The following is a 241,232-nucleotide window of genomic DNA, read 5'->3' on the forward strand; positions in this document are numbered from 1 at the left end:
AAAAAGAGGCTGCTGCTGCTAATGAGGACTGTCTGTGGGGAGGAGGGAGAGAGAGGAGGAGCAGAGAAGGTGTAGATGGAGAGAGAGAGGGAGAGAGAACGCCTGAGAAGCGGAGGGTGGCAGATGGAGTGAAGGGGTGAGAGTGAGACCGAGAGACGGAAATGCGACAATGAGCAGGAGAAGTGACAGAGACAAGACGTGAAGAGTGGGAGGAGAGAAGGAGTTCATATCAACCACGAATTATTCAGAGTGGAGGTGATGGCGTGTTTACTTCACTTTCGACTTTGGCTCCCTGTTGGTGATACAATATATATTTAACCCAAATTCCTGAGCTTCGGTATCAATCTTTTAATATGAGAATCGATTCTAGAGGAACATTTGAGATTGGAAGTTTCAATATTTCGTATTGATCCACGACCCGACCCCTCGAGTGGGACAAATGTAACAAGAAATGAAAAATAATAAAAGATTTCATACAACCAACAACTTTTTGCTCAATTGATCCAAAAGATCAAAGTTTTTCGACAGAGGAGCCATGTTTGGTAAATTGGTGCTTTTGAATGCAACGTAATTGGTTTTCATGCGTCATGCTCTGTAGAATCGATGCTTCTCTATGGAGCACGTGCAAACTTCAAAAACACCTAACAGAAGTAAACACTGTTTTTTCTTTTCTTCTTTGGCTTTTTTCAAGACTAATTTCTCAAAAAACCCTTATTTGACATGAGAAGGCCTGTAAGATACGTCACATGTGAGTAGCGTAGCAGGAGATTGTCCAAGTCAGACGTGTTGTCAACCACAGGAACAGTCCTAGGACACCTGGGTAGAGCAGACATGTATTAATTTGGCTGTAATGTAAATGTGTGAGTCTCTTGCCATCGCTGCACTTGTTACAGAGTTTTGGAATCAGCCATTTTGTCAAAAGCTCTTAAATGATATTGTCTTTCCAGGTCGACTTCGGCATCTTCTAGATATATGCCTCCTCTTTTTAAGAGATATTTGTGTTCTTCCATTTTTTTCCTTTTGTATTCTCACATGGGCTCACCCGGATGCTTTCTGGACCTCTTACCAGGAGGCTGCCAGGAAAAGCTCTGAAGGATGTCTGCAACATCTGACTCAGACATTTGCGTCTTCACAAGCAGACCCTCCGGAAAAATGTCCAGACGTCAGTGTCTGTCTGAAAGTAGCCTCAATATCTTTTATCTTCAACAGCTTGCCCAGTTAAAAGAGACACACACACACACACACACACACACACACACACACACACACACACACACAAGCTGATTCATCTGAGCACCTAATCAGACACAGTCATAAAGAGTGACTCAGAGAAAGAGAAAAAAAGACGATCTGTGGCTGAAGTTGAGGGCGTCCGAGCACCAGGAGTGGTCGACAGGGTTGAACTTATTTCCTTTTGTATAAACCAAGTTGTGCCTCAAACCTTTAGCTTTCTGCCATCATCTTTAAATGCTTGCATGGCTGTCGCGAGCATCTTGAAGTGCCAAATATATTCTGGACCAATCTGACAACAACCCTATGATGTTTCAAATCACATATCAGAAGCTCAGGATTGTTTGGATGGAGAGGTTTTTGATTTGCAGCGTCCTCCTCTGATGTTATCATCCCGTATCTGAGCTGATACAGTCTGAGAGACTCAGACTACAGGACATCGCAGACATGCAACAGGAAACTCCCACCTTTTATTATTATTCCTGCTTTACCCCTTTTTTACCCTCAAACATCCCGCTCCCATACTCCCTCATCTCCACCAGCAATGAGCTCAGAAGGAGGAAGTCTCATTTATCAGTAGCCACAAAGTGTACATCAACTGTATGTGCTGCATCCTCGTCTTCCTCTCTGTCTTCACCGGCTGTGCCCGCAGAGGAAAGTGTTTTCGAGGTTCTAAGGTCCATGCAGGGAGTTTTTTCTCCCCAGAGCACTGTTGAGGTGTGAGCTGCCCGCGACTCCTCAAACAGGAGGCGCTGAGGCTAAATGTCTGCTCCTGCCAAGGGAACAAGGAAACAGAAGAGACAAATCATGGACTGGAGCAAACAACACATCACTGCCTCCTGCATTTAGGTTCTTTACAACTGTATATGCGTTACTAAGCACTGAAAAGGTTGAAACTATTAGCATGAAAATCCTGCATTTATCATGCCTTCATCTTTAACTACGTACACTGCACTCGTTTTTCAGAACTCCATCTTCTCTGCATTTATCTTTGATTATTCGCACATCAATGGTTGGCTGGTTATTTTTCTTAGAAATAAATGAGCTGTAAGAAGAAGTGTTGTCTCTCTCATCCGGTGTATTAGTTCCTCACTATCCCAAATCATAGAAGACAAATTATGGGGGTTGTTCTGCTGTGAATTTCAAGGCCGAAACTAAAGAGCGACACCTCGTGGCCACCTGCAGATCTCTCTGCCCCCACCTCTGCTTCGCAGGGATCTGTGAATGTTTACATCTGTGTGCCTGACGGAGAACAATCCCTTCTGTTGCGATCGTTAAAGATGCATTACTTTATAAGAGCGATCGCTCTCAGACTGTGATCATCATGCAAACAGTCCGTGTCCTCGTGTGTTCAGCACATAGTCATCTGCTCGGGTCTCTCCTCCTTTTTTTCTCCATGCTCATTCCTCGGTTTGCCAGCTATTTTCATCACTACCCTCCTGATGCAACAGCCCAGCATCCATCTCGTCAGTTCTAACTATCTGAAGTAACACATGAATCGAAATCGATGCTGTTGAATTCCTCGCTTTGATCTATTATTTCTAACCTTAAGATGAGCTCACATTACTTAAGATCATTTATGCATGTCGCATGCGAGCTGAATTTTAACTTATTTGGCTGAACACACACGTCTATAAACGATCAGGCTTTTTGCATCTGTAAATGTACATGACCTTGGTAATAACAGCTACAAACTCTTCATACAAATCACTGGTCATTTTTTAATAGTCTGCGACAGTAGAGGGCAATCATCTAATAAAGTTTTATGGCAAGTAATTATACGTTGAAAAATGATGTCTCTCAGAACATAATGAATTTAGTTTATATAGAGTTTATAATGAGATGTGCAGTAAACACGTTGCATGTAAAAACTTTCACTTAAATATGCTTTAAGGAATATTTCAATTGCAGCTTTGTTTTTTGTTCGAGACGCTTCAGATGTTATTACATCCCAAACCCCTGACCCCCTGTCATTCATTTTCTGATAGATTAAAAACACAAAGAAATATTATATTTTCTCTTCTTTCACCCTGGACAGTGACAGAAATCTGATGAATCCAGATGATTAAAATAATAAACTGCTCTTTACCATGTCATCCTACCTACGATATAAATGTTAGGGTAACGGGTTTATTTGTGTCTCAGGGAGATGCTTACAGGGTTTAACCATATCTATCTATTATAAGGGGCTAAACAGCTTAAAAGAACATTTTAAATGTTGCTGCTTTCAATACACTCGTGCTCAAATATGTGCATTGGTTGTTTTCAGGAGTGATCACTTTTGAATTCTCCTTCTGACCTTGGAAAATAGTCTGATATGAATAAGCAAGACCTCCTCTTAATGCTTAGATGTCCCTAACCTACCCTCCAACCCTGTGCTGTATTATTTCTTTTGACGGGTTATTCAGATCTAACCCTCAGCAGGGTTGAGGAATTTCCACCGCACTCAGTTACCTTCGTCAGCCTGTCTGAATTGTGCAGTTTAGCTCAGTTAGTTGTTGATCAGTCTTTAAACGAGAGGGTTGATGGTTCAAAACTCAATGAAGGCAAGCAGCCCCTGACCCTATTGACGTAAACAAACTCATCTGGATATCTTGTTATTAACATGCAACCCTTTTAGGCAATAGTGATCTTAAATCATCTGTCTCAATCTTGCAACCCTAACCGCAACCCCGACCCTAATCTCTGTCATGGAGTGAGCCATAACAACTTCACGTTTCATTCGATATTTTTGTGCTTAGTCCCATCTGTGTATCAAAGCTCTATTCATTCATTTAGAAGTTATTTATGCTTGTAAGTCAAGTAAACAATACAGAGTTTTTTTAAGTAGTCGTGGTATACGTTTTTACCCAATTACCCTGGAGTGGCGCCTGGAGCAGTTTGGTATTCTGATTTATTTTGCCATCAATATATTTCAATAAATTCAAATGTGGCAGCTGTTTGAAGGAAAAGTTCCTAATAAATTTGTGTCTTTGCATATTTTGAATAAATATTTTATTCCCTCCCCATGTAAAATGAAGAAGAAATCGTTTGTGGAACTTGTTGCAGTACATTGTAATCATTTAGAGGACTGAATGTTTTTCATGTCATCTTTTGATTGGAATGTTTTCTTTCCATTTCTGGCTGCCTGTATCTCACATCCCCCCCCCTCCCGCTCTGACCCTCCAAACATGGAGAAACCTAGAAGCTGTTCCTCCTCTCAGGCGCAATGGAAGCCATCTGACACGCTCCATTACGTTGTGCTTGTTCCAATTAAAGCTGACACCATTTGCTGTCAAGAGCCCAGTGATACCCTGCAGAGAGGTAACCCACCCCTGCTACACCTGCTGCCCACAGGGTTTAAGTGTTCCTGGATGTATATTATGTTGTTACAAGGAGATCTATACCATCAGATGACTGCCCAAAGGTTGGAGCGCCTCACATCTCCCTGTGGGGGAACGTGTGCTCGGTGTGTGTTAAGGAAGTTTTCAAGCAAAATCAAAGATTCGTCATTTGGAAACTTTGCTATTGCTGCAAAACTTCATTGCCACTTGTGTAACTCGGGTTCAAGGAATTATGATGATTTCCTAAATGTCAACATTGATCCCTCACTGGCTTTCCGCTCACAAGACTATTAGAATTAATACAGTGTTCAACACAGCAGTTTTTATTGTGAGAACAAATGTTCCCTTCTTGAAAATCCTAAAACACAAAACACTCGAGATGATTCATGTGTAATTTCAAGCAGGTATTCGAAATGTCGACTTTCTTTACATTTCTAGAGAAAATTTCCAGATTTCATGCTCTTTTTCTCATCCTGTTAAAAACACAGGCTTGATGAGGCCTGAAACTACAAGAAGGAGCGAGACTCAAAAGATCATCAGGTCCTCCGCAAGCTCAAACTACGAACTAGCTGAGCGGTCTCTGAATCCTTCACAAAACATCTGAATCCTTCATAAAACATCTGAATCCTTCATAAAGCTCAAGTCGTGTTCCCTGAATCAGCTCTTCGACTTCAGCTATATTTCGTGACACTTTCTGCTGAAGCTACTTTTTGAAAACTCATCCGTGATGACTGTTTGCATAATTTTCTTTCAGCTGGAACTTTTCCTCTGAATGTCTCATCAAGCAGAGTAATGCTAATGTACAGAATCAGGGGACAGTGGCGCCCCCATGGAAACTATCTGTTGGGTACTCAAAGCAATGAGGCTGAGAGAAAATTAATCAGAGGGCCCCTCCTTTTTAATGAAATGACCCCAAGTAAAGTTGTGGAGAAGCTCAATATGTTTCCTCTGCAGCGGGCTGCAGTCCGCCGACCATCCAGAACCAATCTGGGGCTTATGACGGCGGCAGGGGAGAAGATACATTAGGCCTCCCTCCAGTGAGTAATGAATGGAACTAATAGGAATAGGCAATCTGGGTCCACACCACTAATAATATGTAGAAAAAATACGGGATGCAGCCCCTTTTTGTTTGTTCCTGAACTAAACTGCGATACAAGTTTTGAACACCACTTCCGACTTAAGAATGTGTCACTTTGATTTATGCCTTTGGAGTTATAGTGAAAAAGTGACAGGAGAAGGGGTGAGAGAGCAAGGGAAGACATGCAATGAATCTGTTAGTGGCGTGAGCAGTTGTGCTCTAGGATTGACAGAATTGGTTTATTATTCAGATGATTGGCACAAAATTTGGTCCATACATTCACTGTCCCCAGATGATGTTTCCTATTGACTTCAGTGATCCTCTGACTCTTCCTATAGCACCTTCATGGGTATAACATCTGCAGTCCTGAGTGAAATATCTCAATAAACTAGAAGTTGATTTTAATTTACAAAATTACCAAAGAAACTAGCTATCATAATTGATCAAACTATGGGAGTATGGAGGTCTGCCCAAAATTAGTCTGGGCAAACCCAGGGGGCCGTAGGACCCAGAGCTTCCTCCCCTATACTAATAAACCCAAAGGTAAACCTAAACTTAAGCCGGGACACTAGAATAACAGACCTCCAGCCTCAAAGCAAATGTTTAATCTGCTGCTGAAAGAGAGAGAGTGTGCATCTTCCCTGCAACCGTATGTTAAGTTGATCCTTGAACTTTGAGGCTTTATGTTAACAGTTATAAAATATCTTGGGGAATTGTAGGAAACAGCCAACGGGCAAGAAATTGGTGAATGTAAGTTCAAGTTGTATCGCTCAATACAAAGTGTAGGGAAGTTGTTATTTCTAGGTTTTCTTATTTCGTCGAGACAAAAAAGTAAAAGAAAAACACCATTTAGCATCGATGATACATGTTGATTCCATATTTTAAAATATTTCACACTCCTCATTACACTTTCTGGACAGTTCAGTCCAAAACACACCTTAGACCATATTATACCCACATCACGTGCACATCATCAGGCTCTTAAAAAGAAAAAATACTGGCATTCATGTCCTGTATCCACAGCTATGATATATATATATGTTACGAACCGATGGGGCTCAGCTCTGCAGGTGAATTGGCAGAAGAAATCAGATCCGGAGGAAAACACAAGGAACATGGGGAAGATAACATAACCCTGACATCATTAGATATGCCTCCAACATGTAATTAATTCCTCCAGCTCAGGTACGCTGCTCAGAACCTGTCGACCTCTGACCTTCCTGCAGGGGGCTGTGGATGCATCAAAATAAACCCCCCACAGCGTTCAATGAACTATCACATTGATATAATTGAATGCAGCTCATGACACTGGACCTGACCAGAACAGGGGAGAAACCACAGCCGTGTAGCAGAACTGTTTATAAGGGATCAAATCAAACAGGTTACCTAAGGATTTTTTGTATCTATTAAATGAATGTGATGTATTAACACCTTTTATGAATGAATTGCAATAAACGCAATTTTATTGAAGTCTTCAAACATACTGCACGATGTTTAAAAGAATTGATTTAACCTGATAACTGTTGCTTCCCACTGGAAACGTTTTCTACAAGATGGATTCATTTGTGCTGATGAATATTTCCCCCGATGCACACGCAGGGTGGAACTCCGCTGCATAATGTACAAGCTCTCTTCTGAGATGTTTCTCTTCCTCTGGCTGCCTGTCGAGTGATGTAACCGATCTCTGAGTCAGGCAACTCAGTTTCCACTTTTTATTTATGAAGGCTCATAAAAGGGAATTTAGAATTGTCACTGACCGTTTGTGCGATTTGATATTTCATTGGTTAATCTGACTCAGGCTTTTTGCAAAGAATGTATTCATGAAGCTCTGGTGGTTATCAGCTGTTGATCACATGCTGCCCAGAAAACCAAGTGTCTGATCACAGTCTGAGCAAAAACAGCAAGAGAAAAACATGACTGGATATTGACTCGATCTTTAACCCCTTGTAGACGAATGTCGCAAATATGCCTCAAACCCCATTCCGGTCTTAATGCCGCCGAGGTGACGATTGTGCCTGATGGTGCAAATACTACACATACCAGGGACGGTATTGGAAGCACTCTGCCGCCATCTAATGGTCGGACTGGAAAATACATACTAGCCCCTTAGGACTGTGTGGCAAAGTTATTTTGAGGTTTTAAGCTGTATTTGAAATACCGTTATGATGGAACAGCAATGATTGTCCAGAAAACATATATTGTTATTCGATTTCAAGCAAAAGCAGCATCGATATAATAATCTACATACCAAAATGTGTTAAATGAAGAGCACCTCCACATCCATTATAGCCATTACAGTTGCAGATATGTTGATACTGAACGTATTGGGAAAACGTTGACAGAGAACTTTTTCCCACCAAAATTTCAGAACCTGTCGTGTAACAGTAACTACAACCTTATTAAACTTTCTCATGGTTATATTTCATTTTTAGAAGGGCAATAGTCGAAATACGAGTCGAAATAACCTCAAATATATATTTGTTCTCGTATAATATTTTTGGCTGCATATTTTTACATTGATATTTAATATGCATTGATAAATATCCAACAAGATTTAAAAGCTATTTCTTTATAAAGCTCATAGTCAGTCCGTGTGATTGGCTTTGTTACTTTTACAGGAATGTTTTTAATCCGGCGTGCACACACCAGCGTGGCTTCACCATACCTGGGTCACATCCTGCTTGGTCACATTCATGTTCCTCTGCAGAGGCGACGGGAACTTATGTGCTCAAAATAAATTATGTAGGTTTTTGTTTGTGGAGAAAATCCTTCACAGCAATTAATGTCCTGGAAAACCAGGAAGAGGAGCTCGTCAGTGAGGCACGGATGGCATCCTTAAGGCCAGCGGCTGAGCTCTGAATAATGCAAGGCCATGGACTCCATCACGACGAGCTTTAATTGCATCCCCAACCCACCCATACCCCCTCCCCCGTTTTCTCCTCGGTTTTGCCGGTGCAGGAAAACAGCTTTGAAATGACTTGGGGCCAAAGTCAATCGTCTTCCACTCGCAGGGAGGTATAAGTGTGTGTGGGTCTACAATATGCCCGTGTGAATTCACCTGCAAGTGTGGGCATGAATATGCGCGAGCCTGTGTTTAGCCTTGTGTGCATGTTCGGTGCCTAAACTTGCCGGAGCACAGATAAAGGCACCGCACCATCTGCCACCAGAACTAAAGAACAGGAAGCTGCTTCTGACAAAAAAGTTTTTTTTTTTTTTTTTTTCACCTTGCACAGCCACAAAGCAATCCCTCAGCATGCGTTCTGCTGACTGGCTGCATCTCTGTGCAGTGGTAGGTGGAGAAATGGATGAAAAAAAGAGGAGGAATCAGTCCTTTGAGAAGTTGATGTCTTCCCTCGGCCCCTCTTGCTCTCAGCCGGCAGCCCCTCGTTCCTTCACACATGCAGAGAGGCTGAGCTTTATGGCTGCTATGATGTGTGCATGCCAACGAGCCGCAGTCTTAAAATGAGACAAATGAGTCACGGAGGTGGCACTTTTAATAATGTCTACAACCAAGGGAACAGACCGGAGAGTTCCCCCCCACCCCATTTCTGCAATAAAAAAAACAAGGGGGGATGCAGCGGCACTGCTTCTTCACCATTACACCCACTGGAGATGTGACTGAGGCTTGGTAGTCAAAAGGGGAGTTGAGTTGGGGGACAGGAACTGTAGAGGGACGACTGACTTTGGGAATACGATGATCAAACCAACAGAGGAATCTTTTGTTTTCGCCTCTGCTTTTGGATTGTTTGATGCTTCCACAAGAAAACCGAGGCCACACAGACAGAATTTTTGATGATGTAGAATCGTGGTTTTTAACCGAGCCCCAGTAACAGTGTGGCTGTGCAGTGTCAGAGCAGGAGTCCTAGTGTTGAGTCTGTTATGGTAAATGGTTTTGTATTTATATATTGCTTTTCTAGTCTTGATGACCACTCAAAGCGCTTTATAGTACAGTTTTACATTCACCCACTCACACACACATTCATACAGTGCATCTAATCACAGCACTTTGTTATTCTATTGGGGGCCATTCAGGGTTCAGCATCTTGCCCAATGACATTTCCGCATGCAGATGGGTCAGGCCTAGGATCGAACCGCCAACCTTCAGGTTGGAGGACGACCACTCTACGCCACAGCCGCCCCAATGATAGGTCATTGTTCGTCATTAGAAAGGGACAGAGAAGCTGTTAGCTGATTTATTCTCTCCTGTTTCCTCAGCCTCCTATTAACAAACATATTGGGGGGAAAGTTAGTTCTCTAGGACGGAGGCTACACTTTTTTAGTTTTGTTTTAAATATCTCTTGTTGTATCTGACGCGCTGAAAGAACCGCCTTTATCATTTCCCCAAGATGCAAGTATAACAAGTGCTAGGTGACTGGTAACCATAGTCTGAATTTGTCTATGGTGCTGACATGTTCATCTAACAGAATAGACATGGATGTCAAGCACCATCTTAGCGTTGGTCATTGTTAGCTTGTTAGCATGCTGATGTCAGCGTTTTACTTGAAGCTCCTGTGCCTAAGACACAAGCCTGTTCATTCAGTTTTATTATTTATATAATTGAATTGAATGAGAAGATAGAAAAGAAGATAGAACATTTGTCTGATTTGACACTTTAAGTGGACAGAGGTCCCGATAACAACCTAACAATTAACTCTCGAAAAACCTCCTGACGCTCACAACAGTGGAGGAGTGAGGTTGAACAGTTTGAATGTCAATCAGGACGTTAGATTAAAAAATATTTCCCACATCCTTCACAGAGGCAGACACGTAATCCTGCCCTGCGGAGCTTCAGCCCCGATGCATCGACCTATACATTCACGAAAACGTCCACCGTCGTCTCCGTCTGTTTGCCGCTGCCGAGCCAGAACCTCTCTTGACATCTGAGACGGAGTGCAGTGAAACCGGGGATCAGCATAATGCAAACACTTATGAGGAAAATAATGAGCCAAACAGGAGAGCCAAACAAGAGAGATCCCCACCGAGAGGAGAATTACAATTCAGCAGCACAAGTACGAGCTGATCGAGCTCTCACTTTCCACCACATTACTGCTCTCACCTCGCCACAGGAGAGACACTTCAAATATAAATTGACTCCAGCGGTGTTTCCTTTATTTAGCCAGCAGCAACAGCGTTTGAGTAACAAGAGATTTAGTTTACAAAGTCTTTCAGCCGTCTTGTTACGTGGGGCTCTGAGACGAGTGAAAAGGCAGAGGTAGAAATCGATCAGGGAAAAAATATCTCAATACAAATCTTCAGAGTTGACAGTATTTCATAAAATCCACAGGGACGGTAAAACCCGCACTGACTCATAATAGGAATAATGAATGAAAAACATCAAAACAAACTGTGACTCACATGAATCCAAGATTGCAAATATTTAATTTGTATTTTTACCTTCCACTCCAAAACTATTTGTCAGCTTGTTATGGCTGTGAGTGATTCCTGGATATTTTATAAACACTTTAATGAGGCCAAAGTGGCTTATATTGTTTTTATATTTCATTTGAATATCAGTATAAGTGATAATTATACCTTTATTTCTATCTATTCATATAATTTATTTCTTATTTTTTCTTTATTATTTTTTGTAATTTGTGTATCAAAACTAGTTAACTATTGATTTTTTTAGTAAGAAAATGTTTGTTTGAGGTTTATATAAATAAACTGAACCACTCAACATATCTTGAGCTTTTCATTTGACCTCTGAAGTCCATCAGTCACTGTGGCCGGCAGATGCAACTTTATCATTTCCTGTTTAGCTTATCATCATCCCAGAGGGTTTGTTAAATCTCCGCCGAGGCAAGAAGCGGTGGATGACGCTTGGTGGAGGCTGATTATTCACAGACACACTTCAGCAGCTCCCCTCAGTAAGTGAGAGCGATCACATCAATATCACATCCTCCAGGTTGTCGATACCATCCTCCTCTCCACTTTGAACATCAGGTAAAACACGGAACAAAATGTTCATCTCAACTCGGTGGAATAAATGGATTGACTCGTTTGTTTAGTAAATTTGATAAACTCCATGTTCTCGAGGTGAAGCAGAGTTTCCTGCTTCTCCTGACAGCTGGTACATGCGTGTTGTGACGGCTTAAGCTCACTAATTGTGTAGTTTATTTTTTCTTTCTGGGGTGCCAGCCAGGGAGAGCCCTGACAATTTATTTCAATTAGTCAACTAAGCCACACAAAGGTTATTTTCACATATAACCAAAAGGAAACTTATCAAAAATATAAATAATCCAAAACCAATGATCTGACTTTTAAATGTACAAATTGTAAACACACAGGACACGAAGCGTAAACATAAATTAGATCCTCTCGAAAACCAATAAACAAACTCCAACAAAAAGAGTCCCCTTCAGGATATGTTACAGAAAAATAGAAATATGTCAAAACTCCAATAGTCCAAATCCAAAAAAGGATGAGAGTAATGTTCGCACACGTCAGTCCTTCAGTCAGTCAGTCAGCGATCTCAACCGGCAGCGACACCGCGGTCGCTGACCGCTCTTTCGCTTTTCGGAGGGTCTTGGTTACCAACTGTCGCAGCCCTGATATCTGATCCATCTGGTTGCAAGCAGATTCATCCGGGGTGCATAAGCGCGGGTTTAGCTCAGCGTCCACTGGGCCCTTAAGTGTCCGACTAACATTGAGCTCTGCCGGGGTCACTCCAATTGATTCATGGACAGCGGTGTTGAGTGCAAATCGGAACTCGGGTAAATACTTGTCCCAGGTTTTGTGATCACTCTCCACATAGGATGCAATCATGGCTTTCAAGTTCCGGTTTACTCTCTCTGTTAGATTGGTTTGTGGATGGTATGGTGTGGTTTTCCTTTGTTTCAGGTTCCATTTCCTGCATGTCTCTCCAAACACTGAAGAGATGAATTGGGGTCCCTGATCCGAAAGAATGTAGTGCGGCATTCCCCAACGAGTGAGTATTTCTCGAACTAACACTTGAGAAACGGTCTGTGCCGTGGCCCGGCGCAAGGTGAACAACTCCACCCAGCGGGAGTAATAATCAACAAAAACAAGTAGATAAAGGTTGCCGGCGGAGCTTCTAGGGAAGGGTCCCATGATGTCTACCCCTAGCATTTCCCATGGACGACTCACAGTGGTCTGTTGTAGTTTCCCAGGGCATCTTCGATTTTCAGGTTTTTGGACTTGACAAGTTTGACAGCACTGGACGTAATTTTTTACTTCCAGACTCATCCTGGGCCAATACACGAGGGATTGCAGTCTCTTATATGTTTTGTATCTTCCTAGATGTCCTGCAAGTGGATGGTCGTGGAAGAGGTGGAGTAGCTGTTCGCGAAGATTTGGGGGTATGTAGACTTGGTAGATTGTTTTATGAGGAAGCTGTATCACCCTGTATACTTTGTCTTCTATAATTGTGATTTTAGTGGTTGGGTTCACAATTTGGTCACCAGAATCCAGGATGGTTTGATAAAGCTGCCCAATATCCGCGTCAGCCTGTTGAGCTTTCCAAATAGCCTCATCTGATATTTGCAGATCTTCAGCCATTTCCCTCTTGGCAGGTTGTATGGTGGCATAAATATGGACTTGGCCAGGCTCGGCGTCCACAGGAGCTCGGGACAGGGCATCAGGAACAATGTTATATTTCCCCTTCCTATACTAAACCGTGAAGGTGAATTCCTGTAGCCTCAGCGCCCATCGTATCAACCGGGTGCTTGGTTTTTGTGTTTTAAAAACCCACACTAGTGATGAATGATCTGTAACTACAGTGAATATTCTCCCTTCCAGGTAATAGCGCCATTTCTCCAAAGCCCAGACAACTGCTAAACATTCCTATTCTATGGTGGAGTAGTTTCTTTCTGCAGAGTTCAGGGTGCGGCTAGCAAAAGCAAGGACCTTTTCACTCCCCAGTCCAGTTGATTGGGCCAAGACCGCCCCAATTCCAACATCACTAGCGTCAGTGTACACGATGAAGGGCAGACTGAAATCAGGGTGGCCAAGGATTGGTGGTGAAGCCAGATGCTGCTTGAGGGTCTCGAAGGCCACTTGACAAGCTGAGGTCCAGATGTATTTGGCACCTTTTTTCTTGAGGGCGTTAAGGGGATCAGCAATTTGTGAAAAATGTGCAACAAAACGGTGGTACCACCCAGCCATTCCCAGGAACCATTGCAGCTCTTTAAGATTCCTTGGCGTGGGAAATGCTTGTACTGCTTTGGTCTTGTCTACATCCACCTGCACACCATTCACTGAAACAACATGGCCAAGGAATTTCAGAGAAGTCCTGAAGAATTGGCATTTCTTCATATTAAGGGTGAGGCCCGCTTCTCGCAACTTATCCAAGACAGCTTGAACGTCCTGGTAGTGCTGCTCGAAGGAAGGTGAATGTATGATAATGTCATCCAGATAGACCATACAGATTTTCCTTTTCAGATCTCCCAAAACGAGTTCCATCAGTCTTTGGAAAGTAGCAGGGGCATTTTTCAATCCAAAAGGCATTACCTGGAACTGGAACAACCCAAATGGACAGATGAAGGCAGTTTTTTCTTTACTAGCTTCCTCCATAGGCACCTGCCAGTATCCACTGTTTAAATCCATAGTGGTGAAGACAGAGGATCCAGCCAGTGATTCCAAGATTTCCTGTATATTTGGTATGGGGTAAGCGTCTGTTTTTGTTTCGGCATTGACCTTCCTGTAATCCATACAGAATCGAGACCGGGTGTTGTTTTTCTTGGGCACCAGCACGACTGGAGCAGCATACGGTGAGATGGAAGCTGTGATAATCCCATCTGATAGCATCTCTGCAATGTGTGATTTCATTTCGTGGAGTTTTCCAGGTGAACAGCGGTACGGTTTCTGTCTGATCGGTAAGTCATCAGACAGTAAGATTTTATGCCTCAATATACTTGTCCTTCCAACTTTTCTGGTGCAGACATCAGAGTTCCCTTCAAGTTGGTGATACAAATGTTCTTTCCCTCTCTCCCCCAGATGAGCAGACTGGACAACGGCATTTAGCCCATTTTCTACCGAACCGGCGGAATATGAGTTTTCAGACACAATGGCAGGGGATAGAGCAGAGTAGAAATACACCTGAGGGTGTGTGTTGTCAGGGAGTATTACGCCCTGCTTTAGAAAGTTGAACTTTCGTTTATTGGCAGATTTGAACCAGTAAGTGTTCTCCGACACATCAAACTGTAGACCGGAAAGAGACACAAAATCCAGACCCAGGATAACAGGAACTGCAAGGCCTGAAGAAGGCAGGACCACGACAGGGACTTTGTTAGTTTGTCGTTGGACATTGAGCTCTAATTCACTCCAACCCAGGGGGTATCTTCCTGAGCCATCCGCCAGATACAAAGGCCCTTGTTGCCAGGGTTGTAGCCCAACATCATGTCCTCTCAAGTCCTTCCACAGGGTATCGTTAATGAGGGTATAGGAGGAGCCAGTATCCAAAATAGCTGTTCCTCTCCAGGAGTCAACCATGACGGGAAGCACTAACTGCTGTGGCCGGGGTGCTATTGATGTTGAAGGGACAGGGTTTCCCCCATAGGGTGTGCATGCATTAAGAGTGGGATGCACTGGTATATTCTGTGGATTTTGGTTAGTCATGGGAAATGACTGCTTTTGGAATCTGTTCTTCCCCAATAGGTATTGTGGACATGATGATGGAGCATGTGAGTTTTTACAGCGCCAGCAGTAAACCTGAGTCGCACCAGGTGGATTGGTCTGAGGGGACGGAAGACCTATATCCGGTTTTAGCGGTTTCTGCATCAGTTTCTTCCGTTGCTCGTAGTGGCGTTGATTTTCCCTGTCCTTCTCAAATTGTTGGCCAAGTCGCACCAATGCTTCCACAGTGGTTACTCTACTGCCTCTTAGCTGACTAGCCAAGTTAGGGTTGATGTTTTTTAATGTTAACTTGACCACTTCCTGCTCTGTGACATTTGGGTTCCATCTTTTGCATAGGGACCGGTACATATAAGCAAAATCCCATATACACTCCTCTTCTTTTTGAACACGGGTCCTGACTCTCTCCGCTAACTCATCCTGATAATCTTCAGAAAGAAATGCAGATCGGAACCGCTTTTCAAATGCTGCCCAGGTGGCAATTTCAGCTCTAGCAACATCCCACCAATCACGAGCTGTACCATGTAGTACGTTGCGAAGCGTGGCAATTAATTCTGCATCAGTTAGGGCAGTGAATTTACAAAATCCTGGGGCAAACCACCAAACAAAATGACACTCTATGGACGAACAAAGTACATATAATACATATAGTTAGTAATATAATTTCTAAATGTATTAAAAAGCACTATTTTAAATTATTTCAGCCCTTTCTTACTCTTACCTTTTAATGAGCACAAATTGAATCAGATTTATGCAACAATCTTTGATTTAACTAAACTTTATTTAACGGAGACATATTATACCCAATTTATCACATTTGATATGGTTCCTTGGGGTCTTATTGAAATGTCTGTAACATATTTTGGTCAAAATACCACAAGGATCATTTAAAACAGGACCTTTTAACCCTGTCTAAAACAGATTGACCTGTTTTGAGTGCCAATAGTTACTCCCGCCGTTTACCCGCGCTTCATTGAATTTCTTCACTTTGACATTCAGAGCACTGGGCAGAAATCACATCGCGTCAACACCCACCGTGGGCCTTCGCGATGCTTTGTTTTAATTAAACAGTCGGATTCACCTGGTCCGCACCAGTTCTGGCTGCTAGGCGCCAGCCGAGGCGCACCACCGGAAGGGCCCCCCCGCGCGAACGGAGGGTTCCCCCAGCGGGTGCCGTAGCTGAGGTGATCCGCGAGAAGGGCCCGACACGCGTCCAGAGTCGCTGCCGCCGACCGCCGTACCCGGTCCCCTCCAACGGCCCGCCTTCTGCACCGGCGACGGACACCGCCCCGCGGTCCAAGAGAAAGAAAGCACCCCGCACCACTGACGCCACCTGCCCAAAAATATAAATAATCCAAAACCAATGATCTGACTTTTAAATGTACAAATTGTAAACACACAGGACACGAAGCCTAAACATAAATTAGATCCTCTCGAAAACCAATAAACAAACTCCAACAAAAAGAATCCCCTTCAGGATATTTTACAGAAAAATAGAAATATGTCAAAACTCCAATAGTCCAAATCCAAAAAAGGATGAGAGTAATGTTCGCACACGTCAGTCCTTCAGTCAGTCAGTCAGCGATCTCAACCGGCAGCGACACCGCGGTCGCTGACCTGCCAGGGCTTACTCAGTTCCTCACAGGTCCGGTTTCTGTAGGTTCGAGGGTTTCCCCTGCCTCTCTTTTACTTCCTCAGCTTCCTTTTCTCGCTGTTTTGCCGTCTTCCTCCGCTCTCGCTTCGCCTCGCACTTCCGCTTTCTCCTCCGCTCTGCGACTCATCCTCCACCAATAAATAGGCTTGACAGCGCTTCCCACGTCATCATCCGGCGACATCTATTAAACAACACCCCGGTGGGGGGGGGGGGGGGAAGGAGAGTCTCTCGCTCTGTTACAGTGTGATTCATCGGCATCATGTCTTATCTTTGTGTTTGTCACATGGATATAAAGACAAAATATTTTATGCTATTGTGAAAAATAAACGTCCATCGGTCGTCGAGAGATCCTCTTTAATGTTTTGTACTTTCTTATTATTTATATGTTCCGGAGCTTTGTGTGTTAATAACTTTATCAGAAAGGTCAATTTATTCAGCTTTTATCTTTCTACTGCTTCTCTATAGAGAAAAAAGACTATTTCAAACAGTCATAGACTGGAAATCAAGATGGACGACATGACAGGTGCCAAAAGTGAAGCCAAAGAGTACCAATCGCCCCCTGGAGGCTGGTTGCAGTACAGATCATAAATCCTGCCTTTTTGTGTTGTTTTGTTCATTCATTGATTCAGGTCACAACCACAACAAAAGGATTTTTAATTTTAAGAGTGTGAGAGAGTTTCTTCTGAGAAGCCAGCGGAGATGAAAGTGTGTGTGGTGAGTTGGTATCGTGTGTTGTGTGTCGTACACACACACACAGTCACCTCACATGAAATTGCTGTCGACCTGCGGCAGCCAGTCGACCTGTGACACAGGCACAGTGTGAGAGTGACGGCAGCTGGCAGCTCCTGTGCAGGCAGGTCACCTCCAGTTCAGCAGTGACAGAGAACATTACCTGATGATGTGACGCTGAGTTTGAACCAAGCTTGAATAAAAACTCGAAATTGCTCGGCTGTGATTTTTTCTGTGAATAAAGAATACTTCATAGCTTTTTAAATTTAGAAAAGTATTTGCCTCATCTTACTCTGGTGAGTTTCATTTGGAAAGTTACCGTCAACACCTCTCCTCTCAGGAACATAGAAATTCTGTCTTTGTAGTAATGTGGAGAGGAGATAAAGGCCCGTCCACCAATCTGAAGATTCTTTCAATCCCCTGCTCCTCCAGACAGCCTGCCCAAGTGTCCTTGGGCAAGATGATTGCCCCTGAAGGCTGAGCCAGCAGTGTGTGACGGGTGTTGAATGTGGCTGTATATTTGTGGCTGAATGTGACTTGAAGTGGTCAATGAGACTAAAGAAACGCTCGGTAAATGCAGTCCATGTACCATTTACACTCAAAATTTCATTTGGCAAATTGCGATGTTGATGGTAAGTAATGAATGTCACGTCTCCATGTAGAATAATCTGGTTAAATTCCACGGAATATTGGAATATTGACCTCAAAATAAGAAAATCCAGTGCAGTGACGTTTTCAAGAGGAACCTGAAACATTAGAGCTCCAGCATTTACACAACGATCTTTATCTTTGACGAACCATCTGCTGAATGGTTCATTCTTAATAATAATGGATACAGTGCGTCTCCATCTTCAGGAAGAAGGGATCACCGGGGCTTAAGGCACAAAAAACCATTTCAATTCAAACCACCAGGACTTTGCTGTGGATGATCTCATTAGTGTCTCGACAACTTGTGGGACAAATTGTCCAGATAAGTCGATCTCCGATGCCGAGGAGAGGCACCGTGAAGCATAACTAGATGTTTTAAAAGGCTCCCGTCTCATCCGGGTGAGTGCCTCGACAAATGGGGAGGAGAGGAGCGACGAGGGAAAGAGATGGAGGTGAAGACAGAGGTGGCGGAGGAGGGGGAATCAGCCAGGCGGAATGGAAACCCTGTCGAAGGTTAATGAGCAGAAAGATAATGTTTTTGCTCCAAATACGACCCTGTCACTATCTGGAGCCCCGGCAGGAGGGATTAAGGGTGTCAAGATAGGGAAGTTTATGAATGTGTGGGTGTGCTGATGGGTGTGTGTGCATGACTGAGTGTGAGTGTGTGTGTCTGCTAGGTATTATTCGTTTTGTGGGGACCTAAACATGTTTACACCGTTTACTGCAGCTGAAAAAAAATTGTAACAAATACCCCTAAAATATGTTTGGATATAAAAAGCAGTATTTTTTAATAATACTCTGAACTCCGGACACTTTCCTGAAGTGAGAACTTGAATCTCTGAGTCAGTTGCTGAGGAGTTTTCCCTGCCAGACCTCCAGTAAAATGTTGGGAGAATGTCTAATAAACCCAAAGTATGATTATAACAGAAATGTTTGAACATTTTGCAGCAAGTGGTTCGGTGTGTTGATGATGTATCTAATACAAAAATGTGAAAAACTAAAAGAATACGAATATCTCATTATGAAAAGTAGGAGAGGGAGTATACACAGAGAATATGTTGATAATATGAAACACGATGAGCTTTAAGAGCTTTTGGGGAAACATCACCATATATTATAATGTAACACTGATGTCGATGTTGTGAACAAAAACAGGTTATTTATGTGTTGGAGTTTCTACGTCATGTCCTGCCTCCTGCTGCTCGACCCAGACGCCACCCCTGCCTGGGAGCCTGTTGTTGTGAGCCCGTCTGACCCCCGACGGTGTCCTGCTGCGTTCTTCACATGTGAAAGACAAACTCTGTCAAATGTCCTGACACTTTTCTGGAGTTCATGTGTGAAACCGGCGTTTTATCAGGATTTTATACAGGTTCCTGTTCTTATAAGATAACTTTCAGGTTTCAGGTTTCCTGGAAAAGCTAAATAAATTGAATCAAATAAATGACATGAATTGTGTAGTTTCACCAGAGGATTGCACTGAACTGTCAGCACTGTTTTAGGTTTTACTGGGTCCCCTGCACATCCAGTTAGTCGCAGTAAATTCTACCAACAGGCGTGTGCACTCTCAGATTACCAGACAGCAGTAATACCCCGTGCCGGCCATATTTTCTTTTCACTGCACCTGCCATAGCAAACACAGTTCCTAAGACACCGTGTTCCTAAGCATTTATTCTGCTGTTTTCCTTTGTCTTGTGCATTTTTTTTTCTTGTTTCGGGGGATTCGTTAGTGTTGTTCAGTCAGAAATGGAGGTTTTTGCAGCTGCGACACTCGCCTGTTTATTCATGCAGATGCAATGGTGTTTTAAAATACAGCTGGGAAGAGAGAAAAAGTGAATACAAATGTGAAGACTGAGGAAAAAACTCAGATAATGATTGTTGTGCTTTGTTTGTGTTTTGGCTTTGGGGCTGCCTCTTACTACTTTATATAGATACATCGGAATTTAACATTTGGTATAGCGGCTCTAAAAGGTTATTTTGTCCTTTCGTTGTACAAGTTTATATTCTCACTACCACCCAGGAATGAATAAAGTCGACATTTCAACTGTACTTTCGATGTGCAAAAATTTGTTGTTGAAATTGTCAGACTTAAGACTCCTTACTTCTTAATGCTAGATACGTATTGTCAAACTGTCTGGAATCTACAGGTTATTTTCATCTGTATTTGTGCATGTCCACTAAAAGCTTACAAATACGGATGAAAGAGACTAAATGGAGCAGTACCACCAGAAATCCAGGGGGGGCAGTGTAGCCAATAGGGATTAAAAGGATTATCTTCTCGTATTTTACACATCTTTTCGGAAAAAGATTCTTAAATTTAGAGGTTATAAAGCATAGAACCTCAATTCAGATAAATACTATGTGTTGATCATACCCTTTAAGTATCACGCAATTCTCAGAGATGTTTGCAGTCGGTCAGAAGTTGTTTTTCTGGTTCCTGTTGATTTACCCACATGACCTGAACACAGCAGTAATTCCTAAACCCCGCCCCTTTTACCCATCATGCTCGTTGGTGGCCCAAGCCGCACAGACAGTTGTTCGCAATTTTGTTAACAATAAGACCTACCATGTATTTGGGATAATAATTGTAGACTTACATTCAAACTATAAGAAGCTCCACAGAACACGTGTGAATGTAAAAGACACAGCAGATGATGAACCTCTGACTGAAGAGCATGTTGCCCACAGAGAGACCATGTGGTGTTCACCTGACTCATTAAAAAGGGCTTCTGCTTTGTTTTGCACAGGGGAAGGGGCAAGTGTCTCTTCTCCTGCGGAATCTACATCAAGAGATTTCGGAAGCACAATTTTTACAACACGGGGCGGCTAGTGATCGATCATCCTGGCGCCCCAAACTTAAATGTTCAAAATTAAAAAAGAATAAAAAAATATAACAAGATATTTTTTGTAAGAGGAAGAAATTTCAACAGTGTAAGAACTTTGTGAGTTGCTAAAAAAACTTCAAATACCTATATGATGTTACTTTCCATTACTGTCCTGAGAAATACTTTATCACAGCCTCCTCCATCAGCGCCAAGTTTTTTGCTGTCGGAAACTCTCAACTCTGCACTGCCCTCTAGTGGACGCATTGCTTTGCGTTATATCATTTGAAACGAATATTTCCTCTCTTGAATGAATGAGCCTTTCATCCCCTCTCTCTTCTCTTGTTTTAAAGCCTGGCCACAAAAGTCTTCGGCAAAAATCTATAAGGGAAATGGATTATTAAAGGAGTAGTAATTGCTTCTCGGTCCTTATATGAGAGCGAGTTTCAGTTTGTAATTAATTCAACTTCCGCTCTGGGAAGCTCCCTCATCATTTTCCACTTCAGTTTCATCCTGACAGAATCTCGTGACAGAACATCTGTCAGATTTTAAGATGTACAGTGAACAGCTCCATGTGTTTTACCTTCTCTCGCATGATTCTGTGTGGCACCTCATTGATGGATTAAACGTTCAAAAAAAGGACAAATTGAGATGGGCCTTCCAAACGTTTTCTTTGTATTTCTAAGACTGAAAAATGTGTTGTGTGCGAATGTTGGTCAGGTTTGTCTGAAATGTGAAGTTTAGTTCGAGTTATTTTTGCCGACCATTTTGAGCCGTCCACAGAGCAACAAACTTCTAACTTCATAAAACGCTGATCCTCCAGAGACACGGAGAGAAAGAGAGGAAGACGGAGAGGAAGAGGAAGAAGACAGAGAGTCAGCAGAGGAGGAATAACACAAAGATATGGTCAGATGATTTCAGGGGAAGTTGGGGGAAGTGTGTGTGCATGTGCGTGTGTGTGTGTGTGTGTGTGTGCGTGCGTGCGTGTGTTTGTGTGGACATATGGAAACACAACATAAAATGAGAGAAAATTGGACAATGAAACCCACACACAAACTAGAAGCGGACAATTTCAGAGGATTGTACAGACGTCTAATCGATATGATTTCCCTCATTCTCTACAGCAACACACACACACACACCGTGGGAGTGACAGCAGGGTAAACGTTATAATGCTGTATCAATGGAAACATCTCAGATGGCTACAGCATGCTAATACTGAAAAGTAAATCCTTTCTCTCTCTCTCTCTCTCTCTCTCGCTCTCTCTCTCTTTCACTCACTTGATCACCCCCCCCCACACACACACACACACACGCACACACACACACCGATGCAAATGAACCCACACAAACTCTATCTCTCAAATTTATTGACGGAATGAAAATAAAAGCTGCTAAAAGAACAAATTAGAGGGTTGGAGAGGGAACACTTCCCCTGCGGGCGAGGGGACTTCAATAACAATGGAGAGCCGTGTTTGACGAAAACAGAAAATAAATAAATAATCATAATCATAATTCAAAAAACTATACAATGAAAATTGTTTGGTGGATTTGCTGCTCGCCTCTCCGCAAGAATCAATTTGTTATATTCAGGGACGTACGTATATATGAGAAGCAATCTATTTCACATTCTGAAAGAATTACTCTTTTCCAATTTTTCTTGTTGACATTTGAGCCGTAGGGGCGGGGGCACTGTGTGTGTGTGTACGTGTGTGTGTGTGTGTGGATGTGTGTGTGTGTTTGTAAATAGCTGGAGTCCCTTTTTGTAATCCTTTCTCATTTCTATTTTCATCATCAAAGATACACCACTACACTCTCTTGAACACAAACACGCAAGCACACACACACAGACACACACACACACACACACGACTCTCTCTCTCTCTCTTGTCCACTGCAGTCCAGTACGCCACTGAGTAATTCAGTGAATGAACAAAACCAAATGACAAAATGAACATCACATAAAAACCGGTTTCTAGTTTCAACTCTAACACATTAGAGTTGAAATATATAATACATATTATCTGTGTGCACCTCAGACACAACAGATAAGATCAGTGCAGAAAGGAAATCACATGAAAACATATGTTTACATGTCACTTACACCCTCGTACAAGTGGAAGTGACCGGTCATAAGATGAATTTGATATAGATTCTTCATTAACCTCCTAACGAGAGTGAATGGCCTCCTCATCTTCTTCCATTGTTCATTCCGACATGATGTTCATGTTCCCAGTTTTCTGGAAAAGGGAAATCATTTCTGTCTCAACTCATCATTCACGACCTCAAGCCCGTCCCCATGGAGGCTGCATCCGCGGTTACTAAGAGACACTAGTGTTTGTCCCCTCAGTTGAAGAAGAATGTGTTGATTTCATCTCTGCAGTTTTATTCTTAATCCTCGACGACTAAACTCTGATTGGTTCAGTTTTTCGGGGAAATCATGAATCACAGAGCACAGATCAAAGCCGGAATCAAAGGTCTGGCCACTGGTGCACTCGAGGAGGAAATTATTTACATTTAATAAATGATGAAAATCAATCAATCATCAAACTTTATTTATACATCACCATTCAGGCAGGTTAATGCAGTTCAATTCCATTTTCCTTTTTTGAAGCTAATGTACTTCCATGATTCTTGCTGCTCTGGGTTTCTTCTATCATGATTGAATGTACTTATTTTAAGTTGCTTTGGATAAAAGCACAAGTTAAATGATATGTAATGTAATTATATGATTATATGATAACACAGATAAGAGAGATACGAATAATAAATGAATGGAAAATAAAGAAATTAATGTAAAATAATAAAATCAATCTAAACTAAATTAAGAAACTGAAACAAAAGAAGACATGATTAGATAAAAAATGGTAAAATAGAGATTATAGTAAAGATAATATATATATATAATTAGAATAAGGAGCAGTAGTTTATAATAAAAGATGTTAAATAAATCAAAGTAGAAAATCTTAGTCAAAAGCTAGACTGAATTTAAGTTTGCCGTTGAAAAATATGAAAACTTCCGGCTGACCTCAGATCCTCTGTTCTAGCGGTTCGAGGTCTAGAAGCTAAAAGCTGGTTCACCGAAGTTTGAGTCCGGCACTTTGGAAAAAAAACAAAATTTAAAATCTAAAGATTTAATATGTAACAGTTTGTCAGTAAAATGTGTAAAACAATTTCCAACCATCTCCGAATCCCCAGTTTTATTCAAGGTCATGTGTCATTTTTTTCCGCCATTTAATTGCATCACATCAGCTTCACCAGTGGCTTTGTCCGTCTCATTTGTAGTGTAAAACACACAGTTAGCCACTTAGCTGTTTTTCCTTCCACTGTCTGTATTGGTCACTGACAATGGATCACTGTGATTCATTGATATTTGCTGGGTAACATGAATAAGACTTTAATTCATAACTCCTAGAGGCCCAAATTTACATATTGTACATTTAAATGATTTATTTGAACACATAAAACTTTACTATTCATTCAGCTCACATGTCAACATCCTCTGTAACGATTTCCTCAGAGACAGTGTGTCCTCTCTCCATATTTCACCGGCTGGACATGCAGTCGTTTAACGCTCATGACTTTCTCTGACGTCCTCTCCCTCACACCTCTCAGACTCTTCTCCTCCTCCGCCGCCGCCTGTTTCTTTCTCTGCCTGCACTCTCTCTCTCTCCCTCGCTCACCCTCTGCTTGGCTGCACCGCCAACTGGGGTCAATTAATCATCAAATACTATTTGCATATTTACAGTGTGGCCGAGCTAAGCTGATTACCGCGAGTGCAATAGCCGCTGATTCAACAGGGCTTATGCTGCGACATAATGTGATGAGGATTTGGGGGGGAAACGGCTTTAGGGAGATCTGATTGGATCTCGTCCCTGAAAGCCAAAACAACAGAAGGCCGCAACATCAGCGACCTTCACAGACCTCGCTGTGGTCCTCACGAACGCAGGAGTCGATTCCCTGTGAAAGGATTTGATGTGGTGGTCGTCACAGGTCCGATGGGTGCTGCTCAAATTATATCCAGTTGAATCTGGTCTGGATCCCAGTCATTCACTTTGGTTTTCGGGTCTGTGTGTCCGTTTAACTGCTCTCAGACGTGCATTGAACCGTCCATATGTCCTCTAAGGTTCTCCAGTGGCTGCATGTGAGAACACAAACGTCCCAGTCCGCTGCTTCGAACTTTTCCCACCAGCCCCCAGAGTAAAGTGAGGAACGTCAGTAAAATTCAAAGCAATATTTCAGGAATAAACGTAGAAGAGATTTTGTTGTTAAGGTCAATGTGCTGTAAACATGATTTCCACAGCTCTGCCTCGACGTCGCCCCTCAAGTGAAGGTTAACGACATTGTCCTGTTGTTGTGAACATGCCGGAAATTTCGAGCTGCTTGCTTGATACATGAAAGGCAAATTTTTTTAACCAAGCTGGTCGATTACATACGAGCATAATCCTGGTCAACAGTAACATCACTATGTAACTAGAATGCCCTATTTCTACCTTTTCCCTCAACACTGTCTATATATTCTCTCTCACTTTGGAGACACTGGTCACTTGCAGACTTTATGCTAATGTGGAAACTGTATATTGGGAAATCTCATAGGTGCTCAATGAACTGCGTGTTGTGGCGGACCAGCATCAGTAGTAATGTGATTCCAGTCCACGGTCGTTATATACAGGAAAATTAAAAACCAGGGCCGCAGAACCAGATGTAGCTTTTCTCTCTCTCTCTCTCTCTCTCTCTCTCTCTCACCCTTTTCACCCCTTGTCTCTACTCACCTCTCCACACCTCCAATCACTCCCTCCTCTCCCCTGTTTCCCTGCTTCATAAAACAGGGCGGGGAGATGGGGGGGAGATTGGGTATTACGCTGGGATTAGGTCTCAGTCGGTTTTAATTCCAACCTCCTGAAATGAGATCCTCAGGCTGCTCACAGACCGGAGACACACACACACACACACACACATACACATACACACACACACACACACACACATCTGTATGTGTAATAGATTAATAAAGTGTGAAGAGAAAGTCGTAATAAGAGAAATCACTAAGTCACTACATTTCACTTGACTGTGTCTCTTGGACAGTTGGACTTACAGTGAAATGTTGTCCTGAACAAAGTCAAACCAATTTACACAATAATATAACTAAAACTAGAGTATCTTCTACTAGTACTAAATGTTAAAATATATCCAACATTTTTGGACATGTGACTTAGAGTTGATAAATCCCCTTAACTGGTGAACGTGAACAGCTTCTACTGGGAAGCCTTGTTTTAAACACAGAGACGCATTTTCTGATCCAACTGTTTCTCCTCTTTATTCACTGTGTGTATGTGGAGGTTAGTGAGAGAGAGAGCGAGTGGGTGGGGACACTTCAGAACTGTTATCATGTGTCAACATATGGAGTTTTACTGCCCCCTAGTGGCAACATATGTACGAGAGAAGTGACCAGTCATGAAATGGACATGTGGGAGTTTGTGTGTCAGAAGGTTGGAGCAGGATGGAGACAGAGGAGCTGCGGTTTAAAAAAGAAAAGATTTCACTGTGACCCTCAATCACTCGACGAATTCAAGACCGTGTTTCCAGTTCGTTCAGTTTGAGTCACGGGTCGAGGCTGACCTGTGGTTCAGGGATTGTGTTCATTTAACTGAGTACTGAAAGAAAACAAGCAGCAAGACAGAACAGATGCATTCTGGGTAGATGTGGGTGCAGGGACACTGATGGGAAACAAATGTGTGTGATTTCCGCTAAAAATGTGCATGGTTCACATTTTGGGACCCAGATTTGCTCACAACTCCACTGATGTCGTTCTTTTTATTTTGGCCCAAGAGCAGGGGAAAGATGAGAAGTATCTGAGACAGCAGGCGGCAAAACAAATAAAGCACGAGGCAAGGAGAGAGGAGAGAAGAAGAAAGAAAGGTGACGCTCACAGAAGCTGAGCCAGAAAAGGGCTAAATTTAGAGGAGGTGGAGGAAGAGAGGGGCAGAGGCAGAGAGGAGGGCGAGCCCAAAATATAAAACTGAGAAAAAGAGGAGAATGAAAAACTAGAAATGCATCCGAATAAAACCAGTGCAACAACTAACTGTGTTTAGAAAGAGATGAGCAGAGAGTGAGGGTGTCAGTAAGTAGCACACACACACAAACACACACACACACACACACACACAGACACACACACACACACACACACAGACACACACACACACAGACACACACACACACACACACACACGTCACACGTTGGGTTATTCGTTCAGAAATCATTCGTGTTTTTTTACCCTGATGCTAATTGAATGAAAAGCAGACGCAGAGATTCTGGGTTTTACAAGTTTAGAAGAAGGTGAGTAAAAAGTTAGAGCAAAGAAATGAAGAGCTGATCTTTTCTTTATGCAAATCCGGAGTCAGCCACAGCCACAGATACAGCAGCAGATACGTTCTGAGCCTGAAATGAACACGCTAACCTGATGCATTTTTATAGAGGTACATAAATACTGCAGCGTGAGTTATTAAGAATCCGGGTTGCTGGGGAATTTCCTGGCGTCCTGCTGTGGTTTAACATTAATTTGTGCTGACTTCAAGAGAGAAATGTAATGATCCTCAATGAATTCCACACGTAATTACCATTTACTCTGCAGAAGGAATCGTAAATGAGGCCGTCTGAAGGTGTTTCCCCCCCCAAGATTTCATTTTTGTGTGCTCAGGTGAGTTTTATTTATTCTGAAAACTAAATCAGTCTAAAAATAAAACTGTTGCAGGGGCTCATTTGTTTAAATTCTCCTCTCGGACAAGTCCAATGTTTTTGCCAAGTGTCAGAGGTCAAACCGTGCAGCAGGTTGGAGGCGCAGCGCTGGCGGTTGTGTCCGTTTGGTTTTGGATGAGACTCCTCTCTCCGCCGAGGCTTCCAGCCATCACTCCTCGTCAAGCTGTGTGTCGCCTGTGTGCCGCCGCTCTCCAGTGGAGACAGCTGGGGTGGGACTGGCAGCGACTGGTGGCCCTGATTGGGTGCAGAGGTTGCCAGGTTGAGTTGTGATGTACGGACCGGCGAGCAAAGCCCACAGACAACCTCCACTTTCTGGGCCAAAGAGCGGCTACCGTTCTGGAGCGTCCACGTTGGCAGGAGAAGGACGCCAGGCTGTCGATGAGTCTCAATAATGAATAAATAATCGCTAAATATATAAATAAATATTACTGCAGCACCAGTCACCTCCGGTTGTCCTTCAGAGGCCTCTTCTCTATTTCTGTTAAACCTCTGAAGTCTACAATTACACTGGCATGTTTAAATCACGTTGTTGTCTGGTCATTGGAATGTGAACATTTATAATTTGACGTGTCTCCACTTCTTCCGATTATCCAGAAATGAAGCCAAGATATCCTGGATTCGAAAGCTGCCATCATGTGCCGAGGAATAATTTGGAGTCTAAGGGAATAGAGCCTGATACAATCAGATTTCACCCTTGTTTTAATTACCTCAAGTAAGAAGGAACATGTGACATTTGTGAAAATCTCATTTGAAAATCCACTAACATGGAGGAGGCAGGGTTCATGACCTGTTCTGTAGCCATCCACCAGGGGGCGATCACTGCACTTTGGCTTCACTTAACACACTTAACAAATCCTGCAGCTTATGGCCGCCCCTGTTTTTAAAGCTTGACTCAGTTGAATATTCAGGAAGAAAACAGCAGTAGAAACTAAGCTGCTTTGTTCTTCCACACTAACGGATTTAGGAGGTTTGAGGATGGATTTTCCACGAAAGCTGCAAATTCCTTTTTTCGCCAGGATGTGAAATTAACATTTTCATTAGAGCAGAGAGGGCGAGAGCTGTCCTGGCTTTTCATTCTTCATGTGCTGAGTAGCACAACAGTGACAGTCGGGATGTTTTATCGCCTTGAAAATAATTTTACTTTAAAAACTATAAGAGAAATGAAGCATTTAATCCAACACAGCAAACATTTTGATTCATTTAGGTTTTCAGTTAAGGTCACAGCTACTTCCTCTTTCACAGCTGTGAGGTATGAACCACATTAATCCCCATGAATGAATCTATGCATTTTAGTTCTACTTTCACCAACATGGATCCAAGGAAAGATTTTACTTCATAGAAGTTCAGCTGTTGCAGGTTTTAAAAGCTCAAGTGCCAGCAGGTCTGTTTGTTTTGAAAGCTCGGTCAGTGTTCTGGTTCGGATAATTGGGATCATTAGTCGCGACTTGACGTCCAGCGGTGAATGCAAAACGTTGAAAACACTTCCTGTCGGTAAGAGGAACTTGTCATCAGTCCAAGAAAAGAAATCCCTGTGCAAAGTGCAGTTCTTCCCTTTCCCACTAGTTCGTACAAACCTAGTGTGCATGAACGATCATGTGATATGTGCTTTTTAATGTATTAGTACGGATGGAGATTATTTCCAATACTGAGCTAAAAGTTTAAAACGTAGACTCATTAGTGTGGATGTATCCTCGATGATGTCGCCCCCTATGGGACGATCTCCTCACTGCAACACAGCTCTGTTCTTAGTCTGACTGTTAATTTGTCACCAGCACAAAGTTTCAATCTTACAGTGGATCAGCTCTTTGCCTCAACACCTCCAGAGGGTTTGAGGACGGTGGTTAGGACTCTCAGGCTTGACAGCACAAAACCGGGGGGAAGTGGGTGAGAATATTTCAGGCCATGAGGAAGAGGAGGAGGAGGAGGAGGAGGAGTATCAGTACGCTTCCTGCCTCAGGGTGACAAGTAACAATTACAGCTTTGACTCATTAAAACTGATTCCTTGGCATGAGTGAAAAAGAACAAGTTAAAACAATGTGTCTGAAAATCTAAGTTGTCGGATTTCTGAGAGTTTCTCATTTCAGAAAAGAAACTTGAAAGAACAGTTTAGTAGCAGATTATTGGTAAATATCCAAGTCTAGCTTGACATAATCCTAGTGATGTTTTCACTGGTGTGTTTCATCTAAATTCGTCAAATTGTTGTTTTCTTTACCCGAGAATAGGCCCTTTATATTGAAATACTTTATATTTACAATTGGATTGGTCCTCTCTACAGAGGACGCCATTTTTTTTTTACAGTAGCCCAGACTGGACAAACTAAACACCTTTTGAGTTTTTATGACGACTGAAGGCTTCCACAGGTTCTCTTTCATGTTTGGAAGGGGAGGGGGAGGTGGGGGGTATTCAGCTGCAACACGCAACTTCACCACTAGAGGTCACTAAATTCTACACACTTGACCTTTAACAGGTGGCACATAGATAAAGATACTATAGATCAAACCCATGGGGTCGATCTGACGAGAACAACACGTTCAACACGTTGAATCAGATTTGATTCACTTATCTAGATGCAGAAAAACATAATCATCACTAGGTTCTACACCTCAAGGTGCACCTCAGCTCATTTGTTAAACTAAAGCCTGAAACATGCTTCTGCGTTTTTCACGGGCCCGTAAGCGCAAGAGCCCTTCCGGGTCCCTTACGTGCTTATGTATCCCTTCTAACGTGCTGACGGGCGTCGCCCCACTTTTCTAAAATTTACGGCAAAGCTCCGCAAGCTCACTCAGCCCGCAAGGCTGTGATTGGTCTGCTCTACATCCCTTCTGGAGCTGCATTTCCGGTTTCATGCCCCATAATACAGGCAGAAACAACGGAAGATTTTAAAAAGAAGAATGTACAACCGGGAAGAACTCCTGTCGGAAGAGGTCCGAAAATATGAGCACCTTTACAACCCGTCGATGTCCGAGTACTTAATGGCCGTACAGACCACCTACGCCTCCGTCTCCTCTCCAGTCGCTTTTCCTGATGACTAATTATAAGAAGTTGCTCTTCAATGTCCAGCAACTCCATCTCAATCAATTGTTATTCGGTTGGAATCGTGAATACACTCTCTGCCATGGTTCACCGTGTGTTTGTAATGGAGAACACGACTGGTAGAAGGTAAATAAACAGTCAACAACGATTGCCACACCCACAAAGAAGGCGTCTCTCAGGTCGTCTTCGACAAAAAGCATTACTCCGCCTAGTGTTCTGGCACGGAATTGCTTTGTAAGACGCGCAACGGTTGGGGAAGCATGAATGACAACGAGTCTTGCGCCACAGCGGCGTGAAAAGACGCAGACGCAGTCGCAGAAGCATGTTTCAGGCTTTAATGTAAACTTATTGTTTACAAGAAAATACCCGAGCTCTCACTCGGGTATTTTCTTGTAAACTTGTTTCAAGTTTCTTACCTAGCTGCAGTGATGCAGAGGTTTACCTCAGGAAACCCACCGGCGACACAGAGGAGCCTGATGTTGAATAAGTTGATGTAGTGACCTTTAAGTCTGAGTCTTAAACCCATCACCTTACTGTTTGTGACAGCCGGTGCAGGAGGAGCCCTGCTGTGCTGCACATGGTATTCTGAGCTAAAGAGTTGTATCTTAATCTCTTCGGACTTTAGATTTTGCTATTACAGACTTTTCCTACAGACGGACGATATCACATTTTGTTCCGTGAGCAGCGCTGCGCTCCACGACAAGCAGTGTCCTGCTCTACAGCTGGGAGGGACGACCAGCCAATTACATCTTCTTCCCCCTTAAGTCCATTAATCACCTCATTACAAAGGCCTTCTTCCCTTAAAGGAGAGTTCTGTCCTGCTATCCCACTTTATCACATTAAAGCTTAATTAAGAATTATGTCCTAACATCTTGGCTTTAATTATGTGAATGCCCGGCTCCATTTATGTGTGGTTTCATGCAGCAGCAGCCACAGCGAGGCCTTTACAGGCTGCGGCCTTTAATTGAAGTAATGAACTCGGTTTAATGATGAAGGAACGAAGGGCAGAGCTTCCAGGCAGCTGTGGCTCATTTGATAGAGGTGACTATAAACATTTAAAAGTTTAAGGGGGTCGTGAAGTATGCAGGACGTCACCTCACAAGGCCAGCGCTGAATATAGACTCCACACGCAAGAGTTTAATTCACGGGAATCAGCTGCTGCGATACTATCATCACAGCACCAGAGGATCTTCATCGCTGCTCCCTCTTCTTCATGTCTGTTTTGAGGAGCGGTGATAAGAAGCGTAATTCCCAGGGAGGCGGAATAACGCTGCTGCGTCTTTGTCCTCGATGGTTTGGACTCCTGCTGGATTTAATTTCCCGAGCATCGAGTATCACTCTCAGGTCGGGTTGACACCGGCAGAAAGAGCAGCGTCATTAAGCAGACACATGTTTTCAGATATATCTCTTATACAGTGTTAATACAACGTGGGTCCAGTGAGGATAATTCACTTGGGTGTGGGTGCTCTGTGTACAAAGGAAGGTAAACAGCAAACAGCTAGACATAGGGTTAAAATTGACAAAACTGCAAAACATGAAATTAAGACCAAAACAACTTTAAATCTATAATTCTCTCGAGTCAGAGCGTTGTTGTGACAGATATGTGGTGTGCGTCTTTGGACACTGGCTCTGAGACGAAGCCTTGGATAACTGACCTCAATATATCTCCACTGTATATAAAGCAGGACAGTACAAAGCAGCCACGAGTCTTTTTGTTTGCAGATTTTTGTTGAAATGAACTCAAGAGGTTTCTGTCTCTATGATTTGAGCCACGTTATTTTCTCATTATCCACGAGAACGACGCAGTGCCACCGTTTTTCTCCAAGTGAGGAAATAGAATATTGAAATGCGCCATAAGATCCAGTCATTAATTAATTAAGTCATGTTAGCATACTAATGAAAAATGAATGGAATTGTCAAAGTTGACGTGTTGACATTTAGGGCGAATTGATCGACTGACAACTGAATGGACTATCGAACATCATTCAATGTTCACTCCTCTGACATTTTTCTTCTTCTTCAGTCTCTCTCACATTTGAACGGTCGTCAATTACTGTTGACGAATGATCATTGATAATAGATTTACTTTAAAAAATGCTTTACACGTCTGTGGTTACCAGAAGGTTGAGATCAGAACTAGTAGAGATGATTGACTTGTGGATGTTTGCAGCAGAGAAGTGTTAAGTCACTTTCAACTAACACCAAAAAATAAAGCTCCTCGCTGTAGGGGGCGGAGACTGGAGTGTTAGATGTGATAATGATACAGGGGATGATGATCTAAGGGTGGGGGGGGGAGTGTTTCCTCCCAGGGTGCACTTCTGTTATATGTTAAAGGAGGGATAGCCGATCAAGACAGGGGGAAAGCTGATGTCTCCATTTTCAGTTTCCGCACCAGTGGCTCATCATCGGTTGCATCATGTCTGCAGATGTGTTTGCACAGACTGTCGTTCACAGGAGCTTTGAAAACAGCTGGAGTCGAGACTGTAAATGGATTTCAGGTGGATGGAGCTGATGTTTTCTTTGTTGAGTATCAGGATCTGCCATTTGAATGAGATGTTACCTACTTTTGAAAAAGAAAATGTTAGAACTTCTTATGTGACACAGAGCCTATAATATTTCAGAGAAACTAAATCATTAACTGAGGGCTGTGCAACAGGTTGTTGTTAAGCATTGTATTAAGACTTGTGCCTAATATAAAGTGTGTGAAATTATCTTTATGGAGGACGGTGGTCTTTCAGTTCTACAGAAGGATTTGACATTCAAGTTTTGCTTTCATCCGTGAGTGAGAGGAGAAAAACACCAACCTGCATCCTGGAAAAATGGAAAACACTGGTTATACATTATGGATTTCTTGTGCGTAAGAGTATTTTAATATTTTTATCTTAAATAAATAACCTTAGTCTTTGGATAAAGCCTCTAACAGCTGCAGAGGTTCAGGTAGAAGCTGCTCGAGCCTCAAGCAGCTGTAGCTTGAACAGAGATGAGATGTTCATCTGCTAAGTTCACTTCTTTCTTTCTTCCGTCCCAAATTGGAGGCTGATTCAGAATAACTACCGTTAAGTGTTAGCTTTAAATATAATTAGACAGTTAACACCTAAAGATATATAGTGACTCGGAATCAGCCTCCAAGTCTCTCCGACGATATCAAAGACACGACCTTGACTGTTTTATCTTCCTTTGAGAGGAGTGTGGAGATGTGTTGCTGTTGCTTTGACGTAATTCCTTATTATAATATTATTTTTGTTCCACAGCCAAATCAACACCTGCTGAAATCTTTATTTAATAAACATACTCATTACCAATTAAATAACTCAGGCACGGTGGTGAGGTCTGATCATTAATGTTCACTGCTTCTCAGAAAAGATGCCAACTGTGTGTGTGCATATGTGTGTGTGCGTGTGTGTGTGTGTGTGTTTTCCCACGTTTCTTTGTCTCCACATTAACGAGTGTACTGTACATCTGTGTTTCTGAATATTAATGCGCGCAGACTTGTGTGTAAAAGTATTTTCTGTACATACGTGTGTTTGTGTGAATATGCACTGGTTGTGTGTTTGTGTATGTTTGACAGTGGCAGTGGCAGCCGAGAGAGATTTCCTTCCTATAATTAAAAAGCTGAGATGGAGGAGGAGAGGGAGGAAGAGAGGGAAGAGGAGAGGGAGCACTTTAAATGGCGTTAATTATCCTCCTCTTCTCCTTCACCACACCTGCGCTGTCATTGGAGGGGATTCATTTGAATAAAACTAAATTAAATCAGAATCACTGAGAAAGTGTGTGTGTGTGTGTGTGTGTGTGTGTGTCTGTGTGTCTGTGTGTCTGTGTTGTTGAGTCTCCTAGGGTCAAAATTAACAACCATGGAATTAATACAAGAGAATATATTTGTTCCCATTGAGAAGACTGTGACAAGTGTTCATTGATTATTTGTCAATATCTTTCAGCCAGAGTGAAAATCTCTCCGTCCTCCATGTGACATCACTCATTGGCTTGTGAGCTGCAGTGATGAAGCCTCGAGACATTTTGAGTAAAGGGCCACTCACAAGTTTCCCATTTGGCTTTCGGTCTTTTATGATCTCTGGGATTCTTTTAACATTTCATTTTTGGAACGAGAACTAGAGTTTCCTCCTGAGTACAAATCTTGAGGTACATTTATTTAAGCATTAACTTTTCATATTTCAGTAAAGGGAGACACCTGAAACAGCTGAAAAATAACTATAAAGGAAATTATAAAGGTATGAAACACAGATTAAAACACACACGTTAAAATGTAGGAATAACATGTGACACATAAATAAATTACATTGTGAAATTGTGATGTCGGACTCTGTAAATAATCAACTTCACTTCGATCCTCGAGGATTTTCAGATTTCTGGATAACAAACATTATCAGGTAGCTGAGTGACTTCCTGCTCAGAGGCTTTATAGACAAATGTAGAAACAAATACACACACACACACACACACACACACACACACTTCAGACACACTTAGCTAACCAAAAATTACCCAAATGTGCATTTGGAAAATCAACCAGTTTGCCGGCAGCTGCAGAGCAGATGCAGGGAAATGATGCTGTGACTCGCCTGCAAAGTAAAAGTGATGAGCGTCATCGTTCTGAAAACTTTGCAGTTAAGAGTTTCTAAAATAATAAATAACAGCGGCGGGGCCTGGCTCTGCTTCACCGAACATCTCTCTCTCTCTCTCTCTCTCTTCACATGTAAAAACGTATGGCAAAGGAGTGAAATGAAAGTGTCACAGTGTCGATGCCCCTGGTGTGGCAACAGGCGGAGGTTTTAACAGTCTCCTAATGGGCCCTTTAATATGTTTTCTCCTGCTAGTGATCAAAACTCCTTTTCACTAACCCCAATAACGATCCTCATCGGGGAGAGAAAGAGAACATTTTCACAAAGGATGAGAGAGAGAGAGAGAGAGAGAGAAAGAGAGAGAGAGAAAGAGAGAGAGAGAGAAACACAGGTGACGGCACATCGGTCGGGCTAAAAGGCTAATTGTGTCTGAAATGAGATTTTAAGCGGCTGAATTAGCGGAGGGTGCAGCGAGTGGCAGCTGAGGAATGGGAGGAAAATGTAGGGGAAATAAGCGCCGGTCACATATAGATAAGCGAGCCGGTTCCTCACAGAGCCGGCCTGTGTTTGTGCAGCTCTTTAAGCCGGGCACGACGCCGCCCGGTGATTAATTGGGCTGACTTAGAGCAGCAAACCCTGCCATTACTCAGCATATTCATCTTTCATTCCAGCCGTTTAGACACTCGCTTTAGAGTCACGGAAATGAACGGGTTTGGAATTCATGTATCAGCAAAAAACGAGGTGGCTGCAGGGAATACAAATATTCCAGAAAACAATCATGTAAAGGTTCAAATAACACCGGGGAAAAAAACGGTTTCACAGGAAGTAGAAGAGAAGCAGACGTGATGGAGCTGCTCTCCAACGGATGAGTTTCCAGGTCACTTGTGAGGAGGAGGAGTAATGTGAGTGTTTCGATGAAGGAGCGAGGAGGGAAACGGGCCCCGAGATGTGGAGAACAGTGTTTATTGCACGAGTACAGGGAGTAAATGTGATGTAGCGTCTCCAGCTGTGCACTCAGCTCCGTCAGCGCGTGTGGTCCGCATGCAAATACGAGGTGACGGATGTATCTGGACCGGTCTAAAAGGGAAATAGTCACAGAAAGAGAGAGAAAGGGAGAGAGACAGAGACAGAAAAAAGAGAAGAAGAAGAGGAGGAGGCTGTGGTCGCTGGAAGACTAATGGGCCGATTAAGAGCTTCAAGGGGGCGGCCATTTATTTGTCGTGTGTGACTGGATGAAGATTCACTTCGTTAATAAGGCCCGGCACTTACCAACGCTGTTTTGTTTTTTCTCCCTCTCTCTCTCCAGTGAGTGTCTCTCTGTAAAATCAGTCACTTGTGTCTGAAGCAGAGGAAACAAATGGAGACTTGTGAGAAAAAGACGTGCATCATCTCCAACCTTTCATAATAAAAGAAATTCAAAAAATGTCTTGTTCCCCGAAGTGAGAACTCAGAACCTCCCGAGGTCAGTTTACATTGCACTTCCTGTTGTAACCATAGGGTGTGTCCGAAATCACCCACTGACCCACAATTCCCTTCTTCACTATATAGTGACTTCTATACAGAGGATTATTAAAATGAGCTCATCGGGCAGATTATTACAAACCCCCCTGCGCATTTACTCTTCACCGGTAATAACTTGTTTGTCGCAGGATTTTTATATCAACAACAACAACAACAACAACATTTGGACACTACTACAAAATGGAGCATATTACACTATGTGGACTAATCCATAAACTAGACAAAGACTGACAACATCGCAGCTCCCCAAAACTGAAGCCTCTTGTTGCCCCCTAGTGGCTGGACGCACTCAAAATACAGTCAAATACAGACAAACACCTGACTTGTGATTGGTCAAGCACATGTATTCCCACCCCCCCCCCCCCCCCCCCCCCCCGCATCCAGTCTATCTTTGCCTCATTTTGTACAGTGGGAGGAAGTGGAGGCACGTCGTCCATGTTTAAATATCATCTGTGGTTGCAGCCTAATCATCCGTCAGACTGGATGAATGGTTATACTTACCAGGACGTCTTAATGGACAATGTTTCCATGGTTACGCCACTTGTGTCTGTGGGAGTTCATAGAGATCAGACACCTCCGACTGCCCGTCCCCTTCAAACGGGGGACACTGTTGACAGCTTGAGCTCCACTAAGTCATTATGATAACACTCCCTCCGTGATGTGATTTACTAGGCAGACATGTAATAAAGGCTTAAGGCCATAATGGAGCCTGTCATATCAACCAGCTTGTCAACCTAATTGCCACTTCCATCTGCAATTAGATCCCACTGCATTCACTGATTCCCCATTTCCATGTGAGCCGCTCGGCTGTGTGAGAGCCATCCAGCAGGTTGGAGGTTTGAATGTGGTCCTGAAGGACATCTGGGTGGAGACGGTCTCTCACTGGCTTTCTCCACCTTTTGACCTTGTGGCTTCTGTCTCCTCGAGGACGCACACTTTCCAGCTTCTTGGTTACTCGTCTCTGAAGCGTTGAAAGTTCCCGATCTCCTTCTCCTCTACTTTCACTACAGTCGGGTCAGCGTAAACTTTTGTCCTTTGGAGTCCTCTCCCTCGTGTTTCTCCTCAGTCTTACCCCCGGCCAGGTTCAACTGAATAAAGAAATCAAACTCTGGAGTTGTTAAAGTAATTGCCAAGCTGGCACATCCCCAGTTCCTCTGCAAAGACACAGCAGGCACTTCAGAATGTTAATGGCCGCCTTGATCCAGCGAGGGCAATGCAGCCTTGGCATATGCACAGCTCGTAGTGTCGAGAGTGTGTGTCTGTATGTGCGTGCGTGCGTGTGTGTGCGTGCGTGTGGGTGAGCTCATGCCCACATTAACAATTTGTCCATAAGACACAGATTTCTTGTTCTTTCTGTGACCTTCTCCCGCTCCACTTCTATCCTCCTCTCATTGGGATTCCAGATTTAAAAGGTCTTAACACCCGAGGAGTCAAAGTGAATCCCGTTAGTGCATCAGGACACAGAGGAAGGAAACGCTCAGTGATCACATCATGTCGAGCCGTTGTGTACTTTTGTGTCAATGTCAAACATATCACGTAACTTTCGGATGGTTGATGACAGAAAATGCTTCAACAACAACAGATTTTTGGTGTAGTTCGAAGTATAAAGTATATATTTATATATATATATATATATACAGACCATTCACATTCGTATAAAAAAAATTTGTTCAGGGCATCAGTGCATCCTGTACAATTAAAGACACAAGCTAAGGTTTAAATCGAAAAATAAAGATTCTTGTGACCATGTGATTGCCGTGTAGCAATTTGTGAATCATCAACCTTCATCCGTTGGTGATCTTTGGAAAGCAGCGCTCACATTTAGATCTGAAACGCCTAAGAACCAAAGCAGCCACCAGGTCTGGTTGAATTTCAGGTAAATCAGTAGATCATCAATGTGAAAAACACAAGCTGAGGATGTGTTGATATGTAAATGAAGACAGAACAGTGTTTCTGAAGATGGAGCAGGTGGTGCTCCTATTTAAATACACTCCTTCTGCTGCAGTGACCTCTGCCCACCTGTGTTTTGTTGTGGTACAGAATGTAGAAAGCAGCGAAAATATCTATTACATTCTGCACTATGTAATAATACAGGTCTTTGTGCACTTTCCTCTTCCTGGTGTGGACAAATAACATGGACTTACAAAGCACCTTTCAATGTAAACAAGGCCTCTTTACAGAATAAGGAAATTAAAACAAATAAATAAATTAAACAAAGGACAGAAAATAATAACGATGGATCTATTGGACGAATGCTTTTGTGAACAGACGAGTTTCAGTTTTTGTAATAGTCCAGAGATGTGGCATTGTGGATGTCTGCAGGGAGAGCTCCAGAGTCGTTCATCTCATCTGGATTCCTGGGAAACCGAGTGAAGTAATTTAATGAATTCTACTTCTGAAAATATAATGAAATTGTGGAATTAATTTCGGGGGGGGTGGGAATTTCCGCTGGTCTGGCTGCCGGTTCCTGCTAATTACGCTCTAAAAATAACTTGCAGGATGAACCCAGCAAGCCAGTGCAAAGACATACCTCCCCGCTGCGTGCTTAATGTGCGACGCCAGAGTTCTGCCAACGAGACGCCGCAGAGAGGAATAAACAGAACCGCTGCTGTTTGCACTGCCAATTATTGAATATACACTAAACTCTCTTTGTCTGAGGAGGCGGCGACAGAGGATCTTGTATTAAACATGCGATTACATGCCACAGACCTGGGGTCACCCTGGTGGCCTTAATTAAATTTCACCATTAGTAAGTGAATAAATAGAAGAAAATCTAAAAATTCCCCCGAGGCCTTGTACGGAAAGCTTTTCAACGCTGTAAATGTCACGCTGACACTGGTGAGATTCTCTTTTGAGATGCAAAATATGGGGTTTCCCACAGGCACAGTGATGGCTCTGACAAACCATTAGGTTGGGTTATTACTTTAGTTTTAAAATGGTAATTCATAAAGACGGCTTTGTTTAGACTGCAGGGTCTGAATCTATGTTCCTGACACGCAGACTGAGACTCAAGTCAAACTTCAGTCGCTCAAAACAGAAACTGGAGACTTCACCTGATACGATATTCTCAAAGATGCCAGAAAAGTTTCAGGTGTTTTGTTGTTTGGACCAGTGAATCAGTTTATAAAAATAATTTACATTTCATTACAAACTTCTACACGACTGATTCCTCTCGGCTGGATTTTAGGATTTCATTTGTGCTAGTTAACTTGAAATCTCCACTGTCAGGGCTTGTCAACATATTAAACCTCTACTTCAACAGGTTCCTTGACGTCAGGGCCTTGTTGATATAAACTTCCTTTCATTTACAACCAGTAGATTAGACTGTTGGGTTTTTGTTCTGATTTAACAAAATAGAAATAACATGCTATATCATACACTGACAGTTCTCATTTTAATATCTTCTGCTTGTATTAAGGCTTTGACGATAAGATTAGACAAGAAATGTACCGTTTTATGGTATGATATGATTTATGGGATTGTTAAAATCAATCACAATAATCCTGATTGATTTATTAATTTCACTGGATTAACCAAACCAGAGATGTCTGAGTCTTTTTGCGATTACTGAGAATTTGAGTTTCCACAAAACTAGAAGGGTCTTGATTGGTATCTGGATATAGACTTACATTATCAGTGATTATTTTAATGTATCTCTGTAATGTATAATCATCAGATGTTAGCGACTCAAACGACTTCTTCAATCCCTGTGCTGATGAACATACAAAACACAGAAGAGCTGGCAACTAGCAACCCACTTTAATCCCTATGAAATAAGATTTCTTGATGGATGTCATTCGGATACAGGAACCCGTCTGCGTTCCAACATTTCAGTTGATGTGACAGGGAAGAAAAGGAAAAGAAAGTTGCAGTATATTCAAGACATTTACAAATTTGATTCACAATACACGAGGCCTGCGGTATGTACAAGGTGACAGTGTTGGGAAGTGGAGTCCGTCAGTAGTTTTAATATCTCTGTAGCACCTCTGCAGCACAAATCGGCCCCATCCGGAAAAAAAGCAAAGAGCCTGCAGTCGTCAGTACAAACTGAGAAATATGCCTGAAAAATTCTGTCAAAAATAAACATATTTTTGGTTCGGCCAAGTTTGTGAAGTTCAGAAGATGAAGATAGAAGGAAGACAGTTATAGAAAAACGACAACATTAACAATATAGATTAATACATAGAATTTAAACCAAGAATGGTACAAAATATCTCCAGATTGGAGGGTTCCTACGTAAGTTCCTCTTTCCAAATATCATACCTTCAAGCTCATAGAGATAATGTGACAGATACAAAAAGAAATCACTCAGTGTCGCAGAGAAACTGTCGCCAGAAGCAAATATGACGGAGCAACAGATATTCATGTGCCGTGTTCTTCCTCGACTGTGTGACTTGTTACAACTTAATTTATTTTCCACATGTAGGAACCCTGAGACGGTTTCTGGTGAGAAGCCGTGGAGCCGTTTGAAAGACGTCAAATACATGAAGATCTCGTCTGTTTCCTACGGTGACACAGCTTCACACAAATTTAATGCATCCTGCAGACAAATCTACCCGTGTTTGCATTAAGCATGTTTTTTCTATTACAAATAATTCTTTCAATATTTGACTAAGACATTTAAATACTGAGTTCACCCCTACAATACCTTTTTTCACACCCTTTCCCCCCTGCAATCCAGAAATAAAACCTCACAGTAAATATCCTTTTGTTCCACCGTGTTGGACGTCACAGGAGGCCTGGATTGACAGATAGATAATTTGCTGCTGGTTACTTGAGTTAAAGTAGAAAAAGAAAGAGATCAGGATAATTATCTTCCTGTCGAAAAAGAAGACGGTAGTGTGCCGTTACTAGATTAATGCAATGAGGTATGGAGTTGATACCACCCAGAGACAAATTCATATTAAGATGGAGGAGAAAAAGCACAGCAGCTGACCAAAAAATCTAAAAGAACATAAAGACCTTTGCAAAAAATAAACCGACAAAATAATAATAATAACATTGTTAAAAATAAAAAGCTGTTACCTCTTTAGCGGCTGCTGCTTCAGACCAAGCTAAAGCACCACTGCAAATACATTAACTCAAAAATGGAAAAGCAACATGCATTAAGAGTGCTCATGTGTCCGTGTCTCTTCCTGCTCCTGCCCAGAGCTCAGAGCTGCTCCAGGAAATGTCTTTTTGTCCATTAATACAGCACTTAGCACAATCCAGCTCCATTAGCTTACTTCCTATTGGCTCAGCCTCCGTTGACCAAGTTATAATTTTGTGGAGTTCTATTAATTAATTAATTTATATATATTTTTAATACAGGGGTCCGGACCCGTCATCCTGAGGGAAATGTGAGTTGAGCAGAGTCTCCATGTAGGAAACGTAGCTGCTGCTCGGCGTGTAGCTGTCGGACATGTGCTGGGGCGGCGGGGGAGGGGACGGGGCGGACAGGAGGGGGTCAGAGTTTAATGTCGACCGGAAAGGGGTCGACTGAGGAGTCAGCGTTGGGTCCGAGGCCAGGGATGACTCCCTTAGAGCTTCCCTGAAGAGGACGCTCGTGTCCATTGGGGTCTCTGCGTCCACATGAATACTGCTGGTTGGGACGGGGGACTCCAGTTGGTACATGCCGAGCGGGGACAGAGGTTGTGAGGTCTGCGGCGTACTAATACTCTCGCGTGTTGCTGCTGGTGCGTCTACCAGGGCTGCCAGTAGGGGGCAGGAGGGCGGAGTGATTATATTGGTGGGGGTCTCAGTCGGTTGGGCTGGGCCAGGCGGCAGACAGCGGCGTTTGGCTGCTTGGGCTTCATCTGCTGAGGGGGCCTCCTCCTGGGGAGCATTAATCGCCTGTAGACAGACAAGTACATACTTAGAGAGGACACATCACATCCGGTTTAGTGCTCTGCAATAACAGTCCTCCGTGTCAGAGTGTCTGAATTGTGAGCATGTACATTTATCCACTTTATCGAGCAGCTAAAACCTCCACAATGGAAATGGCAGGTAAACTGTTCCACATTCCCACAGGGCAATAAGATGCTTTCTCAAATGTGACGCTGGACGATCACGATCAGATGAGCGTCAACACTTAATATCAAAGAAGAGGTTTCAGTAGCTAAAACCAAGCGTTTGAGACAGAGGCTGAAAAGAGGAGCAACTGTTTCTAGCAATAATTCCAACTAAAATTATGAATTATAAATATGTGTCCTTTTCCTGTGCATTGGAGAATATGCATATTACTCTTTTTGAATGAGGGAGAATCACCTACTGTATAATCATGTTCTTACCAGTTAAAGTTTAAACAAGCTGCATCACTTGGGCTCTTTTCTTATTCACTCGGTTTGAATAATATACAGCAATGAATATATTGATGTTGAACTGCTTGAGTTACTGTGCATGTGTTACTGAAAGATCAGAGCTCATGATCAGTCCTGTCCGATCAGTTTTAAAAGTGAACCCAGCCTTCATCTCTATTAATATTCAAGGACTCTGGCTATTCTGTGGGCTGCAAAGCGTCAGCCATTTGCTTGAATAAAAACTTAAGCTACTCGAGAGTCTTTTTTATTGAACGATACAAGCTGTGGGCGGCCTCTTCTTATTATTATTATTTTTTGCAGAAGCAGAAATTTCAGCAGAATACTCACAAGTCGGGCTCGGACCCTTTTGGGCAGCTCCAGGTCCAGCTGGTGGATCTCGGAGTGTTTGAGCATCAGCTGAGTCTGGTCCTGAAACTCGACCTGTAAGGATGAAATAAAAATCTGGTATTTAAACATACAATATGTAACCTCATGCGTTAGCGATCTCTCAGTCAAAACAATATCAAAAGACCTAGTTCAGGCGCTAACCATGTTCACCGATGAAGTATCAGAATTAAGTTTTAATGCCATTACGCAGCAAACGGCAATGAATAATCATGATCCATCACGAGTGACAGATTCAAACAAACATAGGGGAAAAAAGCTAACTACAGTAAATACGTCCTTTGCCACGGAAGTTACAGCAGAAACACACAGAGACACAAGCGAAGCGGAATAAATCACAACCAAAAGGACACGTCCTGAGTACCTTGATTGAAATTGGGAAACAGACACATCAGTGAGTTATGAAGAGAAGAGATTAATGAGTGAGAAATACAAACATGCACCCAGAAAGTCAGGGGCTGGATCTCAGCCATGAGAAATGGTTCATCAACAACCGTGTGTTCGGTGAAAATGTCCTTGACCGTGGCACTGAACCCCAAAGCTGCTCGGTGGCTGAATAAGACCAGCAGCTCAGTATTTTAAATGTAAATGTAGATCTTTTAAAGTCTTGAGAAAAAGAAGGGGAAAAAGGGGGGGGGGGGGGGAAGAAGGTCAGGGCTGTGACACAGCGACCAGCTGGAGGGTTGTTTTTTTTTAACTCATGGTCACAGTGTTTCTCATCAAACAGGACTCTCAGAACTGCAGCGCCCGAGCACCTCGGGGTCATTAACACAGAAAGATGCAACACTGACGTACTGAGGAGACACAAGATTTGATATCTAACAAAACAAGATTGTAACGTGTGTAGTGTACAACTTTTCTGGAAAAATTTAAATTAAGAACTGACTCAGGTTAAAAGCTTTAAATGTTCTTATAAAACCAGCGTCATGGCAAAATCTAAGATTAACAACCTCACTCGACTATGGCTGATAATTAATCCCAGTCTCCGAGTTCAGAAGTGACTTTCAACTCTTCTCTGACACAATTTCCAGATTCGCCTGCTTCAACTCTGAAATCTCCACTATGCAAGCACTCATCATATTTGCCCCATGAATCCCACAGCATGCTCCGGTGAAATCTCTACTTTACGTTTTGATGCTGCGCTGTATCCAAATGTTTGACCATAATCTGTAGGGGAAGCCGAGCGTTTCACAAGCTGATAAATACAAGACCCAGGAAACCAAAGCAGATGGTGGTAAAACCATGAATTAGCTCACAGGTTCAATCACCTACATTCTCATTGCAGAAGAGCATCAGATGAGACATTCAAATTATCCCATTACGTAGTATAGTCTGCACCACACCGGAGTTGAGGTGCAACTGTATTTTGAAAATGATTTTATAGCTTGACGTCGAAAGGTTTTTAGATTTTACATTTACACAAACTGCAATTTGGACTAGCTTCAATGTTTTCTATGCTTTATTCTCACTTGAATCGACACCTCTTCTGAGTGATTCACCGATTTTAACTATGATTTATTTTCCAAGAGACTCAGCCAGTGATTTAAAACAGTTTCTCGAACCTCCACTTGACGGGGTTTAAAAATCTTTATATAATATATATAATCACTTTATAGCCGGTTTGATTGTAAATGAATGAGGCTCATTTCCAGAGGTGGTGTTTCTCCCTCACCTGGTAGAGCTTGTGGACGTGCTGTTTGATGAAGTAAGCGTTGAGGACCTGACCCTCGGACGTGCAGACCACGATCAACTCCCCGATTTCGGGGAGACCGTTCCGCAGGCAGTCGTGACTCTGGAGGAGGAGCGAGGGAAGGAGAGAAAGAGGAGGAGAGAAAAGAAGAATGTGAAGGAGATGGATGACGGAAAAAATTACATTTAAGAAATGTACTTATGTCATTTAACTGAATATTGTTTTTTAAAATTCTGATGAACCTGTGATTCATAAAGAGCATTATAAGTAATTAACCTGAGGCAGCAAGCAGAAAGATTCACTAAATAGAATTATGAACTTTGACTAATTACGTTTTTAGTATGATTTTCATAATGTTCTCCCATTTTTCACGTTTACACAATTTAGGCTGCTTTTAAGTGTTTTAGTTGGCAGCAGAAAATTAAGTTTAAGTTCCCTGATTGCTTATATTTTGTTATTTTCAAACATTAGATTACTTGAAATCATCTCGCATATATTTTAAGTGCAACCAATTTCTGCAAGTAATGCTTGTGGCTAAAAAGCACTTTATTTGAGGAACTGTCTCGATCAATTGAATCAGTGTCTAACTCCACTGCAGGAGAACTCACCAGTAGGTTTTCTGGGTGCACGTTGTCACAGTATGAGCCGTCATCAAAGTTGACCTCGTAGAACGTCTGCGTTGCCGTTCCGATAATGGTGCAATGGTAATACCAGCCGTCAGCGTTGCGGCCAATCACTCTCTGGCCCACGTTCGGACAGGGCGGGGCTCTGGTTGCTGACCGCGACTGAACGAAGAGAAACAAAGACAGAGGTTGAAGTTTTTAACTTGGAAAATCTGACTTTACTATACAGCAACAACATGTTAAAATGTCAAGTGAAATGTCTAAAATATAAATGGGAGGCAGAAGATGGTTGTAAGGGGGCCCAATAATATATATCATCATCAGCGACCCTTTCCCTGGATGTGCACTTACCTTGGTGGGGACCTTGGTGTGCCGGTGGCAGGTGACCGACACCACGTAGGGCCAGTCCGCAGGCTTCATGACCACTCCGGCGATTTGGGCGCAGGTGACGTGGAAGGAGGTGGCGCAGTTCTCGTTCGAGCACTGGATGCAGGCGCCGCGGTTCGGACTGGAGTTCTTCCCGTGGCAGAACACGCACTTCTGCAATGAGATCAAAAAATAATGTCGGTTTTTGATTTATGCTGGAGACGAATCCCCCCTTGACCTCATTAGCTTTGTTTTTTACTATTATTCTCTGTCCTTCAGCTCAAATCTTGCACATGTTACTTATGCCAGGCAAACCTGAAACTTGTTTTTTTGTATTCAATGAAAATTGCGCAGTAAAAGATTCAAAGTTTAATATATACACTTAAATCTAAAATGTGTGGAAGGAACAAAGCTTTCATGCTTAGAGATGCTTGTCTATCACGCATTTTTTTATTTTAATGGTATCGGGAAAAAAACTTTCACCTGCATTCACTTCCTGGGTCATATCAGTCATGATAAAGGCAAAGCTTTGTAATAATTCCACATTGTTGGTCTATACACATGAATCCCTCCATAGAATTTTCACCACTGTTTTAGTTTGTTCAAAGTACTGTCTGTAATTAAGCTACCGACCGCGGAGTCGACAATCTGCTTCCTGTCTCCACAGACACGCACAGGACCAGTGTACACAAATGTTCCTGCAGTTTCTGGTGTGTTAGAATGGATGGTTTAGAATATAATTTAAACATAGAAATGTATAGTATGGATGTAGTGTGGGTCTTTGAACCTGCTGCCACAGCTGGGATGTTCTTCCTATGGCCAAAACATGACACCAAGTGGATGAAAGAGCAACCACAACAATTTAGCTACAAAAAAACATTACTTTTTGTTTCAGATCTTTCACACCTTAAAATCCCAGGTACTGAAACAAGGCCTATGGAGGATTTATCAAGTTCTCTCAGATCTTTGATTGTTTTTTTTTTTTTAAATCACTAGATATGGAATGAATTATTTTCAGGTTTTGCCCAGAACATTTTTGTGCAGTTCTCAGCGTCAGTGCTGTAGTGAGTTTCTCTCCCCAACACAGCAAATTTGTATTTGTTAACAGCAGCCTGAATTGTCACTGTGACATTGGAAAACAGTTTTTCATCTTTTTTTTTTTCCTTTCTCAACCCCCCCCCGCATAAACGTACACGGACATTGCCGTTTTCCCTCTGAGTCTTGTCCCTTTTAAATCCTCCTATTACGTCCCCACATCCTGACTGTGAAATTACCACCAGCCAACCACATCCGTGAACCAGGTCTGCTTCTCTGCTGAGCCCACTCCACATGTAGCACACTGCACAACTTACAACCCAGTCACCTTCCTCTCATTCACTTCAAACCCTTCAGTCCTCCATGTCTTCAGTGGTCTTTACACCTTCCCTCCCCCATCTCTCATTTGTTCCCCATTTCAGTTAAGACAGAGAGAACAAGGGAGAGATGGATGAATAGCCGAGACGCAACGAGGGAAGAGAGGAACGGGTGTAAGAGAATTTGACCTGTCAAACTGAGTTATAGTCTCAATACACCAGGGCAACCTCAGGTGTGTTTTACAAAAATCATCTTCCCTCAAAATCCTAATATAAGGATTTATTTTTGAGAAATCTCTGGCAGATAAATAATTTTAATTTGAAAATAAATGATTCACATTCCACTCATTACTCAATGCTTCAATCTAACAAACAGACTCAACCTCTTTCCCAACAGCTGTGACAGCTGCCTCATCTCCTGTGACTTGTATCTTTCTGTGTATTTGTGTTTTTTGTAATCATCTATCACACGGTGTGTCTGCGTCTTCCCACTCGCTCCTTTTCTCTCACACCCTTCCCTCTCCATCCACCACCTTCTGACAAATCACACGGCCAGCAGCTGTAGTGCAGCAATTGGCCGATCAATACAAAAAATAAAAATTCTTTATTAATGTGTCAATACTTCATTTCAGTACCAGTGCAGGAAAAATATACAACTGCTCTCAGCAGAGCTTTACTGAGTGATAGTAAACCGGCTGCTGCAGCTTAAAGTTTTCGCCAGCTGCAGTAGTTTTCCACTGGTGAGATCAACAACATGAGACATGAGACCTCAACGTCATGGGATGAAATTCCGTATACAAAATGTATGTCTATTTTGTTTATCCCTCATTCCACTTCGCAGTACAGTTAATCTCCAATTCAAAATCCATGGGTTCTGTCGTTTTTGAGACCATAATAAATTATATTTAAGATATAACGACAGATATGAGTGAATATTAGAGTTCCAGTGTTACTCCCACTCGCCAAAATTGAAGTTTATCAGTTTCGTGTTAGTCTTGTTTGTGGTTTTAAACAGCATGCTAATGTATGTATCGCTGAGAAAGAATTTGTGTAAAGATTATTGAATTCTAGAGTTTTTAAGACCTATTTTAAAAGTATTTTGAGCGTCTGTTTGTAGAAAATGAGTATCTATGATTTTGGCCCTGAAAACCATCACTGAAACCCAGGGATGGAGAAACGATCTTAGACTGCTGAATAGGGTTAGTGTTCACTTTTTAACAGCCCAGACATCCACATCTATAGACTGCAGAATTTTTTCTCATGGCATTTTAAGGAGAGATGGAAGAAACCTGCTTAAACAGCACTTGGATGCAAATGTCACCCAGCTTGTCTTTGATAGATTTTCAGGGAGAAGGGGAGGGAGGTTTGTAGATTTGTGATAATGCACCAGCAGCACTGCAACTGTCTGTGAAGGGGTGGGGGACCACTTGTGTTCAAAGACGCGGCAGCAATGGGGAAATTGCCTCCTGCCCACGGGATCGATGCAGTTCATTTGGCACAGTGAGAAATGACAGATGATTATTCAGCCATTCCCCTCAGCACATCTGTTTTACCCCGTGTCGTCCACAGCTTGCAAAAACATGATCTATCCATCCACAAGGGGAGGAGGGGAGGAGGGGGGCGTAATGGAGAGAGTGACAGATACAGAGGCAGCGGGCGGGAAAGATGGGATTCGCCTAAAGGTAGATGAAGACTGTCGGAGTCAAAGAAGAAATTAAGTGAAGGAGGCAAGACAAATGAAATGAGCAGCTGCTGAACAACGAATACGAGCAGGTTTTTGGTAATGTCTTCAAAGAGAGAGGTTGCTATCTTTAGTATTTACCTAACGATTTTAACTGTGGGGCTGTTCAACATAAACTTGCCTGACTGGCATCACACTGTACCCTGTATACAAATTAATCTTTTTTTTCTTACCAGATTCTTGCGTGTTTCTGGAACAGCACTGATGTCCACTGGCTCCCTTTCAATGGCGTTGACAAAGCGAGCCTCAGCCACAGCGATGGCACAGATGATGTGGACCCAACTAGTGACACACAGGCAGAGACAGATGCCATTAAAACCTTGTGAATACCAGCAAATGTCAAAGAAGAAGACAAACCATGCTCATACCAACGTCAGTCATTGCACTTTTTCTTAGAAAACAAAAGTCAATCTTAATTTTTCATGAATACCCGAAGCAGTCCAACAATACATGATAATGATTTGCTCTTTTAGTTCCACAACCTCTCCATCATGCTTTCTGCGTTTCTTCAGTCTGTTTAAGTGCTGGAGTTATAAATGATCTAACCAAATTCTTCCAATTAAACTCTCCAAGACAGTGAAAAGTTTCCCTCGCTTTCCCACTATTGTTTTATGTAGGATGTATTGACCCCGCTCAGTTCTTGAAGACCCTTGTATAATTTAGAAAATTGTTCTTAGACCTAGGTCAGCTCTGTATGCTGAATTAAAAACTGGGAGCACTATTTCCTGATTCACCGGAAGAACACTGAGATGCTATCACAAAAAGTCAATACATTTTAAATCATAATTTGGCCTTAGACTACTGTTTTACTTGATTTCAGAAGCTAACATTGTAATAAACCCCTTTGCAGCCAATTTAGAATGTGTAAAAAGCCACTTCAAGAACCAAGTGTGCGCCACTAACCAGTTGTCCACGGTCTTTTTAAAAGCTCCTCCACGCAGGTTGCAAAGACAACAATTCTGAAAAAAAGAAAGCAAGCAAGGATTGGGTTTCAGGCAGCGAGGGACTCAGATACACATAATTTATTCTATTATACAAATTGATTTTGTAAGAGTATATAAAGACAGAAAATCCAGTAAAATGAAAGTAGAGGTGGCCTCATAGTTTTGGACCCCATATTATTACAGATTAAATCATTATACTTGGAGTCCTGGAATAAATAAAGCCGTTTTTTACTGATTTGAAGAGGTGGGTTTATGTGAGGTGGTGCTGCAACTCACCACTGTCCAGGCTCCTGCTGCACATCTGGAGCACGTCCAGGAATCACTGACAGACTCTGGTTTGACACCGTAACAACCTACAAGAGACAAGAGATTAATGACTCCACACAGCTTTCCCAAACAATCTTGCATTTAAAGTTTCAAAACTGTCATCTAGAATCACATGTGTCATAATAAACTCTTTAGCAACTTGACCCAAGTACATATTAAATACTTCCTACATTTCTACAATTACTTTGTTTTTTGAGTCATTTTCTTCATAGACCATGATACCGAACCTGCTTGTTTACTACTTTGTTCACATTTCATAGAGAACTTGCTGGATTTTCTCATCACTACCTCCAATTTGTACTTTTGCACCAAAAGACTGGCACATTCATGTAACACCTAGGCAGGTGTGAACGATTTATAGTTGGATGCCCGCTCAGAAACAATGGAGAGTACGGTGCTGGATTGCAGAGGTGGTGTTTTTGACAGGAGTTCTTTCTGCTTCATGTCATCTTATCAATAGCAGCACTGCTTCCCCATCTGAGCCCAGCTCATCCCTGGATGACTAATGAACTGGCCTTTTTGAAGGTGCACTTCAGCTTTAGGGATAATAAGCACCCAGGAGGGTTGGTGTGTGTGTGCGCGCTGTGCGTTTTCCTGGCTGCACATGTGAAATTATCTGGTTGAATGTGTAGCCCAATACGAATCTGCCACACATGCAAAGATTTGAAAAGTAGATACTTTATTACTATAAAACCACGATTTAAAAATACAAAACCAAATAGAACTTTTTGTTATATAGATAAATAATGATGACATGTGGTGATGAGAAGCAGAGCCGGCAGAGAAACACCGAAGCTAACACACTCTTACACACTGTTAACAAGCCGCCATTTCTTTCACCCTTGCTGTGACGGAAGCCAAATGCCCTTGAAAGTCAATTTTCCCGATTTTGCTGTGTTTAAGTGTGGAAACCAGGTTAAATAAGTGCCGGTAAAGTTTATGTTCTGGCGCCTGCAGAGAGGTCTCTGCGTTGCTCGAGCAGCCTCTTAGCTGGTTTAACCCGAGTCAAGGAGAGTTAAACTACGGAACCTCACTGAGCCCTGCAACATGGGAATCGGGCTGACAGTTTGTTGCACTGCTGTAGTGGAGTCTTATCTTCGGTTTTTCATATTTTTCCAGGACTGTTCTCAGGGATCCAGGGTTACAAAACAAAAGTTGTGAATAGAGAGGAACAGTGGAATACCCAGTAGAGCTTGTCTGTAAAACTTGTCAGCTCATGTTTGGGCTTGTAGCTGGCTGAGACCAAGATTCGGAGAGTTATAAATCAAACGCTGCAGTGTGCCCACAGCTGTCGGTGTCTGACTATTGAAACTGAATCAAATCAAACTTTTCCACAACTTCCTACTGTTTATTTAACCATTTCAAATTCACAATATTTTTTTAACCAAAAAGACCTCAGTTTTTAACATCCATGTTTGCGCAGACGTTAGGCCTTAACAGGTTAGATTTGTATAACTTACTCGATACAGAAATAGAATAAATAGAGATATCTAAACACCACCTTCTAACATCCTTAAAATCTTGTTATCTATGCCTCAGTGGCCGCACTGACTTCCTGGTGCTGCCGCAGTGTAAAAGCTGTAATTACATTTCCTCTGCTAGAAAGCTTCATGCAGCTGCAGGACTGTTGACTCTTCGTGAACAGCATACAAACAATGTGCTGTGCTCAGATTTATTTTTCCTGCTCATCTAAAAAGAAAATATATATAACCAGTACATTAACCATATGTTATTGCTCCATTGAGGGTATTTTACTTACTGGCGTGAACCTGCATTTTGCAAGATGAACAGCAAAGCAGGACACTGGTTCCATCCTCTCCAATGTGATGGTTGGTGGGTGGAGGTTCGGTGTTTCCTGACCCAACGCTGAAGCACATCTCTGGGACCAGTGGGCGAGTCATGCTGCCTGGACGGGGGGTGGGGGTGATTGGGGGCTCACTGGACACATCTTTATGTGGCTGGAAAAGGTCAAGGTCAGAGTAGGAGTTGGTTTCTTTGTATTTATTTCCCACAGTTGTTTTTTCCTGTTTGTAGATCGAGGATGTTTTCACACCACAAGGCAACGAAACCTCATGTCTTTGTCACTTTAACATTGTATTAAACAGGAAAAAAACAGTCTTTTGCCACTGCAATATCATCATGGTATCACAACCCTATCCTATTTTATCAAACATTATGTCATTGGAGGCAAAGGATACAAAAAAAAAAATTGTTACTTCGTTTAATTGGTTTGAAAGTCCGAACTTCCCATAAAAATATTATCATACTGAAAATTATTTGAACCATGGTTCAGTGTTAAATCCGGACAAAAACAACTTCTTTTGGTCGGACTAGATTTTGGTCCGTTGGTCCGAATCTTTTAATAGTCAACTACTCAAAAACAATATTAATACGACCCCTAACCTTAAGAACTACTGCAACTCCTGTCTTTGGAGCTTTTTTTAAAACTATTAATACCATCACTGCATCTCTAACATGTATGTACTCTGTAGTGTGTGGCTTTACCGAGTTGTAGGGACAGAAGAGTGAACAGACAGCACAGTAAGGTTTTAGTGGTGCCACTGCAGCGTTGAAGGACTTCTCTGCAAGGAAGTTGGGTTCGTTATTCTGCCACAGGTGCTCCTGTTTCTTCATGTCACTGTCCAGCGGCCCGGGGGAGGACAGATCTGCGGGTGAAAAATAAGATACATTAGGTTGTTGCTGCACAAGCAGGCCATCATTCGTGAAAAGCCACCATTGGTAATGATTTAGTTTTTCTAGTAGATGCATAAAGTAAAAAGTATTTTTGGGAAAGGGTAAGGATCCTTTCCACATGGGAGCCTTTGCCAAGAAACAAAAATAGCAGCATTCTGTTCCAGACATCAACAATAGGACCACTTCTGAATTATTGGCTGATGAACAGAAATAGCAGAGACATCAGCAACTAGCTGCTGTGGGTCTGAAATCAATTTAGCTGTGAAGCCCTTAAAGCTACTGATCCTTGTAAGACCTGAACAGAAGGCAGGACAATCCTTTCACAGGATTCCCATTTAACTCGCTTTTTTTCTCCCAACACTGGTCCTCTCTTTCTCCTTGTCCCCCCTGCACTCTCCTGAAGGACAGGCCCTCCGAGTCAGGTCCCTTGCTGCCGACTTAAAGTGACTTTGAAAGCAGGTAATTGGAAGTCGTGATCCCAAGATCAATAAGTGTCAATCAGAAAATGGAAAAATTCAGAAGGGAGGGGAGGAAAAATAAGCCTTGTCGCCTTGATTTCATTATCCCCACAGGGAGCTTTAGTCCTGTTGGCTTTTCTTTTTCCAGATCGATAATCAAAACCATAATGGGGGTTTCTTCATTTCAAGTGTCGTGCAGAGTAAAAGAAGAGGGAGGGCATGGAGAGATAGATAAATAACAGTGAGTAAGATGGGTGGATAGAAGTTTCACCCATTTTACCATATAATGCTGAGGAAAATTAAACACTTTCCATGCAAATATTTAAAATAACACTTACTAGAGTTTAAATAAAAGTGCGATGACAGACACAGAGCCACATACCTTTGTCACTGGTCAGCTCTTGTTTAACGATGGACAGAGGGGAGAGCATGGGTGGTTTGCTGAGGGGATGTCGCCGACTCTTTTTCACCCCAGTTGGGATCTTCATCTTGGGGTAGCATGCCTGATAAAAGTTTATGCAAAATATATAAGTTTGTGTCAAAATGTCTTGTATTTTTCATTATGGGTCAGTGAATTTTTTTAATTTGTCAAACGAAGCCGCAAATATATTAAATAATTTCAACGTCCAACAAGTTAACAGTCATTGTTTCATAGGGCAAATATATTGAATATATGTAGAGTAAAAATAGGCCAATTTGTTATGCAGCAGCCCTACTTTGAATAAGGTACATATTTGTGTAGTAATATATCAGAAACTGTGGACATATCTATTGACTCAAGACATGAGAAATATGGCCTCGGTGTCACTCACATCCAGCTTGTTGTCTGCTGTGATGTCACTCTGCTGTGAGGTAAGAGGTTTCCCAGCCTCTAGTTCACCGACTATGGCGTTGTCTGAAGTCCTTGTGCCGCCTGTCGCAAACTGCTCAAACACCGCCTCAAATCCAGTGATGGCGTTTTGGATGTTTGGAATCTTTTTTAGCCTTTTCTGCTTCTTTTTCTCACCGTCTTCTGTCAGGTTCTGTGGCTTGGCCTCATGTGCTTCTGCTGACAAAGAACAACAACTGAATAAAACTCCAGAAAAGGGTTAAGGGTAAGAAAGGGTAAGAAAGGGTAACTGGATGAGAAACCATAATTGGATTTTGAGGATTCAGTCAGATTTATTTAGATATGATGCTGCAAGTCAAAGAAAATTTGAGAAACAATTAAAGCAAACATCTGTATTGATTTTGAATCTACATTAATCTAGTGCAGTAGTTCTAAAACTGCTCATACCGTCCTCACCTTCAATGGCTGGAGTCTCAGCTGCTAAAGCTGCCTCAGCTGCAGCTGCCTCAGCCGCCTTCTGCTCCTCACGCTCCATGGCTTCCAGGGTCATCATGGCCTCTCTGGCTAAACGCTCCTCCCTCTCCTGCTTGCGCTTGGCATCGCGTTCCTCCACCTGACGCTGGTACTCGGCAGCGTTCAGCTCAATGCCTTCTTGCGCCAGCACCTTCACTTCGTCCAGCTTCAGACGACGGAACAGTTTCATCTTCTGCATGGCCCTGGGGTAGTGCAGAGAAAGGTGAGTAAACACTTCATATAATACCCTTCTGAGAGAAGACACACAGATATTTTGCTTTGGGATTAGTAACTCTAGCAGAAACATGAACATTTAGCACATATCCAAAAGAGGGTCCAGTTACTATGATATGCAGGTAAACTATACATGTGTATTAAAATCGCCAAACTAAGACAATGCATATTGATTAAACTTTCACCTTCGCAGCAGGTTTTCTCTGAAAGTGACACGATGTTCCCTCCAGCGCTCGAGTTCAGGGCTGTTGAGCTCAGTGGCCTTGAGATGGTCCAACACCATGGAGTCCTTGCCCTGCTTCCACAGCTCGTAGCGATCGGGCTGCAGGCTGCGCACAAACACGTCCATGGAGATCTTCACCATGTCCTTACGGCAGGTGCACTGGAGGAAAAACACAGAGAGAAGAGGTGACTGTAAGATACGACTGGGTAAAAGCTGCAGGAGGGAAAAGGCAGGAAGGATATTTAATATTAATTAAACAGCTCCTGGGAACTGGTGTTACATTACACAACTTTCAACTGTTTTAAGTGTACTCCTTCACAGAGCTAGAATACTGGTGTTTGTTTACACACAGGCCAGGTGCTACACTGGCCACTTTCAGCTACAATTCACAGATTTATGACTCTGCAGAGGGTGATCAAAAGAGGAGGTAATGTACCGTGGTGGACAACGAAAAACAAGCATGGAAGAGGCAGAAATCACACGGTCTAAAAGACATTTTATGTATTTATATAAATAATTTCTAATGTTTCATAATTATGATAACTGTGTTATGCATTCAGACAAGAACCTGTCTCTAATCTTCCTTTATGAAGAGGTTAGAGTGTTTAATGAAATGGAAGAAGAGAACATTTTCTCAAATGTTTGCAAATCACTTAAATTCTAATTCCCCTGGTTTTAATGTATTGGGCACAGACCAAATAAAGAATCCAAGTGCACGTCAAACAAATGGTTCGACAGTTTCAAAGATGCTTTCCGTCATTTAACGTAGTTCTTATCGTACCGATGTATGTTCAAGTGTACCTTTTTCTAGTTTTTTTTTAATTAGTTATTGCTATAAAAACTGAGTGAAACTTAATGATTGACAAAGATGGGACTGGCAAGTTTTAGCGGCAGGTTTTTGATACTGCGGCTCCACACTACAATCCCTGCAGCACAGACTATGGCTCCAAATGCATCAGGGATATTTTAGCTTAATATTTGTTCAGCGGGAGGAAGTGAATATATATATATATATAGAGAGAGAAAGAGATAGATGTTTGTTGGCAACTATTGAAGCTTTGAGTGTTAACGGTTGAAACAACGAGGTATCTTAGATTGAAAGAAGTGGTCTTGAATGTTTTGATGGAAAATTACTTAAGTCTCTATCTTTGTGAGTTACTGGTGCCTTATTGGAAAGATATAACACAAATACCACCAGACAGGCTGTGAGTGAGCAGTGGGGATTGTTGTTTACACAGCATGAAGGAAAGTTACTCTAAGGTATGGTGGAGCGTAACATAGAGCACGTAAATTTGATATTGCGCTGGTAGTTCAGATGCAAATGAAACTGACATCTGCCTCTGGTAAGCACTCAAACTTCAGAATGTCTCCACAAACCTTCATTATGACAGTATCGCTGAATGAATCATTCTGCTGACTGCGGATGGAGGAGCAGTATAGTGACAGAGCTGTTAAATGAAACCACCGTGCTGCATACAAGCGGGGGGGGAAATGGCAAGTACAGCAAAAAGAAGTTTGGAAATGAAGGAAACAAAAGCGGGGAGATGAGACAAACAAGAGATGGGAGAGGAGAGAGAGAACTGAGATGAAAGTATTTTCTTTGGTGCCTTGCTTCCTGTATTACATTCTGGCCCTATTATTATTTCCCGAGCTGCACTGAGAGCCTTATGTTCAATTACTGGAAACACAGCGGCGCTCCCTCCCCAGCAAAACAATACCCAGCCTACATTTCATCTAGACCCCACTTGACAGACGGAAACATTAAAATATGGTGTCGGGTGGAGGCTGGTGGAGGCTGTTGGAGCCGAGAGTGGGAGGGCAGACACGGGCAAGTGCACATGGTTCCAGCTGATTGATGCCATCATGAAACATCATGAAAGTGGAAATAGCATCATGCCAGGAAACTACTGACGCAGAAGAACTCTGGATAAATATAAAGACCTACACTGACTGTTCTGGTTAAATTTGCTGTTTTTCATTTCTAGATGGGTATAAATACTTGTTTTATTTTTTTCTGAAAGTATTAAGTGATTATGGAGATTGTTGCCATCCTCAAGGGCCAGGATGAGCAACACTTAATTATCATATAAATACTTAATTAAAGAATGGGAACACATTTTGAGGATGCAAAAGATTTAGGCAAACAAAAACTCACCCTGAGGCAGGCAGTCAATGAGCCCTGAAGTATACTTTGGCTCCTAATGAAGCTAAATTGCTGGAGCCACAGAAAATTGAGCGTGTGGGGACTCCCCATAGAGTTGACTGCATGTGTTGAGTACTAATGACAAAATTGGCCTCGAGTCTGGCCTTTCTGCCTTGACCCACGGCAGCCCGCGACTATGCTATATTCTTTATGCCTTCCTTGATCTCGCCGATGCTGAAATAGATGATTTAAAGAATGAGGAATGATCGGAGAGGTAATTAAAAATTGTTAAGATGCAATATGCAGAATATATTTCACAGCAGGCCTTTGCATTACCAAGTTGCTAATGTTATTAAACCTGCTGTGAAATGGTAATCCTTATTTCTTTGTTTGTCTCTTCCTCAAATTGTTGAGGTTTTTAAATGAGATGAATTCTGTAGATTTTTGGGGGGAAAGTTTAAATCCTACAAGCACCTCAGGTATAATTGTGGTAATAGGTGAGAAATCACAGGTTTCTAATGTGATAATGAACAAGCAAGCTATATACTGTGAACTTCTTTTACTATTGAAGATGTGAGTTTTTTTCTCTGTGAAGTATTTGCTATAAGACCAATACTCCTCTCTTACCTGTTTAATAATGCAAAAAGGAATCTACATAACTAGAAGAAAACATTGTTTTGATCAGGTGTAATGGAGATAGGTTGCGCCTAAAGTCTAATAAAACCTCAGTATGTCCAATCATAGCTTGTCTGGGCCACAGCAAAACAAGTCTGCCATCACTTCTCTAAAAAAAAAAAAAAGAGTAAGTGATCTGCAATTCACTTTCAAGATGAAAAAGTGATGTCATTTAAACTGTGAACTGTGAGGAAGATTTCTGCACCTCCGCCCAGACAGAAAGAAATCACCCTGGGAGCCTCGGGGAGCGGTGGCAAAGTGTGACGGAGCAGCAGAGGAACGGAGAAAAGGCTTTCATGGAGAACACTACCGACCCCGGACATGTAAACGGTTAAGATTCACTGATGCAGATGCAACTATTTTTAGAAATAATCAGCGAGATGCTTTTTGCCAAGCTGTTTTCTACCAAACTTGCCAAAAACAGTAAATATCTTGCCAAGATATTTTCCTGTTCCATCCAAACAAACATGTTCACACTTAAGGGTTTCTCTAAGCCCTGGGTGACACTGGGTGATCAGAAGTAAACAAAGAACTTCAGTAAGTGCACACAGGCAAAGCACAGAGTTATAGGTCTGCTTTGACTGCAGGTGTGTTCGCTCAGCCAGTAGAAAGATGGGTCTGCAGCTGAGGAGCTTGTATTTAAGAAGACTGAGACATGAAGCACACCCAAGCTGTCTCTCTTTCTCTCTGTGGTGAGTCGGCAGCCCCCAAACTGTGACAAATTCAATACCGGGCTCAATCTTTCACAGTCCTGTTTGGTGCTGACTGATCAGGGCTCGGTTGGGGAGGGAGAGGAGAGAGAGTGTCAGAGTTGGGAAGTGACTGCTTGAGAGAGAAAGAGAGGGAAGAGAGAAGCCGAGAAAGAATGATAAAACAAGCAGGTGGATGATGTAGGTGAACTATTTAGCTATAGTGGTGGGGGTGGGTCTACTTGTACGCTTACATAGAGAGAGGCACACACTTAGTTTTAAACCATTGAACATTTTTGTGGTCCACGTTTTCAGACATTTATAGGGGCTGTTCGAGTGTGAAGACTTGCAAAATTGGGATGACCTGTCCAATTGGGGACATTTGTCTTCATTCCCAACAGAATGGAAACAGGGACAAAAGCTGTGTCAGTAATTGGGGAAAAAACTCACATTTGGTCAGTAGTTAAGAGAAAGGGTAAGGATTAGGCAAGTAGTGGGTATGGTAGAGTCTCCAAGACCATTATGAACCACTGCCGGGACCGAACCTCTGTGTAAAATCCCCAAACATGACCTGTGTCCTTTTAAGAGCTAAATTGTACTCGATGTACTTATTTGAAAACCTGACGTTCAAGAGCCTTGAAAACATGCAACATGATTCATGTTTTTCATGATCACAAGTATATATAGTTACTAAATGGTCCATCTTGAAAACACTACTCACCCACCTTGAACAAAACTGCTTTTAATGTTTGATTATCACATGTATCTTATAATTCAATGAGTGATGATGTGTATTTTGAAGTATTGGTTTGTATACAGTGTCTGCGCAATTTTAAAGCGCTATACATAAATAAAATGTATTATTACTATGCATTTGTATCTTTGAATACATGAGTCTGTTGTCACTGGTCACTGCAGAACTAGAACCACAGCAAAACACCTTATTGTAGCGATTCATGTTGCTGTCCTCAGCCAATGAGCTCGTGCAGACAGATAATATCATTTAATTTTCAGTATGATTTATGTTGCTATCGTTAAGAAAAGATAGAAACGTATAACTGCCCCAAAAATGTAAATGATGCATCAACAGCAGTTTGAGAAGCCACTTATTAATAAGGAGGAGCAGAATTTGGAGGCATTCAGGGAGGGAACATAGGTAAAGTTTCAAACCCCACTGTAAAAAGACATTGAGCCATCCTTCCAACTCAGAATTATTCACACGGAGGAATTCTGGATGGCTTCAGCATGCTGCTCCAGTACATACAGAATGACTGCTGCTGGGACTGAATTTAAGCAGCACTGGTTACGAGACAATCTCAGTTACCACTATGCTACCACACCAGCCCCACAGAATGAAAATGTGTGAGTCAGAGACAACGAGATGGAGTGAGGAAGGTCGACGGGCAGAAAGAGCCCGTCTCACTGGCCGTGCTGCTTTCTCCTGACTCGCTGGGTGTGGGGCTGCGCTTTCGATTTGTCAAGTCGGATTACCAGCGCAGAATGGGCCACTCTTCTTTATAAGACGGAGAGTGAGGTGGAGAGTAGTGGTGATGCTCCCTTGGGCACTGGGTTGGGCAAAGGGGAGACTGGTGGAGCCTGGACTACTGGCTCTTAAATTACAACTGGCCACATGGGAAAAGTAGGAAGGCCGAAAATGAGAAAGAGGGAGAAGGGAGGGAGACGTACTTCTGCAAACTGGCACCTAATAAATCTGACATGCAGCCAAGTAAAGAGAAAGCAGGGAGACGGGGGCGTGCACACACACACACACAGACATTTGAACACTCGCGCTGAAAGGAAGTGAACAGGAAAATGAAGTGGAATGTATTAAATATAGAGACAAGGGGGGAGTTTCTTCCAAGGGACATTGTAGTTGCGCTCCCGTCCACAACCAAACTATGCTCTGTCAATTTCATGCTCAGCAGCCCTCGAGCAAAGAGGCAGTTAGCATCAATGGAAGGATGGTATGGTTAGTGTCGAGGGGGACCCCGAGAACCAGATGAGACTTGTATATTTTTAAATGATCTGTTCAAAGAAACACGCCGCTGCAGATTCACACATCAACATTTGGTAAGAGTTTCACTTAAAGGTTTTCATGTGTTTTCTTACACGTTTTACAGACGCTGCTAGATTACTGACAATTGAAAAAAATAAAAAAAACTTTAAACATTAGGGTTTTCCAACTTGCCAATATACGTACAAACTGCACACAGCCAAAAGGAGGGGCCACATTCCTTTACTAGACACAACTCTCAACACCACCATCTCTCTGTTCATATCGTTAAATCTTGACATTTACTTGAATGTACTGTATGTGGGAGATTATGCTAAAATAGTAAATCACTCTTCTTGTGGGGATGTGGGCACTGTGCAGTTAAACACCAGTTTGGATGTCGCATTGGCAGAGCAACAGATAACACTGCGCTGTTATCTCTGTTGCTCTGATATCGTTTCATTGCTAAAGGACGGATTAACCAGTCGGTCTTATCTTACCTGGGTGGCCATCTTGCCGTAGTCTACCCAGCGCAGGGTGGCAAAGTTCGTGGACTCCGCACAGTTGAAGCCGTGGTTGAAGCCGGCATGGTAGCCATACGGAAAGGTGATCATGAACTCCCCTTCATTCTGAGTAATCTATGGATAAAAGGGGAAAACAATCTCAATCAATATACATGAAGATTTAATTGAATTAATTGCCAATTAGTTTAATGGCCATGCATTTTCTGTGAGGTTAATTCCAACAGAATCCCTGTCAATTACATGAAGATGGAGGAAAATACTTCATTTATATGAATCACTATTACATACACATTCTGTCTGGATCAGATTTTTTTTCAACGGTTATTTTACTGATGAAATTGTCCAATAACTGTGATGGATAACCTTTCAGCCCCCACTTACTGAGAGGGCATTTTGCATTTCTCCTTAATAGTGTTCACAATTGTATCATTAAAGAAGCGTATTTAGTCATTGGTATGAAGGGTTGGAGGAATACTAGGTTCAATAGAGCTGTGACTCTATGTCGGCCTGGCTACGGTGCTGAAAAGCAACCTAGGTTCTTTTTATTTTCTTCTATTAATGCGGATTGGTAGGAAGCTCTTATATTACGGAGGGCCTTCTCATCTTTCCAGGCTAAGTGAATTTCATTAAGATTGTTGGAGCACAACTTCCTTTCTATTGCTTGTGAAGCTTGCTTAGATTTGCACGTTTTCTACCCCGGGTCTCCTTCTGGATGGGGGTGCCCAGTAAACCTCCAACAGAGGGCGCCCAGGAGGCATCCTGACTAGATGTCTTCACCACCTCCACTGTCACCTTTCAAATTGAAGGAGCGGGGGTTCTACTCCGAGCTTCCAGATGTCTGAACTGCTCACACTATCTGTACGGCCGAGACCAGCCACCTGATTTATTTTTAACCAATTAGTACTTGCAGCTATGACAATTTTCTGATTATTAAAAAATGATCGGATCTCATTCTAATTAATAAAATATATTCCACTATTACTAATGAAGCATATCTCCACATCAGTTGTCATTAAGGTTTTAAGGGTATACAGGGAGTTCAACTTCTCAGGAACAACTTCCCTCTTAACTTTTCTGACTTGTGAAAAAAAATGTATTCAGTCTAACATGACTGCTTCTCCTCTCGCGTGCGCTCCCATGAGCTCGGTGTTACTCTGAGAATGTTTTAAAATGCGAGGACAAGTTAAGCACATTCTTTTTTAATGTGTTGGCCCGAACCTTAAGCCCTCCATGTCTGCCGCGGATCTCAGAGTCTGTCTCGACATCTTTGTGAAGCCTGGATCCAGGCAATCAAGAGACACATCAAGCCAGACAAGTTGACAGACATGGAGGGGGAAACAGGGGTAGAGGCTGCGAGCGGGATATAAACTTTCTCTGCTAAAGGCAGTGGTTCATATATCAAACGTCCCTTTTTGCTCTCACAAGAACGGAAGAAGGCGGTTTTATTTTTACACATGAATCGAGAGAGGTACTGTAGGTGTGTAACAAGTAACATGTTCGCTGTGATAATGAATTCCTGAAGCGGGGGGGGGGTGAAAAGATAAATGGGATTGAGGGGGGTGGGACCTCTGCCGACAGTGGAGAACTTCGTATGTCTGCTCTCTCACTGTTCTTTTCCTCTTCAATCTTCTATTAATTTTTGCTATGTGAAGATTTATATTGCTTGCTGAACAGAACAAAAACAGCAAGGTGGGAAAAAAAAATGCCAATTAATATTCTATGACAGACAAGAGATGATCATTACTCATACTGTATCATAACCACAGCCTCTAGCAGTTGTGGTGTTTGCGTCAAAGCTGAGCTAACCTCCTTGCGTAGTCATTAATCATTGAGAACAAGCCCATCGCTATTGTGAATTAGGAAATACCCACTTCTGTGGGTTGCAGAGAATAGACAGTATCGAATGCGTATATTTCAAGCTCCTTAATTATTTATCATCATCAATGAACCCAATAATGATCATCCCTTTAATGATAAGTGTTTTTAAATGTTCAGGTGTATTGTGCCTTGGCTCATGTCGAAGACCACTGGAATCATAAGGGATACATTTGTTTCATTGAATTTGTTTCCCGTTAAATTTCATGATAAAGAGATGTGACCTGTTTATCGTGAAGGCCATCATATTGAAAAACATTCAAGTTAATGTTGTTAGCCACAATTCTATCATTTAAAATGGCATTAGTCTCTCGTAACCAGAGGATAATGAACAACTGCTTCCACCGGCATGTTCAACTCAACATTTGAGTCAGCCCCTCGACTGAGGCGAGAACACAGAATGATGACTAACGCTGGTGTCAAGGCTAGAAAATTGTTCTACCTTTGTGCAAGCATCATGACGTCATCTAACACAGAGTAAAGTAAAAAGTTTGTAACAAAGACTCTATTTAACTCCCTCTACTAAGACCAAAATGAGAACTAATAGCTCAAGGTGACCTTTAAATGTCCTATACTGTCATGCACCAGGGAGATGCTGCCACTTACCCTGTCAAATGGAATGCTATATTTCTTTAGGATGGATGGAGATAACAGCGTCATCTTGTGGCGAAGGAAAGCATCGCAGCCTTGGGAACTGCCAGGGAAGAATCCTGCAGAGGGTCACAGAGCACATGACGTTCAGGGCATTTTAATGAACCAATTCATTAAAAGCATTGAATGAAAACAAGCATGATTAGAGATCAAGAAATACATGCTGTATGCAGGACTTAAATCAAAAGTAGGTCGCAAATCGCATCAATAAAAACAGCTTGGTTCAACTTGCAGCCCTTGTTATTAAAGGTCTTAATTTATCATAATCAATTCTTGGTTCCCCAGTTTTTATTGTTTATTGTTTAAAAGTGAAGTGAGCGCAGAGGAAGAGTGGAGGGAGGAATCTCCGACAGGAAACTCTGACACTGTAAAACCGACCCGACCTGAATGTGCATCTGTCCCAAACCTGAAGCCGCGGAGGTCATAATTATACAGCACTGGGACATCGCAAACAAATGAACGTAGCAGAAAACCTGAATTGATCCAAGTTCCGTCTCTGCGTCGACGCAGAGTCGTCCACATAGTGATGCATTAAAATAACTATACATTTCTGCACCTCTAACTCTAGGACAGTTTTGGAAGATAGTTTAATTAGCGGATAAGTATTTGATGAATGCTTTTAAAGTATTGACAATGACACATGTTTCTTCAGCAGAAATGTTGTTGTGTTATTGTTAATCCCACAACTTGGAAGAGGAGACCTGGTTTTTCTTTGACATCGGCGTACATTAATTTATGGCCCAGAGTGTGGTATAATCACATTACCTCAGTGCATAAAAATGCATTGTTTGTGAGCCTCCAGGTCGGATTTCAGGGGGAAATCTCACGGAACGCATTATGGCACAAAGAAAAACTGGAGGCACTTAACTGAAACTGGGGGCTGTCACTTCCAAAAATTGTTAACCCACTGAGCGCAACCAAAGAGAAAACCTTGCCTGAAGATGATCTGCTTTGCTGTGGAACGGCTCGAACATTCAAACTGTGCAAGAAGAAGCAGCAGTTAAATTGAAATATGGAGGCATACAATTGTAAACATGATCCTATTTGTTTGCTGTGTAATTAATCCCAAAATAATACAGTGAGGTCCTTTAACTGTCCATTAACTCTGTCCACACAAAAGAAACTCTGCAGTCGCAGTACATTACAAGATCATTATACCGTGTATTGGGCCAATGCGTGACTGCAACTACAACTGTTCTCATCTGCAGTAGCAACTCACAAAGCTGCTGGTACTTTGCAATGTTACTGCTCGTGTTACAAAACAAACCCTCTCCTTAAAAAGCAGAGACCGCTTTGAGATCATAATATTCCCCTCTGACATTTTGGGTTTTCAAAGCCCTGACTATCTCGCTCCCTCTCTCTAAAACGAATGACTTGTGCGTTTGCAGACTGAGAAACTCAGATGGTCTTTGCATAATCAAAGGGAGAGTTTCTCCTCACTTACTCTCTCTCTTTACCGTCTGTACCCACCAGCACCTCAAAAAGGGGGAGGGGAGTGTGGGGGTCACCCAAGCATCCACCCAGTTAAACTTTAATGTGACTGACAGTATAATCTGTACCCATTTCATCCTTGATTTTCGCTGCATTGTTTCAGCCTCTGTTCTACTCTACAAAGCAAGAGAGGCAGAGAGGGCCTCTATTCTCCCGTCGCCTGGCGGCTTGTTGGAGCTGATAAAGGTGAATAATGTGCCGACACAGCCCGGGTATTAATCCCCATTAAAATGCAGCTGGCTCTCTGAGCTCTCTGCGGGGTAATATTAACTTAAAGGCTTCATTCTGTCCTTTCGAGTTTGAAAATTAAGTTCCTACTTCCAACCTTGCTCCCTCCACCCCCCACCACCCACCCATCCACTCACACCAAAAAACTAAAAAAAAGTCTGAAGCATTGAATGAAGTAACGAGGAAATGAGGAGTGATGAGAGCAACGGCTGTCGCTGTGTCGAAATGTATGGAGAGGAGTTTTCAAGTAACAGGACCAATGTCCCAGCCACATTAGGCATTCCTACTACACTCATAGCTGTCTTTTTAGGATCTCGTTAACAGTTGGCTGCCTGCGCTGACGATGGCTTTGATAGGTCAGTGGGTGCTTGTTAAATAACGTTGGCGCTGCTTCCCTCCCACTGCCAGCTGCTTAGATAAGAGAGGAGGGCTGCGATCTGACTGTGAGTGAACGCTGAACGCCGATATGGAAAATGACAACAGATGCCTACTGCATGGATTTAAAGATTGGCATTTGAGAGCATTTTATCATATCTAGAGTTTCAGTATGGAATTCACCTATCAAATCTGAACGCGTTCAAATCCGATATCAAATCATTTTGTCTCTTTATCTATTTATCATTCAACAATCGCATTGAACAGTTCTCAATGACTTAGTAAATTATCAGTATCAGTCCAACTGGCAAGGGTTGATTATATTTTTTTATGCTTGCTGTATTCCAACCAAATTTGGAGGTCCGATTTTCTCAGTTGAAAATGACTATTTCCAGCCAAAAAGTGTTTCAGTTGCACTCCAACAAGCCAAAACAAAAAATATTGCTAACTGTGAAAAGCTGTGGATTTCTTTGCAAGTGAGGACTCTCACAGTTTTCAAAAATTGTATTCAATGTTAATATGACGCGCAATTCTTCGAAGGAATGTTAAGTTCATGGAGTAAGGGTAAATGGATTCGCCCGGAGTTCACCAGTGGGAACGTGGACTTTGAGACTTTAACAGACGTTAAATTGTACTATTTCAGTTGTCTGTCAGAAGGGCAGTAAATCAATGTAAAGAACACAAAGGCTGCGGAACTGAGATAAATAAATAGAAACATCCATTGTCTTTTATGAATGTCTGATACTAAAACTGGTCTAATTTATCCAAGGCAGTGGTTCTTCTTAATAGTGTTTTTGAAGTGTTTTTATCGTGTTGAACAGACACTAATGACAGTCAGGGTAACAAATGGGACTTGCTCACTGCTGATGATCAACATGGCTGCATGCCTTTTAGGTCCACCACTTCCAAAAATGATACTGTCACAGAAACGTTGCCAAATTTATGAGTTAAAATATTAAATCACTTTATAATGTTGAAGCCACAGGACTATTGACACTGTGAAAGGTGTTTCATATTAAGTGGACTGTGCCGTTTTTCCTTTTTAAGGGAGGCTCACTTGTCTGTCACATATTGTGCACAACATATGACACACACTCTCGTATAAGTGAAAGATAGCAAGTGACAGCGGCTCTGCATTGGTGATTATTGATTTGCTCTGGGCCCTTCGCAGCAACAAGGACAAACGATGTGTCTATTTCATGTAGTTTGGATTGAACAACTCTCCCTCATCGTCCCCACGTCTTCTACCGTGCTCTGAACAACATGCCATTCACAAGTTAATCTTCAGTGATAAAAACAAGGACTAGGAGGAGAATGTGTGTTGAAGAGAGTTGCAAGGAGACATCTTGTGCCAAAGAGAGAGAGAGAGAGAGGGGGGGGGCAGATGGTTGACGAAACACTCAAGGCAGAATGACTCAAGACTATCTCACTTCAGACCCCATTATCTGAGTCAGACACAAATGTATGAAAAAAAAAAACTCATGTTAGAAGCATTCAGCTAAGCGTTTAATGTTCAGGTAAATTAGAGGTGGAGTCTGACACCATCATGCTATCTGGTTGTAATGGGTTCAATTTGTATAAAAAGAAAGGGTTTTGATCATCCCCGGGTGGCTGGCTGCATAATATGGGATAAACCCCAACTCCTCTATGTTAGTGGATGGCAGCATTCTTATCCATGATTCATTTGATTTTCATTTCATGACAGTGGGGGGAGGTGGGGGTACGTTGTCCGTCAATCAGCGCACAGATCACCACTTTGACTTTGTTGTAGAAGCTTTGTAGGTTTCATCTTCTTTGTGCCGAACAGATATTTGATGCTGTTGGCCTCACCTCAGCCTGCCTGTCCTCTAAATTCGTCATCTACAATTGGCTGATTGTCCTTCTCACGCTCCATTTTAGCACAGCCAGGTGACTAACAAATCTATGTCTTTATAAGTGGTTAGGAAAGCTGAATGGAAAACTTTTTCATCCAATGAATGCAAGCAAAACATATTTTTCCACAGTGTATTTTTACTGTTCGCTGTAAGGACCACTGTGTCAGCCAGACACGAAACTGCAGAGAGGTTGTTTATTGTGAGTGGTAAAGCGTTCTTAACAGCGTCAAGCGTGCTGTGCTTAAGGGGGAACGAGACAGGATGTAGCTGAGAGCTGCTACTTCACTTTCTATTCTCCTGTGGAAGGCAGAATGGGTAAGTGTGTTTGAGATGTGTGCTACCGTGTATTTTTTCAAGGTATGACGGATTTGAACTGAAAACAGGTCCTCACCTTGTGCCAGCCTCTCCAGCCTCTTGCCGTGTTCAGGTGGGATGGCGTACCTGCAAACAGAGAGGGGAAAAATCCTGATGAGTTCGGTGAAAGATTGTCTTTCCTTAGATTAAACGAAGCAGAAGGACAAGAGTTTGACATCTGCATTGACATCAAAAACAATCTCACCTTAGATTCTAACCGGTTACATTTCTAAATCTTCCTCTTCCAATATTCCTTCAAATCCCCACTGAACATTTTTCCATTATTCCTCTCATGCAACTTCTAAAAAAAGGTATTAAATATTAAATATATACTTAAAGAGTCTTGCAGCTGCAGATGAGGCAAAGACACGACCATATGAGCAAGGCAACTATACTGATATTATCAGAAATGAGAAGAACAATGCAATGGTACCGAGACCAATAACAAAAATGTTTAAATAAAAATCAAAGAGCTTCACGATCACTCCAGCAAATTGGATTTGCTCAAGAGGACACACCTCTGAACACACCTTAAGAATCAAAGCTAATACAATAGTATGAAAACACAAAACGCTGCCTTACATAACAGCCTTAAAACAAGTAATAAATTGCAGGGACGGAGGAGGAGAAACAGGAGGTTTGGTGGGAAAGATAAAAATGACTGGTGAAGGGCAGGACCAAGAGAAATGTCTGTTTGGGGAGTGCTGGCTTATTTTACAGCCCTCAGCACTTAACGTTTTAAGAAATGAAATCACCCGAGCTCCACACCTCACCACCCCTCCCTGCCCAACCTTCCCTTTTAGCATGCCATGCACACATCATGCCCACCAATCACTGCTTTGGTCAATGTTTGCAGGGTGCGGAGGGAGGAATGAATGAATTGTCTTTGTGTTTTTCCACTCGGATGAATTACTGTGCAAATAAAGAAGCCCTGTGTTGCTCTGAAAGTGGAGACAATATTAACATAACCAGGAAGTCAACATGTCTGTGCTGTTAATACAATAGACGGGAATTGTAAAGTCTGTATCATTACACCAAACATCAGATGCTGCATTTAGACAGCAGCATTATTTGTTAAACAGCATGAAGCGATGGAGCCAGCAACTCTCAGCTCTCATCCCTTTGAGACGTTATTACAATGCTTTTTATTACCACAATTATTTCCTCTGGGTTGCTGAAGACTCCAGAGACCCTAGGCAATGAACTATGGGTGAAAGAAAAAGTCTACTACACTTCTGCTTCCTTACTCGAGCCCCACAACCACATGAATGTTTGACAACAAGAAAAAGGGAAAACAGAAGGAGAGCGTTGGAAAGTAAGAACGATTGAGTGATGGTGAGAGGCTACGACACGTAGGGAGAGAGAGAAAAAAAGAACAAACAGGAGCATGAGACACAGAGAAAAGGAGGGAGAGAGATAACAAATAATAAACACAGAGAAAATAAAAGAGGAAGATGATTTCAGACAAGGGGGCCCAGCCATGGTGCCACACTGCCACCTTTAGATGAAACCTGAGAACTTCAGAGAGGTGCAGCATCCCTGGGTGTTGTATTATTACAGCCTGGATTTACACAATTAACCACCATCAGAAGCTCTTTACCCAAGTGATTGATGCAATTCAGGAGCACGCAAGTGACAAGGAACATGTGTATTTAAATACACATTGTTGCTGTTAATTACCCTCTCTGCCACTGCTGTAGTTTTGAGCATTTTTTAATTTGTGCGTTCTGCACTTGAAGATAACGGGTAATGACTGAGACAATTGAATCAGGTAATGAGTTGCAATTTGTCCTGTGGCTCTAAGGCGAATGTCAACAAAAGAAAAATGTCAGATGAGGGTTCATTTTATTGGTCAAGAGTTATGAGACGTGACCTTGAGTTTTTCATTGCATTAACTCAAGCTGTGTCTGCTTCTTCTCGGGAGTTCCAATAAGTGCAGATAGAGCCCAGACTCATCGCAGGCATCACTAAGCCTTGTTTACTTTCTTATACTGTGCATTTGTAATAGGGCCGTGTATTGGAAGAGTATGGAGGTACGCATCATGATACTGGAGGTTTAACCTTGTATATTATGATATTGCGATACCAAAGCAAGGCAATATTATGCAATTTCTTTTAATTTCAATGAAGGAAAAGTTGGCATAATATAAAACATATATACCCCCGTATGTATATAATAGGATTTGTCCAGTGGTTGAAGATAGATGCAAACCTGCACCCTCATGGTCGGGGCACAACACACAGAATCACCAAGCATATAGAATATTTCATAACCCACTACTTTGTCATCCCTTCTCATAGGCCAACAGCTGCACCGTGCATATTGTTCTGCATCCTGTTGATAAAGGTTTTAAATGATTCAGCTGTTGTTTTATCCAACACTTGCCAAGTTTTGCTGCATCCTATAATGTGTGTTGTGAGGAATAGATTGCATTAGTAGTGTGTTCCACTTCAATGGCTAAATATACATTTAAAAACTTGACGTCAGGTCAGAAGTTTTGCTGGGACGAAGCAACACACTAGTCGTTAAGTTGAAGTGTTTGTGTTCAGCCAGTCTATAACCGTGCGCTGAAGTTAAAACTGATGGAGCTCTTCTCATCTTTTTTTCACACAAGACAGCAATTAAGTACATTTCCCAAAATGCTCAAGATTTCCCGAGTTGTTTTTGTCCACCGGGAGCCTCGCATTTCAGAGCTTTCTGTGTAAATGTGCACAAGTTTCAGAGCAGCCGGCTCCACAGAACATCCCTCAGACAATCCCTTTCATCCCAGCATCAAACTAAACAAATCAGCCGATCAGCGTGTCTTCTCCTGTTCCCCCCCTCCTGAGGCACCGGTTTCCATGGCAGCAACACGTCTGTCACTCTGGCAGCAGAGAGAAACAGACCAAACAAAGCAGTAAATGAAGATGGCCTGAAATGTTCCCCCTCTCTGAGGAAAAGTATGATTTGTCAGCGGCGAGACAGTTTTCCTAGCAGCTGGAAATCAGACTTCTTTATGAGCGACACTGTGCATGTTTGTCACATTCACAGAGACGTTGTGTGTTTGTGCATTCTTCTTTTTCAGGCTTTTACTGTTCAAGGTCATTTCTATCAAGAGCTGTTCCTATTGTGGCAGTAAAAAAGTTTCTCCCGCCCAGTATATCTAAGTTAAAATCAAGTGGGTCACAACTAATTTTACAAATACAAGTTTAATTTAAAATACCAGGTGTGCATGTCCCTGAGATCACAGATGGAGGGAGTTTTATAATACTTTGTAGACCAGACAGCGTACTGGGATTATTTGCTCTAGGAGAAGCTAAGATATTGTAAGCAACAGAAATGTTTGGTTGAATGTTTTTATCGAGAAAGTGAGCAAATAATACCAACTACTTCCTCCATTTCTCTTTTGCATCCATCACTGGATCCAAAACTCTAAATATCTTATTTATGTTTGTATCCCTCAACATGACACGCGAAGACGTGACAGAAAATGCAACTTGTGCATCTTCATCGCAAAGTCAACTCTATCACTCGCTTACAATCTGGGATGTAGCTCTGTACCGTGACTGGTCCAGCCACAGAAAACTGTCAAACGAGAATGAGTCAAAACCGCTGGAGTACAGAGGAAGCTGAGGCCTGGAGGATTCATTAAAAATTCCTCCATTCCCTGAAGTTGCAGCTGGGCTACGCTTCCAAAAATCCCTTTAAATTCTCTTTCGTCAGCCTTTGCCCACCTTCCCCTCACATGTTCTGAGGCGAATCTTTCATCTGACAGCCGATCGACTGCTGTGTGTGTTGGGGCAGAGGGTTGATTGACAGGATTTCAGCAATAAAAATAAAGAGAATGATGGAAGGATAAAGACACTGACTGACTGCTGTGGCTGAGATCATTTACACATCCTTGCGTGTGTGTGTGTGTGTGTGTGTGTGTGTGTGCCAGTAATTATCCCACCACACACAAATATAAAAGTAAAATGATTCAATTTCAGAAGAATAAAGATGAGATGCTTGGTGTGCACTGAGACAGAGAGGGAGAACAAAACCAGGTGACTAAAGGAAGAGAATCTGACAAAAACAAGGAAAAGATGTTTAAAAATGGAAATGAAGTATGTTCATCAAACCATCTGGGATTTAATTAGTCTGAGCTGACAGAGACGACAGTCGGGGCAAACTAAATGGAAGTAAAAAGGGAAGCAGGAAAGAGGCAGAGAAGTTAAGATGCAAGACCATAGATTATTCTCAATATGGGTAAAAGAGTTCCTGCATTAATGCACAGACAGGGCTCATCCTTAACATACTGTGCAATGATAAAGAATATATGTTTTGCCACATCATATATTATATCCATGGATAACAGTATTTGATATTCTGTCATTAAGTCACTCTGCTCAGGCCGATAGGTGTGGGCTACAGCGACGCAGGAGAAAAGGGGAGAGCAAAGCCGCCCCATGGAAAAGAAGCGAGAGTGACATTGACATCAAAAGATGACAAGCTTGAAGTTAGTTGGCCCAGTCAAAACAATATATTAATATGTCAGGTTACTGTGAAGACTGGGGTTAAGGTCAATAGAAAGGGCTCTTGATCACAAAAGTAAATCAAGTTGCTATCAAATATTGAAAGTCATTTACATTTAAAACTGATTAGAACCTAAATTCTTCGCGACAACAATTCACTACATATGTTCAATTAGGGAGATAGAATATAGGGTTGGTTCTTTTTTTTCATTTATAAAAATGGATGCAGCAGAACCAGAGAAAGATAGATATTTGTTTTAATTCCACACGTTCTTCTTCCTTATCAAACCTACATGACCCACAGCAGACCTCAGCCATCAGCTCAGGGAGGAACTTTTGTCTCAAATGGAGCCTGAAGCTTCTGGCCTCAAGCAGAGATTTAAAAATATTACTGCAGAGGTCTGGTAAACTCTCTTCTTTCTGACTTAATACACACAGATTAAATTTTATTTTTTAACTTTTATTAAGGTAGCATTAGTATTTCTCCACAGATCCTCAAAGCCAATGGCAGACCTTTAAATATGCTTGCATCTAGAATCTTACTAATGTTGGTTGCATGTTTTTAATCATTGATTCAAACCATTCAAATAAGGTGTGTTGTTGAAGTTGGCACCATCCAAGTCATGGTGTCATCAACTTGTTTGCCCTTTAAGCACTACATCTGTTAAACATCTGACCAGAGCGGGGGTTCAACAACAACTATGGCTCAAGAGAGTAAACAACACATGTTTTCTATAAACATGGTACAACCGACACTGCTCGGCCTGTATAACCAGACTGAGATTCAAAGTTCGATGGATGTTTATCGACACACATCGAGATTCTGTACGTTGACACGTCAGTTAATTGTAATGATACAGAGACACTCTCCATGAGGAGTGAAAACGAGACAAGTAGATGGTTTTTTAATGAGATCACATCACAGGAACTGTTATATCCCTCACAAAGACAGACACACGAAGAGGAAAGGGGGGAAACAGGGAAGCGAGGCATACCGTGACAAAAACGAAGACAGATGAGAGAACAAACAAAAAATGGAAGTTTAGGAACACACACACACACACGTAAAAGGAGTTGGCTCTGCTTCTTTCCTGCAGTGTCAGGGATCAAAAGAATATTGAGGGGAAATTGTGAAAGCACAAGAACACGTATGCAAGCACAGGAGGAAAAAACATCCACAGACAATAGGAAAAGAGACAAGTATTTTTTCTTTGAGTACCAGGGCCCTCCAGTGGTGAGTGACAGAAACACAAAAGGAAATGTAAGAGTGATGCATCGAAGCGAAAGTGAGCGAAATAACAGCTCAAATCAATACAACTATGTATATACAACCTCTACTGTGGACCAGCTGCTAAATGGTTTCAGCAAAGTTTGCAGAAAACCAAAATTTTAATCTGAGAAGAGATTACAATGATCTGAGGAGAAAACAAGAGGAAAGCATTTGCAAAACTAGAGGATGAACAGAACCGATTTCTAGAATTATTCATGAAATGTTGGTTCTAGTTCTAAAAAAGGTCAAAATACAGCTGTAACACAAACTGATTTCAAGCTCGATCAAATATCTCCAAAGCTTATTTGCCAAGTAATGACCCTTCAGAGGGTGAAAATACCAGCCAGCAGCCCTTGTATACCAAGCAAAACACAACATCTCAATGAGACACAACTGACGTCAACAGCAAAAACCAAATCACTTGATAAAGCAAGTATATAAAAGTATGTTGTTTCCAAAACACAAGCATCAAACAGGAAGTTGTGTTTATTTGTCAATGTTTGTATGTTCACTACCTAATTAAACAACTACAGCCGACCATGTTGGTAAATATCTGTTAGCTATATTTACACTCTGCACCTGGGCAGCAAGTAGACATAAAAGCCTATTTAAAATCTTAAAATGGCATGTGACAGAGGTGAGGTTGGACAGGAAGTTTCAAGAAAATAAAAATGTGACTCACCAGGACTTGGACTGTCCGAAGTGCAGGTAGTTGATGCTGTAGAGGTCCATGTCCTCAGTGTGCCATGCAAATGTGGTCTTCCACATGCCAAAATACAGATACGGTGTATTGACTCCCTCAATAACGATGCCGCACTCCTGCTCCACCATGTCCAGCAATGTGTTGAGGTGGCCAATGTTCCACTCTCGGATGTCCTTGACAAAAAGAGGCATTTTTATGAGCAGAATGAAGGAATAAGTCGGATTCAGAAAGACTATCAATTCTTTACCACAAGGTGGTGCTGTAGTAGAACAAAAAATGATAACGTCTCATTCAATGAGCGAGGTAATAAAGTAACAGCATGTGGTGCAGAAAGCAGAAACATTAAGCCACTATATTCAGGGAAAAATATTTGAATTATCAATGATCCATAAATCAATGTATCTAAAATATACATAGTGGACACAATAATCATGGTACATTTTGGATTAAGTTATCGAATGATATTAATAAATAGATAATTCAGACAAATTAAGATGAAATAGTATATAGTCATAAAAAAAAAAAAAAAAGAGTTTAAAAATGTATGTAGTAAATCATTTTTTGTAATATCAATTAGGTATGACAAATGACCTTGTTCAAGATAATAAAAATGAGATGGGCTGGTAAATCCTCCTTTACCGATGAGTCCTAACACACAGGTGCCTCACCTCATCATAGATGGAGCCGCTGACATCTGCACCGTAAATGGGCGACACAAATGTCAAGTTTTTCCAGTATTTCCTCTCTAGGTCGTCAAAGTCTTTGTGGCGAGGTGTGCAGTACCTAAAAACAGAACAGGACCAGATGTGCTGTCAGCGAGCAGAGAGCAGGCCTTTCAGCTACACCCTCATCTTGGCAGGCATCCATCATTGTAAGATCAGCAATGTGTCGGTTTCAATTAGCATTTGAGTTACTTCACAGGAAACTGGACCAATACAAAATGCTCACAACAGGGTATATTTTACAATGACTGATTCATGCCGACATGATCAGTTACTGCAGCAGAGAAAGTACTAATTTTGAAACTTTTATTAGAGATTCATGTTTTTTCAAATACTTTTAACTTTTTTCCAGCAGAAATTATAAATAAATACCCAACTGCAGTCTTCCACATTGTTATCTAGACTGTGGTGGCCGCGAGGAGTTGTACAGCAAAAGTGTCACAATCTTTTTTTACACTTCTCATAGCAGCGTCAAGTATATCTAACTCAGAGTTTTGTGTCCTTGAACCATTTTAGAGCTGTGTGCAGAGCTCTTTACCCAGCTGTCGTGCTCCCTCTCTCATACATGTTTACCGTTTTACATGAATCAGAAAAGAAGCAATAACATCTTCAAACAGGGATTTGTTCAACTAGCTGTTTTCAAATGCTGATATATCTCAATTACAACTGGAACAGAAAAAGTTGAATAAGAGGTTGTATCAGCACTTAATATAATATATCAAATTTGACGATCCAAGCGAAAACTTAGCAGCGTCTCATCAGTTTGAGTTCCTTCTCCACAAGCGATGTCTAGGACCATAGAAGAACTACCACATGTATAAATGAGAGCCCTGGACTGGGCAGTAACTTACTTCTTGCTGTTGGCCAGCTTGCGGTACTCTCCCACGGTCATAGACTTCTTCTGGATGTTGTATTGGGTGAACAGACCCGACTGACCAGTCACCACCTGCATGATGGGAGCTGGAATCACCATGTCCTCGATGCTGTCGTAGGATCTCCGCGGCTTCCAGCCCTCTGGGGGAATCACCTATTGAAAATGAGGAAACGGTTCGTATTACAGGCAGTGAGCCAACTTTCAAACTGAAAGGATTGAAGTGACCTCCAAACTCAAAAATAAATGTTTTACATTCAATAAGATTATAATCAACCACCAATGTTTTGTTGAGACTTCATTTTGGCATGTACAACTGTCTAATTCACCAATTAATTATATAATATTTCTCTGTAGATGTTAAACAATTATTACTCAGATAATCAAATAGTATTCACCTACTATCTATTATATATTTGACTGAACATCAATTTATGACAATGCTGTGAATTTTTTTTACATTTGCTGATTTCTGCTTTTAAAATGTCAATAAATTGTCTTGTTTTTAATCATTACGCGGGCAGTGCCTCTTAAAAACAGGCTTGTTATCCCATTAATGGCTGTATATTTTATTCTATCATCTAATCATCATCAACTAATCTCCAGGTCACTGGTAGATGAATAACAATATTGGACGATGCATGTTTTACATTAATATAAAAGAAGCGTTGCATAAACTACTCTCACCTGTTCATAATGGTTAATATCCTTAATGGGTGTTGATAAAAATGGGACAATACAGCAGTGCCTTGCTGTCGCTGGATCTTAAACAAAGCCCTCCAAGATGCTTTCACTTGATGTGACTATATGCCTCACTGGTGTGCTACTGTGAAACTACCAATGTGATAATCTTGTTATCATGTTAATGAGGTCAGTAACATGGAGTCGCCGCCTCAACTGGAACCAAATGTTTAATGGTTTCTCTTTCTTGAGAACTGTTCATTCAAAATATCTGTGAAGGTTCTCACTCATCCAGGTCATAGTATCACCAGGAGTCATACAAGTGCACATAGAGAACTGGACTTGCTTGTATTGCTTAAATACATTTCAGCTTTCACCCAAGAGGCTTCTCCAGTTCTGACTGACGAGTGGGGGTTTCAGGTATTAAACCTCTATGGGCCACTTATGCTGAGAGTCGTTATGTCAAACATTTAGGTTAATGGTGATGCGAAAGTGGGTATAATATACTATAGAGTATGCGTCTGTTTTCCTCACCTTTGCCAGGCCGGCACGGTGAGCTCCTTGGCTCTCCATGTACACAACGTATTTGGCGAAGTCTTTGAACTCCTCCATGGTGGGCCGGAAGGTCATGATCTTGCAGCCGGGGTTCTTGGCACTGACTGGTGGCAGTGGTAGCAGCAGAGGGGCTGGGGGCAGCTCCGAGTCAGAAACAAGTCCTTGGGCCATCTCTGGGTCTGCAGGCTGAGCTGAGCTATGATCTGGAGCCGCATCGGGAACTGAAGACACTTCTGTGGGAGGGTTCTCAGCTATGGCTGGCACCTGGGTGGGAATCTGGTCTTGGGTTGCACTGGAGCTGAGAACAGGGGGTGAGGTCGGGTCTGGGGATGAGGCAGGCACCGTGTCCATTGGCATGTCGGTAGCCATTTGGTCGTGGAAGTGCAGCAGGTAAACCTAGAGTGGAGAGCGTGGGAAACTGGGTCATATTCAGTTTTCAGCTCCTTTCAGAAAAGTTTAGGAATCTACAATTCAATATGAGAATTATCGAGTGCTTCTTTAAATGAAATTGAAACATGACTACAAGTTATAGGTGGCATCTTCACTATGGTTAGGGTGGTTAAAAATAGTAAAAATGACAATGATATTCTCTAAGAAACTCATGGGACTCTAATTACATCTTTATTTAATCAGACAGTATGCTTTGAGATTTAAATCTCTTCTACAAGATAGACCTGAGAATAGGAAACATTTACCATAAGTAAATACAGAAAGGTCCACGAGTAACTAAATAAAAGCAACACAAAGTCACCAACAGGCTCAGAGCTGACCTCTATCCAAATGATAACAGGAACTAAAAAGGTTGTCTCACTCACAACTACCCTTTCCCTAAACTAAAAACTAATATAGATATGATCATTGTGCTGTTTAGACCCAAAATAGGGTGGGTTGTTAAGGGTCTTGACTAATAAAGTAGTTTAACTCAGGTACTTGCTTTGTAGGTAGCCGTGAGAATTTAGCTACGGTAACTTCTGTTGTTGATTCAAGTTTAGTGTCTGGTGATGTGTTTCACCAACAGTTTGTCCTGTTAAACTCCCCTTGGGTTAGGATCAGATTGGGTTCAGTTTCAGATAAGGGGAAACACATTCTGACAGTGAAACAGCCTCTGACCCATCACCCGCACCACTGCTTGGTACTACTGGTAACTAAAGTTTGTATTGTGAATGACAGTTGGAGAAAAACTGCAGCACCCTTGAGGCTTCTGTTTGAACAACAGCAATGTTAAACAGTAATGTTAACTCAGTCCTGTTAGAACAACAACCTCTTCAGCACAATGTGGGAGTGCCAACATATATGAACTATAGGAACTTCAGAACTGAGAGAATTAGCTAATCAATCTATTAGCTGATAAAAAGTAAATGAATTATTAATTTATGTAACGTTTTCAAGCAAAACTACAACTTGTGTCTTGTTCCAGCTTATACACTCTAGGGTTGTTCTGTTTTATTAATTGTACAGTAGATGTCATATTTTGCAATAGGAAATTGCAACAGTTTGAACAAAATAATTAGGAAATCTACATTCGCCAATCCAAAAGCCTAATACTGTATATCCATGACAACTATCTTCTCAACTACTATCTCACCTGTAACGTTTCAAAATTGTCTTAAAAAAAAAAAAAGAGGTTGACATTGAAAAGTAGTTTGTAGCACACAATCTCCTGACAATAGATGTTCTGGTTGAAGATAAACTGGGAACTTGTATGGTTTTTATCTTGCCGTGGTGATTTGGGTGAAACTTTACCAGCAGGAGAGCTCTAGTGCTCTGGCCAAAGCTAGACACTGCTAGCATTCACTGTTGCCAAATTGCATTTGTTAACAGTCAGTGTCAGCTATATTCACCTTGTGTTGGTATTTGACACTGGATTTGTTTAAGTATCATTGTATTGTTCTTATGTGCACAATTGATTCGATTATTGAAGGTTTCATTTTTTATTATTAAAAGAAACATTTCTATATTCTTTACATCTAGAACTTATTGAAATTACCTCACTTTGTGGGTCAAGACTTCTTTGAGACATTTAGCAGATTTTAACACTACTGCAATAATACTGATAACCACGATCATTTTAGTCAAGTCACTATAATCATTATTACACTTTCCCATCATTTAATATCTAAATAGGCATACTGATAATATATTTATGTACAAGGAACGATTAACCTAGTTTACATCTGCATTTGTGATGCAAGACTTGCACGTGGTTTTCATCATGTCAAGGGCTGCGTATTAAAACACTTTATCTCATCCATAAATGTGAATTTATGCCGTTGCCTGTTCATTGTCACACACCTTTTATGGCACGAGCAGTGTCACCACATGGCTGTTTATTTTAGGTTCCTGCTGCAAAGTAAATGGTTTTCATTCAACCAGTCATTTGCATCAAACACAATTTGCCTGTGGAGCAGGTTGTGTGAGCAGGAGATGGGGGGGGGGGGGGGGGGGGGGGGGGTCAGTGGCGATGCTGCATATAAGCCAAATAGACTTTGTAAATAAACCCCACCGTTACAAAACACTGAGAAAGAAGTCTCAAACAACCCATATATTACTAGTTTACACATCCATAGCTATCATTGATGCTACAAATAAGATTGGATGTTATCTCACTAGACTCAATTACAAGCAGGGACCATCTTTCCAATGGGGTCTGACCTAATCAGTGAACTGAGGGGCCAACTGACGGGCCACATGACCCCCCAGCTGTCTAACCACAACAGAAAGGGGCCTACACTGACCCTTTAACTCCACCTGGGCCTCAAACTCGGGTTAATACTGCTGCAACCTGCCCTCCCAGATAAAGACTGGGTCATGAATACTCGAGCCGTGCAGTAGTTGACCTGCAGCTCTTATCTGGTTAAGTGAAAGTAAAAGGACGCTGTCACAGGCTGATGCTGCTGCTGTTGAGGGCGACGATAGCTCTGCACAAGTAACATCACCTGTTAGCATTTCACCCAAAACGACAAGGGGCCGCAGCGGAGGGCACTGGAAAATGAGCCGAGAGCCAAACTCATGCAAACGTCCATGTCTGTCCTACGAGGTCAGGTGCGCGCACACAAATACGGAAGCGGCTTTTCCCAGCGTTCAAACAGCGATGAGGTATCAGGCTAACACTTGCTAGCATGTCACTAGCTGTCTCCATATCTGCAGTAGAAAAAAAACAAAAACACCGCGACGATACACACACACACACACACTCGGGTAGGAAGGAGAGCACGGTCCCTGAGGTCTAGTAAAATAAACCCCCTGTGGGGAACCTTACCTCCTGCAGTCCACCAGCAGCGTCGTCTCCCCGCTGAGCTCAGTCCAATTTGTTTCGATATGTAAGAATTCCCTGGATCGGTTTTCTTCTAGCATTAGCTAGCTGAGCCTACGACGGGGGTCACGCCCACACAATAAACTACGTCTGGTGATTGGTGGAACGACGCGGATCCTGTGGTTCTTTGGTAAGAAAGCCGGTGATGGGATTGGCTCGTTCGGTGACAGGCACACGAGTAAACCAATGGCAAGCTACGGTGATAATTGGGCATGTACTCCATGCTCGTGCCTGCGTCCTGTGCACGCCACGCACGTACACACTGCCGGGTTTGGTGAAGGCTGCTGGGCTCCGTCAGCCATGAGACAAATAGAACACCCTCAATGCGAGTTAACGAGATGTATTAATGTTCTCAAGATCCCTGTGCGAGTTTAAGAGTTTCTACAACCTCAGAACACCCTGAAATAATGTGCAGGGTTGCCCAGTTCTTATTGGTGCTTTTAAAGGGAGAGTTCACCAAGAAATTAAAATCCTCTTGCCACTATGCTGATGGAAGGGGATATTGAAGCCTCAATGGATAAACTATCTCTTTAAATCAATCATTAAACCATTTGGTCTTCTTTAAAATCCGTGTCAGAGCTACAAACGAAAGGCTAGTTACACTGTAGTTCAAGATAATCTGCTAAAGTCTTCCAGGCAGGTGTTGTGCACTCGCTTTTGTTGCCTCTTTAGGACCTTCTTCAGTATCAACTATGACCAGTAAACCTCAAGGGGACTAAAGCCTGGTCCTACTGAGGCAAAACGTCATATCTGAGGTCCTGGGTGGGGTTAGGTTAAAGTTAAGCATGAATGGACCATGGATAAGGTTTTTTTAAGCTTGAAGTCAATGTTAAAGACTAGAAGTGAGGTCTTAACAAGGATAGCCGCACAAAACTCTTGTTTGTCAGTGTGTCTCTGTATGCGTGTTGGAGATATAGATAAAACATAATTTCACTGTTTTATTGAACACAGAAAATTTATTGACAAATTTTAGCACCAAACATGTGCAACAATTTCTAAAAACTACATATAGAAACCATAACGGACTAAAAATTATACAATTATAGAAAATATACATTTCCCGGTTTATGCCAATCTTTGTCTCTCCGTATAAAAACTCAACGTGCTGCACATGTCGATGGACATTATCACACACTGCCGCTGAAAATCAACACAAAGCATCACTTTATCCTTAAAAAGACACTTAGAGGTTTAAGTAGTTAATGACACATTTGGATAATTTAGTTGATTCAATGGAAAATTTTAGGAGCAGTGTGAGATTTAAAACATTTTCAACTTAATGCAAGCATTTCCTGTTTTTTCCTCTTTAATGAGATCACGTGACCTGCGGAGACACAAAAATCTGACTGAACACCCCCCCCTCCCACAGATGGCAGTAAGATTATAAAAGATGAAAAAGTACACATTTTAAATTTGAGCCAAAACAAAACAAAAAAAACTTAAAAATAAAGTGTCTAGACTCAATCAGCTTAAAATGTCAGGGACAAGGTCTAAAGAGCTAGATAGACGGGAGTTCTACAATACACTCTTGATTAAACGGGCGTCTTCCTTCAGACTTCAAACTTTTCAAAACGGGGGACTTCCAAATCTATGCCATGGAATAAAATTCTAACCTGTTTGGCTTCTATACCAAATTCATAGAACCTTTTTTTAACAAACTTTGAGAAACTTCATATACAAATATAAAAATAACTTTATGAAAATATATAGGGAACCAATACACAAGCTAGAAAATCCATCCAAGTTTGATGACACGGTTTCCCCCACAAGACACTTCCTCCGAGACGGTTGAACCACAGAACAAAAACAAAAAATTAGTTCAGTTTGTTCTCCGTTTTTAAGTCTCGTCTACGTTTCACTATCAAAGCGTCTTTTGTCTCCGAAAGACGACTTTGTTCTCTTGACTCTGCAATGCAATTTCAAGATCGGATCATGCCAGGACAAAAACAAAAGTGGCAGAAACCTGTGATGAAGACTTTAGCTGGTTAGTCTAGTGTAGCTGACCGATGCTTGCAAACATTGGTCAACAACACAAAAAGCTACAGGAGACAAAACCTCAACTGCATCATCAGATTGAGACTATTGCATCAAAATGACAACCAGCAACAGGACCACATTGTACTACTAAATAATAATAACAATCTCCTAACAATTAAAGGGAAACAACTTAACGTTCTCTTAAGGAGTGCTAAACGTGGAGGGCTTTCCTTAAATCATCATGAATAACATTTGCGTTAACTAATGGAACATAACAAAACATAGTACAGCAACTGAGGATTTTAGCGGAGGAGTAATGGCACAGGCTGTTATAAAGGAATTTTCAAAATTATCAGTAACTACACATCAGAGCAGATCCAAGGTGAAAAACGGTAACATTGAAGTCCACAAAAATGGTAGTTTTATAAATCATAAAAAATATATTAAGAGAAAACTGATTCTTTATTGCGTCAAAATTCCCCTTACAGTTTACATCGGCTTTCCTCGAGGACCTGAGCCAATGATCATCGCCCGCTGCTGTATCCTGGGAAAAACTGATGTAAAATATCCTGCAGAGGTTTGTTGATGGCCATGGGGTTGTTTTTGCCCAGGTCGTGTCTGCAGGCCGGGCAGGTGTACACCTCTGCTTTGAAGGACCGCTGCAGGCATTCCTGAAGTAAGAAAAAACAAATAAACACTTGCTTTAATTTCTCTGGGCCTCAACTCAATGTATACTTTCACCCTAAATGAAGTTTTGTTTGTAATAATTTTGTGACGATCTTCTTTAATTGTAAGTTTCCTCTCAATCTCAAGAATACTGCAGTTTCGATTTAAGTTCAGAGGTGTGTGTAAGGTAGGGTTGTGACAACTGGCCAAAAGTAGTAACAGCTCCAATTCAAGATAACATCTCACTACTGCAACACTTCACTTAAAACCTTATGGTTATTAGATAATCATTCATCACAAAATATCCCTTTAAGAGGTGTGCTGAAAATCGAAATATATCATATTCTGAGAAAAGTATCCATTTGTTTAGGATTTCCTTGCTCTCTTCATTTTAGATGTGAATGTCTCACAAGCTTAAAAGCTATTTTACTTAGCATTTAATTGCAGTCATGTGACCATGGGGTCGTTGTCATTATCCAAATTTGTGACAGTTTCTTACTCGGCAGACGTTGTGTTGGCATTCTGTGGTGATGGGCTGAAAGACCACTTCTTGGCAGCAAATGCAGCCGAAAACTTCCTCAACCTTGTTCAAAAATTTCTGCAAAAACAAAATTGAAGGCATTAAAATCTTTTCTCTTAGAGACACTCCTGTACCTACAGTTATTATTCTGAGTGAGAGATTTTACTGAACTCCTCCTATTTGTTACTTACAAATAAAACACTAATTTAGAAGTTTCTCTATTTAGTGAATCGTTTAAAATACCAGCAAAATCAAGCACGATGAAGCTTCTAACTACAGTCCTTTGTTTCACAAACCAAATATCTTCATACAAGCCATTTTTCAATAACCCATAAATACATAATCTCTAATCACAGAGTTGTCAGTAAAATATTTTATGAACCAGCGGTGAGACAAATTCTGGATTAAAGTTACTTTGCTCTATACAAACTGTTAACTACAACAAATCCTTATTGTCTCGACATCAAGCTTAAACTTATAAAATCCAGCAGCGAACTTTGCCTAAAAGTCATCCTCACCGGTCCAAGTGACAGTGACTCCATGGCTTCATCCCACAGCTTCTTGTTTGGCTTGTCATTCTTGATTAGAGTCTTCTGCGCCTGGGAAAGCTTGTACATCTCTAACTTGACTTTCTTCGAATTCTTGGCAGGTGAGGTCTTAGAGGAGTCTGACGAAAAATAAAAAACACATTTTCCATAAAGGTGTTGTAAAGATGAGGGTGTATACTTCACAAAAGTAAAAAAAGACCAAAAGACAACTTACCACTGCCCTGAGATTTTCTCTTCCTCTTGGCTTTGCTGGGTGTTGCTGCCGCTGCCGCCGCCTCCTCTGTTTCTTTGTTCTCCTTCTCTTTCTGATAGCCGGCAGGATACTGAAGATAAACATGAGCAAGTTTATAATCAGATCAACAACAAGCAGGTTATAGTTTACAGCTATTAGCCTCAACCAAGTAACGTTGTCAAATTGTAGACATTAACATACTTAAAGTAAGTATGGTAAAATGCTAACACTTGTTTAATATGTGCGATATGCTCTCATTCACTCAGTGACAGGTACACAGACCGGGCATAACACCCAGATAAACCAACATGTTATTATTTTGTATGCAAAATAAATAATAAAATGGATCTTGTCAAAATCTACCTGCATGATGAGACCATGCTTCTTGATGCGATCCTTGCCATCTCTTGTCCACGGTGCCGGCTCTTCATCATCCCGTTTCAGCAGATAGCGCCACACCAAGAAGCCAGATTTGCCCTTTTCAGGCCAGTACTTCACAATCTGAGACAAGTTTAAAACATGACGTAAACAAACGGTTGCTGGAAGTCACCATCTTATAAATCCAACATGTCAAGTGAAACTGGAGGAAATGTGTAGTGTTTCTTCATACCTTGTATATGCCATCATATCTGTTTCCTTCCTCAGGGGAATATTTACTGTGCTTGCGCCCCTTGCAGCTGCGAACAACTCTAACTGGTTTGCCTTGCTTCCAGCTCTTGGACTCAGCTCCATTTTTGTCATTGACTGGGACGTTGCAGTTGAGTGCCAGTGCCCTGGAGAGTCAGAAAAAACGTATTAAAAATGCAAAATAAAACTGAGCCAAAGAGAACTCATTGTGATTTAAGAAAGTTATGCGTTATGTACTTAAGTGTCAAACCTGTTCATGTGGGTAAGTGTCTGATCACATGACTGCTCAGCAGTCCTCTTATTTCCAGACAGATCTCGTCCTCCAGAGCCAGTGTAAGTGAACTCATTGCCATCGTCCTGAGATGTAAAATACATAAATTAAAACGATATAACAAAACTCATCTACTCTTATTATTGCCTTAAATTATGATAATGAGCCGCAACTTTGACCTTATTAAAAGTTAGCTTTACTTTGAAATTACAGCAAAAAAAACAACAACTAATAAACATACCACGTCATCCTCGTAACCTCCAGCCAAGACAAGAGAGTAGGCACCATCGTTGCTCCTGCCGTGAATTCCAGCTACATGTGGCCTGTGGACTCCAGCCTCGCTGACCTTGAAGGGCCAAACAAATGAAACATTATCACAAAACTATAAAAATAAAAATAAACGTATGTTCATTTAGTTTATAACCACTTTGATCCCAGCTAATCTAAAGTTAGATACATGATCCATTTTCGCTCTTTGCATGGACTGACCTGAACTCTGAACTTCCACAAAGAGCCAACAGGGACGCCAGGGATTGGGCCGTGGTGGTTGGACGGGACGATAGTGCACTGCTTGGTTCGACCAACACAGGCCATTCCCTGGAGAGAGAGGAGTCAAAAGTGATTGTAGGTTAAGACTTTGGTGTCAATAAGACACAAATCCCCAGATATAAAATATTAATTAATTTATATACATCTCAAAACGTATGCCTCAATACTTATTATTTACCAAGCATGAAGCAAAACATTGAAAACATATGGATTAAAGTTCTTGCACATCTAGATAACATTTAGCGTCTGGCCACTGTGTCAGTTCTCACCTTGCCCCAGTCCCTCTGGCTGGAAGAGCTGGCGGAAGCCATCTTTGATTTCTTCTTGCTCTCTTTCAGCTTCTCTCCAGCCAACACAACCTCACTAGTATTGGTACGGCAACCTGGGCAATACCTGCAACAGCACGAGATGTGGAGCAAAGGTCAAGTTAAACGAATTGAATACAAGTGATGAGCAAACATTTCACTTTGTCAACAGTAGCATGAAAACAAGTGGCCTGTTGAGGAGTCATTGTTGTCGGTAAGGCCGAATTATAGTCGGGTTGCACGCACGCACGCATGCAAGACACGCAACACGCCCCTTTCGTGCCCTCTGCGGGCTTGCGTGCGTCCGCCAATTTTTCTAACTACACGACAAAGCGACGCGAGCCTCACGCAGCCCGCAAGGCTTGTGATTGGTCTGCTTACTACATCCCGTCCGGACTCTAGTTTCCGGTTTCATGCCCCACAATACGCGGAAATCACGGAAGATTTAGAAGAACGAATATGGACCAAATAGAAGAGCGCTTGGCAGAAGAGATCCGAAAGTATGACCACTTGTATAACCCGTCACTGACTGGCGGATTTGTCCGCCAGAAATAGGCTATGAGGAGCCGGAGTGGCGATGTAAATAAACAGTCGACGAAGAAGAAGACGTTTCTTCTTTGTGTGTTTTGTCTTTGAAAAAAAACGTTACTCTGCCTAGGGTTCTGGCGGTGAATTGTGTTGCAACACGCGCAGCATGTTAGAGAAGTATAAACCAAAACGAGTCCGTCGATGCAGCTGCGTGGCCTTCCGCGGTTGCAGTCGCAGGACTATAATTCAGCCTTCAGATTGGGGATTTGAAACTTTATATCTCAATACTGGATTTATATATTATAAAAACAGACGAAATCATTAGTTCTTGGCTTTAAAAAAAGTCAGTCTTATACTGAGGACATTTGGTATTATTTGCCTTGTCACAACGACCTATTAATCGTCAACACATGGTTGACATTTTCCAACTTTCATTTCCAAACAAGTATCTGGATATCTAAACACAGTGGCGTTCCACCTCTGCTTTTACTGACCAGTCCTCGTCTTCAGGGATGGAGGTGAGCGGGGGGTCCAGGCAGTAGATGTGATAGGCCATGTCACACTCGTCACACAGCAATTGTTTGTCAGGATCCTGCTTGATGCCACAGATCTGACAGTTACACAAGCGACAGTTTTTATCTGGGTCGTCCTTACAGGTCTTACACTCGGGTCCATTTGATCCTGGAGAATAGAGATTATGCAATATATTAAAAATATATATTTCAACATGCAATAACGTGTCAAGTTGCTAGAGTAAAGAAGGTTTCATATCATTACAATCGAAACTTACTTTTTAGTGGACTCTCAGAACCAGCTGGAGCATCCCCCAGAGAACCATGCTCCTCGATTTTGTAAATTTCCGTCAGGAACCTGATACGGCAATCATTTAGAGCGTCACCAGCATCGCTGCAAACAAAGAAACAAACTGTTAATGTAACTCAAGGAAATGGAAAATAACAAACTGTAAGATCAAGATATAACAGTGGTTCATATAACAACCCAAAAGCAAAAAAACACATCTATATAGAAACACAAACAAGTCAACACAGGTCAGCCCACCTGCAACTGTGGCTTCCAAAACCCCAAAAACTTTGAAATAGACACAAATGTTCCCATTCCAGCACAACTAGATATTCACTCATTAGAACTCCACCTTACATGAAACCATGCTCTTACCCAAGGATAATCTTGGCATAGATTTCTCGCACTGTACGCGTCTCCCTCCTCCTCTGGATTTCGGCATCATACCAATAGCCACGCTCCTTGGGGTCATCTGGGTTGTAGTTGACCATTACAACCATTCCTGGCTCCAGCTGGTGCCACTGGTAAACGGTGCGGGCCCTCGGACGAACATCCTTGGCAAGCAACGGAATCACCCCGTTTTCTGGGTAGCTGTAACAGTAAAAACACCACATCAGTTTGTAGATCGCACACAAGCCGCACACCATCACAGGTGCTTCCTGAGTGTAGCTGAATGTACAAAAGCAAGTTTCAATGACGAGGACGAGCTACACCACTCAGATCCATGTTCCCTTCAACACTAAGATATTAAAAACTCAACATAAGATCGTCAATCACTGAGAGCAAAGACAGCTACTAAGAAAATCCATGACTTAACTGGCTTTTTTCCACAATTAGCTCAAAATGTTGACAAGACAACACTGTCATTAAATACCCACTGGGACTACATCAACATGCAATATGGTAGACGAAAAGGACCAGACTTAAATTTAAAGTTCTTTTTAAGTAATCATATAATTAAAATATCTACTGTTTATGTACCGATTCTGTGCTGTTTGCACAATTACCAGGATATCCCTTTTAAACTGATGATGCCATTGTAAGCTGGGTTTAAGGAATGTGGATCGATTAAATTAATAAAAATTCATGGTTAACAGAACAAGGATTCTTACTCTTCATATTTAACGTGGTACAGTATCTCATCCTCTGCTGACTGGGCCTCTGCAGCCTCGTCTTTGGGCATCTTTGGCGCTTTTGTAACATTTGTTATCTGGGCTTCAAACCACGCTCCCATGTTCAAGTCTCTTGCATCCACCATTTCATTGATCTTCAAAACACAAACAGAACAGAGTTAGGTGGATCCCCAGAGACATCTCAATTAATAAATTTGTTTTTCAAACAGACTTTCATCCCTACAAAAACATTTTCAAAACATAGAAAAATAACTTTCTCACCACGTCTATATGACACTAGATGAAGAAAGGCTTTAATACAGCTGGGTCAGCGTAACTTTGTCAATCCAAATCAAATGCATATTTGTGTTCAGCGTATAAACAGCCATGGGGGTGGGCAGAATAAATGGATGCTAAACTCATCTATAAAAACAGTCCAGAGTGTTAAGAAGGGTTGAGAACCTTAATATCATGGTGTGATACATCAAACATTATTGTGTTCATCCACATAATACACTATATTCTTCATAAAGCCATAGCATAAAAAGCCAAAAACCATAACACTACAAAGTGAAAATTGAAAAGAAAAAATGGGGACTATGGCAACTAACAAGACTATTTCCCCCAATCCCATGAAGACACAAAATGTTGCACTCCATAGAACACTAAAAAGTATGAGGTTGAAAATACAACTTCGTTAAACACCCAGATGTATGAGAAATGTTTTAGATGCTGTCCAACTCCATCATGGCCAAGAATTTCAGCACTATTCTTAACATCTAAAGCACTTTGGGCAACACGTTTGTATGAAAAGAAACAGAACAAATAATTGCATTTACATAACAGCTGTTCTCCACCTATCGCAAACGAAATATTAAATTTACCCCTTCTTCACAAAGACCTGCTTCGTAACTCACCTTGTAAAATCCAAATCCCAGATCAACGAGCTCTGGGATGACTGCCTGGGCAGAGGTGCCGGCGGCCTGAACCTCTGCCTCACCGTGAGTGGAGTTCTTGTCAGACTCGCTCTGAGTTGAGCCACAGCCTGAGTCAGAGTCAGAGAGCTCGGCCTCTTTGTCCTTGCTTTTAACAACATCAACTGAGGTCATCTTCTGCCTAACCAGCAGCTGCACTATGTCGTTCAGTCCCACGTTGTAGTCGAATATGGTATGGCCGTCTTCCATCTGATTAAAGATGCATAACGAAGTTAAACACAAGACTTGAGTTTTTCTTGCTAGTAATTCTTTCAAACACGATATTCACATCACTATTTAATACATGCATTTCACTTAACTTCCATATTTTATTCATGAGCAAATGTTAAGCAGCAATCATAAATTAAGTTAAAAGAACCATTTTGAAAAATTCAACAAATTTAACTGAAATATTTGTTTACGAGATAAAAACACAGTAGCCTCCATCAATCACATCTCTCTGAGCAAAGTTTTAACCATGTCGTCTCACCTGCTTGCCGCGGTAGAAGAGCCGCTGCAATTCAGGCTCCACGTTGAAGAGCTCCGAGATTTTGAGACGCAGCTCGTCCACCTTGGTGAGTTTGGACAGGGAATCCACCCGGTGGGTTTCCTTCCCATCCATTGTGCGCACTTGAATCCACATTGCAGCTGCCCTGTGTCAACCGCAAAACCAGGTCCGATTACAACCACAACAATCGTTGCATTTATTTTACAGGATATTAGAAATCAGAGCGTGACCCGTGGCTGTTTGGAGCTAACACCGATAACAGGGACCAAGACACATCAATTCATCGGCCATCCTTTTATTTTATTTATACACAGTATAGCCTTAGAAGGGAAAATGATGGTTATTATCAGTAAATTTTCAATGCAATCCGTAAGAAAGATAATTGACCATGTCAGCATTTACCATGAGGACACCACTTGACCGTGTGGACCCCGTACTCTGCTACATGACTTGAAGATAGTGCCTAGTGATGTAAACAACTGAGGCAGAGCACACTCTGCTGGACAAACTGTGTGATGACAGATGTCTATATTAGCCCATATACCCCTGCTGACTGATATAAAGGTCCGGCTGTAATATTAAAATCCTTTTTTGGGGATCACTTGACCCAATTCATTTTCCAAACACATTTATAAAACAAGTAAACCAAATATTTCAAAGCTGAATAACCTCAGCTGTGAAGAATAACTGAACGGAAAGGTATACTATGCTGGTTTATTTCTTGCTTCCTCAAGTTAATTGGGAATTCAATCAAAATGCACATCAGAGTGGCTGACATCAATTCAAAAAGCTACATTACAAATTCCTGCTATAGTTCAAGAACAACTAAAATGTGTCTGATACACATTTGTCTTTATTTGTATTAAAGTGTAACACTTTTTTAATGTAATGCATGATATTATTCAATCTTTAAGCCCAATATTGTATATCATCATTGTGGCTTTGTTTAATTAAATAGTTGCTCAACTTACTCCATGTGTTGGACGAACTGGAATCAATTATCATTTTGGGTGTTGAGATTTAAACAGTAACTTCACAACCTGCATCTGAACACATTTCTTACTGTTGATAAATATCTTGAAGCCGTTTGTGTGTTGTTGTGAATATTGGAGTGAATGTTAAATTTTGGGATTACCATTTAAATGCAACATTTTTTCTCTTTTAATGCATGAATGTGTTACTGTTCCCGTCCCTCATAATAGAGATTCACTGGTTCTACGGTTGCGATTGTTCCCAAATGCTCACACCCACTTTGAATAACAACAATAAAAAAAAACATTACTATTTCTATAGCAGTTACCTAACCAAATATTTAAAAGTGCTTTAAAAAAACGAATGGGAATACACCCTCAAAACCATTCCTGCGAAAAGAAAAATAACCATGAACTGATGCCGTTTAAAACCACTGTGTGCATCCGGCCAAAGCAGAACAAGGCTCCTGCCAGTCCCACCATTAACACTACAAGCATCTGCCCTTTGTGTGCCTCTCTTCAGGCAGAGAGGAACGACTCCAGTGTTTCCCAGTGGCAGAAATATGAGTATTGCCAGTGCATTGTGCTGCTGTCAGCACCGGGCATCTCACTCCTGCAGGCTGCGAGAAAGGGAGGGAACAGGCTGATTTGAATACAGTGCGGGAAACCGAGCTGCAGGCCACTCCCAGTTCTTTTAAAGCAGGCACATCCGGACGCGAGGGAGCGCTAGCAAACAATGTGGCTCCGCTCTCTGACAATAAAACACACAGCGAAACCTGGTCTCACGCGCGGTTCGCCCTCGGTCACAACAAGAGGGAAAAGGTGGTTTACACAAATACGGGCCGAGTTCGGTGCCAAACGAGGGGCACGGGACGAGCCCGGCGGATGCCTGGCTCTGTCTCTCTCTCAGCTGAGGTGGTGATCCGCCTCGAAATAAAAACCACTGAGCGGAACATGTGCAATGATGAAAATAAATAATAATGATCAAATCGAAATGAAACCGCTTCCTCTCCCGTGTTATATCACCATCCACCTGTGTTCACCGGTCAAACCAGGAGCGTGACCCCCCGATTCGACCCAAGCCAATGGGAAATGGGAGGAAATGAGTTAAAGGTTAGCGTGGTATGTTTTGCTTCGTAGTAAAGAGCGAAGTGGCGAAGCCGGAATGAGAATCCCAACGTGTTTCATTCAACACGGAGCCGGGACAGACACACAACACGGCTGCAGCAAGTCAAGTTCATCCCGGGTCTATTATCAGAACTATCGCAGAACCACGTTTAACTCACTTACTGTTCCACCGCGTAAAACCTCAGCGATAACACAACACGGCACCCACGTGTACACACACACACACTATCCCGGTTAGCTTGGTTCTAACTTTACCCGCAACCGGCTGGACAACTCGGGTTAAAGAAACCACAAACAGGAACGAGGCAGGACTTTGGCGAGTTAGCTTAACCCGGGTTAGTAAGCTAGCTACTAGGCGCTTAATTCAACGGCTGCGGGGGTTTGAAAAGTTGCGAGAGCTTGAAGTGGGGGGTGGGAAAGTTGTTTCACCTGTTTGTTCGTCCGAGTGAAGTTGGGAAGTCGACGGTGGAGGAATAACTTCTGAGCCGCGGGATTCACACAAGCAACTCTCTGCCTGGATGGAGACGGATCAATGTGTTGTTCTTCAAGACTTTCATACCCCGCCCGCTCTAACAATGGGGCGCGCCCCATTGGCCACCAGGCTCCAGGCGCATGGCGCTCATTGGACGGCGGAGCTGTCGATCGCGGATGTGACTGGAGCTTAGCCTCAGCGCGCGAAATGACAGTCTCGTGGGTGCAGCTCGCCTCCGGACTCACTCATCGCGAGAGTTTGGGGGCGCCGTGGAAAACGAAATCCCGTGTTCCTCCACATGTTGTTTCCGCCCCCCTCTCTGGAGGGACAGATGGTGGAGGTGGTAAACAAGTGGTGGAGCTTCTGTCTGCAGAGTCACTGGCTTCATTCAAACTCACTGTGTTAATGTGTGGAGCTCGTTCCCAACCACCTGACCTGAGTTACTACTAAAAGTCACGATACACCCAAGAAAGCAGTTGTGCCCAAACCACGGCTCAAGTTTTTATTTGTCATATTATGCAAGTTAACACGGGGTCAAAAGTACAATGAATGGTGTTGGCCAAGAACAAACCGGTGAGCTCAGCAGGGCACTAGTTAAATTAAAATAAAAGCAAGCAATACTGTAAGAGTGTGCGCTAACAGTTATTGGACGTGTGTCTGTAAAAAGTTGACATTGTCAATATACAAACAAAGAAGCCTCAAACATACATAATACACAAAATACTTTATTTCAGTGATTTAATACACAGGCTGTATTTTAGTATTTAAAATAGAATACTATGCAGCAGCTAAAAATATCAGAACTTTTAAAATAATGTTATGTCTAGATTCATGTATCTTTAATGTCTAAAACCCATGATAATAATGTTGTTTAGCTACGGCCAATGACATGAATCACCATTTCTGAACTACAGAGTAAAATAGCTCTCAAATGATTAAATATGAATAAATAGTTATATTACAGTTTTTCTGTTCTTTAGAACTTGTCTCACTCTTCTGCCTCCAGCAGTTATTTTCAGCTGAAAACATGTTAATTTTCCATGAACATCATTCCATACTGTAAAGAATTGGCTCACAAACAGGATGAGACCTGGTTCGTGAACCTGAACAACTTGGAGCAGACGACACTAAGAAATGATGTTCATACAGACTCCAATGCTGAATGCTGGTTGGGAAAAATTCAACCCAGCACAACAAAAGGTTGTTGAGGCCTACTGGTTGTACGGTGTCTCTGGAGGGATGGATCCCGGACAGAGCTGCCTGGAAGGAACGGTACAGCACTCAGAGCTCAGGGAGGACGACAGGAAGTGGACACGACAAGCCAAGTTGTCCAGGAAGTCCCTCTGTAGCTTTGTTATTGCTTGAGACAGCACGATCGGCAGCGACTGCACGCTGAGGAGGATGGAGTCGAGTTTCGCCTCCAGAGCTACGATCCTCCCGTCCAGCTCCTCGCTCCGATGCTGCAGCTCCGACACCAGGTCATACATCATGTTCTGAGTCTGAAGGCAGCAGGGAGGACAGGTCACATATCTGACCTTGAGGTCACTTTGAAGAAGGCATCACAGAGTCCCTCAGCGTATTAGATTGCGAAACATCTTTATCCGTAAAATCATGGTTACTCATCTTACTTACTTATTAATTTGCAGAGCTGTGGACTCTTAAAGCTTCCTTACCAAAATGATACTATTCATCATGTGACATGCACATTTCTTTTCCATTTGTGATCCCTGAAGAGGCATTTTTCACTGCAGACATTTCGAGATGTCATGGAAGGTAAAGTACAGGTTTTAGTTGAGCAAAGGGATTTCCCTCAGATGTGAGCGTTGGTCTCCCAGTTTGAGCGAGATGATTACTAATGATTACTATTAGCTGACTCAGTTTCTCCTTTGACCATATTTGAAAAATGTGAAAGAAACCACACATACAGACCTTGGCAAGGTCAGCGACTGTATTGGCCTGGTCCGTTAATTTCCTTTGCTCCATTTTGACTCTTCGCAGTCTACGGATAAAAAAAAAATCAGACACATAGTCACTTTCTTGCCAAGTTAAGTAAATGCAGATTACAAATGTGACTTTTTGTTTTAACAATTTAGCCTTTAGCAAATTGAGGCAACGTGCACAATTTCTACAAGTTATGTAAACTTATTCCTACTGGTGGATGGCTTGCAGGAATTTACGCTGATGGTGGCGTACTCTGGCGTGATCGATCTTCTTCACCAGCTTAGTGTTTTTGTAGATGAGCCACGTCTCCCTCAACACGTTAGCTGCTGTGTTTTTAACCTGGGGAGGAAAAAACACACGAATGAAGCAGCAGAGAAGGAGAAGCATCTACAGGCCAACAGAGCAGCATTTACACTAAGTTCTGATTGGGTCCTGTACTGCAAACTTTATAGAGCCTGACCCATAAAAGAAAGAGTAAAACATTAATCCAATACAAAAAAAGTTGTTATCAAACCCTAATGATGAAGAAATGTAATTCGGGTTTGTTGTTTTTCAGTTTAACTTTAAATAATAAAAGTTACCACCAAATTGACAGAACTTGAATGAAAAGAATAAACGTTATTTTTTAGTGTAAAATCTTAACATAAATTCAGGTTCCACTGTAAAGCTCTGAGAGATAAACAATAAAAAACCTAAGCTTGCCCAGTCTGTTCATTTACCAATAATATTATGAATAACGTACAACAAATTTGCATCTCTGATCCTGAAGTTACCTTTTTGTAAAGTTGAGTGTCCATCATGAAATTATGGACGTGCTTTTCGGCTCTGGTGAGTTCAGACTTCCTCGCAACAACAGCAACAACTAAAGCAGTACAGCCCGCTCCCTGAGAAGGAGAGCAGTGGTTAGTGACAGTGGTGTTACTTTAAAGTACTTTTAATCATAATACAATATGTTTACTCAAAGTGTCTGTCAGCAGAAATAATTTAAACATGTAACTGTTACTGACCGCCTTGTGATTCTTCCTGCATGGGATTTTCAACAGTTTTGTACAAACTACACAAGTGAATTAGCAAATTATACAAAATGTTGCTTCACTCATAGATGAAATCTGGCCTTTTGGTTGGTATACAGTTTTGGTTTTAATAGGTTCACCTTCTGCTACATCTATGAGTCTCACCATAATTCCTGTTAACAGGCAAACACCTTTTCCACAGTAGGTGTGTGGGACCATGTCTCCGTAGCCGATGGACAGGAAGGTGATGGAGATCAGCCACATTGCTCCAAGAAAGGTACTAGTTACCTCCTGTGCATCATGATACCTGAAAAGACATGGAAACTGGGGCTGAAGACTGAGGCTGGGATGTCAAGAACAAACTTTACTTTACAAATTATAAAATTTAAAGCATTCAACAGAAAACAGTTAAAAACAAGGTCGACTGGACTTCTATAAACCTTTTAATGATAATGTACTATTGCAAGTTGTTACTAAAAGGGATGAAAGAAGGTCTGAGAAGTTCAGAATTTGTTTGCTGATACCTCTCACACAGCCGCACGGTCCACGCTGCAATGATCCAACAGGTCACACTGAACACCAGCAGGACTGTGCCGGGGCAAATGGTCATCAGGGTCTTCAACACAAAACGAGTGTCGAAGCTGATCTTGTTGAGGGCCCCGATGCTGCGGGAGGTGGCGTCCGTGAACAGTTTGCTGTGGAGCAGCATGACCCGGCCTATCAGGTAGAGGCGCAGGAACATGGGCACGGAGAGGAAGATGTCCACATCAGCGTCGGCCACTGATGCCGTGTAACTGACGGCCAGTCGAGCCGTCCAGTTGAACATGTACCGGCCCGGGATTGGATGGATGGCACAGACCAGAAGCTCCAACGTGACAATGAGCACACGCTCAAAGGTTATAGCTATCCTCCAATCGTCTGCCCCGTTGTCCACCATGAAGAGCTGTAAGAGAAAAGAACAGAACACTAAAGGATTTAATAACATAGAGTGATATAATATAGTAGATTTAAACTGTATATAATAAATTGAGGTCAATTATCAATTATAAACTGTTATATTTTAACTGTAGTTTAATGTCAATGTTTAATTCATATGATTGATACATTTATGGACACTAGACAGGCACTCACCTCCACCAAGGATCAACAGTCCCCTAATCAAGCTATCATAACTTACTATTCCTAAACATGCTTGTTTTATTTCATCAAGATCCAAGAATTGTTTAAAAAAAATCTGTTCTGTGATGACAATTTAAAACAAAGATGAAGTAAACTGACTAAAGTCTTGTCCTTGCTAACATGGGGCTGTGTGGTGGCACAATTATCTTCCACTCTCAGATAGTCGGGTTTACCAACCAAAACAAAAAGATCACATGAAACTGAACTAAATGGTCTTTATTATTAATTTATTTAAAGTATTTACCTGGATTTCCCTCGCGTGGTACATCACAATGAGTCCAAGGAGAATAGCAGTAGAAAGACTGATTAGGCCTTTCATGACATATGAGTATATGGATTCCTGCAAATAATGGAAACAGAAACATTACAACTACACAAGTGACCAGTGCAAATTAACAGTGTTAAAGGAGGGAATTTCGTTCTATTAAAACCCACTAATTCTAATGACTAATGAAATTGTTGGAGGCATCAGGTTCATGAATTTTTTTGTAATCGTTGTACATCTGTATTTATTAAAGTAATCACACTTTATAAACTAGAATGGCTCTCAGTAGAGCACTGCCGGGGCCCATCAGTCCCCTTAAATTTGATCAAGCTGCACAAAATTACACAGACTCTTAGATATAAGTCGCCTAAATAGGTTTTTATTATTAATCAAGCTCCATTACTTATTCACCGGGAAATCAGTGAAAATAAATAAATTAAGATGCATTTTATTCGTCCCAAACACATGCACAGTCATGCAAAGGGACACTCATGCAGGTAGGGAAATTTAATCTCTGCTTTTGACCCATCTGGTGCAGGACACACAGAGCAGTGAGCGACCATGTACAGCGCTCGGGGAGCAGATGTTGGGGGAGTAAGGTGCCTTGCTCAGGGGCACTAGACTTGGTAGGGAGACTCTTGGATTTTTTGGACAGATCAATCCAGGTTTGTCTTTTGTTGTCTCTCCGTGGAGTCGAACCAGAGACGGACCAGAGACCTTCTCTGCCCATAGTCCAAGTTTCTGCCACCAGCACTATCTCCAAATTTAAAAAATCCTTCCATGGCCGATACTACATCCTGCTACAAAGTTTCGTGCTAAACCATCAAGTAGTTTTTGCGTAATCTTGCTTACAAACAAACAAACAAACAAACAAACATACAGGGGTGTAAATATAACCTCCTTTACAGAGGTCATAAGTCTGAAGAGGACGAACCTTGCTGTAAATTCCCCTGGAAAGCTCTGTCTCGATCACCATGATGATAATGCCCAACATCCCAAAGACCAACGCGTAGTCACTGAGTTGTTTACGCTTCCCAAAGAGAGCTCTCCTTTGGCCCAGCCGGTAGCTCAGGTCCTTGGTCCTCTTCTGTGGGGCGCTGCCCTCCTCCCTGCTCAGGTTGTTGCTGTTGGCCTTACTGGAGTCTTCTCTGAGGACTTTGGAGAAGGCGTCCTCGAGGATGGCACTGTTAAGAAGCGGAAGAGGCTGTTGGCCCGAGTGAAGATCTGCTAGACTGGATCTCAGAGCGCCATAGCTGCCCAGCGGTCGCACTGCATCCCCGTTAACTGAGCCACTGGTTTCTAAGTTGTCCGCTGCCGGGGGAGAATGTTTAGGGAGGGAGACCTTGGACCCATCAAGGACTTCAGAGGATGTCTGAAAGTAAGAGTCAGCACAGGGAATGTCATCGAAAGTACAATATACCTGGGAAAAAACTTAAACAGAGTAAACGAGAGAAACAGGACTGCCCAAAAAGAAAATACAAAATTAAGAGAAGAACATGCACCTGACTTTGTCCCTGGTTCTCAAGTGAACTGTACTGGCTGATGGAGAAGGACTGGACACTCTTGTCTGGAGTGGATGACCTCTTCATGCGTGCAGTGCTGGTCAGGAGGTTGTAAGGGAGATGACGACACTTGAGGATGATCGACGGATCCCCAGGTGATTTACAGGCCTGATCACCAGTCATGGAGCCACGAGAGTCTCGATTCTGACGCTGTTGAACCAACAGTGGTTCTTTACCGAAAATCTCTCTCCAGTTGAGGTCTGCAGTGACGGCTGGCTGAGGCCGCTGGTGAAGAATCTGATTCGACTCAGCACTCTCAACTGAGGTTAGAGGAATGTTGAACAAATTGGGGCAGGTTGCCTGGCTGCTGTCCTTGACTTTGAAATGATTGCAAGGATGCTGCCGCTGCGAAAGCTCCTTCTGACCGTCACGGTCACTGCGCTGAGGCATGGAATTATCATGCGGCTGGTTTGTTGCAGGTTTGAAAAGATCCCTTTGGTTGGTTTGCTGTGGTAAAACCTGGCATGAGGTCGAACCTTGGCTGCTCTGAGAAAAAGACTGGGTATGTGGTGAGCATGAAAGTCTTCTCTTATGTGTGATTCTGGAGGGACGGTCCTGCACTGGGCCAAGTGTTGATGCAGCTTGAAAAGTCTGTGAATGCTGGTGTGGGTCAGGACAGGAACATCCACATCTGTCGTTGTGGTTCGGATGGCCCCCGCTGGTCCCTCCTCTCTCTGCCGAGGGCGAATCATCTCCTACGCTGCTGACCTGGCCACAAAGCAGCAGCCACTCCTGATCGCTCAGTTGGGATAAGGTTAGGTTCCGAGTTTTCAGCGGCGACATCTGGGCTGAAACTTGATGGATTCCATTTGATTTGTCATGGGGTGAAGGTGCTACGCAGCAGAGACTTGTCTCCTGTGGGGATGAAGATGCCTCGACTGGGGTTCCAGAGTACTGATCGTGCTCAGGGGTTCTTGTCGGAGGGGGCGGACCGCCCGAGGTGCAATGCTCATGGACCCCGTTGGGGAAGACTTCACCTGTTGAGTCGAGGCGTCGCGTTGCGTTGGTGGGTTTAACCAGAATCAACCTCATGGCATCAACGCAGAGCTGAAATGAGATCACAAGCAGATCATGTTTCACCACACTGGAAAGAGAAAAAGAAAAGACTTCTTTCTGTCATGTACCATTTCTGTTTCTCATCATGCTGTCTTGTAAATCCTGATTTAGGCTGAATACATAATGTGCAGGACACCATAATGAAATCAATCATATATATTAATAAGGATGTCACACTTTAACAACATGAACATATTATACATTAATTTATGTTTTTTTCGTTAACTGATGACATTTAAAAATGTTTAAAAAAAAATTTGAAGAAACAAAAGATCCCTGTTATTTTCCTCTAGATATAAAGTTTATTATCTCTATTTTTGTCTTTGGCCTCCTTAATGGCTTTTGCTCACCATGAAACATTGTTGGAAAAAGGTTAAGTCAATTTAATTATCTAAGTAATAATTCATACAGTTGAGTATTTAATCATGGCCACAATCATCACTGATATAAAAGCAATGAATTTACTGAGCCTCAGATTGTGTGTTAAGCTGTTTCTGAATGAGAAACATTTTGACAAATGCTCATATGTTAGTCTGCTGTGCATGGAAAATCAGAAAGCCTCTGATAATTACACGGATCAGTTCCACACATTATTCAGAGGAATAACAGGAAATACTTAATTTGGGATTAATAAGTATCAATGTGTCTTTTTAAAATCTATTTGTGTCTTAATTCATTTGAGAGAAAAAAAGATTACAAATTTTAACCGATGATGTTATTTCATATAATATAGCATACATTTTGTATTCCAAAAAGAATATATAGATATTTTAAATCGTATATATCCACAGATACACCCATATTATCAAACCCTACAAAATTGTCACTTTAAAAAACAAAGATTTTTATCCTTTTTATTTTCCTAAAAAATATTAACCTAACATGACGACCATGAGGACTAATGTGATCTACACAGTATGTTTAGTTTCTTCAATTCTGCCCAAATATTAATCGTCACCATCCACGTAGAAAATGGTCCCTAAGAAAATATAAATACACAAAGACAACAGCTTGACAATTATAATACTTTGTTTACATTTTTTATATTAACTTGAATATCAAATTTGTCATGGGTGAAATTTGTTTTAGGACAGCAACTCTATCTAAATGGTGGTTGCCCTATTTATAACCCTTTAACTGCAATCAAAATAATATAAACTTGTTTTTTTTTTTTGCTCATGAATTCGTCCTAAAAATAAATTAAAACAATAAAACAACAAAATCCCCACTGGTGATCATTACCTGCTTCTTCCATATCTTGCTTTCTCCAAACTCAAAGAGGCAGGTTACAAATAGGAAGTTCTCCCGGTCTGCAGATCAGAAGTGGTGAGAGGAGCAGCCTGAGTGGGTGGTGGACAGTTGCCTCCCTCCTCCCAGTACGAGCAGTTGATAAAGGAGCTTTGGAGACGCTTTCCTTTGAAAGTGATGATTAGAATTCATCATGAAGAAAGAAAAGGACAGCAGCAGCTGGCCTGGTAAAGGGTGGACATGCAAATGGACAGAGAGTGGGAGGGTTAGAGGAGCGGCAACAGGTTAGGATAAAGATAAACAAAAACAAGCCTTGTAACATCAGACCAGAGTACGTGTGATGTTCAGGCGCAGCATCACACGCACATGAGCTCAAAGAAATCCCTATAAATTGGGAGTGGACTGATTGGTTGCTAGGGAAAGAGAAAAGGGAACTGGTTTCTTTAATGCAAAATGGAAAGTAAAAGGTCAGTTGAAGTTGTCATTAAAGCTCCGTATTTCAAAGGTCTTCACAGGGTCTCTTATCTCCTCCGCCACAAGAGCCTGGATGGACAAAAGTGTCCATTTATAAATCTGCCTCAAATGAATCAAGCCAGGGAGCAGAGGGCTCGTCTCGTGTCCTCGACATATAAGAAACACAACAGCAAATTTATAATAACACTAAACAACACTGTCCTCAGATTAAAACATTTCAGACTCAATTATTTTTTTGGTTATTTAGATATAAACAAAAACTATAAATACAAAACAGATCTGATGTCTCTGAATATGAAATACACCACAACAACCTTTTTTTGCATTTCCTAAAAATTGTAAACATGTCAATAGCTTTAGTAAAAACCGTTTTTCTAAACCCAATTTCCCACATATAACAGCATGTAAAGTGTATTTGTTATTCACCTTATTCACCTTTCAGTTATTTGTTTATGTACTTGTGGTCACGCTGCTGCAGCCCTGTAATAGTGTTTGCCGTCTCTCCACCTGGCACCAGAGAAAACCTACAAAGCAGTTCGCTGCCTCAGCAGCTCAGTATATGAATGTTGCTGCGCTGGAGAAAAGCTTTGTGACCAACGGAGCCACCTCCCACAATAAAATGAAAAAATATAGGAAGAACGGCCAAGATAAGTAAATGTTGTTACGGTAAGCTGGATTTAAGTTGAATTGTTGTGAAACTACCAGATACATCTCATGATAATATTGGTCATTTTGTAAACAGATTTGTTATTAATAACAAGGCAGCACAATTCGGATTGTTCGATCACAAGTGTTTTCAGAAATTCAACCAGCCCACCAGGACACTAACACAGCTGGCGAGAAGCCAAAGCGTCTGCTGCTGTTGATAAGAGAGGCCAGTTTCTTCCTGTACAAGATGAAGAGGTTTTTTATTTGAGGAAATATATCTTGGTCTTTTTAGTAATGTCAAAAACCTTAAAGTCTCATTGACACAATAACTTTACGAATATAAATCCGTATAGCGCACAGTCTTGTCTTACTCCATCTTGTTGGTGCAGATGGGTTACAAGTTAGCCAGGGTACAGCTTCTACATTTAAATACAAATTAAACTGGAGTAATTGTTTTTGGAGACGAGGAAGAGCAATTCAAAATCTGTCAAGTTAAACACCACAATCCAAGCTAGAAATCTTGGTGCAGTCGTAGACGCAGGCTGTAACATTAACAGCCACATTAACACCATTGCAAAGTCACATTTTTACCACCTTAAGAACATGTCGAGGATAAAAGAACTTGTGTCTCAGCAGGATTTGGAAAAACTTGTCCATGCATTTATCTTCTGCTGACTTGTAATTGTGTCTTTACAGGTGTATCAAAAACAAAACATTCTCTCAAAATCTTGCAGCTAATTCAAAATGTAGATTCTGGAGTCAATTACACCATTTCAGAATCCTTCTGTTGCTTTATAAAGCACTGAATGGTTTAGAGCTTAGATATATTTCTGGTCTCCTGCTGCGTTATGAACCATCCAGATCCCTCAGGTCGTCAGGAACAGGTCTTCTTTCTGACCCCAGAGCCAAAACTAAACATGGAGAAGCAGCGTCCCACTGCAACTTCTTTTCAGTCAATGCTGGAGACTTCCTGTTGGCCACAGCCTTTTAATAATTCAAATAATTACCCATTTCTTACACTGCATTGTTCTTTTCACTAATTTTATGTATTTATTTGTTATTCTCTATATAACTTTTTCCAATGCTTCTGTTTTGTCTTATGTTACTTTAAAAATTTGTCATGATGCCTTTTATATTTTATTTAAAGCACATTGAACTGGAATGTGCTGTACAAATAAACTCGCCTAAACTAGACACACTGAGGCTCTGACACAATTTGAAGCCAATTTCTTCTTCTTATAACTTCCTCTTAAGTGGCAAATTGTGCTCATGGCGATCCTAGATCACAGAGTACAGAGCCTTCAAATACTGGAGGGGGAGCATCAGCAGTATTATATCAGGAACAGTCACCTAATGGATGGATCTGACAATGGAAATTGTTTGATCTCTAATTGATCTAACAGTTAATCTCTTGTCTTAAATTGACCAGTAAGCCTACTTTGTTGTTGGCTGATATCGTCGACTTTCCCCGGGAATGAATCAAAGTTTGAACTACATCATCTTCTATTCCCTGTTTCTCCAAACAAGAAAGATCGCAAGACATGACTGATGGTCGAGCGGTCAACTTTAATAAGTTACTCTCAAAACATCCAATTCCCCACTTTCAGAGAAGTGCTAAAAAAGAAAAGAAAAAAAGAGATGTCATTAAATTTATTAGATGCGCACATTCATAATTAGAGGCCACGTGCACGGACATGATTAGTTGTGACGTTGAGGGGTGAGCTTCTCCTCGGAGCCGAGCGTCCTCTGGTACTGCAGATATTGTTTCTGAGCAGGTAGTGGCCATGTTATTTTACGGATGAAATTATTAGATTTTTCCAATTAAAGTCTCCAAAGTGCTCAAATGGCGTCATGATGGAAGGCGTGTTATCACTTTGAGTTGTATGAGGAAAAGCGCTGGTTCAAGGGGTTCTCCGGTGACTTCATCCATTCCTTCTTCAGCTGCTGCTTCAGTTGCGACAATCTCATGTTGGGGTTCTCCTTTTTAAGGAGAGGCATGTTCGCCTCCTCATAGGCAAGAAATGCTGCTTTCACCCTCCGCTCCGGATGGCGGTCCAGGTCCTCAGGCCCCGTGCTAGAAGACGAAGAATGAATAACAATGAATCGTTCACATTCATGAGTCACATTTGCTGTCAATTAAATTCAGCATTGCAGAGATGACTAGGACAACAGCGTGTCACACAGAGCGAAATGTAAATGTACCTCAGCACAGCGATGGCATCTTCTATTGATCTGGCTTCCACGGCTCCTTTTTCAGGGATGATTATGTTCACGTTCTCCTCCAGTGGAGTCTCCAGGTGGCTCTTTTCTGTAGGAAACAATCATTTGAAACATGAGAAGGTGCTGTCATGGTTAAACTAAATATACTTTGGGGTTTCAGCGACAGCTTTCTGATTTTATCGGATCCTGACTCATCTTGACAACCCGATCTTTACCTTTCGGTTGGAGCTCCTCCTGCTGCTCATTCAGAAGCGTCTCCTCGATCTGGGCCCGGGTCACTTTTCCTCCGCCTGGAGCCTCCGTGGATTTGCCTTTAATTCTGGCGAACTCTTCATCAAGAAGACGCTGGTTTTCTTTTTTCCTCTCCATGAGTTCGATCCTCTTCTTCTCCTTGTCATCCTGGAAAAGCAGGATGATGTTATTTTTTTTACAGACCAAAAATATTGGATCAGACGTCTAAAATACCTCATTATTGATGGTTCTTTAAAGTGAAACACTTAGACTTTATACTTATACACAGTATACTACACATGTATTGTGTGCTTGACAAATAGACATTAAAATAAATCCACCGTTAAGTTCCCAAAGAAGTGAGTCCATTATGGCTGTTGAAGCGTGTGTGTGACCCTAACAAGACGCAGAGTTAAGTCGAGGTCCAGCTCCGGCTGTCTGGGAACATATTTTTTGTCTGTCTCTCTCTGAAATCAATGTAGCTTTACTTAAACTCATCCACTGTAATTTTGCATACTATGTACATAAAGATATTTAAGATTACTAAATACATGTCAGTCTTCCGATCACTTGAATGCTGATTAGGTTAAGCAAAGGGAATGTGTTCTCTATTGTTTCTCTGTTTGTTTGTGCTCCTCTGTAATTAGCTGCTAAAACAAAAATCAGCAGGGGAAAGTTAAGACTTAATCCCATCTAGACTTTAGACCTGTGGATTTGTGTGTGGGAAAAGGTAAGACAGGATTCCGGCCCCACATCAGAAGCTGTTTTCAAATATGACAGCATGTTGTCAACATTACTGTTGTGTTTATTTCTTCCTCTGAGCAGGCTACCCAGAGGGAGGTGGTTGGAGTAACAGCTCACCTTTCTCTGCCCCTTCTTGAGCACATGTTTGTCAGTTTCCTGCCACAGGGAGTCCTCCTCCTCTTTCTTCTTGCGGGCGTCTTCCGTCGCCTTGGCCTCGGCCTTTCGGGCTCTGGCTGTGACCGCCTTGGAGTTCTCGCCCTGGAACTTCTTTGGCATCCCAGCAGTTGCTCCTCGGCTGCGAGAGACACGGGACAGACAAAGTGTGAGCTGCGTATCACTGGCAAGAGATACTTCAAGACTTATGCATGGTGATAGCGGCCAGGTTTAAATATCATTATTCAACTGGAGCTGAGACAATAAGCTGAGTGATGATTCTGAACAGAAAACATTATCTGTTTAGATATTCACTTAAATCTTTAATAATATGAAGATGTCCCCTGAGGCTCTGCAAGAGGCTTGAGTGGGATTTATTCACGAATGTGGACACTTTAAATTACAACAATCACAATAAAAAATAAAAACGGATTGATAGAATATGAGAGGAACCATTAAGTGAGAGATATGGTGTTTGTTTTTCTCTTTTCTTTTAGTGTTCCTCACACATGAACATCTCTGGTGGCTCGACGTGCGGTGTTCACACTGTGGTTCATGTGCACCAGAAACTGAAACTGAATAGCAATATATATAGAAACAACCTGACGTTAATTTCATACACGTGAAGGATGGAAACTCTAGCTAGAGTATAACTTCCATGACTTAACATCGGTTCAAATCGGTGGGTTAGCTAACTAATGAACAGAACAGCCTGAGATAGCAGGTGAATGTAGCCTAGCCTTCATTCTGTGAAACAACAGCATCAGCAGCGCCTCTGCTTGGTGAGTGCAGCTGGTTAGCTGTTAGCTAGTCGGTGTTAGCCTGGTGAACTGGACCGTTTCACCGGTCAACGAACCCAATGTTCCCGAGTCGACGCCCGCCGAATCTTAGCTAAGGTTCGGACGGTCACAGAACACAAAGACCGAGCCCCGCGCGTGGTTTCATACCAGAATGAGAAGAGAAACAGGTCGTAACTGGACGACCGTTGTTTCGAGGAGGCGTCTCTGACGGAGACGTCGACCCTGCGTCAGCCGCTGGATCCTACGTCAGACGCGTCGACGTCATCGCGTCGAATTGAATAGGATTTTAACCCTTTGGATTCACAACATGGGTCAAAAGGGACCCGGCTCAGATTGTGTTCATTTATCTTTATCGTTCAGTATTTCAGGTATTTCCCCCAGTTAACTTGTTTTGATGATCACAAATCCTTAAATTTTTCCTTTGTTACTTTTTGAATATAAAATCTCTATCCTTCAAATGCACAACATGGGTCAGAAATGGCCCATCTTCATTTCCTGTGTTATTTCATGAATGAGTGTTGTGTTTCTTTGCTTTATGTTCTAAATAAATGTTCATTATTTAATATTCTAAGTTTTCTTTAAATCTTGTTTTTGATTACTACAAATGGTTATTTTACCTTTTCCTTTCTTACATTATAAACACATATAAGCTGCTTTTTCACATCTGACGCATGTAAGTCTTATTTTACAATTTATTTCTAGTGGGAAAGAGAAAATACATACAATACTAACTAGCTGTTAGCTAGCTAGCTTCTTTTCTGGCTAGCTAAACATAACTGGATCAACTAACTAAACTCGAAATATAACAGTATATACTTTATAGATTGATTGATAAGCCTTTAAAAACGATGCTTTTGAATTTCTTCATCCAGAGTGTCAGTATGGCTGGTCCAAATCATTTCCGACGTACTGTGTAATCTTCATAAAGATGCTGCATGAAGAACAGGATGAGGAAAATGAGGAGGCAATTTTTTGACTTGATTGTGAGTCTGAATTCTCTGATGCTGAGGACCTAGACTTTGTTCTACAGGATCAAGCTGGTGTTGTGGGTGTGCCTTGGAATCCAGCTCTCCCAAATGAAGAAGGCTCTCTTCATCAGAACAATAATATTCTCTTTGTAGGAGCTATAAAAAAGCTATAAAACAATACAGCAGAGAACCACCAAGCCATGCATGAAATAACACAGGAAATGTTTGCGGGTCAATCTATTCATCTATCTATCAATCAAAAATATGTATTGCATTATTCACTGTAAGGTCGGTATAATCAGTCATTTAACAGACACTGGATAAGAAAACTGTATTTTTATTGGAAAGAGAACAAGGACACATTTACATCAAAGTGCATATTTACTTACAGCCCAGGTGCCCCAAACCACAGGAAATGACAGTTTCTCTCTGAGAGGCTGCACATAACAAAACTTGACTTTTGAGTTGTTTATATATCTCATCATATATGCACACAGGAAAAGGGACCATGGTAAGTCTGTGAGGCTTTGGGACAGAACGAGATCCTTCAATGATGACAGTGAGCTAACAAGCCACTGAAATAACAATTCTATCCTGTTAGAATTCTATTCACAATCCCTGTTGGCTGTGCATCGTTACAACCCAGATGATCTTCTTTTTTTTATATTGGCAATGCTCAAGAAAACAAATCAACTTTTCTGTACAGAACCTCGATGGCACATGACAACACATGTCCAGCAGAGGGCAGGGCTATTCATAGAGTCACAGTTTACAGAAGAGTAAAAATGTGAAAACCCCAATCAGACAAAATAAATACAGTGATTCATAGGTTCCTGTACAGCGAGACCAGAAGTAGTATTTGAATTAGAGGTGGTAAAGAAAATATAGTAAAGTTATAGTTTAAAATGGCGAAAGTAACAGAAATGTTCTATAAAGAAGTAATTTAGAGCATCCATCTTGAAAAACCAGGAGGGGTTCTGGATTCTTGTCCCTGCAAATGTCGATCATGATCCAAATAATCTGTGAGGATTGAAGACAACCAGTTAGATGAGCAGCAAATTCATCTTTACATCCAATACTAACTAATTTTAAGCACATGGGCAGAAGTGGCCAACAGCATCTTACTCACACTATCATGCAGAACATCATGAAGATGTTCCAGAGAGCGATGAAGATCCGAAAGTATCGCAGGCTGAGAAGGAACTCTCGGATGTTGTCGCCTGAAGAAGATATCAATCATTTTTTTAATGGCCAAGCTTTTACATACTAGTGTTTCTGTTTATTGTAATTCCATATCTCTGCAACACTCAAACACACCTGTTGTTGGCGCTCTGGAGTCATCTCCAAATCCCTGGGCCTCCTTCCTTTTGCTGTAAAACATGGACAGTCAAACTCCCTCCGTTTCATTTTCTCTGCACCTCTTCAACAATTGTGTATGATCTCCTGTCGTTGTGTCCGAGTTACGGGTCGGACATTACAATTGTCCTTACGTGTAACTACACCTTTAAGCATACTTTAGCATTTACATTATTATTTCATTTGCCATACTGATTATTGATTGTCTTTGTGTCTGATTGAGTAAATAATGCTTGATACTTGTTGTTTGAATTATAGATTCTGATGCTGTATTACTGTATTTATGTTGTGCTGTTTCCTCTTGCTCTGCGATGGTTATACATCGTCTTGACATTTCTGATTTTATTGCTATTGCTTCATCTTCTGTCTGTGGCATGTAACCCTCACTGCACCGGCATCAGAGCATCTCGCCAAATGGTAAATGCAGTTTAAAGCAGCACGACAACTTTTTATAAAGAGTGTGTGGGATAATAATAAATAGGGCCATCCCTTAAATATATAAACATTTAAAGCTTGGTTTTATTTACAGTAATATAACCGACATTGTGAAGATTGAGAAAGTCGACTGAAAGTGGTTTCGACACGCCCTCAACACATTCATGTCATAACATTAATACCCTTTGCTTATATAAATTATTTTCTTCTGTTCAACTTTATAAATTTATCTCGTTTGTTGAGCTTCTAATGATGACAACATATATACTACAACCATATATCTCATATATTCAAATACTGAAAGAATATTTTTTACAAGCTTGATCTTTTCTTTAATAACATTTTGAGGGATTATCATCGTGTATCGTTCTTTCCAGTAACTTAATTGTATTTAGACTAAGTGCTGAGTCAGATTAGTGTCAGGGAGGTGACCACTCACAGTTTGAAGTTCAGCACGGCCCCTGCATTCACCAGTAAGGTCCTGTGGAGCACAGAGAGACACGGTGTCTACAGGGGAGCTTGTTTACCTGCCGGGCCAGCGCTAGCTGCTGAGCTGGCATTAGCAACGGAGCTAGTTAGCTTGTCACACCGCCATCTTACTGACGCCACAGTGGACGATAGCACACACAGAAGAACAAGGCAGTTTGATAAAAGCACTGTTTCTGTGTTAAAATCCGTCTGACACTGAATCATTTACCCGAATATCAACAGATCCGCGATCATCTTGTTTCCCGTCACATCACAGAGACGCCCCCACTTCCGCATTCGGCTACGTCATCAGGAATGTGACCAACGAGGTTCCAGTGTAACGAGTGGCCCGATGAGAGGGTTTTTACTGCCCCTCAGTTTGACTTGTCAGGAAGCTGAGGACAAAAAAGCGAGCGCCACCATCAGACAAGAAACGTAACAACAGTAATATTTCATAATAAGACGTCAAGAACAAACTACATGAGACTAGTAACTGTTTATAACACTGCTGGGAATAAAATGATCAATACTTCATAAGATAATCACATGGTATATATGGAAAAGCTTACTGATTGAGTAAATAAAGTAGTTGTTTAAAAACTACAATATACTTCACCCTTAAAGTTAGTGCATCATTAGTATAACGCACCTTAAACAGAACCAGTGAAGCATCATTAAATTAAATTAAATTAAATTAAATTTAATTTAATTTAATTAACTTGATTTTTTTTTATTTAAATTGTTTTATATATTTTTTTAATATATTTTTTAATTGACATATAATATTAAAATATAAAAATATCTGATAAATATACGATGCGTTTGAGGAGCCCTGCACGTTTCACTGCAGCCTTTCTACACGGTCTGTGAGAAGGTAAACAAGCGGTGACATCAGCAAACGCTGCGGAGCTTCGGAGGATTAGACTCGGTCACTTGGCTGCATGTGAGTCCGCCTCGGTGCAGGAGCTGATCCGGATTTATGGATGTTTATTTGTGATTGTTTTCATGAACCAGTGAAACAGTCAGTTACTGAACGTGGACGCGAGGCTTGACTCCACGTGTTGTTTCTCGAGGGCTGCAGACAAACCTCACCGTGATGCAGCGATGAGGAGGATGAGTATGATGAAGAGGAAGGCAGGAGAGAGAGCAGTTGATTTGTCCGTGTAATTCTCGAGCAGCTGGCATGTGGACCTCCCCTCCACAGCAGCTGGCACGGAGCTGCTAGTGCTGCTGCTGATGAAGATGATGAAGATGAAGATGCTGTGGAGATGAGCGGTATTAATAGGTGGGCTTCAGTGTCACAGGCTTTCTCTTTCGAGACCTCGGTGGGCTTGGTGGAGTGTCGGTGGACCGGGTTAGGGGGGGCTTCCGATTCAAGAGTGCGCGCTTGGAATAACAAATAGACTTAAACATTAAAAAACAAGGACCGTTGTCAGAGACTCATCATGGAGGTGCTGTCACTTCTCAATTTGGACGACTTAGCCCAAGCGTTCTCCAAAATGGGAATGTTTCCGGTGTTTGACGTCGCTTATTACATCGTGTCCATCATGTACCTCAAGTATGAGCCAGGTGAGTTTCTTCTCTGTTTGCTGATCAAGTCAAAATGTGTGTTTGAATTAAAGATAAACACGATAAACCTGTTTCTAAGGTAATACATGCAGGTGCAGCGTCTGTACAAGCTCCATGCTCACCAGACTTGTGTTTATTTACAACTATTTAAAGTAAAAGAAAAAACAGCTTAAATAAGATATTTCTAGAATAAATACAGATATTAATATATAAGTAATAACCTTAATTTAAACAATCTAGTGTTTGTAGAATAAATTGAATAATAATGTAATAATACTCTGTCAGTTTTAACGTTAATCTTCTGTGATATAAACACTCCAGGCTCTTATATCCCAATATGGACTTTCTGCTGTTATCACTACAGTTGCCCTATATCCTTATAAAGCATGACCTGCATAAGCCGGAGCACCACAGCTCTCTGCTTCACTTGCTGTGAGGTGACTGTGTGTGTGTGTGTGTGTGTGTCTGCAGCAGCCTGACCTCCTTTACTCTGTGGGAAACCACTGGAGTAGATTAAAACCACTCAGCTTTGGGTCAAGTTGGATATTTTTCCAAGATTGAGCTACTCTGAATTAACGTTGAGCGCCGTAAGGAGGCTGAAACCCGAGAGAAGGCCGGTGCATTCCAGCGAGTTGGGGCAATAAATAGAAGATCCGGAAATAGCCGGTGTCAGTGGGCCTCCGAAGCCCCTCATGCTGCAGGAGGCTACATTTGGGCCGAGTGTGTTATTTAGTGTTAAAAATGAATTCAGTGGTTGGGCAAGAAGCACAGCGTTAGCTTATTGTCCCTTGGGAGGGGGGGGGGGGGGGGGGGGGGGGGGGGGAGAGAGAGTGTGTGTAGAATCTGAACCAAAGCTCACAACTTTTACTGGAAGTTTACGACTTGTACAACATGATTCACATGTTTCATACTTAAACAACTGGGATGCTGGAAAACAAAATTCACCTTTATGTAATTATCACCCTCAGCTTCCTCTGCAGTGATGCTCAAGCCACTTGCAGAGAGGAAAGTACAGGAGCGTCCAGGAAGCTGAATGAACATTCACGCTCCTCCTCTTCACTATTTGGCTTCAGGAAAAATCTGCACCTACATTAACCCTATAGTTTGTAAGGGATTAACTATGATGTGGAACTTCCTGTGTGTTTATTTACAAACACAGGAAATAGAAAACAGATGGATTTTTTCCTTTGAATGAACTGTCGCATCAATCTCATCGAGCTCACAGAGTCAGACACTCATCAGTCTGTTCACAGGTCTCAATTGGCTGATTGGTCTCGAAGACTGTTGGTGTTGAGTTAGAAATAAGGAACACTTCACATCTGATGCTTTCAAATTGTGAGCATTTCACTTCACTCGTGTCAGGCATCAACATTTGTCAGTAATGACTTCTATATCAAAGCTGTTTGTGTAGTGAGTGTGAAGCTGAGATCAACTTTTAAATTAGTTTACTTCCAGTTTAACCGGTGTAAAAAAATAAAGCAGATCTAACACTGCATTGCTGTTCACATGTCCCGTAGTAAAGAGGGTAGGATGATTGTCCTTATAACATATTTGTCTTTTGTCCATCCATCCATTCATCCATCTATACCGCTTATAGTTGTATGGGGGAGGGGGGGGAGGGGAGCTGGAGCAAATCCCTCTTGACCTTTGGAGAGAGGCGGGCTCCAGCCTGGACAGGTCGCCAGTGTATCGCAGAGCCGACATATAGAGACAGACACAAATTCACACTCACGTTCACACCTAACGACAACTGGAGTCTCCAGTTAACCTAACTCCAATCTGCATGTGCTTTGACTGTGGGAGAAAGCACCTGAGGAAAACTCTCCCAGTAGTCAGGCGAACATGCAAACTCCAAAAATAACAATCCCTGCAAAACCAGTATTTGAACAGGGAACCTTCTTTCTGTGAGGCGACGGTGCTGCTACCCCTGTTGTCCCCTAACCCCAGTTGTGTAAGGACATTCGTACAGTTGAAGGCATTAATGTGCGTTTTCGAGTTAAATCCATTATATCACTGGTCTCAACTGGTCTGGTTCCCAAACTCGACCTCATGACTGTAAGCGAACGACTTTACATCAGAATATTTTACAGTCAAATGAACCGTGCTGCCAACATTTGCAAGAAAAGTCCCCCCCCACACACCCACACATGTCGGAGTAGTTCACGCACTCGCCACGTATCAGAGGAGCACATGAATGAGTTTTGAGATCCGCAGTGACGGAGGGGAGAAGGAGAGAGACAAGTGTGGGGGTCAGAGGTCAAGACAGTTGCAAGGCAGGAGAAGCAGTTGAGCTGGGTTTTATTTATAGGGCCACATTTCTCAGGATCGGATTGCCCTCAAACCGAGAGCCGCTCACACCACGACACCCTCGGCCACCTGTTGTCGGAGATCTGCGCTCGCATCTCGGTTCACTGAGCGTCTCCCACTATGTTGTAACACTGGAAAGGCCTTTCTCGTTTAAACGCACATTCTTTAAATCATATACTTTGCATGTAAACGACTCCTGAGTCAATATTAGATTATGATAAAGAGACATACTATCAGGGCGTGCACAGACATGGTGGACGGGGTGTGGATGTAGATACAGCAGACAAACACACAAGGGATCCACAGATATTGACTTGAGAAGGTCGTCGCCAACAGTTCTGAGCTCAATAAACAAACATTCAAAATTTGCAATTTGCAATTTTTCCGCAAAAAGGACCAAAATTAACAAAACAGAAATCCCCCCCCCCCCCCCCCCCCCCCCCCGGTCACAGTGGAGAAGGAATTGAAGGAAAGTCTGTGTGTTATTTCCCATAACCCTATAATCCTAATCTATTTATTGAGTCATTTAAATTTTGAGAAAAGACGAAAGAAGAAGAAAGAAAAGCGTTTTAATTGTTAAGCAGTCCCTGACAGCTGCTCCTGTGTGTTTCAGGCTCGGTGGAGGTTTCCCGCAGGAGTCCCGTGGCCTCATGGCTCTGCGCCATGCTCTACTGCTTCGGTAGTTACATCCTGGCCGACATCTTACTCGGGAGCAGCCCAGTCGACTATTTCCAATACAACAGCCACATCCTGCTGGCCTCAGCTGTCTGGTGAGAGAATCCTCAATGTGTCTTCCCCCTTCAAGAGGGGAGGAGAGATTCAGTTACAGAGTCGCACACGGTCACAAGTCTGCTTCTTTTAAATCCAGGCTTCTCCTAGAACTTATAAGATTGTGTACGTTTTAAAAATGTCAACAGCTGGTACATTGTATGGAGGTGATTTTGTTCCCAAAAATAATTTGGCTGATAATTGGTGGATTGTGACTTTACATTTAGATCTGACAGGACAAAATGGTAAAATTACTTCTCAATCAATCAATTACATTTTATTTGTACAGCCCATATTCATAAATCATAATTTGTCTGATAGGGCTTAACAAGATGCAAGGGTCCTTAACCCTCAAAAAAAGTAATGAAAAACTTCCAAAACATGGGGGAATAAAAACATAGAAATCTCAGAGAGAGACAAATGTGAAGGATCCGTCTCCCAGGACGGACACAAGTGAAAGTCAGAGCAGGGACGTCCTCCTCCACATGAATCTCTTAAAGACTTTTCTTGAATCCAGGTGACTCAGGGTCATTAACTCCACCATGGAGGTTCTGCTGCTGTCAATTTAAAACGTACAAAATGGATTCCTACAGAACTAAGAAAACATTCAGAACATATGTTATCATCAAAGCTAAATCTAAATTATAGTGGTGACAATTTGAGGAAATACTTCCCCTCTCTTTCCTTGATATCTAATCTTCTCTCTGCCATATCCAAACCCAGGTACCTGGTCTTCTACTGCCCTCTGAACCTCTTCTATAAATGTGTGGCCTTCCTGCCCGTGAAGCTGGTGTTGGTCGCCCTGAAGGAAGTCGTCCGCACCCGTAAGATCGCCGCCGGCGTTCACCACGCCCACCACGCCTACCACCACGGCTTCTTCATCATGGTCATCGTAGGATACGTCAAAGGTCAGTGTGTTCACGACTTGTGTTCACACAGGAGAGCACAACACTTTGTGTTACAATGTTGGCAGAATGTTATGCAGCATATTTCACTGTATTTAAGTGTTTTTGATTTTTTAATTCTCATAACAACAAAGTTATAATACATTTAATCACAGCAAACATGGAACCAGATAGTGTTCAAAGGTGGAGAAAGTCAACACAAAAACTCAACACAAATCAGTGTAACAAAGATTTGAGGGATTATTATGGTCCCAGCTGCTCATTTTTGCCCCCAGGGCCTCAAATCAGGTTCACACATCCCCACTGACAAATCCTTAATCCTCACAGTTAAATTGGAGCTCAGTTTATATTAAAAGTTTTTATGATTAAAAAATGTCTCCATGAGCAGATAATGTTTTACAAGCCTGATGTATAAAGTAAAAAAAAAAAAAAAATGCTCCTAAATTAGAACCAGCAAAAAACTGAAACCATTATCGTCTTGATCGATTGAGATGTTCAGTGTGCCTGCGATGTCCAGTCCTCTTATCAGGTCTCATGTTTTTCACCGACTGTAAATCCTATTTCTCCCCTGTTCTTCCTCAATGTGAAACTATCCCATGGAAACAGAAAGGGCCACAGACAACAGAAAGGCATCTGCAGGCGACCACGTTTTTTGACACTCTCTATTTTTATCTTCTCAGGGTCAGGAGTCGCTCTCATTTCCAACTTCGAGCAGCTGCTGCGTGGAGTGTGGAGGCCCGAGACCAACGAGATCCTCAGCATGTCATTGTGAGTCGGTTTGAATGTGTGATGTTGTTCTTTCATCACAGCACGTCATCAAGACCCAGAGACAGAACAAACCAATAGATATGATGATAAATATGATAAATATGATCACAGTCAAACACAAACTACAGTTGTTTGAATCACACAAGTTGTTGAAGGAGCTACTGTATGTTGTATTTCTTGATGTTGGTGCCCCCTAGTGGCAGCATCCAGAAGAGGCCTTTGCTACACAAGAATGTCAGATGAAAATGTCTCCACCCCCCAAAAGGAGTTTTTATTGTGTTAAAAAGTATCTCTAACTTTATTACAGGGCTTTTGATAAACTTAAGATTATTTCTTAAAGCCTCAGACGTGTCATTACACATCTAATAAAAACTTCCGACATTTCAATTTAAATAAAAGAGCAAATAGTAAAAAGAAAACTTTCATACTGTGTCATAAACATTTACTGTCGGTTTAGAGAGATGATGAGCTTAACCCCATAAATATAAACGTGCTTCAAACCGGTGGAGGAGCTTTTTCACCCTGCGCTCCATCTGTGTATCCACTCGTGGTGAATATGATGAACAGATGTGACGCTGACAGTTTGTCTCTTTTCCGTCTCCGCAGCCCGACCAAAGCCAGCCTGTACGGAGCAATCCTCTTCACCATGCAGGAGGCTCAATGGCTGCCCGTGTCCAAGAGCATCCTCATCCTCGCCTTCACCCTCTTCATGGCCACGAGCAAGGTGCGTTTAGTCGACTGCCTGAAATTCAGATGCAAGACATGTTATGTGGATTGTTCTGCTACTTTCCTTTGGCCGTGTTGAACTCTAGTGAAGCTGTGGATGTTTTTTATATGCGTCACATTTTAAGGACTGTGAGGAAAATTCAAACTTCAAGATATATAGGAAACAGGAGACAATATAAATAGGATTAAATTGAACAAAACACACATTAAGCCGGGGATTATAACCGATAGTACAGTTAGTTATTTTTTTCTAATCAGTAATTATCATGGTGTAGAAACTTATCTGACGAGTACTTTGACTTTGACCTAACGTCCCATCCACTAAGATGAAGGAGGAGGGATTTATGAACTATACTGCAGCCAACCACCAGGGGGCGATTCAAATGCTTTGGTTTCACTTATGAGAATAATTCACGGTGTCCAGCTTTATGTCTATGTCTTTGGTCAAGCACCAAAATCTCAATCCTACAATTCCCATGATGCAACTCATGGGCATGTTTTCATGAGTTATTTCATCAGGAAGTTCTTTTATGATGTTTCCACTGACTGAGCTGAACTTTTCCAACTCTCTCTCTCTCCTCCTCCTCCTCCAGGTGGTGATGACCGCCCGACACTCCCACGGCTCCCCCTTCGCCCTCATCGAGTCCTGGGTCTGCCACCTGCTGTTCGGCTCCCCTCTCGGCGGTGCTGAGGAGGAACACCACCACGCCCCCGCCCCCGCCGCCTCACCTATCAAAACCAAGGAGGAGCTGGGCGAGGGCGTTCGCAAGAGGAAGGCCAAGAAAGCCGAGTAGGAAGGTCGCGTCACACCGATGAAACTGCATCTGACTCGCCCTCGCGGCCGCCACGTGGTGGGGACATCCCATTCCTTTCTGGGGAAAGGGGCAGTTTGATGAGGCCCGTCCTGTTAGAGCAAAAAATGGTGCTTTCTGCATTTTACATGGCATGAGGACTCTGCAAATACCACAGCAACTGTTTCACACCTCAACCCAACCTGGACCTTTTAGACCCATTTATGTAAGTGTCTGTGAACATCTGTGCCCAACACTGTGTGCTGATCCCTGTGTGTAGGAGCCGCATGGTTGTGTGTGGGTCGGCCTCTCTTCGCACCACATCAGTAGTTGTGTTAGCAGGTGTCGGTGGTTTCATTCTAGTCCAAACCAAACCTTGTTTTGTTAAAGAAAAACTAAATACAAATTAAATTGACTCAGAAATCAGAATATGAATAAAGTGTTATGTGAAAGAACATTGCTGCTTTTTACATTGAGACAAAGACGAAGTCATATCTTTGAATAAAATCAAGAGAAAATGTGCATCTTGCATGGTTTTTCATTTCAACTTTTGTGAATGAATAAATGTTTAAAATCAGTTATCTAGATAGAACTTTGCTTCAGAAGTATGTATTTTGGTATTGTGTTGTTGAAAACCAGCTTTAATATTTTATTAAAGGAACATAGACTAACTCAAAGAAGGTTTTTCAGTAACTTGGAACTTTCTACAAAGCAAACTCAAATCTACGTTTACCTCAAGGTAACTTTTTAGAAAATTTTCAGGCTGTTATGTAATAAAATAAAAAGAATCACAAGTGCCGACCTTCAGCCGAAATATTCCCTTAAAAAGTTGAAACCCATGATGAAAGACATTTTCAGGCTTTAAAAAAATATAGAAAGTGTAAAAATGTAATGTTTAAAAAAAGATTATAAAATAAAAGACAATTAACCTATTTTTTTACAACAACAGCAACTTGGAACAGTAAAGAATAAGACTGTGTTATGAAAAAGTTGAAATATCGCATTAAATAATAACAAAGATCATAATCCATCCATTAATATGGGCGAGGTTGGATTTATAACCACCAGGTCGTGATAGAGATGCTTTGGCTTCACTCTGTGGGGGTTGTCAAGTCGTCCCTATGGTTTATATGTGTTTTCATATAAGTGGATTCTTCTGGTTCTATCAGGTTATTGTGATGACCTTGTATCTTTTGATTAACTAGTTAGTCTAAGGAACACTAATTAATTACACTTTCGATGTAACTGTAAAAATAAGACCTGTTTTACTACTCACATCCTTTCCCTGAGCTGCTTCACACTGACACACACACACACACACACACACACACACACACACACACACACACACACACACACACCCACACACACACACACAAACACACACACACACTGGTGCAGGAGTCAGCAGTAACAGTCCTCATAAAGTCTGTAAGGTAACTGTGAGGCTGTTTAAGGGTGAGAGGTGAGGTCTGAGGTCAGTGGCAGGTCGCGACCTGAGAAACTCTGAAGTCTCCGGCTGAGTTCACAAACACAGGCAGTAAAACACTGCTGATGAACTTTGCAGGAGGTCGCTACACTCGACCTTTGACCTTAACATTCCTCACAGCAGCACAGAAGACCAGGGAAGTAAAAGATCCGTTTTTTAAACCTTCAATACATCATCAAAACAGAAAAAAAATCTAGATTTATGCACAATAAAAACACAAGAAGACAATTGAAGATATTAAAAGTGTGGAATAAAAGTCAAAACATAAAAGCAAGAAAACCAGCAACACAAGGAACGAATGAGGAATAATTAAATAATAAATAAATATTGTTAGAAGGAACCCGGACAACGTTTAAACAGAAATGAGAGCTCCTACTACATATAAATAAAAACAATACAACCTGTTGTATCTAAAAATGTATTATAAAAAATATCCCAAATTGTCAAATATACAGTCAGTGAAAAAGCTGCAAATCATCAAATGTCATACGATGGAATCAAAAATGTATTTTTAATTGAAAAACACCAAATTGATATCACTTATCAAAACTCTATTAATTTATTAATTTATCTGATAATTAAATGTCCAAATCAATTGGTTAAGTGACAAACAATCCAAAGCAAAGTATTAGTAAATATCGATTGTAAAGTAAATAGTCAAACGTAAAAAGACCAATATTTCTTAAAGTAAAGTGTAAATTTCAAAGTATGTTGGTAAATGTACTAAGTTAAATTTGAACATTGCAGAAAAGCTGCTTAAAGGACAGAAGAGGCCTCAACCTTAAATTCTGGGATTGTAAATGATCAGTTGATCACTGAACAAACGGGAATTGAATTAAATAATATTCATTCTGTGTCTAAGGATCCAGTTTTCCTACACGATGACAGTAATGAGGTGTCGTGTTAGTTTTTCCACAGAGTGAGAATGTCCCTGCTCCTTTGGGCAAGGCAGCCAGCAGGCGAGGACGGAGTGAGAGTGGAGGTGGTGAAAGTTGCAAAGCCTCAACAACCTTCACTGTGAGGAATGTAACCAACATCTGCTGCTCCCATTACTTACAAATACAAACACACACACACACACACACGCACGTATACATACTCTCTTTACCAACTGTGGACAATTGGACAATATGACAACGAAAAATTAAATGAAATAAAACGTTCACTTTCTTTTTTGGAAAAATATCTACATGATGAGAGTCGACTTCTTCACTAACAGTATTCAGGGGTTGAAATCTAAAACCTCAAACCTTCAAACTGTCCTCACAGACAGCGACGAGACATCCACCTTTTCAATGTCTCTGGATTTTTACTTTGGATGTTGGACATAAAATACTCAGAACCTCATAAATATTGAACCCACATCCTCAGAACTTCCAAGAACTCCCATGACATCACTTTATTTATTCACCCTGAGAAAACTGAGCTCCACTTTTTAAACTCCTTTAAAGCTTCACGTGGGTGTTGCTGGTAAGTTCATGGAGGATTGAACCCACGAAGTCATAACGTTAAATTCACTGAGCCGCATGAAAACCAAACTGTCTTTAATAGGACGAGGTATTCAGCAGAAGGACAGGTCGTCTATTTGTCTTGTCTAATGGCAAATGTCTAATATCAAAGTCTGCACTGTGTAAAAGGTGAAAATGTTAAACAAAGTGAAAAAAACCTGGATCCACCCCTTTGTTCAAATCTGTCCCAAAATTTTACGAGATCTTTTTGGCTCATTTCACATCCGTCGGCCGAGTTTCAAGAAAATCGATTTTTGCGCAATCGTGCTAACAGACAAACAAATAGTTCAAGTGTCTCTGTTAGAACATCTCTGGAAGTTAAAGGACCTCATGCAGGTTTGAAGACGTCGGTTTGAACTTCAGTGGATTTTGTCGTCCGGCACCCGTAGGAAACATTCAAGGGCTCTCAAGGAAATTTGTTTGACAAAACACTTATCAATGTTATTTGGAAACACTGAGGTTGATCCTTCTGAGTCTCAGTGACGCCCAAAACTCAAAGTGACAATTGAAAAGAAGGGGACTGCATCAGGATCTGGTTCAGGGTCTGCTTCAGGGTCTGGATCAGGGTCTGGCTCAGGGTCTGGTTCAGGGTCTGGTCAGAAAACCCACCGACCAGAGACCGGTGCCTCTATAATGTGTGATGGAACATGTTGTGAGCGTGTTGTGCAATTCAATCCCTGTCCTTGTTTTCCTGGACTTCTCTGCTAAGTGATTTGCAGGACATAGGGTTGGGGATGTGAGTCAGGGAGTAAGGGGGGGGGGATTCGGGGCAGAGGTATAAAACCCAAGCAGGGGACAAAGGACGAAAACTATGCTGGGACCAGGTTTGAACGAGGAGCACTGACACTGAGCTCGAGGACGGAGCGAGAGGGAGACGTGAAGATGACCAGAGGTAAAACCATCCTGTGGCTCCTGGTCCTGACCTGTGTGCTCTCCATGGGAGGACACGTCACAGAGGGACAGAGAGGTGAGACACAAAACACTGTTCTACCTCTTATACTTGTTTTAGTTGGTCAGGACCTGTGCTGTCCCCATTTCACTAAATAGCAAAAAAACATTTATAAGACAGATGATGATGTGACAGATCACAAAAGCACATCATCAATATAGAATCTCATCTGAAAAGCTAAAACACAAACATTTCGCTTGAGAACATTCAAATTGAAACTGATTGATCCAACTTGAAAGCTGCCGAACATGAGGACTGAAAACGTCCTTTATACTAATCAGAATTAATCTGCTTTATCTGTTTGCAAAACAACGTCAGCTTATTCTTATTTTCTTTATTTTTAATCGTACCTCATCACGTATTTGACTTCTACTCGATCGCCGTGTGAAGGATCCCACCAGCCTCTCTATTAGCAGAGTGATTTATCTGCAGTGCTGAGGAATTCATTCAGTAAACAGAGTTGCTGCTAATGAGAAGAACACATTTCCTGAGCTTCACGCTCAGCAGCTCTCGACCCTCGTCCGGCTCCTCAGGGGGAAGGGGCAGCGTCTGAAGTGAGTGAAGGAGGGATGTCGGGGTCTTTGGGTCAAATTAGAACAAGCAGCGCGATCAGACGTCTCTTCAACACTGGTTCCCACCTTGATTTTTGTAGATTTGTGAATCTGAGAAATTGTAAAACAGGTTTAATCAATGTTTTAATAATGATGTCTCAAATGATAATGTGGTGACAGAGAATTATCCCCTGAACTGGTTCATAAAGTTTTGGTGCTCAGCAGCAAACAGAAGACGGGTGAAGATTTAACAGGAGATAGATCAAAAACAAGAGGAGGAATCTTGTGACCAGAAACAAAACTCTGCACTGTCACTGTTGGATTGAATTTCAGATTTAGCTTATTGCACATAAGCAAATCACAAGACAACCGGGTGTTATGATTCAAATTCGCTAGAAATGATTTCCTTTTTCTTTTTAAATTCAATTCATTTTTATTTGTGTAGCGCCGAATCCTAACAGGCATTATTTCAGGGCAATTTACATATTCAGGTCGAGACCCTAAAAATAACAGAAACCAAACAGTTCCCACAATAAGCAGCACTTTGGTGACTGTGGAGAGAAAGAACTCATTACCAGAGCAGATTTAGCTGGGAACAGAGGTTATTGTAGGACAGCTGAGATGCTTGAAACTTGATATTCTTCATGGAAAATCCAGATCATGGGGAGAGGTGGGACTCTTAGTGCGTTATTCGTAGAAACACGACGATGCCCACGGATTGTAGTTCCTGTAAGGACGCAGCCTGATATCATTCTGTGTCTGGAAAATCTATCAAATCATCCTTGACTCCAGTGGATGTGTGGGCTGTGGATACGCATGAGGTCTGTGGTGACTCAGGAATGTCAGGTATTGGAGTTTGGTCTCAGACAGGCAGTGGATCCTCTTGTTGAGGAGGACGTGTGTTGGACACTTGGCCGTAAGAGGACGTTCAGCCTCCTCCACCTTGAAAAGCTCTTTGGTTTCTTCAGTTGTAGGTTTAGGATCTTCATCCTGCGGAATGATGACATGTTGTCCAATAGGATTTGATGCAATTTGAACGCACACACTTTCCCTGACATACCTTCACATACCTCTTGATGTAGTAACTGGTCACAACTGAGTCACAGCAGAACCACCACCACCACCATGCTGGAGGAGGTTGTGGTTTTGTATCATGAACTGTTCCTGTTTTATTTATCCTCTTTCCATACCTTTATTTTTACAGAGGTATATTTTTGTTTCATCTGTTTCTACATCTCCGCCAGTTTAAAAAACTTGTACTTTTTGTATTTCTAGATTTCCACCTAAATGAAATCAATTGTGGGACACAACATTTTTTGGCATGAGCTCAAATTGAAATAACACGCAGCTGCCATTGGAAACATCGTGGCAACCCATCAAAAGTGGATTTGAAGAGTCTCAATCGCCCCCTGGTGGCTTGTTGCAGTGTGGGTCGTAAATCCTGCCTCCTCCATGTTAACAAATGGGACATGGACCAAACCCAAAATTCAAAGTCATTTTCGGAAGTTCACACCGGTGTGTGATGAAGTGCTCATGATTCTATGAAGTATGGTTTTAATTAGTGATTTGGTGGTGAAACCTTATGATTGACAGCTGAGACTGACTCGCGATTGGTCGAGCCTGTGCATTGACAGGAGGTTGATATGGCTCCATCTCCCGATCGTTTACTCACCCATCCATTTATTTCACCTATATCGCTTATTGGATGGATGGATGTCACATACACTTATTTCTGTACTGATGTCAATCTAACCATGTGTTTCATTTTTTCATATCCAGATGGAGAAATCATCAGTCAGATCAAATTGACGAACATCGCGCTGGCTGAGATTAAAGAGCTTCTGAAACAACAGGTAGACCACCTTCACTCACACAGTCAGCAGCTCCACCCTCTGGATCAGCTGTGATCCGTGCTTCTTAGCTGCAGATACATGTGACACTGATCTAACTGTTTAACACACCTCTGATCATGATCATTAAATAAATCAATAAATCATAAATGTTAAAGAGTATGGAGCAGTGTGTAGGAGAAGACACTGTCAGTGCTCAGTGTGGGTGTATTTACTGTTTGATAATAAGTTATTGATCCTTTGTGTTTTCAGATCAAAGAGATGGTTTTCCTGAAGAACACAGTGATGGAGTGTGAAGCCTGTGGTGAGTTGATCAGTACTTACACACTACTGTTTCCATAAAGTCAATTTAGATAGTTAATGACGTACAACACAAATACATGAATATTATCAGGAGAGAAAACTTTAATACATATCCATGTTAATGGAGGTTAAATATCCTTGCATTGTGTTGAGACAATGCACCAAGACAGAAGATGCTCACCTATGGTCTCTCTCCTCAGGGATGGCTGGAATGCAGCCTCGTCCCTCCTGTGTCCCCAACCCCTGCCACCCGGGGGTGACGTGCATGGAGACGCCTCAGGGTCCAAAGTGTGGACCCTGTCCTGACGGTACGGATGGTAACGGTACCCACTGCTCGGACGTGGACGAGGTACGTCAGAGGAAATATAACTGTATTATATCATATTACAAGTATGATATGATAAGTTACATCACATTTCTACACCTACAATATTCAAGACATATAAAACAATGAGATATAATATGAGTGTTATGATATGAGATGTTCTGAAAGTGCACTTATCGGGTTAGTTAGTTGGATATATTGATAGACAGCCAGACAGATAGATAGATAGATAGATAGATAGATAGTCTTACAACATCCTGAGGTGTGTGTCTGTTTATTATTGTGTCTCTGTTGTGTGTAGTGTACAGTGATGCCGTGTCACATGGGTGTGCGCTGCATCAACACCTCCCCGGGCTTCCGCTGTGGCTCCTGTCCTGCTGGTTACACTGGGCCCCAGGTGCAGGGCGTCGGCTTCGCATACGCCACCGCCAACAAGCAGGTGAGCCACGGTGAACACACACACACACACACACACACACACACACACACACACACACACACACACACACACACACACACACACACACACACACACACACACACACAGTTCATCTTTTTTAAACTGCAAATTCCACTATCACTATTACAACAGAACGAAACATCACCGTAACAAAACAAATTATTTAACACATCACAGCGTTTTTAGTCATTTTATTTATTTCATTAGGTTCTCAGGTTTATGCACAGATGCTAACTGCTAATTTCAGTTGTGTGTGATAATGGCTCTTTCTTCCCTGGTTCAAGGTGTGCAAGGACATCAACGAGTGTGAGGGCCCCAACAATCGAGGCTGTGTGGAAAACTCAGTCTGCATGAACACACCTGTGAGTATAACCACGAGGAATCACTGTCTGTCATGTTTGAGGGGAAACTGCTGCTTATATAAACCTTCAGAGCCCCGACGCCCCATAGCAAGAAGCTCCCGGTTCGAATCCCAGCTTGGCCCAGACCTCTCTTTGTGGAGTTTTCCCGACTTCCTTCCACAGTACAAAGACATGCAGATTGGGATTAGGTTAATTGGACAATCACAGTTCAATCACAAAGCAGAGTCCCATCAGAAAGCAGTTTGTCCTATTGGCTGAAAGGGTTGGAACTTCAATGGACTCAGTACATGTATGTGTCATCAGGGCTCGTTCAGGTGCGGCCCCTGTAAGACGGGCTACATCGGCGATCAGCGACATGGCTGCAGACCTGAGAGAGCCTGTGGGAACGGCCAGCCCAACCCCTGCCACGCCAGCGCCGAGTGCATCGTTCATCGAGAGGGAAAGATCGAGTGTCAGGTGAACAAATTCAACCTTCAGTCATCTTCTCTCAGAGCAAACGTTTTACATTTTCACATTGTCAGGTAGAGTATTAAATGTATAACAGTAGCAGCTGAGCTCATATGAAGCTGAAAACCATTTTTTGAGGCAACTCTTTGAAATATAACTTTCAGCACTCGTGCCAGATCTTGTAAAACCACAGGCCTGTTTGAAGACTTAAGCTCATCTGACGATGGGCCAAAGAAAACAGTCTGCACAGTTCATAAAACCCTTTTCCATCCTCGCAGTGCGGAATTGGATGGGCTGGTAACGGCTACCTCTGTGGCCCTGACATCGACATTGATGGTTTCCCCGATGAGAAACTGGAGTGTCCTGAGAAGAACTGTAACAAGGTAAACCTCCTCTGTGTCCAAGATACAAAAAACAGACTGTGTTAGTCATCTGCAGGGAATAGCATATGCACATGTTGTATGTAGGTACATTGTATGTAAAGGGAACTTTTGTCGACTCTGATAATGATCCTCAAGTAAAGTTTGAATTGTACTAGAAACAACACATATACCAACATGTGAAGCTAAAATGCAAAACTAAGTTTAACATTCAGTTTTAGTGTTAAATGTGCTTTTCTAATCCTTTTTCTCCTGTAATCTACTTTTCTTAACTTCATTGTACCTGATTCTTCTTGAATTAACCGAGAGCAATTTTCTCCACAGGATAATTGTGTCACTGTTCCCAACTCTGGTCAAGAAGACGCAGACAGCGACGGAAGGGGAGACGCCTGCGACGAGGACGCAGATGGAGACGGGATCCTCAACATGCAGGTTCATGAATAAAAGAACGGGATGAAAACGAATCCGGTTTAAAAGAGATGCAAAATGAGAAGGATTCAACCTCACTGGCAGAGACTGAGAGACCTTTGTTGCAGGACAACTGTGTGTTGGTGCCCAACGTGGATCAGAGGAACATCGATGAGGACGACTTCGGCGACGCCTGCGACAACTGCCGTGCCGTGAAGAACAACGACCAAAAGGACACCGATGTGGACAAATTTGGTGACGAGTGTGATGAAGATATTGATGGCGATGGTGAGTGATACATCATATATACATCATGACGTCATTTGAGTCTTTTAGTCATTACTGAAAATCCAGAATTCTGATGTTTGGAATAGGCTTGGTTTCCTTCACTGATATATGTATTAAATACATGTACGTAAAACTACAGGCTGGGCTGGGCTGCACTTTGAATATTCACTAATCACCATTTTACTTTCAGGAATCCTCAATCACCAGGATAACTGCCAACGGGTTCCCAACGCCGACCAGAAAGATCGAGATGGAGACAAAGTGGGAGACGCCTGCGACAGTTGTCCTTATGTTCCCAACCCCGACCAGGTCAGACGTCTCCTGTTTCTGTAAACAAAGCAACAACAAAACACCACAACATGTTATCAGCATGTTGTTTACCCTTAGTTTGCAGGTTTCAAAACCACGTGTCTTTGGACTGTTTGGCTTTCCATTCTTATTCATGCCCTTTTGGTTGCATGTACCTCTCTCATGCTGACAAACTAAACCTAATTCCTGTTTTTTGCATGTTCATCAACAGATGGACGCGGATAACGATTTGATTGGAGACCCCTGCGACACCAACAAGGACAGGTATCGTGTGGGCTAATCAGTCACATCACAGATATTTCTCTAGCTAACGAGGAAACAAAAATGTGATCGAACCAAACTGTCCTCGATCCAGTGACGGGGACGGCCACCAGGACTCTCGGGACAACTGCCCAGCGGTCATCAACAGCTCTCAGCTCGACACGGACAAAGACGGAATGGGAGACGAGTGTGACGACGACGACGACAACGACGGGATCCCCGACCTGCTGCCCCCCGGTCCTGATAACTGCCGCCTGATCCCCAACCCTCTGCAGGAGGACTCCGATGGTGGGTTCCTCTCCTGACACATTGACCGAGAAATTCTAATCCATTCTTAAACTCTGTTATTGCAATCACCTTCCCAGGCAACGGTGTGGGCAACATATGTGAAAGGGATTTCGACAACGACACCATTATCGACACCATCGATGTTTGTCCAGAGAACGCTGAGGTCACCCTCACAGACTTCAGAGAGTACCAGACCGTCGTGTTGGATCCAGAGGGAGACGCACAGATCGACCCCAACTGGGTGGTGCTGAACCAGGTTGATATAGCTGGTTTTTCATTTTCTGTTGTATTTCAAAATATTTCTACATCTGAGTAAATCCCTATTAAACCCATGTTCACTGTTTGTGCAGGGACAAGAGATCGTCCAGACGATGAACAGTGACCCTGGGTTGGCTGTTGGTAAGTGAAGTGTATTGTCTATTTGACAGAATAGATTTTACATTTGGGAAAGTATAAACTGTGAAACAATGTTTTTATGAAGCGTATCGACTCCCCAGTAGTTGTTGGTCCATCAGGATACGTAGTTACACACGTTTCTTCTCCCAGGCTACACTGCTTTCAGCGGTGTGGACTTTGAAGGGACATTTCATGTGAACACGGTCACAGACGACGACTACGCAGGATTTATCTTCGGCTATCAGGACAGCTCCAGTTTCTACGTGGTGATGTGGAAGCAGGTGGAGCAGATCTATTGGCAGGCGAACCCATTCAGGGCTGTGGCAGAACCCGGCATCCAACTGAAGGTGAAACCCTCATCAACTATCTCTTGGGACTGAAATACTTCTCAGAGTCAGATGCTCTACAGTTCATCACATCTTTGTTTGGGTTGTTAGGGTTTCGTATATTAACGTATTGCATGTGTGTTTAAAGTTGACAATAATCCATGTTTCCTAAAGATTTGAACAATTATGATCTGCCCTGATCAAAGAGTCAAGGAATAGCTTCATCCAGAGACTCACACTTTGTCATTTGTGCTTTACAAAAAAAGGCAGTGAAGTCCAACACGGGTCCAGGAGAGAACCTGAGGAACGCCCTGTGGCACACCGGTGACACCAGCGACCAGGTCAAGCTCCTGTGGAAAGATGCTCGTAACGTCGGCTGGAAGGACAAGACCTCGTACCGCTGGTTCCTCCAGCACCGGCCCGCTGACGGCTACATCAGGTACGGACCTTTAGGGAAATGTGCTCGGTCCGTAGACTCTATTCAAGATGGACGACATGATGGCTCCCCCAAAATGAAGCCAAAGCATTTAAATCCCCCCCTGGTGGCTGGTTGATGTGTAGGCAGCTGCCTCCTCCATGTTAACAGTCGGGACATGGTCCAAGCGACACAGAATTGTTCTTTGAGATGGTTTATATCATTTTAGGTAGTTTTAATCACAGCTCGTTTTTCGCTAAGTGTGGCTATCGCTACTACGTAGACTCCTGCTCCAAATGGGCACAAGATGGCAGCATTCATATCTTTCTTCATTTCTGTATAGTTGGAGAAAGTGGCATGTCGACATCGTCAATTTTTATACACAGTCTATGGTTTCGTCCCTCACATGTTTAGCTTAGCTTAGCACCAAGACAAACTGCTAAGTGCTAGCGAAGAGACAAAGAAACAGATATTGTAGCTGTTCCTTGATTTGTCGTGTTTACTGACACAACAACGTAATAAATCCGTGTTCTTCACTGTGTGATGTTTTCAGAGTTCGTTTCTACGAGGGTCCTCAGATGGTGGCAGACACGGGCGTGATCATCGACACCACGATGAGAGGAGGCCGACTCGGGGTCTTCTGTTTCTCACAGGAGAACATCATCTGGGCCAACCTGCGTTATCGCTGCAACGGTGAGTCCAGCGTCAGAGGATCCACTGTGGCCAGAAACTACTACTCTCTTCTTTTAGCCTCTTCTGCTACTTCTCTTTGGTTTTGTACATTTCAAGACAATGATTATAAGTTAAGTACTAAATTTAAGTCGATTTTAACTGAGAAGTAATGTTGATAAGAAGTTTTTTTTCATCTTTAACCTTCAATTGTTACAAATCCAATTGCAAATAGTTTAATATTAACTAAAAGTGTCAAATTATAATTGCACGTTTTACTCGTTTGCCAAATACAAATAAACAATACAGGTGTGAATGCAGCCTTGGATTTTACAGTAATGTTCCAGCTCCATGTTGAGAATACTCCTGTCGGCTGCTCGGACACTAAATGAACCTTCTTGTTGTCATTTTGTCTCAGATACTCTTCCCGAGGACTTTGACACCTACAGAGCTCAGCAGGTCCAGCTGGTGGGCTGAGGAGACCCGGGGACACGACCCGGGAATTCAGGGAACTCTCCACCGCACAACTGAGTCCGAGAAAGAAGACCGAGGAATGAGCGTCAGAGGAACGTGTCTGAAGGGAGATGAAAAGACTCGTGTTGGAGGAGAAGAAACTCTGCGGCTGTAAAAACTCCTCAGAGGGAGCTAGTGATATCAAATTATCGGTTTTCTATAGAAATGTGTTTAAAATAACGTTGCAACTAAATATCATTAACTATATTTTTATAACTGCCATTGTATTCTTCCAAACAAATAAAAGTGGATTTTAGTAAATTATGTGTAGTATCTGAATTTTTACTTCTTGGCAGGATTAAGCAAAAACTACTCTACTGACTTCTATAACATGTTGTGGAGGGGCGGGACATGAATCAAGTCAGAACCCATTAAAAGTTGTAGTGGATTTTTTTTTTTTTGTTTCTTTAACATTGCGAGATGTTTTCAAAATTTTGGTTGACTTTTAACTAGATGAAAATTATTCATGCATTTTGAAAAGAAACAAATCTGGCATGTTTAAAAGACTGATATTTATGTGTGTGTGTGAAATTAGTGAGTTCAAAATTTGGTTTAACTTTTGGTTCCTGGTGAAAGTATGTTCTCCACTGGTGCTAGTGTTGGCAGCACTGGTGATTGTTTATATTCAAATATACTGATATGATTCTCTGATCAATAATCATAGAATATTAGCATTAAAATGAATTGTGAAATAATCAATTTGAGAGGTAACTTTAAAATGTCTAATGCTTTAAGTGTGGGAAAAATAACCGATATGGATGAAATCATAATGAAAAAAACATCTTTGAGTATTAGTATGTCCAAGAACAGTTAAGTATAGTAAGCGCTCCATAAATGAATATATTATTATTTAACATTAATTCATTCTTTTCCTATATTTGCTCTATAAACAAGGGGGAAAAAAATGTGACTTTAACAGACGTGACCTTTTTGTTTTCAAACTCAACAGCTTTTAGTGGAAATCAACATTCTGCACATTTCACAAGCATGCACATATCCAAAATAATCTGTTAAATTTTGCATTTGGAAATACAGATTACAAAATAGAAACGATAGCAAAGACAATATACAACAGGATCGAAACATCATGCATGTCCACAGCAACACGCTGCTGCCATGTCGTAAGATGACAGTTTGTTTGTTTGTTTGTTTATTTCTGAATTGACATTATTCTGCAAATCAAGACTATGTGCAGAGAAAGATCTGTTTTTCCACATTCAATTTAATTGACATTTTTCTTTCCTCTTATAAACAAATGGTCACATAAGGAGAATCACGGCAACAGATAAGTAACTACAGATCTTTTTACTACGACTTACAGGACAACAGTGATTATAATGCTATTCTCACTATAAGCTTGAAGTGGAACTTAAACAGTGTTGTTTTTTTTTCCATAACCTTTTACATGTTTCTGTGAATTGTGGTTAGAAAACCCAGGTTATTAAAGGGACACGTTATTCAGACCTAAAGCTCTCAGGGAAAAAGCAGAAAAACGACTGAGCAGCGACTCTAAGCTTTTGTTTTGAGGACCCGGGAAACACAGGACGCCTGTTTGAGCTTCACTCATCTGCGTTTTCAGATTTTGATTCAAGACTTTTTAACACAAGGGGAACATGGGCTGTGCTAAAAAGACAAGTGGAGTCTCAACCTAAAAGAAGCAGGTGAATGAAATGTCAATGATCTACGAGACGTGGAAGATGAGTTGATGTGATCCGTCTTTCTCGTGTTTGAAAAATTGACCTTCAGTTTTAGTTCATTGGCCAGATTTTACTTTTTTTTACAATTCAGTGTTTAGTTTCAGACTCACTAGATTTGGTGACACTAATGCAAAGTGTAGACTTAGATGAGGGGGTGGATCCAGGTTATCTGAGTTTTTTCGTTTTCTCAGAGAATAATTCATGGATCTTGATGATAAAACCTGAATTTAATTGGTTTTCCCTATTAGACTGGGGGGCCCGGGCGGAGGCATGTGCTCCACTGAGTGACATTCTAGCTCCAACACTAATCAAAGTCGTATTAGCTTCTTAAATCCAACTCTTAACCTCTGCTGTTTCCTCTGTGTGACGAGTGAAACGTCCTGGTCTCATACGTCATCATTTCATTTCTAAGTTTCCAACTTGGTGACCTTCACACATCCTGCAGCTCCCCGTGCTTTATCCACCATGTTTCTAGCAGCTGTACACATCTGGTAGATCAGGGTGTTCTGCAGGAGAACTGCACATGTTGGAGTTTTGACAGGAATCACACATTCGTCATTTAACTGGCGTTTTAGGGTCTGGATAATTTCATGAGGGGAGACTGCAGAGGCAGCACTGTTGCGTTGTTAGTGGCAGCGTGAGTGTCGAGTCTATTTGATGCTGAAACTAACCACTGCACTCGGGTGGTTTTAATGTCACTGTTTGTACGTGACTCACTCAGATGTGTGTGTGTATGGGGGGGGGGGGGGGGGAGAAATACATTCGGAGCGCCGTTCCTTCCCAACACGAGCGTGCAAGCTGCACTGGAGTAAAGCCCTTTCTAGTGTTGCATCTCCTAAAATCTTCACGGATTAAAGAACAAAAGAAAAAAAACAAGATACGCTAAAATATAGTTTACAAAGGAAAATAAAGAATTCATCTTTTCTTTGACAATTCATCTGTAGTGAGAGAGTCAGCATTCACATCGGGCAGAACAGTCCCTGCTCAAAAGCCAGGAGGCCACAAATAAAGTGCCAAGCAACTAGTGGACAAACCATTGCACAGAAAAACAAAACAAAACAGAATTACACTTCTCCCAGTCCAGAACCGGACACGATAGACACGATAGAAGATTTATGTCGTTGCCTATAATGTCATGCGGTGGACTGAGTAATGCAGAGGCGTCAGAACTTTCTAGTCCGCAGATGCAAACGACCAGTGCCCGCTCCCATTTTATCAAGAAAGCCAAAACAGGTAGTGCAGGTAGGAGGAGGAGGTGGAGGTGGGGGGGGGGCAGGATGCTCTTTTTCATACGAGAATTGACCATTTACAGCGACTCGTACACAGATGCTACAGTAAGAGGGGAACGAGCAACAGTCGGATGGGAGAAGACTGAAGAGCAGAGACAGAGAAAGAAAGAGAGAAGCCGAAGGTCCAAAGGTCGGGGGTCATTTGGCAACAGGCTGGGACTATAGGACGGTGCCACAGAGGTTACATTCTTTTATCATTCGTGAAGAACCATAATACAGAGATGGAGGTAACAGAGTCACAGAAATTGAAACTTGTCGCCCAGGAGAAACCCACACATGCATCCCTCTAGAGCGTGTGATCGCTTGAACGTTACACGGATCAAAACCTGTGGAGCAAGAGAAGGTCTTCGTTTGTCGAGGTTCTGTCAGTATAGTCATGCATTCAGTTTCAGCTATAGCGTATGTACAAGGTCAGTGTGGATGACTGTTATTCAGCAGGATGAGAGAAGAGGAAATGACAGGAGAGCTCCAACCACTGGCATTACCCACAATGCATCGGTGACATCAGGCTGAAAGATCAAATAAGAACATATTTTTTTTAAGTAATAAAAAAACGTTGACTTTATATAAAGAAAATGGGCTTCTGGTAAAGTGTTGTGCATTGCTGGGGGTTTCGTTTTAGTGGACCTGGCTAATAACTGCCAGATGTTTTCAGTAACTACAGATGAATGTTTCATCTAAAACCTTAAGTTAGGTTGTTTTCCTTTAGGATCAGAGAGAGAGACACACAGAAGTAATTAACTGTAGAAGAGGCAGAGATGCAGTTTGTGTGAAGGTGGTTGTCGAGATTATCGACAAGGGATTCAAGAAAAAGAAAAGGCGGGGCAAGCAATTTAGAAAAATAAAACAGATACAAAAAAAAAATTAAGTAAAGCTGGATTTATGCTTCTCTGTATAAATTCGTAGTTCTGCTATCTATTTCATTTGATTGTCATAGCACCACTGCAAAAGCTCCACATCCTGCAGCCAGCGTCCTCCAGATGATCAAGTCTGCGTCATTTCACAATTCAATTTGATCCAACTTATTCTCAAAATGCACATTTGTCCAGCGTTTGAAATCCAGGCACGAGCAGGGGCTACTTAGATGTGAAGGTTAAAGTGAGAGCGGTACAAAACCTGAAGGTGAAATCAAAAAAGTCCAGCTCTCAAACTGAAGACCTCGCTCTAGGATAAAATTAAAATAAAAAAAACACCATACAATGACGGTGGACAGAGAGTTAGCACTGGGACGGGGCCACTAGTTCACAATATACATATCTCAAGCTACTTCCAATTGGAGATGATACTGAATCTCTTTCTCCATGTTGTCCTCAATAGCCATTCCTACCATGTTTAACCTTTGGCATCACGTCACACACAACACAAGCAGACTGATCACATCACTACAGACAGCTCCAAACCTCATCACCAAACCATCTCAAATGTATAAATCCAGCTTAACTTCTGGAATGTGTCAAACAATAAAGCATCAGGAGGTGGAGAGTTTTTTTCTTTAAGGGTGATTTCTTTTGTTTCGTCTTATTTGCATAGGAATCACAGATCTGTCGAAGGCAAAGAAAAACTTTTCGTGGAGGAGCAGAGCAGATGAGAAACTGGGGAGTCGGGCAGTAAAACCAAACGTGATTCCTGTCTCGGGAAGAAAGAGAAGTAGAAGAAGAAGAAGAAGAAGAAGTAGAAGAAGAAGAAGGGGGAGGTGGGGAATTCTTCCCAACAGCGCTTTAGGTGAGTAAGTGATGAGCACGTCTGTACACAAATATAACAATATACCAAACATGATCCCACAGACCTACAAACGACTCTCAGGGAAACTCTGACAAAAAGCCGAAGCACACTGAAATCTGAGGTGCAGTTTTTTAAATTTGACACTTGTTTTCATACATTTTGGCAAAAAGAAACGTGTGTGTCATGGACATAGTTAGTGATGATGTGAGTACATTTAGAGTTTCAGAGACAACTACGTTCTCGATTGTTGTTGTCGATGTGACCATTTTAGTTGTTTTCAACGCTGAATAGAACAAGGCCGATCTTGTTGCTGGCAAGAAATTGCATAAAGTACTTTAAATATATAAATAAACTCATTATTTCTTCTACGGAACGTTTATGTTCTCTGTTCACTTTACTTACTCTAGTAAAAATAATCCTTATTTTCATAAACTCTGAAATTGTAAGATTGCATCATATGGATGCAACCGTCTGAAGGCGTTTTAAGTCATCTCCTACAATCGACCATGGAAATCTCTATTCGCTGTAGAGAACTTTGTTATTGACTGTGGCAAAAAGATCAGCAGAGATTTTGTTAGAGCTTCCCTCTTCAGGAGCAGAAAGCCTCCCCATAATTGCACCGCTTCTCGAATACTTCAAACCCATACTTGGATTTTTTTTTTCTTTTTTTTACGTTTCTTTTTTCTTTTGCCCCACTTTTAAAAAACATTGACAATTTGGCTAAAAACTGTACCGCTACAAAATACAGTACATTGATTTGTCAAACCTTACACAACAGAACCACAAGTATCACTGATCCAAAGTTAAGTTCCTCTCAAATACACGAAATGTTACAATAAGTTACGAAAATACGCGGTCACGTCAGACACTAGAGTAGAACAGTAGAACACTCATGTAAGGCAAAATCAGGTGATTTCACAGTGACGACTTCAAAAGGTTTGAGATTGTAGTGTTCTCTGGTTTTAAAATCAGACGGCGGCAGTCTGAACGTGTGTTGGCTTTTGACCTGCAGAGCATTAATTTTGGACGCGTTTCTCTCGCTTTCTAGTTGAATAGAAATACCTGATGATTTTCTCAGATAAAAAATAATGTCAGTGGAGTAAAACCATCCATCAGTGGAAACGAGGAGGTTTTGATTTAAGCGTTGGGAGGCAGCGTCGACCACGTGCCTACATCGGAGAATGACACATCTAACACCGAAGAGCAACTATGGGGAGGTTTTGCACTCCTTCATTAACCAAGTAGCTTAGCAAACACAATATAAATATGTTAGTGATTAATAAATAGACACAAATTACATCAGTGCAATTGTACACTATGCTTACAGAGAGCATTTTGGCATCAAATTTAAATTATGAAATAGAATATAAAATCTTTAACCAAATAAATAAATAGAACATATCAATACAGAAAGCATCAAAACGTACAGTACATGATTGAAAATAACTTTTGGTTTGTCAAAAAATAAAGCTTTAGGTGTGAAAGAGAAAGTTGTTACAGCATGATGGGGGAAACCAAGTCACCTGATCGCCAGGTACAAGCAAACCGGATGGAGTTTTGTTTTTTTTCTCTTTTTTGTTAGTTTTTTTGATATAACAGCCGTTATAACAGGAAACGGTTTAGCCCAATGTCCGAGCAGCTTCCTGCTACGAGCAAATATAAACAAATACTCAAGTGGATATGAAGAGAAAAAAAATGTGCGTTTGGAATATATGTGGCATGTAATGGTACACTGTAAACACAGCAGGCTAGCGAAAGCACTGAGCGACCAATCTCATTCAAAGTGACAGCAGGGCCATTCCCCAGCAACCACTGGAGGTGTCCTGAGGTCGGACAGCTGGACAGCCATGCAACGAGGGAGAGGGTTCTTCCTGCCCTTTGTTTCTCTCCATTCACAAGTTAGTGTTTTTTCGATTTTTTCTTTTCCTCTTGTTATTGGCCACAGTCAGCCTCTAGCGTTACAGCCTGTCCATCCTGAACGTGTCCTCGGTGGCCGGGTCGGCGAGCACCATGTCGGGGTCATTGAGCATGTGCAGTCCGTCCAGGGTGAGCGGGTCGATCTTCAGCTCGTCCAGAGGAAACTGAGAGTCTGTGTCGAAGCTGACGTCGCCGACACCAGCCAGAGAGTTGGTCAGCTCTTTGGAGAGGCTCGGAGGAGACTCACCTGTGACTGAGACACGAGACGTTAGAGAAAAACCCTGGAACTGACGTCTGAGGAAGACGAGGCAGGTGGACAAGTATCGAATTGAGATTTTTTACACAGACGGAACTAAATTTAAACAAGTGTTTGCATTTTAAACCAGCAACAGTAACTAGAACATATTAAACACAAATCACATGAAAAGCCAAGTTATATATTTTAAGGACATCCACCCTTTCAGTTTAAAGAACCAAAGGACATTTTCTGTTTGATCCTGCAAATACAATATATTATCACTATAGTGGTGGAAAGTTTGGACTCTTTCTCCTGCGGGCATTGCTATTTGTATTATTTTCATTTTATGGTTTGTCTTATCGTTATTCTGTCATTCCCTTCTCTGTTTCCCTTACCTTTTTACGCAGCCTTGTGCACCTTTAAAGGCACCAGGAAAATCCAAGATGTTATTATAACCTTCTGAGAAGTTAACGGTATTTACATGTTTCCATGGGATCACGGTCAAACTCAGTAGTAGCGGACTAAGGTAAAAGTGGATGTAGTGGTTTGGCCTGTGTGGCTACCTGTGAGGATGATATTGGGGATGTTGCTGTGGCCACTGTAGCCGAGCTGCTGAGAGTCCTGTAGGCTGCTGCCAGTGAGGCCCATCATGGCCGCCTGTGTGTAGTTGAGGGTGGAGCACTGGTTGTAAAGGCTGGCGGAGCTGATGGGGTTCTCGATCATGTTGAACTGCTCCAGCTACAAACCAGTGAAGAGCACATGTGGTGTAAAGTTAGGGGCTTTATGAAGACATCAAATAGGCGGTTGCGTGTGTGTTCTGTGTCACCTGGTGAGAAAGTGCATTGGTCTGCCTCGATGTCAACTGCTGATCATAGAAGGAGTCGCCAAATATACTGCCCACTATGGGGATGTGCTGGAGAGAAGAAGGAGGTGAAGAGATTCAGAACAAAGAGGATGAAAGCAGCTCCGATTAAAACAAACAACAGGAAAAGCTACATCAGCCACAAGGCCGGTTCATCTGGGCCCACAAGCAGAAACAGAAAACAGAAATACACAAGCAAAACACAAAGTAGTACGAGTGTCAGACTGAGCAGTGACCGAAGCGAATGGTTTTTGTCGTGGTCGAGAGTTAAAAAGAGGTGAATGAAACACTGGAAAGAGTAAAAAGTTTTGTTTCCTTTGTTTGGTGTTTATATTCACCACACAAACGGAATTATTAATTTTTTCTGAAGGTGTGGGGGCATCGCATAGCTCACCTGGTAGATTTGTTGCCCCTTATACAAAAGCTTCAAGCCTCTTTACAGCGGCATGAGATCGATTCCGACTTGCTGCCTTATGCTGCATGTAACTACGCCCCCCCCCCCCCCCCCCCCCTTCTCTCTTTCCCCTTTCACACTGTCCTATCAAAATAAACAACTTAAAAAAAAAAATTGTAGGTGGTGGTGTGGATGTGAATGAACATGATGTGGTTGTTTGTCCCAACCCTGTGGTCAGGACACACAACTGCAGTGATACACTGACGAGAAACACAGATCAACATGTTGAAGGGAAATTCGTGTGTTTGTCAACCTGAGGGATATTCTCATATTTGACTTTCTTCGGCTGTAGAGGTTTGGGCCGGGAGAACAGGTTTGATCAGGATGAGGACCACAATGATCCGCTTCCTTGTCAGCATGTGGATTTGCTATGTTATACTATATAAATATACATATACACACACATTACTATATTTCCGAGGATGTCTATCTTTACTTTGAGTGGAAGATTCTGTAGAAGTTTTCTTAAAAAAGCTTCTGGGACTTTTTTCCACCCAGTGTCAGTCTTGCCAAAGCCTGTGTCCCACATCTCTACAACCAGAGAGCGGAGTAAACTATGAGAAAACCAGCAGGTGGATAAACATCAAACTTTCCCTTCAAAATGTTCTTGCAATGAGAAAAGCGCTATCGAACAGAGTCAACCCTGTGATTGGCTTTCTTCAGTGGTGTAGCCCTGGTCTAACATTTCCAACATTACTGATTCAGCTGATATGACCTGAGGACGTTGATCAGTGTCTAATATCAGAATTTTGTTGGCTTGATTTCATATGCATCTACAAACTGTACTTTCTCCCTTTTCGAAACTCTCCTCTTCAAATTTACAAGTAAGCCATTTCTCACGTTAACTAAAATGCCTGCTTTTTTTTCTGACTTATTTCAGCTTTCGACAGAGTAACTACTTTTGTTATCGTGGCCTTCAGCCATGAAATGGCATTGCACCTTGAAAAACACTAGAGACACAGTGGACTATGAAAACACATAAAGCTGTTATTTTCCTTCCTGTCGAATGTTTTATTGAAGAGGGAATAAAGCTCTGATGACTCTTCCCCAAAAGGAGGCAGCGACAGCGATTTGTTGTGTATGTAAATAACAGATGTAAAGTGATGCAAAGAGTGGCGCTCCAGTGACCCTATATACAAGGGATTACTGGGAGTATGCTTGTGGGGGGAAAAAAACAGAAAAATAAAAAAGAATGAAATCTTGTTTAACACTATTTAGAAATATTTGATCACTTTTCCATCACAACGAGTCTCTATCACAAGAGAACATGGTTTCAATCATCTGTAGCTCAAACCTAAAAAACCTTTATCCACAGTAACACACTCGGGGGGCCTCCATCAACAAACTACAGCCGTGTAGTCATGCATAGTGTACAGCGACAGTGGTGATGAAGATGTGAGTGATGCAGGTGCTGACACCATGAGCGGTTAAACTGCCGATACAGAGAACGAAAAGAAGCAGCCTGAGTCATCTACGATTAGCTTTCCCCCCGGGTGCAAAGCCCTTCCCCAAACAGCAGCTAGCTCGGTGGGTGGGCCCTTACTTGAGGTGAGCCGCCGGGGGAGAAGCCTTGATTGGAGACTGGGGAGGTTGGAGACTGAGTGGCTGGTGAGCCAGTCTGATTGCGGTACTGTTGGAGGGAAGAGGGTTAGCTGGCACTAAGCTTTATGCCTGTCACACACAAATCTCAGAGGACGGGTTGTGAGAGGGCATCAGTGAAGAATCTGCTCGGTAGAGTGTAGAGTGTGTTTCAGTGTAGGTGGGAAATATATTCAATCGCCACCAGAGATATCGTGTGGGACATTTGTGGCTGGCTAGTTTGTCTACACATCTGAAAAATACAACAGTAACATCTGTTGCTCCTACTCTGGAGTTAAATGGTACAGTTAAAGTTACTGTTGTATTACAGACCCCGTTCAGACCTTGTATTAACATCTGTCCTAAGTAATCTGATCACAAGTGGTCAGCGCCATGTTCAGGTCTGAGCAGACCCACATTCGAAGGTGGTCTGGGTCCCAAGTGGCCACATTCCTTTTGAAGTCCTGGAACCAAATAATGAAGGACCGCCATCTTAGCTGACGTCTCTGACCCACTACAGATTCAATATATTTTTAGGCTTCTCAGTATCCAAACGCTGATCAACACGAGGATTGAAACTTTACTTGAATTGGTAAAACCCACACACACACTCTCTGTGTTAACTCCAACTTGGTAAAAACAACATAATCTGGCCTTCCTGAACACACTTTGAATACCAGGTCGGAACGGGGCCATAGTGAGAGATCAAACTAGTATTTGTGTTTCTTCTAAGCTTATTTCAGTCAATTTCTTGCTTTAACAATACACATAGATTCATGTTTAAAAGATCTGAAAGCATCTTCCTGAATATCACAACTAACAGTCCAGTCAAGAGTGGAGAAGTGTTTCTCCTGGGAAGGTGAGTTATTCTAGGACATGACAAATTAATGCGTGAAGGTTTATACCAGGCTGTTTGCTGGGCCGAACAATAAATAAACAAATTAAATAGAAGCTTTGGAATAAGCAAAACGGTGCCAGTCGTTTCCTCAGGCTTACTGTTATCTCTGCTTCCCCTCTCTGACTCGACAGCTTCTTACCGAGCTGATGCTGATGCTGGCGATTGTCTGGGTCTGGCTGTCTGGGGAGGGGCTGCTGGCGGTGCCAGTGGAGGCTGGAGTTGGGAACGTGATGAGCTGGATGCCCTGCGACAGGACCTGCTGCTGCTTCTGCAGGTCGCTGAGCAGCTGAAGCTGGGCCTGAACCGTCAACTGGTTGAACAGGGGATACTGGGCAAGCTGCTCCAGGGTCAATGTCTCTGTTGGAACGGCCTGAGGAAAGAAGGATAAAGATTCTGTTTAGGATTGAGCTCTGTCCTTGGGTTTGACTATTCTACTATTGTGAAAAAAACACCATCGAGGCCAAAGCTTAGAGCTGGATCAGCAGTTCCTTACCTGTGTGATGTTGACCGGTGAGGACAGGGTGGGAGAGAACTGCTGTGGCGACTGTTGGAGATGGAGTTCAGAGGTGAGGGTGAGCGGCACCACCGGAGGTTGCCGGCGCTGTGCCGTTACAGTCATGGTGGGCTGAGAGGAGGTGGGGATCCCTGCGGAGGACAACAGACACTATTAGTGTGTTTGAATGCAACTCAATCCCAACAAACTGATTTGAAAAGAAGAGTTACAAAAGCTACAAGACATTTTAATTCAAGTAAAACAGGAAAGGCTCTTCAATTAAAAGGTTGTCTTAAGAGGGGACTTTATAAGGCTAACAGCAAACTAAAAATAAAAAATATTCTCCTATGACAGTGCGGGAAGACCTTCATCCTGATGCACCACCTGAAACGCCACAGAATCATTCACACGTACAGCTGAGGGCCACAAGGACCTTTGAGACTAAATCCAACTTACTCTCATTTTCTTACCCTTGACTTTCTATATTAATGCATATTTCCCTATGCAAAATCCATCTGGATGGATTTTAACATTTTCTTTGATCTTTTTGCCACAGTATAACAAATAAAAGCATGTTTGAGAAGTTGCTTCCTGAGATTATATAAATCTTGCAAATACCAAAATATCAATCGACAATCTCAATAGTTGTTTAATTCATTCATTAATAAAGTAATTCTCTATACAGTCAAAATAAATAAATATTGGATGAAAACATGTCGGGCAAAATGTAAATTTTGAATTCCGTTTAAAATGACTCATTTTGTCCATTGGGTTTTTCCACACTGAGTTCTTTAAATACGAGAGACTGAGACCAAGTGTTGCTGCTGAGCCAAACTGATCATCAGCCCAGAAAGAACAAACCATCAGATATGATGAAAAGCAGCCAATAGCCTGCTGATCCAGACACGGAGATCGTGCCAACACTGCATGTGCTTTCACTGGAGGTGGCAGCGTTTGAGCGTAGAATAGCATCCTGTTTATTTTGGAACTGAAAATGGATCAGGTTTTCTCTGTGTTAACTTCATAATAGATTCTGGCGATGTAAAGATGTTTTACTTTTCTTACCATTAGACTTGTCTTCGTTAACATTTACTCGACCTCCCCACATATGGAAAGAGAATTAACAGCTGTTACCGTGACTGGCTGCGCTGATGCCCAGGTGGGTGAGGTTGGTGGTCAGGCTGCCCGTGCTGTTGGACGAGCTGAGGGAGGGGAAGGCCACAGTGTCCTCGGGGTCCAGCGGAGTGGACAGTGGAGGAGGGAACTGGATGTTGGTCAGATCAGGCAGCGAACCGCCGGTGTTGTGTGCAGCTGGGAGCAAAGACGGGTTCAATTCCTGGTCTGGTGATGGGAATATACTAAAAAGTAGAAAAAAAATGTTTCATCGGTCACAGTTACACCTTTTAGATTTTTCAAAACTACAAGTGGCTAGATTTTGACCAACAAACACATATGCAAATATGTTTAACTACAGACACTGATGCTTCAAATTAAGATTCATATATTTAGATCTGATCATTTGTTCAAATTGCTATGCAGTTGTCTGTGTTGTAATTAATTTGGAAGTGACATTTCTGTTTCCTGTAATCTGAATTTCTGGACTGGCGACCGTTTTGTGACTTCAACTATACGCAATATTGTAGAGACATGTATTTAACTTTCTTTTTAGTAGTGTTGAATAATAACAACAGATGACTAAAACTTGAATTCATTAAATACATGTGTACCTAATGGGAGTCTTTGGGTGAACACCCGGCTGACGTATGATGTATCAGTCACAGGCCAGTGTGCTTGCCGTAGAACACATTAAATATAATAAATAAAACAGAATACATAATAAATATACAAAAAGAAACACTTCACATATTTCTGCTTGTTAGTTGTTAGATTAGTTGTGCCCTACCACAAAAATTTCCACTCAGACAATAGGGGGAGATGTTAAAAGTGCCTTTCCAGCATGACTTATTTACGGCTGTGTGTCGGCTGCAAAACTCCGATAGTATTTCACAGTAAAGAATAAGAAACCAATTGACTTGTGCCACTCACTTGATTCCAGGGACATCACATGTGTTGGGCTCCGACTCATCCTGAGGTGAGAAGGAAATCATGAGCCACGATTCTTATATCTCAACAAAGTGTAAAACCCTGCAGCCCCTCCCTCTCCCATCAGTACCTTCTTGTCATTCCACAACTGTGCATCCTTGTCTGCGTTCGACTCCGAGTCCTCCATCCCAGGCACTGTTAGCAGCAGTACTAATTAGTGAAACAGCGAGACACAGTTGCTTGCAAGACAAAATACATTACAATTCAAATCAGTGCAAGAAATGAGTCATCAATATCCGGCCAAGTCAAGCAAAATAAAGTGCTGTGCGCTAGATTCCCGAGTCTCTAGAAATAGCAGGGTGACCACCAGACGGTTTGAGTGGATGCCAGGCAATCTTGGCTTCATTATAGCAGAGCTTTGCACATAAAAAGACATAATCCATGGATAATCAGAGAGTTATTGATCCTCCTCTCTAGATTATCATGAGTCAGCTTCATTCAGAGAGGTTACTCTACAGCCAGCTGCCGACTGTATGCTACACTGCATGCCGGGGCAGTTCCCTGCCCGAGATCAGTATGTGTTCACTCCATAAATGTTTCATCAAGAGTAGGGATCCATTCTTTTATGTGCGACACCAACCCTTTTGTGTTGCTTAAAGTTTGCCATTGTCTCACATTAATAAATAAAAGCCGCTCTGTGTCTCTGTGTCCGGAGCTTGTGTTACCTCGTTTAGGCTGCAGCTCCTGTGATCCCCCTGCAAACACCTCCTGGGGCTTCGGATTCATGGCGCTCTGGTGTAAGGCAGAGTCTGAATTTGTCCTGCATGTGTGAGAAAGAGGAGACGTCAGTGAAATCTGCGCGCAAATTCTTCAGCATCGTACACTTTTAGAATCACTTTTATCTGACATTTGTATCGCCTTCTTTGTTTTTGCTGAATTTGGAGGTTTTGTAACAACACAGATGCAGAGTTTTGCAAGTTAATTCTTTGCAATTGAACTGTATTCTGTTTTGTTTTGAACTATTTATCACTTTGTGAAAAATGGGACAAATGGGAGGTGCTTACCTTCTCCAGCTAGTGTCTGGCGGTGGTGAGAGGTAAACTGAGCTGTAAGGACAGCTGTCAATGTCAATTTAGTTAAGGCTCATAAAGTAGACGGGATGAAACATGGATCTGCGTTAATCCATACTTCCATGCCTCTTGGCTGACTCAACCCGATAGACCTCATGCATACACACAAGTGTTGGGATCTAATTACATTGAAAGGGCCTCGAGTCGGTGTCTTGTTATCTAATGGTGGAACATATTTCTAAGAATAATCCTGTCAACAAGAGAGAAACAATGCAGGCTCTCAAATTCACCTCACTGAGACGATAGCTCACTATCACCACTTCTTGTGTTAGACATACGTATAATGAAGAGATGAGCTAATGAGGTAAATATCCACTGCTTCACTGTGAGGTCTCAATGTTAATTGTTATTATTTAATAGCTCATAAACTAAGAGAGGCAGAAATTCCAGTTAATTTTATAATACATTGCAATTTCACTCCTTACTTACTTCTGTTAGCTAAAGTAAGTCTCAAAGCTCGATCTTGAAGACGGACACAAATTTGTCTCAAGTTAAAATTCCTTCTCGAGAATATCCGTTATAACAATTATAAAATAATGCAGCGGAGATTAAAGTTGCATTGTATTTGTGTCTGTGAACATTTTGATTCCAAATAAATGACAGCAACAAGGAGAAAAGTGTATCCCCTTAAAAAAGATCAAGTCTGCGGTAATGTACATCAAACAACTTAACTTGCCCCAAGTGTCGGTTACCGAAGGCAGACCAAAAAAAGAGATGGTGTAAATCCCACTGGGATAAAAACACCCTCTAAAATCAAAAGCAATTACAAATAAAGTCAAAACATCCTCAAACAAAGGATATTTGGCGTCCATGTTTGTCGACTGACAGCGGCCGGCGGTGAGGAGATGTGATGCGGTTCCGGTCACGGTAAACACGCTCCACCAGCCCATGGTGCCTGGTTGTTCGACTGGTATCCAGCACCGAGTTCTAGAGTGAACACACCAGGAGAATGAGGCGAGGAAAACCCACTTACCGACACAGCAAAACTACGTCTAACGATAATGTCTTAGGATTAATGGTGTAAATGTGTTCATTTCAAAATGAGTGAAGCCATGGGCCCCCCATACTGGTGCTTGAGTTGGCAAATGTATTTAAAGATGGAAAGCCATGACAAGCAATGATATACTTAAAAATTTAGGAACCAAATTACACGTCAGAGTAGAACTTGTATGTCTTGTCGTGCACTTCTGACTTCTTTTCGTTCCTGAACCAAGACAAAACCTGGTCGAACACTTTACTGCCCTCAAGCTGATCCTGTAGACTCTAAAGTTCACTGTTTTGAGCCAATCTTTCACCAATACTACACATAACTGCAACCTTTGCATGTCCAATATCATCAGCAACAGCTAAGAAAGGTACACTGGTCGAGAACAAACCTGTGATTACCAGCCGAGAGGCTAAGGGCTCACCTGAAAAGGCAGGTCAATGTTGCCATTTCCAATCTGATTGACATTGGGCAGTGAGCCTCCATAGTACTGTCCACGATTCTGCCCTAGTTGCAAATACTGGGTCTTCTGTAACTGCAACTGTGCAAAGTAAAATTGCATGAAAGCATGAGTGAATGATTGATTTCGATTCACAAAAAAAGCTGATACTAAAAATGAATGATGACTGTCAGTCCACAGTTGTGAGGTGAATGATAAATGAATCCATTAAATGACACATGAATGATGTAATGATGATGTGATCATGATGATGATGATGATGATGATGTTTCATGAGTCACCAAAGAGGCAGACGACATCTTTAAAAATCACATCAGCTGATGTGAATGACACCTGACTGACAGCTGGTGTAATTACAATCAGACTTTCCATGTAACACATCTGGCTATTACATCAGCCACATGTCAGCACACGACAAAAGAAAACTCACAAAAGTCATATATGTTATTACGAGAAACACTGTGATGGAAGGCCTCCGGTGCCAAATATGAACTGAATGTGATGGTCTGATGACAACACAAAGAAATCAAGCAGAGACCACAGATCTGAGAAGTTGAGTCAATTCTTGTCCATGCAGTAAATGACAGTACAGCTCAGGTTCACACTGACGCAGCGCGTGGTTAGTGGGCATCATTTCCAGCAACAGGGCCGACAATTAGCCCAAACATTTCCTGGTAACAATATGGTCCGACTTTTATGGTAAATTACGTGGAAACAACGATACAACTAATTGATTGACATTTTTAATTCTGATGACTGGTTGTTCAATGAAAATACAATCTTCTAAAATATTCAGATTTACAACATCACTCTGTTTTATATGATTGTTAACTGAATGCTATTGGACTATATTCAAATTATTACGTTAACACATGAAATTATAATGGTTAATTTCACTATTTCTGGTAGCTTATATGTTATAATTTAATAAAAATTTAATAAATCACTTGTTTATTCTATGAAACAAAAACAATTGAAGAATATTATCACACTGTGTGCAAGCCTTCAGTGACATCTCACAACAAACTGTCACAAACCAAAAACAATTTAATTTACATTTATATAAATAAGTACAAAACTGTTAATCCTCACATTTTAGAAGCTGAAACCGATGTCAGAATCTTTACCTTTTGGCATTTAAACTTTTTGAATGCAGGACTGCACAATAACACAATATACGTGATAATCAAAATAATACAGAGGTTCGATTTACACTGATGAGGGGTGAGTTTGTATATTACATCTTATTTAATATGGTATAAACACACACAGATATTTGTCATTCTCTGCCATTTTTATCTCAAATATAATTTTTGGTCATAACCATCTAGCACTGGTGTATTAAGATAACTTATTTCCTTCTATCAATAATAATCATTAGACAACTCATCATTTCAGCTCTTAAACAAATCTCTTGGGATAATAATAACAACAAGCAGAAAATCGAGCTGGATCTATTGGTGATCGGTCAAATAACAGAGAATATATTAGTAGCCATTTTGATAACAGTATAAACGTTAAAGTTTATTTATCTATTCAAGCAGAAATGACAAACATCTGCTGCCTACATCCTCTGAAAGGAGTATTTCATGCTTTTATCTGCCATGTGCAGCAGTTTTTGTACTGATGGTCGGATTAAACATATCCGAAGACATTGTTTCATTCATTCATTTTTTGTTATTTCGTCTTTTAAAAACAATATGGAGTTGCACCCGTGTTGTGATGAAGTTGTCAAAGTGACAGCGACTCGACGTCGTTATGAACAAACTGAATGCACCTGTCAGGGGCTGGGGAAACGAAACGCGGCTTCTATTACAGATGAATATTCATTCAGTAAAAAGTCTGGTGCGAGCGTATCGTTAGCACCTGGCTAACAGGCTGCAGAGGTGAGGCTAGCTAACGCAGGGGGGGAGATAACAGGTGATATAACATGTGAAGCTCTCGGAGGCGACACATCCAGCTGCTGCTGCCTCTTCCCCCTGACATGTTGTGATTTTGGGGCTTTTCCCCCCTCGACGTGTTCGCTTCATGTCAGCTGCTGTGACCGGGAGCAGGTGCACGTCCCCTCAGCCCGGATAACGACGCTGCTCGCCCGCACGTCGGGTTTGTGCCCGGACCAAGGCCGCGGTGCCTCGACCGGGGCGACGCGGAGGCGTTAATGGGTGAACGCGGCGAACGTGCCGGACTACTTTAGCTACTTTAGCATCCCGATGGTCGGGGCTGATCTCCGCAGCGTTCGGTGAGCTGCGAGAGGGGCAAACACATGAAAGAGCAGACGAACAGCGGCGCTACGGACGGTCGGTGCTGGTCTCACCCGGGCCGCTCTGGTGATGTTCAGCTCCTTCATGACCTCCTCGAATGCCGCGGTCTCCTCCGCCTGTTTCTGGTTATGCAGAGCGATTTTTTCGCTAAATTTGCGAGGATTGTTAGAGGACGCCATCTTTCCCCTCTTCTTCTCAATGGAATGTTACGCTACGCACCACGCCGACGCCGAGTGGTGTCGTCATCGCGCACGGACGGTGCTGATGCTGCTGCTGCTGCTGCTGCTGATGTTGTTGATGCTGCTGATGTTGTTGTTGTTGTTGTTGTTGTTGTTGTTGCTCCTTCAGCTGTGGACAGTGACCGTGAGGCTCCAGTGAAATAGGATGAACACGGCCGGATTCACCACCTGAGGAGCCCCGGGGCAAAAACATGTCGTTGGCCCCCAATAGACATGACACAGAGGAAACAAGAAGTTCTCCTCAAATTATCGGTTGATTCATTTTAGCAAACGAAGAAAAGGCATCTGCTCTGTTTTCTGAATTAACGACTTCATTTCTATTACAAAATAAACTCTGAGTTTTTCTGAACTAACAAGATACTTCCCCTCAATTCAAAATATATTTTTCATTTAAAAAAAAAGCCACTGTTTTCTGAATTAATGAGACAAGTCGTTAATTAAGGAAGTCTGAGCAGAATTTGTTCTCTTAAGTGAATGCAATACTCTTTGGTAAGTATGTGATATTTTCCCCAATTTTCTAATATTGTTATCTTATAAATAAATATATTTATACATTTGACTTTATTTGTTTAGCACCTTTCATACAAGAAATGCAGCTCAAAGTGCTTTACATACAATACAGATAAAAGTAAAAACGTGCTAACAATTTAAACATGCTAAAATGCAATTCATATAATAGCACAGATTTTATTCAACATAAGAACATGGTCTTTAACTAAATTTAAAAGGAAAATAAATAAGATCAAATAAAAAAAAGTGAACTGAAGTGAACTGAAAAGAAGGAAATTGATAAAAATGTTAAAAAGGCCAGAGTTCTAGTTAAAGGCTGAAGTAGAGAGAAATATATATATAGACCTTTACTAAACTAGCTTCTCTGATATTTGGAGCAGATGATCTCAGTGTTCTTGAGGAGACCTTATTAACTAAAGAGTCAGCTATGTAACCCTCTCCTAATCCAGTCAGAGCCTTGTATGTAAGGAGGAGAACCTTAAAGCCAATCCTGTGTGTAACAGGCAGCCAGTGCGGAGAGAGAACCGGACAAATGTGTTCTCTCCTCTTGATTCTGGTCAGCAGCAGAGTTCTGAATGAGCTGGAGTGTCTGTTTTCTTTGGGAGGCCTGTAAAAGTGCATTACAGTAATCAACTAGTGATAATTTCTCACTTGACAATTTATATACTGAACAATCAATCAATGATTAATGACACACTCACACAGACACACACACAGAGATACATACAAGACCTTTCAAGCAATTTGATGAAACCCACCAACAGCTCAAGTCTAAAAGTAAGATTCTGATGCAGGGTCCCTCAAAAAGACCAGGCCCACCAAATGAGGATTTGGTATGTTAATGGTGCATTTTTACTGTATGTATATTAAAAATAAAATTATGTAAACCTGAAATGATAGGTGAGCCTGAAGGTGTGTGGACACCTATGAGTGTGGTTTATACCTACAATAGATTTTCTTGTTTCATTATATTTTTCTTTGAAAAAACATGAATTTACGGATCAAATCCCCATTCCTGAATTTAAGTGAGTAAATTGGTACGAGCCTGTGACCATGTTCTGTCCAAGTGTGTACTGCAGATGTCAAAGAAAGTTTGGGAAGTTGGTTGGACAAAAGACATTTTAAGCCTTCAATTTATCTTCTAGGAATTGTAGCATCTAATATTTCGACCAGATTATTAATCAAGGAAAAATAATCATTGGTTGCAGCACTAATGACAGGAAATATTACATATCTTTTCAGGTGAAAAACAGCACAGAACTTTACCTTGTGTCCATGGAAAATGTGTAGACACAAGATTTGACTAAATAATACATTTTAAGAATACAATTTAATAATGCAAGGCAGTGTCTTATTGTGGAAATGAATCCTCATCTCATCAAAATAGAAAAACAATAAAAAACGTCTGAGGTTTATTTTTACAACATGATACACCTCTAATAAAGGATGCAGATAAAGCTACAGGCGTATACATTCCCCTTTGACAGCGGTTTCCTTTTATATTGCACTTCAACAATATAATGTGCTTTTATTGGTACAGGCAGAACAGGACAAAGGCAAACAGGAGACACTCACTGTCATACGGCCGCATTTAAAAAGGAAATAACAAGAACATTAAGCTTGATTCGCCCTTATACACATATTAAAATCAAACGTCTCATGAATACTGCTCGGAAAAGGTGCAACAGTGTATTCAAAGGAAATACTGAGCGTGAAAGTTTAAGACTTGTGCGAGATGTTATGTTAGAAGACAATTGTTCCCTGCAACATCAAACGTTACATCTACCGAGTGGAATACAACAGGTAACACAAAAGCAACACACACTGAAATTATTACTATATTATGCAGCTGCCTACAGTATTTTATTACTTTGAGTGACAAAAACTATAAGTTTGTGTTATAAGTAGCAATTAAAGACAAACAAACATTAACAATATAATGTAGAATTGATCAGTTGAACTTACACACAACTCGTGTTTACTGTGCTTTTGATTCTGTGCATTGATATGTTGTTTGGTGATTAGGCATGTGAGCAGTAAGATCAGTTTTCTTGATTGTTTGAATAATAAAATAAAAAATCAAATAAAAAAAATCACAACTGTACAATCAAAATGTCCAACATTAAAAAGATCCAGTGTTTGCACAGCAAAGACTTAAATAAAGAAATTCCAAGATTTCCAAGTCATATTAATCTGATAAAATAAGGAAAAAAACAAATCTATCAAAGACTGATATTATCAAAATATACTGATTATGCACTATATTAATTATATAATGACTGACTTAAAATGTAACTGGCAGATAATATATGAATCAGTCTGGTATTGAATTCAAAGAGAAGAAATACTCATCTAACGATAGGCTTTTCCACTGAAACCTGATAAAATGTGTCAAAACCGTCAAAATCTATAATTCAACCTAGTTCCTGTAACACAGAAGTGTCCCAACGTAAAAATCCAAGAGTTTTCCTCTTTGAAGTTGTGTCTCTTAATCAGACACATCTTATCCTTAACAAGAAGAGAAAATAATATGCCCCTTGTGTAGTGCTGCTTAGAAGCTTTAGAGGTCCTTTTCTCAAATACACACACACACGCCAATAGCTTAAATTACATTTACACCTTGTGATGACACAATAGGCCTCAGAAAGAGCACAGTGGATAAAGTCTTCACAGTCGCAGGTCAGCGTTGCGTGGTGTTTTGTGGAAGTATAATCGGTGTACAAGCGATGCCAGCAAACGATTCTGGGAAGTGCAAGTCCCTCTCCCACTCATCGGTCTCCGTGTTGTACACCTGCACGATGCTTGTGACGTTGTTCAGGTGCCAGTTGTATCCTCCCACGATGTAGATCTTCCTGTCCAGTAAGCAGCAGCCTGCCTCGGACTGCCCGGCTCTCATGGGGCTGACAGTGGTCCACTGGTCATTCTCTGGAATGTAATACTCGGCGGCCAGCACGTCAAAGCAACGGTCCACGTGGTCCATGCGGCCGCCCAGAGCGTAAACCCGATCCCCGCTGCTGATCATGGCGTGCAACACCCTGGGTTCATTCATGGGAGCTCTGAAGTCCCACTGGTCTGACACTGGATCATAGCAGTGAAGCGTTTTCTTGTCGTCCAGCGAGACGCCGTAACCCCCTGAGATATACAGCTTCTCCCCACACGACGTGCCTGCATGACCCCAGATCCTGCGTTTTAACGGTTCCACGTAAGTCCACTCATTCTTTTTTGGGCAGTAACACTCCACAGACGATAGACTGCCGGATCTATTGCGCCCTCCGGTGGCATACAGCTGTCCATGAAGCACGTTGAGCTGAAATTGGATACGACCCTCCTGCAGGGATTGGATGCGCAGCCACTGGCTCAGGTGTGGGTCGTAGCGGAAACAGCTGTCCACCGCGCCCTCGCCGCTGCGGTACTGTAAGTGCTGCCCGCCCACGACGTACACAAAGTTATCGAGGACGGCGACGCAAGCGTGGCTGCACCCCGCTTCCATCTCCGTCAGCTCTCTGAACTGGCGGGAAGTGACGTCAGGGAGACAGAACACCTTGGTACTGACTGTGTGGTCGTTGTCAGTGTAGGGCGTCCCCCCAAAGGTGATGAGCGACACGACGTCCGAACGAATGAGCGTCCGCGAGGATTTCATCTCATGCTGTCTGAAAGGAAGGATTTGATAATTGAAGGCCTCGAGGAGATACTGGCGGCACAGCACTTCCTCCACCATGATGTCCACCGTCTGAACACTGTCCACCAGCTCTGAGGAGCGCATCAACGGGAAGCGCACGTGACAGAGGACACTGCTGGCTTGAGCCCGGCGAGACTGGTCATACTGGAGCCACCGGATGGCGGCATGGAAGAGATCGATCTCGCTGCAGTTCTTCAGTTTGTTGCTCTGCAGGAAGAAGACCAGGCGCTCCATGGGAATGTGCAGAAAGTCCTCCACCTCAGCAATCTGGAGGAAGTGACGAAAGGTGAAGGCATCCACCGACTCCTTCAGGGAAGACAGGCTGAAGGTGGTGGCCATCTGGCCGATGTGCAGGCAGCTCTCCACGCTCATCGCGGACTTGAGGAACTCTTCACACAGCTCCACAACTGGGACCATCTGGAGAAACACAGCAGCTCCCAGCACATCTTGAATACAGTCCAGGTCTAAAGTGACCTCAGAACTGTAGGCAAAGTCGATAATGTGTTTCAACCCACGGGCGGACAAGCCCCTCAGCTCAATGGTATCTTGCCTGGACTCCCTCATGCCGCCAGTAAACATTGCTCTGAAGCACAAAGAGAGAGAAACATGACAGTTTAAGGAACATTCATCCTACTGGATTGTTCTATTTACAGTGTGGTGTTAATTGAAAATGAACTGAAAACTTTTTAAAAGACACAAACCAAAACAGGAGATAATCAAATATTAATGGTTAAATTCATATTAAAAATCAGGGCCAAATTTGTAATTAATTTATGTTAAATAATTCATAGTTTCCCTAAGGTATGGACTTTCCACGTATGTAATACATAGTCCTACAATTTAGCAGGAACTGTAGAAATATGAATTCTGTGGCTCAAATCAAAGACAAAAGGGAAGACACTAAGAACAATTTAATGCACTTTGTTTCACACTCCACCACCATTGCTGCTCCCCTACTGAAAGGCTTTGAACATAGTTGATCTGTTAACTGCAGCTTGCTCTGACAGAGGCACTCAGGATAGATTACTCCGGATAAGAGCATCTGCTAAGTGTCTCCAATCGAAAATGCAAAGGGAAGTGAACAGTCTTTATGGTTCCACTTACCTGAAATAATCACTACAGGCAGCCAGCACAGCTTTGTGGACCTGGAAGCGCTCCCCGTTGATGGCCAGCACGACATCAAGCAGTTGGCCCTGAGCCCGCAGAAACGACAAGCCCTGCAGGAGGGTGGCGCTGTGACTCGAGGCCGAGAAGGAACAGCGCAGGGTGCTATTCTTGTTTGCCATACTGGAGGAGGAAATAGAGGCCTGGTCACAAGCTGGGATTCAGAGGTTTGAATCTAATTGGAAACACTTAATAGAAGCAACATCAGTAGGAAGAGAAATGCCATAGACACCTTGTTTCTTATTATAGGAGAACATCGATTGGCCAGCGAGAAGCATGATCACGACAGGTGGAAACATTACTGTCATACAGGTAAATATCACAGGCTGCATATAAAGACTGGTGATGCGTCTCCACTTCCTCACACTATCTAGAAATGAAGCCAAAATATCCTGAATACATACACAGCCATCTTGCTCATCTGGAGCCAGAGTCTGAGTAGTGATCAAGGAATGGAGCAGTGATAAGTTATTTTTGATCGACACGTGCCTCATCAACCGCAAGTCAGTCGTAGTCAAAAGCTAAATAAAACCAAACCTACTTGAAATATGAACAGCATCAGTGTGATAAGAACTACGTGAATAACATAAATCCTCGGTGAGAGAAATGTATTTAACGTTTAGTCTGAATTTGTTGGTTGGTCCATGTTCCATTTGCTGACATGGATGTCGTCCTTATTCATTTACAGTCTATGGTCCATATAAACTAACTCTCATGGGTAGGGGTGGTAATATTGTGCATGTAAATGTCAACATCGGACAAGATGAAGTCCTCACTATGATGGGGGAGGACGAACAGGGACCGGGTGAAACGGTTCCATGTTGCGTGCGTTTTGTTATCACGTGAAGGATTAACTCACCTCTTCACATTTGCGACAGTCTAAGACATCAAAGGAATCTATGACCACTGACATTGGGACATTTAAACAAACTTACAAGGAATTATTTGCTTAATGAATGCTCTCAAGGGGGTGCTGTGATTTAAAGTCATGATTTCTGCTTCGATGTCATCGGGCCGGGACTCTTGTCGTACATGTCCAGTTTGGAGTCAATTGGACCATGTATGTCCGTGATACAACAACCTGGTGCTTTAATGGTGATTCATCCAAATTTTACACCACGCCACGTTCACACTGTGTAACAAAAACTCACAATTTGAGTTGGTTGCAGTCTCCAAGGAGTCAAGCTGACACTTACCGAATTTGAAAGCTCTAAGAGGAATTTGTTAAAATACACAACATGTGAAATGTCCAAATGCCTGTTATATTAATCAAATTGGTGCCGAGGACTTTTGTTTTCGCCCGGTCATGATACACGGTTGTACCGAATTTCGTGAAGATCGGTTAAACCAGACGGAATTGCGGTAGTATAATTAAAAAGTTGTTTTTGAACTGTAGCATGTGGCGCTCTCTGCTCTATGTCCTGGTCACAGTGCCCCTTGTTCACAGCAGACAGTTGGTGGGAAAACCACAGGTGTTTACTGTCGATAAGAGTGGACACCACACTGTGTCAGCGGGGGAGCAAGAACTAAACCAGGACCTCGACACTGAACCAGCTGAATGAAGCTGAATTCATTTTGCTGATAAAGCTGTGCCTCTCTTACTGTGACATATGTCCCAACACAGGACTGACACCAGTCAATGTGTTGGATCAGATTTGAATCTAAATGGCATCAGTCAAAGCATCCTGAAACATTAAGCAGCAACAGTTAATCAACAGTTAATGAAAAGAGCAATTAGCTTCTACTTTGACACTCGTTTGAAGCATTCGAGTCAAATAATCGAGTAAAAACTTGAATGTGAACTTCAAGGGCAGTTTAAAGATTATCTGAGAAACTGAGAATAATAGCTGTTCGGGATAATTGATTAATCAATATTAATAATCATTAGTTGCAGTCTGCCTTATTTTATTGTTGCATTTAAGGAGAATTACTAGTAACAGGTAAAGCAGCTTGGTTGCATCAATACTTTTAGTATTGTTTTACTCGTGATACTTTTTATTTATTCATGTTTGTATTCACAGCGATGAAACACTATACCTTTACATACAGAACTTCAACATGTGTATAAACACACGTGTACATTTAACCCACTCGGGATACATGAAGCCAAAGTAAACAAGAGCGTTAATAAAAGGAAACTATTTTACTATACAATAAATACATGAAGTTAAATAAGGCTGTTAACAACACAACACACAGAATGTTGTGTTGTTAACAGCTGATCGTCGATAGGAGACTCAGGCAGTGCTGATGCCCGGAGGCCCGGACAGCGCCTCGGTGATTCCTGAGTGTCAAGCCCGGGCAACGGGGCGCTCAGGCCGGCAGGAACCGGGCTGCAGTGCCCTGAGCCGCGGAGACTTCAGGCTAACACCGACGGGACCAGTCCCACCAGCGCGGACACAACACGTCCTCCCCCCGCGCCACTCACCTGCTCTGCGAATGATTCGAAGCAAAGTCCCCACCGTCCGACTCCGCCATGTTCTAGCACAGAGCAGCGCGCATAGGGCATCTTCATGAGCGGGGAGACGAGGTCAGCAGCTCGGCTGATCCGACCATAGTGTTTGGAAAGTGTGGAGCGCGCCTGTTGTTCCAGGCACCGAGGGAGAGCAGCAGCCCGAGGTCCAGAGATAACCTCTCCTGTCTACCTGCCCCCCCCCCCCCCCCTGTACTGAGAGCTGCTCACCACTGAGAGGCGCCACTGTGCCATAAACACACCAATATGCCTGCACTAGTTCCCATCACGGATGTATTGGTTCCCAAACAAACCGCTAGAAGTTGAACAATGGGTCCTCCAAAACAGAAATGGGGCTCAAAACCACGTGAAGCTCCGTAAACAGGGTGCACCTGTGTGTGTCCGTTTGTTCATCTGTTTTCAGCCAGATAGGAAATGTTGAGGTATCGTACGAGAAGCTTAAAATCTTCTTATTTTGAGGAATGCACACGACCCCAGTATCAAGGCTACAACTCCAGATTAAAACTGATAATACTAAGTATCACAAAATGATTAAGTTATCGTACATCATGCATTATTAATCATAAATAATGTACGATAAAATAATTATCGTACATCTGTCAACACTGCTTTTAAGTCATGTGCTGAACTATGGATAATCTCTTGACAATCTCCAGAGGGGCTGTATGTGCAAATGCAAATGTCCGAGTGAGAGTATCCTGCCATTTTGCGGACTTTCTCTGTTTCCAGTCCACAGGTATGTAAAGTCTGCAGAAAGTCCAGAGGAGACGATGGGAGAACACAGCAGGAGATCCTCCCCAGGATAAAAACTAAAACATGGGATCCCTGCAGCAGAATTCATACTTGACGTCCTGGCTGTGTCTGCTGCAGCTACCCTCACCTGAACACCTTCTGTGTCGTGAACGCGTCTGAAAGGGAACTTCTGCAGAAATTCCAAAACCCTAATTCTCTGCACAATCTGTGGTTTTTGTGGGCAAGATTATTTTACCTGCACGTCATCTTGCAGGCGGGTCGCGATAGTATATTGTTTACTTTACAGTGTGTAGTTCAGCTCCGACACTCACAGACTCTGTAATTCATGTATTGTTATTTGGCCTTATAAAGACCAGTTATAAGCTAATGTTCAATTGGTCTATATTGTAAATGTTTATATTTCTTTATGAGTGATAATGTATATTAAGATGTTTGGAGGAAAGAGACACCATAATAATTGAATGAATGTTTTATGCACTTTAAAATGCAGTTACATTCAGAGAAATGCTTGTACTAGAAATTGTGTTTAATTTGAATAAGATGCAGTCATGGATGAGGAACTGAAGGCTCCGTGTTGGCCTTGTACAAATGAATGTTGAGGTATGTGATCTTACAAAAGTGTCCCATCCAAACCAGACCTACACACCCATGAGTTCTAGCACTGTTGTTAAAATAAGCTCTAGTCCAAACGTGCGGAAGAAACATATGTGTACTGTATTTATACACACCGACGAAGCAATGTGGTGTCGCTAGATAGTATTCTAACCACAAATTGCATTCATACGATGTTAATCTGTCGTCTGTGGTTGGGACACATGATATGGATCTCACTGTGGTGAGAGATTAAGTGTGCGACACTACAAAGGGACATACTTGCTGAATTTAACTCTTAGCCAAACACAGGAACCAGTTTTTCTGCTGAGAACATGCGAGTCGGTCGTCACTTATAATAAATGAGCCTGACATGCTCTAGTTGGAAACCCACAGAGCTCTCACTGGTTATGACTAATCCTTTCACCTTGCATGAGGCACTTTTTGTAAAGGCCATGGTCTCTCTGTCCTGACCACTTCCTGTCACAGGATTACCTCTTCACAGAATCACTTTGTGCGTCGCTCAGCCCTGACACGCAGTGCTTCTTCACCTTGTGTTTCGTTTTACACTGACAATGGGACACAGTCTTTACAGTAAATAATAATAATAAAACCTTTTATTTGGATGCCCCTTTCACACCACTCATTGTCACCTTAGAAGGCAGAGATGAAAACAGAACAAACACATAGGGTTTCTGTCATTGTAGCCGATTTACGCTCAAATGTGTATTTTCAAGTAAGTTTGGTTTTAATTAGTTATTTAATTCTACAAAACAAAAGAGCGGAGGTCTGAACAAGACCCTAACACAGAAATTGTTTATTGACAACCTGCAGTGACAAAGTCTGTGTGTGGTCAACTCTGCTGCAAAATACTACTCAAAAATACACAAACGTGAAACAGGAAAACCGATACCTGCTACAGGAAAGATCAAGTACTTTAAATATTCTTGTTTGAAAAGATACAACTTTCAAAACAGACTTCATTAATCCAGTATAGGTGAACAAATATGTCCAAGATTTAGTCTTTAAGGTGAATCTGTCTTTAGATCGAAGACCAACCCATTCCTGTATATCAGCAGGGCGATCTCGCTTTCCACCTGCTCCAGATCTGTTAGTTCTTTGACTCTGGACCTCTTCTGCTGCCGATCTGTTGATCCCGGACTCTCATCACCGCTCCCCTCTGACATCCTCGAATCCCCCTCCCTCTCATTCTCCACGTCCTCGTCGCTCCCAGCGTCCCACTCTCCTTGGAGGGCGGTGGTTTCCTCTGCTTCTTTAGGGACAGTCTTGCGCGCTGGGTGCAGCTGCAGCAGTATCAGGTCATGCACCTCCTCTTTCCCCTCCAGCATCTCCTGATGTAGGTCACGTAAAAACATGACAGTAAGACTCAGGGGTGAGAACTCAACATACTGTGCTGAGCTATTGAATTCTTAAGTTGTAATCAATGGAATAGGTTACTGTTTTGGTTTCTTGCTCAGGAATCAAGCTAATGTCAAATAAAGCATAGAAGAAGTTCACTTTATACTCAACTTGTGCCTGTAATTGATTGTAACATGATTTATTGTCATGATTCAAAGATCAAGATATGTTTGAGTTAGGTTTTCATCAGCCATATCATTGAAAAGGGGAATGTTTTAAACACAATCTCTGCTGAACTCTTCCTTTGAGTAGTTATACAGTTTACTGTATATAGACAGCACTGATTTACTGTACACACTGTTTACTATGTCTGAGGGAGTTAGTTCTGCTGTATTAAATGAGAAAGCTAAGCCGTCATGTTTTCAGAGAGAGCAAAAACTTTGATATAAACAGTTCTGCAGCCTGTGTGTGGGATTTACCTGGCCACAGTGATTGGGTGAGAAATCTGGAATAACAGGCGTCGGCACAGGAGGAAAGATCTTGTTTTGGATTCTGAGCATCAGAGCAGAGTAGAAACTGTTAAGAATAGATCAATCCAGGGGGAACTAGAACACTCAGTAGAGCATATAACTCCTCCAAGGCCCAACAGTTCTATTAGAGTCATTCGAGCTGCACCAAATTTCACACACACTTTCATCAACATCCATGAATTGTTCCCTGGGAAAACTGTGACAATGTTGAACTATCAAAATTTCGAAAACAAAATCCTGTATTTATTGCTAATGTTACTGTGTCACTGAAGAGTTTCACCAAAAAAGTAAAAAACAGAAGTCTTGGATAATCACAGACATTTTCACTTTATCCTGTTACTGATAATTTAGTCATTAATAAAAATAAATAAAACTTAAATTCTCCTTCCCTACAAAGCGAGTTCACACTGTAGTTCATGTGACTGTTCATATTACACACCAAAGTGTGGGGTCTTTAAAGTATGGAGGTCGCCTACCTCTTCAAGATGACGGTGCACATTGTCGAGATGAAGAAGAACCCGATCAGCAGGCCCAAGCTCAACCACACTAATTCGGATGGAGAAGAAGGAAGACAGGGAAAATTAGTTTGCATCCGCGTGTGGAAAAACTGCAAATCTGCTTCAACATGGGAGGTGGTTCTGTAGGGCGGATACCATTCACATGTTTCTCCTGCAGCGTGTTAATGGTGACTGTCGCTGCGGGTCCTGCTCCCGCTCGGGTCACTACGGCCAGGCTGATATTGTATTTTGTTCCCGGTGTCAATTTTTCCAGACTGAATTTTCTCAATGAGGCTGATATGTTGTGGCACTCTGGTGAAACAAGAGGTTGAGAAATATCACAGTTAAATTCATATAGCTGGTGTCATTTGGAGAATATTCCGTGAAAGTTTGTCATTTCAAAGCTCAAAAGTTGTACACAAATAATTCATCTGTGAAAAACCCTTTAAACAAACTGCTTCAGATGATGATCACACCTCTTGCCTCGTCCCGCGAACCCATTTTCACACTGCACAGGCTGTAGTGGGTGAGGAAACCTCGCTGGTCCTTAGAGGGAATCGCTTTCCAGGAGAGGTTCGCAGAATTGTGCGTTTGACCAAAAACAGTGATGTCCTGAGGTTCTCTGAGCGGTGCTGAGGAGGAAAAGACAGAAGGGTTAAGGGACTTTTCTCTCATCTTGTGGTACAGGAGACATGTTCTCTCACTGAGATGCACCGATTGGGGTCATCTCCTCAACAACCATCTCGTTACCGGGTTCCACAGGAAATCGGTCTCGTCTTTAACACTCTTCCAATCTCTCTTAAAGATCCATTGTCTGTGCTTTAATAGCATTTACCCTTTTCAAAGCATTGAGTAACAAATTAAAACCTAATTTACCTGACAATAAGCATCAGAATGTTATTTTGTGCACTTTGACTTTTTTTGTTTCATAAGTGTCCCATCTACTAACATGCAGGAGGTGTGGTTTATGACTGACACTGCAGCCAGCCACTAGGGGGCAGTCAGGATTACATCTGGGTTCTGTCCCACGCCTGGCACCAAGCGTTTTAGACGGACACATTCCGTTGTGGAGTGTGCATCAAGTGCACACATCATGCAGGGAAATCTACCTCAAAGACACATACCTCCCTCTTTCTGGTAGTAGAGGCAGGTCTTAACTGTCCGCGGCTTCCCAGCGTCACAGATGTGTTCAAAGTAAAGGTAGCCAACGTAATCCTCTAACCCTGCTGCGCCTGGAAGTGAAACAGGAAGTGTGTGGATCAGGTTTAAGGCACAGAACATGTTTCCAGTGAGAGTGTGACACAACAAGAGAAAAGTTAAAGTGGTATTTCTACACAGTGGAAAGTCCCCTGAGTTTAAACAATTTTTTTTGCATTGTGACCTATTTTTCAGTGAAATAATGCAAAAACGTTCTTTAGAATGCATGTTCTGCAATGGTCATTAGTTGGTACACTACACAGAACCCTCTGCAGTTGTGTGTCAAAGTTAAAGTTGTGTGATTTAAAGTACTCACTCTTTGCTTCTTTCTCCCTTCCTGATGTTTTCTTTCTTTGTAAAGTTTTCACATCTTCTGGCTTCAAACCTCCATCTTGAAACTCGTACCATTGCTTGCAAGTTTTCTTATTCAATTTATTATCCACCGTTTTGTCACAAACTGTCGGGGGAAAGAAAGACAGAAAGAACATCCCTCAGTGAAATTCTGCTTTTTAATGATATTTCATTTAATTGATATTTGAAACACACACACTTGGGCCTACTTTTTAAATCCGCAGTAGGTTCGGCTGGCACATGAACAGTTGCACAAGGAGAAGACCCTGCTGCGTTTCTGGCTGTGACATGGATGTCGACGGGAAAGTATGACACGTAAATGGTGAAGTTATTTGTTTTGAGGTGTTGTCTCCTCTTCTCTGTCCTCGCACAAGGACATCCCAGAGAAGACTGTGTGTCGCTCAGTTGGTAGGTCACTCCTGCTGCTGCTGCTGCTGCGTGGGACCTCAGCTGAAGTGAAACACATAGTGAAGACAAAACCCCTGAATGACCAAAACAGCAAGTAGTCATTTTAAAATTGTCGGATAAGTGGATGCTCTGGTGTCGTTTTTTTCTGTAACTGGTTCACCTTCCAAGTCAGCGTCACCTCTCTCGTGCCATTCAAACGTTTGGTTGTCACGTTGACTTCAGGCGCTTGTGCAAGCTCTGCAATAAAAAGAAAAAAAGAAATCAGAAATTCAGTTTCATTTTCACAACTAAAAACTTTTTTGAACGCACAATATAACTTCAGCCACAAGGTTCTCGGAATCAAATCATTCTAAAGGAGCCAGCTTGATGGTGACGTTCATAGTTTGCACTCTCCACAGGTAGAGAAGAGGCCCCTGCCTGAACGCCATGGAATTAAAACCTTAGAGATGTAAAATGATGGAAGGTGTCGGGGTGAGGGTGGTGACAACAGTATGGGGATTTCATGCTCCTCACTATGTCCCTTTGTGATTCATGTTTTTGAATTGATTTGACTTCTCTATTTCATCTAGAGCCGCTTCATGATGACTGATCCCTCGTTTTTTCTTGTGTCGAACTATCACCAACAAATTATTTCAAAGCACGATAATGCATTTCAGTCCAAAACACGACCAAGGAGATAACATGGGTTCACCTGCAGGAACTTTCACCCATGGAGACCAGTTGCTCCATAGCGGGCTTTTGACCTGAGTGGACCGTTGTCTGATCTGAACCCAGTGAGTTGAATGCTGTGAGAGATTTGCCACGGTCACCTGGTCTGTGCACATAAAAAACAAAAGGAGACATTTTAAATTTCCTAAAATAAAGTCCTCATATCTAATAAATGACAAAACGACTCTGATCTGCCACCTCACAGTGTGAGGTGGTCCAAGGTTAGTCAAGAGGCTGTTGAAGCAACACTATGACATTTTTTGGGCTTTAAAATAGAACCTTAAAAATCAGCTTGACTTGGAACAAGGAGAATGGTTCCTCTTTTATTCCCACTTTTCACCCTGAGCGTCTGTTCTCCCTCTATGTAACTTAGGTGAGTGGGTTCGATCTCCGGTGAGAAGTGTGGAACTGACAGAAAGTCGCAGCTTCAACTGCCAGAATGAGGCTCAGCAAGTTCAACAGGAATGTTGAACTGTTGATCAGTTAAAAAGACTTGGAAATCATTCAAACTGTTTCTTATCTCCAATATTCAGCGAGGAAACTTATAATAATGGTACTATCCACCATTGCAGTTATTCTAGGCTTGTTTTTTTCTACATGAATACAACTTTGAGCTTGTAATTGATCATCCATGTCGTGTTGTAGTTCCTTTCTACATCTAGTAAATCACCCACAGAAAACATGAAATAACACTGATCTAACATTTCATTCAGAAGATGTTGATCACAAGGACATGCAGGCACTTACCTGTGTTGATTCTGGTAAATGTCTGTAACAACATTGAAGGAAAACTGGTTATATAGAAAAGCAAAAAATCTAAATGAGCAAATAGATTTGGTGACGAAACACAAATGCGCCTTACTTCTTTCCGCAATTCTGCGGGGTGTCCATCTCCTCTCAACCAGACCTCGGTCAAAGCTGGATGCTTCTCTGGAGCCTCCCACATTAAGCTGAGGCTGCTATTTGACCAGGACATGGAAATATTTTTTGGTGCGTCATACTTTACTGTCGAGGAGAAGCGGAAAAAAAACGTTTTATATGTCATAGGATTTTAAAACACAATATATTTTGTATTATTTACAATTTTCCTTCCTCTTTTTACAAAGTATTATGAACTCTCAAAATGAATGAGCACTACCTTAAAACATCAATTCATATCCATTATTTGGAAACCATTACATCCAATAATCATTGGTCTATTCCAGGTCCAATGTTCTGGTCCAGATCAGATCATTCAGGGGAAGCCTAACCCCTTCTAATGTTCGGCAAGTCTTATTCTGTTTGGCCAAACCACAAATTCAAGATGAAATCTCTTTTCTGGATACAGTTTTCACTGAATGAACAAACGTATCCCATGCATCTTGATATTTTATATCCGCTGCTGATGCGATTAAATGTCAGAACTCCTAAAGCTTTCCCTTCATTCAGAGTCCGGTCTTCCTCTGTCTGTAGATTGTTTGTCAGGACTTCTCTTTTCTGTGCGTGTGATTTCTGTGGCTGCACGTCTCCTGCAGTCGCCTGCCATTTCATGGGGACAGGCAGGCCGGCTACCAATGCTAGGAAATAGGAACTTTCAATTTACAAGAACAATGACTTTCATCTTAACACGCGTGTCAGCAATTCTGTCACGAATCGGATGTAGAGATTTACAATTTCAGAGGATATTGGAGAATGAGGCCAAAGGTGTAACTCTCCCATACTGCAGGCTGAAATCAGAGAATGACCAGTTACCTATGTCTCTGAGCACCACAGACCTCCTGGGCGATGAGCAGCTGGAGTTTCCTACATGAGCTTCCACCCAAATGAAAACCTCTCGACGTTGGATCAGCTTTTCCTCAGGGATCGTATAACAGGTCTTGTTAAAGACCTCTTCCTTGGTTTTACTGCGGATAAATATTTACGTATGAGCGGTAAAAGTGGCAACAACTGAAAGACATTATCACTTGACTGGAGGTTTATAATTTCAGACTTGACACTTCTACACTACTATTTCTAAATTTACATATTTGACACATTAACCTAAAATCTAGTCAGACTTATGCAGTTTCTTAGGGAACTTTGCAATAAAGATTTGAAAGTCAAGTTAGAAGTTAAAGGAAGACTTAAAGGGGAAATCACCATGTGTAAATTGTTAGTTGAAGGGATTTTTACACTTAAAGAATACTCACTTAAAGTAAAGGTCAAACGTCACAATGCCATCAGTTCGGTTCATGCTCCATTCACAATTGTAAACCGTTTCGATTGCATTTTTCTTGAAGCACTCCGGACTTGTAGGAGCTTCACATGCAGACCCTTCAGAGAAACAGGCGTCTTTAAAATGATCAATTTCACATAAAACTACGTTTCTACCTATTTTAACTGAAGAAATAAAGAAGTATTTTCTTCAGAGGTAAACAAGCACCAATAACCAACCAGCAGCAGCAGGGTTCTCAATTTTTATAACTTCTGGTTTATTTTTATTCCACTTTCAAATATACCTCTCCTTGTCAATTTGTTGTTTTACTGCAAAGCACTTGAAAATGCATAATATATTAAGTCAGTGTTGCCATTCTGAAGAGCGTAAAGTTACATGGTGAAATACAAATGCCTCCAATCTATAAAGGAATCATTTGACAGTGTGTACAGTAGCAGGTAGTGGAAACTACAGGCTGACACCTGAGAAAAGCTGCACAATGCCGTGCATCTGTTGGTGGAAACTACATGATGTCGATAGACCAACATTTTGTGGCTGATGTACTAGTTTAACTGCGGAAGCCTAGTATCATGCATCATCTATGGACATATGTCTAATATGTGTTTAAGTGAACGATAAACCAGATTAATAATAAGTAGTGAAAAAGTAAAAAAAGTAAAGATATATTTCATATTCCTTTACCTTTGCTTACGGTTGTGAGGAAGATAAACACAAAATATCCACATAGCGAACTCCAGTTTCTCAAAGTTTCCATGAAGTGTAGAGGAAGGTAGAAAGAGAAGATCCTCCTCCGGTGCTTGAGAGCTGATTGTCTGCCTTCACGTTACTGTTTCTTCTTTAGAAATGTCACAGCGGTTTCAAGTTCATGTTTAAGTACGTTGCAGCAAAACCACAGAGTCGGGGTGGGGTGGGTGGGGGGGGGGGGGGTGACGGGGGATGCTTTCGGCACAGACACAACAACCGTTCTGAAGGTGACTGAGCTTTGAAGTCCCACTCTCATTTTTTATTTATTTTGTATTTTCCCCCAACAATTGCTTTTTGTCGTCATCCAGACTAAAAAAGTAGTCAGTAAAAAGTCCTAAGAAACCACCTTTAAATCCACTAGATCCAGATTCTTATTCGACTGAAGCATTACCGTCGTGTATCGACCCAACCTAAAGAATAATATAGAAACAAACCATCCTGTAACACATGGATAACAATGGATGTAACGGATACATTAGAGATCTTCATGGAACTCTTAATTCAGGTATTTCTGCATGCGATGATCCCACAATCTCACATTTTGTGTAGCTCTATACAAATCAAATGTAGGATAAATGCTTTTAATCTGTTGCATATCGTGATACACCACTAAACTGTGATGTCTAAAAGCCAACACCTCCCGGTGTGTGTTGTGGTTTTCATCCACTTCATCTTACATCCTCACCCCCCCCCCCCCCCCCCCAATTCCCATTTATGCAAGTGACAGTTTCATTCTAAGATCACTTTCATTTTGTAAAGGTGACTCCTGTTCACACTTACTAGAATTTATGTATGATAAAACTGACCCAGTAAGATGTGCTCACATCTGCACGTCTGCAGATTTAATAATTCAAAAAACAATTAGTGATATTGGGACACTTTCCACACTTTAAGCTCTTTGATTTCTTAACATTATTATTCAACAGCCAATAGAGAGCCTTTCGTTGTGGTGCAACTCTTCATCATCAAATGAAAGTGTAAGGCAGATTTTCTTAGCAGTATATTGTAGAAGTACAAAATATAAAAGTAAAATGAAAAACAAACAGAAAGATATAGCATTTCCTGATTTAGTGAACTTTTATGATGCTCTTAATTTGATTTTATTTTCACTTCTCAATGTCGCCTAAAATGTATTTTATAGCTGTGCAGGTAAATAAATAAGAACGGCATCTTGTTTTTCAACTTATATAAATCTATTTTCGTTCTTTAATTTAAAAGCCTGTAATGTTTCTATGGTTCACTCTGTTAGATGTTGTACCACAGTTTGTCCAACAGATGGCAGCACAGAGCCACTGGGAATCTTGACTTCAGAGTTTCTGACTCAGGAAAATAGAGCTTAGAAAAACGAGTCTTTTTTATATATACTCATGTTTCTGATGGAGATTAACAAGTGACCGTCTTCATACAGATGTCCACCTGTATAATTCATGATTCAAATAATGTCATCACGATAGTATTTAAGTATTTAATTTCATCGTTTTACCTTTTGGTTGGTGCAGCTATTTAATAAGATTAATGGTCTTTAACTGATCCAGGTCATTTGGACCCAGCATGTTCAGCCAGGTATACACAGGCTGTGGAAAGACTCCACTGTGGAAATACTATATTTGTTTTTATAGTAATACTGTGCTGAATAAAATACTACTGTGAAAGATGGCCTTGGTTTCATGTTATTACAATTACTTTTATCTTTTGCAAAAGTCAGCTCCTCATTTTTTCTGATTCAAGCCTTTAAGTTACATAAACACATGTCTATACACTTGGAGGCCTACAGATGGCGGTCTTTCATTTAGTTCCATCATATTTCCTGCATCAGCAAAGCGAAAAGTGCAGCACAGTTTTTATTGGCTGGATGTTGTATTGATATTAATGCAGGATGTGTTTGTGCGTGTGTTTGTGTGTGTGTGTGTGTGTGTGTGTGTGTGTGTCTTGAAGTGTCTAAGTGAGCTCTCTCTGTAAAGGAAATTATAAATAATATAAAGGAAACAATAACTAATGAAAAAATAAAATAATATACTTTTTTTTCTTCTGAAATATCTTGTCATTCAGACCAGAGGCGGCTGCTGTTTCTGCTGATGTCAAGCGGAAAACAGGATCAACCTCACGCCTACAGACAAACAGATCTGCAGGGTCCCACACCAACACAACACAGGTTACAACCACAGTCTGTGGTTTCGACCCAGATCTGTGTTCACTTAACATTTTACGAATCTCAGTTATGATGACAAATAGAAAAGGTTCATGTGGCTTTTGTTGAAACGGAAAAGGAAAAGTTAACTGGGTCACAATTCCAATCATGGTTTCACAAGTAGTTTACAAAAAGAGTGTAAAGAGGTGACGAGTGTACAATGAGTCCTCATATCTAATAAATGACAAAACGACTCTGATCTGCCACCTCACAGTGTGAGGTGGTCCAAGGTTAGTCAAGAGGGTGTTAAAGCAACACTATGACATCTTTGTCTGAGCATCTAACCACACAATTGCACATTTTTTCCACGGAATGATTATTCTTTAGTTTTTTTTAGATAAGACTCATTGTAGCCCTGGGTATGTAACTATTTCTATCTGCACTCAAAAGTAATTATGCCTTATGTGTTTAAATAACATATTATGTTGAGTCAGTGTGAACAAATGATTTAAATAAAAAGTTAAGCATATACATGAATATATACATTAAATAATGTCAACTATTGTCAACTATTAATTTAATCCAATCACTATTTAATATATATATAGTCAACATTTTAGGCATAATTATTTTTGGTAAGTAAGTAGTTTCATGAGAATAACACAAACACAACCTTGTATTGTATCATGTCAAACATTAACACTATTTTATTAGGTTAATCAAATATCAATCAATATCAAGAGTGATATTCTGACAAAGCACAATATCCCAGAGAACGATGATATAATCAGTTATTGGTTGTTTTTCGTTTCGTTGTCACGTTGACTTCAGGCGCTTGTGCAAGCTCTGCAATAAAAAGAAAAAAAGAAATCAGAAATTCAGTTTCATTTTCACAACTAAAAACGTTTTTGAACGCACAATATAACTTCAGCCACGAGGTTCTCAGAATCAAATCATTCTAAAGGAGCCAGTTTGATGGTGACGTGAAGCAGCGTGGGATTATGGGAAATTCGGATGACAATCGACCTGACCCGACTCCAGTGTATTGACGTTTTAATAATGTTACGCAAACAAAACGCTAAATAATCGTGAGACAAACAAACGCTGACTGGCTAGTAGCGCGTTTCTCCTTCATCACACAGCATTTGAAAGGCGATGAAGATTAAACATCACACTACCTTGAATAAAAAATTTAGGATGAAGTTTGAAGTTTGAACCTTTTTGGAAACATTTTGGATAATATACATGCACAAGTCAACAAAATGAGCTTGAATCATTTTTCATTTTACTGAAGAAGTGTTACATCTTATATGTTTAAACATCTCAGCAATCCATCCGTTCATAGTTTTCACTCTCCACAGGTAGAGAAGAGGCCCCTGCCTGAACGCCATGGAATTAAAACCTTAGAGATGTAAAATGATGGAAGGTGTTGGGGTGAGGGTGGTGACACATATTCAATCGCACCTGAAACAGTCTGGGGATTTCATGCTCCTCACTATGTCCCTTTGTGATTCATGTTTTTGAATTGATTTGACTTCTCTATTTCATCTAGAGCCGCTTCATGATGACTGATGGGAGACATGTTCTCTCACTGAGATGCACCGATTGGGGTCATCTCCTCAACAACCATCTCGTCACCGGGTTCCACAGGAAATCGGACTCGTCTTTAACACTCTTCCAATCTCTCTTAAAGACCCATTGTCTGTGCTTTAATAGCATTTACCCTTTTCAAAGCATTGAGTAAAAAATTAAAACCTAAGTTACCTGACAATTGGCATCAGAATGTTATTTTATGCACTTTGTCCCATCTACTAACATGCAGGAGGTGTGGTTTATGACTGACACTGCAGCCAGCCACTAGGGGGCAGTCAGGATTACATCTGGGTTCTGTCCCACGCCTGGCACCAAGCGTTTTAGACGGACACATTCCGTTGTGGAGTGTGCATCAAGTGCACACATCATGCAGGGAAATCTAACTCAAAGACACATACCTCCCTCTTTCTGGTAGTAGAGGCAGGTCTTAACTGTCCGCGGCTTCCCAGCGTCACAGATGTGTTCAAAGTAAAGGTAGCCAACGTAATCCTCTAACCCTGCTGCGCCTGGAAGTGAAACAGGAAGTGTGTGGATCAGGTGTAAGGCACAGAACATGTTTCCAGTGAGAGTGTGACACAACAAGAGAAAAGTTAAAGTGGTATTTCTACACAGTGGAAAGTCCCCTGAGTTTAAACAATTTTTTTGCATTGTGACCTATTTTTCAGTGAAATAATGCAAAAACGTTCTTTAGAATGCATGTTCTGCAATGGTCATTAGTTGGTACACTACACAGAACCCTCTGCAGCTGTGTGTCAAAGTTAAAGTTGTGTGATTTAAAGTACTCACTCTTTGTTTCTTTCTCCCTTCCTGGTGTTTTCTTTCTTTGTAAAGTTTTCACAACTTCTGGCTTCAAACCTCCATCTTGAAACTCGTACCATTGCTTGCAAGTTTTATTATTCAATTGAGCATCAACCGTTTTGTCACAAACTGTCGGGGGAAAGAAAGACAGAAAGAACATCCCTCAGTGAAATTCAGCTTTTACATGATATTTCATTTAATTGATATTTGAAACACACACACTTGGGCCTACTTTTTAAATCCGCAGTAGGTTCGGCTGGCACATGAACAGTTGCACAAGGAGAAGACCCTGCTGCGTTTCTGGCTGTGACATGGATGTCGACGGGAGAGTATGACACGTAAATGGTGAAATTATTTGTTTTGAGGTGTCTCAAAACAAATAATGTCTCCTCTTCTCTGTCCTCGCACAAGGACATCCCAGAGAAGACTGTGTGTCACTCAGTTGGTAGGTCACTCCTGCTGCTGCTGCTGCTGCGTGGGACCTCAGCTGAAGTAAAACACAAAGTGAAGACAAAACCCCTGAATGACCAAATCAGCAAGTAGTCATTTTAAAATTGTCGGATAAGTGGATGCTCTGGTGTCTTTTTTTTCTGTAACTGGTTTACCTTCCAAGTCAGCGTCACCTCTCTCGTGCCGTTCAAACGTTTGGTTGTCACGTTGACTTCAGGCGCGTGTGCAAGCTCTGCAATATAAAGAAAAAAAGAAATCAGAAATTCAGTTTCATTTTCACAACTAAAAACTTTTTTGAACGCACAACATAACTTCAGCCACGAGGTTCTCGGAATCAAATCATTCTAAAGGAGCCAGCTTGATGGTGACGTTCATAGTTTTCACTCTCCACAGGTAGAGAAGAGGCCCCTGCCTGAACGCCATGGAATTAAACCTTAGAGATGTAAAATGATGGAAGGTGTCGGGGTGAGGGTGGTGACAACAGTATGGGGATTTCATGCTCCTCACTATGTCCCTTTGTGATTCATGTTTTTGAATTGATTTGACTTCTCTATTTCATCTAGAGCCGCTTCATGATGACTGATCCCTCGTTTTTTCTTGTGTCGAACTATCACCAACAAATTATTTCAAAGCACGATAATGTATTTTATTCCAAAACACGACCAAGGAGATAACATGGGTTCACCTGCAGGAACTTTCACCCATGGAGACCAGTTGCTCCATAGCGGGCTTTTGACCTGAGTGGACCGTTGTCTGATCTGAACCCAGTGAGTTGAATGCTGCGAGAGATTTGCCACGGTCACCTGGTCTGTGCACATAAAAAAAAAAGGAGACATTTTAAATTTCCTAATATAAAGTCCTCATATCTAATAAATGACAAAACGACTCTGATCTGCCACCTCACAGTGTGAGGTGGTCCAAGGTTAGTCAAGAGGCTGTTGAAGCAACACTATGACATTTTTTAACTTTAAAGTAGAACCTTCAAAATCAGCTTGACTTGGAATAAGGAGAATGGTTCCTCTTTTATTCCCACTTTTCACCCTGAGCGTCTGTTCTCCCTCTATGTAACTTAGGTGAGTGGGTTCGATCTCCGGTGAGAAGTGTGGAACTGACAGCAGTAGTCGTTCTGCTTTGGGAAGCCGGGGATAATGGTACTATCCACCATTGAAATTATTCTAGGCTTGTTTTTTTCTACATGAAAACAACTTTGTGCTTGTAACGTTTTTTTCAGAGTTGGACGGTGTGAAGTCGGGATCTTTCCCAAACTGTTGGCAGTCACTGACGAAAAGGAAAAATCAAATTAGGAAACTTTCAGTTAGTTGGATAAAACAGACAAAAACCGTAGCGTGACCCTTCAGTGTGTTTCTAGAGGTATATCCACATCTGGTAAATAAATACATCTCCCACTGAAAACATGAAATAACACTGATCTAACATTTCATTCAGAAGACGTTGATCACAAGGACATGCAGGCACTTACCTGTGTTGATTCTGGTAAATGTCTGTAACAACATTGAAGGAAAACTGTTTATATAGAAAAGCAAAAAATCTAAATGAGCAAATAGATTTGGTGACGAAACACAAATGCACCTTACTTCTTTCCGCAATTCTGCGGGGTGTCCATCTCCTCTCAACCAAACCTCGGTCAAAGCTGGATGTTTCTCCGGAGCCTCCCACATTAAGCTGAGGCTGCTATTTGACCAGGACATGGAAGTAATTTGTGGTGCATCATACTTAACTGTTGAGGAGAAGCGGAAAAAGGATTTTAAAACACAATATATTTTGTATTATTTACAATTTTCCTTCCTCTTTTTACAAAGTATTATGAACTCTCAAAATAAATGAGCACTACTTTAAAACATCAATTCATATCCATTATTTGGAAACCATTACATCCAATAATCATTGGTCTATTCCAGGTCCAATGTTCTGGTCCAGATCAGATCATTCAGGGGAAGCCTAACCCCTTCTAGTGTTCGGCAAGTCTTATTCTGTTTGGCCAAACCACAAATTCAAGATGAAATCTCTTTTCTGGATACAGTTTTCACTGAATGAACAAACGTATCCCATGCATCTTGATATTTTATATCCGCTGCTGATGCGATTAAATGTCAGAACTCCTAAAGCTTTCCCTTCATTCAGAGTCCGGTCTTCCTCTGTCTGTAGATTGTTTGTCAGGACTTCTCTTTTCTGTGCGTGTGATTTCTGTGGCTGCACGTCTCCTGCAGTCGCCTGCCATTTCATGGGGACAGGCAGGCCGGCTACCAATGCTAGGAAATAGGAACTTTCAATTTACAAGAACAATGACTTTCATCTTAACCGGGTGTCAGCAATTCTGTCACGAATCGGATGTAGAGATTTACAATTTCAGAGGATATTGGAGAATGAGGCCAAAGGTGTAACTCTCCCATACTGCAGGCTGAAATCAGAGAATGACCAGTTACCTATGTCTCTGAGCACCACAGACCTCCTGGGCGATGAGCAGCTGGAGTTTCCTACATGAGCTTCCACCCAAATGAAAACCTCTCGACGTTGGATCAGCTTTTCCTCAGGGATCGTATGCCAGGTCTTGTTAAAGACCTCAAACTTGGTTTTACTGCTGATAAATATTTACGTATGAGCGGTAAAATAATTATCAGACTTGACACTTCTACAATACTATTTCTAAATTTACATATTTGACACATTAACCTATATCTAGTCAGACTTATGCAGTGTCTTAGGGAACTTTGCAATAAAGATTTGAAAGTCAAGTTAGAAGTTAAAGGAAGACTTAATGGGGAAATGACCATGTGTAAATTGTTAGTTGAAGGGATTTTTATACTTAAAGAATACTCACTTAAAGTAAAGGTCAAACGTCACAATGCCATCAGTTCGGTTCATGCTCCATTCACAATTGTAAACCGTTTCGATTGCATTTTTCGTGAAGCACTCCGGACTTGTAGGAGCTTCACATGCAGACCCTTCAGAGAAACAGGCGTCTTTAAAAGGATAAAATTCACATAAACCTACTTTTATACCTATTTTAACTGAAGAAATAAAGAAGTATTTTCTTCAGAGGTAAACAAGCACCAATAACCAACCAGCAGCAGCAGGGTTCTCATTTTATATAACTTTTGCTTTTTTTGCCTAGTATCATGCATCATCTATTGACATATGTCTAATATGTGTTTGATATTAAAGGTGAATGATAAACCAGATTAATAACAGTAAAAAGTAGAAAAAAGTAAAGATATATTTCATATTCCTTTACCTTTGCTTACGGTTGTGAGGAAGATAAACACAAAATATCCACATAGCGAACTCCAGTTTCTCAAAGTTTCCATGAAGTGTAGAGGAAGGTAGAAAGAGAAGATCCTCCTCCGGTGCTTGAGAGCTGATTGTCTGCCTTCACGTTACTGTTTCTTCTTTAGAAATGTCACAGCGGTTTCAAGTTCATGTTTAAGTACGTTGCACCAAAACCACAGAGTCGGGGGGGGGGGGGGGGGTGACGGGGGAAGCTTTCGGAACAGACACAACAACCGTTCTGTAGGTGACTGAGCTTCAAAGTCCCTCTCTCATTAAATTTTTTATATTTTATTATCCTGAACAATTGCTTTGGGTCGTCATCCAGACTAGAAAAGCAGTTGGTAAAAGTCCTAAGAAACCACCTTTAAATCCACTAGATCCAGATTCTTATTTGACTGAAGCATTACCGTCGTGTATTCCAGCATCGACCCAACCTAAAGAATAATGTAGAAACAAACCATCCTGTTGTCATGGAAATTATTGAATCTAACTGTGATTCTTGAAATGTAACAGACCCTCCTGTCCTGACAGCTATGCTCAAAGCTCAGTTGGATTGACCTGATAAAACATCATTATATAAATTCCACTTAATGGTTGCATCTGCCTGATATCAGGAAATGTTAGTTACTTTGAGCCTAAATGACCTTGTGACTATTTGATGTTTTGCCCAATGTCTATACACACAGGAGACAGGGGGGGGTCTACCCCTTCGCTGACAAAGTCTGACCACTGGACACGTCCTGCCTGCATGATATCGAAGGATGACGTGAACCCTTGAGCTGTGCATAAAGCTGGCACATCTCATCTCGCCCGTTGTCAGAATCTTGATACCTGCACTGGTGTTGGAGATTCTGTCCCGCTTGGCCAAGTGTTTGCTCAGTAACTCTGTCTGTGTTCAAATCTATTCTCTGTAAATTGTTTGTTGACCATTAATTAAATACTTTGAGATCATTGAATTGATCACTGAGTCTGATGGTTTATTTCCTCACCAGGGAATTAAATACAAAATTCCCGCGACATATGGCGCCCAACGTGGGGCCGGACGTGTAGTATGGACTGTCATGGAAATTATTGAATCTAGCTGTGATCCTTGAAATGTAACAGATCCTCCTGTCCTGACAGCTATGCTCAAAGTTCAGTTGGATTGACCTGATGAAACATCATTATATAAATTCCACTTAATGGTTGCATCTGCCTGATATCAGGAAATGTTAGTTACTTTGAGCCTAAATGCCCTTGTGACTATTTGATGTTTTCCCAATGTCTATACACACAGGAGATAGGGGGGGGGGGGGGATCTACCCCTTCGCTGACAAAGTCTGACCACTGGACACGTCCTGCCTGCATGATATCGAAGGATGACGTGAACCCTTGGGCTGTGCATAAAGCTGGCACATCTCATCTCGCCCGTTGTCAGAATCTTGATACCTGCAGTGGTGTTGGAGATTCTGCCCCGCTTGGCCAAGTGTTCGCTCAGTAACTCTGTCTGTGTTCAAATCTATTCTCTGTAAATTGTTTGTTGACCATTAATTAAATACTTTGAGATCATTGAATTGATCACTGAGTCTGATGGTTTATTCCCTCACCAGGGAATTAAATACAAAATTCCCGCGACACCTGTAACACATGGATAACAATGGATGTAACGGATACATTAGAGATCTTCATGGAACTCTTAATTCAGGTATTTCTGCATGCGATGATCCCATTATCTCACAATTTGTGTAGCTCTATACAAATCAAATGTAGGATAAATGCTTTTAATCTGTTGCATATCGTGATACACCACTAAACTGGGATGTCTAAAAGCCAAAACCCTCCGGTGTGTGTTGTGGTTTTCATCCACTTCATCTTACATCCTCATTCCCCCCCCAATTCCCATTTATTTAAGTGACAGTTTCATTCTAAGATCACTTGCACTTTCATTTTGTAAAGGTGACTCCTGTTCACACTTACTAGAATTTATGTATGATAAAACTGACCCAGTAAGATGTGCTCACATCTGCACGTTTGAAGCCTAGACTTATTTGAACTTGTAAAAGTTCAGATTTTCATTGGTAATTCAAAAAACAATTAGTGTTATCGGGACACTTTCCACACTTTAAGCTCTGATTTCTCAACATTATTATTCAACAGCCAATAGAGAGCCTTTCGTTATGGTGCAACTCTGCATCATCAAATGAAAGTGTAAGGCAGATTTTCTAAGCAGTATATTGTAGAAGTACAAAATATAAAAGTAAAATGGAAAACAAACAGAAAGATATAGCATTTCCTGATTTAGTGAACTTTTATGACGCTCTTAATTTGATTTTATTTTCACTTCTCAATGTCGCCTAAAATGTATTTTATAGCTGTTTAGGTAAATAAAAAAGAACGGCATCTTGTTTTTCAACTTATCTAAATCTATTTTCGTTCCTTAATTTAAAAGCTTGTAATTAGTGATGCACCGATTTATCGGCCGAACATCGGTAGCGGCCGATATTCGCCTCGTTAACTGATATCGGCTTATCGGTAATAAACTTGACTTTCACCGATATCATTGGCCGATGTTCATATTTGTGGTAAAACCGCTGGGCACGTGCCGCGGCTGGGGGAGCAGTCGCTCCGTCGCCCTCCTCTCTGCGCAGCCGGAGGCTCAGTGTGCGGCACCGGGAGGTCCTCATCCGGTGGCGCCTCACGGCGTCGCTGTTGCGGGGGCTTTCTTTCTCTTGGACCGCGGGGCGGTGTCCATCGCCGGCGCGGAAGGCGGGCCGATGGAGGGGACCGGGTACGCGGTCAGCGGCGGCCACTCTGGACGCGTGTCGGGCCCTTCTCGCGGATCACCTCAGCTACGGCGACCGCTGGGGGAACCCTCCGGCTGGCGCCTAGCAGCTGACTGAGAACTGGTGCGGAACAGGGGAATCCGACTGTTTAATTAAAACAAGCATCGTGAAGGGCCACGGTGGGTGTTGATGCGATGTGATTTCTGCCCGACACTAAAAACAGGTAAAACTGAGGAGGGCTTGTTAAGTTATCTTGACTCACGCAGTGTAAGTTGGTGTAAAAAGTATGAGCGTAGCGTCTGTTTAAGTACTTTATTCTCATGTGCACCGGCTCTATTCATCCGTCTCATGCACAGGTAACAAGGGAATTGACAACATACGTCATACACACAGAAGCCGTAACACATCTAATAAACGGGCAATACTGCTACCGTAAATCAATGAGAAGAGCGTTCTCTATAATGATACTTTAACAGGGCTGTTTTAGACAGGGTAAAAAGGTGCTGTTTTAAATTATCCTTGTGGTATTTTGACCAAAATATGTTACAGTCATTTCATTACGATCCCAAGGAACCATTTCAACTTGCGGTAAAATGGGTATAATATGTCTCTGTTAAATAAAGTTTAGTTAAATCAAAAATTGTTTCATAAATCTGATTCAATTTGTGCTCATTAAAAGATAAGAGTGATGAAGGGCTGAACATTTGTTAAATAGTGCTTTTTAAATAATGATTTAATTATTTTTCTGGCAAAAAATGGTGAATGAATAACAACAAAAAGAAAATAAACAAATATCGGTATCGGCTATCGGCCAGATTGTTATTTTAAAAATTGGTATCGGTATCGGCCAAGAATTTCCATATCGGTGCATCCCTACTTGTAATGTTTCTATGGTTCACTCTGTTAGATGTTGTACCACAGTTTGTCCAACAGATGGCAGCACAGAGCCACTGGGAATCTTTACTTCAGAGTTTCTGACTCAGGAAAATAGAGCTTAGAAAAACGAGTCTTTTTGATATATACTCATGTTTCTGACGGAGATTAACAAGCGACCGTCTTCATACAGATGTCCACCTGTATAATTCATGATTCAAATAATGTCATCACGATAGTATTTAAGTATTTAATTTCATCGTTTTACCTTTTGGTTGGTGCAGCTATTTAATAAGATTAATGGTCTTTAACTGATCCAGGTCATTTGGACCCAGCATGTTCAGCCAGGTATACACAGGCTGTGGAAAGACTCCACTGTGGAAATACTATATTTGTTTTTATAGTAATACTGTGCTGAATAAAATACTACTGTGAAAGATGGCCTTGGTTTCATGTTATTACAATTACTTTTATCTTTTGCTTTTTTCAGCTCCTCATTTTTTCTGATTCAAGCCTTTAAGTTACATAAGCACATGTCTATACACTTGGAGGCCTAGAGATGGCGCTCTTTCATTTAGTTCCATCATATTTCCTGCATCAGCACAGAGAAAAGTGCAGCTCAGTTTTATTGGCTGGATGTTGTATTGATATTAATGCAGGATGTGTGTGTGTGTGCGTGTGTGTGTGTGTGTGTGTGTGTGTGTGTGTGTGTGTGTGTGTGTGTGTCTTGAAGTGTCTAAGTGAGCTCTCTCTGTAAAGGAAATTATAAATAATATAAAGGAAACAATAACTAATAAAAAAAAAAAAATCTTCTGAAATATCTTGTCATTCAGACCAGAGGCGGCTGCTGTTTCTGCTGATGTCAAGTGGAAAACCGGATCAACCTCACGCCTACAGACAAACAGATCTGCAGGGTCCCACACCAACACAACACAGGTTACAACCACAGTCTATGGTTTCGACCCAGATCTGTGTTCACTTAACATTTTATGAATCTCAGTTATGATGACAAATAGAAAAGGTTCATGTGGCTTTTGTTGAAACGGAAAAGGAAAAGTTAACTGGGTCACAATTCCAATCATGGTTTCACAAGTAGTTTACGAAAAGAGTGTAAAGAGGTGACGTGTGGGCGGAAGAGTCCAAGAAGAATCAAGACAAAGAAGTGTCTCCACAGATCAATGTGGGGGGTTTGCAGGATGATCACATGGATACAAATAGTCTGAAGATGTTAAGATATATTTGGTCCTGAAAACTGAACAAAAACAAACCACAGAGACAATCTCACTGTAATTTAATCCTAAATATTAAACAGAAAGCTATTGAGATCAATTTATGTTATTCCTGCTATGACCAAGCTTGAAATCAGCCTGATGATGTGGACTCTCTAATCAATTTTAAATGTATTCATATTGGGGAATAAAAAACAACACAAACTCGAAGCACTTGTCACCTCATGACACCAAATCTAAACAATCAACATGTGTAACCTCAAGAAAGGTCTTATCATATTAGACCGCATTATTTTCTGTCATCACGTCCATTTAGCTTGCTTGCTTCTCCATACAGATAGTTAGCTGGCTTGCAAACTTTCAAATAACTTTGTCATTCTACATAGACAATCATCCCTGTTTTTATTGAGCGTTTTCCCCACTGTGTCTTTGAATGCAGCCTCTGAAGGACGCATCCCCTGAATTGAGACAGGGACACAGAGACAGTACAAATCTGCATATATTTTTATAACCTGCATCTTGTTTGTCAAAGCCTGCATTTTTTTTTTTTTTTTTTTTTTTAATAAGTAGTTAATTTTTTTGAACTTAAGTTTTTATTAAACTTTTCTTAGGCATGGTACATGGCAAATTAAACATGTTTCTTTATACAGGAACAAGTCGTATATGGTTGAGAATTGACTCTAATAACAGACTTTGCACATATTTGTCTCAAAGCCTGCATTTGAATGTTGCTGGAAGGATGCTGGAGCTCAGCATGGGGAAATGTGAGGTTTTGGTTTGTTTATGAGAAACTCTGGTACTGTGTGTGGGTGTTCGCTGTGCAAACTGTCTGCTTCTGATTTGTTTGTGACATTGCAACAAGCTGAGTTTATGGCTGCAAACATGCTCACTAACAGAAGTGAATGACGTCAGGTTTGAATTGATGTTTGGAATAATTGTTTTGTTCTGAAAATGGAGGCAGAGATTGAAATTCTCTCCCAAAAAAATAGCTTTTTTTAAATGTGTTATTGAGTATCACTGAACAGAATGATGTTCTGCATGATCACATACGGGTTTTCTGAACATTCTGGTGCATATTAATGACCACACAGTGAGGTGCTCGGATGCGGAATTCCCCAGTTATAGTAAACCAGCCTTGTCTGGAATTTTTTACTTTATAATCTGCAGCTCAATTCCCATTATCCAAAGACTAATAATAAATGAAAAGAGAAAGTTATGGCATTTCTAGGGATCAGCTTCATCCACAAGCCTGGGCTGTACAAAACTAATTTACTCAATATTTTCATGAAATAAAACTAACTGAATGAATTTGTTTCGGTATTAATGGTAGAACCCAAAATAGGAACAAATTTAATAAAAGTTCAGTCAGACAACTCACGCTTGAAATGTTTATTGCAGTAGAACATAGTTAGTGTTTAGCGTCCCGGCTCCGACTTCATCACTCCCCCAGATATGATTACACAGACATAATGGTACTGATGAGCAAATATTTATAACCCCCCTTGTTGTGCTGCTATGGTGGGGGGGGGGGGGGGGGCTGAATCAACCGTCAGCAATAGGAGACACAGCTGCAGCGGGGGGTGGGCAAGCGAAGGGAGTGATGGGAAATCACTTTGCAGCTTTAACAGGCCGCCAAACCAGGAAGGAGGATTGTGGAGAATTAGGCAAATGACATAATTTGGAGAAGTTCAAAAGCTCAACTTGATTCAAATAAAAATGGAATTTGGCGTAAATAAAATGAAACAAAACAAAAATCTTCCCACCTTCCCCGACAAAACGCCATTGTTTGTAATTTATTGCAATAACAGCTTTTGGCTTACAAAGGGTCATCAGACGAGCCTGATACTCAGACTTAGAGACACCAGCAGGTTTACATTCATCTGTGCGTCACATTCGTCTCTTCTCGGTGAGATAGCTGACAGCGGCGTACTCTGTATCATTGGGCTGCGTGTCCAAAGCTGCAGGAGGTCTTTTGGCAAAGTCCAGGACGCTGTAGATTAGTGAGGGTGGAGGCCCGGTGCTGGACCCGGCAACTGTTTCCTAAAAACACAAGTAGAGTAAAGCTGGAGCAGTTCTGCACAAATATTAACTTTGACTTGTCGGTGGGAAACAAGCCCAGTTCTTACCTGCACTGTGGAATTAGAGTTTTGTTGTTGTTGTTGTTGTTTTTCTGTATAAGAAGAAAAACGTGAGAGATGGGAAACATCAGCATCAGAATCATTTTTTATATTAAAGCCTCCTCCATGTTAACAGATGGGACATGGACCAAACTGATAACTCACAGTTACGTACGTGTCAAATGATTTTTTGCAGTAAGTGAATTTCTCCGTTGTGGGATCAATGTTAATGTCAAATTATACAGACCTTTATGAAATCAAGCCAATAAGCTTAAATTGTGGTTCAAGAATGTGAAATTAAACGTATTATTCTGGTATAGTTTGATCAAGTCTGCCTTACCAGAATTCAGAATCAGAATCAGAATGCTTTTATTGGCCAAGTATATACCTTCACATACAGGAAATAGACTCATATACAAGCACAGCTCTCACAGAAGCGTGTCAAAGACATCCTCCTTTATTATGTGACAGAGCGTGGTTGCGGTGCAGAAGAGCGCTTGGTTATCTCCACTATCTGTGAGTTTGCTGATGTGTGATATTTGTTGTTTCAGCCGAGCGTTTATCGGCCCGTAGGAGACGTGCTCTCTGTCGGACCGGGTTAGCTCGACACGACACAGGAATTCACAGTCAGCAAAAGCCTGCATTTGTATACACGTACGGGAAACTCATCAAATGTGGTTCTGCGGTCACAGGGACTTCAGATCAGATATTTCCAAGTCATAATGCTCCTACTCAAACTAGGCAGTGAACACATTTTTCTCTTGTCTTCTTTTTCTTTTTCAAGTTTTTCTCCTCCTCACATCCTTCAGTGATAGTAGACACTTTTACATGTGCCTGCTCTGAGGGAGGAACGGTGAATCACCCCCTGCATTAGAAGGTTGTGAAACTGCAATTTAGTGTGTATCTTTTTCTGAGCATCTAACCACACAAATGCACATATTTTCCACAGAATGATTATTCTTTAGTTTTTTTAGATAAGACTCATTGTAGCCCTGGGTATGTAACTATCTCTATCTGCACTCAAAAGTAATTATGCCTAATGTGTTTAAATAACATATTATGTTGAGTCAGTGTGAACAAATGATTTAAATAAAAAGTTAAGCATGTACATGAATATATACATTAAATAATGTCAACTATTGTCAACTAATTATTTTTATCCAATCACTATTTAATATATATATAGTCACCGTTTTAGGCATAATTATTTTTGGTAAGTAAGTAGTTTCATGAGAATAACACAAACACAACCTTGTATTGTATCATGTCAAACATTAACACAATTTTTTTCTTTTTTTCCAACACTTATGTACTACGTGAGATTAGGTTATTCAAATATCAATCAATATCAAGAGTGATATTCTAACAAAACACAATATCCCAGAGAACTATGATATAATCAGTTATGTCAGACAAGTAAGACAAACACAAATGAGACGATTCTATTCGGACGGTGAGCAGTAAGCTACCTTTGGTTCTCACCAGACACCAGATCAGCAGAGGAAGTGCTGCAGCCAGCAGCACGACAGGAGCCAGAAGGACGGGGACGAGGTGAAGGGACAAGGGACCGGGACGTCCTGAGTTTGTTGTGTTAATCAGCTGAGGAGAAACTGTGGGAGATGAAGGGAAATAATGAAAATACATGCTCATGTCTTTGTGTAGAAATAGAATATCTTGAAATGTCTACAGCAAACGGTGCAGTGACAAATTAATGCCACAATTTAACTAAATCCTTTTTTAGATGAGTTATAAAGTGATCCGTAGAGAAACACTTTCACAGTAATGAAAATAAATATTCACTTCATTGGTTTTGGTCTTTTTTTTGCCGTAGTGTGACCATGCTTATTCTTTACAAGATAAAATGGCATGACCTGGTCAGTCATTGTAGGTTCGGGAAAATGTTCACCTGGGTTATGGGACATTTCCTTCTGTTTACATATGGTGATTGGTAACTGTGCAAACTGCAGAAAATGTGAATGAGGCTGTTAATCTGAAGTAAATGTCCAAAATAGCTGAATTTAGTAAATGTAGGTAATGTCTGATTTTGAATATGCATTATTATTATTAGTAGTAGTAGTAGTAGTATTTCAGTCACAGACTGACAGTGTCCTCCTCCTCATATTGATCTATATTGGTGTCATTTCTTGTGAGATAATGCAAAGGTAATTTTACCTTCGACGCTTCTGTTCCCATCTTGGACGCACAGATGCACCTTGTTACTTTCTTTGGGTATCGAGTCCCGAGCGAACAGCGTAGCCAAATAAATTCCACTGTCATTCTGTTTAAGTTTTTCTATGTGGTACAGAACAGAATGGTTTTGGTCAAAGTTAAACCCCCCTCCTCCTAAGTTGCCTTTGTGCCCTAGGTGCTCTGCAATCTTTTTAATGTCTTTTATGTAAACTGCAAAATGACTGCTCTCATTAATGACAGCGTCATTAAATCTAAAACGGAAGGTGAAGCTGCTGCCCAGGGTCCCGTTGAACCTTCCTTGACATGGGCCTGTGTGAGGACAAAACCAGAGATGAGTGTGAGTGGGTGGACGCAGGGAACAGGAGCTATGCTTTCTGTGAAGGCGAAAGCAACTTAAACAACAAGTAAACCACAGTCGCAGAACCCAGACTGTGTGGCTGTTGCTCTCTGACTGTCTGACTTCTGTCGGCTTTACCAACGCTTCATTGCACGTACAACGCTCTGTGCCACAGAACAACATCCGAAAGCCACCGTTAGCTTTGGCTAAAATCAAAAGTATTTATAGTGATTTGTTTTTCCCTCATCAAAATGTCCACTTTACTGAAGAACATCTGAATTACTCAGTTTGATATCAACATGTCTGATTGAGGAAGCAGCTGAATTCATCACGATGGGGCTTAAAAGTTTTTGTAATAAATCTAAATGTATCTAATATGAATATTGGCTGGATGTACAGACAGCTTCTGTAGCTAAACAGAGATAAATCCCATCTCTACGACTTTTCACCCATAAATGATTTGATTGGAAAATCCTTTCCCTCGAACTCCTGTGAGGAGCAGATCAAACTATCAGTCTCCATCGTTTTGTGACTCAGCCTGGAAAAATGGAAACCCTTTATCTTCTAACAAGTGTCAATGTGTTTTTACCGCATGTGAGGACATAGGCCATCGGTGTCAGTATGTTCTGTTTAACAACTTTATTCAGTAGTAGTAGACTCTGTCTGAAAACTAACAATAAAACCTTTTCTGGACACGTTTTTGCGTGGATAGCATTGGCCAATGTGTTTGTGTGATGTTACAAACAATGTCTCAAAAGGCATTAATGGAAATATTGGTCAGTTCCTGAAACATCTTCCGTTATCTCCAACCAAGTCCAGTTCCCCTTCACTCAACCCCTCTCGAATCACGAGATAAAAGTTCCCTCAAGGTAAAACTCAGATTTATCTCAAACACAAACATGTAATAGTTTTATTAAGATCACTTCTTACATATTATTGTATATTTACATTGCATGCACATGAGTTTAATTATAATATTAGTTTTTAGCAGTAGCAAAGTAACAGACATCGTTCAAAAGTCTATGCGACAACAATATATTAGTGGAATGATAACCTGTGTTTTCAAAACAGGCACTATAGTTTTTAATAGAATAAAGAAATACAACAATAGGGTTTGTAAAAACAGTCAAAATGGTGATAAACGTTCACACAGTAAAACATCAGTGATGAAGAAGCTTACCGCTGAACACCATGTGAGCCGTGGCGAGCAGAACTAACCCGATTGGCTTCCTGACGATGTTGTCGACCATGGTGGAAGAAATGCTTCGCTGACTGGCCCGCTGAGGTGGCCCTCGAGTCTTTGGTCTTACAGATTTCTTTTTTTAATGTTGGTCGGATCCCTTCGATTATTCAGCTAGATAGTGTGCGTCTGTCTGTCGGGAGGAAACTGTCGACAGGAACCTGCACGATCACAGATTTATACCCACAGCATCAGAGGCGCCTCCTGCAACGGAAGACTTAAAAGAAGTTCAGGGACATGAGGGGCAGACCGTGGAGAAATCGGTCGAGGAGCCTTTCAACCACATGCTGTTTGCAAATTGAGGAAGTGAGAATAGTTTCCTTCATATTTCGAGATACATTTTTTTTCCCCAAAGACAAGCCGATGAGTTGAAGCTGTTCTTGCTGTTCACCAGTTCAGTTAAACGGCTGTATCCTGTTTTGTCTTAAAAGGAAACTTAAAACTGCACAAGAAAGCCCCATGTTTCTATTTTTAGATAGAGTTTTGGTTTTGCCTTCATCTTTGAGAGTCAGCCACGTGAACATGATTTTATTAGTGTTCACCGAAGTCAAGTCAGGTTAAACTTAACGATAATACGATTTTCTTTTTACTAACATAAATTCCACAAGGTGCTTTACCATAGATTTTATATAAAGATGGACGACACGTCTCCACTTCCACCATTATCTACAAATAAAAAATACCAGAATATTAACATTTGGAGCCAGAGTCAGACCCGGAATGATCATGGTATAAAGCCGATAAAGCTGCGAGGTCGCACCGAGAAACAGTCTCAGCCGTCAATTATGATGTTTCGCCTTGGTTTTTTGTCATATCAAATAACTAATTAAAACCAAACTTACCAGAAAAATCTGAGTGATACGAACTACCCAACAAACATCTCTGATAAAAATATATTTGACTTTGTAGTTTGGTTCATGTCCCATCTGCGAACATGGAGGAGACATGATTTATGACCTGTACTGCAACCAGCCACTAGGTTTCGGTTGATTCTTGTGTTTTAATTCGTATTTCTATGAGTTTCTTCATAAACTGTGTGACTCAGGATGTTGATTTTAATATCAGCAAAACATAAACACACAGATTCTTACATATTGTTTTGTGTTCAACAAAAATAAACAGCCCTAAGTAAAGACTCAAAATATTAACTTCAGATATTACTGTGCTAATAAAGATATTGGTATACTGGTAAAAAAAAAGAAGCATATAATACACACACACACACACACACACACACAAACACACACACACACACACAACAACAACACTTTAACCACACCAGAGGAAGTCGGTGTATAAGTTAAGGATGAAAGCAGTTTGCAGCTCGGGGGGGATTTGGTTTGTGGGATGTTTGGTTTCTGTGGTTAACGGAGGTGGTCATTCGCTCGCAGCTCCTGTTCTCAGTCTTCCCCCAGAGAAACCCACCAGACAGTGCAGAGGAAGACCCCGTATCCAGAAGCATTACAGCAGATGACTCAGGGCCTTCAATGATTCACCTGCTGTAAATCAAAGCTAGACGTCTGGACTCGAAAGTGTTTCCAAATAGAGCAAACGTCTGCTGTTTACCTGAAAACCCCGAGAGACTAATGAATCCTCAGTTCTGTAAAATCTCGTGGTTACTTACACCACTGGCAACAAGGTGACACAAAGAGACACAAAATAACCACAAAAGCAAAAATGTCCACACAGTCAACTCGTACATTACATTCAATAGATATGATGTGATTGTTAATTGGTGTATTTCCACGCCATCTTGTGGACTGAGCCGTGCAAAGCCTCGGACACGTGACACACACGCACCTCCATGTCTTGTTCTCCCTCACACTCACACACAAACAAGCTGATACACACACATACTCACCCTGTGGTGTTATTTCCATTTCCTGTGTCACAGTTTAGTATAAAACGACTTCCTCTGTGTCTGTGCATACAAACTGTGTTACACTGTATATACGGTTGTCATCCTTTTGTTCATATGTTTTTTTGTTTACTTGCAACAGGCCTGAATTCTGTGCTTTGGTCATGGTCAATGAAGAAGTAAACCAAGGCCTCAGAAACCAGAAATTTGTGTGTGTGTGTGCGTGTGTGTGTGTGTGTGTGTGTTTGTGTGTGCGGGTGTGGAGAACAACATGCTTTCATGCACAGGTGACGGGGTCGTCTGTGGAAGACGATGGCGTTCGACACGTTGCTGCACTGTCTGTGTGTTACACATACCTCGGCTCTATACACTGTTTCCACCTGGTGAGAGTGATCAGCTCAGTGAGCTGTTGCCGTCACGCACTGTGCACAGTCTCAGTTTCCATTCCCCTGCCTCCTCTGCTGCTCTCCGCCCGTGCAGCAGCAGCACCGACCGAAACACAACCACATATTTATCACGTTTTCCTTTCTGACAGTGACTTCTGCTGGAGTCTGCGGGGGACATTTTAGATGTGTGTGTGTGAGCCACTTATTTACTGTGATGCAGCACACACACATTTTTTACTATGTCCTTCCCCAGCTTTTTCTTTTTGTATCACAGTTGCAGGGCGATTCACTTTTTATGTTTTTTTCCCGCTCACAGCAGAGGAGACAAAACAAAAGCGTGATGGAATGTTAAACACCGTCCTGCTGGCTGGTGGTGGATTGAATCTGCCGTTTGCCGATGGGTTGAAACGACGGTTAGGCCGACGCCTCATCTTACCCGGCAGAGATCGAAGGAAGCACACGAGGCCCGATGTGAAGGGAAGAGCAGGAAAGCCCCCCGGTTGCCATGGCAACTGAGACACCGACTCTCCTCTTTAAAAGCTGCTCCAGCAAAACAATTACCGAGCAATCAGGAGCGGGAATCCCCCCGAGGAGGCCGAGTTCTCCTACAGGACTGATTATGACTTTCTGTGCAGACTTGTCAATCCGCATTGGTTCACTACCACAGTGCAGAATAAAATCTGAAAAAACACTCTGATATTCGATATTACAGATATTCACCAGGACAATGCCCCGAGACGATGAATATGTTTCTCAATAATGTGAAATATTTTTTAATAAGTTTGGTGAGGATACGTTTCGGCTATTTTCATGACATTTATACCGTTCCCCCTTATTAAAAAGATTACGAGAGCAAAAGATGCTTTAGAGAAATTTTGAAAATCACACAATGCAAATCACTATTACTGCAACCACTACCAAAGTGTGTATTCAGGCGTGTGTGTGTGTGTGTGTGTGTGTGTGTGTGTGTGTGTGTGTGTGTGTGTGTGTGTGTGTTATAAAACCCTACTGGTTGATAACTGTTGTACTTGTGTTGGCCTAATGTTCATAGCAACCAGGCAAACCATCACAAGCTCCCTAGCAACCGGGAAGACACTATACTGGTGTCAGTGCAGTCACCGGTTGCCATTGGAGCTGCAGGCATTCCATAGAAACCATGAAGCTGAGGTGCAAACACACACACACACACACATGAGGAAAACACACACAGCTTATGGACTGGATTGGTGACAAATTGACTTTCAAGTATGCAACTATCATATACCATGCACACACACACACACACACACACACACACACACACACACACAGGCTTACCCTGCAGCATAAGTAGGCTGCAAGAGAATTGCCTTTCAAGCACGCACTTGCAAACACACACATGCCACCAAACACAAACAAACTCCTACACGTGCATGGGAAGTCTACCTTCAAGCGTGCCGCACAAATGTGTCAAAACCACATGTCTGCACGTGCTGGCACATTCTCCTGCTTACACTGCAGATGCTCTTGTAGGTGAGATAAACATGGTGCACACACCCACCCACACACACGCGGTCATGTCTCCATGCCTTTTACTGGACATTTGTGTAACCATTATAACCCAAACCTCATCGTACAACTTTAAATCTTTTTCTCACCTTGAAATGAAATGATATGGAGACCTGCTCGTTGTCCCCCTCGAGGAAGAGGATGTGTGTGTATGATGGGAATGTGTCAACAGATTCAGGGCTAAAAAAACACGGTTAATACTTCTATCTCAGTGAGGACAGTCGTTGGCATAGAGCGTCCCTTCACCACTTATCTTAACCTCAACCACTTATCTTAACCTCAACCACACATCAACAGGTCCAGTCCCACAGAGTTGATTTTAACACTTTCTGAGGGTTTATATAGCTCCACACTTTCCAGAGTTAAATTGACATTTTTTCAAATTAGGTTAAACATTTACCACTCTACCAGAGCTCTTAGACTTATAACACTGCAGTGCATTTCTTGGTCGTAGGCTGCGGGCAAAGAGTCACAAGAGTTAACGGAACACTTGTAAGATTGAAAATTGTTCAAGTTCTAATGAGAACACGCCAGCTTATTGTTCGTAATCATCCCAAAAATCTGAGACACTCACAGATTTAGCTCCCAACATCATGAGTAATATCTGGAGCCCACACAAACACACACACACACACAACACACAGTGGTGTCTCCAGGACTTCAGAGGATATGACGCTGAGTTACGTTGATTTCCTGGACCCTTACTCCAACCTTAATCATAGCAACAATTCTTACTTGACCCTAAAAATTATCTTAACCGAAACCTTATCCTGAAACTAAACCTTAAATGTTGGGACACACACACACACACACACACACACACACACACACACACACACACACACACACACACACACACCCACACTTGCTCTGTGGGGAAATTGACTGTCCATGCAATCAATTGCTTTCTACATCATATAGAGACTATAACGGCTTGGATGGCAGAGCCTCCAGAGACACACACAGACACGTGCGCAGACGCACACACACACACACACACACACACACACAGACACACACACACACACACACACACACACACACACAAACACTAGCCCCTTAACCTAACCTCAACCAGCCAAACTAAATGGTCTAAATGGTCCAGTGTGTAAAGTGTATCTATCGGTAGAAATTGAATATAAAATAATCCTTGTGTGTGTTTCATCTCAATTGTACGAATTGTTGTTTTCTTTACCCTTTATATCTACATCGGGGGGGGGGGTCCTCACTACGGAGGCTGCCATGTTTTGTGTAGTCCTCCAGACTGGATAAACTAAACACCTTTGGAGTTTCTATGACAACTGAAGTCTTCCACAGGTTTTCTCTCATGGTTGGGGGGGAGAGATGAAGGGTACTCAGCTGCAACGTGCAACTTCACCCACTAGATGTCGCTAAATCCTACACACCGAACACAGTGAGAAACGCATCAAGTGTGGCAGCTGTCACCGGTGGAGGTATTCCCCAGCCTCATCACCACCAGCAGCAGCCTGTTCTCTCCTCGGCTGATGTTTCTGTTCCAGTGCGCACACACACACACACAGAGAGAGAGAGAGAGAGAGAGAGAGAGAGAGAGAGAGAGAGAGAGAGAGAGAGAGAGAGAGAGAGAGAGAGACTGGAATCCATTCTCACGAAGCACGAGAAACACACCGCGAACATATATTCTCACGTCGTGACACGAGAAGGGGAGAAAAACACGCAAATCACCAGGAACAACAATCAATACCTCACCACGCTTCTTTCTGTTCACACGCGTAATTTGGATCACATCTCCGCTCCAACCCCCCCCTTCCCAGTCCTCACCCAAACTCACCTCTACTCACTGTCACCCCCCTCTCCCTCCCTCCCTCCCTCCCTCCCTCCCTCTCTTCCCACCAGTCACATGGAGGTTGGCGGTGACCCGTCGCTCCCCTCCAGTTCCGTGGCAGTCGCTGTTCAGTGGCCATTGGGGACGGACGAGGAGCGAAGCGCGCAGAACCGCCGGGGCGCGTCATTGTTATTATTTATCTCTTTACGTATATGACTTGTTTATTGTAGCGGTGTTTATTCCATCTAGGGGATAGTAAACAAAAAAAAGACCCCCGGAATCTGCTGAAGCCGCCGGTAAAGGATACGCACACGCAGCCGGTGGAACAGGTTATTTTTAGTCACCCACCGCGGCGATGAGCGGCTCGGATCCGGCTGTGAGAGGAGCGGTGCAGCGCTGATCGGAGCCCCCGCCGCCCGGCAGCCGGGTGCGTGTGTTCGGGGAGAATGAAGTCCAGGCGAGACAAGCTGAAGATCCCCTCTCTGACTCTGGAGTAAGTTGGACTGTTGTTTTTTTGTTGTAATCCTCTGCAGCAGATGTGAACGCGCAGGCTGCCATGTGAGACTGTTGTTTAGTAAAGTTGAGTTGTTTATGTGGCCATGTTTATGTCTCCTGTCTCTTTCAAGCCACTGTCATCTATTCAATCTGTGATACCAGAGCTGCCAACTGATGGAAAAGCCAGTAATCCCTCAGGTTGATGACATTCGAGGCTTCATTGTCTACAGTCAAGCAGCCTCACTTTACTCTTCCATGTAGGTGTCTGGCCAGAAGCCTGTTGCTTGACAATTGTCATGTTTTCCTGCCTATTAATCTGTAAACACTGATTGCAGACTCCAGCTGTCGTGGCCTTGAGCTGCAACTGTGTTTGCACAATTCACTGGTTCAACTTGTCAAAACAACAGGAAACTTGAGGACTTTGAGTACATTTTAGTTTAAGGCTTAAAAAAAAATAAGCAGCTTTACAGAGATTTCCGGACTTTAATCAAACCAAACGTCGCACTTCCACGGTGCAGCCTCATGCATCAGTGGGAATACTGTCGTGATGATGATGTGTTGTGTTCCTCCAGCCCCTTTTGTCTTCTCACTCCACGATTCCTGCATGAATCACATGCACACCCTCACAAAACAAACACACACAAATGCCTTTCACTCTTTAAAGGAGCATTTGTTTTTATTATAATTGCTCATTTCGGATTCTAGTCTCCACCAAACGACGTGGCTTCAGTTTTATATCCGCCCACTCATCAAGGTCCTAGAGGGAATGTTTTTTTTTTTTTTGCTGGGGAAGGAGGGGGGGGGGGGGGGGGAGTACCTGCTGCCCACTATAGAAGCTGATCCATAAGGCGTAGGAGCTCCCCGCTCACATCCCCATCCTCTGATCCATCCATCTGCCTCCACCGTGGATCATCTCAGCAGAGCATGCACTTGTTTTCATTTTAAGGCGTTTATTTGCTCCTGCTCCGAGATACAGAGGAGGGTTCAGGTTGAGACTCAGCCAGCAGGGACTGGTTCATGGTCTCACTGGTGGCTGTGGATGGATGCATCGCTTCAGACGCTCATTTGTCTCAACTCAACCTGTGATGTTTAGCTTTCTGGATTGACTCTTAAACCACCAGCAGAGACCAAATGATAAGCATACCACAATGTTGTTAAGACACAGAGCAAATTTCCTATTTTTAAGTCTAAGCCCTTTTGTATTTTATGGACAAAATGAAGGACAGTTATATGCTTTGGAATAAAACAATGCTTTGGAATAAAAATAAATATTTACATGATGGTGATTTTCGCAGTAAAGACAATCCTGCTGCCATTTTGCTATATCTCAGGGCTGTGGAGCTGCCGTCGCACTCAGAGTCTTGGTCTCCGTGAATGACCTTAACATCGGAGCGATTCACAAACTCAGTGTGAATGTCATCAATGAGTCAGTCTGAGATCTTCTTCTTGGTTTACACTAGTGGACATCAGTGTTCTGTGAGGGGCTGTCAGAGTAAAAATGTCAAATGGAAATGACGACAGGACAATAACTCACTCAAGCAACAAATGGGTGTGTGGGGGGTGGGGGCTCTGTGTTGTGAGGAATCTGAAATTCAACGTATATCCGAGCTGCATGTGTTGTGTAATCATGAGCCCACACTACTTAACGAGGAGCCTCTGGTCAAGGGATGGTTTTTCCCTACCATCCTCCCGGCATTACTATGACAACACGTTCATTAGTGTGTGTTTAGCACTGAGATGCCTCGACAGCGCTGAGACAATAGCAGCACTGTGGTGTACCCACAAGGCACAGCTTACAGTAGAGCAGGAGAATCAATAGGAAACCGCTTCAGTGCTGGGTCAGCGTCACAGATGCAGACCTCAGGATGGCTGAGCATGCAGGTTGGAATGCAACCAAAGAATGTGTGAAGATGAGAGATGGTAGAAATATGTATTTTAAATAAAGTAAAGGCTCAGGATATAGGAAAACAAATGTTTATATTTTATGGAGGACAAAGAGTGTCGTAGAACTAGTATATGATAGTTATGACTAATTACTTTACAGATTAATCAATTCATTTATAAATAAATCGACTAAGTTACAGTTTAGGTAATCACAATTAAAAGGGGATTATAAAAGTAATTTATAAACATTAGTGGGTTTAAAAGGCAATATAAAAACAGTGAATAATAAGACATTAATGAATTTATAAATAAACTAGCTCGAGTAATAAACTCTATCAAGAACAACTTCTTAATCCGGCCTTTTAAGGCGTGATTTCCTCTAAAACCTGATTTTGCATTGTTGTTCACTACTGCTTTTTCTTTTCTTTTTTTTAATTATCATTTCTGTGACACTCGCTGTCCTCCATAAAAGTGTGTTTTTCCTTCAACCAATCAATTAATTAAAGAATATAACCGCTGTTTGCTTTCTTCCAAAGTCAAGCTCATGTCAACAGAGCATGTGGTCACATGACAGAGGCTGCAGTCATTATTAGGAGTTCATTAAACGTGTGCTGGATGACAACACGTCCTGCCTGGTATGTTGACCCCTATCTGTCAGCTTCCTGTGGTGTACAAGCTCAAGAGAGTGTATATGTTCCCCCATTAGGTTGCATCCAAACCTCCCTGAATCAACAGCACGAACAGGAGAGAGGCGTCAGTAGCTCCCCCCCCCCGCCGACAGACGCCAAGTGTCTGTCACCATCAGCTGGGGGACGTCGTCCAATGAGGGGGCAGACATCGACCTCTTACCCGCGACAATAGCTTTCCTGCCGACTGCTGACAGACGCTGACACGCTGAGTTGCTGAGTCATGGCACTAATTCATGTGTGCTTCTCTTTCCTTGCAGTTTGTCCCCCACTTGCCAGAGCCCCACCCTCCTGAGCCCGTGCAGCCCCTGCAGCCCCTGCAGCCCCTTACAGACCCTTCATCCCTGGAGGTAAGACCAACAGGTCACGCACAGAGAAAAGCAACATCATTCAACCGGTTCAACACAAAACTAATAAGCAGCTCATCCACACAATAGGTGTCATTTGTAGACAAAGCTTGATTATTCCTCCGTGCCATAGAGTGCCAGAAAAACTCTTCAGATATCCAGAGTGTTGCACCGTGCAACAAGTCCTTTCATTAGCATGTACATGGGCCTCAATGTCCCCCAAAGATTACATAATACACTGAAGTATATCAACACTACAGCGCCCATATATTATAGTGTAGTATTCAGTCTTGTTTAAAAGTGCTTTTATTTGTCAAAATGAGAGTAGCTCTCAGTAGAATGCAAACCCCCCCCCCCCCACCAAGGCACAACAGTCCCCTTCAATTCAATCAAGCTGCACCACTTTGACATTCAAAGTTCAGTCGAGGAAACAGTAGGAGACAAATATTCTCACCACGAGATCTGTTTAGCGGCTGTTCTGCTGTCGTTTTAGATTCAGGGTTTCTTTTCAGGTTTGGTTTTTATTTCATGTTTGAAATAAATATGTCTATATAAGCAAGCAAGTAAGGAAAAGGCAAAGCAAACAAGTGACTTTGAACAGCAACTGTTCAATCGTGGACCATGTTGAAATTTTGAGCAAGCCTCAGTATTATTTCCTGAGTGTCTTTTCCAACGACAGATAGTTGTGTTCGAAAGTGGGAAATAACGGTAGAGAAAAAAGGAAATACACAGTAAGTCAGCGTTGTTCTTTTGTATATGAAGGTGCGTCTGTATGACCAGTGAAGAACCGATCATGTATTAGTTGTCTCTGAGTCTATGTTGGTTGCCTGGCGACGGCGCTGGGAGCTGTGGAGGAAGGCAGCACAGAGGCGGCTGCATCCAGCATGTCTCTGGATGTGTGAGCAGCGCGAGGCTGTCGCCGTGCAGTAATGAATCCCATTTGTCTCCCTTTGACAAATGAGCAAATTTTCACTGGGAATAAACTTCGCTGTCTTAACGAGACGCAGTTTTCATACGGCCGCTATCAGCGTGCCGCGGTACAGCAGGTCGCTGTACGCCCCCCCCCCCCCCCCCCCCCCACACACACACACAGACACACATGCCACCACCCTGTTGTTTCACCAGCCAGGAAACAAGCTTATCCTCTTGCATCAAATTCTGCCATTTGTATGCAAGTAAATTGCTTCACTGCGTCAGCATCTGAGTTTGTGTCTTCCACCTCGAGCAGCATTCATCTTAGGTGCACGATATATTTATTTCATTTTATTAGTACGGCACCTTCACTGTGTTATGCAGCAGCTTTGAAACAAATGCAAAAATCCTGCAATAATGCAAAGTACAGACAAAAAACACTAGAAAGAGAGCAGTGAATCAAGCACTCACAACGCTGCTGGTGGAAACGTGATACTGGTGACCTCTAGAGTTAGAAGTGCCAGAGGGTAAGAAGACTCCATGTGATATTTCATATCTGAGGCCGAGCTTCCTTGTGGCACAAACAAGTCTCACTGGGGCGCGGTCAGGTTTAGATTTCTTGTAGACCAAAGCTACAAGACGATCTAGACTAAGGTGGATTTGTTCCGCTCAGGAAATTTGTGTGTTCTTGAAGAATCAAAATATTTAATAATTTAAAAAACAACAATGAGTTTTGTACAGTGACCATATGATAAAATCGACACCATTGAAGGTTAAATAGAAGAATAAGGCTCATAATAAAAACTCAAATACATCAAATGTGACAAGTGAAGGACTTTTACAGTCAATCCATTAACATTGGATCACATGATTATCATCAAAGAAGTTACGATAATCATACAAAGCGAATAAACAGTTCTTTTCCCACTGCAAACACATCCTATGACCTATAAACAGTAACTGGTAGAGAGCATAACCTGTTACTTTTGTTTTAAATTATTATTTTAAATATATCTGTGCCAATTCCAAAAGTTAGAGACTTGATCATAACATTTTTCCCTTTGAAACTTATACATAATGACCTCTGCATGAAATAACTGGATTTTTATCAGATGTTTCCATAACAACCAACCATCTACATTTCTATCTATAATATGAAAAAAAACTTTTGACCCAGACTGACCCAACCGTAACCACATGTTTAATAAATTAAGTAAAAATAAATTGTAATATTTATTTACTTATTTATTAACTGTTGCTGGGATTTATTGTCAACAACTTTCATTTTAATGGGCCACAACTTTTTTAGCTAACATCCAGGGAGATCTAAAACTGTCCAACCTGTGCCTGTGGTCTTTTAGGACCTTCCCTCATTTGATTATTTTATCCACTTAATTATTCATTTATTCTTCTAATGGTGGCATTTGAAAAAACTTAATTATAGTTTTAATGAGGGACTTTTTAAATGTCTTTAACACTCATTCAGAATGCTGTGTTTTATCCCCAATCTAACCCTAACCAGTGCAGAAGTGAAACTAGGTTTTAAAAAAACATCATAAAAATAGTCATTGAAAAGAATGAGAATCCAAATAGATAAAAAAATAGACGTTCTTTAGATTTTGTTTTCTTTTAAAGATCCAGCGTTCACTGTAAAACCTGCATAATGTTTACCACGTAAAATATGAAATGTAAACACATTCGTGCTGGGTACTCATCCACAGGAGGTGGTATATGCAGTGGAATGTACCACTGTTTAAAAGTTTGGATAGAATCCTCCCTTGACCAAACTCCTCATGGTATAATCCAACAACATCTTACGCTGCTTTCAAGTGCCGTAGGAAATTTGCCACTGCATTGTGTGAATAAAGAGTGAAGCCAGTGTTTCTATGGCAATGGGTTTGACTATTTTTACACTTTGACCAAATTGTCAGACAGTTTACACCCCCCCCCCACACACACACACTATATTATACGCTGTACTAAAAACATGTCCTATCCTAGTTTGCTCTCATTAAATATATATACTGTATTTATTAAAAAATAAAGTTTTACCATATTGTCTTAATAAGGCATTACAATTTCTTCATGATCTTCGAAAAATTTGAAATAATTGAACAATAACCAATAGAAGAATAAATTGTTAAGTTCAAAGAGCGGATTTGACTCCAGCTGCTTCATAACGTCTCTAAATGTGCAGTTGCAGTAATGTGCCCTTATCTTATAAAAAGGTTTTACATACCAATACATGCAAATTAACACAAGTCCTCATCACATTATTAACAGATCATCATTCAACAGAGTTACTACTCATAAAATACAAATTACCCTGTAAGACACACATCCATTGTTCTCTAGAAGGTGGGATCCATGTTATATGTTTGACTTGTTCTTGTTTTGTTTTTTATCCACTTTCACTTCAATATTTTTATAGATTTCTCAGCGAACAGTTTATGGATCTTGGTGAAAATAATCTGTCATGTTTCGGGGATTGATATTTATGAGCAATGTGCAATTTGCGAAAAGAATCTGGATCTAGTGAATTTAAATTTGGTTTCGTAAGCTGTTTCCTGACATGACCTCCAGAGAATGACCACACAATTGGAGAGCAGGAGTTTCTCTGCACAGTTGCACGCAATAGCAACAAATCTTCTGCATTATTCAGGCAAGAGGTGGAGAAGCAGGCGGAGCCAGGAGGTGACGTATTAACTCCACAGCAGAGATCACATGATTTTTCCTGACAACACACAGACAATGATGTCGGCTCTTATCGCCATAATCGATATGGACATCTTTTTCCGATGTCTTCTCCATGATTGGCTCGGCTTCTTCACCGACATATGTTTCTTTGCTTTTTGTCTTTTTCGTTTTTGGGCCCGGGAGACCCGTCATCAACCCCCCAGTCGCTCGCTGTGGGGGATCCCAGGCTGTATTCTCACATTGGATTCTCATGACCTCCTGCTGACTTTATACTAGGGGGCCATTCGGAGAAAGTCTGCAGAACATGTTCTCACTCTGACATTTGCACTCACACATACACCTCCTCCAGTGTAAGTGAGGAGAATCTCCGGAGTTCAATTCATGACTGAAAGCAGCTATAGGCTCCCTCAGACCTTCTCCGGAGTTGTCTCAAGGAGGATGGCAGGAGACAGTCCCGAGACGCTCAGTGGCATTATCCGGAGAATAACAGGAGATTCTGTGGACTTCAGTGCATGTCTGAAAGCAGAAGTAAGGAGTCTGTTGATGTATAAGTTGTCCCTGATTATAGTTTAGTTATGGGCTGTTGTTTGGTGGACAAAACAAGACATCAGAAGACGTCACCTTGGGCATTTATGACTTTAATTAATAAAAAAAAAAAGCAGAAGCTGCAGCCTCGAACTTGGTTTGTCTGTTGGCAGCAGCGTGGAAGCGGTTGTAACCAGCAGCACCTGAACGCATCAGCAGAAGCAGCTTCCTCACGCGGACGCACGCAGCCGGCGGACGGTTTGTTTCCAAAGTGAAGGAGGCTCCTCGACAAACACGCCGACATGGAGGTGCTGCGGGGAAAGGAGCACGACAGCCGTAGGGGGGCCCAGAGGCTGTGACCGGGAGCCACTGGGAGCCACCGGGAGCAACTGGGAGACGGTCGCTGTGAACACAAAAGGAACCGCCGGGAGGGATAGACGATGGTGGGGAGAACAGCGGGAAGAGGAGCGGGAGGAGGCGGAGGAGCGGACACGGGTTTCACGTCGACCCCAGCCGCGGGTTTCTGAACATTTCCCCAACTTCGAGACGAAGGTATCCGAGAAGAAAGGCCTCCAGCATGTCGGACCCGAGCCACTGGTCCGCGGCGCCGAGCCACAACAAGTCCCACTTTGTCCCCGGGGCTCTGCTGAAGCGCTCAAAGAGGTAGTTCTCCAGATGGGAGCCGACCGGGTCGCGCTGGTTTCACTGGTCCTCTGTGGTCACTGGCTTTGTGTAGCGACAGGTACCGTGTGTCCCAGCTGGTTTTCCTCTGCGGCTTTTTTCGATGGAGCTTTCTCTTTATGGTACAACCACAAAACAAGCTAGCTCCACAGAACGCTGCTCGTGCCTTAATCCGGTGCTGGGGCGGTTTGAAGCAGGGGTTTGTGTTTATATACCTTTTGTTTCTCAGATCATCGAAAGCCTCCAATAAACCGAGCCCACAACAGTTGCTCTAAAAATTCATATTAACGGAAAAACATTCCAATGCAAAAGTGCTGTTTATTTTCTGCAGCAGGTTATTAGAAGCCAACGCCAGTTTTACAGTTCATGCATGAAACCCTCTGGATCTCCCCAATGCAAGTTATATAAATACACACCGAAGGTCTTTTACTGTGAGGATACTTTTCTAGTTGTACTGGTATGCAAACCCAGTTCATACACAGCTGTTCAAACATCATGGAGAGCTACCACTACACTCTACTGACACTATATGCTCCAAAAATGTGATATTCTCAAATGAAATTCCCCCCCCAAAAAAAGATGCAATGTGCGGAAATTATACTGGTGTGTTTAAACCTAGACGTTTTTTGTTTTACACAGCTTTTAATAACATCATTGAAAGAAACTACTAAGTTTTTACTGACAATATTTACTCTAGAAGTTGCTTTTCACAAAGGAAATGCGAGAAATATCCGGTTTTCTCTGGTGGAATTGGAGAAAACGCTGCAGCAGGTTGTTTGAAGCCAAAGCCTGTTTTATAGTTGCCAAGTAAAAGAACCAGTGGATCTTCCAATGCAAATTAAATAGATCCACACAGGGGAGGATACTTGTCTTTGTGTGCGGGTGTGTTAACCCCTGAGTTTGTTTTTATCTTCTAAAAAGGTATACTCTAAAATCAAATTATGCAAATATCAGACGCAACGTGCACTTTTCTTTGGCCAGTTGACAGTGGATCTTTCAAGTGCGACCGCTACTTCCCCTTTCAGTCATTGCAAGTTGGTTGTGCTGGTGTGTGATGGAGGCTGGAGCTCTGCCATGTTGAAGATAATAACCTGCAGCTTTTAACTGTCTCATGCAGGGTTGACTCTGAGCTGAAGTGCAGGCCTGGCTATTGTGGGTTATGGCTGCAAAAAAGAAACCTGTTACTGTTAATTGGAATTATTTGCTATATTGTCCGGCTTTAAAATGTCTGAAAACATCTCAATTTCCTAAAGAGCCGCGTTCGTGTCTTCAGAAATGTACATTTATCTCATCAAAAGTTCAAAACAACAAAATACTCAATTTACTGTCATGCAAAGAGTCACTTTCAAAGGTCTGGAAACAGCTGCAAATAGTGATTGTTTAATCTTATCGCCTGATAAAGTTCTTGATTCATCTTAGGTTGATAAAATGTCAGGAAAGTGTTCATCACAATGTCTTACAGCCCAAGGTGGATTCTTCACGTTGCCCCAGAGATTTTTGAGGATAGATTTTTTTTTTACCAGATCTGTGGGCTGGTCACCCTGGTGTCACAGCCAAAGCTGCTCATTTAAATGCTAATGGTCAAAGTTTGCCCATTCTTTTCAAGACAGGATTATTTAGCACTAACTTCACTCCCTTTACTCACACACAACACATACACACACACACACACACGTCTCAGAGTTGTGGACATCTGTGGCTCAAGCTGGGCCTGCTGTTACTGTCCACAGACACACTCCCTCCAGCTTTGTATGTGTGTGTTGACAGGAGGTTTCCTCTTTGTGTTTTTAACCATCATCGTCTTCTCTCTTCATCTGACAATGCCGCCGCGCTGTTGTGTCATGCATTTGCCTGCAGATTAGAGTCGTAGTTACGTAAACGTTTCTCAACGCAGTGCCGCTCCGAAGGCGGAAAATAATCTCATCCGTTAAATCTCAGTGGGAAGAGACGATGAGCTGTCAGTTCTTCTAGTTTAGAATCATAAGCCTCATGTGCACTCTTATTTGCCATATACACCAGTAAACTGAATATCTTGAGTTTGGGACTTTTGAACAGACAAACCAGACATTTGATTACCAGGTTTCTGAAAAGCTTATTGTTGGCATATCTTTTCCTCACAATTAAAAAAAATATATATATATCTCTAATTTATATTAGCCAAAAATCTAAATAATCATGAGTTGCAGCCCCTAAATTAAGTTAAAAAAAAAAAAACACTCACATTCATGTAACATTATTACAGAACCTGATATGTGCTGCTGCCCTAGTCTGGCATTGTATTATGTGTTGAGTTAAGGATCATCGTTACACACCCTTGTTGCCCTGGTTCTTTTAAACCAGTATAATTCGCAGCCTTCAGCTGTAGACAAACTGGTTTGCTCTCTGAGTAAAATAATTATATTTTAAAAGCTAAATTAACATTTAAATGTACTGAAACAAAACATAATCGTTTTACTGACTTTCTCTTTTAGGCTTAATATATACACTCCAGTCTCCTTTTGTTAAATCTGGGCTGGCTAACATGTTATGTGAAATAGCCGACTGCAAAATGATTGACAGCTAGTGCTAATGGAAAATACGCTTTTAAGAAGCAATTTTAATAGTTCAGGAAATGCAAAAGAAAACCCCAGACAACATACATTTAAAATATCATGATATTATAAAAGTACTTCCATTATAGTTGGGAGAATAGCAAATAGTGTGATCCAGAAAACTAGACGTTGGTCTCTATTGTCACCACTCCCAGTTTGTACCCAGCCAGTTTGCACACAACAGTGTTCTTGTGTTGTGACTCGTTCAGACGGTTTCAGTCAGCTACATTAGTCAGAGATTAACAGATGACAGTCTGCTACTTTAGAGGTCAAGTGTCTTCTTAATCTTTCCACTGTTAACAATGCCACAAGTCCTGTTCTGTTCATCAAGCTTCTGCGCAACACAAGCAAACACTTGGACGTACACACAACCTTAGGCACTGCTAGAGTCAAACCTGTAGGGCCAAAATTATAATTCTCAGATTACAGGGATTTATTGTTATTCTATCGTTCATTTTAACAGTTTAGTGACGAAAGGAAAGATGAGAATAATCCCTTTTAACTTCTTAATGCTAAGTAACAATTTGTTTGTTGTCATGATTTTTAAAATGGAAAAGATTTGCCTTAAGCAGTAGTTTGCAGGAATACTGATGATAAGAAATAAGGCAACAGAAAGAGGGTAATACACTGCCTCAGTTGTTCATTTGACGCACTTGAACTAATGTTGAGTACTGCAACTGAATGGACCTTATTCAAAGAAGTTAGGGAAAACAATAGCCAAATTGACAAAAGGCTTACGTCAGATGCACTTCCTTATACAAACCAATCTATGTCAAGTATAAGTAGATGCATCCAACGTGGGTGATGACGACTGGAAGTACAATTTAAATAGGTCTTTAGTGCAATTTATCTCTAAATAGCAACATGAAACCAAAATGAACTCGATCCAAAGTTTAAAAAGTAACCGAGACGTGAACTTTGATGTAGATCATGGTTCAAACACAAAGTGTGAAAACGCCCTTAGTTCATGATTTAACACTGTCAGAAAACCAGCTTATTTTCTAACTACTGCTTCCTAATGGTATAATTTCACTGACGGACAGTTGCAGCTGAATTACCTGGTCCACAGTCTCATGACAGTCACTCGGTATACAAAGCCCCAGAGAGACATTTTAAACCAAATGTTGATGAGAGATGCAGATGTGTGTGTTTAGGCTTTCAGCCAATTTTTTTTTCCTACTCTCTTTTCTCCGCTCCAGCTGTCGCAGCAGCAACAGGAAGAACCTCGGTGTCGGGACGCCATCGCCCACGCTGTCCCGGCCACTTTCTCCACTCTCTCTCCACACCGGTAAGAACCACTTATGTGTGTTGTTACCTTTTTAATCACAACGTGTTCCAACAGGTGAACCATTGCAAAAAACATGTTAGCAGAAAAGCATGTTAGTATTGGCATCGGCTCAACTTTACCTGCATTATAGTGTCATCCAACAATTTATTGGCCTGGGGTATGAAAATCGTTTCACCGTGTTTGATTGAGGCGGTCGATAGAGAAAACATTAGTGTTTCACTAATGCAAGATCAAGCTAGTTGAAGACACCAGTTCTGAGCAGCACCACACCACAGTATGTGATTGACTCTCTGCAGAACCTCCAGACATGTATGGATGACCTGGAGGACACAGGAGACTGTTTGAAATATGACACACTCGGTTTGGAGTTAGCATTAATGAACACCATGTCAATTCAAATCAGAACTGTAGGGTGTTAACTGTTTATCTGACAAAGGGGGAATGAAAAGTCATTTGCATAACATGATCCAGTGTTTTATCAACTCACTGAAGAACATTTCACATTGTCCCTAATGGGAAAATATTTGAATGCTGCAAAATGAAGATTTGTTAATAACATGTCACTTTTTCAATCAAACACGACAATAAGAAGAATCATGATATGGAGCCTCCTTATTTGTGTGTCTTAAAAATTATGAACAGTAAACATATGGATGGGAGCAAGTTATTTGCAGAGGTGTTTCTAAATAACCTCAAATAAATTTTTGACCTCTGTTCTGCCAACAAATCCACATATATAAACTATTTCAATTAGCTGATACCAGCGGATAAATCTATATGGCGGATTTATCGTTGTATCTCTACTTTGTGATTAGAATAGAAATATATATATATAGTGTTTTACCATCAACACCCTCAGCCAAGGTTCCTCTTCAGTAAAATATCATCACCCATCAGAACTCCTTCCTTCAAGTTGGGAACTTTATCAGTAGATGTTCAGAATTGAGACTTAAGACACACAAGTACAGCAATGTACTGAAAGAGAGTACATTTCTAAATTGGCGGCATCCTCCTGCTTTGTGAATCAACAATAACATACAATTTGAGCCTTTTAGCCACGAGGCAGCTGCACTCTATGAAAAGAGTTTGGCTCTCCAGCAGTATGTGGACTCAATCAAACTCAAGGATCATCTAATCACAGTGAGGGTATAAGGCTCTAATTGGGTGCTCCACCATGTGTGTGTAAACGGATCAGGGTACCCAGACCCCCCGACCCTGATGAGACCAAACTGTGTAAAGTTTTCTCCGTAATGAAGAATATTCATAGGAGGGTGCTGTAGTATTTGGAAAATGTAATACCGAGATGATATACTGGACCCTTCTGAGGTGCTGGTTAATGCTGCACTGATTGAGTTTTCCTGCATAGAAATGATGTCATTATTTTTTCTGAAAATGTTCCACATGGAAATGCAACCATATGATTGTCTCTGTTCTATTTTCCGAAGTTTATTATTACAGTCGTAAATAGTGCTGGGAGTAACTCTGTCTTTCCTCTTTAAGCTGCAAGCAGCCCGCTAGACAGCCCCCGAAATGTGTCGACCAGCGCCTGCCTCAACTTTCCATTTGCCAGAAGGTACGTCAACACTGCACTTACAAATCATTGCCCCTTGTGTTTTTGTCAAACGATGCAATTTCCTTATAATTTAATTTGGAATAATTTGGTACCAAGTACACCTAAAAAACTGCTTTCAAGCCAATTAAACATTCATTGATTATTCAAAGAATATTGGATACTTTATTTTCCATTTAAGTTGAATTGAATGCAGACAAGTTATTCTACAAGTTACACTACATTACCAACGACTTTATGGAGTTAAATTATAGTCCCTCTGATTTCTTTATAATTAGGTTCAATTTTCCCTTTAAATTATATGAATTCCTTGGAGAATTCCAGAGTTGTCAGTAAGTGTTGACATAAAAGATTGCAGCATTAAGAGGTTTTCAATTTGAGACTTTCTTATGCTTTATTATACTATAATTGAGTCTACTGTACACATAAACAAATACAGTTTTCAGCCATGAGCAGCACCTATTTACTGCACAGAGTGAAAATATGAACTGGAAGAACTTTTATTTACTTTATATTTGTTTATTTGTCTGGCATCTCTGAGCAGGCTGCTATATAAATATAACATTTTGGGATTTGCTTAATCAAATCTAATTTCTGATACCACGATTTGCTATATCAGGAACTACAGTCTGTGTGTGACTGTTGTTTACATTCCCTGGACCCTTTTTAATTTAACGGTACAAAAAGCCAAATGATCCCCAAAACAACATTTAATGATCTGAGGGTTGACTGTGAGATTGGTTGTGTGTGCTGGGACAGAGGCAGACAGACAGCAAGCTGTAGGGAAACAGCAGCGAGTTGTCTGAGGCTGATTCAGCCTCGAGCATTCATGGAAGCACACGCACACACACCTCCCCCGCCAGGTCTCCTTACAGGCGACTCCTCCTCAGCAGGATCAGGCAGATAGATAGATGGTACCCCGAAACCTACTCCCACACCTTTCAGCCTACAAGTGAGGCGGCACCTTAAAGACACCCAAGAACGGTCATTAAAAACTCATGAGCAGCTCAGACGCTTGCTCCTTAAACACAATGCAGACCAGACCGAAATATGACAACTACTCTCAGTAACTTTGTGCTAGCATCACGGTAGCTTACTGTCAACATTAAAGTTAATATATTCATTAAACTTTTAATCCTTCAATATTTTGGATTTGCATTTTCTATTTCTAGTGTCATAAAACATCAAGGTTTAAGGTTCTTTTAATTTCAGTGTCATTTGGACAAAACATTTAATGGCCTTCGTCTAATGTTATAACGAATCAAGATCTTATTCTGCACACATAAACTATAACTTCATGACCACATATTATACAAGGGAAAGTGATGAAGCAACCATCCGCTGTTGTGCTGCAATAATGGTCTCAAAGCTCAAACCTAAAATAAAAAAACTAGAGGAAAGAAAAATCTGCACAATATGTCTCCTTCAATAAAGGAATGTTAGTGCCTCTGACGTTCCTTGTTATTTATTAAACTTTTCTTAATTAACCCTTTCTCATCTTTAACATCCCTCTATGAGCCTCTTAACTCAAACTATCACTGTAAATACATGTAATTGTTTAGAAGCATTCACTCAACCTGTAAGTTTCATTGATTGTGTTAAAATTTGAATGCAGACAAATGGTAAAATGGAACAATAACACCAAAATCTTAGCTATGCCTTAAAGTGCAGATTTGTTTTTCTTATGTAAACGCTGGCCTCAAATTAATTTAGGTAGGTCGCCTCCCCTAGTATCTGAACAAATGAAAACTGGCAAGGAAGGCAACATTGTCAGGACTAATCCCTCATCTGAATGCCAGGGGTCACAGGGTCACTTGTGCAAGATTCACAAAACTCACTAAAGTCGGTTTCTCTTTCTCTCTGTTGCTTTCACGGTCTCAGTCACTTGGCTCGTGCGGACAGGTAGTTCCTTTCATATTCTTGCTCCATTTGTTTTGTCTTTTCAAGTTTGTCTTTTTGATACTGCAATCCTGTATTTGCATTTATATTGGTTTTCAAAAAGAAAATTATACTTATAAGAATCACTTGTGATAGATTTTCTGAAGGACCGCATAAAGCCTAATGCTAACGAGCTGCTATGAATATAATTACTCACAGAACTCTTTTGTATATGATTAAGGGAGGAAAACCAGTCATTCATTTCACAGTCTTGTAGTCACGGCTCTCCTACGTCATCTGTTATGTAAGGACTTTCACGTATGAAATGCTATCTAATGCCTACTTTGCCGAGGCTTATGTAACTCCCATGTCTGTTTTTCTCAGAGCTGAGGGCCGGAGATGGTCTCTGGCATCCCTCCCCTCGTCTGGCTATGGAACCAATCCGCCGAGCTCAACAGTCTCGGTAAGTTCCCCCCAAAACACGACACTGCCCCCTCCTCACCAGTCGAGACGTGGCGGCCAGGAAATTCTAACACCTCACTCAGCCCAAACAGCACATTGGTGTAGGCAAAGTGGGACAGCAAATACAGAGATGACAAACCACTAATTGTTTTCCTCCATCATCTGCTTGAATGAGTCATTCTCCCAAGTCTATGGAACTGTGTGAGATGTAATACTCACAGTATGTGTGTATGCATGTTAATGTGCGTGGGGGGGTGACTTTTTTATGAGAGGCTTGACCAAGGCATCACAACATCACACGTTTGTCAGATTAACAATGTGCTGAGACTTTTTTCTTTTTTTTAAGAAGTTGGTCTTTACAAATATGTTTATATTTTACCAAATCATAACAGGAGTTATCTCAGGACACTTTTCATGTACAGAAGGTCTAGATGGCATTTAATCGTTGGCTAGTGGCTTGGTTGCTTGGTTGGTTGGTTGTTTGTTAACTTGTTTGTGAGGTTGGTTGCCAGCTTGCTCCGTTGGTTGGTTGCTTGTTTGTGTGCATGGTTGTTTGTTTGTTTGCTTTTTTGGGTTCCTCGGTTGTATGATGATCCAAATAGGAGATGGTAGAGAGGCACCCAGTAAAGTTGGGTGATGTTACTAAATTGTGAGAATTTGGTGATGGCATGTAAGTTAACTGAGCTCTGATGCTGATCATCTTTATCCCCAAAAATCCACCAGCCAGTAGCAATCGAGTGTAGAAAGCACAGCTGCAGCTCCTTGTTTGTACCTGGTGCTGCTGAGCGTCGCTGTCTGAGCTTAAAATAACCAACGGTTCATCGTATCAGCTGTAGATAATTAACTGTTGACAGGTCTAATTTAAAATGGGCTGTGTGCTCACTACATGCTGCCATCGAGTCATAGATAGTTTGTGAGTCAAGAACCACCACTCTGGAACTTCACTGTGCAACGAATCTTCCTGCAGTCCCAACAAGTCCCACAGAGTGAGACATCATGTCACTGTCAGAGAGGTCATTCTCCAAAATTAACTTGATTTTGTATTTAATAAATGAGCTCAAAGGCTTTATATCTTTCAACTTTGGCCTTCAATTCATAGTTGGAACAATAAATCTCCCACAGCTGTTCTATTTAATTGTACCAGATACACACGCATTCCAATCAACATTTAAGTAACATAGATTAATTATAGGATCTACAGCGATCACCTACATTCTTGGCTTAGTTGCTGCTATTCAAATTGGTGTCTGTGGCGGGCCGGGCCACTGACCAGCATTGTCGTCGGGAGGAGCAGGAAATTTGACTCCACTGAGCTTTTCACATCAAAATGCTGTGCACGTATTTTAAGAGGGGAAATGTATACTAAGTAAGTAAGTAACATCCTTTTTTAGAATAAAACTGTAATTATAACAGTTTACAGAATGACCTAAGTCCACAACGTTGAAATGAGCTGTGTTTGTTTGTGTGTGTGTGTGTGTGTGGGTGTGTGTGTGTGTGCGTTGGGGGTTGGGGGATGTGTTGAGTCGGTGGTGAAAGTCTAACATGTGCCGCTATTATAAGGACGTTTATTGGGTAGACCCAGAGGTCAGTGGGGACAATAGCACTCTTCAATGGCTCTCCCTGGCCTCTTTATACTGAGTCATTAAATGAGACTTCACAGATGCTGGCCGTCCTATGTCCAGAACGCATGGGCTGCAAAATTAAACAGTAATGTAAACGGTGTGAAAAAGAGCTATCTTACTGCTGCAGTAGACATTGAAAAATAATTTCTTTATGTAAATGATGAAGCCTCTGTGGGCTTCATTACTGTTAACATCATCACCTAAATAAACACGGATGATTAGCTGACAAGTGTTAAGTTCTCTTCAGTATTCTAGATTCGTACTGCAATAAAATCCTCCACAGGTGTGTAACCAGTGGTTTGGCCTCACGATGGCTTCTTTGCAGCTGTCCGCATAAACCATGTTATATGGTGCAATGCTGTAATTATGTAAAAAATGAAGGGTTTAGTTGTAGAGCTTCCTGATTTGAGAGGCACTGAAGCTAACTCACAGTCAAGGATCTGAACACAACTTCATTGCTTTGGCTCTTTGGGGACTTTTGTCTGCCCGGTTTAAATTTCAGGGTTGTCTAACTTGTTTGAACACGTTTGCTTTCTCGTTAACTGAGCAATGCTACTGAAAACTCACGACTGACACGTAGCAATTATGTCTTTGCAAAAGTAAGTTGCGGCGTTTACTAGGTCTGTAATCTTGAGTTTGACCAACACAAAATTCTACCTTTTTAGCACCTTTTAAATCTTTGGCTTAATTTTGCCAAATAGTCCATTTTGGCAGCAGAGCCTGGATGAGCTCTGCTGGTGTTTTGAACACGTGTCACACCAAAATGTGTCGTTCTGTTTTCTTTCTCCGCAAGGATGTTTGAGTCTTTGTGTATCAAAGCTTGTATAAATAAATGTTCTCTGAGCGTAGATATCATTGTTTCCCTTAAGTGCCACTGCTGCAACAATTTTGCAACTGTGGGTCAAGAAGTTACAATTACACAAATCTGCATCGGGCTTTTAACTTGAGATGATGGATGCAGGAGGTGGAGACACATGGCAATGCCTGGCCTTTGGAAGAGGGGGAGAAATAAGTAAAAAGAAAGAGGAGAGACGCAAATGTCTATCATTAAGTCAGATACATTTGAATAACTCTGACAGTGAGTGCACTATCCAAAAATCCCTCACAGCCGAATGTGAGGGATTTTAGCCATTGGGCATCCAGGATAAATCCTAGTGGGCTTTCAAAAATCTATAGTCTCTTCACCATCCCTCCCCCTGTACCTCTCATTCAGAGGGTGCATATGATAGTGTGGTGCTTCTACTCAGATATGATATAATTATCCAAACATTGATTTGTGGTGTTTTATTTCATACCTTTCAGAATTCACCTTGACATTTGGCCAATGTAGAAACAAATAAATGCTCTTGATTCATGAATCCATCTTTGTGTCCGCAGTCGTCCTCGTCCTCCCAGGAGCGTCTTCACCAGCTGCCGTACCAGCCAACACAAGATGAGCTGCACTTCCTTTTCAAACACTTCCGCAGCACGGACAGCATGACCGACGAGGATGTGAGGCCCTCGACTGTCATGCGACCTCGGTCTCGGAGCCTCAGGTACCTGATCCTGAATTCACATTGAATCTAAATGTGTCTTATTGACAAACGGATTGTTTTCTTCTATAATGGTGCATATTCATTTAGTAAAAATCTAAATCTTAATAATATAAAATGTATTGTGACCCATTGTGTTGAAAGCTGAGATATTGATATCCATGATGAGGATGTCACCTCATTTTGAATGCTTTGCTCACATGGATTCAAGGCTCTCAATTTATTCACATACTCTCAGTCTCTACCCTTTGGCAGTTTTTCTTTTAAAAGTGAAGTGCATCATATTCATATACACATAGCCCTATCAGCTGTGACACTTAATTGTAGTGTCTTGTTTTTCCCCTGTAGATCCTCTGTGAGATTAGATGACACTTCTCAAACCACACGTTTTACAACCAGTTCTGACTGGACTCTGAAAATGTTTCTGTGTTTCGCAATCTAGTGAAATCAGTATACAGATTAAAATTCAGTAATCCTTCCTAAGGGATTAACTCCCTCTTCGTTGAAAAAAAACAAAAAAACATTTCAGATTTTGATAGCGAGTGCATTGCACTGTTCATGAGGTCCTTGGTGACATAAAGTACTGGTAGACTGTCTCATGTCAAGATGCCTGTACATGGATGCGTTTGGCGTCTGATGCGCCTCATTAATTACACTTTGCTGGCAGGTGGAGCTCTGACTGCAGAGCTGTTTGGATTTGACAACTTTTGTCTGTTGGCTCTGCACTGTTTGTGCGATGCTGAAGAGCTCTGTGTTCTGGCACCATGGTGTGCCGTGCGTAGGCGTGCTAGCTAACAGCGCCTCAGGGATCTAGCTGCTGAACTGTAGTCGAGGGTGGTGGTGGCAAAGGGGCTGTGGGGGGCGCTTGATGCAGAGAGCCACGGTGAGCTGCATCAGTGTGTGTTGGGCTGCAGCCATCCAGTCTAACAGAGGAATCTTTTCATGACAAAAAATGGCTTAGGGAGCCTGTTTTCATGCGATAGGTTTTCCCTCCATCTGTTCCCTTTGAAGCTTATATTTTTCTGTAAAAATACACTCATCTCTGTCGTCTAAATACTGCTGGTGTTGCAGTAAATGACTGATTGAGTGATGTTGGTGAATCACACATTTTCGACCAGAAGAAACGTACGCAGTCTGCAGAGAAACATGAAAATATGACAGTGAAATCCATCCTGATCGCAGCTTTAGCCGCTGAAGAGCCACTGATATCGAATGTTGACTCACAATATTGCTTTTGGTGAGTTGAGATTAACGTTGCAAGTATAGATGACCGATCTCAAAGAGGTATTGACTTTCAGTCAAACCATAACCGCGAGTGGATCGTTGATGTGTGCATGTTCGGCCTGACTCGACTGAATCGATTGTTTGTCATTTCTTGATATCCGTGACATAACCACTGTCACACTCTATCCCAGCTTAATGGCTGAGAGGAGAGTTGTATTGATAACTGTCATAAAACATTTGTTGACCAATTAGAAAATACTAAAAGCTTGTTTTGTTTCCCTTGCAGCCCCGGGCGGTCAAATGTTTCTTTCGATAATGAGATAGTCATGATGAACCATGTTTACAAAGAACGTTTTCCAAAGGTACGTACTTCATATCTGTGAATTTGTATTTGAATTGAAGTCATTCTTGTTGATCAGTTTTTTGTGGCACTTAAACAAAACCAGTTTGGTTTGTTAATCCACCTGAAAGCCATACATATAGTTGAATCAGGAGCATCTTGAAAAGTATTAATTTATTTTATAAGTTCATAACAGATTACAGAATGGCAAACATCTCAGCAGGTGGCAAAATAATCACTGGTTATAATCAACAACCATATGAATCCACCCACAGAAACATTATGGACATTTGGTTCTGCGAAGAGTGAAAATCCTTACCGCTCCTTTAAATGCCTTTTTTGTACTTGCCCCCCCCCTGCAGGCCACAGCCCAGATGGAGGAGCGTTTACTGGATATCGTCACCCACTGTTCTCCAGACAGCTCCCTCCCGCTGGCTGACGGGGTGCTGGGCTTCATCCAGCACCAGTTGGTGGAGCTGGTCAGAGACTGCCTGGATAAGGCCCAGAAAGGCCTGGTTACCTCCCGCTACTTCGCTGAGCTGCAGGAGAATCTGGAGAAGCTGCTTCATGAGGTGGGCAGACAGCCAAACGATTTGGACCCATGGGGGAATTTTGTGGGTCAAAATGGTCTTTATAGCTCCAAAAAAAGTATTTAAAATAAATCTAATAGTATCACATTGTGCCTCTTTAGCCACCATCTGCTAGTGAGCTTCAACTTGTCAATCTGATGAGATGAAGTTCTAAAAAGGGATTGATTGATGGAGGCAGGAATGTGCAGTCAGCCATGTAACTCAATAACCGTCTGATAGCCGGAGGCACATTCAATCGATTTTGTGGTGGAAAATGACAGTGAAGTCGAGAGGCACTTTTGTCATAGGTCTCATCTGTGCTGTGATAAAATGTTAGTTTCTATAGCAACCTCCCCCTCTGGTCCTGTGCATGCTGTCAGACAGAAGGCCCGGCCGAGTCGCTGTACCTCCAGCTGAACTGATAAGTCTGTTCCCATACAGTGGAACAAATACTGTCACACATGAACAAACACACTCCCTCTCACTTTGTGCACTAAGGCCACTTTGTTAATAAAATGAGTTTGAGTAATGAAGTGCATTAATGCATGAAATGGTCTAAATTACCTTCAGTTTGAACAAGCTTCAGCCTTTTCGTATTTAAGCAGACATATTGCTTTTGCAGTGCGTCTTTCCTTGTGGGTGTTACAGTTTTTCATGCAAATGTTAAAGGTCTGCAATGTTAGAAATCTAAAGCCCAAGGTGAACGGAGCTGTGTCAAATCGCTACAGTTTGACCTTTACCTTTGTGATAATGAGGAGAAATGTCACTTCTTGTTCTTCCCATAAACTGTGAACACAAAAATAAAAGTTGACTTCAAGGAGCACCCTCCTAGTTTAATGGACAGATGGAAATGATATCTTACGTTACATTTACTCATTTGGCGGAGGCTTTCATCAAAAGGAAAGCACAACTGAAGGACAACACTGAACTAGGAGACCATTGAAGATAGTAATAAGTGCTAAATCTGTTCAATAGGACAAAGTGTCTGATATCAGGTAAAGAAATACACCACAAAGTGCCAGTGATGGTGTTATTGTGCTAGGAAGAGTTGAGTCTGCAAGATGTTATTTAACATAAAAGCTGTGTTCTAGTTCAGCTGCAACATTCTTTGGAGCTCTCAGTACGTGGCCCCTGAATAAGGACATACAGTAGCTGGAGAGGGACATCCCTGCTCTGATTGCGTCTGGCAGCTCACTGACACCATCGAGGAACTAAAAACAATCGCAAGGGAAAAAACTAGATAAGAGCACTTAGAAGATATTTAACACTGTTTTACACTTCTGTGTGACGTTCATATCCCCACTGAGCTGACACGAAGTGAGCATGTGAGGATTCTGTTTTTTTAGAAGATCAACAGGACACACTTGTGTAATATTCACAGTAGATCATGGGTTGTATGGGACCAGAGGGAAACTTGCACGGGTTGGAAATGACTGTGTTTACAGATAGCTTGATAGATAATTTTTTTAAGATCTCGGCATCTAGGCTTCCCGTTTCCCCTCTGTACCGAGATGTTTTGCTAAGCTAGGCTACCTGGCTGCTGGTTTTAGCCTGATGTAACAGACAACAGTATCAGTCTTGTCATGGTCCAGACTCCACATGCAAATGACAGAAATGTATAGTACACCATGGAGCCACTGTTACACACACTGTCGCTCCAGCCGTCTAGAAGAAAGACCACAGATGACTCATTCAGACTATTCACACCCACCCAGTGATTATTCTAATACTTCCTCCTTCTTTAACGTAATTAAGTCTCTGACGCAGTTCTTTTAGACTGCGTCTGTTTTCATATTTCTCTTAGTGACATACCCATCTGCTTTGAACACACTGTATTCATATATTTGCATTTCCAATTTTAGTACTAAGCAGTGCTGCTACTGGAATATTTGTACTATCTTTTTACTTTCTGTAGCACCTCTCACTCAAATCAAATGTAATTCAAAGTGCTTTAAAGGTGTTTGACACAACATTGGATATTACAAATTATTTCAACATTTGGATGTAGAGTCTACTGCATACAAAAGAAACCAAAAATAGAAAAGACAACAATAAACAAAAGTAAAGAAAATAAATAAATATATTTTTTGAATTTTGCTTGAATATACTCCCATGCAACAACAAATACACAGCTGCAGTATCTGTTAATATTTTTTCTAATATTTAACACTTATTCATATTTGCTTGTTCTTTTGTAATGTTAAAGTTTTTAAGTTTTTCCTCTCAGGTTGCTTTGTGATGATCTTTTTTGGTTGAGAGTGCTGCCCTACTGCAAACAGTAAAACCTAACTTGTTGTTTTCCGCTCCCCTGCTGTTTTCCAGGCTTACGAGCGCTCTGAAAGCGAGGAGGTAACCATCATCACCCATCTGGTGAGGAAGATCCTCATCATAATCTCCCGGCCAGCTCGCCTCCTCGAGTGTTTGGTAAGCCCGGCAAGAGAAAACCACGTTCTAGATTACTTTGATCGAAATGGGTTGAAGTCAGTTGTTAGGTTGAGATTCTGACCTTTTAATATCTCAGAGGAAAAACATTAATGTTAATCACCAGAAAATGTATCTGATGAGGGAGTAAAATATTATTAAACTTTCACTTTGCTTCCCTGTCAGTAGAGAAGTTTCCAATCAAAACAGTTTTCAGTGAAGTATTTTATTTCCTACAGTGACAACACATTGTTAAGATTTCAAATGTTATTGTTTTGCTGTGGTTGAATAAGGCTAACCTGCAGACATCTCTGTAAACTAAGACCAAGAGATCCACATGATCAGAAAGGCCTTGAATATATTTTATCTGTCTGCCGTTTATGATTTGACATAAACTTTAAATCATTAAATCTGATTTCAACAATTAAAGTAATTATAGCTCATCCAGCTAATGGGATAAATGCTTGTTGAAAATCTAAAGTGACTAGTGTTGAAGTGCTGACACGCTGAACGTGTTTAAGACTACATCTGCCTTTGACTTCTACCACTAATAGAGATGACACACTTGCCTTTGCTGTAACCTGCTTTGAGTTTCAGTCCATTGGGATATTGACTTGAAATTAATGGGTTTTGGATGCTGTTGACAGGAGTTTGATCCAGAAGAGTTTTACCACTTACTCGAGGCAGCAGAGGGCCACGCTAAGGTCGGCCAGGGAATCAAGACGGACATCCCGCGGTACATCATCAGCCAGCTCGGTCTGACCAGGGACCCTTTAGAAGGTAAAGGACTCATGAAGTAAAGCTTTATATGTGACTCACATATGCAAAAATTTGAATAAACAGGTGAACAGCTCTCTGTGCAGCAGCGTTGGTGCAGCTTCAGGGTTCTGTGGACCGAGTCCTGCATCAGGTCTTTACTCGCTGCTGCTCAATTACTCCAGGTCCCTTTTACAGTTTCAGAAAGAAAGCTACAAGCAGCATCACCACAGGACAAGAAGACAGCCCATTACATACAGACATGTTTAAAAAAAACTCTGCACTTTTTTCCCGCGTGAAAAGCCTATTTTGTATAATGATCATCAATTAATTTATTTGCCTGTTTCTTTCTTTACCAAGCTACTAATTTTAATACTTAGTAATTTAGATACAGAGGAAAAACTGACTCAGGGCTACAGTGTAAAAGCGAGAGGGGAAATCACAGAACACAAACATGATTGTTCTGGCGCAGTTGCTACATCACTCACTTTAATCATTTATAAACAAAAAAATCTCCATGAGTTGCTGCTGTCACCACTGTGGAAGCTGTAAAGCTGAATCAAAAGGCATCAACACACTGACAGCTTGTAATTAAACACTTGAATAGCAGTTTGTTAGTATTGCCATGGCAATGAGAAAATCATAGATCGTTTGCTTGAGATAATTGTGAAATTGCTGGTACGTGGCAGCTTGAGTCAGCACGAAAGAAAAGTGATTTCATAGATGAAACAAAGCCAAGTAGTTTTGTGTTTTCTGTCACAGAACTGTGTAAACAAGCTCATCTGAAACCTTTTATAATTTGCACTAGATCTACATTCAGTTCACGGCATATTGGACTTGGTTTACGTTCTATAACAGAATAATAAAAGATCTAACAGTTCAGACTCAGGAAACGCGTCCTTATCTGGTAATGCAGCTTGAAATATTAAACTGTTTCTCTCTTATTTGTAGACATGGTGCAGCTGGAACAGTACGAGGCCAGTCCTTTAGTGTCCGTGGAAGCAGATGCTCATGTGGAGGTAATTTGTTCTAAAAACATTGTGCACATACACCACTGTATTCCAATGTGTAACTTGTCTTTCTGAGCCACTTCTGACTGACACATCTGGAGTAATTGTATTTAGTATTTACGTAAAATTTGCCAACATTACACCTAATGCAGCAGACTGCTGAACCGGCCCGGAATTTTGACTTATGATTAGGGTTGCAAAATTCCGGGAAAATGTAAAGTTGGAAACTTTCCATGGGAATTAACGGGAATATATGGGAATTTACGGGAATTAACAGGAATTAACGGGAATTTGTATTTAAACTGTATTTACCTAGTCATATACAGACATAAATATAAACATTTTGTTTTGTCATAGGCGGATTTGGGCCCTGAGGAAACTTTGGGCACTTGACTATATGCTTCTGGATCTTTGTGTCATTCTTAACATAGGTCTTTGCACAGTATTTGCAAATGTACACAGCCTTTCCTTCTACATTGGCTGGGGTGAAATGTCTCAACACATGAGATAGTGCACATGGCATTGTTCTGTAGAATAAGATGAGAAAAAAGCTTGTAAAAAAACACTAATGCAATGCCAGAGATATAAATAGTTGGCCAAACAATTGGAATCGTCTTTAAAAATATTTTACAATTCATGGATAAATGAATAGAAATAGGCTAGATGACAGATGAACAATCCTCAATCAGCATGTTAATATATTTTGTCCAGTAATATCATTGAAACTTACCTGACTATTCCTGCACACTAAAGCAGGCCTCAATAGCCCTGCTGTAGTGTGCAGGATGCTGGGAATTATCTGTGAACGAGAAATGGAACGTGCAGGGTTGAAATTCAACATGCAGCGTGTGCTGCATTCCATACATCTTTAAAATAGAGTTTTGAATGATGTTTTTATTGCTCAAAGTTTAGTTTGCGTATTTATTTATTTTTTTCAAAATTCCCCAAATTCCCGAGTTCAATATTCCCATGGAAAGTTTCCGGAAAGTTTCCGGAAATTTACAGGAAAGTGTCCACCCCTTTGCAACCCTACTTATGATTTTATTGTAATAATCTGATTAATTGTTTCAACTGTGTCTACTTGTGAACTGTCTTCTAAGCATCATGTTTGTGCGTCCTCTCTTCAGAATAAGGCTCCACAGACTCTGACACCCACACGAAGGAAACCTCTTGAAAGGGATTTTGAGACAATCAAACTCATCAGTAACGGAGCTTATGGGTAAGAAGAGCTAGCCACTGTTTTAGCTTCCGTAGCACTGTTTCCAAAAGATGTATTACCTCAACCAAATGGGGTTATGTTGTCACCTGCGTTAGTTTGGGAAAAGGATAACGCAAAAATGACTCAACGGTTTTCTATAAACTGTTGTGGAGGTGTGGGGGATGACCCACAGATGAATCCTATTATTTGGGTGTGGATCCAGGATTGTTTTTTTCAGCCGACTTTAACACTTTGAGATACGGTTTCCAACATTTTCATTGATTTTTCTGATAATTCATGGGTCTTGATTAAAACAAATCAGGCATGTTCAGGGGAATGCTATTTGTGAGTGTGCAATGTGATGCCGAACCTAATACAGTTCCAAAGTGAATTTGAATGTGGTTTTATCCTTTAATAATATTGGGTGTAATGTTGTATTTTGATAGGGCTGTGTTTCTGGTCCGCCACAAGGAGACCCGCCAACGATTTGCCATGAAGAAGATAAATCGTCAGAACCTGGTCCTAAGGAACCAGATCCAACAGGCTTTCGTGGAGAGGGACATCCTGACCTTTGCTGAAAACCCCTTTGTCGTCTCCATGTTCTGCTCCTTTGAGACACGACGCCATCTCTGCATGGTCATGGAGTATGTAGAAGGTAACGTCAAGAGTAGGCTGTTGAGTTTTCCATTCAAAGTAGTTAGTTCTCAAGAAGAAGGCTTAAGTTTGAGAAGCTTGTTTCTGAAAATATAAAGGAGGGTAGCCCCTGTGGTTTTAAGGTTTTCTGCTTTTCTCCTTAAAGGTGGAGATTGTGCCAACTTACTGAAGAACATGGGTCCGCTACCTGTAGAAATGACAAGGATGTACTTTGCTGAAACGGTCCTGGCTCTGGAGTACCTTCACAACTACGGCATCGTGCATCGGGATCTCAAACCTGACAAGTGAGAACACAGAACTATCACCTCACTCCTGTTTGAGATTTGTACATATACTGAGTCTTGCATAGCTCTGAATCAGCTCTTGGAATTTATTCAACTAAATGTTATTAAATGATTAAATAGACATCTGATCGGTGATTAGACAATCATGCCGTTGTGTTAACTCCCCGAAAATACCCGGAAGATTTTGTAAATTTGTCTATGTTTGTCTTTCACATGTGAAGAACACAGCAGTTTGGAGGTCAGATGTGTTCATTGCAACATGGACATGACTGTGAAATGAGTAGTGCATGCAGGAGGCAGGACATGAGGCGTAAATTATGTTGCGAAAATCATGTTTTTCATGAATTTGACCAAATCACCAAAAGCTCTTGAATCTCATTGTTTTTCAAGTTCAAATCTTCGTCTGCGTCTTCAATGTGTATGGTTCCTTTTTTTCATCCCTGCCTATGTTTATGATCGACTTCCCTTTTTTCTTTTTACACGCACCAGCCTATTAATTACATCCATGGGCCACATCAAGCTAACAGACTTCGGCTTGTCTAAAATTGGCCTCATGAACATGACCACCAACCTGTACGAGGGTCACATGGAGAAGGACACAAGAGAGTTTGAAGACAAACAGGTGAGACACTTCAGGAAAAATACAAAACCTCTTCGTACATTGCAGGACCATTGGATTTGTGACAGCTGTGAGGATGGAAGCAGTTGTTTCTTTCTCTCACCTGTGTTGGTTTTATTTCTTTTCGCAGGTTTGTGGCACTCCAGAGTACATCGCCCCGGAGGTGATCCTCAGACAGGGCTACGGGAAGCCTGTGGACTGGTGGGCGATGGGGGTCATCCTCTATGAATTCCTGGTCGGCTGTGTCCCGTTCTTTGGAGACACGCCTGAGGAACTTTTCGGTCAGGTGGTCAGTGGTGAGTGATGAGTTGACAAGCCTCGAGAAAAAATTTACCAGGGTTACTAGACATGTGATGTCAAACGTAGAAAACAGAAGCTGAGATCTATGTTTTTCTAATATAAAATGTTCCCATTATCACAGAATGTAGTTGATATTGCAGTGTTAGCTAATGTAATTAATTAGTTTTATTTATTACTTAAAATGTTTAAAATAAATTCATATAAATTAAAAGAAATGTGTCATTGCCAGCTGGATTCTGTATAGATTTCCAAACATGCTGCAAACAGTATGATAAGACCTTTACATATGCATAAGCTGTTTTATTGTTATTTACTGCTCCTTAGTTTTTGCTCCTCTCACGTACTTATATTTGTGTGATTTGCAGATGACATAATTTGGCCTGATGGAGAAGATGCTTTACCGTCTGAGGCCCAGGACCTGATTACCCGCCTGCTGAGGCAGAGTCCCTTAGACCGACTGGGAACCGGTACGGCTGAGGGCGTTTTATCCAAAAATCTAAATCCAATGCAAGATATATGTAGCTGGTGGGAAGATAAAATAGTGACTCCCTCTTCAACACATTAAGACCTATATTAAACTTTATAAAGAACTTAGAGAAAAGCAAAATTTAGAATTGATAGCAATTGGAAAAAGAAACACATGATGTATGAGAGGGCATTTTATACAATATTTATCACCGATCATGATCCATTGTTCAACTGACGGTGAAAACTGTGTTTGCAGGTGGAGCTCCAGAAGTCAAGCATCACCCCTTCTTCCTGGGCCTGGACTGGAATGGTCTCCTGCGGCAGAAAGCTGAATTCATCCCTCAGCTGGAAGCAGAGGACGACACCAGCTACTTCGACAGTAGGTTACAGTTGAGATGATATATAATGTCTTCCAATTAATACTGCAACCTGACTACAGACTTAATGAGGGATTTCTCGTGCAAATAAAACAAGCAGCGCCATTGTGCAGCATTTTCTGCAGTGGCTGATTGACAACATAACACACAATGAATCATAGATAAAACTACTAAAGACTCTATTTGTAAAAGATTTCGAGCTTCATTTTTTGTATCTGTCTTCAGCTCGATCAGAACGCTACCATCACTTGGCGTCTGATGAGGATGAGGAAACCAACGACGAAGAGTCTTCCTTGGAAATCAGACAGTTTTCTTCCTGGTCGCATCGCTTCAGCAAGGTAAGGACTGGTAGATGATAAGGGACGTGGAGGTTTAGAGAAACGGGTACTAAAGAAACTCGCAGGGTTATTTCTATGTATATTTACAATGTTTACTTGAGGCATATTTGAAAGGTAAGAAATTACCGATGTTAATTTAGTGCTAACAAGGTAGACCTCCAATATCCTGACTATGCCATAAAAATCATCTGCAAGGTCTTCAGTACTCAGGCCCTCTTCTTCAAAACATCTCCCTTGTTTTTCGTCACAGGTTTACAGCAGCACAGAACATCTGGCGACACCTTCCAACCTAAGTTTCTCCTCCGACCGTAGCCACAGTGAGGATAAGGAGGACCGCAGGGACATGGGAGGATTCAGTCTCTCCCCAGGCCCAGCAGATGGCAGTGTGGAGCGCAGACATGCTGAACGTATGGCAAGGTGGGCACAAGTAAAACACAGTACATCTTCCTAGACGTCATAACCCGCCTTGATTCCACATTTTCTGTGTTATTGTTGTACACCTTAAGAAAAATGTAGGAAATGAATTGTTCACAAGTCCATCGATCATTCCCTTGAATGTGTGTGAAAACAGCAAGTCATTGAAAACAGAGCGTTGGTGTGATCACTTGTCCAACTGGTCTGTTTGTAGCCTTCGCCCTCGAGCCTCCTCCAGCTCCTCCCAGTCTGAGAGGAGCCCCAGCCCTCTGGTGATGAGCAGCACCCACAGCCTGGAGACGATGCCTCGCTTTGCCCTCTCCACTGATGACGAAGGTAAATCCAGAATGATCCGTTTCCCTGCATGTCTGTTCACATTTACCAGTGATTCTATTAGAAGTGTGACCAGAGCATTTTCACATGTTTGCCCTTGAATCTGTGTAACCTGCAGCCGAGGTTGTCGTCTCCAATCTTCGGAGGATCAGGATTCGCAGTAACAGCACCGGGGCCAAACACTCATCCCCCAAGGAGCCTGTCGGCCCTCGGCGCTTCGGTAACCAGCTGGATACACCAGATAGACAGAGGCTTCCCTGTGGAGGGAAGGTCCCAAAGTCAGCGTCCGTCTCAGCCCTGTCTCTCATCATCACTACAGGTTCGGAAGGCTTTCATCACCAAGTCCATCAGAATTGACTCGGCAGTTATCAGAAATCAAAACCTAGATTGGAAAGCTGCTTTCAAATAGAATATCATGGACAAAAGCTTGAAAATGTTTTTAAACTATATTTATTTACATTTAGATGAATACAAGCTGCTCTTACTGTTTTTTTTACATGTCAAATTTATTTGGTCAGCAAGTTAACAAAAACCGTTGTGTTTTTGTTGTAGATGACTCACCCGGGGGCCTGCAGCCAAGTCCCATCTCCCCTCGCTCCCTGTCCTCCAACCCCTCATCTCGTGACTCATCACCCAGCCGGGACTTTTCCCTCAGCCCTGGCAGCCTGAGGCCGCCCATCATCATCCACACCTCTGGGAAGAAGTTTGGCTTCACCCTACAGGCCATCCGCGTGTACATGGGCGACAGTGACTTCTACACAGTGCATCACATGGTGTCGGTGGGTGTCTCCACAAGATCTAAAACTGATTTGACTCACAAACACACTGCGTAGCTCGTCATTGTGTGTTTTACATGTTGTATCTGTTGCAAGTCTTCTTTTATTCTGATGAAGATAAAGCAGAGGAGCACGGTATAAAAAGGTGGTAATGTAATATTCTGTGTTTCTGTTTTTAAAGAGTGTGGAGGAGGCCAGCCCAGCGCACCAGGGCGGACTCCGCACTGGAGACCTCATCACACATGTGAACGGAGAGACTGTCCAAGGCCTGGTCCACCCTGAAATGATAGAACTTCTACTGAAGGTACAACAGCGGTCATAATTTTAAAGTTTAGTTTAAGTTGCATCCTTTGTCCTTAATCAAAATTAATGTTTTTATCCATTCCGTTGCGATGAGCAGAGCGGCAGCAAGGTGGCGCTTCAGACCATAGCGCTTGAGAACACGTCAATCAAAGTCGGTCCAGCTCGAAAGACCAAACACAAAGGCAAGATGGCTCGTCGCAGCAAGAAGAGCAAGAGGAGAGACAATTACGACAGGTGAGAGTCTGAGCATTGGTTTCCTCTCACTCACTGCAGTGTTACTCATCTGTTTACTCAACAGAGCAGCAGAAAAACTCTAAATTCAGTCATCTGTCTCCCTCTAGTTTCACACACTGCTAAGTCAAATCCAAAACAACTTGTAACAACTGTACATTGATTCACTATGATTTATCCTGTCTACCACTGGGCTTGAAATTTCCATCAAGTCTCAATTTATAACTCAAAGGAAAAGTGTCAGTGACCAGCTACCCAACACGGTGTGAAAATGCATTTTGATGCTGCGATAAGAACTGGATTCACATTATCTTAAATGCTTCACTGGGTCATTAGAACACACAGAGTAACCCCTGAACTCACTGAACAACACAGGATCAGATCTCTGACTCTTCCTTCTCTCCAAGGCGACGAAGCATCTTGAAGAAGCTGTCCAAGCAGAGCACGGTGATTCACAGCAGCCGCAGTTTCTCTTCTGGTCTCCATCACTCCGTTTCCTCCAGCGAAAGTCTTCCAGGCTCCCCGACGCACAGCCTCTCCCCCGGCCCTTCCACACCGTGCCGTAGCCCTGCACCCGACCATCAGGCCTTTGGTGAGTTAAGGGTTGTCGATGTGGAAAGTTGAGGGCCCCTCGACATAGATAAGTCGAAGGATCAGGAGAGAATATTTTGCAACTTGTTGTGGAAGTAATTGAAACTGTCTTCACTTCTTTCCAGAAACGAACTCTCCTCAGAGCACATCTCCATGCTCCAGCTCCCCCAGTTCTCCTGCCGCACACATCCGGCCCAGCTCACTCCACGGCCTGGGCTCCAAACTCAGCACGCAGCGCTACACCAAGGTGGGCCGCCGCAAGTCCACCAGCAACATCCCTCCCTCACCTCTGGCCTGCAACTCATCATCTTCCACCCAGCCCCTTTCACCACAGCGCTCCCCATCCCCGCTGCCAGGCTTCGCTAAAAGCCTCCACTCTTACCACGGCAGAACCCTGTCACCACCCACCATTGTTCGGCACATTGTGCGTCCCCGCAGTGCTGAGCCTCCCCGATCCCCGCTGCTGAAGAGGGTGCAGTCAGCTGAGAAACTGTCAGGAGTGTATCACACAGAGAAGAAGTCGTACGCCCCACGCAGGCACACGCTGGAAGTACCGTTTTACGGGGAGGCCGATCTGCAGTGTGACTCTGAGGCAGAGGGCACCTGTGGAGGCTCCTACATGGGGGCCGAGCACAGCAGGCTCGTGGGCTACATGGGGAGCCAGCGGGTGAGGGACTCTGAACGATCTGAGCAGCTGGTTGTGATGAGAAAGCTCAACCTATCAGAGCGCAGAGACTCCTTCAAGAAGCAGGAGGCAGTGCAGGAGGTGAGCTTTGACGAGCCGGAGGAGAAAACCAGCACCGCGGTCAGCGTGACCACCACAGCACCAGGAACCCAAACACAACTTAAGCAGCCGCAGCAGCACAGGACGGCATGGGTGCTCACCCGACCCCAAACAAGTGAGAAGGTGGAGCTGGAAGTTCCGGCGGTGAGGAGGTTTACGCTGGTGCCCCAGATCGCCGTGCAGGGCTCCACAGAGAGCGAGGAGCAGGACGAGTGGGAGGCGTGTTCAGACAGCGAGGAAACCACAGAGAAGCAAGAGCTCGAGATCAGTGTCACTTCATCTCCGCTGCAGCAGGTGGGACGTCCTCTGACCGAGTCAAGCTGCAGTCAAGACGCAGAACCCACTTCCTGTGGTTCTCACATCGGGGCGTCAGCAGAGAAGATCGAGTGCAGAGAGGAAACTCAACAAAAAGGGCAACAGAGAAAGTGACGCCTCAACACTTATCTCTCATTTCAGCTGCTCGTTTCTCTTCTTTCAAGTGAAACGCGTGTCATTGCTGTATGAAGAATCCCAGGTGGTTGTTTGTCTGAGCCAGACGAACTGGAATCTGAACTCTTTTACAAATGAAAAGATTTTACTTGAATTGTTTTTTTTTGTTTTTCTTTTGTAAATATCAAGGACGTTCTGGTCGTATTTATTACATTTGATGAATTAGTAACAGGGAATGAGGGAGCCTCTCATTGGTTGAGTTGCCGAGGCTCAACGTTTTTGTATCCATAAAATGTGGCTTTATGTCTTTTGACTGGATTTTTTGCTATAAATGTCTATTTTTTAAAACAATAGTTATGGCACTGAGTAGTTTGATAAAGCTGAGCATAACTGTTGCAGGACCAAAAGGTACGAGAAGTGTCGGTTCCTTGTTCCCCCGTTCAGTCTCTGTTTTAAATCTGAACCGTGCAGCTTCCAGTAGTGTAAATCTGCTACAGTAGGATCATAGTCTTCATATTCGTAACAATGACTTTTAGTTCACACTGTGAGAAACTCGTCATTTCCTGATAAACTCCGTCTGAGAGTACAGATCAGCCTTCCTTAGCACTACATCCTTCAGAACAAGCATTAACACAAAAGCTACTGGGCTTTAATGAAGCCGCAGTAAAAATGATTCAAGATCGCACAACTGGAATTCTTCCATTTTGCACTTTCACACTCCATAATATCGAGTTAAGTTTGTCTGACAGAAGACGACCAGGACACTTTTTGTTGCCAGGGTTTCTCTGGGAAAGTAAAGTACTTCCTGTGACTTCTTGATCACGATCCTCACAGTGTGAACTCATGGTGGCAGCTCCTTTTTGTGTAGAACGTGGAAACCAGTCAGAGCAGGGTAACGCAAATTACCCAGGTGTGACTTTAAAGTCAAATCTGTTTTGTCTGCCATATTTGTGCGTCCTCTAAGCCATATCTTCTTCTTTTTTTTTTAACAGCTCATTTGTGTTTCCCAAGTTTGTCATCTGCAAATATCCCAGTCTTGTTAACGTCTCACGGAGAATGAAGATGTCAGCCTCCACATCTGCTTCCTGCTCACCTTTTGACATGTGTGCACACGGACTCTGTGTCTCAAACCCTGAGCAGCCAAATCGAGGTTTACATCCTCTTCTTAGCCTGGAGGGAAACACAGGAATATCTTTCTGTTTTTGTTTTTTTTACTTGTGTTATAGTGACTTCACATTTTGAAAAGTGTTGCATCCTTTAGCGTTTTGTCTTCTTCTCCCCTCACAAGCGTGTGAGAGACACCCCTGCCTGAAACGACCTTTTCCTACTTCATTTACTGTGTAGTGATGTTTACATCAGGTGGGGAAAAATGCACTAATGTAGTTTGACACGACTTTTGTAACCGAATGTTGAAGAGGGATGCATTTACACCGAATCCAAACCCAGGGCTTCATTGAACAAATGTTTTGTGTCTTTGTATTGTTCAAATATTAATGTTTATTTTGATAACAAGGTTGTGTATAATTCCTAACGTGTTGAAGGTCTTGAGAACGCACGATGATAACTTGTGCCGCCGGGACTTTGGGGAAGTCTGCTCTGAGGGATTGGGCTCTTTTGAACAGAACACCTTGTTTGGATTAGTGTTGCACATCCACTTAAGCCGGGGTTGTGCTTAAATTTGTCCCCCAATACAAAAAATGAGTTTTGAGGTTGATTGTCTTATCTGTCAGTGTCTGTTGCTGGATTTTGTACTGACCTTATCTCTGTTTTTTATTGCATCATTTTTGTTACTGTGGTACTTAAGCCCCCTCGTCCACCTTAAGAAAACTCCCCTCCTGTTGTCGTGTCAGTGAACAGCACAGACAGATCCCCGAACGGTTCAGTCATTGTTGCAGCGTGACAGAATTGTTTACAATGAACAAACATGCTATGTACTGTATGAACATTTTTATATCCTTTTGGTTGTACATGATGAAACTTCTCACGTTAATACCCTTTGAAGAAGACGACACTCGAGAGAGTTGCATATCTGTTTTTGTCTTTCTTTCAAGAAACAGTCCGTGAGGATGAATTTAACACCAAGCTGAGAATTGTTCAACAACTTTACATGCACTAAGGTGATGACTTCTCAGCTTTTAGAAAGGAGAAAGAAACTCTTACCTGGATAAATGGACGAGGGAGAATCCGGCTTTTCAGAGAAACAGAGTGATGGTCCTGATGTTTACACATGTATGCTGGTTTATAGTGTGGTTTCTATAATGTGCGCATCTGAATGAGAACATCTTCAGAAATCTCATTAGTCCAGAGATGAACTCGTGTATGTAAGATAATAGGATGCAAGTCAAACTACAAGGGCACTCCGTAGAGCACAATACCTCCGCCAAGGGGTGACAGTTCCCCTATGAAGCTACTTTTAATTCACTTAGTCACTCAAAGATACCAGCCCCCTAAACATGCTTGATGTTTTTCATCAAGCTCCATGAATAATTCTCTGAGAAATTAATGGAAATATTGGAGAAAAAAAATCGTTTGTGGTTCCGCACCAATTGGATGGGTCCTTAACTGACCCATACGTGATCCTGCCACCAAGTGTCTTCCAGTAGATTATTCGTAATGCTGCTAAAATACAGAACCTCTTCGGCAGAGGTAATACCACAACTAAAACCACTGATTTCCGACACAGGAAGAGACAAACCATTGAAAAGGCTGCAACCCTTAAGAATTCGTTGAAATTAGGATTCTGATCAGTGTCCAGTTGCATGTTAAACATTTTTTTTTTTTAAATCATATTCGTACCTATTAATCCCTTTGAAAAAACCTGGTTCCTTGCGTGAATGCAAAATGTTGCTTTGCTCGTCTCTCCTGGTTGAAAGTCCCGTGTCAGAGCAGCTTCAACCACCAGAGGGCAGCACAACACTCAGCTGGTGTTAGACTCAGGTCTTTACAGAGCAAACTGGCAGGTCCGACTGTTGTACAAGTGCATGTGTTCTCCTGTGGACTCTTCTGTTCAGTGCATGCTGCATGACACAAGCACACATCTGTAATACTTGACTGCATGGTATACCGGCGTGGTCGCCCCGTACTGTGTTTTCTCGTGTAACAAATAAACTTTGTATTTCTCTTTGACTCGTCTCAAGTCGAGTTTTGTGGATTGCTGCAATGGATCATGCATTGTGGGTAAATTCTGAGCTCATGTCGTCACCATCGGTTGGATTAGTTGTGTTAACATATCATGATGACGAGGGTAAATACAGACGCTGCATGCATCACGTAGCTTTGTATGCAGGAGCATTAAGATGGACATTAAGTGGACAAACGCATCTAGTCCACTTGGTTTGACATGGTAAGTGTGTCTAAGCCTCATGTTCAAACATTTACTGAAGCAGAACAGATTAAGTTTTTCTAGGTCTATAGGCTCCAAATGAATGGTTGAGTGCTAGAGCGGTCTTCCTCCAACCGGTTGACAGTTTGATCCCTAGTCTTCCCCATCTGAATGCCGAAGTGTCCTTGGGCAAGATGCTGAACCCCGAATTGTTCCTCATAGAACAAAAAAGTGCTCCTAATAGATGCACTGTGGGAATGTGTGTGTAAACTGCACTGTAGAGAGCTTTGAGTGGTCGTCAAGATTCAAGATTTTTATTATCAAATGCACAACAATAACATTAAGCAGTCGCTGGCAGTGAAATGCTTGAGTCACAGGCTCTCTCCTAGCAATGCTCAAGTAATTACAACCTAAAAAATAAAATATAAAATAGAATATCAAAATTTAAAATGGAAAATAAAGTATATATATCTAAATATATATAAAACAGCTGAAGAGAAAATAAAACAGTGCAATTTGTGCAATATGCAAATATGTCACGGTCCTGGTCTGGTGGAGTTATTGCAGTTCAGAGGAGTTTAAAAGTCTTAATGCCTGGGGGATGAAACTGTCTCTGAGCCTGGTGGTGGGGCCCGGATGCTGCGGTACTGTCGGCCAGATGGCAGCAGGCAAAAATGTTTATGGCTGGGGTGAAAGGGGTCTTTAATAATCCGGCTGCTCTTCTTCCTGCACCGCTGGGTGTAGAGGCCCTTTATGGATGGTAGCACTATCCTGGTGATGTACTGGGCAGACTTCACCAACCTCTGTAAAGCCTTACGGCTCAGGGCGGTGCAGCTGCCATACCAGGCGGTGATGCAGCCAGTCAGGATGCTCTCTATGCAATTTGATTCTGTAAACTGATAACTTTGACCGTTCACAAATTTATGTTTATGTTTATGTTGCAAACATAAGTTCACCGTGTCACTTTGTTTTTTTTGTCCGGTTTAGGTTAAACCTCTACCAGTGACATAAGAGGCTGTGTCATAGAGCTGCTGTCAATTGATCACAGGGTATTGACACCACCAGTGAGCTTAATGCTTTTCAAATTAATTCTTGGCAAAACACAATTTAGATCTGGGTCGTGTATTCTTTGCCAAATAAGATACAGTGCCTTGCATAAGTATTCACCCCCCTTGGACTTTTCCCCATTATGTACTGTTACTAACTGGAATTCAAATAGACTTAAATAAACTTTTTCCCGTTTGATCAACAAAACATGCATAGTACTTTGGAGGTGCAAAATAAATTTTATTGTGACACAAACAATAATGAGAACAAAAAAGTTGACATCTGTTGGGTGCATAAGTATTCACCCCCCTGTGTCAATACTTGGTAGAACTCCCTTTCGCTGCAATTACAGCTGCAAGTCTTTTGGGGTATGTCTCTACCAGCTTTGCACATCTAGAGATGGAAAGGTTTGTCCATTCTTCTTGGCAAAAAAGATGAAGCTCAGTCAGATTGGATGGAGACCGTCTGTGAACCGCAATCTTCAAGTCTTGCCATAGATTCTCTATTTGATTGAGGTCTGGGCTTTGACTGGGCCATTTTAAGACATTAACATTCTTTAATCCAAACCATTCCTTTGTAGCTCTGGCTGTATGTTTAGGGTCATTGTCCTGCTGGAAGATGAACCTCCGCCCCAGTCTCAAGTCTTTTGCAGACTGCATCAGATTTTCTTCAAGGATTTCCCTGTATTTGGCTCCATCCATCTTTCCCTCTATTCTGACCAGTTTCCCTGTACCTGCTGAAGAGAAGCATCCCCACAGCATGATGCTACCACCACCATGTTTCACTGTTGGGATGGTGTGCTCAGGGTGATGGGCAGTGTTGGGTTTTCGCCACACATAGCGTTTTGCATTGAGGCCAAAAAGTTCAATTTTGGTCTCATCTGACCAGAGCACCTTCTTCCACATGTTTGCTGTGTCTCCCACATGGCTTCTGGCAAACTCCAAACGGGATTTTTTATGGATCCCTTTCAACAATGGCTTTCTTCTTGCCACTCTTCCATAAAGGCCAGATTTGTGGAGTAGACGACTAATAGTTGTCCTGTGGACAGATTCTCCCACCTCAGCTGTGGATCTCTGCAACTCCTCCAGAGTAACCATGGGCCTCCTGGTTGCTTCTCTGATTAATTTTCTCCTTGTCCGACTCTTCAGTTTGGGTGGACGGCCTCCTCTTGGTAGGTTTGCGGTTGTGCCATATTCTTTCCATTTTCTTATGATGGATTTTATGGTGCTCAGAGAGATGTTCAAAGCTCTGGATATTTTGTTATAACCTAACCCTGCTTCATATTTCTCCACAACTTTATCCCTGACCTGTTTGGTGAGCTCCTTGGTCTTCATGATGCTGTTTGTTCAGTAATGATCTCCAACAAACTCTGAGTCCGTCACAGAACAGGTGCATTTATACTGAGATTAAATTGCAGACAGGTGGACCCTATTTACTAATTATGTGACTTGCAAATGTGACTTGTGAATGCAATTGGTCGCACCAGATCTTTGTTAGGGGTTTCACAGTAAAGGGGGTGAATACGCACTCAACACTTTTCAGATTTTTATTTGTAAATAATTGTGAAATCCATGTAATATTTCCCCCCACTTCCAAATGATGCACTATTTTGTGTTGGTCCATTACATAAACTCACAATGAAATAAATTTTAATCTGTGGTTATACCATGACAAAATGTAGAAAAGTCCAAAGGGGGTGAATACTTATGCAAGGCACTGTAGATGCCTGCTCGAAGGAATCTCTGCACCAGTGAAATCTCTTTATAATAACAGGAATCATAATCACCAAGTGTTCCCGAGGGAATGTACATTCCTGCTATACACATCCCCATGTTAACATCATCAATAGGAGTGACAGGAGGAGGCCTCCACCACCACAATAAGGGGGATAAGAATTTGACTCCTGCACTTGTACTGGGACATAGTACTTACTCCCTGGTGATCTAATGGGCCCCACGTTCTTGACCAAATGTCCGGTAAAGAGGTGCTTGCTTCCATCATTGTCCCTGAGGCCTTGGAGATACTCAACCATGTTGTCTGTGTTGGCAAAAACGTCATCATCACCATTTAGCAAGAAGCGAGCTTGACCGTTTCTTTCAATCCATTCTAGGAAGAGTACCTGCTTTAACACAATGAGACAGACTGGTAGCAGTGGTATTATTCGATAGACAACTGTATATATGTTTCTCAAACTGTACATTTGCACTTAGAATGTTTTGTTGCTTGGACAGATTCGCTGGGCTTCAGCTTCTTTCCTCGAGCTCTTGCCGCTTCTGTGCACGTGACACATCTGCTCTCAGATTTCTCCTCCGCTCTCGGATTAACACAACGGGCATTGAATTGTAGGGCTGCACATTTTCCAAATATCAAAACACTGTAAATTCAAGTTTAGCAGTCTATCAAAAATAAATTCTTGAAGTAGCATAGTAGTTGCATCAATAAAAAAATATATTTAAAAAATAAAGTAAGTATAAGTCAAATATATTTTAAGAATGTTCATTATTCATTTTCACACTGAACTGTACTCTAATAATAAAATTGATAGCTGACACTTTTATCCAAAGTGACTTACAATAAGTGCAGTGTACAATAAGTGAAGGGAGTGGAGTAGTGAGAATGAATTTCAGTGGATTAAAAACCAGTCGAGCTACTGCATTCTGGATGAGCTTCAGAGGTCGGATGGCGCTGGGAGGCAGACCTGCCAGGAAGGAGTGACAATGGTCTAGGCATGAGATAACAAGGACCTGGACAAGAAGCCACGCCACCCTTCTCACTCAGAGGGGGACGTTTTGTCCTGATGTGCAGAGTGAATCTACAAGGAAGTGTTGTTACAGTAATGTTGGCAGTAAGGCAGAGTTCAGTGTCGAGTGTCACACCCAGGTTCTTAGCAATCTGACACTGAGTTGTCAAAGGTAAGAGTCGGGTCGTGGGTGGGAGAGTCTTTCCCTGGAAGGAAAAGTAGTTCACTGTTGTCAAGGTTCATTTTCAGGTGGTGTACGGACGTCCACTGAGAGATGTCAGTCAGACAGGCAGAGACTTCTTTCTCACACCCCAACCTCATTTACACAGAGTTTATAGAAAAGTGTCTCAACTTCAATGTTGTTCAGATTTATGTAGAATAAATGGACTTAATGCTAGGGGGCAGCTGTGGCTGAGGGGTAGAGTGGTTGTCCTTGACCCCTGAAGGTCGGCAGTTCGATCCCCAGTCTGAACTATCTGCATGCCGAAGTGTCCTTGGGCAAGATGCTGAACCCTGAATGGCCCCCCCTAGAATAACAAAGTGCTGCGAATAGATGCACTGTATGAATGTGTGTGAGTGGGTGAATGTAAAACTTTACTGTAAAGTGCTTTGAGTGGTCATCAAGACTAGAGAAGCGCTATATAAATACAAAACCATTTACCATTTACCATTTAAATAGCAACGTAGCCTGTTTTGTCGCATTCCATTTCACCTTAGCGCTTATCTACGAATGACATTGAACCCGTATAACCAGAGTTGGCAGCGTTGCGTTTACAAAGAAGTCTCCCAGTGAGTCATCTTTAAGAAAACGTATTTCACAATAACTCGTTAAACTGCATATCACGCATACCGACACAGTAGTTAAATATAACAACATAATTGCACAGAACTGTGTGTGTGGCACATTTAATGACGTAAGTGCTAATAACCAGCTTTCACCACTGATGATATACAGAGGGGCCATGTTGGAGAAACTTATGTTCGTCTATTTAGTTATTATCACTGGTGGCAGATCATTAATCTAGATCCTCCGGACTTGACAAAATGTTGACCACTCATTTCTCGTGTTTAAATGCATCCTCATAAACTTTGGAGTGAATCAAACAAACGCTACGTAAACTTCATGTACAGACCAGGGGTCTCATTTATAAAACGTAGGATTGATACCTAAAGAGTACATACGCACACAAAATGGAAATGGCGTATGCTTAAGAAAATTCTGATTTATAAAACCGTGCGCACGCACAGCTGAATGCAATGTTCGCTTTATAAATCACAGTCCACCTGGAGACCTTTGTACGTGGATCTGCCTCAAAGTCCGCCCTCCACACGCCCACTTTCATCCATAAATGGTCAATTCAAAGCACGGCATGAATATTAGATTATGCTGCTGACCAATGGGTTTCCACGGTGAGTACTGACAGAGTCACGGCAAAGAATGAAGCTAAAAGAAGATCACAGATCAAATGAATCTATATCAGCTGATCAGAAATCGCTGGATATTATTTGGAAAGTTTCTTCATTTCTTGTAAGTGATCTCCAGTGCCCCTGATGGCACAGTCACGTTCACTGCAGCGATATGATGACACACGCACAGTGTTAGAAGATATTAATAAAACCTTGACTCGGCTCTGTAACTCCGCTGTTAAATGGAATATGAACGCAATTTGCTGTTCTAGCAGTTGCGCAGAGACAGCAAGGAGGGCAGTCTCAGTTGAGTGGTGTGATGGAAATCTGGAAATACAAGAGGCTGGAAGCGCCGAAGATATCTACGTGTATTTAATAAGGGCTTTTTCTGCAGAAAGGATCAACACAGGGAGTCCCAAGGACCTCAGAGTGAAGCTAGAGAAGAGTAAAATACAAGGGTCTTATTTAGGAGGACCGAGGGCTGTCTCTCTGAACCAATCCAGACTGGTTCCGTAGGCGCGGGAAGGAGAGGAATCTAAACACCAACAGCTGATTCACATGTGTGTCCTAAGGTGATAGGCAGACATACACTCTTTCCTGTGATGGGTAAACAAGTGGAAAAAGGCTCTGGCAGTTTTCAGGTCACAAACAGTTCAGACCATAAAACAGCTCCGGTCATAAACGTCTTTAGACAAGGCTGCAAAAGCTCACCACACTTAGTTCATTTTTCCAATACAGTGGCCTGCCTTGAAACCAGACTGGTGAGGGTCAAGAAGGTTGTTATGGTGGAGACAGGAGGACAGTTGATTAAAAATAGCTCGCTGGAGAGATTTGGAAAGAAAGGGAAGAAGAGAAACAGGTCTATAGTTGTTTACTTCAGACGGGTTGGGGGTGGGTTTCTTCACTCTTGCCTCCTTCAGACAGTTAGGGCAGCAGTTGACAGGGAAGCGTTGATGAGATGGGTGAGAAAGGGAAGAAGGTCAGGAGCAACAGACTGGAGGATGTGAGATGGATGGGGTCAGGGGGTCAGGTGGTTGGGCGGGCAGAGGCTACCAAGGTAAGAACTTGATTGGGAGACGGGGGGGGGGGGGGGGAGGAAAGAGAAGGTGATGAAGATGAAGTTGATGGAAATGTTGTTACAGAAGGCGGATTTGAAAATGAGGAGCATATGTCATCTATATTTTTGTAAAGTAGTTGACAAAGTGGCTTGGTACAAGGATGGAAAGGACGAGGGAACTATGCTATCTTTGCACATGGGCTCATTCTGACTTTATGAGTTTTTACAAATGGGCTGGCAAGATAAACTTTGGAGAAAGTCAAGAGCAGTTCACTCAGATATTTGTGTTTTCAAATACAGCCAAACCCAAGGGGATTGGCAGGGTTAGGGTTAGGGTTATCTGGAGCTCAGTGAATATCTGAAAGTGACGTTGGTGTGGTCGTTTATCCTAAATATAGGAAGAGACGACCTCGGTTTGGTTCAATCAAGTATTTATTTAGAAAGCAAAGAAAGGTATGAACAGCAAAATATTGGGCATCCAACACACTACCCCTGAACTCTAGCAGCCCCGGACAGTCTCGAGTCGCATCGAAACGCATCAAACAGCCCGCGTCTGTATTAGTTTATAACACTCCTTGGTTCTTCCTTGATAGTGCGCAGGCGTAGTCCATCCTCTTGGCATTGGAAAAAATAATATTGTGTCCCTGCTTTATCGGCCATATGTTCTATTTGTAACCATTAGGATCCTCGAAACCAAAGCAACGAAACATAACAATGTCACTCCGTCTTTCCCCCAGAACCTGGGTCAGCTGCTTAAACTCTGTGTGAAGTCAAACTAATCCGTATGGTATAATGTAAAAGTTAAAAATGAGAATAAGTAAAAGTACAGTATATTGAATGTCACAAATTCACAGTCTCCAACTAGGAAGGAAAAGGTTATTTATAAATAATTTGTGTGAAGGCCATTATCTGGCCCAAACTGTTCATGCCCCTCCCCTCCTATCTTTATTTGTTAAGAGTTCAGTCAGACACAGAGAGAAACCAAAATTTAAAATCCTAACAAAAGCAGCATCAGATATTTGAAACTTAGGCCTGTCACATTAAATACATTATTGACTTGTCGTATTCTAATTTGTGTTGACCTTGATATTGCCTGTTTGTTGAATGTAGTGACCAGTGATGGATAACGTCAGTCAATAATCTTATTACAACCCCAGACAACAGCCCTGCATATTCTGAACCACTATGCGAAAGTGACTGATCTGCTGCAGAGCAACGTGTCTAAAGGTTGGAGCGGAGAGAGGGAAAGGATCTTCTGTTTTACCTACACAAAAGTACATTGTTAAGTCAAGGCCAGCCTTAGGGAGCAAATGCCTCCTCTGTAAAGTTGGGCTCAGGAGGAAATCATGCAGTTGATTGTTTACCCCCTGCGGAGTGTCCCTTGAGCCACACGCCGACTGACTGACCAACTTGACCATTGACAGTACCGCGACTGGCCTGTACATATTGTATAGAAACACTGTTGTATTGAACTGTGAAACTGATGCTTATCTTTGTTTGTTTTTCTGGGTTAAGAAGATCAGTGGTAAACCAGAGTGTTCTGTGTTTTGCCTGTGGGGGAGACTGAAACGTAGTCAACTCTTGACACCGAGACTATGGTGCACAAAAAGGTCTTAAAATGACAATATTATCATTAATCGCCACTAAGATTCCAACAAAAAGTAGTAACCATGACAGGCCTATTGACACTGTACTGCAAACTGCCCTTCACGCCTTTGACTTCAGCCTTCACCTGCAAGATCCGTCATCATCTCTCTGAAGAGTCTTTCATCAGTATTTCATCCCTTGAAGCTTTGATTTGCATATTGGCTTCATTCTTTCAAACATTACAGACTCTGGGCAAATTCAGGAGTACTTTCTCGAGGTTTTTTCTAATAAATGTATGCCTTTGTAGCTATTAGCAGAGAATGAGTGTTGTTCCTTATAAATGTTCGACTTTAATGTCACAAAATACTAGGGATGCACCGATATGGAAATTCTTGGCCGATACCGATATTTAAAATAAAAATCTGGCCGATAGCCGATACCGATACCGATATTTGTTTATTTTCTTTTTGTTGTTATTCATTCACCCTTTTGTGCCAGAAAAATAATTAAATCATTATTTAAAAGCACTATTTAAAAAATGTTCAGCCCTTCATCACTCTTATCTTTTAATGAGCACAAATTGAATCAGATTTATGAAACAATCTTTGATTTAACTAAACTTTATTTAACAGAGACATATTATGCCCATTTTACCGCAAGTTGAAATGGTTCCTTGGGATCTTAATGAAATGTCTGTAACATATTTTGGTCAAAATACCACAAGGATAATTTAAAACAGCACCTTTTTACCCTGTCTAAAACAGCCCTGTTAAAGTATCATTATAGAGAACGCTCTTCTCATTGATTTACGGTAGCAGTATTGCCCGTTTATTAGATGTGTTACGGCTTCTGTGTGTATGACGTATGTTGTCAATTCCCTTGTTACCTGTGCATGAGACGGATGAATAGAGCCGATGCACATGAGAATAAAGTACTTAAACAGACGCTACGCTCATACTTTTTACACCAAGTTACACTGCGTGAGTCAAGATAACTTAACAAGCCCTCCTCAGTTTTACCTGTTTTTAGTGTTGGGCAGAAATCACATCGCATCAACACCCACCGTGGCCCTTCACGATGCTTGTTTTAATTAAACAGTCGGATTCCCCTGGTCCGCACCAGTTCTCAGTCAGCTGCTAGGCGCCAACCGCGCGAACACAGGGTTCCCCCAGCGGTCGCCGTAGCTGAGGTGATCCGCAAGAAGGGCCCGACACGCGTCCAGAGTGGCCGCCGCTGACCGCGTACCCGGTCCCCTCCAACGGCCCGCCTTCCGCGCCGGCGATGGACACCGCCCCGCGGTCCAAGAGAAAGAAAGCCCCCGCACCAGCGACACCGTTAGGCGCCACCGGATGAGGACCTCCCGGTGCCGCACACTGAGCCTCCGGCGGCGCAGAGAGGAGGGCGACGGAGCGACTGCTCCCCCAGCCGCGGCACGTGCCCAGCGGTTTTAACACAAATATGAACATCGGCCAATGATATCGGTGAAAGTCAAGTTTATTACCGATAAGCCGATATCAGTTAACGAGGCGAATATCGGCCGCTACCGATGTTCGGCCGATAAATCGGTGCATCCCTACAAAATACTCTTTCTCACACCCTCACCTCAATTACACAGAGTTTAAAGAAAAGTATCTCAACTTCAATGTTTTTCAGATTTATGTAGAATAAATGGACTTAATGCTAGGTAAATAGCAACATAGCTTGTTTTGCCGCATGCCATTTCACCTTAGTGCTTATCTACGGATGACATCGAACCCGTATAACCAGAGTTGGCAGCGTTGCGTTGAGTTTTTAGCATTTCAAAGGGGCCATTACCTAGTTAGTCATTTTTAGCAAAAGAATTTCACAATAACTTGTTATACTGCATTTACGTAAAAATGGTAACTAGTAATTGTTGATCTCATAAGAGTTTTCAAATTAAACTGACTCAGAAATAAGGCTTTGCAATATGCAATCTATAAAATCTTGTCTGTCCAGCAATTTTCTCTCATTGTTGTCCTAACTACTATTTTAAATCAGCACAACAAGGATTTGTAAATTTTTGAGCAGATTTTTGAGTTAAGTTGGGCCAACTCAGTAGATTCCAGTTTAAACCGGTTTTAACGGCTCTCTGCTGAACCTGAGCTACGGACATTTTCTGGATGGACAACGACGTGGAGCCCACAACAATTTTGCTCAAGAAGGTATGGTAAGTGCGTTTTTACTTTCATCACATTAAATTACGTTAGTTCTGGCATAGACTGGCATGTTTATAGCACTTCTGCTGTGGTTAAATTTGTTAAGATAACCCGTTTTGTATTTTGCCCATGCAAACGCGAGTGGTCATGCATACGCTTTCATGGGGCAGACACAGTGGCGGCTGGTGACATTTTTTTTGGGGGGGGCGCACTTGGGCGGCGCGGTTTAAATAGCCCACCGCAATGAGAAAAAAAAAACTCCGGGGTGCTCCGGGGACCTCCCCCGAGGTGCAGGTCCGGACCTGCACCTCGGAGCACCTCCGTGCACCTCCGAGACGTCCCGGGTCCGGGACGTCTCCTCCGTCCCGGGAGACGTCCGAGGCGGAGGTATAATCTCAATCTCATACGCCGAGTCCCTGATGCTTCAGGGAGTCCCTTATGCTTCAGGGACTCGGCGCAGGTCCGAGACCTGCACCTCGGACCTGCACCCGGAGAAGCACCTCCAGGGACCCGGAGCACGGAGCACGTGCTCGAGCACCCGGAGCACGAGCACCCGGAGCACGTGGACGTCTCCTCCGGGACGTCCCCGGGTCCCGGACCGGTCCCGGAGCACCTCCAGGTGCACCTCCGGGACCCGGTCCGGGACAGTTGCATCCCGGACCAGGACCGGGTCCCGGACCGGGACGTCCCCGGGGACGTCCCCTCCGGACGAACTTTAGAGGCTAATACAGACTTTAGAGGCTAATACAGACTAAACACAGAGGAGCATTTTATTCTCTGCAGCATTATGTGTTATCAGAATCGGTCAATAATTATGGAGTTATATTTCCACATTTCTATGATGTCATTTACTGTATTTACAGTTGAATGAGTGATGCTGACTGTGAGTTATGAGAATATAATACTGTATTTGTGTCTGTTGAATATAATGCAGCTAAATAAAAACATTGTGAACTACTAACAGCCTCATAATTAATGTCAGAGAATTTTTAATAAGATGAAAATGCAAAGTTTTATTTCCTGCATCAAAATTTCAAATGCACAAACAGCAGACTGCCCTCCTCGTATAATAGCCTAGCTCTCAAATTTGAATGTATTTATCCTGTTTATAGTCTAAGACAGACGGGCTCTGTTTCACTGGTAGAATTTATATGCTTATGGACAAATGACTCGTAAGATCTGGATCTGTTTAGTGACTCAGAAAGATTTGAATCCCTAAAAGGATTCAAGTTTGACATCTGTAGTTGTGTTATAAATTACAGAGACTGTTGTGAAAGTGATTGTAGCAAAACTGACTTTGTGTTATATGTGTCTCTTGTGTTTCAGAGGTGGATTTCATGCACTGTAAATTTTGCAAATTTGAAAGCTCCAGCCAAGAGACTCTTCTCAAGCATTTGCGGCTTCATCACGGACAAGGTGCACACTGGCCTTGCATTCATACAGACTGTGTTTGTGTATTTAAAACACCTGGAGCGTTACGATCACACATCTCAAGATCACACTCAACAGCGAAATCCCATGAAAATTTTACTTTTCAGTTTGAATTGTGTGATTTTAAAGAAATTTGCAGTGAAAACATTTTTTGGAACCATCTCGGACATCATTTAAAGAAACGAGAAACTGTACAATGTCCCTTTCTAAGGTGTACCTTTAAAACAAACACTCGCCCAACCTTCAGTTCTCACAAAAGTCGAAACCATAAACATTTTACACTTAAGGATTTCCGAACAATAGCAAGAACTGTTACTGAAGATGAGATAATTGATGATGAACAATCTGATAGTGAAGCAGGGACATCAGCTCATAATACTGTGAGACTAAATGAGGTTGAAGATAGTGTTGAGGATGTAGATAGTGAGACTCTTGAGCACAAATTAGCTTCTCTCTTTTTGTCTATGCCAACTGTGTTGCATGTTTCTCGAGGTGCAACACAAAAGATTGTAGAAGATTTGCATAATCTGCTGTCTTTCTCTAACATTCAAACTTTGAACAGTGTCAAAGAGATCCTTTCAAAACATAAAATTGAAGTAAATGATTCTGTTTTGCAATAAATTTCTAGTGCTATAGTTCAAACTAATCCACTCATTTTAACAACATTAGAGAAAGGATCCCTATCTACAGATCACCGAAGGAATATATATTTCAAAGAGCACTTTCCTGTTATTGAACCCACAGAATATCTGTACAACGCAGCCCATAAAAACTAATTTGTATATATATCAGTCACCAAAGTACTTGAAACTTTACTTGGATGTTCAGATTTTTTGGACAAAATTGTATTTGATCAAAGAGATTTATCTGGTAACTTTAAGTCTTTTCAGGACGGCAAGTACTACAAGGAGAACAAGCTACTGGGACAACAAAACATCTGTATCAGTTTGGCATTATATATTGATGATTTTGAAGTTTGTAACCCACTGGGCACCTCTAGAAAAATCCATAAGATTACTGCAGTATATTGGGTAGTTCTAAATTTACCAGTCAGGTTTCGATCGAGTCTCACTTCAATTCAGGTAGCTCTCTTGGGTAAAAGTGTGGATGTCAAACAATATGGTTATGAAAAGTTTCTTGAGCCATTGCTTAAAGACATAAAGTGTCTAGAACAAGAGGGAATTTTTCTTGAAGTTGTGGGTCAGTTTGTTAAAAGCACTGTATATTGTGTTTGTGCTGATAACCTTGGTGCACATGGTCTTGCAGGCTTCCAAGAAAGTTTTACTGTTGAAAAGTTCTGTCGGTTTTGTTTGATAAGTCGGGACCAAATTGCAACCACTGAAGTTAATGATTTCCAATTGAGAAGTGTTAAATACTTCAGGCCATGTAGCTAATTCCTCATTCTCATGAGATGTTTTAAAGTAGTAGTTCATCCAAAATGGAAATATACACCTCCCCAGTGCAGTTTATCAGTGCAGTAATCATATTTCTCTGATTTGTTCATATTTTCATACATTGTTCACACTAACTTTTTTACAATTCATGTAAATCAACCTCCTTTTCACAAGTTCTACTTCTAAACTACTAAATCTATTTTCAGCTATTACGTCAGCTATGTTGCCATTGCTTCATCAATTTTCTTTAGCTGTCAGGTTCCAGTGTATAGCTGCCCATTTTCTTCTGCCTTTTTAACATTTCAACTGTTTTTAGCCGTTATGAAGCCAATCATATCTCAGCCTACAAATTATACTTTTCAGCTTTAGCACGGACCTTCTCAGCATTCACACACATTTTCTTCAGAAAATGCTCTTTCTAGTTTGTCAAGGCTCAAATGCATCTGTTATTTTTCCTCAGGACACTGACATTTTGGCACCAGTGCTGGAAGGGGCGTCTGTGGCCATCCTCACCATCCTAGATGAGGAAGCCGACATCTCACATGCTCGAGACCATGCAGTTGTTTTGGAAGGGGGCATCGTGCTGCATGAAATGGAAAACCTCTCCTCTGCGTTCGCCTACCTCTTTGGCCTTCTATATGCCCTCAATATAAATTACCCCAAACAGTTGAGGTATACATTTGAAGCCATCCAGACTATCTTTTTTGAGCTTGGTGGCTCTCGGTGCTCCCAGCGCACAAGATCTTTGAAAACGAAACTTTTATTTTGAATACACATTGTGTATGTGTATGTGTTTGAATACACATTGTTTATGTGTATGTGTTTAAATATACATATTGTTGTATGTGTATGTGTTTAAATATACACATTGTTGTATGTGTATGTGTTTAAATATACACATTGTTGTATGTGTATGTGTTTAAATATACACGTTGTTGTATGTGTATGTGTTTGAATACACATACACAATGTGTATGTGTCTAAATATACACATTGTTGTATGTGTATGTATTTGAATATACACATTGTGTATGTGTATGTGTTTGAATACACA

The 241,232-nt window shown here is 41.8% G+C and overlaps 13 protein-coding genes, 2 long non-coding RNA genes and 1 other non-coding gene across 31 annotated transcripts; 5 read left to right on the top strand and 11 right to left on the bottom strand.

The window, feature by feature from the left end:
• Window positions 1-20,968: 20,968 nt before the first annotated feature.
• LOC128448777 (U11 spliceosomal RNA) lies at window positions 20,969-21,103 on the top strand. The gene has a single exon (XR_008339805.1). It is a non-coding gene; the product is annotated as a U11 spliceosomal RNA (small nuclear RNA).
• A 19,604-nt stretch (window positions 21,104-40,707) lies between these two features.
• On the bottom strand, window positions 40,708-81,205 carry kdm4b (lysine (K)-specific demethylase 4B). 3 transcript variants are annotated; one of them, XM_053430769.1, is made up of 23 exons: window positions 81,068-81,171; window positions 80,101-80,151; window positions 77,788-78,204; window positions 76,553-76,728; window positions 75,648-75,762; window positions 74,959-75,152; window positions 68,550-68,599; window positions 64,146-64,249; window positions 61,641-61,778; window positions 55,603-55,799; window positions 55,127-55,386; window positions 54,654-54,886; window positions 54,224-54,344; window positions 53,195-53,355; window positions 52,449-52,647; window positions 50,639-50,715; window positions 50,322-50,377; window positions 49,592-49,700; window positions 46,311-46,499; window positions 45,945-46,121; window positions 45,319-45,438; window positions 43,590-43,682; window positions 40,708-42,795 (listed from the first exon to the last, which is right to left on the bottom strand). In XM_053430769.1, the coding sequence occupies exons 3-23, from the start codon at window positions 78,175-78,177 to the stop codon at window positions 42,265-42,267; spliced, it is 3,690 nt and encodes a 1,229-aa protein (XP_053286744.1). In that variant the 5' UTR covers window positions 78,178-78,204; window positions 80,101-80,151; window positions 81,068-81,171; the 3' UTR covers window positions 40,708-42,264. The 3 variants fall into 3 exon arrangements, with proteins under 3 accessions (XP_053286744.1, XP_053286742.1, XP_053286743.1); XM_053430767.1 differs by having other exon boundaries at window positions 54,654-54,889; window positions 81,068-81,170; XM_053430768.1 differs by lacking the exon at window positions 80,101-80,151 and having other exon boundaries at window positions 54,654-54,889; window positions 81,068-81,205.
• An 841-nt stretch (window positions 81,206-82,046) lies between these two features.
• On the bottom strand, window positions 82,047-93,406 carry uhrf1 (ubiquitin-like with PHD and ring finger domains 1). The gene is made up of 17 exons (XM_053430295.1): window positions 93,268-93,406; window positions 90,722-90,884; window positions 90,175-90,441; window positions 89,258-89,412; window positions 88,521-88,736; window positions 88,135-88,250; window positions 87,839-88,025; window positions 86,781-86,904; window positions 86,452-86,559; window positions 86,204-86,308; window positions 85,942-86,048; window positions 85,675-85,837; window positions 85,428-85,565; window positions 85,047-85,155; window positions 84,803-84,951; window positions 84,264-84,362; window positions 82,047-83,769 (listed from the first exon to the last, which is right to left on the bottom strand). Exons 2-17 carry the CDS (start codon window positions 90,872-90,874, stop codon window positions 83,623-83,625), a joined length of 2,343 nt encoding a protein of 780 aa, XP_053286270.1. The 5' UTR covers window positions 90,875-90,884; window positions 93,268-93,406; the 3' UTR covers window positions 82,047-83,622.
• Window positions 93,407-94,019: 613 nt separating this feature from the next.
• Window positions 94,020-102,066, bottom strand: LOC128448071 (small conductance calcium-activated potassium channel protein 1). Of its 8 annotated transcripts, none has more exons than XM_053430610.1 (10): window positions 101,569-102,066; window positions 99,211-100,354; window positions 98,643-99,080; window positions 97,688-97,783; window positions 96,789-97,207; window positions 96,430-96,571; window positions 96,025-96,135; window positions 95,463-95,590; window positions 95,240-95,309; window positions 94,020-94,809 (listed from the first exon to the last, which is right to left on the bottom strand). In XM_053430610.1, exons 2-10 carry the CDS (start codon window positions 100,300-100,302, stop codon window positions 94,522-94,524), a joined length of 2,784 nt encoding a protein of 927 aa, XP_053286585.1. In that variant the 5' UTR covers window positions 100,303-100,354; window positions 101,569-102,066; the 3' UTR covers window positions 94,020-94,521. The 8 variants fall into 8 exon arrangements, with proteins under 8 accessions (XP_053286585.1, XP_053286584.1, XP_053286589.1 ...); XM_053430609.1 differs by having other exon boundaries at window positions 99,211-100,317; window positions 101,569-102,065; XM_053430614.1 differs by having other exon boundaries at window positions 94,675-94,809; window positions 95,504-95,590; window positions 99,211-100,317; window positions 101,569-102,065.
• Window positions 102,067-104,242: 2,176 nt separating this feature from the next.
• Window positions 104,243-107,111, bottom strand: ccdc124 (coiled-coil domain containing 124). Of its 2 annotated transcripts, none has more exons than XM_053430387.1 (5): window positions 106,992-107,111; window positions 106,009-106,186; window positions 105,132-105,315; window positions 104,899-105,004; window positions 104,243-104,770 (listed from the first exon to the last, which is right to left on the bottom strand). In XM_053430387.1, the coding sequence occupies exons 2-5, from the start codon at window positions 106,165-106,167 to the stop codon at window positions 104,566-104,568; spliced, it is 654 nt and encodes a 217-aa protein (XP_053286362.1). In that variant the 5' UTR covers window positions 106,168-106,186; window positions 106,992-107,111; the 3' UTR covers window positions 104,243-104,565. The 2 variants fall into 2 exon arrangements, with proteins under 2 accessions (XP_053286362.1, XP_053286363.1); XM_053430388.1 differs by having other exon boundaries at window positions 106,901-107,040.
• Window positions 107,112-108,133: 1,022 nt separating this feature from the next.
• On the bottom strand, window positions 108,134-110,418 carry smim7 (small integral membrane protein 7). Its single transcript, XM_053430978.1, has 5 exons — window positions 110,301-110,418; window positions 110,043-110,084; window positions 109,130-109,182; window positions 108,942-109,032; window positions 108,134-108,832 (listed from the first exon to the last, which is right to left on the bottom strand). Exons 1-5 carry the CDS (start codon window positions 110,366-110,368, stop codon window positions 108,817-108,819), a joined length of 270 nt encoding a protein of 89 aa, XP_053286953.1. The 5' UTR covers window positions 110,369-110,418; the 3' UTR covers window positions 108,134-108,816.
• A 548-nt stretch (window positions 110,419-110,966) lies between these two features.
• tmem38a (transmembrane protein 38A) lies at window positions 110,967-118,427 on the top strand. Its single transcript, XM_053430977.1, has 6 exons — window positions 110,967-111,640; window positions 114,561-114,717; window positions 115,439-115,623; window positions 116,301-116,388; window positions 116,995-117,112; window positions 117,708-118,427. The coding sequence occupies exons 1-6, from the start codon at window positions 111,517-111,519 to the stop codon at window positions 117,906-117,908; spliced, it is 873 nt and encodes a 290-aa protein (XP_053286952.1). The 5' UTR covers window positions 110,967-111,516; the 3' UTR covers window positions 117,909-118,427.
• A 3,301-nt stretch (window positions 118,428-121,728) lies between these two features.
• comp (cartilage oligomeric matrix protein) lies at window positions 121,729-130,366 on the top strand. Its single transcript, XM_053430770.1, has 19 exons — window positions 121,729-121,869; window positions 124,182-124,255; window positions 124,505-124,556; window positions 124,756-124,904; window positions 125,182-125,319; window positions 125,625-125,702; window positions 126,006-126,158; window positions 126,428-126,532; window positions 126,854-126,961; window positions 127,066-127,225; window positions 127,416-127,534; window positions 127,746-127,798; window positions 127,890-128,083; window positions 128,161-128,339; window positions 128,434-128,482; window positions 128,630-128,826; window positions 129,072-129,244; window positions 129,774-129,913; window positions 130,308-130,366. Exons 1-19 carry the CDS (start codon window positions 121,785-121,787, stop codon window positions 130,364-130,366), a joined length of 2,265 nt encoding a protein of 754 aa, XP_053286745.1. The 5' UTR covers window positions 121,729-121,784.
• A 972-nt stretch (window positions 130,367-131,338) lies between these two features.
• On the bottom strand, window positions 131,339-148,628 carry crtc1b (CREB regulated transcription coactivator 1b). Its single transcript, XM_053431251.1, has 14 exons — window positions 148,483-148,628; window positions 146,133-146,249; window positions 145,523-145,650; window positions 144,658-144,717; window positions 144,319-144,413; window positions 143,724-143,803; window positions 143,597-143,637; window positions 142,685-142,908; window positions 141,551-141,702; window positions 141,197-141,427; window positions 140,125-140,211; window positions 138,092-138,178; window positions 137,829-138,003; window positions 131,339-137,280 (listed from the first exon to the last, which is right to left on the bottom strand). Exons 1-14 carry the CDS (start codon window positions 148,606-148,608, stop codon window positions 137,069-137,071), a joined length of 1,815 nt encoding a protein of 604 aa, XP_053287226.1. The 5' UTR covers window positions 148,609-148,628; the 3' UTR covers window positions 131,339-137,068.
• Window positions 148,629-150,562: 1,934 nt separating this feature from the next.
• Window positions 150,563-156,672, bottom strand: klhl26 (kelch-like family member 26). The gene is made up of 3 exons (XM_053431305.1): window positions 156,450-156,672; window positions 153,962-154,144; window positions 150,563-153,440 (listed from the first exon to the last, which is right to left on the bottom strand). The coding sequence occupies exons 1-3, from the start codon at window positions 156,497-156,499 to the stop codon at window positions 151,859-151,861; spliced, it is 1,815 nt and encodes a 604-aa protein (XP_053287280.1). The 5' UTR covers window positions 156,500-156,672; the 3' UTR covers window positions 150,563-151,858.
• A 1,765-nt stretch (window positions 156,673-158,437) lies between these two features.
• On the bottom strand, window positions 158,438-165,973 carry LOC128448044 (interleukin-12 receptor subunit beta-1). 2 transcript variants are annotated; one of them, XM_053430567.1, is made up of 15 exons: window positions 165,764-165,973; window positions 165,057-165,180; window positions 164,620-164,771; window positions 163,751-163,893; window positions 163,636-163,657; window positions 162,872-162,994; window positions 162,341-162,417; window positions 161,982-162,222; window positions 161,738-161,878; window positions 161,349-161,456; window positions 160,701-160,856; window positions 160,381-160,536; window positions 160,204-160,273; window positions 159,677-159,749; window positions 158,438-159,190 (listed from the first exon to the last, which is right to left on the bottom strand). In XM_053430567.1, the coding sequence occupies exons 1-15, from the start codon at window positions 165,834-165,836 to the stop codon at window positions 158,864-158,866; spliced, it is 1,986 nt and encodes a 661-aa protein (XP_053286542.1). In that variant the 5' UTR covers window positions 165,837-165,973; the 3' UTR covers window positions 158,438-158,863. The 2 variants fall into 2 exon arrangements, with proteins under 2 accessions (XP_053286542.1, XP_053286541.1); XM_053430566.1 differs by having other exon boundaries at window positions 165,057-165,198.
• A 649-nt stretch (window positions 165,974-166,622) lies between these two features.
• LOC128448047 (uncharacterized) lies at window positions 166,623-169,725 on the top strand. Its single transcript, XR_008339697.1, has 2 exons — window positions 166,623-167,978; window positions 169,507-169,725. It is a non-coding gene; the product is annotated as an uncharacterized LOC128448047 (long non-coding RNA).
• An 858-nt stretch (window positions 169,726-170,583) lies between these two features.
• Window positions 170,584-174,701, bottom strand: LOC128448045 (uncharacterized). Of its 4 annotated transcripts, none has more exons than XM_053430568.1 (8): window positions 174,049-174,701; window positions 173,635-173,776; window positions 173,240-173,394; window positions 172,391-172,533; window positions 172,276-172,297; window positions 171,481-171,603; window positions 170,951-171,027; window positions 170,584-170,832 (listed from the first exon to the last, which is right to left on the bottom strand). In XM_053430568.1, exons 1-8 carry the CDS (start codon window positions 174,119-174,121, stop codon window positions 170,716-170,718), a joined length of 852 nt encoding a protein of 283 aa, XP_053286543.1. In that variant the 5' UTR covers window positions 174,122-174,701; the 3' UTR covers window positions 170,584-170,715. The 4 variants fall into 4 exon arrangements, with proteins under 4 accessions (XP_053286543.1, XP_053286544.1, XP_053286546.1 ...); XM_053430569.1 differs by having other exon boundaries at window positions 173,240-173,391; window positions 174,049-174,700; XM_053430571.1 differs by having other exon boundaries at window positions 173,240-173,391; window positions 173,635-173,758; window positions 174,049-174,274.
• A 5,620-nt stretch (window positions 174,702-180,321) lies between these two features.
• LOC128448442 (uncharacterized) lies at window positions 180,322-185,223 on the bottom strand. Its single transcript, XM_053431094.1, has 5 exons — window positions 184,772-185,223; window positions 183,237-183,563; window positions 182,534-182,674; window positions 181,074-181,117; window positions 180,322-180,987 (listed from the first exon to the last, which is right to left on the bottom strand). Exons 1-5 carry the CDS (start codon window positions 184,839-184,841, stop codon window positions 180,835-180,837), a joined length of 735 nt encoding a protein of 244 aa, XP_053287069.1. The 5' UTR covers window positions 184,842-185,223; the 3' UTR covers window positions 180,322-180,834.
• A 12,998-nt stretch (window positions 185,224-198,221) lies between these two features.
• On the top strand, window positions 198,222-227,142 carry LOC128448089 (microtubule-associated serine/threonine-protein kinase 3). Of its 2 annotated transcripts, XR_008339703.1 has the most exons (27): window positions 198,222-198,636; window positions 202,445-202,533; window positions 204,034-204,106; window positions 206,366-206,444; window positions 209,443-209,600; window positions 211,108-211,183; window positions 211,524-211,733; window positions 214,053-214,154; window positions 214,799-214,931; window positions 215,859-215,926; window positions 217,045-217,136; window positions 217,562-217,770; window positions 217,915-218,053; window positions 218,543-218,675; window positions 218,803-218,968; window positions 219,338-219,439; window positions 219,697-219,819; window positions 220,043-220,155; window positions 220,406-220,572; window positions 220,784-220,905; window positions 221,021-221,221; window positions 221,455-221,681; window positions 221,860-221,982; window positions 222,079-222,215; window positions 222,620-222,804; window positions 222,929-224,101; window positions 225,009-227,142. XR_008339703.1 is itself a non-coding variant. In XM_053430640.1 (26 exons), exons 1-26 carry the CDS (start codon window positions 198,551-198,553, stop codon window positions 224,014-224,016), a joined length of 4,401 nt encoding a protein of 1,466 aa, XP_053286615.1. In that variant the 5' UTR covers window positions 198,222-198,550; the 3' UTR covers window positions 224,017-227,142. The 2 variants fall into 2 exon arrangements, 1 of the variants encoding a protein (XP_053286615.1); XM_053430640.1 differs by having other exon boundaries at window positions 222,929-227,142.
• On the bottom strand, window positions 218,790-223,136 carry LOC128448091 (uncharacterized). Its single transcript, XR_008339704.1, has 3 exons — window positions 222,576-223,136; window positions 221,464-221,786; window positions 218,790-221,159 (listed from the first exon to the last, which is right to left on the bottom strand). It is a non-coding gene; the product is annotated as an uncharacterized LOC128448091 (long non-coding RNA).
• Window positions 227,143-241,232: the final 14,090 nt, after the last annotated feature.

The sequence above is a fragment of the Pleuronectes platessa genome, chromosome 9 (genome assembly GCF_947347685.1).
Source record: "Pleuronectes platessa chromosome 9, fPlePla1.1, whole genome shotgun sequence".
Taxonomy (NCBI): domain Eukaryota; kingdom Metazoa; phylum Chordata; class Actinopteri; order Pleuronectiformes; family Pleuronectidae; genus Pleuronectes; species Pleuronectes platessa.

What these genes read in the sequence shown, in the direction of transcription:
- LOC128448071 (XM_053430610.1), bottom strand. Translation starts at nt 100,302, where the DNA reads ATGAGGTTGATTCTGGTTAAACCCACCAACGCAACGCGACGCCTCGAC. An exon ending in ACACTCAACTTTACAAAAAG is followed by an intron (nt 95,591 to 96,024) that starts GTAACTTCAGGA and finishes TTTCCTCCCCAG; the next exon opens with GTTAAAAACACAGCAGCTAA. An exon ending in TTCCTGCAAGCCATCCACCA is followed by an intron (nt 95,310 to 95,462) that starts GTAGGAATAAGT and finishes TTTTATCCGTAG; the next exon opens with ACTGCGAAGAGTCAAAATGG.
- LOC128448045 (XM_053430568.1), bottom strand. Translation starts at nt 174,121, where the DNA reads ATGGAAACTTTGAGAAACTGGAGTTCGCTATGTGGATATTTTGTGTTT. An exon ending in CCTCACAACCGTAAGCAAAG is followed by an intron (nt 173,777 to 174,048) that starts GTAAAGGAATAT and finishes ATCCTTTTAAAG; the next exon opens with ACGCCTGTTTCTCTGAAGGG. An exon ending in CCGCAGAATTGCGGAAAGAA is followed by an intron (nt 172,298 to 172,390) that starts GTAAGGTGCATT and finishes ATGTTGTTACAG; the next exon opens with ACATTTACCAGAATCAACAC.
- kdm4b (XM_053430768.1), bottom strand. Translation starts at nt 78,177, where the DNA reads ATGGCTACCGACATGCCAATGGACACGGTGCCTGCCTCATCCCCAGAC. An exon ending in GCGGCTCCATCTATGATGAG is followed by an intron (nt 75,153 to 75,647) that starts GTGAGGCACCTG and finishes CTTTTTGTCAAG; the next exon opens with GACATCCGAGAGTGGAACAT. An exon ending in CAAAATGCAGGTTCACGCCA is followed by an intron (nt 50,716 to 52,448) that starts GTAAGTAAAATA and finishes TGTCTCTTGTAG; the next exon opens with GTTGTTACGGTGTCAAACCA.
- tmem38a (XM_053430977.1), top strand. Translation starts at nt 111,517, where the DNA reads ATGGAGGTGCTGTCACTTCTCAATTTGGACGACTTAGCCCAAGCGTTC. An exon ending in GTACCTCAAGTATGAGCCAG is followed by an intron (nt 111,641 to 114,560) that starts GTGAGTTTCTTC and finishes TGTGTGTTTCAG; the next exon opens with GCTCGGTGGAGGTTTCCCGC. An exon ending in TCTTCATGGCCACGAGCAAG is followed by an intron (nt 117,113 to 117,707) that starts GTGCGTTTAGTC and finishes CTCCTCCTCCAG; the next exon opens with GTGGTGATGACCGCCCGACA.
- klhl26 (XM_053431305.1), bottom strand. Translation starts at nt 156,499, where the DNA reads ATGGCGGAGTCGGACGGTGGGGACTTTGCTTCGAATCATTCGCAGAGC. An exon ending in TCGAATCATTCGCAGAGCAG is followed by an intron (nt 154,145 to 156,449) that starts GTGAGTGGCGCG and finishes TTCCTCCTCCAG; the next exon opens with TATGGCAAACAAGAATAGCA. An exon ending in GCCTGTAGTGATTATTTCAG is followed by an intron (nt 153,441 to 153,961) that starts GTAAGTGGAACC and finishes TTTGTGCTTCAG; the next exon opens with AGCAATGTTTACTGGCGGCA.
- ccdc124 (XM_053430387.1), bottom strand. Translation starts at nt 106,167, where the DNA reads ATGCCAAAGAAGTTCCAGGGCGAGAACTCCAAGGCGGTCACAGCCAGA. An exon ending in GGAGGAGCTCCAACCGAAAG is followed by an intron (nt 105,005 to 105,131) that starts GTAAAGATCGGG and finishes TGTTTCCTACAG; the next exon opens with AAAAGAGCCACCTGGAGACT. An exon ending in GATGCCATCGCTGTGCTGAG is followed by an intron (nt 104,771 to 104,898) that starts GTACATTTACAT and finishes TTCGTCTTCTAG; the next exon opens with CACGGGGCCTGAGGACCTGG.
- smim7 (XM_053430978.1), bottom strand. Translation starts at nt 110,368, where the DNA reads ATGCGGAAGTGGGGGCGTCTCTGTGATGTGACGGGAAACAAGATGATC. An exon ending in GCCGTGCTGAACTTCAAACT is followed by an intron (nt 109,183 to 110,042) that starts GTGAGTGGTCAC and finishes CATGTTTTACAG; the next exon opens with CAAAAGGAAGGAGGCCCAGG. An exon ending in CTCCAGAGCGCCAACAACAG is followed by an intron (nt 109,033 to 109,129) that starts GTGTGTTTGAGT and finishes TATCTTCTTCAG; the next exon opens with GCGACAACATCCGAGAGTTC.
- crtc1b (XM_053431251.1), bottom strand. Translation starts at nt 148,608, where the DNA reads ATGGCGTCCTCTAACAATCCTCGCAAATTTAGCGAAAAAATCGCTCTG. An exon ending in CATCAGCGCAGCCAGTCACG is followed by an intron (nt 141,703 to 142,684) that starts GTAACAGCTGTT and finishes TGTCCTCCGCAG; the next exon opens with GGATCCCCACCTCCTCTCAG. An exon ending in CCCCAATATCATCCTCACAG is followed by an intron (nt 137,281 to 137,828) that starts GTAGCCACACAG and finishes CTCGTGTCTCAG; the next exon opens with TCACAGGTGAGTCTCCTCCG.
- uhrf1 (XM_053430295.1), bottom strand. Translation starts at nt 90,874, where the DNA reads ATGTGGATTCAAGTGCGCACAATGGATGGGAAGGAAACCCACCGGGTG. An exon ending in GCCAGAGGGACTGGGGCAAG is followed by an intron (nt 86,560 to 86,780) that starts GTGAGAACTGAC and finishes CTCTCTCTCCAG; the next exon opens with GGAATGGCCTGTGTTGGTCG. An exon ending in ACACTTACCCACATGAACAG is followed by an intron (nt 85,838 to 85,941) that starts GTTTGACACTTA and finishes CTGACTCTCCAG; the next exon opens with GGCACTGGCACTCAACTGCA.
- comp (XM_053430770.1), top strand. Translation starts at nt 121,785, where the DNA reads ATGACCAGAGGTAAAACCATCCTGTGGCTCCTGGTCCTGACCTGTGTG. An exon ending in GATGGAGTGTGAAGCCTGTG is followed by an intron (nt 124,557 to 124,755) that starts GTGAGTTGATCA and finishes CTCTCTCCTCAG; the next exon opens with GGATGGCTGGAATGCAGCCT. An exon ending in TGAAGATATTGATGGCGATG is followed by an intron (nt 127,226 to 127,415) that starts GTGAGTGATACA and finishes TTTTACTTTCAG; the next exon opens with GAATCCTCAATCACCAGGAT.
- LOC128448089 (XM_053430640.1), top strand. Translation starts at nt 198,551, where the DNA reads ATGTCGGACCCGAGCCACTGGTCCGCGGCGCCGAGCCACAACAAGTCC. An exon ending in GTCTCTCATCATCACTACAG is followed by an intron (nt 221,222 to 221,454) that starts GTTCGGAAGGCT and finishes TTTTTGTTGTAG; the next exon opens with ATGACTCACCCGGGGGCCTG. An exon ending in ACCCGACCATCAGGCCTTTG is followed by an intron (nt 222,805 to 222,928) that starts GTGAGTTAAGGG and finishes ACTTCTTTCCAG; the next exon opens with AAACGAACTCTCCTCAGAGC.
- LOC128448044 (XM_053430566.1), bottom strand. Translation starts at nt 165,836, where the DNA reads ATGGAAACTTTGAGAAACTGGAGTTCGCTATGTGGATATTTTGTGTTT. An exon ending in ACGTTTGACCTTTACTTTAA is followed by an intron (nt 164,772 to 165,056) that starts GTGAGTATTCTT and finishes ATTTATCCGCAG; the next exon opens with TAAAACCAAGGAAGAGGTCT. An exon ending in TGCACCGTCATCTTGAAGAG is followed by an intron (nt 159,750 to 160,203) that starts GTAGGCGACCTC and finishes TCTGATGCTCAG; the next exon opens with AATCCAAAACAAGATCTTTC.
- LOC128448442 (XM_053431094.1), bottom strand. Translation starts at nt 184,841, where the DNA reads ATGGTCGACAACATCGTCAGGAAGCCAATCGGGTTAGTTCTGCTCGCC. An exon ending in GGCTCACATGGTGTTCAGCG is followed by an intron (nt 183,564 to 184,771) that starts GTAAGCTTCTTC and finishes GTCCTCACACAG; the next exon opens with GCCCATGTCAAGGAAGGTTC. An exon ending in TGGGAACAGAAGCGTCGAAG is followed by an intron (nt 182,675 to 183,236) that starts GTAAAATTACCT and finishes CATCTCCCACAG; the next exon opens with TTTCTCCTCAGCTGATTAAC.